The sequence below is a fragment of the Sarcophilus harrisii genome, chromosome 2, assembly GCF_902635505.1.
Source record: "Sarcophilus harrisii chromosome 2, mSarHar1.11, whole genome shotgun sequence".
Lineage (NCBI taxonomy): Eukaryota > Metazoa > Chordata > Mammalia > Dasyuromorphia > Dasyuridae > Sarcophilus > Sarcophilus harrisii.
The window spans coordinates 316,744,664-316,980,117 of NC_045427.1; the positions used below are offsets into that span (position 1 = coordinate 316,744,664).

The window sequence follows — 235,454 nt, forward strand, 5'->3', positions numbered from 1 at the left end:
CTTTATACAGTTAGCATATGGAATGTTCTATCCATTAACTCTGTACTTTCTCATATTATTTTCTTCATTTACACACAAAGAAACTGAAATTCAGAAAGGCCAAATGGCTTTCCCTAAATTATGCAGTTAGCATGTGCTGAAGTTGAGCATTTGAACTGTCTCCTAACTCCAAATTAGCCCTCTTTCTATCACACATTCTGACTCTTAATTCAATATAACACTCTAGATATGCTAGTAGTTCAAAAAGGAATCCACATGAAGGAAGACAATGTGTTTTTCAAGAGACTGATTATTAATATATCATCAGATTTCAGAATAACCCACAGTCTGATAATAGTGGCTTTCTTTTTAACCATGAAAACTTGAACATAAAAATTCAAACTGATAACAACAAGGTAGACAACACAGATAGTCTATGGCAGCTAAAAAGGAATAAATGGGGCTGTTATTCAGCTTTCAGCCCACATCAAGGCTATGTTCAATCAGGGTATTTCAATGTAGATCCTTCCACAAACTTCCAAGAGGTAATAAGGTTATCTCCCTGGAGGAAGTTATCTTTATAGGGGTGAAAAATTTTTGTTTATAGGGGATGAGATTCAGCAACCACAAGAAGTGATAGGAAATCAAGAGATGATAAAGAGAAGAAACTGAGTAAGATCAGATGTACATCGAAGGCAGAGAAGACTCTAGCCACAGGAGGGAGCAGCACAGGCAAGCAGAAGTGGCCTTTTTCTCCATTGGTTGAGGCTGATAAAATCTTCTTTCACCTCTTTCTCTGCTGAGATTGTTTTCCCCCTAATTTTCTACTTCTTATATAGATCATTTACTGTCCCCTGATGATTTTTATTATTGTTGCTAATCTTGATTCTTTTATGAAGTTTACTCTCCATTTGTATTGCTGTTGTTGCTGTTGTTGTGACTGTAAATATTACCTAAGTATTCTCAAGAGGAAAGGGAGAGACTCATGGAAGAGTGAGAGGTACTGCTTGAGCTGAAGATTAGAAAATTCCCTTAATAGCAGAGTGGAGTTTAGATTGAAGTGTAGAGATATTTAAAGCTGGGAGGCTAGAAAGCTATTGCAATTGTTCAGGTAAGAGGTAGCAAGAGCTTATATGAGAGTGGTGGCTGTGTAAAGAGAAAAAGATGCATATGGTAGTTTTAATATTGGGGAAATAATGAAAAGATATGACAGCTAATTATATACATGGGATGAACAAAAGAGGAGTTAAGAATGACAGCAAGGTAGTGGGCCTGGATAACTGTAAGTAGGTAGTGTCCTCAACTTTAATAAGGAAGTTCAGACAAGGGATACATTGGGATAGTGGAAATGATAATGAGTTCAGTTTGGAACATATTGAGTTTGAGAAGTCCATAGAATAATAATTGATGATGAATGAAAGAAGCTCAGAAAAGATTACAACTAAATAAACATATCTGGGCATTATCTAGTTACAGAAGATAATGCAATGTATGGAAGTTAAAATTATCAAGTTGAGGAAAAGGGGCAAAGTCTTGAGGCACACCTGTGCTAAGTGGGTGTAATGTGGATGAAGATCTGACAAAAGAGACTGAGTAGGAGTGTTTAAACAGATGGGAGAGCTAATTAAGAAGAATGCCATTAAAACCTGCAAAAGAATGTTTCCAAGAGGAAAAGGTAGTCAAAATACAGTAGAGATGACCAAAAGGATAAAGAATAAGAAGTCATTAGATTTAGTAATCAAGAGATCACAAGTAACTTCAGAGAACAATTTGAGTTAAAGATCAGGTTGGAAGGTTGCAAAGACTTTAGAAGAGAATAAGAGGAAATTGAGGCAACAATTGTCGATTTTAAAAAGGATTTTAAATGAGAAGGGCAAAAGTTGGTGGGAAAAGTAGGATCTAATGGAGAATTTTTTTTTTTAATTTAAGGAAGACATGTATTTGGGTCATTTAGGATGAGGCAAGAAAGAAAGAAGATTAAAAAGAGAATGGGAATGCTTGGTTTGGGGAGCTGGAGATGACAGGGGTAGATGAGATTAAGGATGCATGTAGAGAGGTTGGTTTTCGGCAAGGAGGACAACTTTATCATCAGGAATGGTATAGTGAAGTAAGAAATAATGGATACTGATATCAGAGAAATCTTTCTGGCTCATTAAGTGCATTCTTGGGACCTAAAAAAAAAAAAAAAATTGGCAGGGATGATTACTGAGACAATGTCTACACTATTTAAAAGATCATGAAAAGATGAGGGGATACAACTTCAATCATAACAATAACCAACCAAAATTCCAGAGAATTCATAATGATATGCTACCCATCAACTATTGAAAGAGAAGTGACAAAGATCAGATTTTAAAAAAATCATGGCCAATGTGAGATTTTGTTTGCTTGATATTATTTTAACAGTGGTTTCATTATTTTTTAAAGGGAGGAGATTGTCACTGATTTTTTTTTAAATAAAATGTACACCCTATAAACCTAGAGTTAATAGGGAGTTAATTACTGGAGTTTATTTCTTATATTTGCTTGACAGCTTTCCTACATATAAATCCAGATAATAACTATGTAAAAAAATCATTATTTTTCATTTCAAATTTGTATCTTTTTGATCAAATACTAAAAAAAAAAAATTCAAAACTCACCTTGATAATCTGGTATTATTTTTCATCCTTACACTTTAAATTTTATTTAACTAGAAAATAAACATTTACCATAAGTGCCCTTCAATAATGACAATAGGATCTTATATACATATCTAGGAAAAGCATCCATACATATTTATTTATAACTTGTAATTATGTTGCTTTTCACTTTACAGGAGTAATAAAAGTACACTGCTGAATTGCAACAGTTCATATTATGTGTTCACATATAATTAGAAGCAGCAAGAGTATCTTTGGATGTAAGAGAGTACATCCAGTGACCCAAGAGGGTACATCAAACAGTATTACTGTTTCTTAATAAATGGAACATACTAAAAGTTTCTATATTGATACGAGAACCACAGCATATTGTGAAATCTTTATGAAATTGCCTTAGTGCTTTTTTTTGTCTCACCCTTACAGATATCAACATTAGTCTCTTTGACCACTTTTAAAACCTACTTCCCACTCTCTTTTTATTCTTGAACACATTTTCCCATCGTCTTTATTTAGGAATATCTGCAAGACACATCTGCCCTAAAAATCCCCATAAGCGGCGACCAATTCTATTTATTTCTTTGCACTGAGGATCCCCTAAGAGCAGGGATAATGCACGAACTTCTTGTTTGTTTAATCAGTTCTTTTTGCAATCGCAGGTATAAAATGTTATTCTGACAAGAGGTTCATAAAGACTTCACCAGAGTGCCAAAAGGGTGCATGACAGAAAAACCTGCGGAATAAAAAAAGATTGAGTCTTGGGTCTGCTCTTTTTCAAAGTGCCTACGTAAGTAATTTTATCTCTCGGGACCTTAATTTCCTTTTATGTAAAATGCTGAGTTTGAGATAGCTGATTTCTAATTTCCCTTCCAAGGCTGCATCTTAAGACTGCTACGAACCCCTCACCCTCCCCAGCGCTCGAGAAGGGTCCCTCAGCCTTCCGCGCTGCCTTGTGATCTCATAGAATCATTTCCCCGTGTGTGTCCTTCTAGGCCACCGTAGATAAAAGATTTTTTTTTTCCTATCAGTGGGGCAGGAGTTGAAGACCCCGAGGGTGCCTGAGAAACTCCGGAAGACTTCGCCGCTCCTGTGGCCATAACTAGGACGCATCCTCGTCTCTGCCCTGAAACGTTCTTAACAGCAGAAAAGAAAAGCAGATCCGGAAGGAACAACAGAGCCGTAAGAAAACGCTTCTCCTCAGACCCACTCTTCCCCTTACGCCCCTCCACTTCCGGACTCGGAGCCGAGGCCTAGCTAGTGCCCCTACTTGATTGGCCAGCGCGCTTCCTTATGTGACGCCTCTGCTTTTGGGTTGGCTGCTAGTTCAATTTCCCCCTCCCCTGGGAGGAGCGAGGACCAGGGCTGGGAGAGAGGCTTGTCGGTTTCCTCGGCAACGGGCGAGGGCACATGTTGAGAGCTAGCTCTGTTCTCAGAGCAAGGTTCTTTTACAGAGAGTAGGAGAGTTTAGGAGTGGGAAAGGGGCAGAGTTTGGTTTGGAATTACTCCGAAAGCCCCTTTCCCACGTTTAAAAAAGGTGAGTGTGCCCCTCGGCCGTCTACTCCCACTGCTTCCCGCACGGTGGCGCCAAGAGACTTTTGCCACCGCCACCCCCCATCTTCCGGAGAAGGGTGTGAAGTGCTGCGTCCCTCTCTGCATCCCTCTCAGCATCTTGCAGGGGAGTTAATTATGCTCGCCTTTCTGGTCATCTTGAGTCATTGAGGCCAGTTCTTCGGGGAGGTAAAGGGAACACCAAGTCCTTTTTAGAAGTGGGAGGGAGACCGAGATCATCTTTAGAATGATTAGGGGAAGGGAGAAGAATAAATATTTTTTAAAACTTCGTGAAGTATTTCCTAATTATATATAATCGAATTTTTAACAATCGTTTTAAAAATTCTTGAGTTACAATTCCATTCTTATCTCTTGTTAATCTCCCCTCCTTGATATGATTTCGACTATATATATATATATATATATATTCTATATATGATTTATGCATATTCTATATATGATTTACATATATTCTATATATTATTTCGACTATATATATATATTTTCCTGCAAAGTATTTCCATGTTAATCATGTTGCAAAAGAAAACAAAAAATAAGAAAAAAAATTAAATGCATTACTCTGCATTCACAGTTTATTAGTTCTCTGGAGATAGCATTTTTCATCATGGCTTCTTTGGAGTTGTCTTGGATAATTATCTTAATCAGAGTAGTTACATCTTTCACAGTTGATCATCCCTACAATATTGCTGTTATTATGTACAATGTTCTGCTTCTGCTCACTTCCTTTGCATTAATTTAATATAAGTTTTCCCAGGTTTTTCTAATTTTCTCATTGTTTCTTATAGCACAGTAGTATTCCATCACGATCACATATAACAGTTCATTTCCCAATTGATAGGCATCCCCTTAGTTTCCAATTTCTTGGCACTACAAAAAGAATTGTTATAAATATTTTGAAACAGAAAGGAACTTTTTTCCCTTTTTTTAGAATTAGGATAGAGCCCTAATAGTGGTATTGTTGTATCAGAGTTTTATAGTCCTTTGGGCATAGTTCCAAACTGTTCTCCATTAGTTCACAACTCCATCAACAATGTGTAGTGTGCCATTTTTTTCTCATATTCTCTCCAGAATTTGTCGTTTTCCTTTTCTGTCATGTTAGCCTGATAAGTGTGAGGTAGTATCTCAGTTGTTTTAATTTGCATTTTTCTCATCAGTAATAATTTAGAACATTTTTTTCATATAAACATTGATAGTTTTTATTTCTTCTTCTGAAAACTGCCTTAACTATCCCTTGACCATTTACCAATTGATTTATAAATTAATCCAAATTCCCTGTATATTTGGAAAATGAGACCTTTGTTAGAGAAACTTGTCACAATTTTTTTCCTGTTTTCCCTCTTATTTTGGCTGCAGTTTTGTGTGTGCAAAATCTTTTTAATTTCATGTAATCAAAATTACCCATTTTATTTCCTGTAATATTTTCTATTTCATTTGGCCATAGGTTTTTCCTTATCCATGTATTTGATAGGTAGATCTTTCATGTTCCTCTAATTTACTTGTGATATCTTTATCTCTAAATTATTTATTCATTTTGACCTCATCTTGGTTATATGGTGTGAAGTAGTGATCCTTGCTTAATTTCTGCCAAACTGCTTTCTTGTTTTCCCAGTATTTTTTTTAGATACTGATTATCCCCAAAACTTGGATCTTTTGGTTTATCAAACATGAAATTACTATGACAATACTATGTATTGTCTTTCTAATCTATTCTACTGATCCTCCACTCTATTTCTCCCTTGTCTCTTTCTGAATTTGTGTATTGATCTTCCCTGTTACCACAATAGCTTTTGATGGTCTCATGGTTTTTTAAAATATTTTCTAATTTTTTTCTTTCACTCCAACCTTTTGTGGGCTTTGCTACTCCAGAATTTTTTTTTGAGTTATAATTTTAAAGGTTTTTTTGGAGAATAATGTTGGGAAAAGTTAACTGAGTCCTTTTCTAATATGTTTCTCTTTGCTCCCCAGAAGAAGCATTTATATACTGCCTATTATTTGGACCCAAGTCATCTTTAAAATGGAAAGAAATAAGCAATAACTTACATAGCATTTATTTTGGGCACTCAGGAATAAGCATTTATTATTTATAATTCACAACAATTCTGGGAAGTAGGTGCTACATTCCCAGGATTGGATTGAGATAAATAAGTGTATTAATTTTGCCATCCTTTGTAGAAGAAAGGCAGTAACATGTCAATTGGGCATGTATTATAAGTAATTTGAGCATTAGTGAAGATGGATTTGCAATGATCCATTATTCCCTTTCACTTTATGACAAAAGAGAGGATGAGATTGTATTCCAACAATTAAAGCCTCCATTTTGCAGAATAGACCTTGGTACAAAATATACCCATATATTGCAAAAGTCTTTTTGAACAGATTTTTGGGGGTGTTTGTTTAGATTGGAACATTGTTTATATGAAAAAATAAGATAATTCAGATAATTAATTTGGTGAGTTAAAGAGCATTTATTAATCACTATGTGCAAATCACTGTCATATTATGCTTATATAATATTCTTCTATGCCTCCCAAGAAGTATGGTAGCAATTAAAATTTTAAGCAAATATTTTTGATGATGCAAAAATAGTTATCTAGCTTATAAGAGGTATCTGCAAAAATTTTGCAAGTATTCTGATGGAAACAACAAAAAGAGTTTCTTGGTACTTGATTCAAGGGCCCATACTTTATGATGTTTCCATTGATTGTTTTTGTTTTTTTCTTTCTGTACAGCATGGTACTGGGTACAGAAAGGGTATTCATATAAACTTGTTGAATGACTATGTCTTCTCATTTTAAAAAGCTATGCTTTCTGTAATTTTCAAATTGCATATGTTTAGAAACAAAATACTAAAAGGTGAAAACTAAAAAAATTAAAGCAACAGTTAAACATTTTGGTGAAAGTTTTTTGTATCTAGCATACATTTCCATTTTTCTAAATACTTTGTTATGTCTATTATTTTTAATGGAAGATGATTGAAAGTGAAAATCTGAACCATGAAGAAATCATTAAAGAACTGGTAAGTCCAATCTAGATTTCATCATATAACATTCATGAAAGAGTATAAGGGTTGGAGGAAGAAGGTAAAAAGGAAAAGGGGCTGAATGATAGATATTAAAAGATATTAAAATATTTTGTTTTCTTGAGACAGAGAAATAGACCAGAGCTCTGGTCTATCAGCTGAAAAATAAAATGTATAAATAGTGTAATTTATTGCTTTGTCTGTTGAGAGAAAAAAGCTGTATAAAGGATAAACAGTTATAATTTCTAATGGCTGAATAATTGTCATATAATATAAATATATAACAACTGAATCTTTTCTTCTCTAATAGTGCACATGCAACGGTTTGTGTTTCGAGTTGATTGATCAAGAAGGACCAGAAACTTTCAAACTGGAGATGTTTTTTTCAGGGTATCCATGTATTGTAGGGTTAGCATCTTTTCCTAATTTAACAAGTCTCACAGTAGTTGCTCAAAATATTTCAAAAATCTCAGGACTGGAGTCATGTACGTTACTTAAAGAACTTTGGCTCGCTGAATGCCATATAACGGTAAGTCCAAATGTTTATATTGAATCTTTCATAAATTCTACAAAAGTAATATTAAATTATATATATATATATATATATATATATGTATGTATATTGAAAATATATATTGAATCTTTCATAAATTCTACAAAAGTAATATTAAAATGGTAATATTACAGTTTATGAGAATGTTTCCCCCTCTGCAGTGGAAAATACACCTAATTTATGAATTTGTGCTTTTTTGTGCCATCCCACCAGGATCTTTAGATGACAAGTTTATCTGAATCCATGTTCAGTATGTATAGGGACAGAAAAAAAAAGTACCTATTCCTTTCCTTAGAATTTAGAGATAGAAATAGAGATGGCAGGTAGAATGGATGGGATATAAAAACAGTGACCCCCATTTCTCCTGAAATACTAAAATCTTCTCCTTATTTTCTTTTCATATTAAAAATTGAAATTACCATTTTCCATCCAACTTTTACTAATTTCTCCTCTTTGTTTCTTTTGCTCAAACCAACTTTTGCTTGAATAGTTTGACTCCATTTAACTTTTTAATGTATTCTGTGTAGTAGAAATGGTATAGACTCCAAAATACAATTCCATTTGGACATTATTTGATTTCTTTACCCATTCTGAATGTTTTTCTTTCTTGTCTCTTGATCCATTCTTTGACTTTGTTTCAAGAATACTAAATAGTACTAGGCAATGAAATTTCTTACATCCATACCCTTTGGTTTTCTCACACAGAATCTACCTTGACCTTCATTACTTCTTGCCTGGGCAAATCTAGTCTTCTAATTGGTCTCTTTGCCTATTCTAATCCACTATCTGCACAGTTATCAAAATGATTTTTTAAAAGTACAGAGCTGGTTGATGCAGGTCATTCCTCCACTCAGTAGACTCCAGTCTTAACTCTAGTCTCAAATAGAATCTGTACAAAACATTAAAACCTTTCACAGGAGCACACTGAGATGGGACGTGAATGGTATGTTTGGAAAGGAGCGAGTAGACCAGAGGGAGAGTAATGTGCAATAAGCCTGGTTTTTAATGCCAAGTAGAAGAGCTTATATTTATTTAATCATAAATACTTATTTGAGCTTGTTGAGTAAAAGAGTAAATATAGTCCAACATGTGCTTTAGGAATCTCAATATTGCATCTTTGAGGGATGGCTATGGGTTGGAGAAAACTGGAGTATATCAGGAAGTTATTGCAACAAATCCAAGTGGAAAAGGATGAGATTCTGAACAAGGAATATGTGTACAGAAAAGGGGACAGATAGAACAGTCATGGAGGTAGAATTGGAAAAAAATACAAGTAATTGATAATGATGAAAGAAAGTAAAGCACAGAAAATGATTATGAAATTGAAAACCTTGGAACCGGAAAGATGGTGGTGGTCTTGGCACAACTGAGAAAGTTGGAGAAAGATGGAAGTTTTGGGGAATAACTTATATTTTGAACTTGTTGAATGTAAGAAGTTTATGGACTATGTGGTTGGTGATGTGAACCTAAAGTTCACAAAGACTGGATCTGAAAGTCCTCTGCTTAGGGACTCTGCTTAGAGATAATAGTTGAATTGTTGGCAGCTGATGAGGTCACCAAAAGAATACGGGGGAGAAAGAGAGAGATAAAGAAGAGTTTGAGACTTGGGAGAGCAGGACATGAAGGATGGCCTAGCAAACAAAATAAAAGAAGCAGGCGGCCAAGGGAAACACAAAAAGATCAGTTGCTGGTGTCAAATAACTCTAGAGAAGTCAAGGAGGATGAGAAATAAGAAGAGGCCACTATATTTAATAATAATGATTATAGCATTTATATTGTACCTAATAATGGGCCAGGCACTATGCTAAGTGCCGTTATCTCATTTGATCCTTACAATAATCCTGGGAGGTAGGTGCTGTGGTTATCCCCATTTTACAGATGAGGAAATAGGAAGCAATGAAGGTGAAGTAACTTGCCCAAAGTCATACTAGTAATAAAACGTCCAAGCAAAGATATAAACTTAAGATTTTCCTACTCCAGCTTCAATACTTTATCCACTGCACCATCTAGTGGCCCTTTTTTGATATTAAAGAGATTTAGTGATCTTGGAAGAAGTGATGTGATGAAATCAGAATCCTTAAAGCCTAGGGTTGAGGAGTGAGAAGAGAGAAAGTGGGAGTTAATCAAAGTAAATAAATTTTTCTAGGAGTCTGGTTATGATATATAAGAGAGATAGGAATAGTAACTTGGATGGAAAGCAAGGTCAAGTGAAAGAGTTTTAAATATTAGGAAGATAGAGGTTTTTTTTTTGTTGTTTTGTTTTGTTTTTTTCTTTTAGTATTAGTTTTTAGGTAACAAGAAAAGAGCCAGGAGATTAGAAGGAAAAAAATATGTCTAGGTGCTCTCCTAGAAAAGACTGAAGGGATCAAGAGCACAAGTAGAGTAATTAAATTGAAGGACCATCATGATGCTAAGGGAAAAAATGGGGTATGACAACCAAATTATTTTGAATTATAAAATAGTAGAAAAGTGGGAACTCATTTTGAATAACTTCTGTTTTCTTAGTTATATTTTATAGAAAAGAATAAAATATAATCATGCTTTATAGAACAATAATACTTTATATCAGAGATGAGAACCTTTCCTGGAGGAAGAAGTAGCATCAAGACTTGAGGAAAGAAGGGAAGCTTTAGAATAGCTTTCAAATACCAAAGAGGAAAAAGATTGCCTTGATATAATAAAGCCTGAGCTGAGTCCAGATTATGTGGCTGGATGAAAGAATAAATAGACACAAAGAAGCCTATTGCCAAACATCAGAATAGGGGTTTGGCAAGGCAGGAGTGACAATAGGATAAAAAGGGCAAAGGAATTGACTAGAGGAGAATGTATGGCTGAGCTGGTTAACAATGAATGTTTCTTGTCTCTCAGACTTTAATAGTGATATGTAATGAAAATGTTTTTCACATACCCAACTGTTTCATTTTTCATTCTCTAATTTTCGTTGATTTTCCTTCTATGAAACCTTTTTATTTAATGCAATCAAAATTGTCCATTTATCACCATTTCCTATTTTGGGGCAAGAATAATAGAATTATGAAAGGTTCCTCTTTTATTTCGTATCAGTTTTTAAATGATATAACCATTTTGAGCTTCTTGTGATATCTAGTATAAAATGTTGTCTACATCAGATTTTTTCCTAAATGCCTTTCAGTTTTCCCAGAAGTTCTTTTCAGATAGATAGTCCTTCCCTTAGTAATTGATATTCTTAAGTTTATAGTGCATTCAGAATTACTGTAAAATTACTCTTTTTTCAATTATTTCTATTTCTTTCTTATTAAATCTCTTTCACTGATCTACTTTTCTGTTTTCTAATCAATACCAAATAGTTTTGACTATTCCTGTTTGTAATGTTCTTTGAGATTTGGCAAAGCTTTGCCTCCTAATTCTTGTTTTGGTGTTTTGATTTGTTTTTTAATTTCCCTTGAGAAAGTCTATGCCTTTTGCTCCTACAGATGATTTTTGTCATTGCTCTGACTAGTTCTGTGAAGTGGTTGCTTTGGTTATTTGATTGGCATAACACCAAATGTGTAAATTAATGCTCGTGTTTATTTTTTAAAAAAAACTTTCAATAGCATTTTATTTTCCAAATACCTGTAAAGTTAGTTTTAAACATTTGTTTTTGTAAGACTTTATGAACCAATTTTTTTCCTTTCCTCTCTTACCTCTCCCTCTCCAAAATAGCAAATAATATGATATGTTAAATTTGTGCAATTCTTTCAAACATGTTTCCGCATTTATCATGTTGTACAAGAAAAAAACATGAGAAAGGAAAAACAAACAAAAGGTAAAAATATTACATTTCAATTCATATTCAGTCTCCATAATTCTCTCTCTGGATGTGGATGATATTTTCCATGCCAAGTCTATTAGAATTGCCTTTGAATTACCACATCGTTGAAAAGAGTCAAGTTTATCATAGTTGATCATTATATAATCTTGTCACTGTGCAGAATGTTCTCTTGGCTCTGCTCACTTCATACAGCATAAGGTCATCTAAGTCTTTTCAGGCTTTTCTGAAATCAGGCTGCTCATCATTTCTTATAGAACAATCATATTCTATTGCATTTATATACCGTAACTTATTTAGCCATTCTCCAATTGATGGGCATTCATTCACTCAGTTTCCTGTTTCTTGCCACTACAAAAAGGGCTGCCACAAACATTTTTTGCACATGTGGGTCCTTTTCCTTCTTTTATGATTTCTTTGGGATACAGACCCCAGTAGTGATACTGCTGGATCTAAGGATTTGCGAAGTTTGATACTTTGGGCATGGTTCCAAGTTGCTCTACAGAATTATCGGACAATTTTACAGCTCCACCAACAATACATTAGTATCTCAGTTTTCCACATTCCCATCAACATTTATCATTACTTTTTCTTGTCATCTTAAGCCAGTCTTGAGAAAAGTGAAGTGATACTTCTGAGTTGTCTTAATTTGCATATGTCTAATCAATGATTTAGAGCATTATTTTTCAACTACAGATGACTTTAATTTCTTCATCTGAAAAATTGTCTGTTCATATCCTTTGAACATTTATCAATTGGGGAATGGCTTGCATTCTTATAAATTTGAGTCAGTTTTCTATATATTTTAGAAATAAGGCCTTTATCAGAAATGTTAGTTGTAAAAAAAAAAAATTTCCCAACTTTCTGCTTTCCTTCTAACCTTGGCTGCATTGGTTTTATTTGTGCAAAACCTTTTAAAGTTAATGTTATCAAAATTATCCATTTTGCATTTTATAATGTTCTCTAGTTCTTCTTTGGCCAGAAGTTCCTCCCTTCTCCACAAATCTGAAAGGAAGAGCACACCTTTTTCTTCTTATTTGCTATAATATCACCCTCTAAATCTAAATCATGAACCCATTTCAAACTTATCTTGGTACAGGATGTTAGATATTAGTCGGTGCCTAGTTTCTTATCCCAGAAGCTGGGAGTGGGATTTATCAAACACTAAATGTCTATAATTATTAATTATTGTATCTTGTGTATCTAACTTATTCCTCTAATCTACTACTATTAATTTTTAGCCAGTACTAAGTAGTTTTGATGACCACCACTTTATATTTTAATATTTTATATTATATGTATTGTAATATTTAAGGCTCATTTTTATATTGATGTAATCATGTTTAGCAGAGTCTAGTTTTCCAATTATTTATATTTTCCTTCATTTCAGTAAAAATGTTTTGTGGATGTATTTATATAAATCTTGTATATTTCTTTTTAAGTTAATGACTAAATAATTTATAGTTTTTTAAATGAAGTTTATTTTATTATCATTTCATATTTGTGTGAATTCTGCGTAGGAATGATTTTTATGGATATTGTATATAGTCTGCTACTTTACTGATGTTGTTGTCTCAATTTCTTTGTTGATTCTGGGATTTTCTAAGCACACCATCTGCAAATAAGAATAATTGAATTTCTTCTGTGCTGTTAATTATATCTGAACTTTTCAGGGAATTAGGAGGGGGAAGGTGGTTTCTAAAAGCCTTTCCAGCAATGCTTATGAGTTATTTCACTGTCAATCTCTCCAATTTTTAGTAAGTAGTGACTCCACACTAGGAGCTCAACTTCTTCCATGAAGACTAGACTTAATCACTTTTTATCTTAAGAAAAATTTTAATTTGAAATTACTTTTATAACTAATAATCTATTTCTTGCTACAGAAAATTGAAGGCTTAGAAGAATGTAAAAATTTGGAAAAACTGTTCTTATATTATAATAAGATTACCGAAATAGAAAATTTGGAGTCACTAACAAAGCTGGAGGTCATTTGGTTGAACTACAATGGAATCAGAGCTATTGAGGTAAATTTGTTGTTAGGTGGTTTGGTTTGTTTTTTTTCTGTAAACTAGACCCAATTTTTACACAGCTTAAATTTAAGTAATATTATATGTATTCAAGAAATGCCCCACATTATAGTGTAGCCAAAATTATAAATAATTAACATAATTTAGCTCTCTAAGATTAATAATAATACTTCTAATTTAATAAGTAAACTTTTTTATTAAAGAAATAGAAAAACTCTGAGGGAAAAGTAGAATGTAATGAGATTTTGGTTCTTTCCTGCGTATCGACAAAAGCTCCTCACAGGAGCTGCCAAAAAATAATCTCCTTAAACTCAAAGAAGAAATGGGAAAGTTGATTATCTCCAGATTTATAAATGTAGATTTTTATGATTTTATCTAAATTAAAATTTTCTTACATTATAGGGTTTGCAAAATTTGAAGAATTTGAAAGACCTCAATCTTGCTGGAAATTTTATAAGTAGCATTGGTAGGTAATGTTTACCTTTGCATTTGAGATAACTATTTTAGTATGGGTGCTGCAGAAGTGAGCATAACAAAGTTATTTTTTAAAATTATTTATTTATTTATTGCTGAGGCAAATGGGGTTAAGGGACTTGCCCAGGGTCACACAGCTAGAAAGTGTTAAGTGTCTGAGGCCATATTTGAACTCAGGTCCTCCTGACTTCAGGGCTCGTGCTCTATTCACTGCACCACCTAGCTGCCCTTGATAATAAAGTTATTTTAAAGAGGCAACATGGCCTAATGGTTCCAAGAACATCTGGGGTCAAGTCTTATATTTAACCCATCCATTCTGTCTATGTGATGGTTAAGTCATTTAACCTCACAGTGCCTCAGACACTTAGACTCTTAGACTTAAAGGCACCTTTAGATTCTAAAGTTGCAGAAAAGGTACCAAATTGCATTAGTGAAATTAAACCAGTAAAATCATCAGTCCTTTTCCTATCACTATGCTATCATATCTGGTTTTTAGATTTTTATTTACTGTTTGGTAAGAGACATGGTACCTGTTTCTATGATGGTAGAAGATTTGCACAGTACTACTGCCAAACATGTTATATTTCTGTGTGTTACATAAAATTATGACAGTGGGTAAAATGACAATTTCTGTTTTATGATTTTTTTTAAATAAAGGACAATGCTTGGACTATAATGAAAAAATAGAGAGGCTAAACCTGTCTGGTAACCAAATATGTTCATTAAAGGTATGTTTAAATAAACATTTCCTTTTTGTTTGGGAAAAAAAAGCTAGAGAAGAAGTAATCCTGTGATGGAAATGGAATATTTTGTGTGTTTTTGAAAGGTGGATTAACTGTTTTCCCTAAAAGCTACTGCAGGCAATTTATTTTATAGGTCTTAAATTGTCTTCGATAATTAAGACTACTGCAAAGTCTTAATGTGTAATTACAGAAAATCTTTAATCTTTTAAACTTAAATTTTAAGAAGGAAAATTTTATTAATGATAGATTAATGTCATTTTGTTTTAATTTTTTCATTAGAAATACAGTAATTTCAGCAAATAAATATAAAATACTGACAAACTTAAATATGAAATACATCTTCAAATGAAACATTAACGTACAAATTATTCACAATTTGATTAAAATTATCTATACATTTTAACAGAAAAAAAATGAACACTACATTTGTTCTTTATCCCCTTTCAGAGATCCCTATCTTTTCTTCTTATTGTTGTTAAATAGTCAATGTGTTTATTGTTATTTTCCTTACATTGCTTTTTGTCACTTAAGAGAAAAGGAGCATATATTTGGGATTGGTTGGGACTTAAAGGTGCTCTGGTCAAAGCCTCTTATTTTGCAGTTAAGAAAATTGATATTCAGAAAAGATAAGGGACTTGTCCAAGATCATGTACTTTTTGTAGGTTTTTGTTTTCTTTTGTTTTTGCTATTTATAATAGCATAACAGTATTGCATTATATTTATAAACTTATTTATTCATTAGATATGGTTTGGGATATATAGGCAAAATAGCTACTAATACTTTTGCACATATAGTAACTTTCTTTTCTTTTTAACAATATTTTTAGAGTATAGTTATATATGTATGTATAAATATACACATATATAGGGAGATTAAAATATAGAGTATAGTTCCACAATTGTAAATTGTACAAATCTGTTATCATTCCATTTCTCCTCTGCCTTGCATCCCCAAACCCTGTTTACATCCTCACTGTAACCTCCAACACTGTAGTTCTTTCCCAGTCCATCACCTCTGCACTCACTGTACTCTTTTCCTCTCTGATTCTTGATGAATCAGTTCAATTCTACATGGTACTTTTCTCTCAAGTCCCTTGTTCCTTCATCCTGTGGTCAGCGGTGTTCTACCAGACCTTAACCTTGGATTACTCTCATTATTCACTGCTTTCGTTCCTATTTATGTGCTGTGAAAATAAGTTGGAAGAAATCATGAAATCATATTGACTGGATCTACCACATATTCTTAACTGGGTCTTACTGTTGTGGAGCAAGCCTTTTGCATCCCTATTCATCACAGTGCCTTTTCTAAGCCTTTTCATTGTTCCTCAAATATTCCATTGCTATGCTTCTCTCAGTGTCTCTGTAGAGAATCTTATCTAATAAGTTATTGAAAAAGTTGAGGTCACTCCCTGCACTCCATCTTCTCCCCTTGTCTTCATGTCATTCAAAGGCCTTCTGCCACTATATTCTCCTTCACATGAAGAGGTGGGCCTTCTCCTTACCACTGCTAACCCCTCTACACACACAGATTCTCCTTCACATGAAGAGGTGGGCCTTCTCCTTACCACTGCTAACCCCTCTACACACACCCTCTAACACCCCACTCCAAAAGCTGAGTCTTAAAGGGTAGTGTGGGAACTGAGAAGCAGAGCTCAGGAAGAAGAGCATTCTAGTCATAGAGGACAGCCAAAAGGTAGGGAAATGAGAACTTGAGGGTTTCGGGAACAACAAAAAGACCAGTGTGGATGGATTATAGAATATGTGGAGGGGAGTCAGATGTAGGAAAACCATGAAGATAGGAAAAGTATAAGTTATGAAGAGCTTTAAATTCTAGAGGATTTAAATTTAATCCTGGAAACCATAGGATGCTCTTGAGAGTTTATTGAATGAAGTTGGAAGGATGAAGGAAAAGTGGTGATAGGATCAGACTTGTGTCTTAGAAAAATCATGTTTCTCCTTAGAAAATTATATTCTATAAAAAATGCTCTAAATCATTATTGATTAGAGAAATCCAAATTAAAACAACTCTTGAGGTACTACCTCACACCTCTAAGATGACAGGAAAAGATAATGATAAATGTTAGAGGGAATGTGAGAAAACTGGGACATTAATGCATTGCTGATGGAGTTGTGAAATGATCCAATCATTCTGGAAATCAATTTGGAACTGGCCCAGAAGGGTTATAAAATGTGCATATCCTTTGACCCAGCAGTGATACTACTAAGCCTGTATCCCAAAGAGATCATAAAAGAGGGGAAAAAGGATCCACATATCCAAAAATATTTGTAGCAGTTCTTTTTGTTGTGGCAAAGAATTGAAAAATGAGTAGATACCCATCAGTTGGGGAATGGCTGAATAAATTATGGTATATGAAAGTAATGGAGTATTAATGTTTATAAAAAATGATGAACAGGCTGATTTTAGAAAGGCCTCGAAAAATTTACATGAACTGATGTTGAACAAAACAAGCAGAATCAGGAATACATTGTACATGACAACAATAAGATTGTGCGACTATCAATTATGAAATATTTGGTTCTTCTCAGTGATTCAGTGATCCAAAGCAATTCCAATAAACTTTTGATGGAAAATGCCATCTGCATCCGGAGAGAAAACTCTGGAGACTGAATATAAATCAGCATATCCTATGTTCACTTTTTTTTTCTTTTTCTTCTTTTTTTTTCTTCTGTGGTTTTTTCCTTTTGTTCTGATTTTTCTCTTCCAATATGATTCATAGGGAAATATGTAAAAAAATGAATGCACATGTATGACACTAAAATTAATTTTTAAGAGAAATTTTTATTTTACATAATTTATAATATTTATTTTATATTTATATAAAATTTTATATAAAAGAAATTTATTTTCTGTGATCATCACGAAAACATAATGTAGCTTCTCTCTTAAATGGTTGCCAAACTGCCTAACTTCAAGACAAAGGCCGTTCTGTGCTCTGTTTTACCATGATGAATCAAGGGTTTCTTCATCTGTAATGGGATGATGATATTCTACAGAACTATTGTGAAGATAGCACTTTTATCAGCTATGAGGTGCTGTTATCTATGATCTGTAAAGGATCAACAATGTCATTAACATGAACATTTCTTGGGGAGATTTCTCTAGGATAGACTCTCTAATTCCATTCTGTAGCTTCATTTAGAAGCAGCAATCTCCCATAGAACCAAGCAAGAAATATACTTGATAATCTCTCCAAACTAGTTAGCTCTGCTCAGATTGCCTTGCTTTACATTTTTCTAAACTGGTCTCTGGCTTCTCAGAAAATTCAGTTAATTAAATATGAATCAGGACTCTATTATGGAAAAGGTACTGTGCTATACACAAAACTAATGTAACACAGACTCTGCTCTCAAGCAACTTGCAATCTAATGGGGATAAATACTTGTACAGAAATAACAATGCTACAAAAGGGAGTTAGAGAAATTTTTAAAAAGAGGAATAGGCAGATGTGATGCTAAGTCTGTGAAATGTCCAGCCTGAGGATGCCAGTAGCAGACCTGTTGCACTGGCTCTCATAGAGATCATGAAAAACAAGTGAAAGAAAGAAAAACAAAGCATCAGTGCTAGCAAGTGAAGAATCATAATGAGAATCCTTCAATATAATTAATCAAACCATTAAATGCTTTCTAACTACAGTGTTGCTAAGGAAACACAAAAGGGAAACAAAAAGATAAATCAGTCAGTGTATGAAGGGATATTGGGTTTGAGGAAAGATTTTTGTATTCTCAGACAAATTGTCTCTTCTCCTAACCAGCCTGATATCCTATCACTCCTGCAATTCAGTTCCCATCTGCTTCAAGCATGTCTGTTCCTAAAATATCCTGGCTTCCACCGACCAATGGGCAAATTCTTCATAGTTGATCATCACATAATCTTCTTGTCACTATGTACAATGTTCTCTTGTTTTTTTCTCACTTTGCTTAGTTTAGCATCATTACATGTAAGTCTTCCCAGGCTTTTCTGAAATCAGGCTGCTCATTTCTTAAAGAACAATCATATTCCATTACATTCATATAGCATAACTTATTCAGCCATTACCTAGCTGATGAGCATGCACTTAAATTTCCACTACACTCGTCCACTACAATACACTCAAAAAAGGCTATTACAAACATTTTTACACAGGTGAGTCCTTTTCCTTCCTTTATGATTTCTCTGGGATATAGACCCAGTAATGATACTGTTGCATCAATGGCTATGCACAATTTGATAGTTTCAAGTTGCTCTCCAGAATTATTGAATTATTTCACAACTCCACCAATAATGCTTTAGTGTCCCAGTTTTCCCACATCCACTCCAACATTTATCATCTTTTTCTGTCATTTTAGTCAATCTGAGAGGTGTGTAGTGGTACCTCAGAGTTGTCTTATTTTTGCATGTCTAATCAATAATGATTTAAAGCATTTTTTCATATGACTGTAGATGGCTTTAATTTCATTATCTGAATTTGTCTTTTCATATCCTTTGACTTTATTAATTGGGCAATGGCTTGTGTTGAAGTACCCAGGCGAGAGAAAAAACAGGGCAGCCAAAATAACGAAGTTTTAAGAGCATTTATTGCTAGCTAGCGACTAAACCCCAACACCAACAGGGGAGGAGTCAGTAATGAGTGGCCTCAGGGCCATATTTATAGAAAGAAGAGAGAGACATCAAAATGTTTCTTGATACATTTGTCATAATAAAGGAATTTCTATTCTAAACAGGAGGCAAAAATTTATCACTCTAAGGGGGTCATTATCAGGCAGCATCAAGCAGCATTTCTTTAAGCTTATCAGGTTGGCAAGGTCTCAAGACTCTCAGGACAGTACATCTGGGTTGTTAAAAATACCATCTGCATTAGGGAGTGAAGAACTAGTAATAAACTTCTAACTACAAAGATTCAAGATTATGTTTCTCATGGTCCCATTTTGGGGTGCTTTTCCACTTCAATGTTCTTATAAATTTGAGTTCTCTGTATATTTTAGATATGAAGCCTTCTTCAGAAACACTGGTTCTGCTTCCCTTCTAATCTTGACTGTATTGGTTTTGTTTTGCAAGCCCTTTTTAATTTGATGTAATTAAAACTATCCATTTTACATTTGATAATATTCTCTGATTCTTCTTTGGCCACAAATTCCTTTCTTCTCCACAAATCTGAGAGGTACACTATATCTTGTTCCCCTGATTTGTTTATTGTATTACCTTTAACGTATAAATCATGAACCCATTTCAACATTATTTTGATATAGTTAGTCAGTGACTAGTTTCTACCATTCTCCCTAGTTTTTTCAGTTTTCCCAGCAATTTTTGTCAAATAGTGAGTTTTTTGACTCAGGGGTTTTTCAAACCCTAGATTACCATATTCATTGGCAATTGTGTCTTATGAACTTAACCTATATCATTGATCTAAAACTCTATTTCTTAGCCAGTACCAAATGGTTTTAATGACCGCCGCTTTATAATAGAGTTTTAGCTCTGATGTAGCTAGGCCACCTTCCTTTGCATTTCAAGAAAATCTCTTTATTTTCTTGACTTTTCGTTCTTCCAGATGAATTTTGTTAATTACTCTTTCCAGTTTTATAAAGTAATTCCCTGTCAATTTAATTAGTATAGTACTGAATAAGTAGATTAATTTAGGTAGAATTGTCATTTTTTAAAAATATTAGCTCATTCTCTCCATGAGCACTTGATATTCTTCTGGTTGTTTACATCTAACTTTATTTGTGTAAAAGTGTTTTGTTTTTCATGTTTTGAGCTGTTTTTGTCTTGGCAGATGGGCTCTAAAATATTTTATATTATCTACAGTTATTTTAAATGGGATTTCTCTTTTTATCTCTTGCTGCTGGACTTTGTTGGTAGCTTATAGAAATGTCAGTGCTTTATTTTATATCCTACAACTTTGCTAAAGTTTTAATTGTTTCCAGTAGGTTTTTAGTTGAATCTCTAAATATATCATTATATCATCTAGAAAGAGTAAGTTTTGTTTCCTTACGTTAAAGGTAATACAATAAACAAATCAGGGGAACAAGATATAGTGTACCTCTCAGATTTGTGGAGAAGAAAGGAATTTGTGGCCAAAGAAGAATCAGAGAATATTATCAAATGTAAAATGGATAGTTTTAATTACATTCCTCTGATTCCTTCAATTCCTTTTTCTTTTATTGCCAAAGCTAACATTTCTATTTTTATGTTTCTTTCTGACTGCTTGTCATATTTTCTCCTTGACCTGATAATTCTGGACTTTAGCTACAATATTCCTTGTAATTTTCATTTTGGGGACTCTTTCAGGAGGTGATCAGTGGATTTTTCAATGACTATTTTATCCTCTGATTTTAGAATATCAGAGCAGTTTTCCATGATGATTTCTTGAAAGATGTTATTAAGGCTTTTTTTTCAATTGTGGCTTTCAAGTAGTTCAATAATTCTTATATTGTATCTCTTGAATTTGTGACTTTTTTTTCCAATGAGGTGTTTTACATTTTTTCCTATTTTTTTCATTTTTTAAATTTTTATTTGACTGTTTCTTGATGTCTCCTTGACTCGTTCTCTTCCATTTGTCCAATTGTAATTTTTATTTAATTATTTTCTTCATTTAACTTTTTTATCTCTTTTTACATTTGGCCAATTGTACTTTTAAGAGAGTTGTTTTATTCAGTGGATTTTTTTTCCCCATTTCACCAAATTTATATTTAAGGAGTTGTTTTCTTCAGTCAATTTCTGTGCTTCCTCTTCCAAGCTGTTGGCTTTTTCCCCAAAATTTTCCTAAGTCTCTTGCACAGCTCTCTTTTCTTTTCCTCATTTTTCTTCCATCTCTCTTTTAAGATCCTTTTTGAATTGGAGACCATTTCATAGGCCTCTTTAAGACTTTAACCTGAAGGCATTTTGCCTCATTATCCTTGTTATGCTGGGCCTTCTCTTCTCCCTCTGTATAATCACTTGGTGATCTCATCAGCTTTCTGGATTCAAATATCACCCTTTAAATGATCATTTTTATATATACTTATCCAGCCCTAATGTTTCTCTTGATTTCTCATATCTCCAACTACCTATTGGACATCTCAGCTTCTTGTAGTCAAGATGTCCCAGAGACATCTTAAACATAGCAGTGTTCAAAATTGAACTCATTGTTCTAATTTTCTCTTCTTCTGAGCTTCCCATTGAGGTTAACTGATTTTCTCAGAATCACACAGCTGGTTTGTTCACTTCCAGCTTCATGAGATTAGGTGAAAGAAGAAACAAGAAAAGGTGCTACACTAAAGTAAATGAAAGTAATTTTGGAAGAGATTTTTAAATTATATGAATGGGATAAGGGCACTGGCCAATAGAGGAATCAAGATTGGCCTCTTGAAGGAGTGGAATTTTAGCTTATAAGCCTTGAAGGGAGCTGAGGCACCAACAGACAATGGTGGTGAAATTCTTTTTCAAAATGGGGCTAGCAGAGGCAGAAGTTGGAGTGTTTTATAGAACAATGATCATTTAGGCTTCCACTGCCGGAAGGCCAAATGGCTTATATTTCACCCAGACTCCAAGGTCTCCCATTACCCTTCAGAAGCTGGAAAGTCTCTCATCTTTCTCCCTGGTTAGGATCCTCACCAATTGACTTCCATTTTGGGGAGGACAGTCTAAGAATGCCAGTTCCACTTGATCTCTTAACAATCAGATTAATTTTTACAAAAAAAAAAAAATCAATGTTTTTATCTGTGTGTGTGTTTCTAAGATAAAACAAGAATAAACATTTAGACATTTTCTCCTAATACTTAATTTAGCTTCTTTGTAGCATGAATGCTACCAGAGTTCCAGATCTAAACTTCTCCCCCAAGCCTTGCTCTGAGGTAGTCAGACTTTTATTCCTAGCTGGTTACATCCATCCTGAAATCCTGGGATTTCCTATGATTCAAAGTTCCTATGATTCAAGCTCCTGGATCCAGAATTCCAATCCCCACTTCTAGAACTGAAAAGGACAAATAAAACAAGACCATATTTCCAAATCTATTTTTAAGGGCTACAGGGCCAGTAGCATCTTTCTTGCTTCTGCTGTGACCCTTGTGTCTCAGTAGAAAGAGAATTGTTCTTCAGGTTGATTTAAAGATATGTCCAATGGAAAGAGGTTGTTCCCACCCATATGGTTGACCATTGAAGAATGTCTTCTCCCAGAAACATGTCCTTATTGCCCCCTATATTGATGCTGCCAACTTACGTGTTGTAGACATATGTCAAATCCTATTTTATTCTTTCCCTTTCTTTGAAAAAACTCCTCTTCACCAAATAAGCAGAAGCATATTTTGAAGACATTGTTCTCAATTCAAAACAGATCTCTGGGGAGCCATGAATAGTAAGTATCCTTTCACCAAAACAGGCAATGTCACATGATTGGTCCCACAAAAAAAGGCAAATGTCACAGTCTTATCGAAATATAAAATTTTATACATTCAACAAAGAATATTTCATAATGTTTACTTAAAATTACTGCTTGATTAGCATTTAATAGGTATTAGCATGACCTTTCTAAACCCACAAGCAAATAATGAAGCAAAAAACAAAGAAAATTTACTTCATGTGTCTGACAGAAATATGGTCCATGCTGAGCTTTCCAAACAACATGAATCTGTCCTGTAGGGATTTAAGATCTGAGGTTAATTGGGCTTCACTCCCTCTGTCAAATGAGGAAACTCTGGGCAGAACTTCCTCTCTCCTACATGGAAACTTTTCCATGATTTCTTCAATGCAGAAAGCCATTCAAGCTAAGGCCTGGACAAAGTCTTGTGTCACTTTGTGCATAGAACACACCAAAACTGATTGAGGGTCCCTGTAATGTGAAAGACTGGAAAAATTTCTTATGGGTCTTTATTCCAAAGGGGACTCATAATTCCTTTCCCTCCCTCACTTCAATGATTGAGGATCCCTGTAATATGAAAGACTGGAAAAATTTCTTGTGGGTCTTTATTCCAAAGGGGACTCATAATTCCTTTCCCTCCCTCACTTCAAGGTATCCCTGCCACAGCAAGGATTATCCATATGGAATTACAAACTCATCCAAGAAGATAAGGAAGCTTTGCAAAAGAAGTTAAGAAAGTAATTTATTTGTGGATTAGGCAAATGCATTAGTTGCAGGACATATTGTTTTCACAATTAGGTGAGCAGTCTAGACCCATGAAGGTCTTTGCCACATAATATTAACCTAGAGACAATAGGAAGCTACTAGAACTTCTAGTAGGGAAGTAACACAATTAAGCTTTTTCAGCAAGAACATCAATTTGGTGGCTGGGTGGAGAATGAATTGGAAAGGAAAAAGATTAGAGGCAAGAAAACCAATGAGGATACTTATGGTAAACTACCACTTAGGAGAGAGGTTACTGCTGAGATAGTGTGACTTTCATATGAATGGGGAAAAAAAGATGGATGTGAGAGATGCTGATAAGATATAGGTGACAAATTTGGCAACTAATTCAAAGTGAGATTGCACAGCTTAGTGACTGAATAAATGGTTGTTTTTCTAATAGAATTAAGGATGGTGTAAAATAATGAATTTGATTTTATACATATTGAGTTTGAGAAGCCTATGGGATGTCCAGATGGAAGAGTCTAGTGAGCAGATGGAGATGATGGATTGGATCTTAAAAGAGATTTGAGGACTTGTAAAGGAAGTAGGGTGGGGAATTGACTCTTAGATCTCAATTCATGCAGGTTTCTCTGAACCTTACTTACTTCATGTATAAAATGAGGAGATTGGATTAAATCTTTCCTTTAGCTTGAAATCTATAAATCTTTTTAGATCTGTGACTTCTGAATTCTAGTGGTTCTCTAGGATGAAATATACATTTTTTGACATTTAAAGCCCTTCACAGCTTATCCCCAGTCCTCCTTCCTAAATTAATTACGTGTTACTCTCATCCTCATACTTTATACTCCAACTACTCTGGCTTTCTTGCTGTTCTTCAAACACAATATTCTTTTTTTTTTTTTTAATAATTTTAGCTTTTTATTTACAAGACATGCATGGGTAATTTTTCAGCATTGATCCTTACAAAATCTTCTGTTCCATCTTTTCCCCTCCTTCCTTCCACCCTATCCCCCAGATGGCAGGTAGACCAATACATGTTAAATATGTTAAAGTATATGTTAAATACAATATATGTATACATATTTATAAAGTTATCTTGCTGCACAAGAAAAATCAGATTTAGAAATAAGGTAAAAATAACCTGAGAAGGAAAACAAAAATGCAAGCAAGCAATAACAGAAGGAATGGAAATGCTTTGTTATGGTCCACACTCATTTCCCATAGTTCTTTCGCTAGGTGTAGCTGGTTCTCTTCATTACTGAACAATTGGAACTCATTTGGTTCATCTCATTGTTGAAGAGAGCCACATCCATCAGAACTGATCATCATATAGTATTGTTGTTGAAGTGTATAATGATCTCCTGGTTCTGCTCATTTCATTTAGCATCAATTCCTGTAAGTCTCTCCAGGACTTTCTGAAATCATCCTACTGGTCATTTCTTACAGAACAATAATATTCCATAACATTCATATACCACAATTTGTTCAGCCATCCTCTGATTGATGGGCATCCATTCAATTTCCAGTTTCTAGCCACTATAAAAAGGGCTGCCACAAACATTTTTGCACATACAGGTCCCTTTCCCTTCTTTAAGATCTCTTTGGGATATAAGCCCAGTAGTAACACTGCTGGATCAAAAGGTATGCACAGTTTGATAACTTTTTGAGCACAGTTCCAAATTGCTCTCCAGAATGGTTGGATCCACTCACAGTTCCACCAACAATGTATTAGTGTCCCAGTTTTCCCAATCCCCTCCAACATTCATCATCATCTTTTTCTGTCATCCTAGCCAATCTGGTGTGTAATGGTATCTCAGAGTTATCTTAATTTGCATTTCTCTAATCAGTAATGATTTGGAGCATTTTTCATATGACTAGAAATAGTTAAAATTTCTTCATCTGAAAATTGTCTGTTCATATCCTTTGACAGTTTATCAATTGGAGAATGCCTGGATTTCTTATAAATTAGAGTCAGTTCTCCATATATTTTGGAAATGAGGCCTTTATCAGAATCTTTGACTGTAAAAATGTTTTCTCAGTTTATTTCTTCCCTTCTAATCTCATCTGCATGGTTTGTACAAAAACTTTTTAACTTGATATAATCAAAATTTTCTCTTTTGTGATTAATAATGATCTCTAGTTCTTTGGTCACAAATTCCTTCCTCCTCCACAGGTCTGAGAGGTAAACTATATTATGTTCTTCTAATTTATTTATAATCTCATTCTTTATCTAAATCACAAACCCATTTTGAACTTATCTTGGTGTACATTGTTAAGTGTGGGTCATTGCCTAGTTTCTGCCATACTAATTTCCAGTTTTCCCAGCAGTTTTTATCAAACAGTGAATTCTTATCCCAAAAGCTGGAGTCTTTGTGTTTGTCAAATACTAGATTATTATGTTATTGACTGTTTTGTCCTGTGAACCTAACCTATTCCACTGATCAGCTAGGCTATTTCTTAGCCAATACCAAATGGTTTTGGTGACCACTGCTTTATAATATAATTTTAGATCTGATACAGCTAGAACATCTTCATTTGATTTTTTTTTTCATTAGATCCCTTGAAATTTTTGACTTTTTGTTCTTCCAGATGAATTTTGTTGTTACTTTTCCTAGGTTATTAAAATAGTTTTTGGGGAGTCTGATTGGTATAGCACTAAATAAATAGATTAGTTTAGGTAGTATTGTCATCTTTGTTATATTTGCTCTCAACCTATCCAAGAGCACTTAATAGTTTTCCAGTTGGTTAGATCTGATTTTATTTATGTGGAAAGTGTCAAACACAATATTCTAAACAATGGATTACAGAGCAGAGAGAGATAATTGAGCACTTCCTGGTCTCCAAAAAGAGCCTGATGATATTTAAAAAAAAAAAAAAAGACCTAAGCACCATATCCCCAGACATCATTTTAAAAATCCTTATTGATAAATATAAGATCATAGAATTAAAGGTGAAAGAGACCTGAAAAATTACATAGTTCAACCCTTTTCATGCCCCTGTGCACCACCATTTTACAGAAGAGTAAACTGAGGCACAAAAAAGCCCACTTGCTCAAGATCATACAGGAAATAAGTGATAAAGGCCAGATTCAAACCCAGGTGATCAGACTCCAAATTCAATGTTTTTCCTCATCCAACATGGCTTTTTGGTAGGAGGAGGTGGGAAGGAAGTGGTAGGAGATCATAAAATCATCAAGTTTGACCCTAAGTAGAAATAAGTAGTTCCATACTCTCCATAAAAATATATTTAATTTTAATATTGTAGAAAGTATTATTTTTTTATGTTCTTTAGCTGAACATAAATTGTTATTTGGTTTTTCAACATATATTTTAGCCACCATAGAATTTATTCACTATAAGAAATCCATCATAGTGGCTAAACTATATTTACATTTTAAGTGCATTTGTGATTCTGCTACATTACTCTAGAAGATGTAACCTCTTTACGTTTTCAAATATCTTCTGTAGAAAGAGGCAATGACTACTAATAAATGCTTTAATTATTATCATTGTTTTAGGAACTCACTCACTTAACCAAGTTATCCCGTTTAAAGGATTTGAGTCTGAATGACCCTCAATATAAGCCTAATCCAGTTTGTATGCTTTGTCATTATTCCACACACGTGCTATATCATTTGCCTCGTCTTCAAAGACTTGATACACTTGATGTGTCACCAAAGCAGATCAAAGAACTGGCTGAGGTAAGTATGTTTGGTTAAGTAATTTCCTTCTCGTAGTTGTCCCACAATATCCATTGAAGAATATAATGAATTATATGACTAATTTAGACCCAATTCTGAGAGATTGGAATTTATGCAATTTTGTAAAGACTTTTGCGAAAAGGTAAATTTTATTCTGCCAAAAAGGTGTGTTCGTTTTTTGGTTTTTTTTTTTTTTTTGCCAGAATATTTTGAATAATCCTTTTATTTCCCTATTTCATTTTGACACATTCAGACTAACCTGCTTCTGATGAAGCACATACTCTATTTAATATTATGTTATTCAGTTCTCAAAGAACTGAATTTACTTGTTTCTGTTTTCTACATAAGGCAATATAATGAAGTCTTACACTCATTAACAATCACTTTATCTGTTATTCCCAGCATGTTCCACCAGTTGGAACCCCAAATTATATGGCATGTATTTTGTCAGATTAGGTTGATTAAATGTGGTCAAGATAGGGACTAGACCTTTGACTTCATTGGTATAAGGAACCCCCTAATTCTAAAAGAACCACCAAAATCTATTAAAGAAAAATTCCGGGTCCTGACACATTTAGAGATAAATTCTGTCAGACTTTTAAAGGACAATTAGTACAACTTTCACAAATAATTCTCAAAAATGGAGAAAGAAAGAATTCTACTAGATTCCTTTTATAAAAGCAGTACCTTAATAACTACACCAGAGAAGTATAAAATACAGGAGCATTAGAGACCAATATTGATTCAAAAATTTCAAATAATGTCCTGCAAAGTGGACTATAGCAGTTCACTCAAGAAATAATTCACCATAACCAAGTTTTATTTAACATGATGAAATTGTGGTTCACCATTACGAAAATAGTCAGCATCATTAATCATGTTAAAAACAAAAATAATCCCAACCACATAATTATTTCTTTTTTTTACTTTTTATTATTATTGTTATTATAGCTTTTTATTGACAAAACATATGCATGGATAATTTTTCAACATTGACCCTTGCAAACACTTCTGTTCCAACTTTTCCCCTCCTTTCCTCCACCCCCTCCCCTAGATGGTAGATAGTCCCATACATGTTAAACATGTTAAAGTATATGTTAAATACAATATATGTATACATATTTATATAGTTATCTTGTTGCACAAGAAAAATCAGATTTAGAAAGAAGGCAAAAATAACCTGGGAAGAAAAATAAAAATGCAAGCAAACAATAATAGAGTACAAATGTTATGTTTTAGTACACACTCATTTCCCAGTAATCTTTTGCTGAGTGTAGCTGGTTCTGTTCATCACTGATCAATTGGAACTGATTTGGATCCTCTCATTGCCAAAGAGAGCCACTTCCATCAGAATTGGTCCTTATATATTATTGTTGTTGAAGTTTATAATGATCTCCTGGTTCTGCTCATTTCAGTTAGCATCAGTTCATGTAAGTCTCTCCAAGCCTCTCTGTATTCATCCTGCTGGTCATTTCTTACAGAAAATAATACTCCATAACATTCGTATACCATAATTTACTCAGCCATTCTCCAATTGATGGGCATTCATTCAATTTCCAGTTTCCAGCCACTATGAAAAAAGCTGTCACAAACATTTTTGCACATACAGGTCCTTTTCCCTTCTTTAAGATCTCTTTGGGATATAACCCCAGTAGTAACACTGCTGCATCAAAGGGTGTGCACACTTTGATAACTTTGTGAGTATAGTTCCAAATTGCTCTCCAGAATGGTTGGATCCATTCACAACTCCACCAACAATACATCAGTGTCCCAGTTTTCCCACATCCCCTCCAACATTAGTCATTATCTTTTCCTGTGATCTTAGCCAACCTGACAGGTGTATAATGGTATCTCAGAGTTGTCTTAACTTACATTTCTCTGATAAATAATAATTTGGAACACCTTTTCATATGACTAGAAATAGTTTCAATTTCTTCATCTGAAAATTGTCTGTTCATATCCTTTGACCATTTATCAATTGGAAGATGGCTTAATTTCTTATAAATTAGAGTCAATTCTCTGTATATTTTGGAAACGAGGCTTTTATCAGAACCTTTAACTGTAAAAATGTTTTCCCAGTTTATTGCTTCCCTTCTAATCTTTTCTGCATTACTTTTATTTGTATAAAAGCTTTTTAACTTGATATAATCAAAATTTTCTATTTTATGATCAACAATGATCTCTAGTTCTCCTTTGGTCACAAATTCCTTCCTCCTCCACAAGTCTGAGAGGTAAACTATCCTATGTTTTTCTGATTTATTTATAAGCTCATTCTTTATGCCTAAACCATGAACCCATTTTGATCTTATCTTGGTGTATCATGTTAAGTGTAGTTTCTGCCATACTAATTTCCAATTTTCCCAGCAGTTTTTTTCAATAGCGAATTCTTGTCCCAAAAGTTTGAATCTTTGAGTTTGTCAAACACTAGATTGCTATAGTTATTGACTATTTTGTCCTGTGAACCAAACTTATTCCACTGATCAACTAGTCTATTTCTTAGCCAATACCAAATGGTTTTGGTGACCGCTGCTTTATAATATAATTTTAGATCTGGTACAGCTAGGACACCTTCATTTGATTTTTTTTTCCATTAGTTCCCTTGAAATTCTTGACCTTTTGTTCTTCCAGATGAATTTTGTTGTTATTTTTTCTAGGTCATTAAAATAGTTTTTTGGAAGTCTGATTGATCTAGCTTTAAATAAATAGATTAGGTAGCATTGTCATCTTTATTATATTTGCTTGACCTATCAAGAACACTTAATATTTTTCCAATTGTTTAGATCTGAATTTATTTGTGTGAAAAGTGTTTTGTAGTTTTGCTCATGTAGTTCCTGACTTTCCTTTGGCAAATAGATTCCCAAATATTTTATACTATCAACAGTTATTATAAATGGAATTTCTCTTTGTATCTCTTGCTGTTGGATTTTGTTAGTGATGTATAAAAATGCTGAGGATTTATATGGATTTATTTTGTATCCTGCAATTTTGCTAAAGTTGTGGATTATTTCTAGCAGCTTTTTAGTAGAATCTCTGGGTTCTCTAAGTATACCATCATATCATGTGCAAAGAGTGACAATTTGGTTTCCTCATTATCTACTCTTAATTCCTTTAATCTCTTTTTCATCTTTTATTGCTGAAGCTAGCATTTCTAATACAATATTGATAGTAATGGTTATAGTGGGCAACCTTGTTTCACTCCTGATTTTATTGGGAATGGTTCCAGTTTATCACCATTGATGCTTACTGATGATTTTAAATAGATGCTACTGACTATTTTAAGGAGGAGTTCATTCATTCCTATACTCTCTAAGGTTTTTAATAGGAATGGGTGTTGGATTCTATCAAATGCTTTTTCTGCATCTATTGAGATGATCATATGGTTTTTGTTACTTTGGTTATTGATGTAGTCAATTATGTTAATAGTTTCCCTATTATTGAACCAGCCCTGCATTCCTGGTATAAATCCTACTTGGTCATGGTGTATTATCCTGGAGATGATTTTCTGTAATCTTTTTGCTAATATTTTGTTTAAGATTTTTGCATTAATGTTCATTAGGGAGATTGGTCTATAATTTTTTTTCTGTTTTCATCCTACTGGTTTAGGTATCAGTACCATGTCTGGGTCATAAAATGAATTTGACAGGACTCCTTCAATCCCTATTTTTCAGATAGTTAATATAGCATTAGAGTTAATTGTTCTTTAAATGTTTGGTGGAATTCATCTGGCTGGGGATTTTTTCTTAGGGAATTGATTAATAGCTTGTTCTATTTCTTTTTCAAAAATGGGACTATTTAAGCAATTTACTTTTTCCTCTGTTAATCTGGGCAACCTATATTTTTGAAGGTATTCATCCATTTCATTTAAGGTATCAAATTTATGTCATAAAGTTGAGCAAAGTATCACTTAATTATTGTTCTAATTTCCTTTTCATTAGTGGCAAGTTCTCTCTTTTCATTTTTAAGACTCACAATTTTTTATTTTCCTTTTTCTAATCAAATTTACCAAGGCTTTATCTATTTTATTGGTTTTTTCATAGAACAAACTCTCAGTTTTATTTATTAATTCAATAGTTTTTTTTACTTTCAGTTTTATTAATTTCTCCTTTTCTTTTTAGAATTCAAGTCTAGTGTTTGATTGGGGGTTTTTTAATTTGCACTTTTTCTAGCTTTTTTAGTTGAAAGCCTAATTCATTGATTTTCCCTTTATTTTATGCAAGTAGGTCTCTAGAGAGATAAAATTTCCCCTTATTACCACTTTGGCTGCATCCCATATATTTTGGTATGTCATCTCATTATTGTCATTCTCTTGGATGAAATTATTAATTGTATCTGTGGTTTGCTATTTCACCCAATCATTCTTTAGGATGAGATTATTTAGTTTCCAATTATTTTTTGGTCTATTTTCCCCTGGCTTTTTATTGAATGTAATTTTTATTGCATCATGATATGAAAAGGATGGATTTACTATTTCTGCCTTTCTGCATTTGAATTTGAGGTCTTTATGTCCTAATATAGGGTCAGTTTTTATATAGATTCCATGAGCTGCTGAAAAGAAAGTGTATTCCTTTCTGTCTCCATTTAGTTTTCTCCAAAGATCTATCATAATACCTAACTTTTCTGTGTTCTATTTACCTCTTTAAATTCTTTCTTATTTATTTTGTGGTTTGATCTAGTTCTGAGAGTGCAAGGTAAAGATCTCCCATTATTGTAGTTTTGCTCTCTATTTCTTCTTGCAACTTTCTCCTTTAGGAATTTAAATGCTACACCACTTGGTGCATATATGTTTATTATTGATATTGCTTCATTATCTATGCTATCCTTTAGCAAGATTCAATGCCCTTCCTTATCTCTTTTAATTAGATCAGTTTTTGTGTTTGCTTGATCTGAGATCAGGATGGCTGCCCCTGCCTTTTTTGACTTCACCTAAACCATAGTAGATTCTACTCCAGCCTTTTACCTTTACTCTTTATATCCCGCCCTGCTTCAAGTGTGTTTCCTGTAAACAGTATATTGTAGGATTCTGGCTTTTAATCTAGTCTGCTATCTGCATCTGCTTTATGTTTACCCCATTCACATTTATGGTTAAAATGACTAATTCTGTATTTCCTGCCATCTTGTTAACCCCAGATTATGCTTTTCTCTTTCCTTTTCCCCTTACCCTCCTCCCCAGTATTGAGCATCACTTGCCTCACACAGCCCTCCCTTTTTTAGGATCCCTCGCCCCCTTTAGAAGTCCCTCCCTTTTCTTAAGCCTTTCCCTTACTTTCTGTATTCCCTTCTATTTAGCCTACCCCTTCCCTTTTTGCTTTTCCCCTCCCACTTTTCAATGAGGTGGGAGAAGTTTCTCTGTAAACCAAATATATCTAATATTTTCTCTTTGAGCCAGTTCTGATGTGAGTAAGATTTACACTATGTTCATCCCCCTCCCTTCTTTCCCTCAGATATAATAGGTTTCCTTTGCCTCTTCGTGAGTCGTAGTTCCTCCACTTTTCCCTTTTTCTCGTACAATTTCCTTTATACCTCTAGATCCTTTTTTATATTATAACAGTAAAACCAAATTATACATGTACTCTTTATATATACTCATAACAGAAATACAGTTTTCAAGAGTTCTTTTTATCTTTTTATGCTTCTTTTGAGTCTTATATTTGGAGGTCAAACTTTTTGTTTAGTTCTGGTTTTTTCATCAGAAATAGATGGAATTTACCTATTTCATTGAATGTTCATCTTCTTTCCTGGAAGAAAATGCTCAGTTTGGCTGGGTAATTTATTCTTGACTGCATACCAAGTTTCTTAGCCTTTCAAAATATCAGATTCCAGGACCTTTGATCCTTTAATCTGGGCGCTGCTAAAGCCTGAGTAATCCTTATTGTGGCTCTTCTGTATTTGAATTGTTTTTTTCTAGCTGCTTGTAGTATTTTTTCCTTAGTCTGATAGTTCTGGAATTAGCCACAATATTTCTTGAAGTTTTGATTTTGGGATCTCTTTCAGTAAGTGATCAATTAATTCTTTCAATATCTATTTTACCTTCTGTTTCTATAATATCTGGGCATAGTGTCTAGGCTCTTTTTTTCATCATGATTTTCAGGGAGTCCAGTAATCCTTAAATTATCTCTCCTAGATCTATTTCCATGTCTGTTGTTTTTCCAAGTAGGTATTTGACATTTTTTCTATTTTTTAAAAAAATTTTTTGGTTTTGCTTGGTTATTCTTGGTATTTCCTTGAGTCTTTCATTTCCATTTGTTCAATTCTGATTTTTAATGAATTATTTTCTTCATTTACTTTTTTATTTCTTTTTTATAATTGTCCAATTGAGTTTTTAAATAAGTTGTTTTGTTCTATGGAATTTTTCCCCCCATCTCACCGATTTTATTTTTTAAGGAGTTATTTTCTTTTTCCCATTCACTAATTCTGTTTTTCAGGGCGTTGATTTCTTTATCCACTGTATCTTTTAATGAGTTACATCATCTCCCTTAACAACTATCATTGTTACCATTGCCATTTTCACAAAAATAATATGGGCTAAATTTTGTTGTTTATCATTTAGAATACTTTGGAATAATTGTGTAGAATGTGTTACAGAAATTGTCTCTGACCACAAGAGTTTCGTTTAATCACTATTTAAGTATATATTTTTAAAAATACAGTTATTTTAAATTTTATTTTCTTCTGTTCTCATTTTCAGACTACAGCAATGAAAAAAATAATGTATTATACTATGCGTATAAAAAGTGTTCATAGGAACCTTAATGAGGAACTTGAGAAGCTGAATGAAAGAAAATGCAAATTGCAGAAATTGCCAGAAGAACGTATAAAATTACTCAGCTTTATTATAAAAAATGTGAGTTTTTTAATATTTTAAAATTCTTGTTAGACTTATTTGGGAAAATACATTAACATTGCAAATTTTCCTCTTCTTGTTTATTGAATAACATACAAAATTTTACTTTGAGCTATTATAAAATAAGTTATTCATTTTATATTTAGAGTATCATCTAGGTTATCTATCATCTAGGCACCACTGTCAGACTAGTCATCTTAAAGCAGAAATATCAAATTCATGCTCTTGTGGCCTTCAAAACTCCTGAGAGCAATTGAACCATATTAAAATGTAACCGGAAAATGTTTATCAAAAATAAATAAAATCACAATAAAATATAAATAATTTCCAGACCTTGTGTTTTTGCCTCATCTGTCTTCCATTATAGGAATGAAATTGCAAGATAATTCTTCACTTCTGTTCTTTAGACTTTAGCTTGCTTCAAGGCTCAGATCAGATTTTAACTGTTATGGGAAGTTTTTCTTGATCTTCCTGGTTTTGGTATTCTTGTTCTCTTCAAATGAATGAGTTTTTCCTAATTTGTTTGCATTATGTATCCTTTAATATAGGGGAGGGGAACATCTGTCTGCAGGTCATATAAGGCTCTTTAGATCATTTAATCTGGCCCTGCCAAGCAACTGCAGGCTATGATGAGCTAAAAGCTAGGTACTAACCTGAGTTTATCAGTTTATACTTTTGTATGGCCCGCAGATGATATTAGAAGTCTCCAAATGGCCCTTGGCAGAAAAAAAGATTCCCCTGCGTTACTTTAGTAGAATGTAATTTCCTTGAGGGCATGGGTATTTTTTTGTTTTTATTATTTTAAACCCAGTGCATGCTTTGCTCAAAGTAGACATTTCAAAAATTTGAATCTATTTGAACTTCTTCAAAAAACAATGTTCTATTTCTAGATTTCAGACTTTGTTACATTCTATACCTAATAATTTACAAAAATATCAGGACAGAACAGATAAAAGAAAAAAGTCATAAACTAAATTGTCTGTATATGAATTATATGAATCTATTAAATACTAGTAAATTTGGTTGAGATAACTTTTCTCCTGCATTTTTATTGAAAACTAAGGAAGCTATAGGCATAATATATTTCCTGGTTTCAGAGCTAAAACATTTCATTCATTTTTAATGCTCTTAGATTATAAAATAAGGTAAGAATTTTTAAGTAACCATAACCTTTTTATTTTATTCTATAATGCTTTTTCTGTTAGAGTATATTGGTTTGTTGTATTTTAAGATCCCTAAGAAGTAGACTGATCACTAGAAGTTTAATAGCTTCCACTTTAAATATGAATTAGGAATCAGACTTTTATACTTGACCATAGGATCAGAGTTTCTGAAGTATTTTTATCTTATTTGTGATCTAATTAAACATTTGAAGTCAAAGCTTTAGATGTATAAAATAGTATGTGTTTATGTATATGTGGGTGTATATATATATATATGTGTATATATATATATATATATATCTCAACAGATGTTTCAGGTCATTTATTGGTGTTTACAAGCTTACTCATATACTTTAATATCAATATTAAGAGCAACACTGTAATAGTGGCTCACATTTATATAGTTTGTAAAGCTCTTTATATATATTATCACATTTGATCTTCACAACAACCTTTTGAAGTAGTTGCTATTGTTATTTCCATTTTACAGATGAGGGAACTGAGACTCTGAGAAATTAATTGATTTACCCAATATCATACAAAGGAGGAATCTAAGTAGTAGATAAAGCACTGGGCCTGGGTCAGGAGAACCCAAAATCAAATCTAACCTCAAACACCAAATAGTTTTGGGACTATGAGCAAGTCATTTGCTTTCTAAGCCTTATTTTCCTTAAGCATCTTCCTTTAAGTACCTTTCCCACATGATTTTTGTGAAAAACAAATGAGATACAGTATTTGTAAAAAAAAAAAAAAAAAAAAAAAAAATTGGCATAGTGACTGGTGTATAGCACCTACTGTAGTTACCTGCAGTAATGCATACTTTTTACCTACTATAATACCCACTATATTTATTAGATAAATGCTCATTGCCTCTCTTCCCTCCTTTCCTCATATAGGTAGTATCTGAGGCAGGTGGCAAAATTAGGTCATCTTGATTCAGCCAAAAGCTTTATATGCAGTGCAAAACTGACTTCTATACTGAATCAGTTCTCTATAAGTTGTTATGCACATCCACATATCTTCTGCTTTTCCTGAAGAAGCAGAAGCCACATCCTCTGAGGAAGAAGTAGCTATTTAGAGATTCACAGGTGCCAACGGGTATGGTATTATCCAGTAAGGTCAAAGAAAGAAGTCATGGGTAATAATAGTTGCAGACTATTGAGGCAACTATATGTTAACCTGAAAACAAGAGTCTATTATCATCTTGGGACATTTGTCCAGGAAGTGACAGAAAACTTCTCCTAATCGAGTCTGTAAATATGACAGTCCCCTTATGGTGATTCATATATGCACAAAACTTTTCTTATAAGTTTATAGAACTTTGAACAACAAATTGAAGATTAAAGGGACACACGGATGGTATTTTCATCACTGTCCAGTAAGACAAATGCAAGAGAATCAGAAAAGGTAGGCAGATTTGTGGAGTAAACAGAAGTAAATAAAATTATCTAAGTATAAGATTTCGATTTGTGAATTATGTTTAAAATATAGGAATGACTGATCTTGTCTAAGTATGTAACATATCTTACAAGGCCAGAAAAAATATTTACCTGAAGCCTTTAAAATTAATCAAAAGTATTTTTAAAGTGAAAAAGAAAGGGAAACAGAAACTTTCCATTTATAGCAACTAAACATGTCATATAGTGTGATTGCAGTATAAGAAGAAATCAGCCAAGTATGTTATGTGGGACAAACAATAATTTTGACAAAGTTTCTTTTTGTATTAGCATAGGTCATGCATTTCAGAGTTGTTGTTCTGTCTGACTTTAACCAGGCAAAGCTAGGCTGGTCAGGTTTCCCTACCATTAGGGAATGGTTCTCTATCAGTTAGTTAAATACTGGATTTCATATTATAAATATATTTCATTGCTCTCTTTTGTTGGATTTGTACTTCTGTGATTTTGAAGGATGTCATTGCAAAAAAGTGCCTTAAAGATTACACTTCAGTGACTGTTAAAGGTACTGCAATTGTGTTGATTTTCAGGTGTTTTTTATAATTATTAAGTCCATAGTAAAATACTTCATGCTAAAGTATAGGAGAAAGTGGGAGTAAAATTGAAAATCACCAGAAACTGCCAAACTGTTATTGTAAAACAAACTAATTAATCCTTAGAAACAGGAAAGCATTTTCAGAGGCACCTGGAAACTTGAGAGCTAATTATTGATCTCTCTATATAAGACATTGATTTCTTGCTGTTAAGAAAACAGCAAGAAAACAAGTAAAAAAGAAAACTGTTTATTACTACTATGAAGAAAGAATACTTTAATTAGCAAAAGACCATCCAAATATTAGAATGCTGAGTATTGGGAAAGGATAGTTTTCATGTAGAAACTAACTTTTGTTCAGGATTATAGGAATATTTTTAGAAGATGGGTGAATTTAGAAGATCTGTGGATCTTCATTAAGTTATGAAAATAACAAAGAAACAAAAAAAGTTTAGGGATTTTTTTTTACTTCCAGTGGACATGGTGAGCTTGTTCTCATTAAGAAAATGATGAACTCTGACAAATATATTGTTATGCTGAGAATCATAATTATTCTAGAATTCCAGAAATGAAGACAAGTAGTTCTAACATGATCTTGCAACATTCTATACATTATGAAAGGTTAAAAAGTTTAAGAGACAGACAAACATGTTTTAATGGGAACCAGCCCAGTTTAAATCCTATTAAAAATCTATGGACTAGGGGCAGTACCAGCCCTAGAGTTAGGAGGATCTGAGTTCAAATTCAGACTCAGACATTTGACACTTACTAGCTATGTGACCCTGAGCAAGTCACTTAACCCTGATTGCCTCCCAAAAAAAAAAAAAAAAAAAAAAAAAACCACAAACAAAAAAAATTTCTATGGGCTAACTATGGAAAAACTATTTTTCAAAAATCCAATGTGATAAAAGTATAGTTTTACAGAATTAGAATATGTGTCAAAATCATGTGAACTCAGTGTCAAATCATGTAAATGAAGAGACCACAGCAAAAAGGTGACTTTTACATATTAAGAATCATTTTAAAAGATATAGTAAATTGAAAGGAGTATTTTATAAGTCACTAAGTTTGTTTTATAAAATTACTTTTGTATAACAATGGTTTATTTGTGTACCACTTCAGAATTAGAAATTCTCAGGAGGAAAATATTTGAGAAAATCTGAATTCAAGACTTCAAATGTCAAAGTAGACATTCTTTGGATTTTAGGGTTATAGGAAAAATAAACTAGAAATCTTCAAGGGATCAAATTTTAACTCATAGGTATCATTAAAATAACTTAATAAAATAAGATCCATGACTTGAGTAAAGTTATAGAAAATTTTACTCATATTTAAATGAGTAGCTAGTGGTAGGCTGGATAGAGTACTGAGCCTGGAGTCAGGAAGTCCTACTTTCTAATCTTGCCTCTAAACTTCCTCACTGCATAAACCTGAGCAGGTCACGTATCCTGTTTGTCTCAGTTTCCTTATCTGTAAAATGAGCTAGTGAAGGAAATAGCAAACCAGTCCAGTATTTTTGCCAAGAAAATTCCAAATGGAGTCATGGAGCTGGGCATAACTAAAATCACAAAAATACCTTAATTACAAAACTGGGATATATAAGACCCCTTTGTCCAAGGAACTTAGATTCGTTATCTCCCAAGAGTCTTCTAGATAGCAGTGGTTCCAACCAAGTATCTGTAGCCCTTATTCTAGAAAGCAGCCCCTGAGAAATGGTCTCATAACTATTCTTGCAGGAGGAAAGAAAAAAGTCTTGCCACCAAAGGCTTTGTCAAATGGTTCTACATTAGAAACTGATGTGATATTAATGGAAATGACATTAAAGAAAGGATGTGACTATCTGCTTTTATCACCAAGGGCCATAGAACTTTTTAATCTAATTTGCAACTGAATGAACTCTTCCATAAGTTTTATTTTTCCATTAGAAGATGAGCTGCTCAAGAGCAGGGAATGTCATAATTTTCTATTTGCGTTGCCATGGTTCTATATCTAATAAGCGCTTAATTAAATATTTTATTAATTTAACTTTTTGTTAACTAAATGTTTAGAAGCTGTCTTGAAATAAGGACAGTAATAATAATAATAGCTACAACTTATACACACACACAAACACACATTTGTGTGCATACATTTAATATGTAGTATTTTGCTCTTTAAAAGCACTTTCACATTCCCTGTTTCAATCCCATGAGCCCTTTTAGGTGAGCAAAGCAAAACTTATTATCATTTTGCAGAAAAGGAAATTGAAGCCAAAAGAATTTAACCAGTTGGTAAATTATGTTACCCAAGAAATCTGGCTCCAGACCCAGTGCATTTTCTATCGCACATACCAACAACTTTGGAGTTAAAACTTCATAGTTGAAAATACTTTAATAATTTATCTAGTTATCTGTCTGTGTCTAAATACCTATCTCTATCTATCTGTTTACCGTCTATCTATAATTTATCTATCTGTCTAAAATTCTAGCACAAACTTGTTCCAAAGGCTTCTCCTTTTACTGTCTTCAAACACCTTAGATTCTCAATCTTATCAGCTTGATACATATTTGTCTTTCTTTTGCTTCTGTAACACTGATCTTTTCTGGATCTTCTCTTGTCCAACCACTCTTTCTTTGTGTCCTTTGCTGGTTCATCATCTACAATCCTACATGTGGGTATCTTGCATAGTTCTGTCCTGGGCCCTCTTTTCTCCCTATACTTTTCCCTTTGGTGATCTAATTCATTCTCATAAATTTCATTTACTCCATGACACAGTGGATGGAGTGCTAGACTAGGAGTCAGGAAGACCCAGGTTCAAATCCAGGCTCAGATACTTCCTAGCTCTGTGATCCCCAGCAAATTATTTCATTTTGGCCTTTCTATTTCCTCACCTGTAAAAATGAGGATCATAATAGCACCCATCTCTCAGGGTTTTGTGAGGATCAAATAAGGTATTTGTAAAATACTTTGTAAACCTTAAAGCACTAGACTGATGACTCCCCAAATTATACATCTAGGTCTCTTCTCACTCCTGAACTTGCAGTTCTATGTTTCCAACTGACTGTTCAGTGCCTATACCTGGATATCTCATTAATATCTAGAAATCACTTGTCCAAATACATTTCATTGTCATCCCTTTTAACTCAACTCTCCTCCAGACTTTCCTATTTCTGTTGATGGCACAACTATTCTTTTAATCACCAAGACCAGAACCTTGGAAATAACCTCTCCTTTTTCTCCTAAATACTCTTCATCAGTTGTCAGGTTTTATGTAGTCTCTGCCTTTTACATTCAATCTCTTCTTTCTACATACAATCATCATTCTTGTTCAATTTTCTCTTGGTCTACTGAATAATCCCCCAACTGCTCTCCCTCCTAGTCCATCCTCCATGCTAATGCCAAAGCAGTTTTCCCAAAGCACAAATCTAGCTTACTCTTCCAGCCAGAAATATTAATTCTGTCTCTAATACCCTTAAAAATTATACTTGAAGGGTACCCTTCCAGATTTATCTTATTTTATTCTCCTCTATGCATTCTATGTTTCAAACAACTGACTTTTTAGTACTTAATCTTTGATCTTTCTGCCTTTGTATAAATTGTCCCTTTAAACCTAAGCCCAGAGTATGTTCTCTCTTTACTGTTTCATCTCAGAATACTTCTTCCAAATTTCACCTTAGAGACTATATAACCTGTAGGATGTCTTTCTTGATTCCTCAGACATTTTTTTCCTTATTGAATTATCTTATAGTTAATCTGTTTTACATTGAATAGCACCTAGTTGAATTCATTTGACCTGAGGACAAAGAATATTTTTCACTTCTTTCTTTGTAACTCTGGCATTTATATTGCCTTGCCCATAGTAGATACTTAACATTAGAAAGACCAGATATTTCAATTAATACAAAATTTTTTACGTGGAAATAAAAATGTTCATTCTTCCTCAAGGAATGTTTTAGTTCCTGTCTTATTAAAAAAAATTCTTGGATTTAATTGAATGCTGATGTTATGAAAGTGTTCAATTCAGGTGATTAGGACTGTGAGTATTAACAAGAAATTCATCCATGATGTTAAAAAGGCTATATAGTTTTTTCTGCTTGAGAAAAAAATTTACAAACTAAGGTGACCGTGGCAGCAGAAGACCCCTGACAATGCATTACTTCCATACTCAGTATACTGAGTTTATTCCTTTGTGATACTGTTATTTTATGACATATCTTTTCTCTTGCCAAATAAATTGAGAGCTATGAAAATGTCTGCTACATCTTTTTTGTTCACATAGTAGATAGTAAAATGCTTTACACTGTTATAATTATAAAGCCAAAATCAAACTTTTTGACATCATTTCATGTCGAAGTTCATATTTAATTAGAATTCTTCATCAATGTCAAAACTTTCATGTCATCCTTGATTTAATCAGGGTCAGCAGTTTTTTTATGATGACATATCCTTTGAGAACATTCTCCATACCTTTGAAAATTAGGATTCTAGCTAAAGTGCTAGATTTCTGCTGTACAAAACCAAAATAGATAGTTGACCTATATATTTTAATTCAGTATTTCCAAATATTTAAGATTTATCAATGTGCATGATCCTTTTATTGAAACTGAGTTCAAGTCTTTCTTATCTTAGTGTATACAATCTTTATAAGTTGTTACAACCAACAGAAATTATCATCTGGTAGCTATTTTTCTGATGATGAACTGTAGCGTGGTGCTCATACAACAAACACAGAAGCTACTGATATTTCAGTGACATACATGAAAACTTCAAGATATTTACATACCCATGATGAGTCATGAGTAGGACTTTCGTGTATATTTTAATAAATTGAAAAATATTATTATGTTAAAATATAATATCTATCATACAAATATTCGCTTTATCATATTTTGCTTTTAACTTTGTTATCTGACATAGCATGTTGTTTTTCAACAGCTGGAACGAGAATTAGAGGAACTACAACTAAATGGGAAAATGCACAATGAAAAATCTCATCATAGTAAAAAGTCTCACTATGACAAATCCAAGAATGAAATTCCCATTGAAGAACCAAATTTTGAAAAATACTTTGAAAAGCGAAATGCCCTCCATGAAAGGATAGCATTCTGGAACAAAAAATTAGATGAGTATGTTTGTTGAATTATAGAGATGCTACATTCCAAAATATTATATAAGGCTACAATTGTCAGATATTATAATATGTAGTTTAAAAATTAAAATAAAGTCTATGTATTTAGGGATAGAAAATATTTCCTGCATAGTATTATTAAACAAATTATGAGACATATTCTTAATCTACTAGTTCATTAATATGTGTGGTTATTATTGCCTTGAGAATAGTGGAGTCTACACTTTTTCTTTTCCCATTGCCATTTGGGGATGCTAGAACAGATCCCCAGGAAAGAGGGGGGAAAGGGTACCCTGCCAAGCTTTAGGTTTGAATGTAAATGAGGTGATAAGAAAAATTTAGAGATGTCATTGACCCCAAAACTACCTTTAATTTTTGAATTCACATTATGAATTCACATTTAGTTCACCTGCAGTTAAATCATGTAATTTAGAATCATTTTGTTACTCTTATTAAAGATATTCAAATTTATTTGTTTCAGTAGAACTTACTAGAGAAATATACATATGTATAGATTTACCTAAACCTATATATACATATATGTTTATACATATACACATCTATGTATTTCTGGATGAACAACATATTGCATATACCAATTTTTTGGGTCTAATTTAGCTGTTTAGATATAAACTTTGATCAAAAGTATGCAGCAGAAATAAAAGACATAGAAAATGTGATTATGAATATGACTTTATTCTTAATTATTTCTTAAGTAGGACATCATGTGAAAATGTTAGCTATTTCTTTACAATCTACAAAGAATTTCTGATGCTGTTGTGTTATAAAATTAGTAAAGCTCACAGTGGTCATTTTAATTACTAAGGATAGAATATGTTTTTAAAAATTACTATATCAGGGCAGTGAGGTGGTGCAGTAAATAGAGCACCAACCTTAAAATCAGGATAACCTAAGTTCAAATCTGACCTCAGACACTTAATACATCCAAGCTGTGTGACCCTGGGCAAGTCACTTAACCCCAATTGCTTCAGTCAAAAAAAAATTGGTATCTCCCAAATTTTTGAACCAAACTTTGTTTTTATTTGTGGCTTCTTTATCCAACAAAAAGAATCACAAAATGGTATGTGTGTCACAAAATGCACATGTAAAATTTTTTTAGTTTATACAAATATTATGGCAAAGTAGTTCATTCATTACAGTACCTTTATGTATTTTTTTCTTCAACAGAATTGAAATACTTTATCAGAATGAAGTCAAACGAAAGAAGAAAAAATATGGTTTACTGGTGCCATTTTTGTTCATTGAATTGGAAACAGTAGGGAATATCCAGTTTGAAGAAGGCACACCATCACATGTCTGGTAAATGTTTGAGATTCACTATCAGATTTGTAAATAATTTTTCTTATTTCTCAAATATTCAGACATAAAGGCCATAATTTGAATTGAAAAGATCTGATGTTTTTAAGTTTTAGTGCCAAGGCAATGGTGGATCATAGCTCAAAAACTAAATTGCACCCCCCCCCAAAAAAAAAAGCTGGGAGTAAAGAGTAGAAAGTTGGTATGAGAATAGGCTAACCCACAGAAATACTTGGGAGTCCACAATCAAAACAGAACTAGGTGATAATCAGGATGCATATAATAGATATTGTAGGTGACAGAAAAGTATGCATTGAAATTAGGCGAAGTCAAGCACCAGGAGGAAGAGTAACTGTAGTGAAGGGCAAAATAGTACAAATGTTGAGATAATCAGTGTATAGTGAATAGTGCTCAAGATATGTATATGTTCTCATAAAAATATATGCACAAATATGTTAGAATCTGCTAGATATTTATGATATAAATAAAATCCATGCTAATTCCTACATAAGTGATGAAAGGCCCTAGAAAAATGCCCTAAATAGTCTGAATAATTTTATTTAAATTTTCATCTATATTCAGTATGTGTACATAAACAGAATTAGTATCAACTGTTTCTTTTACATGGTGCAAAATTAGCTCTTTAAAAAAACTGAAAGAAAATTATATAAAAGTAAAATGATTATGATATATTTAGACAGTTGTGGCAGCCCAACTATAAAATAGCTTTAATTGATGTTTTAAAGTATTAATATATATATATATATATATATATATATATATGTTTTTTTAATTATATGAACAACTGTGGCAATTTACTAGGGAGAAACTCAAATGTATATTAACAGAATTTCAAGTACTATTTTCAGCTTCACTGTAGTATGTAATATGTAGTATGATCACTTCTGCAGTTTCTTTCACTTATGTTAAGAGGTCATTTAAAAAATAATTTAGATTACTATGTGTGCATGGATTTTAGTTGTAGTGTCATTTAAATATTAATTTATTTTTTAAGTTAAGGATATAGATTTGAACTTAGAGTAGCTGAATCTAGCTGGAATCCCAAATAAAAAAAAAAAAGTTCTTTCTGCCAAAGTCACTTTTGTGTAATTCCTTTAAGAAAAAAAGGAATGTGGTTTCTTTATCATACCTTGTTCAGTTTTCCTTAATTTCTTTTCTCTTATAAAGTAGTATTACTTTTAAAAATTCATTTTTTCCAGTTTGAAAAAAAAAGTGTTCATTTTTGAAGAGGCAGATTTTTTTTTTTTTACTTCATAAGTAATCTGCTGGTGCAGCTTTACTTCTACAGATCTTTTCCATAATCTTTACCAGTGAAATTGGTTTTCATGATGTCAGTCATCAAAATTTTGTTTGTTATGTGTGGAATTGATACCACAAAATATAATAGAGTTTCAGCCCCCAAGAAACTTATAACCTATTTATAGTAAATACAGATAGATGAAAAATGTAACATACAATTCACAATAGATGGAAAAAATTTAATATTTAATGTAATATGCATAAAAATAATTTAGGCCAATTATAAAACAAATATACATATAACTGCAAAATAAATTGCAATGTTTTATGACAGAGTCTGGCATATGTATTTACTTTATACACACTCATCAAATAGCTAGCTATATGTGGTTAGCCTCAATTTATACATTCAAACTTCAATTATTTCATTATTATGCCTTGTAAATTGGACCTTTGATTTCATTTGCATATTTATTAATACTCAGTGAGAAAAAGTCCAGTGTATGTTAATAGTGGCATGCTTTTAAAAGTATTCATAGGTCATATGGACTGAGTATGCATTTAACTTTTCTTGACAGGACTATATGAAGAAAAAATATCTACATAAATTGTGCTTTGATCAAGGTAGAATATCAGAATTCTTAACTAGTTATTTTTATTTTAAACTGAGTCCCCAAATTTTCCTATTACAATGTTTTAATAGATATGTGAATCTGGTTCTTTACTGGGGAAAATTGCAATTCAAACAAGCCTTCTCATCCCATTTTATTTTTGTCTTATCTTTCCAAAAGAGCTTCATTAAGAATCTTTCCAACATAGAGATAAATTTCTTTTAGGTCTTAAACATGTATTAGCTATTAGTATAAAACTCAAGCTCTATCTATGATGTTGTACTATGTTGCCTGCCTATTTCCTTTCTCTGTTCATATATTTTTTTCTTGATGATACATGCCATGGTTATCCATACTACTTCTGGGAAATCATAGTGTACTATATAGCTTATTTAGACTATTATGTGTCTCTTCCTTGTTCTTTGGATCACCTGCAGTTTTTATTCTTTTGCAGTCATAATGTTCCATGATTTATATATAATCATGGAACAGTCACCAAAAAAATTCCAAAAATTTTTTGTCAGGGTGTTGCCTGGGATGATCAAGTTTATTATGCAACTTCTCAAATTTAATTTAGCCTACTTTATTCCTTTTTCAGTTATGGACCTAGTTTATTTTCTTTCTGCATCATCTATCAAAAATATATGTACTGTTGGAGTAGTTCAGTAGGCTACTCACTCAAAGTTATGTTAGAATCTAAATGATATACATTCTTTCTTCTCCTGGTCTTTTTTGTGTTTGTGGATTCCTGTGTTGAAATCTTTTGACCATGGTTATTATTGACAAGGCAATCAGCAGAATATCATGTATCAACAGAAACATCTGAAGAACCTTATAGGTAATCCCTTATTCATTTGGACACTGAAATATGGTGACTTTGACATTCACATATGCCTTTAATGAAAATGTCTTCTGTTTTTTATTAGAATATCATATTTTATGTTATCAACAATTAAAGAATTATTAAACAAAAATTATCTCTGTGATTGTGTACTCAACAAATTTTAACCTGCCTGTGGGACATATCTTATTGAAAGCATCTCTACCCTTTAAGGCAATTTCTATCAAAATATGATTTTTTTTGTTATCAGTGAACAAGACATAGAATGATTCTATATAGTCATTACCTTTCAGTCACTGTGGTTTGATGTAGAAAATCATTTATAGAAGTCGACTTTTTTAATTTTCATTTTCCTTAAGATCATTTCAACACATAAATAAACTACTCAACATTTTTATGAAGATGAGAAAATAGACATATGGGAATTATATGTCTTGGTCAGAATTTGGGGGAGATTTTCATTCTTCTGTAATTTTTCCTCCTTTAAGATATTTTGAAAACCAATTATCATCCAGCTTTTAAATTGTTACTTCCTATACATATTTTTTCTGTGTGTATTTTTTTGGTTATAGCCATTTTTCCATTTCCATTTCTATAATAGACTACTATAGAAATGCTGGTGAATCTATTCTATTTCATGTCTTATTTCTTTGCCTTCCAATTTTCATTCATAACTGCTTTTGGAATTTGCTTAGTTGGGTCATCTGAAGGTAAGTGTCCTATAGTATCATTTTTCCTAATTTCTTTTCAGTTTTGTGAGATTATATGCTCATAATTCAATTTAACAGACTTGTATTAAACCACTATGCATTAGACTCTATGCTAGTACTTAGGATGCAAAAATTACAAAACCCTTTTAAGGAGTTTACTTTTTTCTGTAGGTAGATAGATAAATAAATAGAGGATATGGTACCATCCCACCCCCTTAAAAAATTCACAATGATTATAATACAGGGAGCCAATTATTAGAGGTATCAGGAAAAGACTCTCAAAGGAGATGACTATTTCACTGAAATTTTAATGGACTTAGGTAGACAAAGAAGCAGAAAATGTACTAGTTTGCAAAATGAGTTTGTACTCTTTTTTTTTTTTTGCTAAGGCAATTGTGGTCAAGTGACTTACCTAGGGTCAAGCAGCTAGGAGGTGTTAAGTGTCTGAGGCCAGATTTGAACTTGAGTTCTCCTGACTTTGCAGTACCTAGCAGTGATTGGAAAGATCGCAGTGCCCTCAACAAAAACAAGTCAGTTTGAAAGAGCAGTAGCGTTGGGGGAAAAGATAATGCATTCTGTTTTGTTTTAAACGTCAATGTGTGCACCTGTATGTGCATACACACACACACACACACACACACACACTTGTGATCCGTGGAAGATAGAGACATAATGAAACTCATGGAAAATAATGTTACCAAGGGGAAAAGAGAGCCAAGGACAGAGGCGGGAGAGAAAAAATATGTCTGATTTGAATGATGACCCAGCAAATAAGACTAAGGAGTTGTCAGATAGATAAGAGAACCAATCAGCAGAATAGAAAACCAGGAAAGAAGAGGATGATCAACACACTAAAATGCAACAGAGAAATCAAGGATGAAAACTTTCTCAGATCTAACAACTTCAAAATATTTAGATGTTAAAGCTGTTATGATAGCTTTTTCTCATTTTATCCTTTTCTCTAAAAATTTCATTTTTGTTCCAACTGGTTAGTGATCTAAAATTCTGGAATGACTCTAGCTTGGACAATTAATTGCTTCCTGTATGTTAATATAGGATCAGTCTCATCTTTTTTACTAAGCTATTTGGTGTGCTGCACATCTAATGTCTTCTAATGTCTTTTTTAGATAGAGTTGTGGTGGGGGGGCGGCTTCTAAATGAATTCAGACCTTTGAACTCTTTCTTGGGCCATATTTTCCATTTTTGTTCTGTTTTTTGGTAATTTTCCCATATCGAACTTTGCACTGAAGTTATTAGATATCAAGATATTAAATTTGAGAGATCTTTTCAACTTCTTCATAGGATTTTTCTACATTTTCTGTGGCAATTTTTTTTTACATAAATGGTAGTTTTTTTTCACAGTAGTCATTTTGCTCACCATAATCATGAAAACTACTACAAGATGAAATGACACTGATCCCACATAATATTTCTTGTTTTCTTTAGGTATAATATGACACCAACTGTACCAATTCCTTCTGTTCTTTTCCCTTCTTCCCCGCCCCCCAGTTTTTATAGTATTTTATTTTTTCCAAATACACATAAAGATAGTTTGCAACATTCATTTTTGCAAAACTTTGTCATGTTGTGTAAGAAAAATCAGATTAAAGAGGAAAAAACAAGTAAATAATAACAAAAGGGGAAAATACTGTGCTTCAATCCACGTTCAAGTCTGCATAATTCTCTTTCAATGCAGATAACATTTTCCATTCCAAATCTATTGGAATTGCTTTGAATCACCACATTGTTGAAAAGAGCCAAGTCCATCACATTTCATCATCACATTATTTTGGTGTTAGTTACTATGTACAATGTTCTCTTGATTCTATTCACTTCACTCAGCATCAGTTCTTGTAAATCTTCCCATATTTTTTTGAAATCAGCTTACTCATCATTGCTTATAGAATAATAACATTCCCATTACATTCATATACCATTGCTTATTTAGCCATTCTCCAGTTGATGGGCATCCACTCAGTTTCCAGTGGGCTGCTACAAACATTTTTGCACATAAGGGTCCTTTTCTCGTGTTTATGATCTCTTTCGAATACAGACTCAATAGAGACACTGCTGGATTAAAGGATATGTACAGTTTGATAGTCTTTGGGGCATAGCTCCAAATTGCTTTCCAGGTTGAATGGATCAGTTCACAACTCCACCAATAATACATTAGTGTCCCAGTTTTCCCACATCTCCTCCAGCATTTGTCATCTTTTCCTGTCTTCTTAGTCAATCTGAGAGTTGTGAGGTGGTCTTAATTTGCATTTTCTAATCAATAGTGATTTAGAGCATTTTTTTATGTGACAAGAAATGGCTTTAATTATTCATCTGAAAATTGTCCATTAGCTCTTTAAAGAGAATCTAAGAGCTTACCTTCCATTTAACTACAATTCTTTTATGCCTTCTGGTTTTATTTGATTTAAAAATATTAGTGTTAATATGTTGTCATTCTTTTGCTGGCTGTTGGGCAAAAACCTCACATTTAGAGTACCAACAGTGAAATTAATGTTTGTAGTTGTTTTAAAAACTGTCATCCTTGGCATTTTCTTCTACCTCCCTGACATCAGCAATATGGAAGAAGAAAGAGAACACATAAGTCTCAGTGCCATTTTTTAAATATTTGTCTTATTTGGGGAGTTTCTATAGTCTAAAAAAGTTTAGGTAATGATTTACCTTAGTTTAATTAGTTTACTTAATGATAATTAAATGTATGGGAGCTGAGGAGATCACCAAGTAGTATAGAGAAAAGAGAGAAGACTCAGGAGAGAACCCTGTGGAATATGTATGATTTGAAGGCATGATCTGGATCAAAAGCCAACAAAGGACACTGATCAGTGGTCAGACAGATAGGAGAACCAAGAGACAGTAGTGTCCTGAAAACCTAAACACAAAAGAGGGTCAGGGAGGGAAGAGAAAACAATAAAGCCAAAGACTGGAGAGGTCAAGAAGAGTTAGGACAGAGAAAAAGCCACTGGAATTTTTAGCATCTAAGAGATGACTAGTAACTTAGGAAAGATCAATTTCAGTGGAATGACATCCAGAATTTTCAGAACTCTTCTTTTCTGAAACTTTGCTACATTTTTTGCTTATGTTCAGTTTTGTGGGCCCTTCCTCATTCTTCATGTTTCCTCCAAGATTGCTGACATTACTTGGTCAATCACTTATACAAGTTCTTTTAGTGTCCTAGAGATAATTTAGGCTCTTAATTCATTTATAGCAGCTAAGTGTTTTATTATCTTTTCATCTATTTAATACTTTCAATTTGTATGTAATCATGTTTACTCTATCCTTTCCAGTTTAAAAATAATCACTTGGACAGATTAAAATTGAAACAAATATTTGACAAGTAGGTCAACTTTTGTTATCCATCCAATGTTGTAGGCTCATCCCCCATCTTGTTCTTCCTAGTCAGGATGTACATTAAAAGTCTTTTGTTCTGCTTTTAGCACTTTTCACAAGTTTGATTCAGCATATTTTGACTTTAGTTTTTAATTCAGCACTAAGCACATTGGGTGACTTATAGTAGGCATTAAAAAATACTAGTTGACTTGACTGACTAATAGGGTTAGATGAACAGGTATTCATTCAGTGCAATGCATTAATCTAGGCACTATTGATTAAAAGGTGAGACATCACAATCTGCTCTCAGAGAATTTACAGCCCTCACTTTTAAACAAAATTCTCTATATAGCTTCATTATTTTTAACCCTAATAGGCAAAGTTTCTTTTAAAAATTGCAAGTGACATTATACCACAATGAGTGACACACAACTAGGGTAGTGTCAGGGAGAATTTATTGTTGTGTGAATTGTTCTAGACCAGTGCTCCTCAAAGGACAGGAGCCAGTTGTAGGGTCTCACTGGTTTATTGTTAGATGATACAGTAGCTAGAGTACTAGATCTGGGATCAGAAAGACTTGACTTCAAATCCCATCTCAAACCCTTACTGGCCTTATAATCCTGAGCAAGTCACTTCTCTTCTGTTTAACTCAGCTTCTTCAACTCTAAAAGGGGGGTAATAAAAGCACTTTCCTCCCAGGGTGGTTGTGAAGATCAAATGAGATAATATTTGCAAGGTGCCTAGCACAATTTGTAGCACATAATAAGCATCGTATAAATGCTAGCCATTATTAGTATGTATGCTATCAAATAAATGTTGGTGATCCTAAGCAGCTGGGGATGGTCTGTGTTCTGTGCTCTTTCTTGTCTTGCAGATTCTTTTCTGAGATGGAGTAAAACCATTATTTAAGAGTGGTTGGTAGCTATGCCCAGAAAAAGAACTCTGGGAGATGACTAAAAACCATTACATTGAATTCCCAATCCCTATATTTATGCACACCTGCATTTTTGATTTCCTTCACAAGCTAATTGTACAATATTTCAGAGTCTGATTCTTTTTGTACAGCAAAATAACGTTTTGGTCATGTATACCTATTGTGTATCTAATTTATATTTTAATATATTTAACATCTACTGGTCATCCTGCCATCTAGGGGAGGGGGTGGGGGGGTAAGAGGTGAAAAATTGGAACAAGAGGTTTGGCAATTGTTAATGCTGTAAAGTTACCCATGCATATATCCTGTAAATAAGAGTCTATTAAATAAATAAAAAAAATGAATTAAAAAAAAAAAAGAGTGGTTGGTAGAGAGTGGGGTCAGAATAGCAGAATAAGAGGATTGATCAGTTCACCATGAGGATGCCTAATTTTAAATAAAATACTGTGTTGTTTTGTAGAACATTTCTTCATTGGGGAAAAATAAGTATTTCATGTAATTTTGCCAATTAATATATTGGTAGAGGAAAAAATGTGCTATTTTTAATTATGCATATCTTGTATTTCCATATAGGTTCAATTGCTGCTATGAGTTAATTTTGTCACGGTTTTGTACCTGGGATTTCAGAGCATATGGTATTACAGGAGTAAAAATAAATCGCATTTTTAAAATGAACAATCGTATTCTGAGACTGAAATTTGAAGAGAAATTGCAAAAGTTTTTGGACAGCGAAGATACAAATGATTCAGAGTAAGAAATTTAATTTTTCAAAGAATTTTTTTTACCATAATTTGATTTTGTTTTGAAGAAGCTACCTTCTTTGTTTAACAGATGGTAGATGATCATATACCATTTATTAGTCAATACTTTATTTTTGTTCTCTTTGAGGTATTATGATATCAGTTCTAAATTGTCTCTTTTTTTTTCAAATCTTAAGGATCTACCGAAAAATGATGGAATACCTTTTTTATATTTTTGATCCAGAAGTTCCCCTAAAGAAAAGACACCTGCTGCAAATACTTGAGAAAGGATTCAAAGAAACTGAAACAAACAGGGTAACTTGAAAATGTTAGCAGAATAGTTCTTTTGGTTTATTATATGACTCTTTTTGATTACAAATCTAGCATAACTTCCTTAATTTTTCTTCCTTCTCTCTACTTATGTTATTAATTGCTGCTCTATGAAATGGTAATTGTTCATAAAAATTGTACTTCTTTAGATGATCATAATAAGAAAGCATCAACCAAGAAATTTATATTACTTCCCTTCCCTTTTAATTTTTGCTTAAAATCCCTTAAAATAAGGGTTATTTTTAATACTTGATTGTTAAATGTCTAAAGACCACCATACTAATTTCTCATTGTGGCATGGAAGTAATCTGGGTTCTTGAAAGTTATGGTGATGGAGGATAAGTTTTAATAATAGTTTATATCCAGGTTAAACAAAAAAAAAAGAAACTTGGGAGTACAACCATGACAACAGTATTTTGCCTATCCAAATACTAGCCTTCCTGAACACAGAGGGCATAGTAGAGTGTAGAAATATCACTAGATATAAAGACAGAGGAACTAGGTTCAGATTCTAGCCCTTCCATTTACTATACCAGTGACTATAGGCAATTCACAAAACACTTGTAGACCTCGGTATCCTCATTCTGAAATTGGAGGTTGTTCTCTAGATTATCTCTAAGGATCCTTCCCCCTCAAAATCTTTGATTCTTAGAGAGGCTAGTCACCAGTAAGATGAATATGTTGTCTTGGTTCTCTTCTTCTTCTTCTTCCTCCTCTAAAGTGGTATCACTTTACTTGGTGATCTCACCAAGTTTAATTATCTCTGTACTCCCATGGATTTGATTATCTCTGTGCTCCTGATTGTCAAGTTTACTTATCCATCTCTAACGTTTCTGTTGACTTTAGTCTTGGTTTCCAACTGCCTATCTGATATCTCAAACTGAATGGATAGATATCTTAAATTCAACATGTCCAAAATTAAACTCATCTTTCCCCTAACCTCACTACTCCTCCTATCCTCCCTGTTACTTTATAGGGAAACACTATCCTCCATTTTCCCAAGCTTCTAACCTATGTGTCATCTTCAAATTACTTATCTCTCACTCTCTATCTACAACATGTTGCCAAAGCCAATAGTTTTCACTTTTGCAACATTCCTCAAATATACCCTATTCTTTCCTCTGATACTGCCATCAGTCTGGAGCAGGCCATCATTTCTTTTTCCTGTATTATTGCAATAATCTGCTGATGGGTCCACCTGCCCAAAGTCTTATCCTTTCTGCTACTAAAGTGATTTTCCTGAAGCACAGGTCTGACCTTGTCACTCTCCATTCCCCATACTCAATTAACTATTTTGGTGTCTTACCACCTCCAAGATCCAATCCAAAATCAGCTGTTTGGCCATTAAAAGCTTTTAATCACCACCTCTACCAACACACACACACACACACACACACACAGACATGCATACACACACACACATACACACACACACACACACACACACACACACACACACACCCTAGCCTTCTTACACTTTACACTCTACTACATACCATGTTATCCATGACACTGGCTCTTGGCTATTCCATGAACAAAGAACAATAACTCATGGTGTTAGGCATTTTCTCTGACTGTCCCCCATACCCGGAATGCTCTGTTTTCTATTTTCTACCTGTTGCCTTCCTTGACTTGCTTTAAATCAAAAGTAAAATCTCAGCTGCCTTTCATAATCTCTCAGTTTGAATATCTGTTCATTATTTCCTAGTTATTCTCTCTGTAGGTTATTTGTAGATATGTGTTTGCTTGTTGTCTCCCCTATTAGATTGTGTGCTCATTGAGGATTGGATCTGTTTTTTGTCTTTGTATCCCCAGTGCTACAGTAAGCGCTTAGTAAATGATTATACAAAGTAACAGTAGCAGAATAATAGAAAAGAGTTTAGAAGATGTTAAAAATTACAGCTTAAGATCAACTATAAAAATTAATTTAGGTATGAGTTGATTTGTTTGATGTATAATATAGTAGGATTTTGGATCAGAGGACCTAAGTTTACATCTTACTTCTGATAGTGAAGAGCTATATGATCTTGGATCAAGTGACTTAACCTCTACAGAATTGTTTCTTATCTGTAAAATTAGGGGGTTGGATTAATCGACTTCTGATGCGCCTTACAACTCTAGATCTATATATGATCTTATGACAAATGAAGTGTATTAGTCATCTCAGTTGTGCTAGAAGTGAAAATAAAAGATTTTTTAAAAAGAGAGCTGCTAGCTGAAAGGATCATTTGCTGATTCTCCTTGAAAAGATAAATAAAGGAGTTAGCAGATGTGATTTTATCATGAACCTGAAGTAACAAACATGATTTTTGTTGTATAGTTGTTGATTTCCTATTTCAATGTTCATGTTAAATATGGCGTATTATCCTGGGAATAATTTTCTGTAATGTCTTTGCTAATATTTAGTTAAGATTTATTCATCAATATTCATTAAGGAGATTGGGCTATACTTTTCTTTCTCTGTTTTTATACTACCTGGTTTAGGTATCAGTACCATGTCTGTGTCATAAAAGGAACTTGAGGTTCTAAAAATAGCACTATGAGAATAATTGTTGAAGAGGATGAAGAGATAGAGAAATTCCCTTTAAGATTTTCCAGATTAAAATTGTTAGTCTTAAAAACGAAAAGGGAGAATTTTCCACCAATGAAGAAGAAATGAGAGCAATAATTAGGAATTACTTTGCCCAACTTTATGTCAATAAATTTGATAACCTAAGTAAAATGGAGGAATACCTACAAAAATATCGATTGCCCAGATTAAAAGAGGAGAAAGTAAATTGCTTAAATAGTCCTATTTCAGAAAAAGAAATAGAACAAGCTATTAATTAACTCCCTAAGAAAAAATCCTCAGGACCAGATGGGTTTACATGTGAATTCTACCAAACATTTAAAGAACAATTAATCCAAATACTATATAAACTATTTGAAAAATAGGGAATGAAGGACTCCTACCAAATTCCTTTTATGACACATAGTACTGATACCTAAACCAAGTAGGACAAAAGCAGAGAAAGAAAAGCATAATCTCCATAATGAATATTGATGCATAAACCTTAAATAAAATATTAGCAAAGATATTACAGAAAATCATCCCCAGGATAATACACCATGATCAAGTAGGATTTATACCAGGAATGCAGGGCTGGTTCAATATTAGAAAAACCATTAGCATAATTGACTATATCAATAACCAAATTAACAAAAACCATATGATTATATCAATAAATGCAGGAAAAAAAATTGATAGAATCCAACACCCATTCCTATTAAAAACCCTAGAGACCATAGGAATAAATGGACTTTTTCTTAAAATAGTAACATCTATTTAAAACCATCAGTAAGCATCATATGTATAGGGTATAAATGGAACCATGCCCAGTAAGATCAGGGGTGAAACAAGGTTGCCTACTATCACCATTACTATTCAATATTGTGTTAGAAATGCTAGCTTTGGCAATAAGAGATGAAAAGGAGATTAAAGGAATTAGAGTAGGTAATAAGGAAACCAAATTGTCACTCTTTGCAGATGATATGATGGTATACTTAGAGAACCCCAGAGAATCAACTAAAAAGTTATTAGAAAATAATCCACAACTTTAGGAAAGTTGCAGGATACAAAATAAATCCACATAAATCATCAGCATTTTTATACATCACTAACAAAATCCAACAGCAAGAGATACAAAGAGAAATTCCATTTAAAGGAACCATGGATAGTATAAAATATTTGGGAATCTATCTGCCAAGGGAAAGTCAGGAACTATATGAGCAAAACTACAAAACACTTTTCACACAAATAATGTCAGATCTAAACAATTGGAAAAATGTCAAATGCTCTTGGATAGGTCTAGCAAGTATAATAAAAATGACAATACTACCTAAACTAATCTATTTATTTAGTGCTATACCGATCAAATTCCCAAAAAACTATTTTACTGACCTAAAAAAATAACAAAATTCATCTGGAAGACTTAAAAGGTCAAGAATTTCAAGGAAATTAATGAAAAAAAATCAAATGAAGGTGTCCTAGCTGTACCAGATCTAAAACTATATTATAAAGCAGCAGTCACTAAAACCATTTGGTATTGGCTAAGAAATAGATTAGTTAGTTGATAAATGGAATAGGTTAAGTTCACAGGACAAAATAGTCAATAACTATAGCAATCTAGTATTTGACAAACCCAAAGATCCCAGCTTTTGGGATAAGAATTCACTATTTGACAAAAACTGCTGGGAAAATTGGAAACTAGAATGGCAGAAATTAGGCATTGACCCACACTTAACACCATATACCAAGATAAGGTCAAAATGGATTCATGATCTAGGCATAAAAATGTTATTATAAAAAATTAGAAGAATATAGAATAGTTTTAGTTCTCAGATCTGTGGAGGAGGAAGCAATTTGTGACCAAAGAAGAGTTAGAGATCATTATTGATCACAAAATAGATTCTTTTGTTTATATTAAATTAAAAAGGTTTTTTACAAACAAAACTAATGCAGACAAAATTAGAAGGGAAGCAGTAAACTAGGGAAACATTTTTTACATTCAAAGGCTCTGATAAAGGCCTCATTTCCAAAATATATAGAGAATTGACTTTTAATTTATAAGAAATCAAGCCATTCTCCAATTGATAAATGGTCAAAGGATATGAACAGACAATTTTCAGATCAAGAAATTGAAACTATTTCTAGTCATATGAAAAGGTGCTCCAAATCATTATTGATCAGAGAAATGCAAATTAAGACAACACACCTTTCAGATTGGCTAAGATGACAGGAAAAGATAATGATGAATGTTGGTGGGATGTGAGAAAACTGGGGCACTGATATATTGTTGGTAGAATCCAACCATTCTGGAAAGCAATTTGGAACTATGCTCAAAAAGTTATCAAATTGTACATACCCTTTGATCCAGCAGTGTTACTACTGGGCTTATATCCCAAAGAGATCTTAAAGAAGGGAAAGTTACCTGTATCTGCCAAAATGTTTGTGGCAGCTCTTTTCATAGTGGCTAGAAACTGGAAATTGAATGGATGCCCATCAATTAGAGAATGGCTGAATAAATTATGGTATATGAATGCTATGAAATATTATTGTTCTGTAAGAAATGACCAGCAGGATGATTTCAGAAAGACCTGGAGAGACTTACATGAACTGATGCTAAGTGAAATGAGCAGAGCCAGGAGATCATTAAACACTTCAAAAACAATACTATATGATGATCAGTTCTGATGGACGTGGCTCTCTTCAACAATGATTTGATTCAGACCAGTTCTAGTTGTTCAGTAATGAAGACAGCCAACTCCATCCAGGGAGAGGACTGTGGAAACTGAGTGGTTTCCACATAGCATTTTCACTTTTTCTGGTGGTGTTTGCTTGCATTTTTGTTTTCCTTTTCAGGATTCTTTTTTCTTTCTAGAACCAGTCTTTCTTGTTCAGCAAGATAAATGTATGGATATGTATACATATATTAGATATAACATATATTTTAACATATTTAACATGTATTGGACTATCTGCCATCTAGGGGAGGGAGTGGGGGGAAGGAAGGGAAAATTTGGAACAAAGTTTTGCAAGAGTCAATGTTAAAAATTACCCATGCATATTTTTGTAAATAAAAAGCTATAATAAAAAAATAAATTTAAAATATATTATGTAATATTATAGAATAGATAGGGTAAGGCAGAGTAGGGTAACATTGAGCAGAGTACGAAGGAAGGGAAAATTTGGAACAAAGTTTTACAAGAGTCAATATTAAAAATTACCCATGCATATTTTTGTAAATAAAAAGCTATAATAAAAAATAAATTTAAAATATATTATGTAATATTATAGAATAGATAGGGTAAGGCAGAGTAGGGTAACATTGAGCAGAGTACAGTAGAGTATTGGAGTGTATTATAATATAATTTATCATAATATAACCTAACATAACAATACCTTGGAATGACATGATATTAATACATAATTAGATATGACATTATAAAACATGAAGTGGTGATATTATATGATATGATTGATGCGATATGATATGCTATTGTGTGTGTAATATGACATGGTGATACAGTTAAATATACTTTCTTTAACAAATTGGACCCAACCTCAGTAGATCACGTTTTTAGGCTTTTTTCCTTCCTTTTTATTTTCAATGACTTTACATGTAACCTTTCTTAAGTATATTTTACAAATGTAACATGTGTAAATTTACAAAAATTGTAAATTACTGAAAATTGTTACCATGGAACTATATAATCATAAAACAAGAAAAAAAGATTTTCCAAATTAAATCAATATATATTTTAAGATTTGTTGATTCTAATACAAAGATGGTCATAGGAAAAGACAAATAACATTATATTGGAAAACATAGTCCAGGATTTTAAAATAGGAGAAACCAAAAACTTCTAGATAATAACAAAGCCTTACACCCATATATTATGAATGTTTTCTTCAAGAAGAGAATTATAAGGCACTAGACATGACAACCACCAAATAACATCACAAAAAAATTGATTCTGTTTAAACTGACAGAAAACTAGTGTTTACCAATATAGGAATCTTTCCCAAAGCAGCCAACAGCACTGATTTATTAGAATAGAAGTAAAAAGTAATACCAAATTAGATAAAGCATAAAAGTAATCAGAAATGGAAATAATATCATCCAGTTCTATTGGATATTATAAGTATGGTATTGATGCTCCCAAAGGGAAAATAGAAGAGTAAACATCAGTAAAGGAGACATGGAAGAGAGAAATTACTAGAGTGTATTACTAGAGTGAAGATGGTAACTAATTAGGGTTTGTGTCTTTTGAGCCTTCTTCTCTAAGAAAGAAGTCATTGCTTTTTGTATAAAAAAAAGGAACATGACATATGAATATTAAAACACTTTTTTCACCATAATATAATTTATCATAATATAATCTAACATGACAATACCTTTTTTGTTTGAGAAAGTAGAGTCCTGAGATTTGCCTATGAAGAAGGATTTATTAAAATCTAAGAACTAAAATGATTTTCTAACCATAAATTTGATGGTTGCTGAATAAAGAGATTCATTAGAATGAAGTAATGAAAACAACAGACTTCAAAGAATAGGCCTGAGGTTTTCCTGGCTTCTGTGACTTTCTGGTGCTGGGGGAACTACTAAAGGGAAGAACTTAGCTATCAGCTGAGATGACTGAGAAGAATAGAAAGAGCTTTATAAACACTGGCTGAGAGCAATGTAGCTTGAAAACTGTAGCAAAATAGAAGGCATTGGTGGAGGACATTTCTAGTTAGGGGATTTCCTAAAGGGTAAAAATGTCAGATAGGATTCTCCCAAACTATTTTTATATTAAATAGCAAGTTATAAGAAAGTATTTTATAAATGTAATATTTTATCATAAACTTTTGACATAAAGAGAATTGGGATATTTTGGTGAAGATTCTAACTTATTTGGCTCATTTTTCCCAGCCAGATGATTTGAGATCCTCAGTATCTTAGAGTCTTGTTTCTGCTTCTGTCCCCTGCCCTCAACCCCCAGAAAAAACAAGAACAAAAATGTAGTTAACGATCATAAAACCATTTATTTTCAAGTTAACATAAACTAATAGTCCTCATATCCAGGTCTATAGAAAGTAATGCTAACCACAGAGTACAACTGTCTTCCAAAAGCTCTGTGGGATAGCGTAAGACTTTACAATGTTATCCTGGGTTGGGCTGACTCAAGGAATAATCATGGATGCTTCCTACATGACCTTCTCAGACTTTTCAGCATTATTAATTCCTGTAACTCTCACTTCTAGCCATTTCCCCTATTGTTTGCCACAATTCTATAGTTTTCTGTAAATACTAGCCAGGTGGTAATCATTATCTGTATTCCATACATTTATTTGTATTGCATACATTCATATACCATAACTTATTCAGCCATTCCCCAACTGATGAGCACCCACTACAAAAAGGGCTACTACAAATATTTTTGCACATGAGGGTTCTTTCCCATTTTTTATTATTTCTTTGGGTTACAGGCCCAGTACAAACACTGCTGGATCAAAGGGTATGCACAGTTTGATATTCCTCTGGGCATAGTTCCAAATTGCTTTCCAGAATTATTGGATCATTTCACAACTCCACCAACAATGTTTTAGTGTCCCAGTTTTCTCACATCCCCTCTTACATTTATCATTATCTTTTCCTGTCATTTTAGCCAATCTGAGAGATATGAGGTGGTACCTCAAAGCTGTCTTAATTTGTATGTCTCTGATCAATAGTGATTTAGAGCATTTTTTCATATAACTAGAAATGGCTTTAATTTCTTCATCTGAAAATACTCTGTTCATAGCCTTTGACCATTTATCACTTGGGGAATGGCTTGTACTCTTATAAATTTGAGTCCGTTCTTTATTTTACAAATGAAGCCTTAATCAGATACACTTGATGTAAAAATTTTTTCCCAGTTTTCTGCTTTCTGCTTTTCTAATCTTGGCTGAGATCCCCCACTAGTATAGCTTTGCTGTCTATTTCTTCTTGAAACTCATTAACTTCCAGAAATTTGGATGCTACCCTTTAGCAAGATTTAGTTTCCTTATCTTTTTAAAATAAATTTATTTTTGCTTCTGCTTGATCTAAGATCAGGATCCCTAGCCCTCCTTTTTTTACATCAGCTGAAGCATAATAGATTCTGCTCTAGCCTTTTACCTTTTCTCTGTATGTAGGTAGCTCTACTTCAAATGTACTTGTTGTAAACAACGTCTTGTAGAATTCTGGCTTTTCATCCACTTTGCTATCTGCTTCTATTTTATGGGTGAGTTCATCCCATTCACATAAACAGTTAAAATTAACTAACTCTCTATTTCCTGCCATCCTACTTTTCTCAAGTTATACTTTTCTCTCTCTTTTAACTCTTCCTCCTCACCAGTATTTTGTTACTGATCTCCTCCTCCCTTAGTCGTTTTTCCTCCTTTTTTCAGTCCCTCCTCTTATCTCTTTCCCTTTTCACTTCTGAGAGTGAAATAAATTTCTATACCAAACTTAGTATATATGATATTCTTTTTTTGAGCCAAATCTGATGAGGTTAAGGTTCAAACAGTGTTCATTCTTATATCCCTCGACTTTAATAAATCTTTTGTGCTTCTTCATGTTGTTGGGGTCCCCAGCTAGTGCAAACCTGCTGACACCAGCTGATGTCTAAGCACTTAACCACAATTATTGTTGCCTCTACGACCTTCGGAGATGGACGTTTCTGTCTCCAGATATGACAGAGCAGTTCTGACACCCTTTATGTAGTTAAAGAAACTTTATTGCTTGGTTATATCATCTTGTGTCTCCTCCTGCTTCCTTGCTTCCCTGGTTCCCTGCTTCCTCTCTCTCTTTCTGCTCTCCTGTTCTTATACCCCTCTCATCTCCCTTACCAATGTGCCTCAACAACAAGTATGTGTTTAGCTTGTGTATCCAGGAGCCCAACTCCTGAGACCGTGGGGGAGATCTCGATTTGGTGCATGCTCAATGCCTGTCATGGCATGTTTACGGGGTGTGTACCCCGGACCTTTAGCCAATGAGGTAGAACTCACACCTGAAGGCTCAACATCCATTCCCAAGAGTGAGCTGACTGAAATCCAACCAGCCAAAGACCACAAGAGTCAATTTTACACAAGACTTGTCTTTGCACAGACTTGTTGCCTATGCAAATGGGGCATTGTGTGCAAGATACACAATGAAGGGTCTCAAGATTAATGCAGACTCTTGTTATTTTGTTCCCTAGCATTTTTGTTGCTGGGTACTCATGCTAGGTACTAGGCATCACGTGACATAATTTATCCCATTTTACCTCTCCTTTCCTTTTTTCCCAGTACAATCCTTTTCCACTCCTAATTTCTTTTTTATATCATCACATTAAAGTCAACGAATACCTAAATTCTCTAAGGATACAACCTCTTCTAACTGCCCTAACAAAGGTACAGTTCTCAAGTGTCTCAATTACCATCTTCCCATATAGGGATGCAAATATTTTAAATTTTAAAAATCATAATTTTTTTTCTTCCTTTTTTACTTTCTTATGTGTCTCCTGAGTCTTGCTTTTGAAGATCAAATTTTCTGTTCAGTTCTAGTCTTTTTTATAAAAATTGATTGAAAATCCCCTATTTCATTGAATGTTCATCTTTTCCCCTGAAAGATAAGGCTTAGTTTGCTGGGTAATTGATTCTTGGTTGTAGTCCAACCTCCTTTGCCTTCCAGAATATCATATTTCAGACTCTTCAGTCCTTTAAAGTGGAAGCTTCTAAGTCTTGGGTAATGCTGATTGTGGCTCCTCAATATTTGAATTGTTTCTTTCTGGCTTCTTGCAATTATTTTCTCCTTTGTTTGATAATTTTTGAATTTAGCTACAATATTTCTTGGAGTTTCATTTTGGTGTCTTTCAGATAATCAATGGATTATTTCAATGACTATTTTGCCCTCTGATTCTAGGATATCAGAGCAATTTTCCTTGATTTTTCTAAAGAGGTTTTGCAGGCTCTTTTTTTCATATTGTAGTTCAATAACTCTTAGGTTGTGTTTCCTGCATCTATTTTCCTGGTCAGTTGTTTTTCCAATGAAGTATTCTATTTTTTTGTTTTGCTTGTCTGATTCTTGACGTCTCATTGAATAACTCACATTTGTCCAATTCTGATTTTTATTTAATTATTTTCTTCAGTTAGCTTTTTTAAGTCCTTTTGCATTTGGCCAATTGTACTTTAAAGGAGTTGTTTTCTGCAGTGGATTTTGTTTTCCATTTCAGCAATTATATTTTAAGGAGTTGTTCTTTTTTCCATTTCACTAATTCTATTTTGAAGGAGTTGTTTTCTTTTTCCATTTTGCCAAATCTATTTTTAAGAAGTTATTTTCTTCAATCAGTTTCTGTTTCCTTTTCCAAACTCTTCTGCAAAGCTCTCATTTCTTTTTCCCATTTTCTCTTCTCTTTTTGAATTCTTCCAAGAGAGCCTTTTGAGCTTGAGAGCAGTTCCATAGCTTCCTTTGAGGCTTCACTTGGTGGCGTTTTGTCTTTGGTGTCTCCTTCTGGATTTATGTTCTTTTCTTCCCTGTCTCCTCAGTTGCTCTCTATGGTCAGAGCTCTTTTTGCTTTTTTGCTCATTTTTAAAGGTTGATGTCTACCTCTTAGCACAGGAGAAAATTGTCCAGAGCTTCCACGTCAGGGTGACAGGAGCTTCTCACTGACTCTGCTGAGGCCAATAGTGCTGCAGGCTTCCCCACTGCACTGTCTGGGCTTGGCCACATTCTATCTGTTATGCTGGCATTTACAGGCTCACTATTTGCCTTCTGTAGTTGCATTGGAAGTCTTGCATCTATCTAGTCTGTTAAACACTGGCCTTCTGAATCAGGACACTGAAGCAGGACACTGCTGTATTTTGTCTAAGAGCCTCCAGCTAAATTCCCTGTGCTGGGCCTCTGTACCTTGAGCCTCCCAGTGCTGCGCTGGCCATGTTTCACTTTGCCCAATTGAGACAGACTTTCTTTGAAGTCTTTTCAAGATATCTTGTTCTGAACTGGGAAATGAATGTAAACTGTTAACATTTTTGTTTTTCTTCCTGAGTTATTTTTACCTTCTGAATCCAATTCTTCCTGTGTAGCAAGAGAACTGTTTGGTTCTGCACACATATTTTGTATCTAGGGTATACTGTGACATATTTAACATGTATAGGACTGCTTGCCATCTGGGGGAGGGGGTGAAGGGAGGGAGGGGAAAAGTCGGAATAGAAGTGAGTGAAAGGGATAAAAAAATAATAATAAATTTGTAGGAATAGGAAAAAAAAGATATCTTGTTCTGGAAATTAAATATTTGTGGGTTCTGTCACTCCAGAATCCATTCAGAGGCTTGATCTCATATTCTTTTTGAGAGAAGCCTGAAAGAACTCAGGCAAAATTCTGTCTACATGCCTACTCTGCATTATCTTGTGTCCCCCAAAGGATTTCAGTAATCACCTAGTACAACTCCTCATTTAATAGATGAGAAAACTGAGGCTCAAATAGATTAAGTGATTTTTTTTTCAAAAATCACAAAGATAAGTTTTAAACCCAATTCTTCTTATTCCACAGACATTCCACTTTTAGTATCTCCTGTACACATCAGAACTTTTGCTGAGGCAAGACACCCAACATTCTCTTTAATGTCTCATCTTCATCTTGAACTACTGGAAAGGATTATTCAGATTTCCCATGTGCCATTCCCTAGAATACTTAGAAAAGGAGCCAACTTCAATCCAAGACATGTATGTGTCAGAGAGAGAAAATTCTGACCACACAAACATGAATAAAATGATAAAATGATCAGTATAGATTTTCTCCATTCTATATAAGCAGAAAATCGTCAAAAATATATTATTACACTATTTAAAAATGTTCACTTAGAAACAACTCAGGAAGTCTCTCAAAAGTGTTATGAAGACATTTTTCTCCTCTTCAGGGATAAGTTCTCAACAAATTTATTAAGATGGTCTAAGCACTACTGAAGAACAATTTGGAACTATGCCCAAAGAGCTATAAAACTATGCATATCCTTTGACCCAACAATACCACTACTAGATCTATATCTCCAATATATCAAAGGGGAAAGGATCTGCTTATATAAAAATTTTGTGGTGACAGAGAATTGGATATTGAGGGGATACCCATCAGTTGAGAAATGACTGAACAAGTTGTGGTATATGATTGTGGGGGAGTACTGTTGTGTTATAAGAAATGATAAACAGGATGGTTTCAGAAAAATCTGGGTCTTATATTAACTGATACAAAATGAAATAAGCAGTCCCAGGAGAACATTCTATACAGTAACAGCAATATTGTAATTGTTATCAACTGTGAAAGTTTTATCTACTCTGATTAAGACAATGATCCAAGACAGTTCCAAAGAACCCATGATAAAAAATGCTTTCCATCTCCAGAGAGAGACCCTAATTACCTCTAAGTATGGGGTGAAGTATGCTTTTTTCACTTTCTTTAAAAGAAATTATGAAAAGATCATAAACTCCTCAAAGGTATCCTTTCATCTTTGTGTCTCTAGTACCAAGTAAGTTGTCCTGCTTTATATGATATTTAGTAACTATTCAGTTAAATTTTATGGAATGTATATTTTACAAAATGTTTTTCAAATTGTAAAAATTTAGTATGTTGTATATTTACTATTTACTTTTTATAAGACATTGTGCTAAGTGCTGGATATATAAAGTTGAAAAAAACTCACCATTTCCTAAAGAATATTACGGTCTAATAGAATAAGATGGTGGTACTATAGTAAATGTTAAGGGCTTGAGAAATAATATATAAGTTATGACGTATACATCAGTTAGTTATATAAATAAGAAATTTTATTGGCATATCAATCCAATAATGCTCATGGTCTGTTTTGTTTAAAAAATATCATGTTCAGGCTTGTTGGAATGATTTTTGAAAAATTATATTGCTATTGTACCTGTTACATAGTTATATCAGTTTTTATTTTGACTATTTTTCCAGGAATCCATTTGCTTCAGATAATTTTAACAAACACTTTTATATTCAATTAGAACATTTCATATAATTTCCATTGTATCTTACATATTTGCAGAATAAAATTGCTTTTGTATATTTCTATCCCATTATGCTACAAAAGTGCTTCTTTAATAGATACCATTCACATGAAGTAAAAAGCATTATTATCTAGAACAGTGGTTCTCAAAGTATGGTCTAGAGAATCCTGGGGAATCTCTAAAATCCTTTTAGAGGATCTACAAATTCAAAAATAATTTTTATTTCCAATATGGTAAATGTCTATAAATATCACCCAGATAAACAAAAACGCTTCGGAGAGATCCTCAATAATTTTTTATTAAAAAGGATAAAAAGGATAAAGATACTGAAAACAAAAGTTTGAGAACCACTGATCTAAAAGATAACTGAAATTGAAGAAATGTCAGTAAAATGAAGATACTCAATCCATGTTTTAATCTTTTCAGTCTCACAAAAAAGAAGCCATAAGCCTTGCTAACAGTCTCAGTCTATGTGAGTGTCCCAGAATTGAATTTATACAGAAACAAATCAAAGAAGAAAAGAAAAATTCAGTTGATCCAGAAATGTACAGGCACGGTAATGTAAATGAACAGAATTTTAGAACCTTATGGTGCTAAAATTTTATTTGTTATATTTATTTAAAATTAAAAAAAAAACTCTTAAAAAGCCATTATCTTTTGTTCTTATTTATACCTTTTCAACTATGAGGTTTCTTTTCTATTTTAATATACGATTTAAATGGATTGAACTTCATTTCAATATTTCATCAAATTTAAATAAAATCGATATATTACTTTAACTCATTTTTAAAATAAGACATAAATGGGCAAGAGAAGAACAAAATGAACATATGCCAAATGTTTTGGGAGAAAGGAGCACCTTACACCATGTTATGGTAGCCTAACAAAGTACACAATAAAAAAATCATACTTAGGTGACCAGATGAGCTTTAAATTTTGATGACATTTAGAATCATCTATGACACCAGACAAATAACATACAGGTCACCTGACAGGTGTTCTAGAAAATAGCCCACAACGATCCTGTTTCTTTCTTCATAGTCCTAGATATACACATGGACAAACTTCAAGTGATAACATTTGCTTGAGGAATTGGCATACTCTGACATTTCTAAGTTTTTATTGTCATAGCCCATGAAACAATTCTCCAGTCCTTCACCTGTTTTCTATAGCTTGGGATCTGAGAAAAGCAATCTGCCAACCATTCTTTAAAAGTCTAAGGGGGAACTTTAAGGCCACTATTGTCAGGCATTCTTAATCTAAGACTTAGTCTAGGGACTGATTAAGAGAAGTGATGAATTATAATAAGATAAATTCTAATTATATTATTCCACCTTTTATTACCTCACATTCTCTGAGGTTTTACCTATTCATTCTGGCCCCTTTTATCTAAATGTTGTAAGATTAGGAAAAATAGTCTTTATACTTCATTTATTTATTCTTTTTGTTCTGTTCAGGTGTTCTGAACTAAGTTAGACCACTTGTATTTTATATTCTTTCCAGTCACTGCACAGCCAAAAAATCAAATGTTACATACTTTATTTTAAACTCAGAGAATTATATTTTCTTGAGATAACATTATGAACTGCTATTTATTTTTTCCCATATAACCTCACTTTTATCTCAGTAAAAGAGAACCAATGGTCTTTAATCCAGATACATATAGTACATATTATATTATTATTATTTTATATCCCATAAACTCCCAACTTTGTCCCAGGGAATAAAATACATAGTGATGATTTGCCTGGATCCATAATTTGTGTAATGACTCAAAAGTAATTCCCATTTGGAAGAGAAATTAACCCAATAAACAAAAAGTTTTACAAATTTTTATTACATTTTAAAGATAAAGTATTTGTAAATCTTTTTGTTCTCATTGACTATTTAAACAAATCTTTTGAATTATCCAGTCATGGGAAATTTTGCAAAAATGCTATTTCATAGGCATGAGCAACAAAACTCTATTGTGAAATTATTATTATATACTGAGTAAAAGTATTCATGTTTTTCCACATTTAGGCATACTCTTAATGACAAAAGTTTTTCTTGGACATAGCATTCAAGCTCGTGAACAAGATCCCATCTGTAAAGTCAACTATCCAATGTATAATTCAGTATACATGCCTCGGAAATGTTTACTAAGTATGTCTGCCATCATGAGTATCATGATTTCATCTTTCTTAGTGCTATATATTTGTGTTTAGTTTAATGTTTTTAATTCTTTAATTCCAACTTTTCACAGAACTTATTTTTCCATAAAAATAGCTCTATGACTATGTGAACTTCAACCCTTTTCCCCTCCTCTTTCCCTATCTCTTTTCTCCCCAATTATTACATGTATGCAATAAAGCATGTACAAGCATGGAATTGTGAGGAGAAAGTAATGATATCATCAAGGAAGGCCAAAACCACTGTTTGAAGTAATAAAGAGTTTGATATAGTGTTGTACAAAGTACTATATACATGAAGCAAAAAGATGTGAAGAATTGGAAAGAAAAGTAAAAAGATGTAGAGTATAAGTAAGAAAAAAGTAAACCCATTTAAAAAAATATGTGAATAAAATAACATTAACCATGGTGGTGATAAAAATGACTAGGGATATAGAGGATTAGAAAAGAGTATAAAATTAAGTGTTTTTTGTGGAGGTTGGGAGAACGGTAAAGAGACTATGTATTTATCATTTTTTTGCTATTATTGGAAAAATTTAAATGGAAAAATATATTCTATTTTGAAATTGTGATCTTTTTTTACCTTAGGCTCCTTTATATCACACAAAAATTGTAATTGCAACCTTCGGCAGAACAAGTGGTTTGTGTTTGATCATGATTTTGTCTTGCCAGAGTATATCATTGAATTTGAGTATATAACATTGGTATGTGTGTTTTTGTTTGTTTTCAAATGCAATAGAACTCTTTTGGGGATATAGAACTAAACTAGCAAAATTTTTGGACCGTTGGTATGACATGCATAGTTGTTTTTCAAGGATGTGATTTTATCTCTGTATTATATCTGACCCAGTATAATAATTAGCTATGATAATAGCATTCCCTTGCCATTTTTATGAGTAAACAATGGGAAGAAAATATGGAAATTAGTAACTAAAACTCAGCATCACTTGTTGATTTTTAAATTCATTTTGATTCTTTATGATTTGTTGATTTGTATTGATGACTTCCATGATTCTCATAATTAGAAATATTGTTACTCAGAAGTAAAAATTACCTTCTTTTATATCACTATTGTTAATGGTAACTGAAATTTGTATAGCATTTTGAGATTTACAAAATGGGGTTTTTTTTTGGTTTTTTTTTGCTTAGATAATTGGGGTTAAGTGAGTGCTCAAGGTCACACAGCTAGGAAGTGTTAAGTGTCTGAGGTCAGATTTGAACTCAGGTCCTCCTGACTTCAGGGCTGGTGCTCTATCCACTGCGCCACTTAGCTGCCCCTAAAAAATATTTTTGATCTATTATTTAAGCCTCCTAATAACTCTTCAGATATACTACAGGTGTCATACTAATTTTAGAGATGAAGAAACTGAGGCTCATTATTTTAAATGACTTACTATGCCATTAATAAAAACTTAATTTTATTTTTCAATTTTTCTCATCTGTTGAAAAAATAGTACTTTCCCACATATAAATATTTTTGATAAATATTCTTTGCTTAGGTCAAGACTCATTCTTTATTTTCTACACTCAACAATATTATGGCAGAAGGAGCAAAAAAAAATGTGGATGGATCAATATTGTCTCATGACTTGAAAATTGATGAAGAAGTTATAGATATGGAGCCCAGATTAAAGTCTAGAACAAAACTTAATAATTTGGATGAAAAAGCAATATTTTCATTTGCCAAGACTAATATTTGCAGCCAAATACTCGTAAGTTATTTAAAATTTTAAGTGAAATCTGGAACTAAGAATTTGGAATCAGCTTCTGACAGTTGAATCTTCTATTCATCTCCTTATTCTTTCTTGTTATATTTTTGGTTACATTTATCTAGCTCTGAGAAGGGAAAATTGAGATTCCTCCTAGTAAAGTTTTTCTGTCTATTTCCTCCTGTAATTCTTTTAACGCTTTCCTTTAAAAATTTAGATGTAAACTGTTTGATGTATATGTGTTTAGTATTGCTATTACTTCACTGTCTATGGCACCTTTTTATTTTTTCAAAATGTAGCTTCTCTGGTTATCTCTTTTGATTTATTTTTGGTTTTGCTTTATCTAAGATCATTATTGCTACCTCTGCCTTTTCAACTTCAGATAAAGCATAAAAATTCTGCTCCCACCATTTATTTTACCTTTGTGTGTATCTCTTTGTTTCAAATATGTTTCTTGTAAACAATATATTATTAGATTCTGGTTTTTAATCAGTTTTGCTATCCACTTCTATTTTATAGATGGGTTCACCCCATTTATATTCACAGTTATATAATAACTGTTATTTTCCATCATTCTATTCCTTCCCCCCCCCCCCCCCCCCCCCCATATAGCCTCTCTTCTTACTCTGTTTTTTCTCAAAAATCTGTTTTGTTCCTTTGGGCCCTATAATGAAACTTGGGTAAATGACAACACTTTTCTGCCCTATACTTAAGAAAAGGACCCCCACTCTACCTTGACCCACCACCACAAGCACTCCTTTTCTGGGACCAAGTCTCCTGCTCCCCTGAAGTGACAAGCACCAATTTGTTGGTATTCTTTTCACCCTGGGACTGCAACTGGGAATTGTGTATGGACAGTGCAGCAAGGATTTACACTCAGTGCCAGAAAGCAGTCTCCCCTACAGTTTGTGTACTGAGAATTCCTGAAGTTGCTACCTAATAGATTCAGTAGCCTGACTTAAAAATCCTTTATATCATTGTTTTCTTCAATGATAATTACTAATAATGAATTATATGTAATCAGTGTTGATCCTTAATAATAATACTTTAAGAGATGAAATTGGAAAGTGCTACTGCACCTACTAAAAAAAGCTATGTTGGAGGTGATACAATTTTGTTAGCACCTAATGTTGATTTTTCATGATATCTCAAAAAACAGAGATTCAGAATAAAAAGGACCACAACTGTCAGGATTACATCTTTTAAAAATATGAATAAGAATTCATTAACAAGTAAAAGAATAACTTAAATAAATTAATTTAATTCCTAGGTTTACAAAATCATACTTTGTTACATACTTATACATTACTATATATGTATTTATAATGGCCTATAATTCATTTAGATGGAACTTGCCTTTACCAAATCAGAGATTACAGGCACAATATGCTGTGATTGATGGTTTCTGTGAATTACTTAACTTCCAGAATGGATTTCTTGATTCCATTCATATGAATGCTGAATGTAAATCACAAACTTCTTATCTTGTATACCTTCTTATCCATACCTGAGTCTTATCAACATTTCCCCATCAACCTGCAGAATTCTAAGCCAACCTAGCAGGGGTCTCCCTTTAGATCTCTTCTCACTTTGAAGATACCCTTAAACATACAAACTGCTCATTGGTTATCCCTTGATCTCATTTTTAATCTACCTAACATTTAATTAAGTCATATGTTTCTCAGACTATATCTTTTTCTCATTGCTTTCTGTGCTTAGCCCTTCATTAGTGATACATCAAAAACTATTACCATACAAGAGGATTCTGGGAAGAGGGTGGAATAGGTCAGTGAATTTCAAGCTCTCCAGATTTTCCCCACAAACAGAACAAATTTGTGCTTTGGGGCAAATATAGATATTTTCTTTTTGAAAAATCAAAAAGACTTGGGACAGAATAGACGATCCTCCTGGCATAACTCTAGAAGATCTAAAGAAAGATTCCAGGTCAGAATTAACCAGCATGAAGTGCAGGTATCTCCAGGCTAGCTCCACAGAGACCCTTGTAGCTAGCTGGGCTAGAACCTCAGCAAGAAGCACAGAAACTTTCACTTCCCAGACTGCATACCTGCGGAATGGGGTGGGATGCTGTTGAAGACTGGGGGGACCTCTCCTGATTAGGAATGCCAGGTCCGGCTATGCTGCAGAAACATGGCCTTGGGCAAGAAAAAACACACATGAAGGTAGAAGCAATAGGGCTAGCACTTACAGGAGGGTGAAGCTTTTGGTTTGGGGTTCCAGGTGAGAGGGGAGAGCTGAAGTGAAACTAGAGATGCCATCCCCCCACTCTATGATTAGAGGTGCTTACCACTAATACTTATCAATTTTATAAAAAAAGTAAACCAAAAAAGAACTCATAGAAACTTAATATGGGAGTAGGGAAGACTGTGGTTCATCTTCAAAAGAGCATACTAAAGTTAAAAAAAAAAAAAAAAACAACTTCTAGTCCAAAGACGAACATTAAATGGCTCCCTGCCCAGAGAGAATTTAGAAGAACTCAAAAAAATTTTAAAAATCTAATGAGACACAGGAAAAACTAAAAATAAATAAAAAGCACTGGAGAAAATCAATATTATGAAAAAAAATTATTAGCTGGAAAAGGAGATCCAGAGTCTTAAGGACAAAAATAACTCTTTAAAATTAGAATTGAGCAAGGGAAAATCAGTGAATTTGTAAGAGACCACAAAATAATAAAAAGAATATAAAGAATGAAAAAATAGAAAAGAATGTGAAACATCTTATAAGAAAAACAACATATCTGGAAAATACATTAAGAAGAGAAAATATGAGAATAATTGGACTACCTGAAAGCTGTGACCAAAAAAAAAAAAAGAATATTAATACAATAATGCAAGAAATAATCCAAGAAAACTGTTCTGAAATGATAGAACATGAATGGAAAGTAGAAATAGAAAAAAAACCCACCAATTACCACTTCAAAGAGAGCCTCTGGAAAACATATAGAAATATTTAATTGCCAAATTTCAAAACCCCCAGATCAAAGTTTGTTTGCAAGAAACAAACTAAAAAAATTCAAATATACTGGAGCCAAAATTAGAATTGTACAGGACTTAGCAGCAGCCACAATTAAAGATTGCAGGTCCTGGAATCATATCTACTTAAAATCAAAAGAACTAGACCTAATTATGAACCTTCCATTGATGAGATTTTTATGACTGCATCTGAACTAGAACTCAACTGTAAGATTAAACAGCACATTTCCTTGCCAGAACTTTTACTTCATTAGCATAGCCTTTGACAACTCAACTCTTTCATGAAATAATTGCTTCATTTATTTATACTCTGTCTCTACCTAGGATGTATTGCTATCAACAAGTCTTTAGTACTCTCCTCTGTCTAGTCCAAGCCTTAACAAAATTACAGCCAAAAGCCACTTAGTGAGCGTATCAGAGGTTTTCAGGGGGACATGAAACCAGTATTATCTAATAAATGGACCTTGAATTTCCCAAGATTCATGCTTTTGGGGCAGCTAGGTGGCTCAGTGGATAGAGCACCAGCCCTGAAGTCAGGAGGACTTGAGTTCAAATTTGCCCTCAGACACTTACCACTTCCTAGTTATGTGACCCTGGGCAAGTCACATAGCCCCAATTGTTCTTTCTTTGGAGGTGGATAGCATTTTTCTTTATAAGTCCTTCAGAATTGTCTTCAATCACTGTATTGATCAAAATAGCTTAGTTATTCAATGTTTATCATCATTGCAATAATGCTTTTACTGTGTACGATGTTTTCCTGGTTCTTCTTACTTCACTTTTGCATCAGTTTATTTAAATCTTCCCAGGTTTCTTTTAAAACTATCCTGCTTATCATTTTCTTCTATTACAATAGTATTCTATCACAATCATCTATCACAGCTTAACCATTCCATAATTGGTGGACATCCCCTCAATTTCCAGTTTTTTGTTACCACAAAGACAGATGCCATAAATTTTTGAATACTTTTACAATACTTAATTTTTACAATTTTTCTATTATAAAAATGTCTTTAGTTTTTAAAAAAAAATTAAAGTAGTGGTGTGACACATGCAAAGTCTCCAAAGACAGTGTTTCTGTATAATTAATAATTTATTAATTAGGCTAGCTAATCTATAAATTGTGGATCATTGGTCTCTCTCAGTAACCAAAGACAATATCATGGAGATCACTGAATGCTTAAATACCTTTGAAAAAAGAAGTGTCCTAACAGGTGAAAACAAACCCTGATTGGTGAATATTTAATGAGGGGGTTAGATATATTAATGAAGAGGTGGCTAAAAATCTTTAGCTCCTGCTGCTGAGAATGTGACTTGATAAGGAACTAAACTGACTCCAGCAATTTGGACAAAGAAATCCATCTCTTCCCAGACCACTCTGATTGGTTTTCTTCTTCATAAGCTAGGTTAACTTTACCAGTGCTTCTTAAACTTTTTCCTTTTTAGCCTAAGAAATTCTTATAAGACCCTGGGTATATAGATATATAAAATAGGTATCCCAATCAAACAAAATAAATTATTTAAATAGGAATACAAATCAAATATTTGCTGATAATAAAACATAAAAGAGGTATGCAAATAAAACATTTACTGATAATAAATCAAAATTTCTCAAACCCCACATTCAGTTACATAACCCTGTATGGGATTGCAGCCAACAAGAAGAAAGAAAAAATTTTTAAAGAAAACAAGAAACTTTGTCCTAGATCACAATAGGGAGGCTATAAGGGTAGACATAATTTCCTAATGGCAAGAATTCACCTAAATTAGATTCTATTTGTAAGGTCTTCTAATTGGATAAGGTCTTGCCCAAGATTGCAGAGCATATACCCAAAGGATCTGGGCAATCCTGTCTAACAGCAGTGTCCCTCAGAAACTAAGTGAATGACCTGCTAGTTCTGGTTCCTCGATGAGGAAATAGAAGGGAAAAAACCTCTTAATTTAATAATTGGTTATTAAAATGATAGAAAAATTACCAATAGAATAAAATTTCTTATAATATTTAATTTCCTTTTTGCTGTTGTTCTAGAGTCTGAATCTACATGGAAACAGCTTGAATAAATTGAGGGATCTTTCCAAGTTAACAGGAATTCAAAAACTCATCATCAGCTTTAATGAATTTACATGCTTAGATGATGTATACTATTTGGTAAGAAATCATTCTTCTCTTATTATTTTCTTTAAACAAAATTAATCCAAGCCTTTGTAAAAGCTAAATTATGTTTGTAAATGAGATTCTGACAACCAGTTGACTGAATAATAAAGTACTGAACTTGGATCCAGGAATACTTGAGATCAGATTCCACCTCAAACATTTAGTGTGTAATCTCAGGCAAGTCTTCTTAACCTTTATATGATCTTCTTCAAAATGAGGGACTTGGATTCCATGACTTCCAAAATCCTTTCAGTTTCTTCATTCTCTTCTTCCCTATTTGTCATGCCCCATCCATTATCTTCTTCATGACTGTTAATGTTGTTTTCATCTCTTTTCCCTTTCCTCTTTTTTGTATTACCTTTTCTATCTAGACTTCACATGGTAATGCTTACATTCCTTAATATTGTTTTCTTTTTCCTTCATATTAACATAGATACCATCTGCAAGTGACTGTAAGGAGATTTAAGCAAGTAAATGGAGATTGTTCATTTGCATTTCTTGGTGTATTGTTCTATTTTAGCCATACTTGTCATTTCTCACTTTTTTATTCTTTATCATAGAATTGGTTTGAAATTGAGGGAAGATACTAGCCGCTGAGCAGATCATGAAGCATTTCATATAGCACATGGTGCTTGAGCAGAACTATAAAAGAAAGTAGGAATTCAATCAACAAATATTTATTAGCACTTAACTCTGTTCTAGGCATGGTGATAGGCACGAGGGACTGAAGTACAAAGAAGAGGTAGAAATGAGTGAGGAGGATGTGCATTCAAGCATGGAGGACATTTTGGGTCAATGCACAGGGACAGATGATTAAATGTTTTGTATAAGGAGCATCAAGAAGTCCAGTTTGGCTAAACTATAGATTATATGAGTGGGGAGTAAGGTTGAGTTAGTTTAGAGCAGTAATTTGGAGCTAGACTGCTGAGGCCTTTAAATGCTCAGTGAAGGAGGTTGGACCTCATCTTAGACATACTAAAAAGACACTGAAGTTTATTGAAAAATGGGGATTGGGGGCTTGGCGTGTTGCTTAAGAATTTCATTTTGATGACTCTGTGTAGGATGAATTTGAGGGGAGAGAGGCTGAAGGAAAAGAGCCCAATTAGAAGACTGTTGTGTAATTCGAGCAAGAAACAATGAAGGGCTGAACCAAACTAGTTGTGGGAGCTGTCACATAGTCAATAAACTAACATTATGCACCTACCATGTTCCTAGTGCTGTGCTATGTGCTGGAGATACCAGTACAAAAAGGGGAAAGATCCCTCTTTTCAAGGATCTTAACATTAAAACAAGAGAAACAACATACATATGTAAGGATATACAGATTAAATATAAAATAAATATGTTGTAGCTGGGAAGCAGAGCATTAGCAGTGATTTGATACTTGATGCGATACTTGAACTGCATCTTAAAGGAAGAAAGCATCTGTGAGGCAGCAGTGAAAAGTTCAGTACAGTTCCTGGGCGGGGAGGGGGTGGCACAGCCAGCTGCAGAGCTGGGAGTTGGCATGCCAGGTATGAGGAGTGGAGAGAAGGTTGTAGATATCCAGTGCAGGACGCAGGATAGCATCTTCTACAGCTGGAAAGGTAGATGGGCCAAATTGGAAAGGTCTTTAAAAGCTAATCTGAGTTTATAGTGTATCCTACAGGAAATCTGGTACCACTGGAATTGATTGAATAGGGGAGTGATACGGTCAGATCTACACTTTAAAAAATCACTTTGAACTGGGAGGGAAGTGACTTGAAGCAGGGGAAACAGAAAGCAATTGTAATCATTTAGATGAGAGGAAATAAAGATCTGAAGTAAGATCATGATTGTGCCAGTAGATAGGGAGAGGTATTAAGGAGAGAAAATTCTATGTTGATGTGCAGTCATGGAAGATGCTGAGATTATGAGGACAGTGGAAGGACAGTGATCCTTTGGCAGAAAAAGGACTGTTCACAAGAGATGATCTAAGAATAAAGACATGTTCTGTTTTGGATCTTTTGAGGTTGAGATGTTTTCAGATCATTTAGTTTCAAAAGTGTTATAAGACTGATGCTCAGAAAAGAGTTGGGGATTACCTCTTTGAGTCATCTGCATAGAAATAATAATGAAATCCTGATAGAAGGGAAAATTCAGTGAAGAGGATGAAGGACAGAACCGTGGGCAGGCTTAACAAGACTTGGCAACTGATTGTGGAGGGAGAAGAGTAAAAGGGCAAGGACGACACCAAGGTTACACACCAGATGACTAGAAGAACAGTGATGCCCTTTCAAGAACGAGGAGAGTTCAGAGGAAGAGAGTATGTTAAGTATCAAAAGTAGCAGCAGAATTATCTATTTTGGCCAAGATGACATAGTTCATAGGAACTTGGCTAATGCCTTATAGAGAAATTGTTTGTGGTTAAAGATGTACTATCATGAATAGCACTCTCTTCTCTTTTCTCTTTCTCAAAAGGGTAATTCATTCCCATCATAGGCGAACAGCAAAGAAACCCAGAGGGATGTGGAATGTCCAACATCCAGCTGGTAGCCTGACAGTTCTTGTGTTTGTGGGTTCATTAGAATGTCACCCAGTATCTGGGCTGGTAAAACCTGCCACCAACTGAGGCCTTAATCACCCTTCAGTCTTTCTTTTCACCCCAAGGATCGTGATCAATGATTTCCTTGCACCATGTTGCCAAACTTCCCTGAGCCTATGATTAGGGCTGCATTGTGATGATCAGCATTCATGAAAATGGGGAGCTTTCTCCCTTACTCCTTTGTTTGAGTCTCCCACCATTCATCCTTGCTGCCTCAACTACTGGACCTACCCACCTCTTTTCTAGGATATCTCATTAAACTAGATCCTTTCAGACAGCTAAGCCATTTTATCTCTACCTACAAACCCCCCAAAATATCCTATTTGACAAGTAGGTAGAATGTCCTAAGTAGATTTTAAAGCTATACCTTAGATGTTATGTCTTCCTCTAACACAGGGGTTTTCAAACTTTTTTGTGTCATGGACAATTAGCAAAAAATACATATATATATATATATATATATATATATATATATATATATATATATAATTACAGAAGAAAAAATAGTATTGAAATAGTCACAAAAATATTTTTAAAAATAAGTTCATAGACCCCAAATTCGGTATCCCAGTATCAGCAGTACAATTGAACAGCTTTATTACCCACTGATGAAATTTATTTCAACAATTTCATGCGCATATTCACTAAGTATATATATTTTTGGAACTATGGATTCCATCCTCATAAATCCCATGCTTATCCCTACTCTTACATACTACTATACTCAGAGTTATCTAGAAGAACTGAAAGCAATATGGGGCATTCAGTCCTACTGTAGACACTGTGAAATATGTGTGTGACAGATTTCCATGGAATGCCCAAAAAGCTTTTTCATGAAGAGATGGGCTGGCATGAGATTGAATGAGGCTTTCACAAGATTCCTTTCTGGACAGGGCTTGCTTTAGGAAGCCATCCATGGGTCCATACCTAATTAACCTTTTCATTAGCTTTACACATCACTGAAGGCCTACAAAGTATACCAATTCTTATATCAAAGATCCTAGAAAACTATTTTCACCAGGCTCTTGACCCAGGCAGTGATGATAGATGATCAAGAGAAATTGGAGACTGCAACAACCCTGGATTCTTGCTAAAGATCCAGGACTCTTCACTCTCTGGTTGATTGAGAGGAATACATCCAAAAGATCAAACTTGGCAGATGACCTGAAATCACTGCATGCCCAATTAAACTTGAGTCTTCCATGTACTAAAGGTGACTTTGTAAATTCTCAGCAGTGATTCCCAGAAAAGCTCCAAGGAAGAGAGAGAAAATGCATGCTCTATGTTCCTAGCCACATGGCAAAAAAAAGAGCCAAGTGCCTTCCTCCAAAACTACTTTCACTTTCATTTCTTTGTATATATTTGTATTTATTCACTTTATTTTTATGCAATCTATTTGTATGTATGTATATATACGTATATTCTTTCCTCAGTACCTAGAACTATTCTTTTTTTAAAAGCTTTTTATTATCTAAACATTACATAGTTTTCAACATTCACTCTTGCAAAACCTTGTGTTCCAAATTTTCCCCCTCCCTTCCCCCATTCCCTCCCCTAGATGGCAAGTAATCCAATATATGTTAAACATGTGCAATTCTTCTATACATATTTCTAGAATTATCATGCCTAGCACTATTCTTGAGACATCTACTATAGTAGATGCTTAATAAATACTTTTTTGATTGATTAGAACCTAAAATCCTAAAATGAGCAAAATATACCAAACTTACTATATAATATTAACACCTTTTATGTGCCAAGCACTATGCTACATGCTGGGAATACAAAGAAAGGCAAAACACAAACTCTGCTATCAAGAAACTCACATTCAAATAGAAATAACAAACAATTATATATAGGGAATATATATAATAATATATTAATGTTATATTAATATATATAATAAATATATAAGGGAATTATATACAGGAAAAACTATCAACCCTCAGAAGGAAGAAACTGGCTCCTTATAGAAATTGGGATTTTAGCTGTGATTACAAGGAAGCTAGAGAAATCGGGAAGTAAAGATGAGGAATTCCTGCCTGAAGGAGAGCCAAGGAAGAGGCTTGGAGTCCAGAGGTGGAATTTTTTGTGAAAGAATCAGGTCATTGTCATTAAATTGCTGGGTATGTGGGGCTTTGGGCCCCACCCTGGAGGTGAAAGGGAACTACTGGAGCTTATTGAGAAGGGAATGTCTGACTTGAGACTTGTGCTTTAGGAAAACCATGTTAGTGGCAGAATGGAAGATGGATTGGAATAGGAAGATGTAAAGGGCTGAAACTCTTAAAAGGTGTGCCTGAACTGAGCACTTAAGGTTACTTAGTTATCGGACAATAACTTTATTAACATATGCTTGGGAAAATGGCCCTTCCCACTATTCTGTGATGGCTCGATGTTTTGGTGTATACAGAAAATCCTAAAAGAGATTACAGGGTGGAGTGAGACAAGCCAGACTCACTTTGCAGGAGGAAGAGGAGAAGGGAGGTTGGTGAGGAGCCGGTGGCAGTTTTGTCCATCCCCTTCACTTCTCCCCCTAAAGACCAAGCGCTTTTGCTTATCCTGACTCTGGCTAATTCTGAGGCCTCCAGGGAGCTAGCCAAGAACTTACAGGAAGAGACAGGGAGCAGACTGACCCAGCAACAGGCATGAAGTGATGAGGGCCCGCACAAGAGCAGTGCCACTGTCAGAGCAGAGAGTTTGCAAAGATGAAATTGAGAGGTTTCAGCAAAAGTTTGGAGATGGGAGGTGAGAGATAATGAGGAGTTATGGAGGATTCCAAGATGGCAGAAAATCATATCTGTCTTGCCTGAGGGTACTTCAGTATTTCTATTTTTAAAAGAAGTGTTTTTCTAGTAGTTCTGTCAGCTGAACAGAAACATCAATAAATGAAATGTATCTAGAGTCTCTTCCTAGTTGGGTCTGAATCCATATATCCATAAGATCAAAGGATTTCAATCTGGAAAGAAACTTAGGAGTCATCTATTTTTGCCTCCCTTTTAACAGATGAGGAAGCTCTACCCAGTGATTTGCCAAAGGCCACAGTAGTAGTTTTTTAGAAGTTAATTAAAGGATAAAGTGTAACTTATCTGCTTCTGTTTCTACCTCTATAAAATATTAGACTTGTTTTTACAAGGCCATATGAATATAAACATAAAATAAAACAGAAAATGAATCAGATTTGAAGAAATGTGCCTTGTCTTTAAAAAGTGAATTAAAATGTGTCTCTATCTCACAAGAGTAGAATAAGGGTTAGTAATAAAATGTTTATAATGAAATGCTGAAAGTTCTTTGGAATTCATTTATAGGTGCCATTATAAGGATGAGAATTCCAACATTATAAGGCTCTTTGAGTATGGGGAAAAAAAGAACTATATTAATGTAAATACTTATATTTTAGCAGTAATAACAATATCATTATTGCACTTTTTTCCAGTATAATCTTGAGTATTTGGATGCAAGCCATAATCATGTGATAACTCTTGAAGGATTTAGAGGTCTAGTGAAATTGAAGTACTTAGACTTAAGCTGGAATCAGCTGAAAAAAACTGGAGATGAAATTAATATTTTGTGCAAACATACTTCAAATCTTCTTAATCTTGATATTCGACATAATCCATGGCAGAAGGTATGCATCAGATATAGTTATTTTAAAATAGTCTATTCACTTATGTTAAGCAAAGTAATTATTATTTGTGTTTCAGTGCAATCTTACCATTTAGTGATATTTGTAAGATATTGACAAGCTATTTTTCTTTTCATGATATTTGATACCAATTAAGTGTTTGACAAAATGAATTCACTTTAATAGTAAAATTAATCAAATGTTTATGCTAGGATGGACTTTAGATTTTTTTCTGACAAAGTACTATAGTCTCAAATCAGTTGATAATATTTTTGTTGAAATTTTATAATCTTTTAATTTCTATACATTCACAATTCCAAATGCCTTCTGCAACCTTCTGACAAGAGTGCTAATCTAATGTTTACCTAAAGACTTCTAGTAATAGGGAACATAATACATCCTGAAGAAGTAAATCTACTTTTGGACAACTTTAATTTTTAGGAAATTCTTCCTTCTATCAAGCCAAAAATCTGCTTCTCTACAGTGTCTACCTGCTGATCTAATTTTGCTTTCTGAATTCTAAATCCTCTTCCATATAATAATACTATTGACAATATTATTGAAGACAATAACTATTTTCCCTTAATTTTTTTTTTCTTTCCCATGCTAATCATCCCAATTCCTTCAACAATCTGTATATATCATGATCTCTGATTTCTCTCACAACCCTATCTGGGCTCCCTTTTCTAGCAAGGAAGGAAAGAAGCATGGGGCTAAGATCTAGTTTCTCAGAATCCTTCCTAGACTACAGTTTTTAGGACTGAATATAGAATATCCAGAAGTAGTTTGACTAGAGTAATTTTCCTCATTCTCATCATTATTCCTTCTGAATGAAGCTTAATACTAATAGCTCTTTTATATGGTACATGTTTATATTGGTTTGCAAATGTTGACATATATAGTTTTTTTTTTTGACATCATATCATACTGTGGATTTATAGTATTACATACTAAAACCCTCATCATTTTCACTCATATTGTTGCTGCCTTTGTAAATCTGATTTTAAAAAATCTAAATAGAGAACTTTATTCTTACCCCTTTAAAATTCCATCTCTGATTTGACAAATGAGTTAGCTAAACAGATTTTTTCAGATGCTGAATCTCATATCCCAAGGTCTGATAGAGTTGAAGCACTCCTATGACATTTTCCTCAAGGATAATATCAGTCTATTCATACCTAATTTAACTAATTTCAAATCCACTTATTTGTACTTTTTATCTAGCCTACATTTCTCTCTTACATAGAAAATTGCATGACTTATTTGGGCAAACATTGGGTTAAAATAAAGACGTATTGTAACTGTCATATTTCCCTGATCTATGAAGTCTTAACCCTATGACTAAACTTAATAATGTTTATCTGAATAACTTATTTCTAATGAAGCCATACTAACAATTAGCAATCATCACTTAACTTACCTTTCAAATTGCTCATAATTATCTCTTTTATAATTTCAGAATCAAAGTCAAGCATATAGTCCTGAGTTACAAAAGTCTGCTTTTTTTCCAATTGTGAAAATCAGTATATTTGCCCTTCTCTGGTTATACAATTTTTGTCATGATTTTTCAAATATAACTGAGAGATGCTCAGCAGTCTCATCTGCTGTTTCTTTAAATATCCTTGGAAGTAGTTTTGCTTACTTGAGCTCATTAATGGAAGCTACGTGTTTATTACCATGTTCTTACTAACTTTGAGTATCAACTACCTACTAATCATTTTTGTTCTATTTTCATAAGAATTCAGCCTGTTATCATTATTGCATATACATTATCTATTATCATTATTCCATATTCTCCCATTTATTCCTTCTTTGATCTTCCTTTTAACCTCAATATAATTAATAAAGTCCTTTTGGTTATTTTTAGCATTCATTATATGAGAGCCTTAACTCATGCTGCACCTTAGCACCCCCTGCCACTATTGTTATAGAACTGTGTTGACTTCTTTTCTTCCATTTTCTGTACTTTTTATTCTATGTAAATTAGTAAATTTCCTCTATATCTACCATATGTTTCTTTAGACAGCTCTTCTCTTTTTCTTTCATTGGAATTATTTCTCAGTGTTTAGAATTTCATTCTTGAAAACTTTCTATCTCTCATAAGATGACTTGCCCTTGTATAATTTTGGTTCCTGGGATACTGTCATTTTTCTAAACTCTTTGAATTCACTATCCCCAAAACAAAGATATGTGAATCTTACATATGGTAGATAAAGTAGCAATTTCCTTAAAACATTTCCATTATTTCTACTTCAACAACTTCATCTTTGCTAGTTAGAATAAGCTTCTACATATCAGTTCATTTTATTGCTTCCTTTAACTTTTGAAGAATGAAGCTATTATTAAGGCAAGTTAGGAATTTATCTGCTTTTGTACAAGAGTTCCAGAAGATAACTGAGTAATTTATCTCTTCCATAATTACTATGTTATGCCTCTGTGTGTTTGTGATCCCTCTCATGATGTGTCATTTATTTCTTCTTTGAATGAATTAATAAATGAAAAATTATTAAATGATTACTATATGCAGAGCACTGGGGAAACAAATGAAAAAGTGATACAGTCTCTGCTCTTAAGAAGCTCACATTCTAATGCGGGAGACAACACATAAATTCATCACAACTGCCATCAGTTAGATGTAAAAGCCCTTTGGTCTTTAGGGTGCATGTGCAAAGCAAATGGTAATGTATTTTTTTTCCAATGTCATTTCTACTGATAAAATCTTTCCGTTTCTAATGTTGTCAATGTGTCAAGGAATTAGATGACAAAAACTTTCTTTACTGGGTCTTCAGTAGCTAATGTGACTACCATACCCACAAAAAGAGTTGTCAGGCTGTATCTCCAAAGGACAGCTTTCTGAGTTGATAGCTTTTAGAATTAAACCAGAAGCAGGATTGCTGATCAGAAGGGGGAATGGGTTGCTGCCATTCCCAGGGCTTTTGAACTTACATGTCCATCTGTGGCAGGTAGTTAGTGCTTGATATTGGTGGTAGTGAGGAAAATCGGCCTTTTTCCCACAGTGATTGCTCCCTCTGATGATGGCTAAAGAGCCCAGATTATGAACACAGCCAAAATTGAGAGGTACTATATATATATATATATATATATATATATATATATATATATATATATATATATATATAAAACATGCTCCCAAGCCATTATCCTCACCCCTCTCTGAGGTAAACCTGAGCCTCACTCCATCCTCCTGCCAACTATACCCATCCTAGCGTTCTGCTAGATGCCAGGCACTTTGCCTATTGTTTGGTGACCTTTTTAAAAAATTACTTCATGCCATTAGTGTTTTAGCAGTACAGATATTTAAGATACAAATGCTGCCCACTTTAATTTCCATGCACATTATTTTTTCCAATTAATTATCAATGCCAGTAATGTGGTGGTCTTATATGATCAAAATAATTCATTGGTGTGCTTTTTTAGTAATAAGATAATACATTTTTATTTTTGCCATCCTTCTTTAGCAGTGTGGTTCAGTGCATGAATCTTAATTTAGAGTAATACTTCTATACAACAATACATTGTGCTGTAATAAATGTGAGAAATTATAGTATAAATATCATTTATTGTCTTTTTTATTAATCTGTCCCACTATCCTGGAAAGATCTCCTTAAACTGCTATGCTCCCAAGATCTATCAAACTTTGTCACTTCTCCAGCCCTCACATATAACTATAAGATGAACCTTCCTATTTGTGTTGTTTCTAATAATAGAACATGAACTTCTTGAGAGAATGAACCATCTCACTTGTATTTGCATCCTGAGTACTTAGCAATTATTAAGCACTTAATAAATGTTTTTCATTTGTCAGTGACAATTTTGAGGTTGAATTTATCTACTTACTTTAAGATTTCTCACTTTGCATAATTTGTGTATTTGTGTATAAACAGCTGAAACAATGTGCTTTGTTGCTGTTGCTCTTTTTTTTTTTTTTTTTTTTTTGATAGGGTCTTGCTGTGAATTAATGACTCAGTCTTTACTCATCTTCCTATTGTACTTGTTTCATTTGACTTGGCAGATACAGATATATATGTAGGTGTTGGTATAAACGGAGATATAGATATAAGATAGATGGAGATGTTGAAATATATATAAATGTAAGTATAGATATAGGTATGAGTGTAGATGTACATAGATATAGTTAGACATATATATATGTGTATATATATATATATATAATGTGTGTAGATGTAGAAATCCATCATTCACTGGATTAGAGAGAAAGCAAGGCAGTTCCAGAAAAACTCTGACTTCTGTTTCACTAACTGAACTAACATCTTTGATTGTATTGATTACAAGTCCTCAAAGAAATGGAAGTAACAGGCAGCTAGGTGGTGCAGTAGATAGAGCACCAGCCCTGAAGTCAGGAAAACCCGAGTTCAAATCTGGTCTCAGACTTAACACTTCCTGGCTGTGTGACTCTGGGCAAGTCACTTAATCCCAATTGCTTCAGCAAAAGAAGAAGGAGGAGGATGAAGAGGAGGTGGAAGAGGAGGAGGAGGAGGAGGAGGAAGAGGAAGAGGAGGAACCAGAATACAGACCAAGAAAAAAAACAGAAGCAAACATGGAATAATTTACCAAGTCTGTATATTTAACTTATATGCAGAATTCATCAGGCAAAATGCCAAACCAGATGAATCAAAAGCTATTACTGAGGTTACTGAAAGAAAAATCAACAATTTCAGATATGTAGATGATAGCATTTTGATGGAAGAAAGTGAAGAGGAATTAAGAAATCTCTTGATGAGAGTGAAAGAGGAGAGTAAAAAAACTGACTTGAAACTTAATATCACAAAAACTAAACTCTTGGCATCTGACCCCATTATTTCCTGAAAGATAAAGGGAGAAGAAATGGAAGTACGATCAAATTTCATATTCTTGAACTCAGTGATTATTATAGAACATGACTGAAGCCCTAAAATTAAAAGACCATTGCTCCATGGAAGACTGTGGGAAACCCAGATGCCATGTTAACAAGCAGAGATAACACCTTGCTGACAAAAATCCATATAGTAAAAGCTATGTTTTTTCCAGTAACGATGTATGACTGTGAGGGTTGGGCCATAATGAAAAATGAGAGCTGCAAAATTGATGCTTTTTGAATTGTGGTACCAGCAAAGGCTTTTGAGAGTTTGTTGATAGCAAGGGAATCAAATCAGTCAGTACTTAAAGAAATTAATTCAGGCTATTTATTGGAAAGTAAAATACTAAAGTGGAAGCTTAAATGCATTAGCCACATTATAAGAAAACAAAATTCATTGGAAAAAACCCTAATGTTGGGAAAGATTGAAGACAAAAAGAAAAGGGGATGGTAGAGAATAAGATAGTTAAGTGTCTTGGAAGCCACAAACATGGACTATAGTACCTCCCTCACAAGGTTGTTTTGAGACTCAAAGCATGGACAGACTTTGGGAGATAATTTAGGATAGAACAGCCTGGTATCCATGGGGTCACAAAGAATTGGATATGGCTGAACAATTGAAAAGTAAATACAGATGAAGATATAGATATCAATATTGAACACTTTCTCCCTCTCTCTTTATTTTTAATTTAGAGTTCTTGAGTTTCCATATAGTCTATGACACAGCTGTATTGGGGAGAACTTTAGAGAGGATGTACGTTCTTTGAGAGGGAGAGCATTTCATGATTTCATTCTGTCCCTGGGATCAAATCCAGACATAGTTCTAGATACTTATACTTCCTCTCATGGAATAAAAAGGATTTTTCTTTAGAAGTGTAATATCAACATTGGAAGCAAAATGCTCAGTTCTACAGTTCTGTTGTTTAATGGTTATGTGGTTAATTGCTGAGCCTGTTCTTTCTAGTGCTACCAAAGCAGTTTGTATCCTCTCTTACCCTTCTCATAATCATGATACAACTGCCTTCGGTCTGATTCCTGCCAGAGTCCTGAGAGCAATTTACCTCTTGGTATTTTTTCTTTCGACTACCTATTTATCAGATTACATTATCTACTTCCATCATCTTGGATTCAGCATTTTGGTCTTCCCTTATTACTAGATGTAATAAAAGAATATTTTTCTAATGTAAAAGGTAACTTTGTGGATGATACAGTCAGACCATTTCTCTACTCTCAAATGCATTGACAAGAGTGAATCCCAGGAGTTCAGATAACTATAAGGAATCACCAAAGAAACTTCCTGTAGAATTTGTGCCACAAATTTTTAATACTCTATGATGCATTCTTCTTCATTATAATAGCGTTTTGAACTCCTGGAGAGAAGAGACTGTTTTTTGCTTTTCTTTGTATCCCTAGTATTTAACAGCAATTAAACAGTGTCTGGAAATTAGCAGGTACCTAATTAGCAGATGCCTAAAATAATCTGAACTCAGTCATTACAAAGTTGAATGTTGAAAGTCCAAAATAAAAATTTGAACTTTAACATATATTTTTCTGGCTTATTTATACTTTTTTTCTACATTTATTGATGGCAGCTAGATGGTATATAGCTAGAGCATTGGATCTCAATTCAGGAAAACCTGTGTTCAAATTCTGCTTCTATTGACCTTGAGGAAGTTACTTAACTAAGGCTAAGAAAGCCTCAGCTACTTCATCTTTGTAAAACAAAAAGGGGGGGGGGGGAACAATAATATCTCCTTCACAAGGTTGTTTTGAGACTCAAACAAGATAACACATATAAAACATTTGCAAACCTCACAGCAATAGAGCAACAAATGCTAATATTATTTAAGATGTAAGCAGTTTTAAGATGGTACTTAATATTAAATGTATTAATCATATGGAAAAGAATGAACCACTCTTCTGTGTAATATCATCTATAATATTTTTAAAAATTAAGTTATTTTTCTATTTTTCCTAAGCCAGCCACATTGAGACCAAGTGTTATCGGCAGATTAAAGACTCTTACCCATTTAAATGGACTCATGATTACTGAAGAAGAAAAAATTGCAGCTACAAATTTTATTGCTGGAACAAAGATTACTCAGGTTCGATGCATCAGTTTAATATTTCTTGAATATTCACAAGATACTATTGTTATTCTCAACAAACACACAATATATTTTCACCATTTAAATTGTTAGGTTTTGAAATTTTTCTTTTATTTCCCTCCCCCCCTCATTAGATCACATCAGCTAATCATTTTCATTATCTAAATAATAGTTATGTTGGGGCTATATGGAGATACTGAGGCCTAAGTCAAAAGTGTCTCAGATCCCATTTTAATGTGTTTTTATGCTGGCATAACTAATTCTGAACCCCTGTTAGATACCAAATTCATGCCCATGATCCTGCTGATGTGAATGACAAGTATAGCTAACTAATTTCCAGGATATTATGTTACTTGAATGTTTTATTTTTTTTCTTATTAACACTGCTTCCTTTGACTCAGTTAGTTTTAGAAATGAATTTACTGAGTTGTTCAAAGTCCACTACTTTTCTGAAGATCCCTCCATATATCTGATCTGTTTATGTACTCAGTCACTGAATTCCTTTTTAAAGCTTCTGAACAAGTAAACTATTTCCTTGTTAAGATTAGCTTAAAGATGTGTATTTTAAGACTTTTAGGTTCTTGGGATACTATTTCGTGAATTGCTTCTCCATCATTGCATTAAATTATACTTCATGGCCAGGAAGAATCAAAACAAATAGTTTACTTGCAGAAGTATCTTAGTTTTCTAAGGTTCAAGAATAACTTTCTTTTTCTTTTTCATATGTTACACTTTTGTCAAAGTGTTTCTGGATTGGCAATGGTATATAGATAGAGCCATATATAATTTTAAACTTGTTCAAAATTCATAAAAGAAATAATTTTACTACATAGAAAAAATAACTTGGAGAAACAAAGCTAGAATCTAAAATCATGTTTAAATAATAGAGAAAGGCATAAAAATATCGGATATAGACTGCTATAAAAACAAAAAAAATTTATATTTTAATCTTATTTTGTTTTGTTGAGAAGCTATTGTGGCATAATGAATAGAACAGTCTGGAGTCAAGAAAAAACAGTCTCAGATCAAGATCTAGCTATGTTGACTCAGTTTTCCTCATCTATAAAATGGGAATGATAATTGCATCTAACTGCTAGAGTTAATATGATGATAAAATGAGACCATATTTGAAAATCTTAACAGCCTGTATAAATGCTAGTTGTTAATATGTATATGAAACAAAACCATGGGTAAAAAAAAACCTTCCTAAATTTATTCATCAAGTATTTGGTTTTTTGTTTTTGTTGGTGATGATTTTTTTGTTTTGTTTTGTTTTGTTTGTCTGTTTTTAGGTAGCCCTCTTACACCATTCCAGAACTAATGAAGCTCGGCCACGAATACTTAGCATTTGGCCTTCTGCCAAAATTCTAACACAGATGACTAAGGCAGAACCATTTTCACATTTTGGTGGAAATTGGTATTCTAAGGTAAAGCTTGTCTAAGGTAAAGCTTGATGCTATTATGGTAATTTGCTTCTCATCAGGTTGTTATATTTGATTTTTGTCAATATGTGTGATAAAAGGTAGGGCATGGATGTCAGTTCAATGTTCTAGACCAGGAAACATAATTCAAGGCAAAGGAAGCCTAAACAGAGGATAAATAAAATATTCTGTTAGAAACCAGTGGTCAAAACAGAGCAGGGAATCTAGGATTAGAGTATAGTCTCAAACAAGGATGTGTATTGTACTGAAGGTCAGAACCAGTTATCTAAACAAGGGTATTAATAGGCAGATAAGACAGAATGTCAGCAGCAGATAGTATGTGAAATATTCATTAGAACCTAAGACAAGAAAGAGGGTTAGGTAATGGGATCAGATTTCAGACAAGGAATTTGAGTAAGAGCCAGAGGTCATCAACAGTATGAAAGTTACCAGGATATTTCTATATATTTCCCTGCCAATGACAGCAACCATTTGGAATGTTGAGCAGACCAAAACCACTGGGTAGAAGCAGATAAAGCCATCTAGTTATAATAGAAAGTAAGGGGTGAACATCAGGGGAATTTCTGATTTTACTTATAATTTTTTTTAGTTGCAGTATTTATATCAATCTATATTGCTATGTAGTCAGTCAGAACATTTTGTCATTTGGGGCTCATCATGAAACTTTTATTACTGTGACAATTTTGACTGAGAGGAGAAGAATGAAATTAAATATTATCCAAAGGATGCATAAACAAAATACATCAAGCTTTTTTTCTACACATCACATTGTCTACACAGCAGTGTGAGAAAGTTGAAATAATCTTCATATTCCTTCCTGGAGTTTTCTCTTTATTCAGGTTTAAGATTGTTGCCAATTAGAAACTTAAAAGACCAGCAAGCATATTAAATAAACAAGCTTCCCATTTTATGTCCTAGATCTTTCCTTGCTTACTCTTAAAGGGGACTGTGCAACTAGAGAGCTACCAAACTCTACATGTTTCAAAAGTCAAATATTAAAAAGTAGAATCTGGTTTGCTGGTAATCATAAGACAACCCTTGCATGTTAAATTTTAATCTTAACAAAATCTGTAAAATATTATTTAAAATGAAAAATTAACATTTATAAGCTTTTATGATCATTTCCCCTTTCTCCATTTTGTAACCTATTGGCAAACAAAATGTTAGAGAGCTAAAAAAATTTTAGAAAATGTGTATAAAGAAGGAAATGAGTCAATTAACCAACCCAGCATTTATTAAACACTTACTGTGTACCACTAGGATACAAAAATAAATTCAAAGAGCTTACTTTTTACTAGGGAAGACAACATATACATATACACATCTATATAATATACATATCACATATGTATATATATAAAACGTATAATATAAACATCTAACCCTCTCTTGACTTTGCTAAGGAGATGAGTACACTAAAGATGCCTGCAGATTCAAGAAGGAATCGCTTCAGTATTTCTCTCCTTAATTATCTGGAGGATATACCTTAACCTAGGGACTAATGGAAGGAGGCTCATAGATTGATTGACCTTCCCAGCCTGAGGGGGGTGAGCAATTATAATTATTTTTAAAATGAGAGAACATTTTGGCATCAGAGCAGTGTGTGGAAGTAAGAACAAGAGAGATCCTCCCGTATAAGCCATGTTGCTATGGAGGGAAGTGGTCTTAAGATACAGTATTGGAATCATATGGGCACTTAAATGGGGCATGAGGTACATAAGGGTGGGTGAAAAATTGCCCAAAAAACTTCACTACTAGCTCCCCTAGCAGATTCATAAGGCCATGACATGATTCTTCCATTTCCTCTATTTTTTTTCTTTTCTTCCCTCTTCCCAAGTAGGTATGTAACTATTTCCCAATACTTAACTATTTCTTAAGAGTTTGCTAATTTTTGTCTTGACTTTATTTTTTAAAATATGATAAGCATAGATAATTGTTGCATTACTGATCTATGTAATATATGCTCAAATACAGCAGAGAAGGGTGATTGGGGAGTGTTCAGAATTTACAGCTTAATATTTTGCCAGTTAACATCTTGAAAGATGAAGAAACAATTATTGATTTGTTTTTTAAATAATTATAGGTAGCAGAATATTTTAACTATAAATCCATTTTTCTTGTTTTTTTATGACTTAGCTAAGTTGAAGTTGGGGAGCTTGGAGTAAAGGGCATTCATCTTTTTTTCCCCTCACAATCCAGTTTTAAAATGAAATGCCTTCTCCAGGGATGGGATCTAAGGAGAGGATGAGAGGAAAAGTCAAGACCAAGGAAGGGAGCTCTACTCTGCTGTAGTACATCATTATACTTTCACACACCACTGCTATAAATTCAAAATGAAAGAAATAGGGGAGGGGAGGAGGGCACTAGCAATTGAGAGGAATCAAGAAAAGCTTTTTTTAGAAGGTAGTGGCTGTGTTAAATTTTGAAATAAATAAGAGATTATAGAAATTAAAATTGATGACTGTAGTGAATGCAAAAGCACAGACTTAAGAAACGAACCTTGAACAAAATTTGAGTAATATCAAGAAAGTCAATATGTCCAGAGAGAAGAGTAATCTAATGAGGCAAATAAAGATACACTCAAGTAACATTCTCAGTCTTTACCCTTGATTTCTGTCCAACTTATAGCTAGATGGTGACAAAGCCATGCCCAGTACATGGGTCTCCTTATATCTAGCTTGACCTGTGTTCACTTTTCCCAGTCTATTCATATCACTTGGGCATTTTCAAATCTTGATCCTTGCATCTGAGTGATTCTCTACAACTCACTTCCTCCTGAATCCTGGATAGGTGAGCTTTTATCTTATCTTGTCCAGAATCAGAACACATTGCCAAGTCCAAATTGTGCTGCTACATGCGTAAGCCCTACATAATTTTTAGTTTCCCTTTATGTGTTGACTGTTTCAATTGAATAAGGAAATCAGTTGAGGGCAGGAACTATCTCCTTTGCTTTTATTTATATCTTTAGCAATTCATCCATTCATTCATTTCTAGCCTAATGCACAGATCAGGACAGGACCTTTGACACTAATTATATAACAATAGGAAAGTTACTTGACAATAGGCCCAAAAATTATGTATAGTGATTAATAAACCTTAAAAGCACTTTTGTTGGACATTTTGACAAAACTGCTACTAAATAAATACTCCTTCAGGATTAGCTGTTCTCTACCCTATCTTATTTTTTTAAAAGAATTATGTTTTAAGAGTTTTACTTTTCAGTTTGTAGTAAAATTCCTTTAACATCTATATGTACATATGAAACATGAATCTAATTATCACTAGTCTGCCTTAAAATTTTGTTTAAAATATTTTTATTTTTTCAAGAATTTACTAAATTCATTTTAAGTAAATTTTTCTACAGATAACTGCCTTAAACTTGGATGGACAAAATCTCTTTGAAATCACTAATTTGGAAAAATTAGTGAATTTGCGATGGGCATCATTTAGCAATAATAATCTCACAAAAATTGAAGGTTTGGACTCTTGTGTTAATTTGGAAGAGCTCACTTTAGATGGAAACTGCATCTCAAAGCTAGAAGGTAATGGGTTTCAGAAATGAGAAATTATAGCAGAATAAATGCTTAATACATCAAGAGTAAAAAATAATACTTAGAAAGTTTTTTTTTTAAAACTTAGATTTGTGGAACAGAAGTGAGTGCAAGGGATAATGCTGTAAAAAATTACCCTGGCATGGGTTCTGTCAATAAAAAGTTATTTAAAAAAATTTTTTTAAATTAAATTAAATTAAAAAAAAAAGAAGCTGACATTCTATGGAAGCTGAGCTTTAAATATGAAAATAAAAAAGGGAGAAAAAATAAATAAATAAATAAAACTTAGATTTGAATCCGAGCTCTGTTATTCACTTTCTTTTGTGACCCTATTGGGTGCGAAAGTGGCTTTCCACTCTGAGCTTCAATCTCCTCATCTGTAAAATGAACTAGGTAAGGTCTAGGGTAACCTTTCCAGATTTCAAATCATGACCCTATAATTGTGTCTCCCTCAGGAATCTATCGAGGTCAGAGGAACTTTAAAGATCTAGTCCAAAATTTTGTTTTTACAGCTGAGGAAACTTAAGGTACAGAGTAGTAAAGTGCTTTGTCCAAAAAAAAGCCAGCATTTGAAATCAGATGCTCTGGCTCTGAATCTAGTGTTTCCACTGCAGCAAACAAACAAACTAAGGTGGCCTCTTCTATGTCCTTCAGCCTCTTCCTGCACTTTTCTGTATTAAATCTGTTGTCATTCCAAAATTGAAAACAAGCAACCAAAGAAGGCAGAACTTGTCATGAAGAACCAACCAGGAAATGCTCACAGTGCCCTCTACATAAGAGGGTAATCTACCTTTGAGAGCTATGACTCTTCTGATAAAGTTCATACCCTTTAATCTCATCCAGGTGATCAGATATTCTCCTGGCCTCCCCCATTACATTTACATAAAAAGAGAAATGAGTATTAGAATTTTATATTACAATAACCAAGCTAATTTGATCAAATAATACTTTGTGGCTTGAAATATTTTGAGAGAACTTAATGTTAATCTAAGCGACTTTGGTAGTGTGTAACACCCACATCCCTTCCACACCCTTCTTACATTTCTAGGATAAAAAAAAAAAAAAGGAACAAGTGAATTTTGAAGCACAATTTTAAAATTTAAGCTTATTTCCATAATATGCCATGTACACATATTTTGATATGTACATAGTTTCATATTAATATTTTACAGGATAAAATAGTCTTTGTATTGATGTTTTCACTGAATCCTATGTAGTTTATGCAGAACACTAAGGTTTTATGGAAAATAGTTTAGGCCTTGTATTCAGATATAAACATCAATTGTGATTGTTGTTAATATTAATTATAGTCTTATAACTTAAAACGGGTTAGTCTTCTACTCCTAAATAGTATAGTGTTTATCATGTATCTTTCTAAACATAAAGAGAATAGAGAACTCTATTACCTCCTCTTCTTAGTTATCTTCTTGTCCTTAATCCTAGGTGAGGGTAAATAGATAAGCCTGCTGCCAGACAGTCTATATTTTTGCTACACAGCTAACCTGAATTTGGGCATAGATATTCCATCTTTTTTTTGTAGAAGCATATATGAACATAATATCCAATATTTCCTATTGGAAGTTCTATTCTAGACTACTGTGTTCTTTGGGTTTTTTTATTTTATTCAATTCAGAACCATATTGCTTTTCTCTGCAATCTTTTTTTTAAAGACATACAAAACAGCAAAGGTATTCTTTATCTTTCTTATAAGTCTTCCAAATAGATTACTCGTTGTAAACATGGTGGCATTAATTCAAATAATACTAAATAATACTAATGAAGTATTAGTAATGGCTCTTCATCCTTTGGCGTTCTCTAGTCTTTTGAATTATTTGGAAATTTTCAGAAGGTAAGTTTAGGTCTTTAGTAATAATATGAACTCTATGCATTCATAATAAAAATTAGTCACTATTTCAATATGAATCAACATTTTCTTAGGTAGATTTCCTTTTCCAATCACTTAAGGAAGAATAGTTCAACGGAAAAAAATCAAAATATAATAGGTCTAAAAGCTTATGTATCCGCAATCTTTGCTTCTTCCATAGAAGAAAGTGAGATGATAAATTAATGCTGCAGGGTTTTTCAAATTCTCTAAAACTGCCAAAGAATGCCAGTGATGCAGCCAGAAATTTACTTTTGAAGCCTATTTTTTTTTCTTTTGTACTAAACTTTTTCTTATATTTGATTATTTTCCCAGGCATTTCAAAACTGATCAGACTAACCCATTTGAGCATAAATAATAATCTCCTTACTGGGTTGGAAAAGCACATCTTTGAAAACATGCTTCATCTTCATTACCTTTCTCTTGAAAATAATAAGATCACTTCATTAGTTGGTTTACAAAAAGCTTACACCATAATTGAATTATACATAAACAATAATTTTATTGCTACCAACCAGGAGATCTACAATTTAAAGGTAAATTTTAATGTTTTAGAAGTTTTCAATAATGATTTCATAATGCATATTTATCTTTTATGTATATATATGTGTAGGCATAATATTATTATAAGAATACACACAAATGTGTGTGTGTATATATATAATGCCTCAGGTAGAAATCAGAATAGAACTTTTGTTCAGGACTAGGATCTATGTAATATGGTGAGAATCCCTGTTGGTATAAAAGAAAAAAGGTGGGCCATAAACCCCTGTCTTACAAATGTAAATAGTTTAGAAAGAACTTTGGAATGGTATTTCAGTCTGTTCAGTGGTATTGAAAAAGAAGTAATAGAGTCCCTTAGATATTCATGAAAACCTTAGCCAGTCTTTTTTTAAAATTATGTATTGTTTGAAGATAACCTAACTAAATTTAAAAAGGTTCATCACAAAAGATTTGTTACCATATGTTAAAGTTACTGAGGTGTTAAAGAATTGTAGTCTGCATGGATGGAAAGAGTACCTATATCAAATATTCATGAATTGCTGAATCACAGAACTACACTTTTAAAGAATCTCTTGAGTTAGAAGTGACGTTAGAGGTCACCTAGCCCAACCTAAACCAAAAAGGAATCTCCTCTATGCCTTCCCCAACAAATGGTCATCCAGTCTCTTGTTGAAGATTTATAATAATAAGTAACTTGCTATCTCCTGAGACACCACTTCTAATTTTATATAACTCCAATTGTCAAGCAGTTTTTCCTTAGGTAGCATCCAGAGTCATTGTATGGCTCCTAAAAATAATGCCCAACTCATAGGTTAGGTTTCCAAGTAAACAGCTATCTCAGATTCAAGGTACTTTGGTTCTGCATCCCCTAAAACTATAACTCATGAGACCCCACAAATATATTTGCCAGTAATAATTGGTCAGGTGATAACAGTTATTTCAAAGCAAAGGAATTTAATGAAATGGCATTGTAAGAAAATTAGCAATAAAATATTTCTCTCATAAACCTGGGCATTCTCCCAGAGATGTGCACAGCATCAGCTGGAATAGCAGGCACGCATATAGGGAAAAAAAAGTAGTGGTAAACAAAGTATATAGGTAGCAAGGCAAGGCATGCCTCTGATGCTGCAGAGCCACAAATGTTTTCTAGTGATATCATCATGCTGGTGCTATTACTACCTACCAAGACTTGGTCTCTGCCTGTCAAACCTACTCTATACTGGTCCTGGGGAGGTGGGAGAGTAGAGCCAGAATGGCAGAGAGAAGCCAGAAAGTTACCAAGGCTTCCCCGGTTTGCCTCGGAATCATTAAAGCAAGGCCCTAAATGGATTCTGGAGTTACTGAACTCATGCAGAGGTGCAGTGAAACAATTTTCCAGCTTAAGATAACTTAGAAGGACTTCAGGAAAGGTCTGTCTCACTTGAGTAAGGAGGACAGTGTCTGGGCAAGCCAGCAAGAGGCTCTTAGTCACAGCACAGATCAACAAATGAGAGCCCACGGTCCAGCTTAGCAGGCCAGGTATTGAGGCCTCCAGCCCCAGGGCAAGACTAGGCCAAGTGACCTCTGGGCAGTGAGCAACTTGGACTGAAAAGCCAGTGACCAGGCCCCTGGTCCTCAGCATAAGAAACTTAGGATAATGCCCCCGTGTCCTAGGAACAGAGTTCAGTTTTAAAAGTCCAGAAATGGGATAAAGAAGAGTAAGAAGAAACAGAATCTGACTGCTGATCATGGACAGCTACTATGACAACAGGGGAGATTCATCCTTTGTTACATCTTTTCAGAGGCTGCATTGAGTGCACAATCATTTGCAAGCAAAAAATCATTCACTAACACTCCTTCCATTTTAGCTTTGGCTTGTAGTTTTTTCATGTTGAAGGACTTACTATCAGTGTGGTAGCTACTTTGATGCCATGTTTGTCTTCACTGAAGGTGTTCAACAGTTTGATTGAAAATGTCATGCTAACAAGCATGAGAACAAGTACAATCTTGTTTCACTCATTGGTGACTGGGAAAGCTCGAGAGCCATGTGCACTGTTCAGGATTGGGAAAGCATACCATCATGAAATTAATTACTCTACTTATGAATTTCTCTGGGCAACCAAATTTTGACATAATTTTCCATAAACCCTCACAACTGACAATATCAAAGGCCTTGGTCAGATCTACAAATGTTGTATACAGACTTTTGTTCTGCTTCTTGAATTTCAGCAAACATCATATCAAGTCTTCCTCAGCCCCTCTGAAGCCACACTAGTTCTTGGGTAGTTGACCTTCCAAGTGTAGGATCAGCCTATTGAGGAGAACTCTGGTGAGAATCTTGCCAGAAATGACTAAAAAAGAGAGCTCCCTGTGATTATCACAGGATAGTCTATTTCCTTTGGTTTTGTAGAGATGAATAATTGAGGCATCCTTGAAGGAAGGAGTAAGCATTGTTTGAACCTTACTCTCTCATTGGATTTCACTCAAAGAGGAAGTAACAAATACACTCAGTTGCATAAAAAAATTTATTTTACCCTAGAGGGAAATAAGAGGAGAAAGGGAGGGAAAGAAAGGAAAGTGAGGGGCTGATAGAAATGAGGGCAGAGTGTAGGAGGTGGTGGTCAGAAATAAAACACTAGTGAGGAAGGACAGAGTGAAAGGAGAGAGAAAAGTATAAATGGGGAAAACTAGAATAAAGGGAAATACTCAACAATCATGAATGGGATGAGTTCTCCCATAAAATGGAAGAGAATAACAGTAGATTAAATGCCAGGATAGAAAAGAATTTATTTTTTCTCTGTGGTATATGGTACCTACACAAAAATTGACCATCTATTAGGGAATTAAAACCCTCACAATCATACAGAAAAGCAGAAATATTAAATGCATTTTTTCAGATCATGTTGCAGTAAAAATTATGTATAAAAGAGACCTTGGAAAGATAGACTAAAAATTAATTGGAAACTAATCTATTCGGAAAGAATGAATAGGTTAAACAATAAATCATAGAAATAATTAATAATGAATCAACAAACCAAAATGTATGGGATATAGCCAAAGTAGTTCTTAAAGTATATTTTATATTTCCAAATGCTTTCATGAATGAAATAGAGAAAGAAAAGATCAATGAATAGGGCATACAAAAAAAAAAAAGCTAGAGAAAAAAATAGTGCATTAAATACCAAAATTAAAAATTCTGAAAATCAAAGGAAAAAATATTTATATATAGCCCAAAAGGGCCTATAAAACTCTGCGAGCAGTACCACTATTAGGTCTGTATCCAAAAAAAAATCATAAAAAGGGAAAAGGATATAGTATCAGCTGAATGTGGGTCTTTTAGCTCCCATGGGATTCTGGGCAAGTATTCTGCTTAAGTATATTCTCTTCTGCCTTCCACATTCTAGCCATAGGTACTGCCATATTTGTTTGGTTCAGCGTTTTTTAAACTAGATCTTTTAAAACACAAACACATAAAAAAGCTAAAAAGTTCCCTATCTGAACTCAGAAACTTTCCTATCCACCTAACAGTAGATTTTTGGCCCTTGGTACCAAGTTTTTTAGAATAAAGACAAAGGTTGTCCCACCTAAGGTCTTTAGGTTTGATCACTTTGCTACTTTCCTGATACAGGGCTTGTTTCTTGTGAACTGAGACCTGCCTCTAGTTTATAGTAAACATCCAATATAATCTCCAAATTTTCATCTCTGAAGATTAGCTACAAACTTATTCATGATAATTTGCTTACGAATTCCAATCAGTTCTAGAAGTTTGGGGTTTCTAACTTTTTGAGAATTAGTGATTCCTAGTTATCCATATAAATGAGTAGGCTGAGTGTAAGATAATTGTTTACTCCCCTCTCAGCCAGAATTCTTGGCCCTTTCATTTGTGAATTTATATCCACTACTCTTACTCTTCGATGAAGTTGAAACTTTCCTCTCTGTAAATTCCAGTCATTGCTCCTAGTTCTGCTTTTTGTACTCAATCAAAAAAAAAAAAAAAGTGTAATCCCTCTTTCATATCACAGACCTTCAAATATTTGAAAACAATGATCATATTTTCCCTAAATCTTCCTCTTCTGCAATTAAACTTCACCATTAGTTTCTTCAACTAATCTTTATGGTAATTATTGCTATCCCCTTCCCATTTTGGTGTTTCCAGTTGTGAAGTATTAAATGCAGGGAAGAAACCCTAATAACCTAAGAAAGTTATTGAAGCAAATATATATGATAATCCCTCATGGTTACTGAATTGGTTACAGAATTAATTAGCAATTCAAAATCAGTTTTAATGACCTTTTTCAGGGAAATAAATAAAAATTACATAGCCATTTTATGTCAATTCAAAATGTGCTTTTTTTTTTTTCTTTTTTCTTTTTTCTTTTTTTTGCAAGGGTTTATACAATCTGGTCATTTTAGATTTGTGTGGAAATCTTATAGTATGGAATCAAGAAAACTACCGGTTGTTTGTGCTCTTCCACCTCCCAGATCTCAAAGCATTGGATGGAATCTCAGTAGTGAGTTGTTTTTACTACAACATTTGATCCAAATCATGTATTTTCAAATTTATTAGCTATAATAATCATCTTGAACCTGACTACCTTTGTACTCTTAACAACCATCCTTTTGAAGTTTAGAAAAATGTAAGCCTATAAAACAAATTTTAGAAGTGCTTTAAAATTGTGAATATTTATGTGTGAATATATAGCATTATAGATGATAAAATATATACATATTTTAGGAAGACAGCAATTATTAAGCATTTACTATATGTCAGACTATAATATGTAATATATCTATGTAGCATGTAAATATGTATGTTATGCATGTATGTGTGTGTTGATTTAACAAGTACACTCGCCAACTGTCCCAGGACCAGGTTTCTATATTTGTCTCTTGAGGTTCCAGCAGATAACCCTGAGGAGTTGGTGAATCCTTTTTCTATTCTGCTATCTGCTTAAATCCTCACTAGATATTAAATGCCATATTAGATGCCAATGCCTAGCACCCAATTTCATTTAAACACCTGTCATCAATTAGTTTTTATAAAGGATAATCTTTACTTTAGTAGTGGTTATCAGACCTGGAATCATAAAGATTCATCCTCCTGACTTCAAACCCAGCCTCAGTCAGACACTCACTAACTGGGTGACCCTGGGCAAGCCACTTCACTCTGTTTGATTCAGTGTCCTGATCTTAAAATGAACTGAAGAAGGAAATGGCAAACAACTCCAGTATCTTTGCCAGAAACCTCCTAGATGGCATCACAAAGAATCAGATATGACTGAACAACAAAAGTTTTCAGACCCTCACTATCTATGTGACCCTGGGCGAATCACTTAATTCTGTTTGCCCTAGTTCCTCATCTACAAAATGGGCCGGAGAAGGAAATGGCAAAGCACTCTAGTACCCTTGCCAAGATAACCCAGATGAGGTCATGAAAGATGAAAATTTGCATCTCAGGGTGAACATAGACTGGTGAAAAATCAAGAAGACTTGAGGCAGGAAAGAGGTCCTTCTGGGACAGCCCAAGAAGACTGGAAGAAACACTTCAGGCTGGGATTAACCCATGTGAAGTACAAACACCTCTGGGTTGGATCCACAGAAACACCAAGTGGGGACTCCTCTGGTTACCTGGGTTTGAGTGGAGCCTCAGCAGGAACCAAAGAAACTTTCACTTCCTGACAGTAAAGGTCTGAGTCTGGAAAGACTGAGGGAATCTCTGCTGATTAGTAATGCTAGGCCCAGCTGTAATACAAGGACAAGGCTTTGGGCTAGAAAGAACCAGCACACTGGGAGTGCAAAAGCAATGGGGCAGGGATATTGCTATCTGAGGGCACTTATGGGAGGAGGGAGTTCTTTTTTTTGGGTTCTAGTTCAGAGGAGAGAGTTGAAGTGAAACTAGAAGCACCATTCCCCCCACCCCACAATTAGAAGTGCTTACAATATTACTTTTTGTTTAAAAAAAAAAACAAATGAACTTGCAAAGAAGAAAAGAACTCAACCATAAAAAAAAAAAAAAACCTACTATGGAAATTGGGAAAAATTGGGTTTCATTTTCAGAGGACGACACTAAAAAAAAAAAAAAAAAAAAAAAAAAAAAAAAGCATCTTCTCAAAGAGTAATATTAAATGGCTGTCTGTCTAGAAAGAATTCAAAAAAGAATTTAAATATCAAATGATAAACATTGAAGACAAAATAAAAAATTTAAAAATCTAAGAAAAAAAGATAATGAAAAGAAAATAATCAACTAGAAAAGGAGATACTTCTAGAGTCTTAAAGATGAAAATAATTACTTGAAAATTAGAATTAGCCAAGGGGAAGCCAGTGAAGCTATAAGAGACAATAAATAACAAAATAGAATATATAAGAATGAAAAAATAGAACAAAATTTGAAACATAAGAAAAATAACAGATCTAGAGAATAGATCAATAAGAGAAAATATAAGAATAATTGGTCTACTTGAAAGCTGTCACCAAAAAAAGAACCTTGACACAGCATTACAAGAAATAATGCAAGAAAATTGGCCCGAAATGATAGAACATGAGGGGAAAGTAGCAATAGAAAAAAAAAACCCACTGATCATCACCTCAGAGAGATCCTTTGTGGAAAACACATAGGAATATTATGGCCACATTTCAAAACCCCCAGATTAAAAAGAAAATTCTGCAAGAAACAAGAAAAAAAATTCAAATATGCTGGAGCTACAATTAGAATTATATAGGACAATAAAAGATCACAAGTCCTGGAATCATATATACTGGCAATCAAAAGAACTAGACCTGGAGCCAAAAATGTGCATATACAGCAAAATTATAATATTGACTGAAAAAAATGGACGTTCAGCAGACTTGCAGATTTTCAAGACTTTATTTCAACCAAACCTGAACTCACTAGAAAATTTTAACATATAAGTGCAAATATCAATTTCAAGAAACTTAACATGGACAAATTGTTTTTTACATGGAAATGTATACCATATGTCTAAGATTGATATCAGCAATTGGATAGCACAAAAGAAAGATCGGAACATTGTTGAGTAGACTCTTAAAAAAAGCAAACCCCCTAGAAAAAGGTAAAAATAGTAATTATGTTATATGAATGAGGTACAGAAGAATAGACACAGAGGCATTAGAGGGGGGAGAAGGTTCATAGTCCTGAAAAACCTACTCACATCAGGAATGGGTTAAACAGGCAGCACTACATATGCGCACGCTCCAAAATCTATAAAGAAATAAAGGGAGAGGGATGGAAAGAGAGAAAAGCAAAGGATAGGAGAAGAAGACAAGGGAGGGATCAATGGGTGGAGGAAGATTAAATAATAGCAAGGTAACTTAAGGAGCAGAATTAAAGCAGAAGACTTAGGTTTAGGAAAGAATGAGATATACACAAACACTATAAGGATCAGCAGTAGAATTTATTAAGGAAAAAAAATGTACATCTAGTAATTTTAGACAAAGTCAAACTTAAAGATTCAATCAAGAGAAATCTACATGTCAGCCATACTAATATTGTATTAGATGCATGTTTACATACAGGTAAGAGTGTGTGTGTGTGTGTGTGTGTGTGTGTGTGTCTAAGATGCTCAGCCCTGGCTCAGTAGAGGAAAATATCAGTGGGGCAGCTTCCAGCCCCAGCTCAGAAAGTAAACCCTGGGAAACCAGGCTGTATCCTGAACAAAGTAGATAAAGCTAAAGGAGCCTTTGGGCTCAAAACCAAGCCTCAAAGCTGCACAAGAAGCTTGGGACAGTGCCCTTTATATCCCAGGAGCAGAGCTCGACTATAAAAGCAAAGAAGGAGAAGGAGAAGGAGGAGGAGAAAGAGAATGAGGAAGAAACAGGAAAAAAAAAAAACCCTTGAACATAGAAAACCACTATGGTGGCAGGGCAAACCAAAACACAAACTTAGACAAGGACAGAATGTTCACAGAATAAATCTCAAAGAGTGAGATAAATTTGTCTCAAACCCAAAGAGGCTTTTTGGAAATGTTCATAAAAGACTTCAAAAGGCAAATAAGAAAGTAGAAGAAAAAAATGAGAAAGGAAATGAGAAAGGTAAGTATGAGAGAGTCAACAGTTTAGAAAAAGAAAGAAAACAATTTGTCTGATGAAAACAACTTAAAAAGTACAATAAATCAAATGGAAAAAGAGATATAAAAGTGAAGAAAATCATACGTTAAAAACTAGAACAGGGCAAATGGAAGCTAATTACTTTGTGAGACAGTAAGAATCAAACTAAAAAGAGGGAAAAAATGGAAGAAAATATAAAATACCTCAATAGCAAAATAGCTGGTCTGAAAAATAGATCCAAAAGAGACAGTTTAAAAAGTATTGGCCTAACTGAAGGCCATGACCAAAGAAAGAGCCTGGCTAGAAATGTACAAGAGGTCATTAAGGAAAATTGTCCCAATATTCTAGAAACAGAGATGGAATTGAAAGATCATAGAAAAAAAATGCAACAATCACCTTTGGAAAAAGATCCCACAAGGAAAATCCCAAGGAACATTGTTGTGAAAACTGCAAAACTATAATCTCAAGGAAAAAGTGCTGCAAGCTGACAGAAAAAATAATTCAGATATAAAGGACCAACAGTCAGGATTACCCAGGATCTGACAGCTTCTACAATAAAGGAATAGAAGGCCTGAAATACCATATTCCAGAAGACAAAGGACCTGGGGTTACAACCAAGAATTAACTACCCAGCAAGATTTAGCATTATCTTGGGGAGGAGATGGAGCTTCAGTGAAGTAAGAAACTTTCAGTCATTTCTACTGAAAAAACCAGAATGAAACAGAAAATATAATCTACAAACACAAGATTCAAGAGAACCATATAAAGGTAAACAGGGGAAAATACATGTGTTAAAGATTAAAGTACTTACATCCCTAGATAGAAAAATAATATCTGTAACTCTTGCAAACTGTATCTGACATTGGAGCAGATAAGGTGGGGCATCACATGGACTAAGAATGTGGTTGTAAATGGCCTCTGATATGATATCAAAGAAAAAGACATTAAGGGGTAGAAAAAGGTCTATACTGGAAAAAAAGAAAAGGGGGAATTATAATGGGACAATTAGTTCATATGAAAAGGTGCAAGAGATTTATTACAATTGAGGGAGGGAAAGGAAAGAGCATTGTCTGAAGCTTGATCTCATCGGTTTTGGTTCTAAGAGAGAATAACTTAATTATTCAGTTGGATACAGAAATTTATCTAACCCTATAAAGAAGTAGGAGAGGAGAAAGAGGAAAAGAAAAGGGAGGGATAGGATAGAAAAGAGGACAAAAACACTAGGGAAAAGGGTAAAAGGAGGAGGGAAGGGCTGATAGAAAATAAGGTAGTACGTGGAGTGGATTAAATAAAACACTAGTAAGAGAAAGGAGGAAAAAGTGATGAGATAAGATACTGGGTGGGGTGGGTAAAAAAAAAACATAGGACTAAGGACAGAGTGGAAAGAGAAAATAAAAATATATTCAGGGAAGAAAATAGGATGCAGGAAAATACAGAGCTAGTAATCAAAACTGTTAATGTGAATGGAATGAACTCTCCCATAAAACAGAAGCAGAGTGAATTGAAAAACAGAATCCTATAATATGTTGTTTACAAGAAACACACTTGACACAGAGACACATTCACAATAAATGTAAAAGGCTGGAACAGAATTTATTACACTTCAGCTGAAATAAAAAAAAAAAAGCAGGAGTAGCAATTCTGATCTCAGATAAAGCAAAAGTAAAAAATAAAGTACATATTGATAAAGGGTACTATGAATGATGATGTAGTAATGATACTAAATATGTATACACCAAGTGGTAGAGCAGGCAAATTCCTAGAGAAGATTTTAAGCCAGTTAGAGGAAGAAATAGGCAGCAAAACTATTCTAGTAAGAGACCTCAACTCTCCCTTCTTAAAATCAGATGAATCTAATCACAAAATGAACAAGAAAGAAACAAGGGAGGTTAATAGGATCCTAGAAAACCTAGATATGATAGACCTCTGAAGAAAATTTAATAGGGGTAGAAAGGAATATACCTTTTTCTCATCAGTACATGGCACCTATGCAAAATTTGACCATGTATTAGGGCATAAAAACCTCACAATTAAAGGCAAATATGCAGAAATAGTAAATGCTTCCTTTTCAGACATAATGCAATACAAATTATATTCATAAAGGGCCAGGGAAAGATAGACTAAAAACCAATTGGAAATTAAATAATTTAATTCTAAGGAATAAGTGGATCAAAAAATAAATCACTGAAACAATCCATAATTTCATTCAAGAAAATGACAATAATGAGACAACACACCAAAACCTATGGAATGCAGCCAAACCAGTTCTTAGGGGAAATTTCATCTCTCTAAATAGCTATATAAATATAATAAAGAGGAGATCAATGAATTAGGCAAGCAACTAAAAAAGTTTGAAAAAGAGCAAGTTTAAAACCTCCAATTAAATACCAAATTAGAAATTTTGAAACTTGAGAGATTAATAAAATAGAAACTAAGAAAACTATTGAACTAATAAACAAAACTAAGAATTGGTTTTATGAAAAAACTAATAAAATGGATAAACCTTTGGCTAATTTGATCAGAAAAAGAAAAAAAAAAAATCAGCGTCAAAAATGAAAAAAGGGAACTTACCATCAGTGAAAAAGAAATTAAAGAAATAATTAGGAGCTATGTTGCCCAACTCTGTGGCAGCAAGTCTGATAATCTAACCAAAATGGATAAATATTTACAAAAATATAAACTCCCCAGGTTAACAGAAGAAGAAATTAAAAATTTAAATATTTTAGAAAAAAGAAATTGAATAAGTCATCAATAAACTCACTAAGAAAAAATTCCCAGAGCCAAATGGATTCACAAGTGAATTCTGTCAAATATTTAAAGAACAATTCCAATACTGTGTAAATTATTTGGAAAAATAGGTAAGGAAGGAATACTACCAAATTCCTACTATGACACAAATATGGCACTGATACCTAAATCTGGAAGGACCAAAATGAGGAAGAAAATTACAATCCAATCTTCCTAAAGAATATTGATGCAAAATTTTAAAATAAAATATTAGTAAAGAGATAACAGCAACTTATCAGCAGGATAATACATACACTATGACCAAATGGGATTTATACCAGGAATGCAGGACTGGTTCAATAACAGGAAAACTATTACCATTATCAACCATATCATTAACAAAAACAGCAAAAATCATTTGATAATCTCAATAGATACAGAAAACACTTTTTACAAAATACAGCACCTATTTCCATTAAAAACACTACAGAGTATAGGGGTAAAGGGAGCTTTCCTTAAAACAATAATCAATGTGTATATAAAATCAACAGCAAGAATTATTTGTAATAGAAAGAATCTGGACTCATTCCCAGTAAGATTGGGGTGAAACAAGGATGCCCATTATCACCGTTATTCAACATTGTACTAGAAATGTTGGCTTTAGCAATAAGAAAAGAAAAGGAAATTAAAGCAATTAGAATAGGCAATGAGGAAATAAAATTATAATTCTTTGCATATGATATGATGATATACTTGGAGAATCCTAGAAAATTATCCAAAAATTTACTGGAAACAATTCATAGCTTTAGTAAAATTTCAGGATATAAAATAAGCCCACATAAATTATCAGTATTTCTATATATTTCTGACAAAACCCATCCACAAAAGATAGAAAAAGATTACTGTAGACAAAATACTTGGGGGCCTACCTGCCAAGACAAACCCAAGAACTATATGAACACAATCACAAAATATTTCTCACACAAAATCAGATCTAAACAATGATTAGGCCAAGCTAATATAATAAAAATGACAATTCTGCATAAATTATTCTACTTGTTCAGTGCTATACCAATCAAACTGACAAAACATTATTTTACAGAACTAGAAAAAATAACAAAATTCATCTGGAAAAACAAAAAGGAAATTAATTTAAAAAACACAAAGGATAGTGGCTTAGCAGTATCAAACCTCAAACTATATTATAAAGCAGCAGTCATCAAAACCATTTGGTACTGGCTAAGAAATAAGAGTGGAGGGTCAGTGGAATATTAGATACAGCAACACAATAAGCAAGGCCTATAGCAATCTAATATTTGATAGACCCCCAAGCTCCAATTTTTGGAATAAGAAGTCACTATTTGACAAAAATTGTTGGGAAAACTGGAAAATAATATGTCAGAAACTTGGCACAGACATACATTTCACACCCCATACAAAAATATGGTCAAAATGGATACATGATTTGGGCATAAAGGATGATACCATAAACAAATTATTAGAACAAGGGATAATTTACCTATTAGATATTTGGAGAAGGGAAGAATTTATGACCAAAGAAGAACTAGAGAACATTATGAAAGACAAAATGGACAACTTTGATTACATTAAATTAAAAAGTTTGTGCACAAAAAAAAAAAAACAAAAAAAAAACAATAGAAACAAGATTAATCCTTGGGATACAGATCCAGTAATGGCACTACTGGGTCAAAGGGAACACACAGTTTTATAGCCTTTTATGCAGAGTTCCAGATTGCTCTTAATATGATCAAAAGGAGTAAGTAAAGGTGCAGAGATAAACGTAAAAGTAGCACTATAATCAACATCACCAAGATTTTCATAAATTTATTGTAGAGTTGTATGACCATATTGCGTATAATTATTATAATCTCTAAGAAATCCCACAATCAATTCTGTTTATTATGGAACCTATTTTAGAATGTAAAACCAAAATGCTGGAGGGGTGGAGGGGATGGAGTCAAGACAGCAAAGAGACAAAATATCTGTGACTTCCTCCGACCTTCTCTCAAACCAACAGCAAATTAAGCCTCTAAGTTGTGGAGTTAAAGAACCCACAAATATTTGGAGTACAACAAATTTCTAGAAGAAGATAGCTTGGAAGAGCTTCAAAACAGGTCTGTTTCAAATGGGCAGGGAGACAGTCTGCCAGGCCCAAATTGCAATACAGGGAGACTAGAACAAGAAGCTGGGGCCAGGAGTCAGAGAATTGCAGCTTCCAGGTTCCTGGGAATCTTCTGTGAGACTCTTAGGCCTTTTTGTCCTGGTTTCAAGCAGGTGGTTTGACAGATTTGCTACAAAAGGCAAATTGTAAACCACTGAGCCCCAGAAGAACACTGGAGATAGATGCTATTACCCAGCACTGGAAATCAATCAGCAAAACTTCCAGGACAAATTAAAGCAGCTGTTTGCTCCTCTGCATTGAACTGACCTCAAGCCTTAAAAAAAAAAATGAATTAAAAAAAAAAGAACTCTCACCATAGACAGCTTTTATGAGGAGAGAAAAAAACAGACCTCAAATCCTGAGGTTCCTAAACTCCAGATGAAGGCCCATAAGGAGGCATGAGCTGGTCCCCATTTCACAAGGCTTTCATGGAAGATTGCATAAAGAATTTTAAAAGAGAGTTAAAAGAAAAATAGGGAAATGAAATAAGATCATTGCAAAGAGAAATGGAAAAAGCATATAATGCCCTAAAAAATACCAATTTGTGAAATGGAAAAAAATTAAATGGAAGTGAATGACTCAATAATTGACTTCAAGAATCAGTAAAACAAAAGCAAAAAAAGAAAGAAAGAAAAAATAGAAGAAAATATGAAATATCTCATAGGAAAAACAACCAACTTGGAAAATAGATCTAGGAAAGACAACTTAAGGATTATTGGACTTCCTGAAAGCCATGATGAAAAAAAGAACCTAGACATTAATCTTACAGAAAATCATAAAAGAAAACTGCCCTGATATTTTAGAATCAGAAGGTAAAATAGCCATCAAAAGAATTAATTCATTGATCACTCTTAAAGAGATCGCAAAATTAAATCCCCAAGGAATATCATGGCTAAATTTCAGAACTATCACACCAAGGAAAAGAAATCAGCCAGAAAGAAACAATTTAAATACCAAGGAGCCACAATTAGGATTACCCAGGACCTAGCAGCTTCCACCTTAAAGGATGGAAGGGCCTGGAATCTGATATTCGGAAAGGCCAAAGAACTTGGATTACAGCCAAGAATAAGCTATCCAATTAAAATGAGCATGATCTTTCAGGAAAGAAGATGAACATTCAATGATATAGGTGAATTTCACATATTTCTAATGAGCAGAACTGAACAAAAAAAATTGATCTCCAAACATAGACCTCAAGAGAAGCATAAAAAGGTAAAAAGGAAAGAACTCTTTGAGAACTGTATTTCTGTTATGGGTATACTTAGAGAATGTGAGAATAATTTGATTTTATTTTGATAATATGAAAAAGAAACTAGTGGTGGAAATGGGATTGTACTGGAAACACAGGGAAAAAGACAAATTAAGAAAACCTATTATAATTGAGGGAAAGAAAGGAGGGGGAGGTGACCATTGTGTGAATCTTACTCTCATCAGATTTGGCTCTAAGAATATCAGACATATTTGGTTTCACAGAGAAACTTGTCTCACGTTATAGGGAAATGGGAGGGAAAGGGGGTAAAGAAAGGGAAAGACTAATAGAAGGGAATTCAGAAGAATTAGGGGAAAGGTGTAAAAAGGGAGGAGGGGCGCTAAAAGGGGGAGGACTGTTTGACAGAGATGGTCAGCAAAAGCAAAATACTGAGGAGAAGGGAAGGGGAAAAGGAAAAAGAAAAGCATAACTTAGGGTAAATAAGATGGCAGGAAATACAGAATTAGTTATTTTAACTGTGAATGGGAATGGGATAAACTCTCCCATAAAAAAATAGCAGACTGGATTAAAAGCTAGAATCCTACAATATGCAAGAAACACATTTAAAGCATAGTGATACATATAAGGGGAAGGTAAAGAACTGAAGCAGAATCTTTTATGCTTCAGGTGGAGAAAAAAAGCAGATTTAGCAATCCTGATCTCAGATCAAGTAAAAGCAAAGATAGATCTAATTAAAAGATATGAGGAAGGAAACTATATTTGACTAAAAGATACCATAGATAATGAAGCAATATCAATATTAAACATATATGCACCAAGTGGTATAGCATCCAAATTCCTAGAGAAGAAGTTCAGAGATGCAAGAAGAAATAGACAGCAAAACTATACTAATGGGGGATCTCAACTTTGCTCTTTCAGAACTAGATAAATTGAACCACAAAATAAATAAGAAAGAAATTAAAGAGGCAAACAAAATGTTAGAAAAGTTAGGTATGATATGGTTATAAGGGAATATTTTATATCTCTAGATGCTCACTTGCATAAAATAGAGAAAGAGAAGATCAATGAATTGGACTTACAACTAAAAAAGCTAGAAAAAGAACAAATTAAAAACCCTCAATTAAATGCCAAATTTGAAATTCTGAAAATAAAAGGGGAGATTAATAAAAATGAAAATAAAACTATTGGATCAATAAATAGTTGGTTTTATTTAAAAAAATAAAATAGATAAACCTTTAGTTAATTTGAATAGAAAAAGGAAAGAAAATCAAATTGTTAGTCTCAAAAATGAAAAGGGAGAACTTTTCACCAATGAAGAGAAAACTAGAGGAATAATTAGTAGTTATTTTGCCCAACTATAAACCAGTAAATTTGATAATCTAAAAGAAATGGAGGAATATCTACAAAATAGATTGCCCAGGTTAACAGAAGAGGAGATAAATTATTTAAGTAGCCCCATTTTAGAAAAAGAAATAGAACAAGCTGTTAATCAATTCCCTAAGAAAAAATCTTCAGGGCCAGATGGATTTACATGTGAATTCTACCAAACATTCAAAGAACAATTAATTCTAATACTATAAAAACTACTTGAAAAGATAGGGAAAGAAGGAGTCCTACCACATTCCTTTTATGACACAGATATGGTACTGATGGCTAAACCAGATAGGGTGAAAACAGAGAAAGAAAATTATAGACCAATTTCCCTAATGAACATTAATGCAAAAATCTTAAATAAAATATTCATAACAAGATTACAGAAAGTCATCCCCAGGATAATACACTATGACCAAATAGGTTTTATACAAGGAATGCAGGGCTGGTTCAATATTAGGAAAACTATTAGCATAGTTTTATAGTTTTGACTATATCAATAGTCAAGCCAACAAAAATCATATTATCTCAATAGATGCAGAAAAAGCATTTGATAAAATCCAACACCCATTCCTATTAAAAACATGGAGTATAAGAATAAATGGACTTTTCCATAAAATGTTCAGTAGCATCTATTTAAAACCATCAGCAAGCATCATATGTAATGAGGACAAATTAGAACCATTCCCAATAAGATCAAAAGTGAAACAAGATTGCCTGTTATCACCATTACTGTTCAATATTGTGTTAGAAATGTTAGCTTTGGAAATAAGAGAAGAAAAGGAGGTTAAAGGAATTAGAGTAGATCATGAGGAAACCAAATTATCACTCTTTGCAGATGATATGATGGTATACATAGAGAATCCTAGAGAAACTAAAAAGCTACTAGAAACAATTCACAACTTTAGCAAAGTGGTAGGATACAAAATAAATACACATAAATTATCAGCATTTTTATATATTACCAACCAAGTCCAGCAGCAAGAGATACAAAACGAAATTTCATTCAAAGTAACTGTTGAATAGTATAAAATATTTGGCTATCTATCTGCCAAGGGAAAGTCAGGAACTATATGAATACAACTATAAATCACTTTTCACACAAATAAAGTCAGACCTAATCAGTTGGGAAAATGTCAAGTGCTCATGGATAGGCCAAGAGATGGCAATATTAAAATGGCAATATTACCTAAATTAATCTACTTATTTAGTGCTATATCAATCAAACTCCCAAGAAATTATTTTACAGATCTAGGAAAAAATAGTAACATCGTTCATCTGGAATAACAAAAGGTCAAGAATTTCAAGGGAAATAATGAAAAAAATTGCTAATAAAGGTGCCCTGGCTGTGCCAGACCTAAAACTATATTACAAAGCAGCAGTCATCAAAACCATTTGATACTGGCTAAGAAATAGAGTAGTTGATCAGTGGAATAGATTAGGATCACAGAACAAAATAGGCAATAACTATAGCAATCTAGTGTTTGACAAACCCAAAGATCCCGGCTTTTGGGATAAGACCTCACTATTTGACAAAAACTGTTGGGAAAATTGTAAAATTAAATGTAAGAAATTAGGGTGTGACCTATACCTAACACCACATACCAAGATAAGATCTAAATGGGTTCATGATTTAGACATAAAGAGTGATATTATAAACAAATTAGAGGAACATAGGATAGTTTACCTCTCAGATTTGTGGAGGAGGAAGGAATTTTTGTCCAAAGTAGAACTTGAACTCATAACTGAACACTAGATACACAATTTTGATTATATTAAGTTAAAAAGGTTTTGTACAAACCTAGTGCAGACAAGATCAGAAGGGAAGCAATAAATTGGGAAATCATTTTTAGATTTAAGGATTCTGATAAAGGCCTCATTTTTAAAATAGAGAATTGATTCAAATTTATATGAATCCAAGCCATTCTCCAGTTGATAAATGGTCAAAGGATATGAACAGACTAAATTTTCAGATGAAGAAATTAAAACTATTTCTAAAACCTTCTCATATGAGAAGGTGCCTTAAATCACTATTGATCAGAAAATGCAAATTAAGACAACTCTGAGATATCACTGTACACCTCTCAGATTGGCTAAGATGACAGGATAAGACAAGGACTAATGTTGGAGGGAATGTGGAAAAACTGGGACACTAATACATTGTTGGTGGAACTGTGAACAAATCCAGCCATCCTGGAGAGCAATTTGGAATTATGTTAAAAAAAATTTATGAAACTGTGCATACCCTTTGACCCAGCAGTGTTTCTATTGCGTCTGTATTCCAAAGAGATTTTAAAGAAAGGAAAAGGACCCACATGCGCAAAAATGTTTGTGGCAGCCCTTTTTGTAGTGGCAAGAAACCGGAAGCTGCGTGGATGCCCATCAGTTGGGAAATGGCTAATAAGTTACAGTATATGAATGTTATAGAACATCATTGTTCTGTAAGAAATGGTCAGCTGGATGATTTCAGAGAGGCCTGAAAAGACTTACATGAATTGGTGCTAAGTGAAATGAACAGAACCAGGAGATCATTGTACATGGCAACAACAAGACTATTCAATGATCAGTTCTGATGGACATGGCTCTCTTCAACAATGAGCTGATTGATGCCAATTCTAATGATGAAGAGATCATTTACACCCAGAGAAAAAACGTGGGAAATGAATGTGGATCACAATATAACATTCTCACTCTTTTTGTTGTTGTTTGCTTACATTTTGTTTTCTTACTCATTTACTTTCTTTTTTTGATCCGATTTCTCTTGTGTAGCAAGAGAATTATATAAATATGTTTTTACATATTGGATTTAACATATATTTTAACATGTTTAACATATATTGACTTGTGTGCCATCCAGGATAGGAGGTGAGGGGAAGGAGGAGAAAATCAGAAACACAAGGCTATGCAAGGATTAGTTCAAGTTTTCGATGCTTCCCTGGAGTCTTAATATTCATCATTTCTTATGGCACAGAAATACTCTATTGTATTCATGTACCATATTGTAGTTAGTAATTCCTCAGGTGATGGGGTATTAGCATTGGCCTTTCAGAAGTCCTTTTCAGATATTAAATGGGATTTATATGGGAGATCTGTTTTTTTTTCTATGACTTCTCATATCACCATCTTCTCAAAAAGTATCCTAAAGTGTCAACTTTCTTATTAAAATTTGTTGTTTTTAGAAATGTTAAAATTTCAGGCCTTATTAATTTATATTTTTGATTATAACATAACAAATCTAATAAATATAGCATATTACACTTCCTTTCTTTCTCACTTTCTGGTTTAGAATAACCTCAACACAATTAAGCAAGCAAATTAATGCAGTAGTTGTGTCTGGCAATGTATGTTGTATTTATAGCATATGTGATGTTTAAAGATACCTCAGAGGCCATCTATTCCAACCTTCTTATTCTCTAAATGAATAAATTGAAGCACAGGAAGGTTAAATGTCATGTCTGATATCAAACAAGTTCTGTCAGAGAGTGGGATTTGAACCTCAGTTCTTTTGCTTCAAAGACAATGAGTGACCTTTCTTTTATGTCATACTCTCACCTCTCTTTTCCCTTTCACTTCCATACCTCTTGATAAGAAGCAGTTTATGTTTACCTACCTCACCTTATTTATCACATATTAAACTTTTAAAACCTTGCAACCAATCTTCCCTACTATTTGACTGACACACTTCTCTGAAAGGTCACTAGGGACCTCATAACTATCATAGTTACTGTAGATAGGCAAATATCTCAAGAGAGTTGCTTGTAGCACTGTGCTGTTTTGTTATTTTCCAGTTACACCGGCTCTTGATCACCGATTTGAGGTTTTCTAGGCAAAGATACTGGAGTGACTTGCCATTTGCTTCTTCAGTTCATTTTAACGATGAAGAAACTGAAGCAAAAAGGGTTAAGTGACTTGTTAGCAAGTTTTCAGATTTTAATTAATGTCTTCCTTATCCCAGACTCAGTTCTCTATCTGATGTTCCACTTAGCTGCTCCTTTAAGTTCCCCAAACTCACAATTCCTCAGCTCCTTTATGTCCCATAATATAAGCTATTCTACTTTACCCACACATAGGAATAGATTGGTTACCCACTTATATCTTATCATTATCCATGTGTTCCCTTGAAAACTGAATTATAGACTCTTGATATTATTCTGTCTGACCATAATCTCCAATCTTCTATCTCTTTCCTAGGTGTCATCCTATTAAACCTATTCTTAGCCCTCATCAAGTCCTCCTTACTTCAATACTTTCTCAGGCTTTTTTCTGACTTCATTTTCTCCTTTTCTAATATAGATCCCATAATTAGCCAATTCCATTCTCCATTGCTTTGTTATTCTCCACATCTACTCTTCTACTTATTAAGTGAAACTGGGGGCAGAACAATGGACTGAATAGAAAGCTAGCCTCAGGACCAGGAAAACCTGGATTTTAGTCTCCTTGTGACAAATGTTATCCTCCACATATCACTTACACAGAGAAATTGCTGACCTATCTTAATAGAGGAAGTTTTTTCATCAAATTATACATTCTGTCATACATATTTCCACTGGATTATAACTTCCTAGAGAACAGGGACTGAAATTTCCTCATTTGTATCTTCTTCAATACCATGAATGAGTACATGGGGGGAAATGATGTTTACTTGTTCAAATTAGAATTATCCTTTTCACTTTTGTTCTCAGTCTTAGTTTTATTTCATTCTACTTCCTACAGATCTTTCCTTTACCAGTAATTCCTATTCTTACTTGTTAGTACCACATTGAATTAAACAGGAAAACTGAAAAATGGACTTGAATTATATTTTTAGGTTAGTGTATGTGTGTATTTGTACATATATTCATACACACACACATATAAAATATACACACACATGCCTATTCCAGGGCAGAGCTTTCCCCTGTAACTAGCTTATTTCTCTGATGGACAGGATAGTTGTTAGTGGACTCAAAGAGTATTGTTAAAGGTCCAATGTCATTATGGCAGGAAGTGAGGTACCCAGGAATCTGTGCTTATCCATGTACTATATAGCATTTTTATCAGTAACATGTCTAAAGACATAAATGTTATTCTCATAAAACTTACAGATGGCATAAAGTTAGTAGGGATAGTTAACACATTGGATGACAGGATCCAAATGTATCTGGATATGCTAAATCATTGGACAATCTAATAAGGTGAAAATCAATACTGATAAATATAAAGTTTTTTACTTCGGTAAAAAATTTGATTTCCCAAGTATGAGTTGAGTTTCCAAAGGCATCATGTAGCAAATCATCCCTTGTGGAGATGCAGCCTCTGACTCTCAACAGTTAGTTACTGAAGTCCCAGAAAAAGGATGTTTTCTGCCAAAGTTCTTGATATCAATAATGGTTCAACTTTATAAATGGATGTGGTTTCATCAATGGAAATAACATGGGACATATATTACTAAATATTTTGTTGCTCTGCCCTAAGGACCATGATACTTCCATAATTCTTTCAGCTAAAAACTCTTTTTTTAGAATAATATTTTTTTAATTTTCATTTTGTTTCTTTTATTGAAGTTTTTTATTTTCAAAATATATGCAAGGATAATTTTTTCAACATTGACTCTTGAAAAACTTTGTGTTCCAATTTTCACCCCCTTCCCTCCATTCCCTCCCCTAGATGGCATATAATCCAATATATATTTAACATGGTAAAAATAAATGTTAAATCCAATATAGGCATGCATATTTATACAATTATCTTGCTGCACAAGAAAAATTAGATCAAAAAGTGTTGGAATCTTTATAAATTGTTAAGTCATTAGAATTGATAGAGACAATAATTATCTAATTTAGCATGGTTCAGTATGATTAATCTGATCCTATGAGGAGATGTTATGGGCCAGAACTTAAAACAAGGTACTAAGTACAACTGATAGACAATAATGCTTGTGTTCACACCTTTAGAGAGCTCTTATAAGCAAGAAGTATTTAAGTACTCATTGGAGTTCACACATTTGGGAGATTTCAGAGTTTAGTATGAGATATGTGAATTCACACCTCCCTTGAAGCTCTTAAGACCAGAGAGCACTCTGGGAGAAACCCATAATCCCATTCTCTCAGAGGAGGAGTTAACCTTTGGGAGATTATATATATAGAGGAAGCTCTTAGAGCTTCAAGGAAGTTACTTCGGAACATTGTGGGCACTCTGGGAGGAAGCCCACAAGCCCTCTCTCCGAGGCAAGAGAGATTCATTGCATCTTCCACCTTGGTGCTGGCTGGAAACTGAAGAAAGCAGAGGCAGAAGCCAAGGACAAAGTTGCAAGAGCTCTTAGAACCAAGCAGAAAGATAGGCCTCTAAGAAAAACTAACTGGGCTATATTGGAGACAATAAAAGATCTGAACTTTTAGCACATGGCTATATTTGGAGTGATTAACTGAAACTAAGGCTGCCTCCAGAAAACCTCCCTAAGAAACCTGCTTTCTCCCAGAGAGAACCTTCACATTATATTTTAAAGAAAAAGAACACCAACAAAAAAAATTTAAAAAAAAAAAGAAAATTCAAGAAAACCACAATAAAAAGAGTGAAAATGCTATGGTAATCCACCATCCCACAGTCTTCTTTCGAAGTGTAGATAGCTCTCTTCATCACAAAATCATTGGAACTGGCTTGAACCACCTCATTGTTGGAAAGAGCCATGTCCTTCAGAATTGATCATCGTATAATCTTGTTGTTTCAGCTAAAAGTTCTTGTATGTTTTGTCTTTCCCTATTACTGAGAAAAAGCATTGTCCTGACTTTCTGTTTGTACTCCCAAGTGCACAATGCTCTGCACACAATAAGTGCTAATAAATGTTTTTTTTTCTTCCTTCATTTATTCATTTAGGAGTCATAGATGGACATAATTCTTCTGAAAAAGAAGTTTATATGAATGACGAGTATGATGCAGAAGCCAAAAAGTCTAATGTAATTTCAGGCTGAATTAAGAAAAACATAGTTTTTAGGTACAGGGAAGCATTAATCCTATCATACTCTGCTCTGTCAGGCATCATCTGGAATATTGTGTCCTGTTAAGGAACATTTAAGGAGGACATTGACAAGCTTGAGAGGCACATTGGGGACATTGTAGAAAGGCTCTGACTCTATATCACAGGAACAAAGGGGGATGTTTAAAAGAAAAAATTTAACTATATGATGACAATTCTGATGGACTTGGCCATCCTCAGCAATAAGATCAACCAAATCATTTCCAATGGAGCAGTAATGAACTGAACCAGCTACGCCCAGAGAAAGAACTCTGGGAGATGACTAAAAACCATTACATTGAATTCCCAATCCCTATATGTTTGCCCACCTACGTTTTGGATTTCCTTCACAGGCTAATTGTACAATATTTCAGAATCCAATTCTTTTTGTACAGCGAAATAATGGTTTGGTCATGTATACTTATTGTGTATCTAATTTATATTTTAATATATTTAACATCTACTGGTCATCCTGCCATCTGGGGGAGTGGGTGGGGGAAGGAGGGGAGAAATTGGAACAAGAGGTTTGGCAATTGTCATTGCTGTAAAGTTACCCATACATATAACCTGTAAATAAAAGGCTATTAAATAAAAAAAAAAAGAAAAGAAAAAATTTAGGTATTATATTAATGATCTTTAAATATTTCATGGTCTGTCATGGGAAGATAGAATTAAACTACTCCCTACGTTCAGATGAAATAAGATTAATATGTAGTATATTTCCTCCCACCACCACCATCTCTTCTCCATGGTTATATATTTATTCTTCTTGTGAATCCAATTATCTTATATAGTAAGTTCTACCTCCTTTATCCCTTATATGTTCATTTTTCCTTCCCATTTTTTCTCTTAATATTATAAAAAATATAATAAAATTGCACCTAAGCCATCTTCCTTATTTACTCTTTCTATGACATTGAAGACATTAGGATTTTGAGGGAACACTTTTCATATTAACAGATATTTCATCATATAGTCCTTTCATATTAATCAAATGTATTTTCCTTTCTATGTTTCTCTTGACTCTTGTGTTTACATTTCAAACTATATACTCAGGTCTGATCTCTTTATCAGGAATCCTTGGAAGTTCTCTATTTCACAAATTGCCCCCCCCCAAAGCTAATTGATTATCATAATCTCTGGAGGGCAATGTACAATTTGTGAAATAGAGGAAGGTTGTAAGTCTTTATCTTTTGCCGCCTTAAATATCATATTTCAGTCTCTTTTTTCTTTGTAATAGCTGCCAGGTCTATATGATCCCAACTTCGGCTCCTTTGTATTTGATTATTTCTATCTCCTTGCTGTATTTTTCCCCTGACATGATGGTCTGGATTTTGTTTGTTGCATTCCTTGGATTTCTCATTTTGAAATTTCTTCAAGAGGAATTCGATGAATGTTTTTCTATTTTTACTTTGCCCTCTGGTCCTAATATATATGAGCATTTTTTTATTTGTTTATCTGCTTTTTTAAATATTTTAGTCATCATCCTGAAAATAAATATTTCATTAATCATTGTAGAACAGGAAAGGATTATACATGAAATTGTTCTTTTCCATTACATATACCTTGTTTTTCTCTTTAAATATATAATAAATTCAACATGTTACTTTTAAAACGGTTTATAATTTAAAACTGTTTATAATTCCCTCTGGCCATCCTTCAAATTCAAATGCAAAAAGAATTTTTGTCTCCTCTCAAATTGAAGGAAAAATATAAGCAAAACCTTGACAACAAAGATATGCAAATTAACATATTAGGCATGTCCAAAAATGTATGTCTAATTTTGCACTGTAAGTCTATCACTTCTCTCTCAGAAGGTGGTAACAGGCTATTTCAGTCCTCCAAAGTTGTTATTGGGCATTTCATTCATAGTTATTTTTCTTTAATTTCTATTTTGATATTTATAGTTTGGGTTTTTTATTTTTAATTTGTTGATTTTCTCATTTTTAATATTGTCTTGTCTGTGACATCAATCACTACTACCCTTACTTTTTTTAGTTGAATAGATGCATAGTATATTTTGCAACAACTTTATTTAAACTTTGTGTGAATCTTTGTTTCAAATGTATTTACAGAAAACAGTATATTATTGGATATTGCTTTCCATTCCATTCTTCTTCCTTTTCTGTTTTAAGAGTAAATTCACATTCATAATTATAATAATGAATTATGTATTCTCTTTATCCTTTTCTCTTATGCTTCTTTCTTTGCCCACCATTTCTCTCTTTACAAAGATGAGAAGAGTATGCCCACCACTAATGACATATAGTTGATACATTCTACTTACAATCTCTTGTCAAAACTCCTTCTCCTTGCCCAAACCCCATTCATAAATTTTAATCATTGCTTTTTCCTTTCTTTAGCTTTTCTACCTTTTACTTCACAGTCCTCCTGGACTGTGGTCAGTTGGAAAAAACACAGAGGTGGATTTCAAGGACACTTTTAGTATTTACCCTGAGGGTCCACAATCCTGAGGACTGGCATTAGCCAAAAGAAGAATTTGAGACATATATTTAAAGGTGTGGGTAAGACAATTTGCACTGAAGTGAATATGGAAAATGGCTGGATGTTACAATCCTACTTCTTGGTAAGAAGTACAGAATAAGGAAGAAATAGACATAGTCAATGGCCTTAGATATCTTGCAAAACTAGTTCTATAACTTTTGCAAATTTGGCCAACAATGATTTCTTTTTCCTCAGCACATAATAGGCATTTCTTTCTAATAAAAGAAAATGTTTTTGTAAACTGAAAAGAGTATAAGAGCAGCAAAAAGTATAAAATAATATGATAAATGGAAAACCAAGGCAGACTTGAGGTATAAGTAAAGAACATTTGTTCTATTACAAGTCTATGGAACTGATAAAAGTTTTGGGCAAGAGAGACATAGAAGGCAGAATTTATGCTATATCCCTGAAAAGTGTTAGAACATTGCAAATATGGTGATCTATGCATGAAAACAATGGTAGATAGATTATTAAATCCATCTCTGTGCAAGCTATACCTAATATCAAGCAGAATGTGGAAAGGCCATTGGTCATGAAGAAAGCAAACATTAATATGCCATTGTCTTGCTTAGATAGCATTTCACAGATGAGCAATGAAGAGAACAAGATAGTGTAAACACCAGGAGATTTAGCACATGACCAGTCTTTTTGTACTCAGCAGTATTTCTGAAACTTATGACTAAGGCTTACCTATCCTTTTGTTTCCTACTTTTGTTTTATAATTTTTAATTTTTTTCAGTAACAAGTTTTTTTATAATTAATCTGTCTCTGCTGAGCAAATTTTCTAAACAAAAATCAAATCCCTCAATACATACCTATGTAATCCAAAATATATGTCTATTTATTCAATTAAGTTCTTTATCTGGGGGAATGAGGTGTCAAGATGGTGGAGAAAAGAAAATTCTTTATCTGAGCTTTCTGGCATCAGATAAACACCAGATCAAGCCTCTGAACTGGTTTAGGAGTGAGCGAACCCACAAATATTTGGAGTGCAACAAATTTTTAGCAGAAGATATTTTGGAAGAACTTCAGAAAAGTTCTGTTTTAGTTGGGCACAGAAGGAAGATGGCCAAGCTCAGGCACAGCACAGAGATCCAGGATGATGTGGCATCCATATGCCAGGAATCTATCAGGAAGCTCTTAGCTAAAATATAGCAATGCTGGGTACTCTGTCCTAGTTCAAAAACCAGTGGATCAGCAGATTATCCAAGAGACATCCAACACAAATACAAAAGTCAAACAGTGAGTCTCTGAACCCCAGAATAATGTGGCACACCAACCAAACACCATGAAGGAAACTGCAGGAAGGAGCAGTACCAGTCCAGGGCAGCGTAAAGCCCCTGTCACCTGTAGAGAAAGCTTGAAACAATCTCCCTTTTCCCATGAGAGCAGACCTTAATCTTTAAAAAATGATCAAAAAAGCAAAAAGAAATCTGACCACAGATAGCTTTTATGGAGGCAGAGAACAGACCTAACACCCTGGACACTAAAGGCAAATCATCTCCAGATGAAGCCCCAGAAGTTGATATGAGTTGGTCTCCATCACATAAGGCTCTCTTGGAAGAATTCATAAAGTATCTTAAAGGAGAGCTGAAAAATGGGGAAAGGAAATGAGAACTTTGCAAGAAGTAAATGCAGAAATTTTCTGAAGAAATCTCAAAAATAGCAAAAGCAAGAATTGATCTAATTAAAAGAGACAAAGAAGGAAACTATATCTTGCCAAAGGGTACTATAGAAAATGAAGCAATATCAATATTAAACATATATGCACCAAGTGTATAGCATCTAACTTCCTAAAGGAGAAATTAGGAGAATTGCGAGAAGAAATAGACAACAAAACTATAATAGCGGGAGATCTCAATCTTGCACTCTAAGATTTAGATAAATCAAATCACAAAACAAATAAGAAAGAAATGAAAGAGGTAAATAGAATATTAGAAAAATTAGGTATGATACATCTCTGGAGAAAACTGAATGGTGACAGAAAGGAGTATACTTTCTTCTCAGTAGTTCATGGAACCTACACAAAAATTGACCATATATTAGGACATAAAGACTTCAAAATTAAATGCAGGAAGGCAGAAATAGTAAATGCTTTCTTTTCAGGTCACAATGCAATAAAAACTACATTAAACAAAAAGTTAGGTGTAAATAGACCAAAAAGTAATTGGAAACTAAATAACCTCATATTAAATAATGATTGGGTGAAACAGCAAATTATAGACACAATAATTTCACTAAAGATAATGATAATGATGAGACAACATACCAAAATTTGTGGGATGCAGCCAAAGTGGTAATAAGGGGAAATTTTATATCCTTAGAGGCTTACTTGAATAAAATAGAAAAAGAGAGGATCAATTAATTGGGCTTGCAACTTAAAAAGCTAGAAAAAGACCAAATTAAAAACTCCCAATCAAATACTAAACTTGAAATTCTAAAATTAAAAGGAGAAATTAATAATATTGGAAGTAAAAAAAAACCTATTGAACTAATAAATAAAACTAAGAGTTGCTTTTATGAAAAAACCAATAAAACTAATAAACCTTTGATAAATCTGATTAGAAAAAGGAGAGAGGAAAATCAAATTAGTAGTCTTAAAAATGAAAAGGGAGAACTTTCCACCAATGAAGAGGAAATTAAAGAAATAATAAGGGGTTACTTTGCCCAACTTTATGCCAATAAATTTGATAACCTAAGCGAAATGGATGACTACCTACAAAAATTTAGGCTTCCCAGATTGACAGAGGAGGAAGTAAATTGCTTAAATAATCCCATTTCAGAAAAAGAAATAGAACAAGCTATTAATCAATAGCTTTAAAAAATCCTAAAAAAAAAAAAAAAACCCAGGACCAGATGGATTTAGATATGAATTCCATCAAACATTCAAAAAACAATTAGCCCCAATGCTTTATAAACTAGTTGAAAAAATAGGGAATGAAGGAGTCCTACGAAATTCCTTTTATGACCCAGACATGGTACTGATATCTAAACCAGGTAGGTTGAAAACAGAGAAAGAAAATTATAGACCAATCTCCCTAATGAATATTGATGCTAAAATCTTAAATAAGATATTAGCAAAAAGACTACAGAAAATCATACCCAGGATAATACACCACAATCAAGTAGAATTTATACCAGGAATGCAGGGCTGGTTCAATATTAGGAAAACTATCAGTATAATTGGCCATATTAATAACCAAATTAACAAAAACCATATGATCATCTCAATAGATGCAGAAAAAGCATTTGATAAAATCCAACATGCATTCCTATTAAAAACACTTGAGAGAATAGGAATAAATGGACTTTTCCTTAAAATAATCAGTAGCACCTATTTAAAACCATCAGTAAGCATCATATGTAATGGGGACAAATTGAAACCATTCCCAATAAGATCAGGAGTGAAACAAGGTTGCCCATTATCACCATTACTATTTAATATTGTATTAGAAATGCTAGCTTTGGCAATAAGAGTTGAGAAAGAGATTAAAGGAATAAGAATAGGCAAAGAGGAAACCAAATTATCACTCTTTGCTGATGATATGATGGTATACTTAGAGAACTGCAGAGATTCTACTAAAAAGTTATTAGAAACAATCCACACCTTTAGCAAAGTTGCAGGATACAAAATAAACCCACATAAGTCATCAGCATTCTTATATATCACTAATAAAACCCAACAGAGTTACAAAGATAAATTCCATTTAAAGTAACTACTGATTGTATAAAATATTTAGGAATCTATCTGCCAAGGGAAAATCAGAAACTTTCTTAGCAAAACTACAAAACACTTTCCACACAAATTAAGTCTGATTTAACCAACTGGAAAAATATTAAATGCTTTTGAGTTGGGCGAGCAAATATAATAAAGATGACAATACTACCTAAACTAATCTATTTATTTAACATTATACCAATCAGACTCCCAAAAAACTATTTTGATGATCTAGAAAAAATAACAAAGTTCATATAGAAAAAAAAGGTCAAGAATTTCAAAGGAATTAATGAAAAAAAAATCAAATGAAGGTGGCCTAGCTGTACCAGATCTAAAATTATATTATAAAGCAGTGGTTACTAAAACCATCTGATCAATGGAATAGGTTAGGTTCAAAGGACAAAACAGCCAATAACTTTAATAATCTAGTGTTTGACAAACCCAAAGACCCCAGTTTTTGGGATAAGTATACATTATTTGACAAAAATTGCTGGGAAAATTGGAAATTAATATGGCAGAAACTAGGCATTGACCCACACTTAACACTATACACCAAGATAAGGTCAAAAATGGGTTCATGACCTAGGCATAAAGAATGAGATTATAAATAAATTGGAAGAGCATAGGATAGTTTATCTCTCAGACCTGTGGAAGAGGAAGGAATTTATGACCAAAGAAGAACTGGAGATCACTATTGACTACAAAATAGAAAATTTTGATTATGTCAAATTGAAAAGTTTTTGTACAAACAAAACTAATGCAAACAAGATTAGAAGGGAAACAATAAACTGGGAAAACATTTTTACAGTCAACGGCTCTGATAAAGGCTTCATTTCCAAAATATATAAAGAATTGACTCTAACTTATAAGAAATCAATCCATTCTCCAATTGATAAATGGTCAAAGGATATGAACAGACAATTCTCAGACAAAGAAATTGAAATTATTTCTAGCCATAATGAAAATATACTCCAAATAATTATTAATCAGAGAAAAGCAAATTAAGATAACTCTGAGATAGATACCACTACACACCTGTCAGATTGTCTAGAATGATAGGGAAAGATAATGCGGAATGTTGGAGGGGATGTGGCAAAACAGGGACACTGATACATTGTTGGTGGAATTGTGAATACATCCAGCCATTCTGGAGAGCAATTTGGAACTATGCTCAAAAAGTTATCAAACTGTGCATACCCTTTGATCCAGCAGTGTTTCTACTGGGCTTATACCCCAAAGAGATACTAAAGAAAGGAAAGGGACCTGTATGTGCAAGAATGTTTGTGGCAGCCCTCTTTGTAGTGGCTGGAAGCTGGAAAATGAATGGATGCCCCTCAATTGGAGAATGGTTGAGTAAATTGTGGTATATGAATGTTATGGAATTTTATTGTTCTGTAAGAAATGACCAGCAGGATGATTTCAGAAAGGTCTGGAGAGACTTACATGAACTGATGAAATGAGCAGAGCCAGGAGATCATTATATACTTCAACAATGATACTGTATGAGGATGCATTCTGATGGAAGTGGATTTCTTTGACTTCTAACTCAGTTTCAATTGATCAAGGATGGACAGAAGCAAGTACACCCAAAGAAAGAACACTGGGAAATGAATGTAAACTGCTTGCATTTTTGTTTTTCTTCCTGGGTTATTTATACCTTCTGAATCCAATTCTCCCTGAGCAACAAGAGAACTGTTCAGTTCTGCACACATATATTGATTCTAGGATATACTGTAACCCATTTAACATGTATAGGACTGCTTGCCATCAGGGGGAGGGGAAAAATCAGAACAAAAGTGAGTGCAAGGGATAATGTTGTAAAAAAAATTACCCTGGCATGGGTTCTGTCAATTAAAAGTTATTTTTTTAAAAAAGCAATCTCAAAAATAGATGTAGTGAAATGGAAAAATCATATAACTATTTACAAAATAGATTTGATGAAATGGAAAAAGAATACAACACTTTGCAAAATAGATTTGAAAAAGAAAACAATTTGTTGAAAAACAGAATTGGTAGAATGGAAAATACTTCATTTAAAAGTTCAATTAGCTAAATTCAAAAGAAGATAATTCACTAAAAATTAGAATTGAACAAATGTAAATTAATGACTCAATGAGAAATCACGAGTCAAAATAAAAACATGAAAAAAATACAAGAAAAAGTAAAATACTTCATTGGAAAAACAACTGAACTGGAAAATAGATCCAGGAGAAGCAATATAAATATTGGACTATCTGAAAACCATGATGAAAAAAAGAGCCTACACATCATCTTTTAGGAAATTATCAAGGAAAACTACCCTGATGTCCTAGAACCAGAAGACAAAATAACCATTGAAAGAATTCACCAATCACCTCCTGAAAGAGATCACAAAATGAAAACTCCAAAGAATATTGTAGTTAAATTTCAGAATTATCAGATCAAAGAGAAAGCATTACAAGCAGCCAGAAAGAAAGAATTCCATTATCTAGGAGCCAAAATCAGGATTATATAGGACCTAGCAACTTACACTTTAAAGAATCGAAGGCGTGGAATCTGATATTCTGAAAGGCAAAGGAACTTGGGTTGCAACTAAGAGTCAACTATCCAGCAAAATTAAGCATTATCTTTCAAAGAAAAAGATAGCCATTCAATAAAATAGGTGGGTTTCATTTATTTTTGATGAAAAGAATTGAGTTGAACAGAAATTTTGATCTTCAAATACAGAATTCAAGAAAAGCATAAAAAAGATAAAAAAGAAAGAAAAAAAACTTTCTTTTAAAAGTTAAAAAGTTTACGTCCCTATATGGGAAGGTATGTTTAATCCTTGAGAACTGTATCTCTCTTATGGGTAGATGCAGGTATAATTTGATTTTATTGTGATAATATATTAAAAAAAATTAGAGGTAGAAAGGGGATTGTACTGGAAGAAGAGGAAAATGTAGTTAAAAATGGTGGAAATTACATCTCATGAAGAGGCAAAAAGACCTATTACAATTGAGGGAAAGAAAGGAGGGAGATAAGCATTGGGTAAATCTTGCTCTCATCAGATTTGACTCAAAGAGAGAATATCAGACATATTTAGCTTCACAGAGAAATTTGTCTCACCCAATAGGGAAGTAGGAAGGAAAAGGGGAAAGAAAAAGGAGAGGCTAATAGAAGGGAGAACAGAATTAGAAGGGTAAAGATATAAGAAAGGGGGAGGGGCTATAAAGTGGAAGGGTTGTTTGAGGGAGGATGCAAAATATTGGAGAGGAGGGAAAGGGGGAAAGGAAAGAGAAAAGTGTAACTTGGGGAAAGCAAGATAATAGGAAATACAGAGTTAGTAAAATTCCCCTGTGAAGGGGAATGGAATAAACTCTCCTATTAAACAGAAGCAGATAGAAGTCTAGATTAGAAGCCAGAATACTACAATATGTTGTTTAAAAGAACCATATTTAAAACAGTGATACATAAAAAGTAATGGTAAAAGGTTGGAATGGAATCTCTTATGCTTCAGCTAAAGTAAAAAAAAAAAAAAAAAAAATGGGTAGCAATCCTGATCTCAATTCAGATCAAGCAAAAGCAAAAATAGATCTAATTAAAAGAGATAAGAAAACTACATCTTGTTAAAGGGTACCATAGTAATATCAATACTAAACATATATGCACTAAATATAGCATCCAAATTCCTAGGAAGTTGAAAGTTGTGAGAAAAAATAGATAGCAAAATTATACTAGTTGGGAATCTCAACCTTGCTCTCTCAGAACTAGGTAAATCAAACCACAAAATGAATAAGAAAGAAGTTAGGAAGGTAAGTAGAACTTTAGAAAAGTTAGGTATGATAGATTTTGGGGAAAAATTGAATGGAAACAGGAAAAGGGAGAACTTTCCACCAATGAAGAGGAAATTAGAGCAATAATTAGGAGCTATTTTGTCCAGCTATATGTTAATCTGATAATCTAAATAAAGATGGATGAATACTTACAAACATATGATTGCCCATATTAACAGAAGGGAAATAACTTAGTCACATTTTAGAAAAAAGAAATTGAACAAGCTATTAATCAACTCCCTAAGAAAAAAATCTCCAAGTCCAAATAGATTTACATGTAGATTCTATCAAACATTTAAAAAACAATTAATTCCAATATTATGCAAACTATTGGGGAAAATAGGGAAAGGAGACCTATCAAATTCCTTTTATGAAACAGATATGCTGCTGATATGTACACCAGGTAGGGTCAAAACAGAAAAATAAAATTATAGACCAATTTCTCTAATGAATATTAATGCAAAAATCTTAAATAAAATATTAGCAAAGACATTACAGCAATTTATTACCAGGATAATACATCCTGACCAAGTAAGATTTATACCAGGAATGTAGAACTGGTTCAGTGTTAGGAAACTATTAGCATAATTAACTATAACAATAACCAAACTAAGAAAAATCCTATGATTATCTCAATAGGTGCAGAAAAAGCATTTGATAAAATCCAACACCTATTCCTATTAAAAACACTAGGCAGTATAAGAATAAATGGGCTTTTCCGTAAAATGATTAGTAGCATCTATTTAAAACCATCAGCAAGCATTATGTGTAATGGGGACAAATTAGAACCATTCCCAATAAGAAGATCAGGAGTGAAACAAGGTTGCCCACTATTATCATTACTGTTCAATATTGTGTTAGAAATGTTAGCTTTGGCAATAACAGAAGAAAAAGAGATTAAAGGAATTAGAGTAGATCATGAGGAAACCAAATTATCACTCTTTGTAGATGAGATGATGGTATACTTAGAGAATCAAACTAAAAAACAACTAGAAACAATTCACAGCTTTAGTAAAGTTGCAGGATACAAAATAAATCCACATAAATCATCAGTGTTTTATATATTACCAACCAAATCCAGCACAAGAGATACAAAGAGAAATTTCATTTAAAATAACTGTAGATAATATAAAATATTTGGGAATTTACTTGCCAAGGCAAAGTCAGGAACTATATGAACACAATTACAAAACACTTTCCACACAAATAAAAGTCAGATCTGATCAACTAGAAAAATATCAAGTGCTTATGGGTAGGCCAAGCTAATATAAAAATTACAATATTATCTAAATTAATCTACTTTTTCAGTCCCGTGCCAATCAAACTCCCAAGAAAGTTCAATTGGAAAAACTAAAGGTCAAGAATTTCAAAGGAATTAATGAAAAAAATGCAAATAAAAGTGACCTAGCTGTACCAGACCTAAAACTACATAAAGCAACAGTCATCAAAACCATTTGGTACTGGCTAAGAAATAGACTAGTTGATCAGTGGAAGAGATTAGGTTCACAAGACACAATAATCAATGACTAAAGTAATCGAGTATTTGACAAACTCAAAGATCCCAGCTTTTGGGATAAGAACTCATTATTTGCCAAAAATTTCTAGGAAAATTGGAAAATAATATGGCAGAAACTAGACATTGATACACCCCTAACACTTTATATCAAGATAAGGTCAAAATGGGTTCATGATTTAGACATAAAGAGTGATATTATAAGCAAATTAGGAGAACAAAAAATAGTTTACCTCTCAGATCTATGGAGAAGAAAGATATTTGTGACCAAAGAAAAACTGGAGTACATTATTAAATGCAAAATAAATAATTTTGATTATATTAAGTTAAAAAGATTTTGTACAAACAAAACCAATGCAGACAAGATTAGAAGGGAAGCAATAACCTGAGGGAGAAAAATTACATTCAAAGGTTCTGATAAAGGCCTCATTTCTAAAATATATAGAGAATTGACTCAAATTTATAAGAATTCAAGCCATTCTTCAGTTGAGAAATGGCCAAAGGATATGAATGGACAATTTTCAGGTGAAGGAATTGCAACCATTTCTAGTGATCCAAAAAGGTGCTCTAAATCACTATTGATCAGAGAAATGTAAATTAAGACAAGTCTTGAGGTACCACCACACATGTCTCAAATTAGCTAAAATGACAAGATAATTATGAAAGTTGGAGGGCATGTGGCAAAACTGGGATAATAACATGTTGGTGGGGTTGTGAACTGATCCAATCATTCTGGAGAGCAATTTGGAACTATGCCCAAAGGGCTATACTTTGCTATATACCCTTTGATCCAACAGTGTTTCTACTAGGCTTATATCCCAAGAGATCATAAAGGAGGAAAAGGGATCCACATGTGCAAAAATGTTTGTGGCAGCCCTTTTTGGAGTGGCAAGAAATTGGAAACTGTGTGGATGCCCATCAGTTGGAGAATGGCTGAATAAGTAATGTTATATGAATGTTATGGAATAGTATTATTCTATAAGAAATGATCAGAAGGATGATTTCAGAGTGACCTGGAGAGGCTTACATGAAGTGATGCTAAGTGATGTGGGTAGAACCAGAAGATCATTGTACATGACAACAAGTTTATACAATGATTAATACTATTAGACATGACTCTTTTCAACAATGAGTGATTCAGGCCAGTTCCAATGATCTTGTGATGAAGAGAGCCACTGTACTCAGAGGCAGAACTATGGGGACTGAGTATGGATCACAATATAGTATTTTCACCCTTTTTATTTTTGTTTGCTTGATTTTTGTTTTTATTCTCATATTTTTTTCCTTTTTGATCTAATTTTTCTTGTACAGCATAATAATTGTGGAAATATGTGTAGAAGAATTGCACATGTTTAACAGAGATTGGATTATTTGCTGTCATTGAAATGGGATGAGGGGAAGGGAGGGAGAAAACTTGGGACATAAAATTTTGCAAGAGTGTATGTTGAAAATTGTGCATATGTTTTGAAAATAAAAACCTTTAATGATAGTAAAAATAATAATTTTCAAAAGTTCTTTATTATTTATTTATTTATTTTGCTGAGACAATTAGGGTTAAGTGACTTGCCCAGGGTCATTTACCTCTTTTTTGGAAGGTCAGTGGTATATTTCATCTCCTTGCATTTGGATTCATGATCTATCATTGCATAGAGCAAAGTTCTGAAGTCTTAAATTGTTATTTTCAGTTTTTTTTCCCTATAGTGGTATTGCATAAACTATTCTACTTTGGCTGACTTTATTCTATATCAGTTCATGAAGGTTTTCCTAGTTTCTTCTGAAATTGTCCATTTCATAATTTCTTATAGCATAATAATATTCCATTACAGTCTTATACCACAACTGGCTCAGCCATTCCCCAGTAGGATAATCTCCTTAATTTACACTTTTTGGCTACCACAAAAAAAGAATTGCTATAAATATGTATGTGCATATAGAATCTTTTCCTCTCTCTTTGACTTCTTTGGGGGATGCTTCTAGCAGTTCTCTAAGCTGAATCAAAGGGGATGTAGTGTTTGTTCACTTTCAGACCATATTTCTAAACTGCTTTCCATAATAAATAGATTAATTTCACTGCTCCACCATCAAGGCATCAGTGTACTTTTTGTCCCACAGCCTCCAATTTTTGTCATTTTCACTTATGTTGTTTTGTCAGCCTGATAGGTAAAGTGAAACCTCAAAGCTGCTTCAATTTGTGTTTCAATAGTTATTTAGTTATTTTGAGAATTGTTTCATGATTGTTGAGAGAGCACAAATTTCTTCCTTTGGAAATTGCCTTTTTAAATTCATTGTAATTTATTGGTGAATAGCTGTTAGACTTACTGATTTATGTTAATTCCTTATTTATATTGGAAATGAGACCTTTATCTTTTGTAAAGTTCTTCCCAGTTACCTGTTTCCTTTTTAACTTTTTCTACATTAAATTTGTGTGTATGTGCAAAACTTTTTTTTTAATTTTATGGAATCAAAACTGCCCATTTTATTTTGTCTGAGAGTCTTTGCTTATCCTTTTTTGGTCATGAACTTTTCCTTTCTCCATAGATCTGAGTGGTAATTTCTTGCTTTCTCCTCTAATTTATAATGTGACCTTCATATCGTATTTGTCCTATGGTGTGAAGTGTTGATTTAAACCCTAATTTCTGCCAGATTTTCCTGATCATTTTTTCCAATTTTCTTGGTCATTTTTCTTAAATATGACCTTCCCACAGCAACTGGGTCTTTGAGTTGATCCAATCTTATGATATTTTGTTTGTTTGCTTCAATGTGGAATGTACCTAATTTATTTCACTGGTTGATATCTCTGATTTTTTTATGTGTGCAGCAGGACAAATACAGAAATATGTTTAGAAGAATTGCAAAGGCAAATATTGAAAATTATTCTCATGGATTTGGAAAAATAAAATGCAATTTAAAAAAAGAATGTCTAGAGAAAAAAACAAGTAGTCCTTCTACTCACATCAATGCCCACCCTTCTACTTATGCTCTTGATCTCATTCCCTCCTCTATTTCTGATATTCCCACCATGCTCTTCCTCTGATTTTCAAACCCTTCCTATCTAGTGATTAAAAGTTCCCTGATACATACATATATCCTCAGTTTCTGCCATTCTTGAAAATCCTTCACTTGACTCAACTATTCCTTCAAATTGTTGTTCTGTATCTTTCCTTCCTTTTACAGCCAAATTCCTAGAAAAAGCAATCTACTTTCCTTGCCTCCACTTTCTCTTCTTTCACTAATTTCTCAGCTTTTTGCATTCTGGCTTTTGACTTTTTTTCATTTTTTCTTTTTTTTTTTTTTTAAGCTGAAACTACACTCACCAAAGTTAATGGTCAAAGACCATTGTCTTTCTCAATACTTCCTTCATTTATATGCTTCATTTGACATTGATGTACATCCTCTCCTCCTAGATACTTTTTTTTTAAAGTTGCACTCTTTTTATTGCATTCTTCAAGTTATCATTCTACTTGTTTGGCTACTTCTTCTTCTTAGTCTTCTATTTTGTGTAAGCATTCATGTTGCATCTTCTGACTATGGATATACCCCTAAGACTCTGTCCTGGTCTACTTATATCTATATATAAGTGATTATCTTTAGGTGATTTAAGCAGCTCCAGTGGATCCCATTGGCATCTCTAGGCAGATGATTCCCAAATCTATATATCCAGTCCTACTCTCTTTCTATTTTAGGTTCCAGTCCCACATCACCAATCACCTTGTTGGACACTTTAAATTGGATATGTTATAAGCAGCTCAAACTTAGCATGTCTAAAATATAATTCATTATATATCCCTTCATATGTATATTCTCTTCAGAACTTTTCTATTTTACTCACATTATCACCCACCACCCTTCTAGTCATCCCAGCTCAACATCACAGAGATATTATGGACTCCTCAATTTTATTCACACCTCATATCTAATCTGTTCCCAAGTTATATTGATTCTGCCTGCTTATAGTCAACATTCATTCTTCCTCCTCTGAATGCACATAGCTGTCCCTTCAGGGAGTTCAGACTCTCATTTCTCATCTGAATTGTTGCATTAAGCTCCTGATTCATTGCCCTGCCTCACCAATCCATTCTTCACATATGCTAAAAAGTTATTGCTAAAGTACAGATTTAACCAAAAAAAAATTGCTCAAAAAATTCTAGCATCACTTGCTCAAATCAAATACTAACTCCTGTCTGAAATTTAGGGACTTTCAGTCTAGCTCCAGGTTACCTTTCTAGAAGTCAGCATCATTCCTTTCATGTGCTCTACAGTATATAATTAGTGGTTACCTTTTTGCCTTCAAACCTGCCAAAGTATCCTAAAGACCAACAGAATTTAGAGACTATACCCTTGGGGACTTAAACCATTTTATTTTGGAACTCCCTATTTTGGGTCCCAAGCTTTCCTCCATGATAAGTACATGAGTATAAATTGACATGGCTAGATATCAAAATATCTACCAACCCTGGTCATACTTGACATTCCATGTTTTATCCCAATTAATTTCTGACCATCAACCTTGTTCCCTCTTCTCTACTCCCACCTCAGCTTTTCATCTCTACTTTTGAGAATCATAATCAATTCAAGCATGAATTGCTACTGGAAAGAGCTTGTTAATCCACTACTCTCTGGGCTGCTCACCATAGCTGTGATTTCCCAAGTCAAAACACCCTCCCTGGCCACCATCCCTCACATTTAGAATGAGAGGGAAGGGATAGTCTCACTTTTGTACTTGTCTCCCCAGTGCTTAGCATAATAATTGGCACATAATTTTTGTTGTTTTAATTTTGTTTTTTTGTGGGGGTTTTTGAGGCAATCAGGGCTAAATGATTTGCCAAGGGTCACAAAGCTAGTAAGGGTCAAGAGTCTGAAGCCAGTTTTGAACTCAGGTTCTCTGACTCCAGAGTCAATACTCTGTCCATTGATAATGTTAATGTGTTAATAAATATTCTTTAGTTATTCATTTCCACCAAAATGGTCTACTTGCTGATGTTCCACATGTCTGATTTTCCACTTTCTAATTCCATGCTTATTTATTATGTCTAGAATGCATGTCCTCTTCATCTCCACTTCCTAGAAATGATAGTTTCCTTCAAAGCTTAGCTGAAACACCATCTCCTATTAAAAAGATCTTTACTGATACTTATCCTCACTCAATTATCTTGTATTTACTTTGTGCTTTTGCATTTACTTATATGTATATATCCAATTTCCCCCTGAAGGAATTTAAATCTTATTTTTTTCTTTGTATTTTCCCTTATCTCTCATAATGAGTGGAATTAGTAACTGCTCCTTAATTGATTGGTTGATAGTTGATGCTAAATATTTGATTAACTAATTGATAAAGTTTAGTTTAACATAAAAGTAATTTGAGAGGATATCTGCATTGATGAGATTACAAATCCATTTGATTATTTTAAATTGAGTAATTAATGATTTAAAAAGACACTTGAATTTTTTCAGTGATGATGATAAGTGCACATCTGGTGATAATTCTGTTTGAATTCATTTGAACTTACCATCTTGAAGAGGATATCACTGTCTAAATATATCCATTTAGGAATCTTCAGAGATAGAGAATGCAAAAGATTTATTTGGTGGCAGACTTACTTCTGACATGATTGCAGAAAGGCAAGGACATTCGAGCTTCACCCAAATGCAGGAATTAAACTGGGCCACATCTAGTATCAGGTTTGGCCATTTTAAAATATTCTTCTTTTGTATAGCATACATCCTAAATTATGAAGTTTTATGGTGAAATATGCATTAATTATATATATGTTAATTGAATTTTTCACTCATATACGTATTCAGATGTTCAAGAGAAAAGTAATTCACTTTCCCTAATACTGTTTCAAAATCTAAATGTCTGTGATATGGGAGAAACCTGAGATTATTAGCACCAGTGCTAACTTTCTTCTTCCAAAAGTATTACCTTTCATTGACAATTGCCATTCTTCAGAATGCCATTCAAATTTTAAAGTTTATCCTACATCCAAAGAATGGGAAGAAAAGAAATTGAACTCTTTGGAGGTTAGGGGTAAGCAGGGAAGACATTCTTTTCAGAAATCCCTTTATTGGCTTAAATGGACTTTTAAGAGAGAAATTAAAGTAGAGCAGTGTACTAATAATCAGGTATTTGGGGATTATTATAAACTGAAGTTCCCTCACCAAGTGCAATGCAAAACTTTATACATGTCATGAGATGGTAAACATGCTTAGTTCCATTTTCACAGGACTGATTTTCCCCTCAGCTTCCCCATCTCCAACTCCAAACTCTTCACTATATCACAATAGTAGTTTGTTTTATATCCAGCCTTTATAGGTGGATACATTCTTGTAAATAACAACCCAAATGTTTAGCTTTTATTTCTGAACTTTTATGAGAATTACTTTAAATGTGTTTTATGAGGATCATATGTTTTTCTCATAATAGAAATGGCCACCTCAAGGTGATTACTTTATATCAGAAGTTGAACAAGATCTTCTGAGCCTCATAGACACCAAACTCTCGAGGGCAATTCCTCCAAATTTGTAATGTGTTATTTAACTTTAATACTAAAAGGTCTTTTTTCATATTATTATACTTTTAAAATAGAAAATGGCATTCCATTATTTTATATGTACAAGTTATTTTTAGATGTTAATTTGTGTTTTAAGATTAAATATGAAATAATACTCTTTTTTATTTTAAGAAGATCACAAGTTTGTTTAAAAAAAGAGAGAGACTGGAAAATACACAAAAGCCCTATGGAACTCCTAATTGAATGAGGCAATGTAGTATGGATACCATGAATGCTGGATTTGGAGTCATGTTTCTGTAGTTGAAATGCCAGTTCTGTCACTTAACCTTCATGAAATATGAAATTCTGTAAAATGAAAGAATTGCAGTAAATTACTCCTAAAGCCCTTTAGTTTGCCCTAGCTCTAAATCTCTGATCCAATGATTAACTATAAAATGAAACAAAAGAATCCTAAGAAAATTTTAAAATATGGACAAAATAGTTTCTCCAGATAACCAGTCTTGCCTACACAATATTAATAACAAAACCTGATCCCCCATTATAGGCCACTGTGAAACAAATGTGACTGATATTCCACCTGTCCCTATGCCCATAGTTCCAGGGTTAAGATTAAAATAGTTCTGGAATCTCTGAAGTCACTTGCTATCTATACCATATTCTGCATTAGTCTATCACCTGTGAAGAGAGAGTGAGTCCCAGTACAGTAGGCATGGAAATAGCTTGATGTCTATCCTATGTAAGAGAGCTTTCACAAGCAAAAGTCAAGCTAGGTACAACTCCCATTAGTCGAATGGAGACTCACACTGATGTGTGCCTTGAATTATCTAGTACAACTTTGTATGTAGATCTCTCATATACATTCATGTCAAAAATGTAATAGCTACAAGATTAATTAGACTTGTAAATTCTATATTTGTGCTAGAGAAATTATTTTACATGCAGGTTTTGATGAGACTTTTGTAGGCTTAAATAAAGAATGAATTTTTCTATATTTTTTTACCTTGTTTTACATTAACTTTTACTCTTTTTCAAAATACAGAACTGTGGATCTAGTTCCAATTGATCAATTTAAAAATGTAAGCAATGTGAATTTGCAGAACAACAATTTAACTTCATTCAGTGGCTTAATCTATCTGCCTAATGTGAAGGTGAGTTTATAAAAAGACATTAATTCTTGTTGCAACTTTTGCAGTGTGTTACTTTGGTGAAAAGTAAGTTTTTATATGAAAGACACTTTTCTTTTTTGATATTAAATTATTCTTATAATGATAAATAAATATAGCTTTCTATAACCATTTCAATCAATTATTATCTAAAATCAATTCTCAATCTTTGTGAGTACATGATCTATTTCAAAGTTTTAAACTTTCAGCGGCGGAATAATTGTTCAATAATTTCAGTTGTGTCCTACATTTGATGATCTTATTTTGGTTTTCTGGGCAAAGATACTGAAATGTCTTGCTATTTCCTTCTCCAGCTCATTTTACAGATGAGAAAACTGAGGCAAGCAGGCCGTAAGTGATTTTCCCAGGGTCACACAACTACAAAGTGTCCAAGGCCAGATTTGAATTCAGGAAGATGAGTCCCCTTGACTCCAAACACAGTGTTCTATATCTACTGCTCCACCTAGCAGACTACTAGCCACTAGTTGAATAATGGACAATATTAAGTTGCTTTCACATCATCTTTTGACTTCTTCTATGTGTTCCAAACAGCCCAGCAAGTGTCCCCACTATTTGTTAGGCAAGTCCCTTAACCTCATTGAGCCTCAGTTTATAAAGTGAGGGGTATGATGTCCACTTCACAGTTGTTTCAAGGACCAAAAGAGGGGATACATGTAAAACTTTCTGATAGATATAAAGCATTATGTAAATGGAAATTTTCATTAATATGAAAAGCATGATTTGGTTGAAAGTACATTCAACCTTGGGGTCAAAACACTACTTAATGCAAGTCCCAATCTTTTCACTTACTAGTTATTTAACATGATCAGGATAAACTCTTGTTAGTCTTAGTTTTACCTAAAAAGAGGAATACTTACATTATCAGTATCACAAAAATTTTATGAGCAAAGCACTTTGTAAAGCTCATATAAAGAGCTATTGCTGCTGCTGTTATCATTTTCATTTATTTCATTTCATTAGAGAAAATCAAGATTCCCAGAAAAGAAAACTGTTTCCTTTCTTATTTTGGCCTAGCTATGACCAAAGGTATTTTAAACCTGGAAAAACTGTACTAAAAAATTAGAAGATTAGTCTTCTCTGCATTAAGCATAGGTAGGATTCCATCTATTCCTAACATAAAAAATTGGGGGGACAGGATAACAAAGTTGGATTGTCTTCCAGCATCTTACAAGCTGTTTACTTCATTATTTTGTTTGAAATATGAATTTTTAAAACATCAGATACACTTAACAGTCTAACATAAGTACAAAGATATACTTAAAATATAATATGGAGGATTTGGGAATTATCTGAAATTTTAGATTCTAGAAAAGGGGCTAAACCTGTCCTTGACAAGGTTGCTTAGAGCTCTCTGAGATTTAACATATCAGGCAAATGTTGATTAGATTAACTAAAGTTCTCCAAGAGAAACAAAAAAAAATTATATAATTGTAGCATAAATGAATTTTTAGTGTAGGTGTAGCAGTAGTAGAATTTTAGTAAAAGGAATCAGACAATATTAAAAACAATAGAAAAGAAAAAGAAAACCCTTTTAATTTGACTAAATAAATGGGCAATATAATTACCATTATAGATATGGCCAGATTATCATGGTTTTGTTATTAGCTAGCCACAAAATCTAATAAACCTACATTTTTACATTTTGTTTATATAATTTATAAACAAAATCCTTTCTTTTGAGCATTGAAGGTTCTTATAATGAGCTTAAACTACTTTTGATTCACAAAGTTGATAATAAACGTACATGTTTATATTTTATTTATATAATTTATAAACAAAATCTTTTGATCATTGAAAATTCTTATAATAAGTTTAAACTACTTTTGATTCACAAACTTAACTATCTGAACATTCCAAATGTCATTTTTTTCAGTTTATGATATTGATTTAAGATTAATAGAATTCCTATAGAAATGAAAGATTAAAATATTTAATATTTCTTATAGCTATGTCAAAATTATATGGAGTGACTCTTATGTTTAGAATTCATGATGTGTCTATGCATAAAAATTGGCATTAACTCAAAACACTAATATTTTAAAATGTTATCATATTTCAAAATGATAACCCTTGTCACTTTTCACATTTGTTTGTAAGCATATGGTTATATTTGTAATATTTTACTTATATGCTATACTTTCTTTAGGTATTATGTCTCAACTATAATCACATAGAATCAATAATACCAAGAATAAAGCCTCAGACTCACTTAAGCAACAGACAACTTCTACATCAGAAGGTAACTTCAAGTGGCTATGGACAACAAGCAATACCAAAAGGAAGCAGGTGCTGTATGAGCCTGTTTTTTTTTCTTTTAAATATTAATTTTTATTAGGTAAAGAAATGACTAGAAAAAATACATAGCAATAACACATAATACTGTCATTGAAAATTCATAAGTTTTTAAAGTAATGACATTGCCTCAAATCAACATCAATCAAAATGTTCAGAGTGTTCTCTGTGTAGAGAGGATTCAAAGTATAACAAAATATCCATTGGTTGGTTCAGATTCCTATTAATCTAGAATTTCATTTTTCTATACCATTTCACTTGTTCATAATTTTCCATTCTTAAGCAAAATTCATATAAAAAATAAGCCCATTAATAATGAGTTCTAAGTTTCAGTGTTATAAAATCTCAAAGTTAGACGGGATCTCAGCATTCACTGCAGGCCATACTTCAAGCAGTAATCAATTTCCTATATAACATCCTGAACAGGTGATTATGTGACCACCAATTGAAGATTTCCAGTGATTCAGAACTCAACTCCTAAGGCAACTCCTAACACTTTTACAAAGTTCTATTTGTTAAGAAGTTTTTCCTTCTGAAAAATTATCTAGAATATGATTCCTTCTGATCTTTAACCATTGTTTTCTGACTTCTACCCTCTTGGATTTGATGCCAAGCAAAGCAGTTCTAATCCCTTGCCCATTATTTATTCAAAGCCAAGAATCACATGCTTTTTTATCCCTCTGGATTAAATAGAAGTAAAGTAACCCCATTACTTAAACCAGTGCCTTTATATATCACAATTTTAAACTTTTTGATCATCTTTATTAGTCTCCTCTATAAATATTACAGAATGTTTAGTTCCAGAAATGAATAAAGTATTCCAGATGTAATCCAACTAGGGAAGAGTACAGTAAATCAATTGACTTTTTTATTCTGGATAGACTCTTTTAGTGTAACCCAAGAACTCATTAATTTTTTTGACTGACTCATTAAACTTGTATTGTGTTTAGTCTACAAAATCCCTCATGAATCTTGGCTAAATACACACTTCCTCTTCTTAGTGTTTCTAATCTAAACATGAGGCTTTATCATATCTATTTGTCATTTAAATTTCAACTCATTAGATTTAAACCATTATTGCTGTTCTTTGAGATTTTAACTGTCACCTAACATGTATTTATTTTGCAAATCATTAATAACATCTTCCTATTTAGTAGAGGAATACTCCATCTATTCTTTCTTCTTACTAATGTTTGCATAATACCACTCAATAATTTCCTGACTTTTACCTGTTTTGGACTAAAGTTCCCCAGTTTATTGATGATTCATGCAAAGGAACTTTTGCTATAGCCCTAGGTAGAACTTTTTTTCAAATAGAAGAATTGTTCTCCAATGTTCTTGCCAGACTCATGAAAGCTCTTGCTCATTTCCCCCGCTTGTTCTTATTGTTAGAAATCCACCCAAATGTGGACCTCTCTGCTTCAAACCTCTCTTCCACCAGCTTCTAGTACACACACACACACACACACACATACACACACACACACACACACACATACACACACACACACACACACACACCCTCGTTATGGCTTAGGAGCTTAAGACTCAGTAAAAAATGAGGTGCAAAACTTTAATCCAAAGTTGTTAGCAATATCATTGTGTCTACGTTTTTGATTGACTGAACTTTTCTGAATAAATCTGATAATTTACCCACAATTTGTCATACTGTTTCCATGAGAAAATAGTGTAATTCCAAATACTTGATTCAATCTTTTGGTGTAATGGGCCAGAACTCTGCACTTGAAACAAGGATTCTTACAAGGTGTTAATTCAGTGGAATTGATAATACAATGGTTATCTAATTTGGCATGGTGATTAATAGTTCTCTAGTTCAGTATGATTGATTTAATCTTACAACAAATAATGGTTCCCTAGTGATATAATGATTGGTTTATACTCAGTATACTGTAAATAAGCTAATTATAATAGAGCATATAAACTGGGACAAACTCAGCCAGGGTCAGCCTCGGAGAAGACAGAGAACTGGAGGCAGGAGCTCAAGTTCTTGAAGCCAAGGAGAGACATTCATTCCATCTTCCACCTTTTTGATGGCTGGAGGCTGGAGCACAAATCCTTGGACTCAGAGAAGCTTCAAGACAGAGACCATCGTGGTGGTTCTCCTGCCTCCCCCACAGAAACCAAGACTCATTCAGGATGACCTCCAGAAAGCTGGCCCAGGCCCCAGGCAAGGACACTAGACTGTGAAGGAGATAATAAAGAATTTGGACTTTATCCCTGGCTATTCTTGTGGTGATTACTCTGCTGAAATGAAGGCTGGTCTAGAGACCTCCTGAAAACTAACCAGAACACTACATTTCGGCGTCCAAATGTGGGGGCTAAGGACCTACATCTGTGACCTGGAAATAGGGCGAGTACAAAAATAGACAAGAAGGAAACTTTATTAAGAGCTAAACTAGTGTTTCAGCTGAAATGGGACAAATGTTTAGGAAGGAGCTTTCTCCACCTCAAGGAAAATGTATAGAGTCCATAGTTAAACTAATAAAAAACCAAGGTTTGATTGTAACTTGAAGCAGATCATTGAACTCTTCAAAACATTAAAATATACATCTCCTCGGTTCCCTAAGGAAGAAGAATTAGAGCCAGACAAGTGGAAACTAGTAGGAGAGCAATTAATTGAATATTACAATGATAATGGTCCTGATTCAATTTCTAAAGCAACATTCTATACGTATAACTTAATATAATTGGCTTTAGGTAATTACATAAGTTATAGAATAAGGCCAAAGAAGAAAGTGCAGGAGGGAGAGGGTAGTAATATAGCAGTTGAAAAGCATGAAGAATTAGACAAGAAAGGAGTTAAGTACAATGCTGATGAAATTAAGGAATATGGTACTTCACAGCAGAAGCCATTAGGGCATTCCCCATACCCTGACCTACCCTCCTCAATTAACCCTTCATGGGTGGAGGGAGAAGCAGAAAGGGGAGGGGCAGTGACACAATCAGCAGTTTATGACAAGATTACAAAAGGCACTAGTTAAAGCTAAAAAAGAAAGATAGGATATATCTGATTTAATAGAAGCATATTCTGTTATTGAAGAGTTTGGCTCTTCGGGTTAACAAAGGAGAAGATACACTCCTTTTAATCTGGAAAAAAATCAAGGATTTGAAAAAGGGTTGCATTCTTCATGGAACTACATCGTCTTATGTTAAGATGATATTAGAGAATTTGGCTTATGAAATTTTAACCCCTAGTGATTGGAAATCTATAGCAAGGACATGTTTAGAACTTGGACAAAACTTGTTGTGGCTTTCGGAGTATAGCAAATTATGTAGGATACAAGCCCAACAAAATAGGCAAACTGGAGTTAATATACAAGTCACCTTTGATCAACTAGCAGGTAAAGGTCAGTATGCAGCTGCTTTAACACAGATTAATTACCCTTTGATAGCATATGAGCAAATTGCTGTTGCTGCTATCAAAGCATGGGGCACCCTGCCAGGAAAACAAGATAGAGAGGAAGCCTTCACAAAAATAGAGCAAATGAACCCTTTGCTGATTTTGTGGGACGTCTACAAACAGCTGTCATGCAAAGTATTGGTGAAAATTCAGCTACAGGAATTGTGATAAGACAACTTGCTAAAGAAAATGCTAATGAGGTCTGTAGAAGAATAATACTGTCACTACACAAAGATGCTCCTTTAGAGATCATAAGACGCTGTGCCATAGTGGGCACAAATGTCTTTTATATCCAGGCTATGATGCAGAATATGAGAAGAAAAAGTCCCTCATGGCAAGGGACTTCCAAAGAGACTTGGCAATGCTTTCAAGGTGATAAAGTAGGGCATCTGAAAGCTCAATGTAAGCAAAAAGATAGAGTGAGAGGACAGGGTGAGAGAACAAAACCCAAAACCCTATGTCCAAAATACAACAAGGGCTTCCACTGGCCTCAGAATGTGGAATGACTCAGGGAAATGAGAGGTAGAGCCCAGCTTCAGGACCCCAGACCAAAAAACAAGTGGGACAGATGGTAGCCGAGTTCACACCCAGAGAGTCAGCAGTCAATCAGCAGAGAAGCAATCAGATGGGAGAAAGGGATTACAATTGAGGAGAATATAGGTTTTATACCCACCTGAAGGGCAGTGTCCAGTACAAGGAGCTCCAACTTAATTGCCAGGTGATGAGGAGAGATCCAGAAAGTAGTGAATGAAAGGGACTAGATAGGTTAACTGCTTGGGGGAGAGGGTTTGCTTGTATCTCTACAGATGGAGAAGGAATCAGATGGGTGCCAATGAGCATCTTGAGAGACACAGAAAAAGAAAAAAATCTCAAAACAAAGAAGAAGACCAAAGAAACATCTGACACTGAAAGAGGATGGCTGATAATGAGACTGTGGCAGAACTTCAAAACCCACAGGAATCATTGGATTCCCTGAGATGAAAAATTTTTGATAAAACTGTTGCAGAACTTCAAAATCTGCAAGAATTATTGGATTCCCTGACACATGAAGTAATGGGCAACAGATTGGTTTTGGACTATTTCTAGGACTTATGGACATGTATGTGTTGATTCATGTTTGTTACATCATTACTAGCTTATACTATATTGCTATGTGCTTATGTAATACCTCCCATGTTGATGGATTTATGTATATCTGTTTCAAGTGAGACCCTTCAGAAATCCACTAATCTGGTTTGATTCCCCATTTCCCATTGGTGTTTTCATCTCCCTAGGATGTCAGAGAGGGTGTGATCGCCTCCTTTTTGGTGTTTTCACCCCCCTTTTTGAGAAGTCAGAGAGGGCATGATCACCTCATTTTGGGGGTTCTCACCTCCTTGAGAAGTCAGAGAGGGTGTGACCACCTATGTTCTAAAACAAAAGAAAGCGAGAGATGTGATGGGCCAGAACACTGTACTTGAAACAAGGATCCTTCAAGGTGTTAATTCAGTGGAATTGATAAAACAACGATTATCTAGTTTAGCATGGTGATTAATTAGTTCTCTAGTTCAGTATGATTGATTTAATCTTACAATAAATAATGGTTCCCTAGTGATGTAATGATTGGTTTATACTCAGTATACTGTAAATGATCTAATTATAATAGAGCATATAAACTGGGACAAATTCGGCCAGGGTCAGACTCAGAGAAGATTGAGGACTGGAGGATGGAGCACAAGCCCTCAGACTCAGAGAGACTTCAATACAGAGACTATCGTGGCAGTCCTCCTGCCTCCCCCACAGAAACCAAGACTCATTCAGGATGACCTCCAGAAAGCTGGCTCAGGGCCCAGGCAAGGAAACTAGACTGTGAAGGAGATAATAAAGAATTTGGACTTTATCCCTGGCTATTCTTGTGGTGATTACTCTGCTGAAATGAAGGCTGGTCCAAAGACCTTCAGAAAACTAACCAGAACACTACATTTTGGTATATAATCTATTTGTAAGTTAGCAACTTGTACTTTTTTTTTAGTTATTGTTGACCTTAATCAATCATTTACTTGAAAATTTCATTCATTTTCTTTTCATTTACTTGAAAGTACAGTTTTAAAACTATTATATTTCTTAGTATCCTTGTTTATATTGAATTTTAGATAGCAATTATGCCAATAATTTAAGAATCATAATCTTTTAACTCATATATATTAAGTATTTATTAATAGAGAAGCATTCTGCTGGTGTGACATATATAAAATTTACTTTCCTCATAATTTTGGCAATATAGTATAAATGTTCATAAAATTTAAAGAATAAATTAATATATTACAAAATATATTGACTTTAGACATACAGGGTTTACTAATTTCAATTGTCCTTTGGGGTTCACTAAGTTTTATAAGATTTGTTTTGATTCTTTAATGTATTAATCTGTCAGGATAGGAGGAACATAAATTTGAGAAAGAAACTTCACATTTCCATGTAATTGGCCCAGGATTTCTGAGGAAGAATTGCTTGTTATATTTGAATTCTGTAAAACAGTATGGATTTGCTTGAATACTATCATATATTTTCACATGTTCCACAGTAAGATTCAGAGTAAATTTTTACTGCCATATAGAAAATTCAAAAAACTGCAAGTAGAAGTCCCCCTCACCATCCTCCCCAAAGATTGAATCTACCTATTGTACCCAGACTGGAAATCCAAAGGTTGCTCAATGGGTCAATCTCAATATTGATTGACATGAGACCTTTTACATATTCTTTCCAACATGGGGCAGTTCATCCATTCCTCATGCAACCTTCTGGCTTCTGGTTCCTGAGGATTTGCCCTATTGATGCTTAATTTATATAGACATGCAATTTGTATAGCACACTGCAGCTTAGACTTCTCAAACTTAAGGCCCCAATTTCAGTCTCCTCTTTTAGCTGGGATTTCAGGCATTTGTCACCATTCCCACTTACAAGTACATTTTTTTTTACTCTGGTACCCATTAATAAATTTATTTTTATCCTAAAAATTATATAAATGTCCGATATATACATATATATATACACTTATACATGCATTTAAATTATAATATATCCTATATAATGATCTTTTAGAATTCAAAATGTTTACGGGATAAGTTTGTGTTTCTGTACGTTATATTAGAGTTCTAATTTGAGTGTTGGTTGTCGAAAGTTATGCTTGACACATAAGTTAAAAATTGTATATTATACTATATATATGTATAGACATGATTTTTAAGATAAGGATAAATTGTTCATGATGCTAAAGTAAAAATTCTATTTTTAGTCATTAAAAATTAATAAGTGCCAATATAATGATTGTTATAATAATCTTTTTGTATATTATAATTTTTTATTTAAAAAATTATACATATAGGTATGGTTAAATGTATATATATGTAGAATGAAATGGAAAATAATTTATTAAATTATTTCTATATGTCAAACTCTACCTATAGTTAGTTCTCAGAATACAAATAGGAAAGCTATATAGCTCCTACTCTCAAAGATTTCACATACTGAATGGGGGAGAAAACACATAAAAAGGAGTTCATCTGCAAGGAAATATTAAAAAAAAAAAAACAGTGGTCCATGTAATGTGATTGATGTAGGCACCAAATGTTGGGGTTCAGTCATGAAGAATTCACAATAGCCATTTGATAAAAGGTAAGCTTACTTAGGAGAAAAATTTACAGACAAAATGAAGAGGTACATTAGATAGCAGGAATGGTAAATAAGTTGGGAGAGCATATAGTTAGCAAGAAAAAGGATTTTAACAATTAACAGTGGAAAAGAAAAGTTCCCTAATGGAACCTACAATGAAACAGGAGAAAGAGAACACCCTATGATGCTGGAGTATGCCCTTAGCTGGCAGGCTAAATCCATAGAAGAGTTTAGCATCCTAAAAGAGTTAGCTAAAAGGAGGAGAAAGAGACCATGAGTCATGGGGAAGGGGGAAGGTGAGAGGATACTACCTGGCATGGGGAAAGGGTGAGGGAAAGTCATCATGAGGCAGAGTCCATGACAGGCTATAACTCCAAAAGGGATTCAGCAAAAATGGATTGTGACATAAACAGATTTATAGGGGAAATTTAATCTCAGGGCTTTGACCTAACTTGAATTTCTAACTGGACACAGCAAGATGGAGCTGCCTATGACCCCAGAGGGAACAGGACTATAAGGTTGAGCTGATTCCCATCAGTGCCCTTCCATGCTCTCCTCAAGGAATAATGTTATCAGTACTTCAGGTTCTCTCTACCAACCCTACCTAGTGACCTAGAACCTCATCATTTCCCTACTCTAATTTGGTAAGAAATCTTTTAAAGATAGAAGATTAAAATTAAAATTCAGATTTAAGATTTTAAGAATTTTTTAAAAAGTGGATTGGAGATCTCTAAACAGAAGGGTGTCTAGCAGACCAACTCTGAAATTTTAGAGACCTTACTCAGAGACACTCATTAAGTAGTATCCACAAGCTGGGAGGGAAATACAGTGGCCAGTGGGGTGGGAGTATTACAGAGATGAACTGAGGCCAAAGTTTGGTGACACCCCAGGGGTACAAAGTTAGTGATCAGGGCACACTAGTAGGGACTAGCACATGGTCAGTTTGTTCATTACTGGGGGTCCACTCAGACACTGGGCAGTATTTTGATGAACTCCATTCCCTGTAAGTTTCCCCCTCCCCCAATAAATGAGGCCTTAAGTCCTTTAGGGTATAGGGTGATGATTTCATCTTCTGAAACTACTTCCTGCTGGGAATGGGTATAGAGCTGGGTCATCCTACAGGATTTCAATTTGGAGGGAAGATGAGCTTGAGGATGGGCCAGAAACTGATTGAAGCATCCATTGAGCTCTGAAGCTCACTGATCCTGAAGCTGGTGGATACAACTGTTTAATGCTGATTATTTGAAGGCAAATTGACCAAAGCCTAGAAGCAAACAACCAAAGGTTAGGGATAGAAATTGACTGATTGAGGGAGATCTCCAGCTGGAGATGTTCCTCTTGTTAGGGCCTTTAGAAATGTTTAGAGAAGGCTCATCTTTGCAGCCTATAATTTGGCCAAAAAGCTGTTTCCCACCTGAGAGAGAGAGAGCACTTAAGAGACAGAGCCCCCCTTCTTGGGAGGGGTAGTTAAAGGGAATATGATCAGTGTTCTCTGCCTTCCCTGAAGATTGTGCCAGGAAGAGCAGACTTCTGTAAGAGCTAGTTAGGCAGCATCCTTTTTAATAGAAACCATGTTATCTGGGAGGAGAAACCTTCCACTCAGTTAATAAAGAAAATTCAGAAGTAATAATTAAAAGGAGAGGGGGTGGGGTGGAATCTCCAGAGAGAATTCAGTTCCCAGAGATCTCCACTAAAAGTCCATTGAACAAAAGCCTACTTAAGAACAAAAGACCCGATTAAGGCTGGGGTGATGTTTAGAAATGGAGCGCCAAGCATAGAGTAGCCAAGATCTCCTCAAATAAGACTGTGTTGGGGAGCTGAGCTTATGTTTAACCCAAAAGCAATTTTCAGAAAAGGGGATCCCACTAGACTAACAGAGATATCCACAAAACCATTCCTTAATAAGTCTTAGTTCATTCAATAGCTGTGGGACTTCATTTAACACTGAACTGTTAAGAAGCAGGACATTGAAACAAAAGAATTAGCCCAAACCCCTACATGAGGCATATGTATGTATAAGGTCCAACAGTCTTTTCATAGACTAGTAATCTCCTCTAAATAGTTTTTAGAAGAGGATGGATTTAATGGCCCTTTCAGGAGTCACTTGGGCACAAAATATCAGTTCTTGGGCATCTCTGATAACCCTGCCTAATAGTTTCTCTTAGTTTGTGACCAGTGAAAATAGATTTCACAAAAGACTGAAGGATATTCTTTGTAGCTTGGCATAGAGAAATTTCTACTGACTTGTCTGTGGGATTAGAAAGGTGTTTTGAATCAGCCACAGGGAAGAAGAGTATATCCCTTTGCCCACAAACTGTTGTAGGATGAACTTTAAAAGGCCAATATAGATTGGTCAGCAGCCTTTTTATGGCTGCATTGGTTTGGTTTGTGCCATAGGACAAAAAAATGTTATTCCCTATTAACTTAAATAAATTTGACTTTTTGCATGGATGCAACCATCGTTTTGCAGTTAACCAAAAATAAAAATATTTAACTTCTCTTAGAAGTTCCTTGAATTATTAAACAGAACTCCTGATATAGCATCTTAGTAGATATTCAGCACACATGATTTTATTCTAAGATAAACAACCAGACTGAAATGAGAGCTATATTTTTAAATAATGAAAGAAATTTTAAAATGAAGAAATTTTACTTAACCAGCAGATAACCAGAGAGAGAGCTAAGCACTAAGAGTAGGATTTTTTCCACTTCCCTCAACCAGTGTAGTGAGGGAAAGGACCACCCTCAGTGAGAAGGGAAATGGATTGTGCTCTCATGTTCCAAGACCAACTGATCTAAAATAAAATCATGAAATAATGCAAATAACTAGCGAGCAGTTTTTAATCCAATTTCAAATTAACTTCCAAAAATCCTAATCAAGAATTTTCAGAAGTAATAGCCACTTGTAACTTTAAGGAGGTTTAAATAATGAAAGAAATTTTAAAGTAAAGAGATTTTAAAACTATTTAACCTGTATTTTATTCCTTCTAAAGGAATTTTATCTCTTGTACAAAGCTCTTTGCCTAGGACTGATGACCTTACAAGAATGATTCTGTTTTGTTTTGTTTTTTCCTTTCACTTTCCCCAACCAGTAAAGAAGGAAGAAAGGGCTAACTAATCAAAAAATAAAATCAATCTAGATAGTTTCCTATATACAGTAGTTACACCAATTTTAGGTGAAATTTATAAATTTCAGATAACTCAAGAGAATAATTTATCCTAGTACTATATTTTCAGAAAGAATCCATTAACTTATCAGTATTTACTGAAAAGATTCAGGTAACAGGTTTCAGGAGGGCTTAATTTTCTGTTAAGAGGAGAAACAATTCTAAAATTCAAAACATAGGCAATAGCCAAATAATTTTTGGATAAAACTTCACAAGACTTATATGTCCATCAGGGCTGACAATTTTTAAACATAGTTCATTTTACTAATTGCACAATTTAAGATAACTTGATTTAGAAAACAACATAACACCTTATATATAATTTATCTAATTTATGTGACCTCTTTGAGTAACTTACCAGAGGTATTTGTTTTAATGCCCAGTTTTTGCCAAAAATCAAATCAAATATAGATGTAAATTTCCAATAGTAATACTTCAGTATTAAAGACTAAGGCACACATATTTCTAAAATTTTTGCCCAGAATAAACAAGTTCACAATTTTAGCATAAACCAGTTAATAGTGATTGTCTCATCAGATTTCCAATTTAAACACACACAAATTTAAAACTGCCATTTTTTTCCAAAGTATAGCCCTTCACATTAAAATTTATCAACATCAAATTTGTTCTCTTGGAGCCCCCAAACTTTTTAGTGGCAGTATATTGTTTGAGACCCAAGTCTCTGTCTAGGATGGGGAAGACTGCTGGTATATCCTATCTAAGGAGAACTGAAAAGACCACAACCTTCTACACACTCAGAGTCTTATGAGGAAGATTTTAGACTCTGAGGATCAGGGACACAAGGGGTTCCAATCTAGAGAGAAACTGAAGCCTAATCAAGGTGATGTGAGCCATAAACAGATTTATAGGGGAAATATAACCTCAGGGATTTGACTTAACTTGGATTTCTTAAAGACATAGTAAGGCGGGGCTACCCATGACCTCCACAGAAGGTGGGACTATGAGGTTAAACTATGATATCCCCATCAATGTCTTTCCTTACTCCCCTAAAGCAGTAATTTTATCACTACTTCAGTCTCTCTCTTCCAACCTCACCTGGTGACCCAGGATCTTATCACTTGAGGTATAGCAGCAGAGATTAGTCAAAGCCCAAGACCTGTAGGATGATGGGAAGGAGAGATCCCAGATGGGATATGAATGAACAAGTTTTAGGTGAAGTCATTGGAGAAGGTGTCCTTCCATGATTCTGGTACCAGGTGGTGGTGGTATCTGGGCAGGTAAGGTTTGTATAGTGGAGAGGGGAATATTGGAGAATATCTATTAGAAGTGATCCTATGGTAGTCCTCATTCTTTGAATCTAGATAAGCTGATACATATAGTCTTCCTTGGTTTGCACCTTTAATTTCTTTGGTTTGGGGAATTACCCAATGAGGAAACTTCCTCTAACAAAGAATAAGAGCAATTGTTTTGCAAATTAAGAATTTAAGTACTGAGAGTTAAAAACCAATTAACATTTACAAAATTTAGTAAGCATCTAGGGTGGGGTCCCAACACAAATTTTCCTGACTGGATACTAGCATGCTATTATCTGTATCTTGAATTTTCAGAAAATTCAATGATTAAAATCAGTTTACATTAAACATTTGTAAGAAGTTGGTCTGTTTATGAAACATATGTCTGATATTATGGCCCAGGGCTCATCTTGTATATTCTTTTCAGGGATTCAAGTGTTTCTGAGAATTTACCTCCAATAATGCAGAGTTTAGAAGTTCTCCATTTGGGCTACAATGGAATTTGCAATTTAATCCAGTTGCAGCTTAACAGATTAAGAAACTTAAAATTCCTCTTTCTCCAGGGTAAGTAACAACACTGATAATGTGAAATATTTTATTAGCAAATTAATATGATTTGGAATTCTTAATTGATATTCCTAAAATGAAAAATGAAATGTCTTAATCCTGGTTCCTCATGATTTTGATCACTTTTTCTAATTCCCTATAATTAATTTTGAAAAATTTTTGTTCCTATAGTTTGAAGAATATACGTAGTTAGTATGATAGCAACTATTAAAAACCAGGTTCTTGAATTTTTATGGATCAGTGTTATGTCTGAGTTTGTGGACAACTGTTTTATCTATGATGATGACAGTTCCTGTAACAGTTTTTTTAGATGAATTCTCAAGAATATTTTGAGGTCTCTTTTTATAGACAAGGATTTGTCATCTGTCGGTCCATGAAAGCAAGCTTCTGGTAGTCATGACTTCCTGAATATGCAATAGATGCTAAATTTTTACAAACGTCAGTAATGTGATATAGAGTTTCTACTATTTCCTTTCATATTGATATTTGTTACTTAAGTTCAATCTCCTGAAAGATAATTATTGTGTAATTTCAGTAGCTATAATACATCACAAACCTTTCTCTTTTCACCATAAAATGATTTATGTTATTTGAAGGGCACTTGCTTATCATTCTATTGTTGACTGAGTTTATGCATATGTTGCTCATGAAGGATTATTTAATTCCATTCTTGTATATTAATGGTTTCATAGACTCCATTTAGAGATAAACCATTTTTTGTTACATTTGACAAATCCCATAGTGAATATCTAGTACCATCAGTGATGGTTCAATGATGTTTGATTGTTCAATTCTGGTAATATTTTTGTAAGTTCTTTATGTGTTTAATATGTGCCCTAAAAAATCTGTCAATAGTCTTTCTCCCTTTTGGTAATAATTAATAATTAGCATTAATTTTCTAGCACTACCTTGGGATGATAGCTCTTACATTTTATTAAGTACAAGTTTTTGTTAGGATACTTTCCGAATCTGTTACATTCAATTTTAGAGTTCTTAAAATGTACAATAAGACTAATGTTGTAAAGATATCAATTGTTTTGATATGTGCTCTTCCCATGTAGCTTTGATTTCAAGATGACTTTTAACATATGTCTCAATATATTCAACCAGAGGTATCATAGCTCTAAGTTTTGTGTTTGACATTGAGACTAAGGTATTAATAAATGTTATCATGGTCTGGTGATTCAATTTGACATCAAGTTTCAAACTCGGAGCCTTTAAGTCTATTTCCTTCTCTCTCTGTTTCCTGGCATATATTGAGTTTTATACACTTATCCAGTCTAAATGACATTTTTATTTAACAGAAAAAGATTACAAAAGACAAAAGAAGCTATTTAGTGAGTCATGTTGTATTGTTTGGGGGGTTTATATGCCATCCATGCCATGAAGTAACTAATAAGATGTTCTGGCTTTAAAGCAGCTCCAGAAGATGAGACCTCCATCCCTTTGTCCCAAATGTATTTGGGGATCACTGCTTGAGGGGGGAAAATGATGTAATATGAAACCCTAAAATTTTTGTTTTGGAATTTGCCTCAGGAAACTCCTACTCCCAGTCTGTCTGATTCTGAATAGACTAGTTCTCAGTTCATTGCTGACTGATGATCTCGTCAATGATAATCAAATTTTGGAGACCACCTTCAATTCATCTGGAGATTACTCCCTCCCCCTACCCTTGGGTGATAAAATTAGCCTATCTATGATAGAAGCTGGATAAAATGAATCTCCTTGTTTCTGTTTCTTTACTGAATTCCCTTACAATTCAATCTGCTTTGTAATAGCATACCATTACTTTCAATAAAACTTTGCCCCTTGACTAAAAGATGGGTTCAAGCCTGCAAATTCTTTTTTTTTTTTTAGAGATGTGTTACTTTTCTTCTTATTCTTCTTCTTATTATTATTATTATAGCTTTTTATTGACAAAACATGTGCATGGGTAATTTTTCAACACTGACCCTTGCAAACACTTCTGTTCCAACTTTTCCCCTCCTTCCCTCTACTCCCTTCTCTAGATGGCAGACAGTCCCATACATGTTAAATATGTTAAAGTATATGTTAAATAATTGTATTGATATGTATACATATTTAAAGAATTATCTTGTTGAATAAGAAAAATCAGATTTAGAAAGAAGGTAAAAATAACCTGGGAAGAAAAACAAAAATGCAAGCAAACAACAACAGAAAGAGTACAAATGCTATGTTGTGGTCCACACTGATCCCAGTGATCTTTCACTGGGTGTAGCTGGTTCTGTTCATCACTGATCAATTGGAATTGATTTGGGTCCTCTCATTGCCGAAGACAGCCACTTCCATCAGAATTGATCCTCATATAGTATTGTTGTTGAAGTATGATTTCCTGGTTCTGCTCATTTCACTTAGCATCAGTTCATATAAGTCTCTCCAAGCCTCTCTGTATTCATCCTGCTGGTCATTTCTTATAGAACAACAATATTCCATAACATTCATATACCACACTTTACTCAGCCATTCTCCAATTGATGGGCATCCATTCAATTTCCAGTTTCTAGCCACTACGAAAAGGGCTGCCACAAACATTTTGTGCAAATTCTTTTGAGACACTTCATAACACCAGTCTGGGGAACTTTTGAGGTTCCCCCTTCCCAATCTCAACAGCTTGATTTCTCTTTTTAACTTTTGGAAACCATATTTAGTTCTCTTTTAAAAAGGTGATAATAAATCTAAGACTAGACAGAAACATAATAAGTTTAATATATCTTCCTAAGAGAGGCCATATTTTATAGCAGTTGTTTCTAAGACTGTGTTGATGGCATATTTTAAATAGGCAACAGTTTTCTATATTGGCATTGAATATTGTATAGCATTTTTTTCTGTTTTACATATCTGTAGTATGTGAATAAACCTATTATGGAACTGAATCAGAGGCTCTGGAATAATCAGTAAATGTAAATGGTGTAAATTTTAAAGCACTTTTAGGTAGTTTGCTTAATAGTTACCAAATAAGAATTATTTATGTTTACACCCTTGGTATTTCTTGGAACATTCTTTGCTCTTCAGCTAATATTTTTTTTCTTGTAAATTTTACATATAGCTTTTAGTGATTCAAACTGTAAACAGCTTGTTTAAAGTACACAAACACCTAATTGACCTATATTTTGAAGATTCTCAGGTTTTCTCATCTGCAATGGCTTTTGTTAAAAAAAAAAAAAAAAGATGATATCAGGCCTTCTTTCATCTGAGGGAAAATGATAAAGTACTCTGTTAATAATTCATAGACCATCTGACACATATGTACCAATAATTATGGATTTTATCTGGTCATATCATTTTCTGTCTATTCTGAAAAGCTAATGTTTCAGACTCCTCAATTAAAGCATTAACTTTCCTATTATTTATTAGCAAAAACTTTGTTTCTCACTTAATTCAACTTGTATTTTCATTGTGTTGGACTTCTTAGGTTTCATAAAATTTCTGTATCTTCATTCTTCAGGGGATAGCTTTGATTTCTTTGCTTCTCAAATTTCTATAGTAAAGTTTTAGATTGGTGCTGAATTATGTTGTTCTTCCCCCAATTTTAATTGCATGAGTCATTGCCCTAATCTTTTGACTTTTGATTTGAATTATTGATTAAAAGAATCAAGAATTTCTAATTTCTTTTTGAATTCCACTTCATATGTTTTATTTTTATTGCTGTTGCCTTTAATTGGGCAATATGGTCAGATTTTTCCACTGCACATGCCAATTCAACATTGCTGTAATCTTTTAGTGCCTTTTTATATCTCTTCAATAGCTCTCTCAAGGATTCTTCATTGGTGATGCCTATTTTTAGAGGGTATTCTTTGATTGCTCTCCCCTTCTTTGTATGGCTCATCTCATGTTGAGAACAGTTAAATATGTTGTTATGTATAAGTCTTGAAATGTTCTTACATTTTCTGACAAAAACTGTCATGAATGTGTTTATTTGGTAACATTGGTAATCCCATTGGTAACAAATACCAACTTTTATACATACTTCTCTGTTTTTATAAAATCAGTCTACCAGTTAGCCAACAAGCTCAATTTTTTTCAGAGTTTCAGTTTAAGTATTCCCATCTCAAAATCATTTGATATATCCTTGTTGGGTTTGTTGTCTCTTTCATTATTAGATACAATTTCTCAAGTTTTCAGGAACTTTGGGCACTTTAAGTTGTCTCTCTTCCTATTTCTCCTCAATTTTATCAGTTATTTTCTTTAATTTAGGGAATTATTTTTTTATTCTGATTTGTCAGCAATGCAGCCTTATGTGACATGCAGCAGAGGGTGGTTGTTCAGTTATTTAGTAGCATCCGACTCTTCATGACCTCATGGACCATAGCACATGAATACTACTAATGAATTTTCTTGGCAAAAATACTGGGATGATTTGCCATTTTTGTCTCTGATGGATTAAGGCCCACAAATTAAGTGACTTGCCCACAGTAAATGTCTGAGGTCATATTTGAACTTGGGTCTTCCTCATTTGCCCCTCTCTCCAATGGATAGTGATTTCAAGCATTTTTTATATGACTATAGATAGCTTTGATTATTCCTTCTGTAAATTTTATATTCTTTGACATTTATCACTTAGGGAATAACTCCTATTTTTTTTATAAATTTGACTCTATTCTATACTTATTATATACTTGAGAAATGAGGTTGACCATCAGGGAGAATTGTTATAAAAACTTTTGATGTTATTTCATCATCTATAGTACCTTAGCAAAATGTAGTTTCCCTAAAAAAAATTGAAGGAATTAGAGTAGGTAATGAAGAAACAAAATTACCATTCTTTGCAGATGATATGATAGTACATTTAGAGAATCAAACTAAAAACTACTAGACCCAATTAACAACTTTAGCAAAATTGCAAAATATAAATTAGAAGCACATAAATCATTGGTATTTCTATATGTTACCAAAAAAATCTGGCAGCAAAATATAAAAAGAAAAATTCCATTGAAAATAGATGTAGATAATATAAAATATTTTGGAGTCTACCTCCCAAGACAAAGTCAGGAACTATATGAACACAATTGCAAAACACTTTTTACCCAAATAAAGTTATTGGAAAATTGGAAGAATATCAAGTACTCATGGGTAGGCCAAGCAAATATAATAAAAATGACAATTCTACCTAAATTAATCTACTTATTCAAGTACCATGCCAATCAAATTGCCAAGAAATTACTTTATAGAGCTAGAAAAAATAATAACAAAATTCATCTAAAAGAACAAAAGGTCAAGAATTTCAAGAGAATTAATGGGGGAAAAATGTAATTGAAGATGGCCTAGCTGCATCAGAGCTAAAACTATATTACAAAGCAGCAATCATCAAAACTATTTCATCCTGGCTAAGAAATAGAATAGTGGATCAGAGGAATAAGCTAAGTCCATAAGACACAATAGTCAATGACTACAGTAATCTAGTGTTTGATAAACCCAAAGACTTCAGCTTCTGGGATATGAACTCACTATTTGACAACAATTTCTGGGAAAACTGGAAAATAGTAGGGCGGAAACTAATATAGCCAATACCTAACAGTCTATACCAAGAAAAGGTCAAAATGGGTTTATGATTTAAACATAAAAGGTAATACTAAAAGAAAATTAGGAAAACAAGGAATAGTCTATTTCTCAGCTCTATAGAGAAGGGAGGAATTTATGGCCAAAGAATAACGAGAGGATATTATGAAATGCAAAATGAATAATTTTAATAACATTAAGTTAAAAATGGTTTGCACAAACAAAACCAATGCAGCCAAAATTAGAAGGGAAGCAGAAAACTGTGAAAAAAAATTTTACAGCCATTGTTTCTGATAAAGTTCTCATTTCTAAAATAGAGAACTGATTCAAATTTATAAGAATACAAACCATTGATAAATGGTCAAGATAATTTTTAGATGAAGAAATTAAAGCCATATAAAAAATGTTCTAAATCACTATTGAATAGAGACATACAAATTAAGACAGCACTTCACACCTCTCAGATAGACTAAGGTGACAGGAAAACATAATGATAAATGTTGGAGGGGATGTGGGAAAAATGGAACACTAATACATTGTTGGTGGAGTTGTAATCTAATTCAATCATTCTGGAGAGCAATTTGGAGCTGTGCCTAAAAGGCTATCAACCTGGACATACTCTATCATCCACCAGTTTCTCTACTGATTCTGTATCCCAAAGATAACATAAAAAAATAAAAATGACCCATAAGTGAAAAATGTATCAGCCCTTTTTGTAGTGGCAAGAAACTGGAAATTTGAAATAAGTTATGGTACATAAATATAATGGAATACATATGTATGTATGTATGTATGTGTATGTGTGTGTGTGTGTAAGAAATATATTTTTAAAATCAGCAGGATGATTTCAGAAAAGTCTGGAGAAACTTACATGAACTGATACTAAGCGAAGTGAAGAGAACCAAGAAAACATTGTACACAGCAACAGTAAGATTATGCAATGATCAATTGTGAAGGACTCGACTCTTTTCAGCAATGAGGTGATTGAGGGCAATTTCAATAGACTTGAGATAAAAAGAGCCATCCACATCCAGAGAGAGAACTATGGAGACTGAATATGGATCAAAGCAAAGGATTTTCACCTTTGTTGTTGTTCTTTGTTTGCTTGGATTTTTTTCCCTTCTTGTTTTTTTTTTTCTCTTTTGATCAGGTATATATATGTGTGTGTGTGTCTGTGTGTGTGTGTGTGTGTGTGTGTGTGTGTGTATTTATATATATATATATATATGCACAGCATGACAAATATGGAAATATGTTTAGATGAATTGCAAATGTTTAACTTATATCAGATTGCTGTCTTGGAGGAGAAAAAATTATACAAGTTTTTGCAAAGGTGAATATTGAAAACTATCTTTGCATGTATTTAGGAACATAAAATATTATTAAAATAAAAAATTAAATCATATAGTATTGCTTTAAAAATGTAGTTTTCCTGCTTATCCCTTGTAATTATCTCTATTTTTAAAAATTTTGTTTTGTCTGAGATCATGATTGCTAACTCTTCTTTTTTTTTTTTTATAAGTTTAGCTGAAGCATATTAGATTTTCTATTCCAGCCCTTTATTTTAACTCTGTATGTGTTTTTCTGTTTCAAGTGTATCTCTAGTAAATGACATATTGTTGGATTCTGTTCTCTCTTTCCATTTTATGGATGAGCTCATCCCATTCTCATTTACAATTATGATAACTGTGTTTTTTCCTCCATCACATTTTCTTCTGTTTCTTCTTTTCTCTCTGTTTGCATCCTTTAATCTGTCTTCCCTTTCATTATTACCTCCTCTCTTTTTCTTATTCATTTTCTATTGGATAAGTAACATTCTTGTATGCAACTGAGCGCATGTATATTCTTTCCTCTTTAAACTAATTCTGATGAGAATGAAGTTCAAGCATTCCCTGTCATCCTTCCCCCATTTTCTCCTCCACTATAAAAACTTTTCTTTGCATGCTTTTTATGAGAAAATTTTTCCTGTTCTTCCTTTTTCTTCTTTTCTTTGCCTAGGGAACAAGTACGTTTTTGGCAAATGATAGACGACAGGATACCATATATTTGACTGAAAGATATAGAAAATATAAGATCCCATTGTTCTTTGATTATAAAAAAGCATTCACTTCAGTAGAATAAAATGCTGCCCTACAAATTCTTTTGAAACAAAGTACCTCCCATCCAAATACAAAGATCAAGATCCTTAGAAGATATAAAAAACAGAAGTAACTTCTTCACTGCCCCTTCTGTTAATAACATCAAGCTCTAATTCACTGAGGAAATTCCTATGAAAAATTTCTAATCACTCAAAGTAGTTTGTCCTTTTCATCCACACAGGAAAGATTAAATGACAAGGAATGTCTATATCTAAATTTCAATGTGTATTTTAATGAAGTTCCAACAGAATGGATATTTAGACAGACAATACAAATGGACAACAGGCTGGACCAAGTTGAAAAGTACTAGAGAAAGCTGAATTGCTTTCAGGAAATATAAAGAATTTTTTCTGACCCTCACTTCCCATAATAACAAATGTCTATCTTTTTAAAATTATTTTTTATCAAACTAATTACTTTCATCAACTCCCAAGTGTAAAAAAAATTTTTTTTTACAAAAACCACATTTATTTTTCCTCCAAAAAACTGGGTGGCTGTATTGCAGGAATAAAACAGGATTACATACACAGGATCAGATGATAAAAATCACCACATGGTTATTTATACAAATACACAGCAGAATGCAGGTAATTGGTAGGACCATCACAAGTCAATAGAAAATCAATTTACCTAGATTTTTGCAATTTGGAAGTTTAGCCATCATTTTTTAAGTTGTTGAATTCTATATCATTTCCCTCCTTACCACCACTTCTTCCTTCTTGAGAAGGCAAGCAATTTAATATCTGTTATACATATGGAGTCATGCAAAACATATTTCCATATTAGCCATGTTGCAAAAGAAAATGCAAACAAAATAAAACAATGCTTTAGTCTTCATTCCATATTCACTAGTTTTCTCTCTGGAAGGAGATAATATTTGTTATAATAAATCTTTATAATTGTCTTTGATCTTTGTCTTGATCCAAGTAGTTGAATCTTTCAGTTGATCATTCTTATATTATTAGTATTACTGTACACAATCTTCTTCTTGATCTGCTTACTTCATTTTGCATGAGTTTTTATATAAGTCCTCCCAGTTTTTCTGAAACCATCCTGCTCATCATTTGTTATAACACAAATGTATTCCATCATAATCATATATAAATAATCATATATCCTATTCCTAGGCTATAACAAAAAAAGAACACAAGTTCTTCAGCTGTTCCTTAATAGATGAACATCTTATTCAGACTTAATTTGAAAAATATCATTTAGTCCTTCATGTAAATTCCCCACTTCACTCCTCCCAATATATGTTTTCTCTCTAGCCAGAGCTTCTTACCTTTTTTGTTGTTGTTATTTGTGTCATGGACCAATTTATGAAACCTTTGAACCCCTTCTGGAAATAATTTTCTTAAGTGCATAAGATATGTAGATTTACAAAAGAAATCAATTATGTGTGTGTGTGTGTTATTTATTTACAGTTATCAAGATGTATATAAAAAACAAATTACTGGACCATAAATTAAGAACCCTTCATCATGAATATAATAAGTCCAGATGACAAAAAGTGCCATGAAATAATGGTCCTTATTATTTTTTTAAACAATGAGATGAAATCTTCTGGGGAATTTTTTTCAATTGTCATCTCCAGGGCAGATACTGTTTTAAATTTTGTCTTTATCTTCAATATTTTGAATAAAGTAGGCACTTAATACTTTTTAAATTGTATTGTATTGTAGTTATAGTGAGAATGTTTATTTTGTTATGGTTTATTGCATAAAATGTCATTGAATAGACTATATCATTCATTGTTAGTAAATTATCTTCCATTCTGTCACTTTGTAAATGATATGCACTCTGTATGACTGTTGGCAAATAAAATTTAAAACTAACAATTTTTATTATGACAATGATTGCTAGCAAATATTCTAGATCATTTTATTTCTCTTTTTGTGGACATACTTATTTTATGATGTATGTTTGCTTTCTCCATTAGCTTTGGCTCTAATTTTAATTTTTCAAAAATATACCTGTGCAGGAAAATATCTAAACAAAGTTGAGACTAATTTGAGAAATTCCACAAATACTTTATTCCCATTTGATCTTATTGCAGGCAATGAAATCAGTCAAGTTGAAGGACTTGACAATTTGTCATCCCTTCAAGAATTGGTATTGGACCATAACCGTATCAGAACAATTACTGACAGTGCTTTTGTTAAGCCTAGTTCTCTTGTGGCACTTCATTTGGAAGAAAACAGACTACGAGAACTGACTCATTTAAAACCTTTGATAAAACTAGAAAAACTATTCCTAGGATATAACAAAATTCAGGTAACCAAATATTTTCTTTTACATCTTAACCTCATGACATAAGCTTCTCATCCTAGAAGAACTCTCCTGTGCCAGAAACTCCTACAGGTACTTTATGATGAGAATTTTGCCCATATCTCATTTTTTTTAATGTATAAGATGTATGTACTTTATTCCATATATGATGCTTAAGTACTATGATGAATCTGTGATATCATCTATTTGGGTCTACTCTATTCAGGAACACAGACTGAAATCCATCCATACCTTCCTTTGGTGTCTTCCTTTAAACCTTCCCTCTGGAGGCCCACACAACCCAACATTGCACAGATACCTGTGAAGCATGTAGACTCAACTGATTTTTTTTTTTTTTTTTGGTTTCTGGCCATCTATTTCTGGCAATGAAATCAATCAAGTTGAACGATACGATTAAAAAATGTAGGGGAAGATAAACTTTTCTTCATTCCAAAAATTATCCCAGGGCTGCACAGATACCTCCTTTCTCTTTCATTTAAGGCTTCTCTCCATGCACTGACTAACCTACACAGAAATGCTTGACTTGGCAAACTACTGGAACATCTATAGTCTAGAGAGTTTTATTCTTAGATAATGTATAAACCCAGTTCAATAACAAAAAGAAGCATGCAGGAAATAGTTTTCTTCTCCGAAACTGACCAGTGAACAAGAAGTAAAATAACACATTTGTGTTGTGAAAAGAATTCTTAACTGGGAGCCAGGAAACCTAGGGTTTAGTCCTAGATCTGCTACCAATCAGCTGTGTAACCTTATACAAGTCACAAAACCTTTCTGTGCCCCAATTTCCTTATCATCGTTTGTCCTTCATTCTGGAAGAGGACCATGATGTCAGGAAGGTGAGACCATGATTTGCAGTGAATTGGATTGAAGTTAAGGAGGGCTGGGCAAGGTCACCTGCCTCACTTTCCCCTCCAGAGCCATCTGGGTCCAATGACCAGATATAGATCAGGATGACAAAGATGGCCCTGTGTGCAGTGGGAGACCTTGGCCTTTTTTGAGGCCACACTCATTCACTCTCAGTCAATCAGGATCTGAGCAGTGACCAATTGGGGCTTGACTTAGGGTCTATTATTGGCCAGTCTATGAGAGTCAGAGTGGTTTGGGTTTAAGGAAAACCCACAAGATATCTCAAGAGGATTCAATGAGAAAACTAAAAATAGGTGATTTCAAAATTGTCTTTTAGTTATATCCTTCACTGCTAAAATCAAGTTACATAGTTCTATGACTAAAAATTCTAGTTTCTATTCACATATTCTTTCACATGCTGTGTCTATTTTAAGTTTTCTAAACAAAAGCAATAATTAGTTACTTTTCATTGTCTTATATTTGAAAATGTTAGAAGTAGAACAATAGTTGCTGTCATTTGTTGGCTTGTTTGTTTGTTTTTTAATAGGATATGGCAGAATTGGAAAAGCTTGAGATTGTTCCTTCCATCAAAGAGCTTACAGTGTATGGCAATCCAGTGAGTATGTTCTCTTTCTTTTTTGACATTGCTAATTAGATTCAGCTCAAAGCATATTTAAAAACTACAGTTAATTTCAGGAACAACAGCAAGAGTCTCTTTGACTTTTCCAAAATATGCCAGAAAGAATATTAATAGAACTTTTCATTCATTAAGTGCAAATACCCCTTGATTTAAATTCATAAGAAGATATAACCTAATAGAAAAATTATTGGTGGGAAAAGAGATGAATGGCAGGAGAAATTATACCTGAACCAAATGTAAAATGAATTTTTCTGGGATGAGAGGGACAAGACACTCTCTCCACTAAAGGGTTCCTTATGGTTACCCCCACATGCAAGCAAAGTTCAGTCCTTGGAGAGTTTTCAAGACTGGAAATGTCTATGTCAAGGACTGCTATTTAGTCACCTATGCACATGAAAAGAAACAAAACTACTAGAAGCTACTAGAAGTATTAACTTTATACGCAGCAGCACATGTGCTCTTTTGCCATGTTCCAGCAGCCACTAAGTTTGTTGGGGAAGAGAAGAAATCACATCTTCCCCCCAAGAAGTTCAAGGTAGAACTGTCAGAATCCTAGGCCAAACACACAAGTGATCGGAGAAAACAATACTAGATGGCTCCTCCGAACTTAATGACCAGTTCTCTGAGAGAGAATCCCCTCCTCTGCTGCCACCACAGAGAGCAAGGGATTGTTATGCCATCCTAATCCCCTTCCCCATTAAACATGTGTTCCAGAAATAGCTAGGGAGAGCTCAGCTCAGGGCTAATCCACATGCTTCATCAGATGTGTTCTGTCCTGTTACATAAGCAAATGAGAAAGATAGACTCTAGAGCTTAGGAAGAATATCAACAGGTTGATAATTTTTTTTTTTTTTGCCAATAGTCAAAACTACTGTTAAGAATGATCTAGATTTTCATTTCAGTTCATTAGGCAATTTATTCCCTTTCTAAGTTGTTAAAGGGTGACTAGATATCTTAGTGGGTGGAATACTGGACTTGATGTCCTAAAGAGCTGAGTTTGAATCCTGCTCCAGACACTTTACTGAGTCAGTGTCCTCCTTTGTAAATGGTGCACTCTATCCCACCACCTAGCTGCTGTTATTATTGAGAAATATCATGGAATAATCAATATCGGAATTGAAGAGTTTATCTGAATTAAAGTCCTACCTCAGTCATTTGCTAACTTTGTTATACTCTGCACAGCTTATTTAATCTTTTTGTGCCTCAGATTTCTCATTTACAAAAGGAGGAGGTTGAACTTGATGGAGCGTACACACACATACATACACACACACACACACACACACACGGTCCCTTCCAGCTTTAAGTCTATGATATAAAACATATAAAACACAGATCTACTTTGTGCTTCTCCATCTACTTTGACAGATTATTTGGAGCTAGAGTCTTCTGCCTGTTATCTTTCCTCCCAGAAAATGATCCAATTGAAAAATAAATCTGATCAGTTCATATGGAGAATATATTTTTTGCTGAAATGATTTTAGAACATAAAATACTTATATCTAAATGTTTTAAGATATTATTCTTACCATTAATATTTTATAACCACACTAGAACAATTCTGTATCAGTCAATGTTTTTTAAGGAGATAAAATTTTCTCAGCAACATGATTTCACTTAAGAATTTTGTCCTTGCCTCTAGTAGATTTCTACTGAGGTCTCATTACTATATATATTACTACCATGGACAGATTGATATTCATAGTGCTATTTGAAGTTTTGCTGTAAGATTACCCTCTATATTTATCTATTTATCATATATACACACATATGTACCTGTATATTAGATTTAAATTTCTAATCTCCACAGCACCTGTAATTGTCAATGATTTAGAAGAAGCTATATATTTCGCTATTTATTAGGCTTGGATAGGTGAGACCTTCTCTACTGATTTTTTCCTTCTAAACACTATATTTGTAATTCTAATAATTGCCACCAAACAAATCATCATTTGTAAGTATTGTGACTTTATATTTTTCAGTAGTGATGTTCTTTCTAAATATAGAAAAGTGAGAGGAAACAAGAATTTAGATCTTTCATTGGAAAAAGGCTCATTAAAAATAACAGCATAAATATTGATTATTCAGCAATTACTAACATTTGTATAATGCATATAGAGTAATTTATTACGTTTAAATCAGTATAATAAACTTTCAATTGTTATTCATCAGTTTTAATCTTTTACCTTTCAAGGCTAATCAGAACTTACATGATTCTTTTTTAAATTTTTATTTTAGTTTTCAATTGAAAAGCATTTGTTTTTTTTCCTCTTCATTTTTCCCCTAATGAAAAATTAAAGCAAAATCCTTGTAACAAATATGTATAGTCAGACACTTTGTCATTCTTCAAAAATCTATGTCTCGTTTTGCATCTTGAATCCATCACTTCTAGATGACTGTCTTCTGAGATCATGGTCTTTTCGTTATACTTTATCCTACAATGCTTCAGGATTTCAGGTAGCATTGTGCTAAAAGGCTTATACAGGCAATCTGTTGGTTGCATGTCTTTATCAAGAATAAATTTGATTTACCTTCTTCCATCTTTTAATTCACTCTGGAGTAGCTCTGGGAATTTGCTTCACTCTGAAGCTTCTACCTTGCTTTTTCTTCCTAAAGATAGGAAACAGAGTCCAAAAAAGAAAGGGAAAGACTAATAGAAGGGAAAACAGAAGAATTAAGGGAAAGGCATAAAAAGGGGGGAGGACTGTTTGAGCAAAATACTGAGGAGGGGGACGGGGGATAGGAAAGAGAAAAGCATAATCTAGGGTAAATAAGATGGCAGAAAATAAAGAATTAATTATTTTAACTGTGAATGTGAATGGGATGAACTTCCTCATAAAACGGAAACAGATAGCAGGCTAAATTAAAAGCCAGAATCTTACAATATGTTGTTTACAAGAAACACATTTAAAGCATACTGATACATTCAGAGTGAAGGTAAAGGACTGGAGTAGAATATATTATGCTTCAGGGGAGGAAAAAAGCAGGGGTAGCAATCCTGATCTCAGACCAAGTGAAAGCAAAGATAAATCTAATTTAAAAAGATGAGGAAGGAAACTATATCTTACTAAAGGGTATCAGATAATGAAGCATTATCAATAGTATAGCATCCAAATTCCTAGAGAAGAAGTTAAGAGAGATGCAAAAATAAATAGACAGCAAAACTATACTAGTGGGTAATCTCATCCTTGCTGTCTCAGAACTAGATAAATCGAACTACAAAATAAATAAGAAAGGGGTTAAGGAGGTAAACAAAATGTTAGAAAAGTTAGGTATGAGAGATCTTTGGAGAAAATTAAATGAAGACAGAAACAAGTTTACTTTTTTTCTCAGCGGTTCATGGAAGTTATACAAAAATTGAGCATGTGTTAGAGCATAAAAACCCCATAACTGTGTCTCGGGAAAAAGTTATTGTTAAGTGTCCTGTTTAAAATGACCAAATACACAAATGGCTGCCACATTACTGGTATCTAAGCTGCTAATGTTATGGGAGATATCCACTTGTATGTGAGGATGGGGGAAGGTGAGAACCAGACTTTAATGAGAGCCTATGGATTTTAGAACATGAGAAAAGTTAGAATAACTCAGGGGAAGTGACCATGTGAGTCAAAGCTTTCTTGCCTATATTAAAATATATATTTTTAAAAGCTGTTCAAAAATATCTTTCTTGACAATGACAAATTTTTTCACCTTCATCTTTAACACTATCTGTAATTCTACCCATTATAATGATTTTTGTTTTTAAAAATGCTTCTAGTTTTCTCTTTGTGAAATGTGAATAATTCAAGTATTTCAGGGTAGTTATGTGGCAAAGTAGATGGCAAAGTAGATAAAACACCAGCCCTGAAGTCAGGAGGACCCTATTCAAATCCAGCCTCAGACATTGACCGCTGTATAACCTTAAGCTAATCACTTAACCATATTTGTCTCCAAAAATAAAAAAGTAAAAGTTCAAGTGTATGAGAAGGCTTTCATTTGAATTAATACATCCACATTGCTTCTCCCAATCAATTAAAATTCTTTTCAGTGAATGAAAAGGACATTTCCTTGGCATGGAGATATAGGTAACAGGAAATCCCTTTTAGGAATAAAGAGTAGTAGATCTGAGTAGACTGTACATTGGGAGTATTTAAGATATCATGAGAGCACCAACCTTGAGAGAAAAGTGTAAAAAGGACTGCAGTTGAGTGCCAAACACAAATTTCCTGTCTTTGCAAACCACAAATATGAGAAATAGTAAAAGATCTCATCTTGCTTTTCTCTTCTTACTTCCTTTACCACATGGCTCGCTTTTCTCAAGACCCAGAACTCAGGCTTGTATCATTAATAGGAAAGCATAGAATATATGGATAAAATTGGCATTTGTGGGCTACCTCGGGTGTCTAGTGACCATTGTGAAAATATTTTGTTATGAACAAGCTATTTTCAAATAGCTTCAAACACAATATGCTTACAATTTAACCACCAGATAGTGCAATTTTCCAAGTTAAAACAAGTCAGTAACTAAGTACTTTGTGCCAAGAATTGTGCTGAGGTCTGAAAATGCAAAAAATGCCATCCTTAAAGAAGATTTTATTCTGAACTGGGAGGGAACATGCATACAACAACAGGGAAACAAGATGTAAACAGGGAAAACTAGAAGGAAGCACAGAAAGAAAACTCTAGTGTGGTAGCAGTAATACAAGGCTGGGAAGTTGACATGGTGTGGTCAGCATTTGATGAAAAGGCAAAGAGCTTGAGGGAAGAGGATAGTAACAAGTTAAACTGGCACATCAGGGAGTCAAGATAGGGCATTGAGAAGAATACAACTAGAACAAGACCAATGCTAACATCTGAGGGATAAAGGGACTAGAAGTCACAATGAGGACTAAGAATGGAGTTACAGATTGTAAAGCAGGGGAAAAGATGGAATGATAAATTTCAGAGTTCATAAACATGAAAATACTTGTTAATAATGGCAAGATGACCATTTCTGTGTGTAGTTGAGATGGAATGGAGCAATAAGTGAGGAGAAATGAGAATGAGAAGAAGGTCTTATGGGACAGCCATGGTTAAAAGGGTTGACATGGATGGAAATTCAGCGAAGGAGACTGAGGGAGAATGGTAAGTTTGGGAGTAGTGTCCCAAAAATATATGTATATAGAGCAATATACCAGGGAGAAGAAGGTGATCAACAGGGTCAAGGGCTACAGAGAGATCAAGAAAGGTGAGTCTTAAAGACTATTTGATTTGACAATTAAGAGATCATTGGTAACTTTGGAGAAAGCAGTTTTGGTGGAAAGAGGGGTGAGATCCCAGACTGTAGAGACTTAAAGAGTGTAAAAGAAGAAGAAGTGGAAGTAATTAAGATAGCTTTCTTATAGAGATAAGCCACAAAAAGTCAGGAAAAATGAGACAACCATTAAGAGTGATGGAAAGATTAAATGAGGGGTTTTGAGGATAGGAGAGATGTGAGCATGTTTATAAGCAGTAGAGAAGCAGCCATTAGACAGGAAGAAATTGAAAATGAGAAAATGTGGTTGACAGAGAGGACAGTTTGATGGAGGAGACACATGGAATGAGATCACTTGTGTGGGATTTGCCTTAACAAAAAGGAAGGCTGCTACTTTCACATGAAACAGATGAAGAAAGAGACAGTGGCAGAAGGTATCCGGATATATTGAAGTGAGAAGGAGATCAGAAGTGAGAGAACTCCAAAAAGTTATCAAACTGTGCATACCCTTTGATCCAGCAGTGTTACTACTGGGCTTATGTCCCAAAGAGATCTTAAAGGAGGGAAAGGGACCTGTATATACAAGAATGTTTGTGGCAGCCCTATTTGTAGTGGCCAGAAATTGGAAACTGAGTGGATGCCCATCAATTGGAGAATGGCTGAATAAATAATGGTATACAAATGTTATGGAATATTACTGTTCTGTAAGAAATAACCAGCAGAATGATTTCAGAAAGGCCTGGAGAGACTTACATGAACTGATGCTGAGTGAAATGAGCAGGACCAGGAGATCATAATATACTTCAACAACAATACTATATAATGATGGACGTGGCCCTCTTCAAAAATGAGATGAACCAAATCAGTTAAAATAGAATAGTAATGAACTGAACCAGATACATCCAGTGAAAGAATTCTGGGAAATGAGTGTGAACCATTACATAGAGTTCCCAATCCCTCTATTTTTGTCTGCCTATATTTTTTTTATTTCCTTCACAGGTTAATTGTAATTATTTCAAAGTCCAATTCTTCTTGTACAGCAAAATGTATACATATATTGTATTTAACATATACTTTAACATATTTAACATGTACTGGTCTACCTGTCATCTGGGGGAAGGGGGTGAGGGGAAGGAGGGAAAAAATTGGAACAAAAGGTTTTGCAATTGTCAATGCTGAAAACTTACCCATGCATATATCTTGTAAATAAAAAGCTATAATTTAAAAAAAAGAAGAAGTGAGAGCTCTCAGTGAATGGCTTTTTTTTTTTTCAGTAAAATATGAGGCAAGATTCTCAACTGAGAGGGTGAGGAAATGGAATACTTGAGGACGGATAAAAAACTTTAGAAGAAAGGCTGCATTGAATGGGACAGTGAGATAATTAAGAAGGCATAGAAGCATTGCCTAACAGTAGTGGGAACCCAGTTGAGATTGTGCAACAGTAGTGGACCTAGAATAATTGTGTGGTTTTTCTCCACCTTTGTCCATTAGCACTTTTATAGGAGCAGAGTCATCCATGATAGGAGTGATCCAAGACGGAGTCTTGGCAGGGCACAATCAGTAATATGAAAAAGGTGAAGGGACTGAAGAGAAAAGCATAGAACTGAATTGATTCATCAAGAGGTCAAGATGAAGAAAGAAAAGTATAGCTAGCATAAGGGTAATGACCTGATAGATAACTGAGGGAGTGAAGAAATTGGAGGTCATGGTAAGGGTAAAGACCAGGTATTTGAAGATATTAGTATTAAAAGGCAAAGAGAGAAGTGGAAAGTCAGTAGGTTATAATCAAATAAGGAAATTTCAGAGCTCAGGGAAGGTGATGCATTTGTAAACAATGACAAAACAAAAAGTATGACCATCTTTTGTGAGATTGAAATGGGGCAGAATGGGCAAGGGAAATCAGTGGGTTGAGAAACTTAAGGTGTTTGGGGGAGTACTTGATATGGAAGCAACCTACTAGTGGCTGCTGGGTGTTAAGTCTGAGTCTTCATGCTGAGAAATGCAAACAGCACTATCAATGTCTTTTCCATCCTATTCCTCTGGATGAAATGCTATAACAGATATTGAATCTTGCGAGATATCATGGAAGCAAACTTTCTGACAAACAGAGAAGTAGGATTGTAGTCAGAACAAGTATTTTTCATAAGTCCCTCATCAGTCTCCTGGATCAGCCCTTTGATGTGGTTGCCTATTTTAATTAGCACAACTGAAAATGTCTTACCAGGTCTCTTCTCCCTTTCCTTCCCCTCGGGTTACCAAAGGAACTCTCCTGGGAGGATCCTACTCATGAACAGCTCTCAAGTGCTGCTGATTCTTTATTTCTTGTGTTTCTTGTGCCCCACATTGTGCAGCATTTGTTATGGGAGCAACATGTTAATGGCTGCTGGGTCTTATGGGAGCCATCTACTAGTGGCTGCTGGGGATCTAATCCTGACAAGGGGACTAGATCCCTTCATGTGAGAGGATGATAATGATATAAGAAGACTGAGAGGCAGTTGCATTCTCTGACCTCTCTCTCCTCTTCCCTCTTGCCTCCAATTTATTTCATTCCCAATTCACAGGCAACATCTGTGTCAGTCAAGGCTGCTTTGCAACTCCTTCAAGTATGTTATGTTTCATAACTGGGGGGGGGGGAGGGGATTGGAGAATCCACCTGCCCCTTCACACTTAGGCGTTGTCCTTAACAAGTACTGACATGTAAGTTGAAGTTCCCTAATGTGAGGGCAGGAGTTGAGGAGGAAAAGATTATGAATCAGGTATTGAATCCATTGAGGAAAGAAAGAGAATCTATAGATAATAGATAAAGGATTTTGATAGGGTGGTAGGTGTAAACTGAACAGACCTCAAAGGAGGAGAAGAGGTTACTGGATGATCCTGGAAGACAGAAACCTGGAGATAGTGAAGGCAAGCAAGGAATATTCCAACTTCCCTACTCAACCAGTTAAATAGAAAGCACAACCAGTGCTAGAAAGAACAGTGAGGGAAGCTGTCATCAGAGGAAGCCAAATCTCAGTGAGAGCTGTAAGACTGAAAGTGAGAAAGGAAAAGGTTGAACAGGAAAGCAAATTTGTTCCTCATGGAACAGATATTCCAGAGTGCATAGGGGATCAAAGAATACCACATTCACCCTTGGCCATTTGTGCATAGCTTTACTGGGATATGTGTTTAATTAAAGCAATATGCTCTGGTTATTGGAGAGTTAGCAGTTCTGCTGTCCCTTAGCTCTTTGAAAAGATTTGATAGTCTCACTGTCCAGTTTTTGACAAATACCTGTGATTGCTGCTGAGCTTAGCTTATCCTATTTCAGAGCTGGCTGAATAGAATGTACAGCCAATTCTATCCAGGAAAAGACCATCATTATTACCTTGTCCTTTAGCCTTTGAGCACAGCACATCCTCCTCCTTGAAAATTCTTTCATTTTCCCCTCATTTCTTATCAACCCCATGAGGTGCTCCCTAAGCAAAATGAAAAGAGTTCAAGCAAGGTAAGAGAGAAGAGTAGGTTACAGCAAATTGATATAATGTTACTAAAATTAGATGTTTTCAAGAGAGCCCAGAACTCTAAATTTTAACCTTTTTAACTTTTTCAGAAATTAATTTTTTCATACCATAAATAAATTTTGGGAATTGATCTAAAAATTAACTTATTCAATAAATCTTTAATAAGCTTCTATCATTAACTGGTGGAAAAAACATTAATTAGTTTTCATTTGTGATGCCTATGATAAGCTTGCTTATGACTAAATTTTTTTTATTAAAGCTTTTTATTTACAAAACACACATGCATGGGTAATTTTTCGTCATTGACCCTTGCAAAACTTTCTGTTCCAAATTTTCCCTTCCTTCACTCCACTCCCTCCCCTAGATGGCAGGTAGCCCAATACATATTAAATATGTTAAAATATATGTTAAATCCTATATATATATATATATATATATATATATATATATATATACATAGTCATACATTTATATGATTAATTTTAAAGTGAAAGTGATTTAAATGGTATTTTGTCATTTTATCTTTCCTCAGATTTCTCATAAAATTGCACATCGCCATATGTTGATATATCGATTACCTAACCTACAGATGTTGGATGGAATAACCATAAATTATGATGACAGAGCAAGAGCTGAATTTCACTTCGCAGAACCCCAATCAAAGAAAAATTCAGTAATGATTGTTATTTTTAATTTTTAAAATATAAATCATTAAAATGAAAGTTTGAAAAATGCTAATCAAATAGATACTATAATACTAACACTACCTTTCTTTATAAACGTTCTACTTATATTTAAAAAGAGCTTTTAGCATTTGTTTAGTTATTGACTATCAAAGATCATTTCTGGTGACAGGTGGTTTAATTTTAGCTAAGTCATTTACTTTTGTGTGCTACCTATGAAAAGTGATCATAAGAAGAAATAAATGATTCTTCTTTTCCCACTCTGTGGCAGGAGAAAAAGTTCTATGACAATTTGGTGTGTCTCTTTAGCTGATAAAGGGGATGTAGAATAGGCAAGAAAAGAGCCATAGAGCAAGCACACCTTAGGAATTGTTTCCCCACTCAACCCCTACTAACAACTGGAATGTAGATAATGTGTGTGTTGGGGAAGGGGTAGTTAAGATTTCTTTCATATCAAAGATGATGCACTTTTATCACCATTCAAGATACAAAGAGGAGAATTACTTACAGAGGTATGAACTATTAATGAATTTATGTCTTAATTCTACCTTTAAGAGGATATCTAAGTATAATAACTATGATTTTTATGAAAATTAAAATATTCCACTTAGTTATACTTAGTATGGTTTACATATACTTTATATAGTAGTCATTCAAACAACCTTGTTCTTCAGGGGCCACTAAAGTTCAAGACTCTGCAGGGAACAAGATAATTCTGGAGCTAATGAGTTGACAGTAATGTTTCTGCAGAATTTTGCTTAGTAGGCTAGAATTTAAAACTTTACCTTTGATAGTTTATGTTATTATCTTAAAGAAGTTAAATTTTAATCATTTATTTTATCTGTAGCCTCTTCTTCGTATTTCTAAATACTTTAAACTGAAAATGATTAGGTCTTTTTGCCAAGGATTTGGACTTGATCTCACATATTTATTGATAGGCAGATACTGGTTAATTTTTTAAGAAATATAATCTATAAGTATGATACATATTTAATAGACATCATGAAGTAGTTGTTGGAGAACTGGTCTTAGATGATAGAGAACAGATCTTATAGTCAAGAATAGCTGGGTTCAAGTCCTACTCCTAACTCATTCTAGCAGTGTGATCCCAGCCACTTAAAATCTCTCCATAACACAGGAGAAATTTAATTCTACAAGTTGCAGAGCAGTTGCTAATAGGCAATGATAGAGGCAGTTTACTTACCAGATGTGACTGCGTGAATGATTTAATAATTCTAGACCTATCCTAAAAAGATGCATTGTTTAATTTTAAAATCAAAAGCGAATTAGTTTTCAAATATATCCAAAAGTCCATGTATATGCAAAATATACATATATACTAAATTTGTAAATCACCACCACAATCTACTTATACTGAAGATCATTTATAAATAATTATTTATATAATAAATATAATAAATTATCATTTAGAAATATACTAATTCATATGTACTTACATATATAAATGAAGGGCTATCTCATGCTAAAATAAATTTAGCGATATAGCAATCTTTCTTGATATCCATACACACACAAATAAGACATAGTCAGTGCTCTTAACATAACTTACAATCATGAAAAAGCTTTAGCTCCTTTATAAAGCAACATATAAACAAATTAACAGTGCAAAATCACTTCATAAGTATTGAGGAGAGGATTGAACAGAGAGTCAATCAGTAAACATTTAAGTACATACTAAGTGTTAAACACTTTTATAAGGACTAGGGATATAAACACAAAAATAACAAGACAATTCCTGCCCTCAAGAAATTACAATGTAATGAGGAAAGATACACAAGAGAAATCTGAAAATCAAAGGAAGGTAAGAAAGTACCTGGCATTTTCACAGTGGAAAAATTAGAAAATCCCGAGGTAGTGCAGCCAAGTGAGAAATAAGATGTTCTGAACTGAGCTCCCTCCTGAAATGAAAATATTGAGACACCCTTTGTGGATGAAGCTTATGTGAAGGGGGCAGGAGAAGAAAACAAACAAATCACATATAAGAAACAACAAGTAGACTTGCTTGACTCAAATAAGGACTGTGTTTAAGAATGGTAAAAATAAATAAAAGTGTTTGTGGAAAAGGAACAGTAAAGGCATCCTAGAATAAGACTTGCTGGAAAATTTCATTTTCCTCTCTTTTTTTAAAAAATAATTCCTCTTTATTATCCATGCAGTGATGAATCATTCAGAGAAAGTTCTACTAAGAATATCATTTTGGCTTATGAATTCCAATCCTCTTTATCATGACCCCATAGCATGAAATTTCTATAAGTCTATAATCAGTACTATGTGGGAAAACTACTTCAATTTTTCAAGTTTTTATGTTCCAGCAATAGACTAAGAAATGATAAACAACAAGAATCAATAAGAAATTCCTAAACACCCTACCACACTACATCTGGGAAAGCTGAGAAATGCAGTTAATCTGGGGCAGGAAAGTGCCTGGCCCTGGATTTGGTGTGAAAAGGCCTTCTTTCAAATCTCAGCTCTACCATATACTAACTAAGTAATGTTAGGCAAGCCATTTACCTTTTTTCTGCCTCCATTTCCTTATTTTTATATGAGAGATAATGAGATCATACCTAGATTCCTTGGTTCTCATGGTATTTTGTTGTAAACCTTAGGGTTTGTATAAAAATGAGCAGCACACCATAGATAAACTTGCCCGTCCAGACAAGGGAGTCTATAGAAAGGGAAATAAACCTATGGAGTAAGTTCTGAAAGTGCAAAGTCAGAGTTAGAATCAGAAATATCACCTGGACAACTAAAAAGCAGTAAAAAAAAATTACAGCCAGGAACATTGTCCAAAGCCAAGATCATCAGTTAGGCCACAGAAAGGTAGAACCAGGCAGTCATGGTAACTTGCCAATTATATAAAAATTCTCTGGAAAATTGTCCACAAGGATAACTTTTTTTTGCCATTACACATGTCATTAAAACTCAAATTTTCCTTTTATTTTGTCCCTTCTAAATACTTGCTTTGTTTTGCATCTGCAATACGTTTGTTGTTCTTTTGTAACAATCAAGTCCAACTCTTTGTCAGTTTAATGAGCCAAAAGAGGCAAGATAAAGTTTTATCTTTAATAGAAACCTGGGTTCTACTAAAGTTCAAAAAAAGGAGGCACTTATTAAGTATCTACTGCTTAGATACTGTGCTAGATACTGGAGATTAAAAAGACAAAAATGAAATAATCAGTCCTTGCCCTGAAGGAGCTTACATTCTAATGGGAGAGATAAATTTATGTAAAATATCTACCAGCTAAATGGAATAGCACAAGCATCTTGAGGAGAGGGGGAGGATGAAGGTTCAGGAAAGGCTTCATACCTGGACCAGAGTTTGGAAGAAAACAGAACTCCAAGAAGTAAAAGTGAAGTAATAGTGAATAGAGGACAAAGGCAGGAAGAGGAGGAGTAGTATTTGAGGAACAGAAAGAATGCCAAATTGACTGCACTTAAAAATACAGAAAGAGAAAGAAAAGTAATTAAAAGCTTAACAGAAAAGACTAATCCTTAGGGTAACATGGATTCAATAGAATTGATTGAGTTTGGGAAGTGATATGGTCAAATGTACCAATTCACTTTTGCAACTGTTGGGGAAGGGAAGGGACTGGAGAGGCAAGACAATACAGGGAGAACGAGTTGGGGAAGTGATGGAAGGGAATGTATATGAAAGATATTGTGAAGGTAAAAACAAGATTTGGTCACTAGATACGTGGGGATAATAGAGAATAAGGAGTCAAATGAAATACGAAAATTGTGAACTTAGGTGACTGGAAGGATGAATTTTCTCCCAAAGTAGTAAGGAACTTTGGAAAAGTAAAGTAGTGAAAATTTTCCAGGGGGAGGAGGAGAGAATGGCAGATTATGAGTTAAGTTTTAGATGTGTTAAATTTGAGGTACTTGTAGGACTTCTACTTTGAAATAGTCAATAAATTAAAATTCAGAACAAAGATGAAGGCTGGATATGTAGATTTGGGAATTTTCTGTATAGAGATAATTAAACCTATAGCACTAGAAACCAACAAAATAGATACAAAAGGCCCAGAACAAAATCTTATACTATATTCAGGTATACCAAAAAAGATGTTGAGCTATTTTCAAGAAAACAAGAAATTCTAAGAGACAGAAGTGAAGTGGGACTTAAGTCCAGGTGTGGGGAACAGCCAATATGAAGGCCAAGAGATGAGATATGATGTATCATATTTGAGGAAGAGAAAGATTGCCATTTTGACTAAACTATAGCAAGGAAGGGGGATTATGAATCAGAGAAATAGTTTGGAGTCAATTTGTAAAGGACTTTAAAATATAAGCAGGGAAGATAATGGTTGTTTTTATCTTATTCCTTATAATAGAATTGAACTTTTATCTATTTTGACATCTATATGACAAACAGAAAAATTTTTTTAAGTTTGTCACCTGCAATTTACTGTAGTTTTTAAGACCATATGAAGCCATGAGAAAGGAAGAAATTAAAACTTTCTAAAATGAACATATTTTTATGTTTTTTATGTTTCAGAAGAAAATTTCACAGCCTACATATTATTTCACTTTTCTATTTCACTATGGCGATGGAGATCTAGGGATGATCAGTCTCAGAAAATGCATATTTTTATAGGACTGGTTAGAAAGTATAGTCTGTATTAATGCTTGTTGAGATATGAAAGAAGTTGGAAATTGTCACCTAAGCTCAGCCTGCCCAAATACAAATACCTCTCTAAAGGTTTGGGGTCAGAAATACCTATTATATAGGTTTATAGGCAGAACTAAATCTGTTAACCAAAGCATGGGAGATGAGGCATTTTTAATTGTTTCATTTTATTATGTAGTTTGTTCCTGTTGCCAGTTCTCCAGTGGACTGTGGACAATATGGCCAAGCGAAAGCTCCTCCCATAAAGATAACAAATGTAATTCTGCATGAAGGAATTAACCATTACTTCGGATCTGACTTCACATTTACTCCTGTAAATGAAGTTATTTTACCCAGTGAATGTAATAAGGGTGAGTGTAATGAAACACTTCATTTTTTAAAAATCTCACTTCCACTTCTTAAAGGTTCTTAGTACTTACCACTACTGAACGTATTATATTTGATCAAGTTTTGTATGGGCAATTTGAATTGGAAGATTCTGAAATTTGTTGTATTTGTGCAAGATACCATGAAAGATGGAAACGAGAGATAATTTTGTTCAAGAACCCTTTTATTACTGATAATCAGACATGAAAAAAAAAAAAAAACAAGGAGATCTATGCTTCTGAGAGAATTCACCACTGTTATAGGGGAAATACAGTTTAGAATCCAAGTTGAAGAAGGATCCCCTATAGATAATAAGGTCTTTCAGAGGTTCCAGTTTACTGATGACATTGTGCTGATTATATCAAGCCTTGGATTATTACAGAGCATCCTAGATGAGATTCACAGCCACTCAAAAGAGTTTGGCCACACTACACAAGAAAAATCAAGTGGATCAAGAATGTCTGTTGTCTAAACTATGATATGCATTTGAATGAATATATACCTTGGACAGATACTGCACATGGATGAATTGGTCCTAGAATTAAACAGGGGGAAGAGAATAGGCTGTATCATCTCTGGAAACCATAACCCCTTTACTGACCCTTAAACTTCATCCAGAAATAAAGGTTCTACTGATAGTATTGTATGGATGAGTCACAGAATACAGTAGCCTCCAAAGAATTAAAAATATGAATCACTCAGAAGGTCATGGAAAGACTCATGGAAAGGTTATGAATAGTCTACAGAACTTAATAATTAAGAAATTATAATGAAGAGCCAGAATAAGAATTATCATCAAAGAAACACATGATTGGGAAGAAAATACTGACTGGTCATATAACAAGAGTGAAAGATGACAAGTGGACAGCCCATGCACCCCACTGGTATTTTCATGACATCAGGAGAATGAATGGAAGACCCCCAGTACATTTATTGAGTCAATCCCCTGTGGCAAACTTATGGGAGGAAATAGATGAATTACATGGGATGGAGAAGTATGGATGAGTTCTGCTCTGCATTCCTGGGAAAAAACATTCATATCTCTGAGGTGATAGATGAACATTAAAATCCTGACTATGATTCTTCCCACCAGTGTGAGCTTGGGCAAGAACCTCCCTTCACCTGAGTTTCAGTTTCCTCATCTTTAAAATGAGAGAATTAAATTCAATAATTTCTGAGATTTCTTCCAGCTTTACCTCTCTAAAACTATAATTCTGTGATCCATTTGAAAACTTGTGCTTGGAATTCTAATCAAATATTTGAATGTGAGAACAGCACATTTGTTCACAATTTGAGTTTACATGATGTGAGATTTCTTATTTCGTGTCTTTTTATTAAACAGTTTTGGAGAGGACTAATGCCTTCTATGGTATAAGCTGAAGACTCCTTTGCTGGGAAGAAAAGATTTAAAAGGATGAGAACTGAGTGTTTCCTATTAGAGGCCAGAAGTTTGTGACTTTGTGAAAGGCAAAGTTAATGAACAGAGATGTCCTGGCTAGTGGGTCAAAGGCAATAGTTAGTATCTAAACCAAATCTACTGAAAGTAAGTTTAAGCTCAGCTTCACAAGTACAAGATGGGGTCTTTATGGCCAGATGGAAATTTGTCTGGGAAAAAAAACTTGCATTTTGATTGGACTACAACCTCAATTTGAATCAAAAGCATGTGACATGACGATGAAAAATTATTAGAATAATCTGAGGATACATTGAGAGAAGCATAGTATCCAGGTGACAGTCCTATTGAATCCTACTCTGTAAAGATTAGATTTCAAATATTGGGTTCAGTTCTGGTCACTGCATTTTTAGAAGACTATAGATATACTAGAGAGTACCCAAAAGAAAACCACCATTACAGCAAAGGGTTTTGAGATGGTGCTAGATGAGGATCATTTGAAGGAAATGGAGGTGTTTGGACTGGAAAAGAAAAGCAATCGGTCAAGCCCTGAAAACTGTCTGCATATGTTTTAAATCCTGTCTCAAGGAAAAAGGTTTAGACTTGTTCCACTTGACTTCAGAGAGCAGAACAAGACAAATGGGCAGACAGATTTCAGGTCAAGAAAAGAAAAAATTCCTTTAAAAAATGGAATAGACTGCCTGAGGAGGTTCTGCCCCCTCCCTCTCCAGAGATCTTCATGCAGAGGCTGAATAGACCTTTGCTGTGTGAATTGTTGAGGAGATTCTTGGTCAGGTACACATTGGAGGAAGTGGCCTCTGAAGACCCTTCCAACCCTAGGATTATATTACTTTCTTATTTTATTTTGAAATCAGAAATACAAGTTGGTACCAGAACCAAACAGTGAACAAAGATACCCAGTTTAGGTATCCAGCTGAAGAGCTAAATATCAAATAGGCATAAAGGGTCTGAACTCCTCCCAAGAGTATCCTAAGTGTATCCCCAGGGATGCACTCTCCCCTATACCACCTTAGTCACTGGGGAGAGTGAGTTCCAACAGTGTTATTTCAACCTAGCCTTCATCCCCATCAATTCAGTTCCAAATTCAGCATGACCATGATTCAGGTGATACTGATGGACGGGGCTTGGCAAGTCACTTGGGATTTCACTTTTCACCATCTAGCTTCCAGCACATCTCAGCTTGGACTCCAGCTGCTGGACTTTCTTAACCTTAGAATGTTATAGCCAACTTTTATCCCTTTCACCTAAAATGGGAGAGGATAAATACAGAAATACAACAACAACAACAAAAAATATAAAAAACAAAACACAAAAGCAACAAACCTCAGAAGACTATATTCACAAACCAGCCTTTGGAAGAATCTGAGATCTTCCTTTTCTGTTATATCCTTTGTCTACTTGTAACACAACCAGGCAAGAAAAAAGTCCACTAAGGGCAAGTATGTGGCTGACTATCACTTTTTGAATTCACCTTGGCCCTGGCTCCACATGTGAGAAAATGAAAAGAAGATAAGAAAAGATAACAGACATGGGTGGTTTAGTGCTACTCGACAGAAAAAGACTCAGGATTCACCACATAGTTAGTGAACCATAGCTAGTTACAGAATATCAGTGCATAAGCATAAGGACCAGTATCAACATTTTGTGCTAAAATAAAGTAAATTGGGGGAGAATGAACAATTGGAGTAGTCAGGAAAAGCCCTATTTGGAAATAGCACTTGATCTTTGAAGGAAACTAGGAGTTCTAAAAGTTAGAAGTGAAGAGGAAACATATTTCAGGCATGAAGCTTATTCAGAGGCCATAGAGGTAGAAGATCATTTTGTGTAAAAAACGGAAAACTAGTTTGACTGAAAGGGAAAGTGAGGGAAAGGTATAGGGAATAGTAACATGTATACTAAATTGAGATTAAGTTGTGAAGACTATAAATGCCAAATATAGTTTATATTTGATCCTAGAAGTAATAAGTCACTAAAATTTACTGAGCAGGACAATGATATGCTCATTAGAAATATCACTCTGGAAGTTATGTAGAATTTGTTTTGGATGAGAGAGATAGTTAAGGCAGGGAGACCAATCAGTGGGCTTTTATTTATAATAATTCAGCAACAGATAAGAATTTGAACTAAGGTGAAGGAATTAATGAAAAAGCATTTACTATACACTATGTGCCAAGCACTATGCTCAGCACTGGATGGGGAGATAGTCCCTGCTCTCAAGAAACTCACATTTTAATTGTGGGATACAGCATATATAGGTGGACTCAGCTGCAAGAGGGATGAAAAGTCCCAAGGAGCCTTAAGATGTAGCAGACAAAGTGATTAACAATGCCTAGAGGTTTGCAGGGTATCACCCTAGGACAGGTGATAAGGTCTAGTGATTCATCAGGTTTAGTTACAGGGCAGATGGTAAGACTCAGTGGCCCTCCAAATTACTGAAAAGAATGTAATTGCTGCCTCTTATCATTCAAATGACAGGAATACATTTCCAGTAGCTAGGAAATGAAAGGAGCTCAGCCCCAGACTATTGGGAAGTTGGGAGAGGGCGCAAGACTCAGACTAGAAAACGGACTGGATGCGTTTCTTCCCCACCCCCACCCCCACCCCTGGGGAGCGATGATAATGCGATTTAGCATCCAACTAGAAGAAGGAGGAAAGTTAGAGAGAAGGACTCATTAGGGACCCAGTGCGCCCCTGGTGTCTGTTGGGATGTACCCGGCCCAAGAAGGGGAAGGGAAATGCTTCCCATAGCACTCTGCTGGACCTCTAGCAGCCCCACGGTTCTGGAGATTGAGCGGGCTCCGGCAGAGGAGAGGTCCGGAGGAGGAAAGAGAAAGGGTTCCCCATGGGGCTTGCTCCCGTGGCCCTTACAGCGGCCCAAAGGGAGTGGCACCATATGGTGACGGCCATGTAAGGGGAACATGCCGTGGAGAAATAATCCAAATAATTGGCAATTGTTTAGATATATGGGAGGAAGGAAAATGAGAAGGTAAAGGCAGATTAGCGACACCGATGGTGTTGTGGTACCCTTGACAGAATCAGCTACGTTCAGAAGAAGGACTGGTTTTAGTTGAAAGGTAATTTTATTTTTAAATTTGAGTATCCGTTGGTCATCCGGTTCAAAACATCTACTAGGCAATTGGCAATGCAGCACAGGAATTCAGAGAGAGAGGAGCTCACTCTCTAAATCTATTGTCTGCATAAAGGTAATCCCATGGAAAGTAATGAGATCGCGACGAGAGTAAAGAGAAAGAAAAGGTTGAGAGGGCCTAGGACAGAGCTGTCAGACCCGTCCACGGGTCCATGTACGCATTGTGGAAGGTGGTCTAAGAAAGGAACCGAGAAGCGGGCTGGCAGTGAGGGGAAGAGGCGAGACTGCCTCGGCAAAGAGAGGGACCGAGAAAGACTGCGGGCTTGGGAAGGAGGAGGGCCGAGGAAGGGAAGATTAAGTGGAGACGGCAAGAACAAACAGCTTTTCCTAGGTGTTTGTGAAAGAAAGGAGAGAAATAGGACAATAGCTTGAAGGGATGGGGGGAGGGATCAAGTGAGGGTTTTTTTTTAAGGATGGGAAAACCTCAGCAGGTTTGTAGACCTCAGGGAAAGAGCCAATAGATAAGGGAGAGTTTGAAGATTGGAGGAGGGAGGATGGTTGCCAGGGCATCTGCTGAAGGACTTGGGAGGGAATGAGATCGAGAATATAAGTAAAGGAAAAAATAACCCCATATTTCAGCTTCCCTTAAATTAGCTGCAGCTGGATAGCATTGTCCTCTAAGGCAATAAGACATTCTTAAAACCAATCACAAAAATAACCTGCCCCTGAAGGTGGTCATTTGAGGTAGAAAATAATTTTGTCAGTATTAATAGCGTCTTTTTCAAATTTTGAATTTGGCGGGCATCAGAAGCTGCAATCATTTGCATATACAAAGAAGAATAGAAAAAAAGAATTGTATATGAAACAATAAATCTCAATTATATACAACCTGAGATTTTTTAAGTATATAATAGATTTTATAATAGATACTGTAATTTCAATACCAACCTACTTGTAACATTTCTTTTTAAATTTACCTCTGCTTTCTCCTGTGTTTTTATAAATGTTTCATTAATGCTCTTCTTTAGCAGGACACCACTATTACCGCTCTCTTTCACAACTCTCCATATCCCTAGAGAAAAAAAAAAAAAAAAAAACCTTCTCTTATAAATAACTAAGAATAGTCATGAAACAAATTACATGTCTGTCTCATTTCCAACCTATATAATACATTATCTTTTTTATCAAGAGGAGGGATGTCTTCTGGAATTGTGGTTATTCACTGAATTAATTAGAATCCTTAAGTTTTTTCCTTTATAGTATTATAGTTATGTTTAAATTATTCTCTTGGTTCTGCTTTATTTATTTTATATCAGTTCACACAAATCATCTTAGAGTGCAAAAATATTCCAAGTGGAAATAGCATTTTAAAATATGCATTGAGAATATGTAATCTAAGGTTAATTTTTAGAAAAATGCTAAACAAATAGTATATGATGCTTCTCATGTAAAAGCAATAAAGTTGTATTTATCATTTCAGCAAGATAAATTTTGTATTTCAGAAAAAAAAGCGAAGAATGCAGGAACTATGACAAATAATCCTCGTAGCATCCATGCAGAAATAATTTTTCAGCAGCTCAGAGGAGTAAATATTTCTCCAACTTTTATGTCACAACAAAACGTCATTTCTCGTTCCGTACAGATGTACCAAGGCAACCGAGATGATGAAAGGTAAAGAAGTTAAATTAAAACAGTTTGAAATAAGTAATTTTTAAGGTTCCCATTTAGCTATAAATTCTGTGGTTGCATTTCCTAAAGTAATATGATTTCCCCTAATTCTTCTGTCATTACCCTTTTCTGGTAACACTCTCACTTTCCACTGATTTTTTTTATCTAAAAATACAGAACTACTAAATATGGAATTCCTCAGATTACATAATTTTCAAATAAAATTATGTAATACTTCATAGACTAATTAATTCATATAACTCACAAAGAATTTAAAATTTATCAAGGTAGAATACAATAGAGTTCTTAGTTGAGAGAACCATTGGAAAAAAATAATTTTTCTAACTATTATTCTAACATATTCATTGAATATAAAAATGAGTCACTCTCTTACCTTTACAAAAAACCGTCTGTAAATTCAAGTCTGAGATTATGTGGACCAAATATTTGTCAAATCTCTGTAAATCTCTACCAGTCCCAGTTGATAACACTTTTATTCCACTCGGTCCTATAAATCTGACTTTCTGTGTCAAGCAATTTTTATAATTGTACAAAGATATAGAAATAAGAGATTAATTATATAATGAGATGATAGGTTGATAGGTAGGTAAGTAGATAGAAGGATAGATAGATAGATGGATGGATGGATGGATAGTGGTAATTTTAAAAATATAGACAGATGACCTTATGTGTGTCATAACACATGTCAGAACTACCAATAAAACCCTACCTAAACATGGAAAGAAAATTGCATTCTTATTCTGCAAGTTAAATTGTTCTTAAATAAATCAAAAATAGCATGACTAAAGCATTTTATTTCTTACAGGATGCCTGGCAACAACTTTTCCAGACAAAATCAAATGTAATTTGCAGAAGAAAAATGAATGTGAAAGAAGAAATTTATTTATGTTCAGTGACAGTGTAAATAAAAGGTAGCAGATAGTGGTGGGTGATGGAAAATGTGAATAAGTTAATCATGGCACTGGTGTTGATGGACAAACTTCAGTATTAACATATGGATGGATAGCTTCATCTTCTCCAGCTCCATATAACATAATCTAAATCTCACCCTTAGTGAGATTTTATTTTCTAAGATCTCATACTTTCAATACAGTTGTCAGGAATTGTTCTTTGTATATTTGAACTTTAAAGAAAAGCATAAATTGTTTTACATCTCACATCATTTTTAAAAGGAAGACTTGAAAAGAAATCAGAGAGTCAAGTAGCTCCATGCTACTTAAGGCATAGAAATAATATTCTGGCCAGATACATCTTAATGAAAGATAAGTATAGGAAATAACTGATTTTGAATAGTAGTGTATGTATACACATACGTACAGACGTGTGTAGATTGTAGGTTATGTATGTGTACATATATGTGCACATATGTATGTATACAGACACACACTCATTTGAGGCTTTATAAAGTCTTGAACAGTCCTTGTCAAACATAGCTACCACTTAGAGCAAGGTGATCTTACAGTTGTTTTCAGATGCAGAATTGTGTACATCAATAAGAACCTAATTTTTGCTAATGATTCAGTCATTGGTTATGCTCTTAAAAATAAAAAGAGTTTGATGGTGGTCCCATATGGTCAATTAGCACACAATAAATAATTTCAAGTTACAAAAGGACATGCTTAATCTGAGTGTTCACCTTTTTAAAATGTTATTTTTAATGATTATATTCTGCTTGCAGTTGTGTTTAAATTATATTATGTAGCATACTATTAGTATAGTAAATTAAAGTTATCATCTACATTTTTTAACCTCTGAAAAAATTTTAATGCAATTCTTAAAATGGGTTACATTTTCTACTTTTTATTTTAAAATACAAAAGCTTAATAAGTCTATAACCCATGTAAAATTCTGTTGGTTTAGCACTAGATGTGCTTTTTTATAATCTGTATTTACACAGGAAAAACTGTTTTTGCTAAATATTTGTCACTCATTATTTTGCTGTTTTTGAAATAAATGGTAATGAAGTTATTCTAAAAGTTACAAAATTCAAATTATATATGAACAATATAATTTCCTTCCAAGCACTGAATATTAGTAATATAATTCATCTAATTCTCAAAGCATCAAGAATAATGAAGAGGTCATTTATTCAATGTTTAATGTGCATTTATTCTGTATGCTTTAAAATCTCAAGGTTATTTACATGGGAATAATTTATGTTGTTTTGTTTTTTTGTAAAAACAAAACCAAAACCTATGCAATTCTAATAACATCCAGAAGATGTCGATGTTGCTCTTTGAATTGTCCAAATACAAAGCCAAGCCTTGTACTCAAGGCTGACTTTAAAATTGAAACAACAGAAATTTGCACTCTTATTGCTAGATGATCATGTTCTCTTTTTACACACATGGGTGGCAAATAATTTGAATTACTATTCTCCATTGAATTAAACTCTTATTATTTTAGGCTTTGTTGAATATTTTAATTGTATATTTATAGTTACTATGGAAAAGAATGAGATATTTTAAAATACATAATAGCTTTGTTGTAGCATATTGATAGGAGCACTGGATTTAAATGTTGAATATCTGAGTTCAGATACCAGCTTTGCCATGTTCTAGGCTTTGGGAAAAATCATTCTTGGCCTCAACTTCCATATCCGTGAGATAAAATGGGGTCACTAAATGAAGTCTAAATTATTTAAAGAAAAGGTCTAACAGTTGCTGTTTTCTACATTGTCGGGTATAAAATAAGACTGTTTTGTATTAAATTTAAAATAATGCCACAGGTGAATCAGTGAATTATTAGTTCAAAGGAGTTATAATTAGGAATTTGAAAATGTATATGTTTTTAAATTTTGTGTGAATTTCCAACATCTACCTAATTTGTAGCTTTTTAAATGTAGAACTAGCAGCAAAAGGACTTGGAAAGTGCAAGAATGAAACAGAATTTTTTGATATAGTTATATCCAAAGGACTGGAGAAGATTTGAGATTATAAGAATTATTAATACAGTCTAATTGGGAGCACAGTAATTCCAGACCCCCAAAGGAATGGAATAGAATATGAAATGTGAAGGTTGAAGATGATTTTTTATTGTAAAGGACGTTGGAGAAAATGACCTTTTAAATGATCTGTTTCCTACCTACAAATATTTACTTTAAACATGGTTGTAATTATAAAAATATTTTGTAAAAACTAAAGTGCCTTATAATAAATGTATATCATTACCATCATTATTATTATGTTAAAGTAATCTTGTAAGAAAGATAGGTTTTTGCTAATATCTTTATGTTTCTCAAGTATGGTTACAGATAAAAAATAACAGATTTACGTTTAAAGAAATTGTTTTCAATTAGAAGACTTAGGTGTGTGAATGTGCCCAAGCATATTTGTATAAACTTATTCACATAAAACTTGATTTAGAAGATTTATTCATTTCCCTCTTTTTTTTAAACAAAGATAGAGGATTGTGAGAGTAGACAATGTCAGACTTATTTGATGTTAGCTAGTTTTGCCAAACTGTTATTTTTCCTTTTTTTTTTATTCTTTGTTATAACAAAGGAATGACTTCCTGTGGGGGAGGAGCCCCTTGCTAAGTATAGGTGATAGAAAAATGAAAACTATCAATAAAATTTTATTTAAAAAATAAAGTAAGTGGATAGCCTGAAATCCTTGAAAAAAAATGTTAATTAAGATCTCATCAGGAGTGAGAAAAAAGACTGAATTTTAGGCCTAGAAATTAACAGAATGAGCCTTGGGTTTTGAGGTTTTAGGCCCTGACGATAATCAGAATAGAGTATTAAATGTGTTTAGCGCCAGATGTTAAATAAACAAAAGAAAAAGAACTGTTTATATGGGAGAAGGGGATCTTTAATATGTGCTAATTAATATATCTTAGTCAAAAAGATATTTCATTTGTTTATTTTCATTTATCGTGATTTCTTGATATTTTTCCTAATAAAGATTTGTTTTAAAAAAAAAAAAAAAAAAGAATACTTGTGTGTTAATGGTACTGTGTCATTTCCATTATCATTTTCATTTCATTAATTTCACTTCCTTTAAAAAGTGTCACATATTTTATCAAATATTTAATTTTTTTAAAAAATAGATCTAATCCTTAGCTCTCTTAGATTTTGTGAAATGCTATTTTCATAAAGGAAACATAACAGGATAGAAACTGACAGCTTTTTCTTATATATCTGCTATAAAACAAAGCTTCTGAAGGTACTTAATTACTTTCTTGTTGGTTATATTGCTCCTTTCTTTCAACAATGAGACTGTTTATAGAGGAATATATGTACATAGAGTGCAGTTTTTACCCAGTAGTAATCTTTCAGGCAATACAGCAGTATAGAGGAGATAATTGCCAATATCATACTACTTCAAGTTCCTGTTTTAGAAAAAGTACAATTTAATTCAAAGAATCATGTGTTTGATAATAATTTTCGTTTATTTATATTTTGCCAAATTACATTTGGCAAAATAACTCAGACGACATTTTTAAGAATCAGCCTCTACATTTTCAGAACTTAAAAATTTCTATTTCCCCAAAATGAGCTTTAAAAAAATTTTTTTGATCAATTTTTTTCTTCAAGTTATACTTAGATCAAATGATTTTAAAATTCTTTTGCTCTCCAAACCACAAAACAAAATGCTAGCTCCAAAAGTAGAAATCTTAAATTTATAAAATTAAAAATCATAAATCTTTTCACAAGGATATACTAGACATCTAAGTATACACATACATATAAATTACATCTTTTTCATATATTCTTTTCAGGTTGAAAAAATACCAGAAATGATTTAATTAATTTATCTCTAGTCAATTGTAAAGGAAGAAATTCCCTTTACTATTAAGACCTGAAGTAGATTCTCTTTATTACTATAGTAAAGGGAATATTAATTTTTAGTGTGTTAGATTCTGAAATGTTTGGTTTAAAAAAATGTGTATTTGGTCTTATTTACCTTTCTTAAATTTTGACCAGAAAACCAGAAAACACCTGGTGACAAATAATTTTATAAAATTAATTTGCTATTTAATTATATTAGTATATGATTTATCAGTGAAAATTGCTGTGAAACCTTCTTCCTAAAAAGATCAGTTCCATATTTTAGCTAAAGTGTTCATTTTAATAGTTTTCACATCAAACCCTTTATAAATATTTAAAACAGACTTGTTCTAAGAAAAGATATATAACTAAAGAAAATGAAATTCTTTAAAACTTTGAAATAATAATTTGATTGACTCTCAAGCAAAAATAAATGAAGACAGTATAAAGCAAAAGCAGTTACTCTCAACTATGGGACTAGCATTGTCATTCTATTCTAAATTGTTTACTAAAAAGCATATTAGCTTGATATTTTTCCAAGAATTTCTGAAAATTATCTATATATTTTCACTGATCTTTTTTATTCTTTACTTTCTAAACTGAGGGGGGAGGAGAGCAAGAGTTTGGGGGGTTTTGTTCCTAAAAATATTTTGCAAGTATTTTAACAGTTTTAAAAAAAAAAGTAACCCATAAACATATATCAATAGCATTTTAAAGTTTCCAATTATTTCTAATTCCTTCCTATCAATTTAGCTGAAAACAGGTATTTGCAAACACTGGTAGCCTAATTCCTTATTGCCTTTCAATTTTATGAAGTGCTTCAAAAGAGTTCAATCAGCCTTAATGGTGCATTTTTAGTTAGGGAAACAGAATGGAGAGAAGTCAATTTGAGCTCCCCGATGAACAAGTCTCTGCAGAAAGAATTGGCATAAATGGGTTTAGAAAACAGAGAGCACAAGTAAAATGCAGTGAGCAGAGCACTCAAGGAAGCCAGATACAATGGAAAGAGTAAAATACTGCAGAGCTTTTTAAGCTCTATACAATTGGAACAATGGACTGGATCCAGCCATCTATGTTATAAACTGTTAGGAGACAGGTGAAAAGCAAGCTGGAATTCTATAACGGGTGTTGAAAAACAGTAGAATGAAGAGCTTTAAAGCTAAAGAGAATGAATGCAATGATTCAGTGGGATGGAAATGAAGTCAGAATTGGCATATTTCTCTGGCTAATTTAGTCTGTGAAGAACTGTTCTGTTTTGGCATATTAAAGCATTATTACAAAATAAACTTTATACTACAGTTTGCTGTTAGCTATCTCCAACTGTGGTTTTAAAATAGACCTGTAAAATTTAAATGAATGTAATATTTTTTCTTCTTTTAGTAAATTTCATGTTATTTTTATCATATAAATATGCATTTAATCTGTCTATAAATATGAATGTCTTTCAAAATGCCAATTCCCTTGTCAAATATGAACATCAAATTAATGGCAAAAGTATAAATATACAAACTTAAAGGCAACATAACATATATACTCAGAGTTCTCAGATTTACCACTAATTTAAACAAATGATTATACAGCATAGTAAATAAGTGCACAGGCAATAATTATTTGTCATATAATACAATTCATATTTTACACTTATTCATGATGCTTATTTTTGTTATCTCTCTTATATTTGAGTAAATTTTGTCATTGGCTTAATGAGGTTTCATTGTGAAAATATATTTAAGTAGCAGAAATACAATAGGAATATCATCAAAAGCAATATGTAAAGAAAAGCATTCTACTTTAAATCAACATCTGATTGTCATATTCAAAGACATTTTTTTGGTTTATATCCTAGAAATCATTTTAAAATGATTTTTTATAATAATTTAGCTACTAAGAGATTGTTTTACCCCTGAAGATTTAAAACTTGGATATAATATCTATAATAAAAAATCATGACATTATAAAATACTTCACTACATCATTGCTATTTTGTCTCTCTACTTACCAGCTATAGAATCAACTATAGAAAAAAATTGAAACTACAAGATCATATTAATTAAATCTTAATATCCATTTATGTATTTGTATTATCTCATTCTTCCTAAATTTTTGATGTGACAAGGATCCTCAAAGTGTCACCCAATATAATTAAAAATGCCTATTACATATGATATTGTACTAAGTAGTACAAAGGATAGAAAGAACTTAGAGTCTGGTAGAAGGAATAAGAAAAACAATTGCTAGGCCAAATATTGTAAGAGATTAAAAAGTGCTAGAGAGCTTCAAAGAAGAAAGGGTCACAATCAGGTTGGCAGGATCAGAGAAGGTTTCATTCAAGAAGTGTTATTTAAGCTAGGTCCTGAAGGATACATAAGATTATTAATAGGAATAGGAAGCTCATTCTAAATAAAAGAGACACCATGAGGAAAAAATGCAGAAATAGGAAAATGTGGATCTTTTCAGGATAAGCAATCCTGTTTGTCTATAAGGTACATGTAAAGAAGTATAAATGGTAAATAGCCTGGAAAGATTGGTTGGGACCATATTGCAAAGAGCTTTGATGGTTTTCATTATTTTGTAGGCAGAACACTTTGGAAACTTTTATAAAGCATGGAATTATGCTTTATAAAGATTAATCCTATGTGCACATAGGATAGATTGGATCAATAGGAGACCAGAAATAAAAAAATCTATTTGAAAGCTTTTGTAATAATCCAAGTAAAAGATAATGAAGGTCTGAAGCAAGATGTTTACAGTAACAACATAGTTACAAATGAGACAGTGCAGAAACAGAATAGAACTTAGCAACTATTTGGATCTAAGTATGAGAAGAGAGAGATAAGCAAGAGAAGGGGGATTCAAAAGTGACAAAATTTCAAGATATAAAATAACTATGATTCTATATAATAAAGTTAGATAAGTCAAGAATAGCTGGAAGTTGAGATAAACTGGAGGTAGAAAGATGAAATCATTTGAGCGCACACTGAATTTTAGTTACTAGCAAAACTTTTGGCCACTGGGTAAGTGGAAGTATGGAGCTGAGTCTAACAAAAGAGGTTATATCTGGAAATATAGGTCAAGGGAATGAGAAAGGGGTCAGCCGTGTGAGAAAATTGCAGGCCAAGCATATTTTTAGTATGAGGAACAATCAGTACAGAGGGAGAAAATAAAAGCAAAAGACAAAAGGAAGGAATGACGGAGAGAGGTCAATAAAAAGTAATGGGGTCAAGAAGTTGAGGAAGAACACAAGTCCTCAATACAGGAAGTAAATAGGTAGGTTGAAACAACTTTTAAAAATGTGACTTTAGTTTCTCAATGTAAGGTAAAAAAGGGTAATGTCATTTACTGAGGGATAGGTGAAGGGAAGCAACAGAAAGCTTGATTTGTAAATGAAAAAAGTTTAGGCTACTGCAAGAGCAGTCAAGAATAAACGTGAACAAAAGCTGAAAGTAGAAGTCAGCTGAAGTTGAATATCATGCGTTAGTTTATAAAATAAGATTAGACTAGATCAAGTCATGGAACCCATTGGCAATCAAAATATTTTGAAAGTCATAAAATATTTAGGATTACAAAATCAATTATATTAAAATACAGTTATCAAAACACTAAAAAAAATTCTAACAGTCCCCAAATTAAAAATCCTCTGATACCTTTTCCAGCTCAAAATCCTCTGATCTGATGTTAATTATATATCTCCTACATTTGTGTCTTCAAATTTAACAATCATAACATATTAAACTTCATACAGGTAACTAATAAAAATGTGGGAGGAAAACAGGTCAAGCATTTCAAGTTGAAATATAAACTTAATGACTCTTTATGTCTGGTTATTCAAGTTTTTAATTGACCCAACTCTACTAAAGTCTAGCCCACACATCCCCATCTTTTCCACAAAACTAGCTTGAGAAACATTGACAAATGTGTGGCTTAACATCGAGGTAAACCATCCTTTCTGTTAGCAATTGATAAAAATATTTTCAAATTTATTCTTCATTGTGAGAATTGAAGAGTTGGACACTTCCTGGGAAGTAATTAAACTAATTTTTCAACATTCTCCTGATCAAAAAATGATTGACCTAGTGTAATATCAACTCTTTGTGATCATTGCTTCCTTTTCTAAGATATTCATTAACCAATCCATTCATCTAAAAATTTTGTCAGGAATTGAAATTAAACTCTCTGATTTTTTTTGCAGATCCTACTCTCTTCTTTTGAAAATTTTATCAAAATGTTCACTCTTCTTCAATCCTAGGACACCTCCTTCTACTCTGAAAACCGAGCCCTCCTTTAACAGTTAAAAGCTGAGTAATAGGTTAGGAAAATGAACAAACAACAAAAAATGTTTCTGACCATAGAAAGTTACTGTGGTGACAAATTTCAAAACACACACTCAGAAGAAGATAACAAAGTCAAAGCTCATACATCCAAAACCTCCAAGAAAAATAAGAACTGGCTATGGAAGAGCTTAAAAGGGATTTTGAAAATCAAGAGAAAAAAAGTAAGGAAAGAATTGAGAAGTGCAAAAGGAAATACAAAAAGCTAATGAGAATGTCTTAAAAAGCAAAATTGGCCAAATGGGAAAGGAGGCATAAAAGCTCACTGAGGAAAATGATTCCTTAAAATTAGAATTGTGCAAATGGAAGCTAATGAATTTATAAGAAATCAAAGATACAATAAAACTTGGGAAAAATAGAAAAAATGTGAACTATCTCATTGGAAAAACAACTGACCTGGAATATAAATCCAGGAGAGATAATTTTAAAATTACTGGTCTATCTATAAGTCATGATCAAAAAAGCCTAGACATCATCTTTCAAGAAATTATCAAGGAAAATTATCCTGATACTCTAGAAACATAGGGCAAAATAGAAATTGAAGGAATCCACCAATCATCACCTGAAAGAGATCCCAAAATGAAAATCCCAGAAATATTATAGACAAATTCCAGAACTCCCAAGTCAAAGACAAAATATTTCAAGCACCCAGAAATAAACAACTCAAGTATGGTGGAGCCACAGTCAGGATAACACAAGATTTAGCAGCTTCTACATTAAAGACCTGGAGGTCTTAGAATATGATATTCCAGAAAGCAATAGAGCTATAATTGAAACCAAGAATCACCTACCCAACAAAACTGAGTATACTCCTTCAGAAGAAAAAATGTTCATTCAATGAAACAGAGGATTTTCAAGTGTTGGTGATGAAAAGACCAGAGCTAAATGGAAAATTCAATTTTCAAATATAGGACTCTGGAGAAGCATAAGGAGGTAATCAGAAAAGTGATATCATAAGGGACTTTTAATAAGGTTTATCTGTTTACATTCCTACAAGGGAGGATGTTACTTGTAATTCTTTAGAACTTTCTCATTATTGTGGCAGTTAGAAAGAGTATATATAGGTAGAGGACACAGATGTGAGTTGAATGTGAAGGGAGAATATCTTTTAAAAAATGATGAAACTAAAGGATGAGAGAGGAATGTACTGGGAGAAAGGAGGAAGAAATGGAATGGTAAAATTATGTTTCATTAAAAAGAGGCAAAAAAGCTTTTACAGTGAAAGGGAAGAGGGAGAAGAGAGGGAAAGCAAGTAAACTACTGTCTACTTGCAAGTAAACTTCCTCAAAGAGGAAATAGCATACATAGTCAACATGGGTATAGAAATATATCATCTTACTCTGCAAGAAAATAAGAGGGGAATAAGATACAGGAAACGAGGGAGGATCAAAGAGAGAGCATATTGGATGAAGGAGTGGTCAGTAACAAAACACTTTTGAGGAGGGGCAGGTTGAAAAGAGAGAGAATAAATGGGGGGAAATGGTTAGCAGTATAATTGTAAAAATTTTAAATCGAGTTTCTCTGATAAGGCTTCATTTTTCAAAGAGAGGGAACTGAGTCAAATTTATTAAAAAATCAGAGCCATGTCCCAATTAACAAATGATCAAAAGATATGATCTGTGCCAAAAGGACTATAAATTCATACATAACCTTTGACTTAACAATACCATTACTAGGCTTGAGTACCAAAAGAGATTTTTTTTAAATAAAGGAAATATACCTATATGTATAAATAAAAATATTTATAGTAGCTTCCTTCTCATGGCAAAAAAATCAGAAATTGAGGGGATGCCCATCAATTGGGAAATGGCTGGATAAACTGTGCTGTTTGTGATGGAATATTATTGTTCTGTGAAAAATGATGAGCAGAATCCTCTCAGGAAAAAAAAACCTCAAGCAAAGAGAAATGTACAGTATGCAAAGTAATAGCAATATTCTGGATTAGCTAGCTATAAATGACAGCTATTTTCAACAGTACAATGATCCATGACTATTCTGAAGGGTTTATGATGAAAAATCCTATCCACACCCAGAGAAGGAACTGATTATGTCTGAATACAGGTTGAAGCATTTTTTTTTCTCTCTCTCTCTCTTTCTTTCTTTTCTCTCTCTTTAAACTTTATTTTTCCTAAGGGATTTTTTTTTTCATTTGGGTGGGAGATCTATGTTTTCTTTCACAATATGACTTTTATGGAAATGTTTTGCATAACTTCACATGTGGTTTCTTAATTGGGAGTCTAAATAAAGGAGAGAACCTGGAATTCAAAAGTTTAAAAAAATTTGTTGTTTTCTTATTTTTTTGTTTTTTTTTCCTTTTCTTCTAATTTTTCCTGTACACCATGACAAACTAGAAGAATTGGATTGCTTGCTGTCTAAGGGAGGGAGGGAAGAGGGAGGGAGAAAAATTTGGAACACAAGGTTTTACAAAGGTGAATGTTGAAAATTATCTTTGCATGTATTTCGCAAAATAAAAAGTTATTAAAACATGAATTCAGCAATCCTTACTCTAAAGAACTTATATTCTATTGGTGAGATACAATGTTCATGTGTCATTATATACTGAGTAAATACAAAATAAAAATGAGATAAAAAATGAGATAGTTAAACATAAGTAAGTAGATAGGGCACCAGCAGTTAGAAGATTAAGAAAGGCCTTGTGAAAAGGTGAATGTTGAAAATTATCTTTGCATGTATTTGGCAAAATAAAAAGTTATTAAAAGTAAAATAAAATAAAACATGAATTCAGCAATCCTTACTCTAAAGAACTTATATTCTATTGGTGAGATACAATGTTCATGTGTCATTAGTGTTTGAGCTGCACTTTGAAGGAAATGAGATGAGAAAGGAATATATTCCAAACTAAATGCAAAGATATGGCAATGAGAAATGGAATATTATGTTTTAGGAAAAGGAAGAAGATCCCTTTGCTGAACATTAGAGGGTTTTTTTTGCTTTGTTTCTTAAACTCTCAGATCATGGTTCATAAACAATTTTTCCTAACTCAAACTAAATGGAACCAGTACTCTTCAGATATATTCACTGTAATATTTTTTAAAAGGCAGGGAAAGAAGGAAAGCAAGAAGGAAGGCAGAAGGGGAAGAAGGAAGGAAGGAAGGAAGGAAGGAAGGAAGGAAGGAAGGAAGGAAGGAAGGAAGGAAGGAGGAAGGAGGGAGGGAGGGAGGGAGGGAGGAAGGAGAGGGGAGGGAGGGAGAAAGGAAGGAAGGGAGGGAGGGAGGGAGGAAGGGAGGGAGGAAGGGAGGGACGGAGGGAGGGAGGGAGGGAGGGACGGAGGGAGGAAGGGAGGGAGGGAAGGAGGAGAGAGGGAAGGAAGAAACCTGACTTTAAGTTAGCCGAACAAATCTGAGAGTTGTTGAAACAAAACCATTAATTTCCTTGTGGTCAAGCTGGTTGTGAGTCTTTTTGATTTTAGCTAATTGGTCCTTGGACAAGCTCTGCAGGACTACTTGAAGTTTTTGAAGCTTAGTAGGATCTACCAGAGACTGTCGTATCCTGACATAGCTTTCACATCACCATAGTGAATTGGAGGATTTGTGTTTGATAGGGAGCTGTCTATTTATATTATATATGTTATATATTATTAATTATTTATATTATGTTATATATATTATTATATTATATATTATATTATAGCTATCTCTATATAAAGACATACCATTATTTTTTCACATTTTGAATGTAGAATTTACATATATTATTTTCAATACAATCTTTTTCAACATGTATATAGATTGAGATGTATAAACTGAGATACTTTTATTAATATCAGTTGTAGAAGCAGTGAAATGGTCTGCATGTAGACATTCTTGTATTTAGAAAGAAAAATTCTAAAAGATACCTATGGAGCAGCTGACCCAGCAAACTACATTGTGTCATAGGGGAACATAGATGACATTTGTAGTTACTCAGGTTGTTAATCCAAGCCTATCCTCACTTGGCACCTCAACTTCAGGACAAAATTCTAACCAAGTAGTTAGCTGGCAGCAGTCATTTAACATATTGCCAAACTTGAAAGCAGCCAAGGTAGGCACATCCCTTTAATGTGTTGGCTGAAAGCATTATTTCCCAACTGAGAAAGTCCAAACAGCTGTTCAGACTAAAATAGAAAAAGAAAGGTGGAGGGAGAGAGAATAGCTTCAGTAGCCAAAAAACTTTTGGTTTGTTAGTAGTGGAAAGGACAGGGAGTTGAATAAAATGGTGCAATGGCAAGGAGATAATGTGATTCCTTTTGTTTTAGAAGTTTTAAAATAAATGTAAAAAATGAAAGCAGTTCTCCTTCTGCTTTCTTTAGTCCTTCTGTTAAAAATAAAATAAATTCTATACCCTATAACCGAACAGATCAAAAGGTACAAGACTATAACCTCTTCTAATTCAGGATCAAGTAAAGGGTGAACAATTCTATTCCGAAAATAGATTGCATTTAACAGCTGAAATATATTTACTGTTCCCAACAACAGTGTTGTGAAGGAATTGGCATAGAATCTCATACAAGGAATGAAATGAGGCACCCTTTCTAAATTCATATTATTACTAAAGTTTCTATAATTCAATGTCCTCTCAGCACTTTTCCTCCACCTTCCACATGCCTAAATAAGAGTTGGTTAATTTCTTATCAACAAACTTTTGCAAATTGAAACAAAAAATTGGGGCATTTGAAGAATAGCTCTACTATTCTACTATCAAATGATAGGATGAATTACAGTATTTTGTGTCCCAATTGCTAACATTTGTATTTTAACTACCTATAGGAGCCAAAATCTAGAGCAGAACGTTAAAGAATCAACCCTGTAGATTTTTAAATGTTAAATAAAGGGGATATAAGCAACAGTATAAATTAACATACTGGTTTTTTAGAGTGTTACTTTTTAAGAATAGGAAACTATAAGGACTGATGATTTGTTTTCTCTCTTTTGATGTTTCTTTTTCTTCATGTCATCCCCTAGAGTGTGGCCATGGATCAGCACTCTATCCCTGACCTTCTTTACACTCATTCTACTTCAATTATCAATCCTATGCATATAATTCCCAAATCTATATATTTATATCTAATATATCCAGCCCTGTTCTCACTCCTTGTCTTTTTCAATTGCCAACCAAACATCTATATAACGTACCAGCACTTCAAACTTGATATATCCAAAATTTAACTCATCATTTCCAAAAAAAAAAAAAAAAGGCCTTTCCTTCCTAATTTCTCTATTTATGTTAATGAACTCACCATTCTCTCACCTACTCTCATAAACTTAAAGTTACTTTTGGCCCTTCTTTCTCCCTCATGTTCCTTATAAATATTATTTGGTAAATTCTGGCATTTCTATCTCTTCTTTGAATTTGTTTTCTCATCATCCTGTGTCAAGGCCTTACCTCCTTGCACTTGTGTCACATTCCTAGTATCAACCACCATGTACACATTCTCTAGAGATGAAATAGGAAGCTCAGATTTGATCATTCACTGCCCTTTGGAATTTCCTTTACACTTACTTGCTTTTGTCATATGTCATATCTATTTGTGTATATTCTGGATTGTAAACTCCACAAAAGTAAGAATTTTGTAATTTTTTTTCAGCTTTTTATATTTAATGCCTACCATGGTACTTTGAAAATTTGAAGAGAAAAAGTATGGTTTAGTGGATAAAGTGTTGGGTCTGGTGTCAGGAAGATCTGCGATCAAATGTGTATTTGGACTCTTGTTTAACAATGTAACCTTAAGCAACTTAACATAACTTTTCTGAAAATTAATTTCCTATTTATAAAATGAGAATAATAGTGATAGCACCTATCTCATGTATAATACTTTAGGAATATTAAAGGCTTATTAGGTATTGTTACTTTGTATTTGTTCAAAGGAATCATTTAATCCCAGGTCATTTGTACAGTCTTCTGGGCTTTTAATAGACTAACTTTTCCCACAGCTTCCCAACTGTAAGAAAAGTTAGGCTATTAAAAACTCAGAAGACCTGTAATAGACTAATTAGAAAATAGGATTACTTGTGTTTCTTGTATTTTTAATAGGATCCAATACAATTTCTACTTCAGAAACTCCATAAAAGTTTAATGATCAATAATAATACCAAATGATATAATGTGTTTAATAATAATAATACCTCAAATTTGTATGCCCCTTTAAGACTTTAGTAAATTTGTAAAAAAAATAAGGCTAAGAATAATTACAATATGAGCCTTTAGGTAGCTGATATACAAAGTCAGAAAAATAGTAGAGACGAGACTAACGCCCAAGACAAAAACTATCTCCATACTTTTTTTCATAATACTACAAGGGAAATGTAGAGTTAAAAAAAACTGGGGAACCAAAGATTCTACTAAAATGCTATTAGAAGGACTTCCAGCCAAGATGGCAGAGAGGAGGCACACAGTTGTGTAAGCTCCACGTTTTCTCTCAGAATTTGTGAAGATCGTGTATTTTTAAATCAGCAGGAGTCAGGAATTCAGGTTAGGGGAAAATCGTCAGTCTTTATTCTCAGTGAAGAAGGATCGGAGGTGGAAGAGAATCGGTGATAGCAATGTGTGCAGCTGAGTCAAGAAGCTAGCTCGACCAGCAACCACACAACCAGCAGCTCGGAGTCTCGAACCCAGGCCCAATCTCTCCCAGCTTCTCTTCCTGTCTCTCTCTCTGCCTCCACCCACCAAAATCATCATTTCCTATACAACACATCAGGACTTGCACGGAGAGTGGGCAAGGACCATTCTTTATCCAATCATGTATATTAATAGAGTATAGCCCAATTACTATTTAGCCTCACATACTTGGGACCTCAGTGCATCAACTCAAACCTCAGCCCATTACAAGAATTCATTTCATGACAAGCATTGGAATTAATGCTTGACTGAAAAAAACTCCCACAAATAGTTACCAAGAGAAGACACCCTTGACATTGGCCAGGAAAAGTCTGTTTTTGCTTGAGGGCGGGGACAGTTTTAGATCAGGCACAGGCTGAGGGCAGCAGCAGCGGAAGCTCTGCAGACAGTTCACAGCCAAGCAGACCAGAGCGGGGTGGGGTGTGATCTCAGCCATCTCTGTGGGGAGAGCTTTGCTACAGGATTGGATACTTTGCCCTGGCAGCAAGTCAGTAGCCCAGCAGAGAAGCTAAAAACACCAGGGGTGAAGAATACAACCCCAAACAACTGGGGTCTCTTGAGACCTGGCCACACACCCCCTCCCTGACAGTGTCTCAGCACACTCTCAGAGTCTCAGAGCGCAGACACAGCACAGCCATCGCTGTCCTGTTAGGGCCTTGCTGCTGCTCCCTGCAGTCTGTAGAGACTGCTCGGTAATATCATCTAGCCCTCCCACCCACCCACCCCCCAAAAAAGCAGATTGCATTTGTTTTTTTTTGTTTTGTTTTGTTTTGTTTGCTAGTTTGTCTTTGATTCTTCTCTGACAAAATGAGCAAAAAATCTAAATGGACCTTAACCATTGATAGCTTCTATATGGATAGAGAGCAGACTTTAAACCCTGAGGAGACTAAAAACAGACTATCTCCAGGTGAATCCCTGGAGGGGAGGATATTATCTGGTCCTCAGCACAGGTGAGTCTCATAGAAGAAATTAAAAAGATTCTTACAAGAGAGCTAGAAGAAAAATGGGAAAAGGAAAGGAAGGCTTGGCAAGAGAGTCTGGAAAAGTCATCCCACTCATTTAAAGACAGAGTGGATAAAGAAATCAAATCCTTGAAAAACTGAATTAGTGAACTGGAAACAGAAAATAGCTCTCTAAAAAATAAAATTGGTGAAATGGAAAAAAACACCATAGAACAAAACTCATTTAAAAACTCAATAGGACAATTAGAAAAAGATATAAAAAAATGAATGAAGAAAATACTTCATTGAAAATCAGAATCGAACAAAAGGAATTGAATGACTTGAAGACACACCAAGAATCAATCAAGTAAAACAAACAAACAAAAAAAATGAAACAATGGAAAAAAATGTCAAATACCTTCTTGGGATAACAATAAACCCGGAAAATAGATCTAGGAGAGACAATCTGAGAATTATTGGATTCCCTGAAAAATATGATGAAAAAAAGAACCTGGACACTATTTTCCAGGAAATTATCAAAGAGAACTGCCCAGAAGTCATAGAAACAGAGGGTAAAATAGACATTGAAAGAATTCATCATTCCCCTACTGAAAGGGACCCTAAAATCAAAACACCAAGAAATATAGTGGCCAAAGTCCAGAACTATCAGACGAAGGAAAAAATACTGCAAGTGGCTAGAAAATATCAATTCAAATATAGAGGAGCCACAATAAGGATTACTCAAGACCTAGCAGCGTCCACATTAAAGGATCAAAGGGTCTGGAATATGATATTCCAAAAGGCTAAGGAACTTGGTATGCAACCAAAAATAATTTACCCAGCCAAAATGAGCATCTTTTTTCCAGGGAAGAAGATGGACATTCAATGAAATAAGCGAACTTCACCTATTTTTGATGAAAAAACCAGAACTTAACAAAAAGTTTGATCTATAAATACAGAACTCAAGAGAAACCTAAAAAGGTAAAAAGAATTCTTGGGAACTATATTTCTGCTATAAAGATATATAAAGAATACATGTATACCTTGTTCTAGAAACTTGAGGTGGAAAGGAAATTGTACCTGGAAAAGGGTAAAGTGGGGGTACTATATCTCACGAAGAGGCAAAGGGAACCTATTATATCTGAGAGAAAGAATGGAGGGGGAATGAACATAGTGTGTATCTTACTGCCATCAGAATTGGCTTATTTGATTTATGGTGAAACTTCTCCCACCTCATTGAAAAGTGGGAGGGGAAAAGTGAAAAGGGAAGGAATAAGCTAAGCGGAAGGGAATACAGGAATTGTGAGGAAAATGAGTAATATAGGAGGAGGAACTCTAAGGTGGAGAGAGGGATACTAAAAGGAGGGCTGTGAGAAGCAAGTGGTGTTCATAAGTTTAATACTGGGGAGGGGGGTAAAGGGGAAGAAAGGGAGAAAAACATAAACAGGGGTTAACAAGATGGAAAGTAATACAGAATTGGTAATTTTAACCATAAATGTGAATGGGGTAAACTTCCCCATAAAGAGGAAGCAGTTAGCAGAATGGATTAAAAACCAGAATCCTACAATATGTTATTTACAGGAAACATACCTGAAACAGGGAGATACATACAGAGTAAAGGTAAAAGGTTGGAGCAGAATCTACTATGCTTCAGGTAAAGTCAAAAAAGCTGGGGTAGCCATCCTGATCTCAGATCAAGAAAAAGCAACAATTGATCTAATTAAAAGAGACAAGAAGAGCACTATATATTGCTAAAGAGTAGCATCTAAATTCTTAAAAAAGAAATTAAGAGAGCTGCAAGAAAAAATAGAGAGCAAAACTATAATAGTGGGAGATCTCAATCTTGCACTCTCAGAATTAGATAAATCAAATCACAAAATAAATAAGAAAGAAGTCAAAGAGGTAAATAGAATACTGGAAAAGTTAGATATGATAGATCTTTGGAGAAAGCTAAATGGAGACAGAAAGGAGTACACTTTCTTCTCAGCAGTTCATGGAACCTATACAAAAACTGACCTTATATTAGGACATAAAAACCTCAAATTCAAATGCAGTAAGGCAGAAATAGTAAATGCATCCTTTTCAGACCACGACGCAATGAAAATTACATTCAATAAAAAGCCAGGGGGAAAATAGACCAAAAATAATTGGACATTAAATAATCTCATATTAAAGAATGATTGGGTGAAACAGCAAATCATAAACATAATAACTTCACCCAAGAAAATGACAATAATGAGATGTCATACCAAATATGCAGCCAAAATGGTAATAAGGGGAAATTTTATATCTCTAGAGGCCTACTTGCATAAAATAGAGAAAGAGAAGCTCAATGAATTGGGCTTGCAACTAAAAATGCTAGAGAAGGAACAAATTAAAAACCTCTAGTCAGACACTAAACTTGAAATTCTAAAAATAAAAGGAGAGATTAATAAAATTGAAAGTAAAAAAAAAACTATTGAATTCATTAATAAAACTGAGTTAGTTCTATGAAAAAACCAACAAAATAGATAAACTCTTAGTAAATCTGATTTAAAAAAGGAAAGAGGAAAATCAAATTGTTAATCTTAAAAATGAAAAAATGAATGAGAATTTGCCACTAATGAAGAGGAAATTAGAGTAATAATTAGGAGTTACTTTATGCAATAAATTCGATAACTTAAATGAAATGGAAGAATACCTTCAAAAATATAGCTTGCCCAGATTAACAGAGGAAGAAGTAAATTGGTTAAACAGTCCCATCTTAGAAAAAGAAATAAAACAATCTATTAATCAACTCCCTAAGAAAAAATCCCCAGGATCAGATGGATTTACATATGAATTCTACCAAACATTTAAAGAACAATTAACTCTTTGCTATATAAACTATTTGAAAAAATAGGGATTGAAGGAGTCCTACCAAACTCCTTTTATGACACAGACATGGTCCCGATACCTCTGTTGAAAACAGAGAAAGAAAATTATAGATTAATCTCCCTAATGAATATTGATGCTAAAATCTTAAATAAAATATTAGCAAAAAGATTATAGAAAATTATCCCCAGGATAATACACTATGGATAGGATTTTACCAGGCATGCAGGGCTGTTTCAATATTAGGAAAACTATTAACATAATTGATTATATCAATATCCAAATAAACAAAAACCATATGATCATCTCAATAGATGTAAAAAAGGCATTTGATAAAATCCAACATTCATTCCTAATAAAAAACACTTGAGAGTATAGGAATAAATGGAGTTTTCCTTAAAATAGTCAGGAGCATATATTTTAAAATGTCAGTAAGCATCATATGTAATGGGGAAAAACTGGAACCTTTCCCAGTAAGATCAGGAGTGAAACAAGGTTGCCCACTATCACCATTATTATTCAATATTGTATTAGAAGTGCTAGCATTGGCAATAAGAGTCGAGAAAGAGATTAAGGGAATTAGAGTAGGTAATGAGGAAACCAAACTATCACTCTTTGCAGATGACAGGATGGTATACTTAGAGAACCCCAAAGAGTTTCCTAAAAATCTATTAGAAATAATTCATAACTTTAGCAAAGTTGCAAGATACAAAATAAATCCACATAAATCCTCAGCATTTTTATACATCACCAACAAAATCCAACAGCAAGAGATACAAAGAGAAATTCCATTCAAAGTAAGTGTCGATAGCATAAAAAATCTATCTACCAAAGGAAAGTCAGGAATTATATGAGCAAAATTACAAAACACTTTCCACACAAATAAAATCAGATTTAAATAACTGGAAAAATATTAAGTGCTCTTGGATAGTCCAAGCAAATATAATAAAGACGACAATACTCCCTAATCTATTTATTTAGTGCTATACCAATCAGACTCCCAAGAAAATATTTTAATGACCTAGAAAAAATAACAACAAAATTCATATGGAAGAACTGAAGTTTGAGAATCTCAAGGGAATTAATGAAAAAAAAATTCAAATGAAGGCGGCTTAGTTGTACCTGATCTAAAACTATATTATAAAACAGCGGCAACCAAAACCATTTGGTATTGGCTAAGAAATAGACTAGTTGATCAGTGGAATAGATTAGGTTCACAAGACAAAATAGTCAACTATAGGAATCTAGTGTTTGACAAACCCAAAGATCCTAACTTTTGGGATAAGAATTCATTATTTGACAAAAACTGCTGGGAAAACTGGAAGTTAGTATGGCAGAAATTAGGCATGCACCGACACTTAACACCGTACACTAACATAAAGTCAAAATGGGTTCATGATTTAGGCATAAAGAATGAGATTATAAATAAATTAGAAGAATATAGGATAGTTTACTTTTCAGACCTGTAGAGGAGGAAGTAATTTGTGACCAAAGAAGAACTAGAAATCATTATTGATCACAAAATAGAAAATTTTGATTTTATCAAGTTAAAAAGTTTTTTATACAAACAAAACTAATAGAGACAAGATTAGAAGGGAAGCAATAAACTGGGAAAACATTTTTACAGTCAAAGGTTCTGATAAAAACTCATTTCCAAAATATATAGAGAATTGACTCTAATAAGAAATCAAGCCATTCTCCAATTATAAATGGTCAAAGGATATGAACAGACAATTTTCAGATGAAGAAATTGAAACTATTTCTAGTCATATGAAAATATGCTCCAAATTATGATTGATCAGAGAAATGCAAATTAAGGCAACTCTGAAATACCACTACCCACCTCTCAGATTGGCTAGGATGATAGGAAAAGATAATGATGAATGTTGGAGGGAATGTAGGAAAACTGGGACACTGATATATTGTTGGTGGAACTGTGAATACATCCAGCCATTCTGGAGAGAAATTTAGAACTATGCTCAAAAAGTTATCAAACTGTGCATACACTTTGGTCCAGCAGTGTTACTACTGGGCTTATATCCCAGAAAGGTATATAGGGAAGGGAAAGGAACCCATATGGGCAAAAATGTTTGTGGCAGCCCTTTCTGTAGCATTTAGAAACTGGAAATTGAATGGATGTCCATCAATTGGAGAATGGCTGAATAAGTTGTAGTATATTAATGTTATGGAATATTATTGTTCTGTAAGAAATGGCTAGCAGGATGATTTCAGAAAGGCCTGGAGAGACTTACATGAACTGATGCTGAATGAAATGAGCAGGACCAGGAGATCACTATATACTTCAACACAATACTATATGATGATCAATTCTTATTTACGTGGCTGTCTTCAACAATGAAATGAACCAAATCACTTCCAATTGCTCAATAATGAAGAGAAACAGCTACATGCAGTGAAAGAACACTGGGAAATGAGTGTGGACCACAACATAGCATCTCCAGTCCTTGTGTTTTTGTCTGCTTGCATTTTTGTTTTCCTTCTCAGTTATTTTTACCTTATTTCTAAATCTGATTTTTTGTGTGCAGAAAGATAACTGTATAAATATGTATACATATATTGGATTTAACATATACTTTAATATATTTGACATGTATGGGACTACCTGCCATCTAGCGGAGAGGATGGAGGGAAGGAAGGGAAAAGTTGGAACAGAAGATTTTGGAAGGGTCAATGCATATATGTCTTGTAAATAAAAATCTATAATAAAAAAATAAATGAGTAAAAATAAAAAATAATAAAAAAAACTGGGGAACCTTGAACCCAAGAGCTGTTTGTCTATTATTTGGCAGATGATCATGTCCTCTAAAGACTGAACATTTGAAAAAAATGCACTGGGTGATAATCATATGTTAGATTAAGGTTTCTCACAGAAAAGACTCACAATGAATTAGAAAATGTGGTCAGAGGAATGGAGAAGCAATAATTTTCTGCATTGTCACCTGTTGCCTGAGAGGTTAAAAAAAAGAGAGAGAAAAAATGAAATCAAAACAAAAATCTTTAGAGACCAGATGAGGAAACAGAACTAGAAAGGCTTCTAAAGATCCTAAGTTAAGGGTCCTTACTCTTTTTAAAAGAGCACAATACCATACCAGCTGAGGTCTACAGATGAGTTTGAAGAAATAGGTATAAAAATTAGAGCTTCCATTGAAGAATAAACTCAACTGAGCAGAAAAGCCCATAAAAGAAGCAGAACAGCCCAGCTGAGCCACTCTATCAGAATGACCCATTCAACAGAAATGTAGTGCACTATGAGGCACTAGCCTGGCCCAGCAGCAATGTGACCCAACCCACAAAAAAAGTAACCCAAACTAACACCAGCTTGGTCTGTTTAGCCTAGATGCTCAGTGGCAAAGCAAGAACAGTGTAAGAGATAAAAAGTACAACTCCAAAATTGTGAGTTGCTTTGACCACGTCAGTCAATCAGTATTATTAAGCTCCAATGTCAGACACCAGAGATACAAAATAAATGACAGTTCCTCCTTTCAAGAAACTCATAGTTTGATGGGGAAAACAACATACAAAGAATGATAGGCAAACAAGCAATATAGAATAAAGTGTAGATAGACAATAGAGGAAAGGCACCAGAATTAAGGAGAATTAGGAAAAGTTCCCTATAGAAGGTGGAATTTTAGCTGAGTTTGAAGAAAGCCAGAAAGGAGGGAAAAAATTAGTGTTCTTGACCATAAAACAACTCATGAAAATGCCAGGGAAATGGAGTATTTGAGAGGAATTTGAGAAGCCAGTGTCATCAGATTGCAAAATACAAAGAAATGGAGGGGAGCAGGGAGGATGTAAGGTATAAGAAAACTGGAAATGTGTGGGATGGGGGCTTTAAATGCAAAATAGAGAATTTTACACCTAACAAAAGAATTCTGGGAAATGAGTATGAACCACTACATAGAATTCCCAATCCCTCTATTTTTGTCCGCCTGCATGTTTTATTTCCTTCACAGGTTAATTGTACATTATTTTAAAGTCTGATTCTTCTTGTGCAGCAAAATAACTGTATGGACATATATACATATATTTTATTTAATATATACTTTAACATAAATTTAATATAACAATAAATTTAATCTACTTGCCATCTGGGGGAGCGGGGAGGGAGAAGGAGGGGAAAAATTGGAACAAAAGGTTTTGCAATTGTCAATGCTGAAAAATTACCCATGTATATATTTTATAAATAAAAAGCTATAATTAAACAAAACCCAGAGAATTTTATATTTGATTTTGGAAGTGGTAGGGAGTGACAAGGTCATGGTTGTACTTTAGGACAACTGGATAAAGAATGGACTCTGGCTAAATGGAAAAACCAAACAGCAGGCTATTGTAATAGTTAAAGCAGGAGTTGATAAGTACCTACAAGAGGGTAGAGGCAGGGTAAGAGAAAAGAAGGGAGTATATGAAAGTATACTTTCCTATGAAAGTAAAAATCAACAAACCTTGGCAAGAAATCAAATATAGGGTTTAAGAAAGATGAGGTATCAAGGATGATGCTAGGTTGTCAGTACAGAAAACTGGAAGATGATGGATGATATCCTCACAGTAATAGGGAAATGAAGAAGTGGAGAGGATTTGGACAGAAAACTAGTAAGTTCATTTTGGGACAAGTTGACTTTAAGATGTCTGTAAGACATTTTGTTTGAGCTGTCTCATGAGCAGTTAGAAATGAGAGACTGGAGGACAGCAGAGAGGTTGGGACCAGATAAGTAGATTTGAGAATCATCAGCATAGAGATGATGATTGAATCCATGGAAGCCAATGAGATCACTAAGTATAGGGGGATTCTCTGGAGAAAGTCGTATCATAAAAACCTAGACAGAAAAGAATATCAAGGGGAAAAGGTGGGTTAATAATCTCAGAGGTTACAGAAAGGTTAAATAAAATGAGGATTGAGAATTAAGATATGGGAATTAAGAAAGAAATAACTTTGAAGAGGAAGTTCCTGTTGAATGATAAGTTTAGAAGTCAGACTATAAAAGAATGAAGAGAGGAATTGGAGGCATGTCTTGTAAATAGCCTTACTGAAGAGTTTAGATAAAAACTGGAAAAGAAACATAGATAGATGATATAGTAGAAAGAGCACTAACCTTGGAATCAGGAGGACTGAGTTCAAATCCAGCCTCAGACACTTTATACTTCCATTGTGTGACCCTGGGCAAGATGTAGTATGATAGTTAATAGGAATGGATGAGAGTTTTTTGAGTATGTGGGAAACATGGGTATGTTTGTAGACAGTAGGGAAGACTGAAAATAAGTGAGAGAATGCAGATGATAGAGAAAAAAAAAGACAAGATGAAATGGGATCATTTGTGCACATAGAGGGGTTTGCCTTGGCAAAAAAAAAAAAAAAAATCATGTAAGTCAGGGTGAAGGAGAAAATAGGGCAAAAAGCATTTGAATGATGTGAGATAAGGAAGAGAGATATGAGAACTTAAATAAAATAAGGAGCCGATTTCTCAGCTTGGAAGATGGGGGGGAAGGAAAAGCAATGAATTGCTAGGAAGAATGAAAAGATTTAGAAAAGTTATTGTAGTGAATTGATTAGGAAGGTATAAAAAGATTGCCTTGTAGCAGTGAGAGATCAATCTAGCTTGTATAACTTAAATTTGTAATGGATCCAGTCATCATAGTTTGGCAGTTTTCTCCAGCTTCATTCAGAAACATATATGTAGGAGCAAAGACATCAGAAGTGGGAGATGGAAACTAGTATTTGAATGATGACAGCTTGGGGTTCAGAATCACTCAGATCCCAAAAGTTTTGAGGGAAGGGGATTTTGTTAAACACTGAGAAATTAATTCAGGTGCTTTTTCATTGCTCTTGGGGATTTTGATGAGCGAAACAACTGGTTCTGAAGTGGATAAGCAGAGAGCAATGTCTAAGAATAGTGAGTCATGTTAGAAGGTTGTCTAAAATAGTTTAATGTCACTATCAAGAGAGTGGAAAGTGAAGAATTAATCCTAGGATTTATTGTTTACCGGTGACATCATTGAGATCCAAATGATAGGACAAAAATATGCCCAACAAATATAGAAAGGACAACTGATGGAGCAGGGAGGAGTGACCATGAAGAACAGAATTAGAATTCAAAATGTTATCAAATCAGAGAAATGATGTCAGTTATTACAATGATGTTAAACAGGAAAATCAGTTTAAAATATCTGGAAAAAGAAAATAAGCTGTATAAAGAGAAAATGAGAAATAGCTTAGCTTAGGGATCTAACATTTAAGAACTAGGAGGTAACAAACTTTGATTATAATACCATTTCCAGTTTAGGTTTCATAATTTAAAACAAATTCAGAAAAATTAAACAATGTTCAAAAAGTAGTGAAAAAATGGGATCTAGGATCACTTCACCTAAAGGAGATAATGGGTTTCTAGGAACACAGTGTTAGATCTGGAAAGTCATATAGGTTGTTCAATTTAACTCCCTCATTTTACAGATCAGGAAATTGAGGCCCCAAAAGGTTACTCAAGATGACAAGATCCTCTCAAGTACAATAACTGGAAGAACTAGGATTTAACCAAAATCTCCAAATCCAATTCCCTGTCCCCTACATTACACTACCTCTGTGGCAGGGCCCAAATGAACCTACAATGATCAAGGCCTGCCTGGCAGGACAAGCTAATTAAAACTTAGCTAATTGAGGCCTATAGAAACAGAATAGACCGTTAGCCCATCTCAAATTTTATAATTGGCATAAAAAATTTCCTGATGATGAGAGGTATTATTAAATAAAATGATAGATTCTATAAATCTAAAAATATTTTAAAATAGACTAAAATTTGACCTCTCAGATACAAAATGTAATCTTAACTTCAAGGAATGCAAATTACATAATAATGGACTGGGAGTTAGGCAAACTGAATTCTTTCTATTCTTTTCTTTATCAACAATTAACTATGACACTTTGATTATGTTATATAACCCTCTAAAATGAAAGAGTTGGACTAGATAATCTCCATTACACGTTAGAATTTTAAAATTCTTTGATTAGCTCATGCTTTCCAGTGCTAAGATTCTATTTTCGCTAGAATCTGTAAGACAAAAAAGTCAAAAAGAAAGGATAAAATAGAAATAAATTTACATAGACAAAAATAAGGAATTTGGTACAATTTATTTTTTAATGGTACTTTTCCTTTGTTTTAGATAATTTGGTTTATTTAACTTATTTTTATTTGCTTCATTTCCTAAACTCTCTCTCAGATCATGACATAACTATTTTTTCCTAACTCAAACTAAGGAACTAGTGCTCTTCAGATATATTTATTGTAATTTATATATATATATATATATATATATATATATATATATTAAAAGGAAGAGAACAAAAGAAGTAGAGAAGGAATGAAAAAAACTACTACAAACATTTTTGCACACATGGGTCCCTTTTTCCTCTTTTATGATCTCTTTGAGGTATAAACCCAGTAGAGACAACTAATGGATCAAAGGGCATGAACAGTACTGTAAAACTACTGTAAAACTTTGGCCTGTTCCAAATTGCTCTCCAGAATGGTTGGATCATTTCACAGTTCTATCAACAATGCATTAGTGTCCCAGTTTTCCACATTCCCTCTAACATTTATCATTATCTTTTTCTGCCATCTCAGTCAAAGAGGTGTGAAATAATATCTGAAAGTAGTATTAATTTGTATTTCTCTAATCAATAGTGATTTCATACATTTTATGTGACTAAAATGGCTTTAATTTCTTCATCTGAAATTATATGTTCAGATCCTTTGAATATTTATGAATTGGGAAATGGCTTGAATTCTTATAAATTTGAGTTAATTTTCTATATATTTTACAAGTGAAGCCTTTATCAGAAATACTGACTGTAATTTTTTCCCCCAGCTTTCTGATTCCCTTCTAATTTTGACTGAACTGATTTTGTTTTGTGAAAACTTTTGTAAAAATACTTTTATATTTTATAGGTTCTATCTAACCTTGATATTGGTATATTCTCCACTATACTCATCTAATCCATTTTCATCTATGTCCTCCCTTAGAGGTTTTATATTTATCCAATGTCCTGGAGGATTTCATCTAGATTTTTTAATATTTCATGGATGCCAGTTTAACACTCAGACAGCATGTTCATCAATTATCTCTTCCTCTTATTATGTCAGCTTCCCTGCTTAGTCATGCTTTTTGCAGAAAATCCCATTTAAGCTATGTGGATAGCAGAGAAAGATAAAGCAACCCCATTTTGTCCATTTTATAGTGCCTCTATGTTGCCTATTTATATTATAACTTACTTCCAACTTCATCCTCTGTTTTTGACCTTCCTTATTACTGAAACAGTAAGAATAGTTCTATTAGGATGAAGTTACAAGGAATAGTTAATCTGAAAAATTTCCTGTTATTAGCCCTGTCCAGCTAAAGGCTTGTCCAATCAAAAGATACCACATCCCTATTCCTACTTGAAAGCACCAATGAACCCATATCCAATTTACCTCCTAAAGTGAAACCTACATAAGCTTCATACTTTTGTTCTTTTGTAGAGTCTTTGCTTATGTGACTAGGGCTTCCTTGCAAATAAACTCACTAACTAAAGACTAAAATTTTAATATGGGTTTGGTTTAGCTTCTGGTTCTGGCTTGTTCCAGCATTGACAATTATACCCTCAGTAAATGGTAGGATACCCAGAGAGACAAACTTGTGGAATTTCAGAAATCACAACCCAGGAATGCCATGGGCTCTTCCACTAGGGATAACTCTTACAGTTCAGAGTTGAGAATCTGATGAATATTTGTACTCCAACGAATAAGGACTAGTCACCCTGATCCACAAATTGCAATTCCTCCCTAATCAAATCAATCTAGTAGTTTGGTCTGTTCTGCTTTGGTTTAGTTTAGTTTTGAGTTAGAAACTATTTTCTCTGGATTAATTGGAAAGACTTTGTCAGCAATCACTTCTGTGTATCTTTCTTACTTTTGTTTTGTGTCTCTGCAAATTTACTTTTTTCCTGTTGTGTAATCAGTCAAGGAAAAAGTGAAAAGTTTTCTACAGAACTTTCAAAGACGTCAAAATGAAAAATCCATCTCTCTCTCTCTCTCTCTCTCTCTCTCTCTCTCTCTCCTCTCCTCTCCTCTCCTCTCCTCCCCCCTCCTTCTCTTTCACCAATTTGGGGAGACAGACAAGAAATAACACAGATAAAAGAGAAAGGAATTTTTTCCCCATATGCAAAACTTTTTAAACTTTCTAATTATAGACTAAATTTGTGACTATAATGTAATATCTCTACTGGGAATTTACAAATTTTTAATGTTTTTGTAAATGCTAAAATGTTTTAATGAGTTTTGTGTTACAATTCTGTAGAAATTGTTTTAAGGGAAAATAAGAATAAAACTTTGTGAAAGTTAAATGCAAACAGTATTTAAACTTTTTATCACTCTTCCCTGAATAGAGCCATATTTATCATTTCAATGAAAGTGAGGAAAGTTATTTCACTGACTAAAAGCCAAAAAGAAAAAAAAGCCTTGTTAAAATCTTTTTATCTGTAAATTTATCTGTAACCTTCGGTACTATCTGTTTGGATGAGGTCATAACATCTTATCAGCCCTATGAAAGAAGGTCTTGATACTCCTAAAGCTACAGCTATATTGGATTTATTTTCCCTATTGTAATTTTGCTTTCTTTATTAATTTTCACTTAGTTATAGACCTATTACCTATTGCATAGGCTATGCTAGGATCATTTTTGTTTGGACTGATAACTAATTTGGGAATTGTAAAAAAAAATCTGAGACTAATTTTTTTTTAGATTTTTGTATTAAAGCTTTTTATTTTCAAAACATATACAGAGATAATTTTTTACCATTAACCCTTGCAAAACCTTGTGTTCAATTTTTCCCTCCTTTCCGCCTACTCCCTCCCCTAGATTGCAAGTAATACAATATATGTTAAACATGGTAAAAAAAATATGTTAAATTTAATATATGTGTACATATTAATACAATTATCTTGCTACACAAGAAAAATCAAATCAAAAGGAAAAAATGAGGAAAAAAATGCAAACAAGAAAAAGAGTGAAAATGCTATATTGTGATCCACACTCTGTTCCCACAGTCCTCTCTCAGGGTGTAGACGGCGCTCTTCATCACAAGATTATTGGAATTGGCCTAAATCATCTCATTGCTGAAAAGAGCCCTGTCCATCATAATTGATCATTGTATAATCTTCTTGTTGTCATGTACAATGATCTCCTGGTTCTGCTCACTTCACTAAGCATCAGTTCATATAAGTCTCCCTAGGCCTCTCTATAATCATCCTGTTGGTCATTTCTTACAGAACAATAATATTCCACAACATTCATATACCACAATTTATTCAGCCATTCTCCAAATGATGGGCATCCATTCAGTTTCCAGTTTCTAAACACTACAAAAAGGACTGTCACAAACATTTTTGCATATGTGGGTCACTTTCCCTCCTTTATGATCTCTTTGGGATATAAAGCCAGTAGAAACACTGCTGGATTAAAGGGTATGCACAGTTTGATAACCCTTAAGGTATTGTTCCAAATTGCTCTCCAGAATGACTGGATCAGTTCACAATTTCACCAACAATGTATCAGTGTCCCAGTTTTCCCACATTCCCTCCAACATTATCTTCTCCTGTCATCTTAGCCAATCTGAGAGGTGTGTAGTAGTATTTCAGATTTGCCTTAATTTGCATTTCTCTGATCAATAATGATTTGAAGCACCTTTTCATTTGACTAGAAATGGTTTCAATTTCTTCATCTGAAAATTTTCTGTTCATATCTTTTAATCATTTATCAATTGGAAAATGGCTTGAACTCTTATAAATTTTAATCAGTTCTCTATATATTTTAGAAATGAGGCCTTTATCACAATCCTTAAATGTAAAAATGTTTTCCCAATTTATTGCTCCTCTCCTGATCTTGTCTGCATTAGTTTTGTTTGTACAGAAACATTTTAAAGATATAATCAAAATATCTATTTGGTGTTCAGTAATGAGCTCCAGTTCTTCTTTAGTCAAAAATGGTTCTGATGACCACTGCTTTATAATATAGTTTAGATCTGGTACAACTAGGTCACCTTCATTGGCATTTTGTTTCATTAATTCCCTTGAAATTCTTGATCTTTTGTTCTTCCAGATGAAATTTGTTATTATTTTTTCTAGTTCTGCAGAATAACTTCTTGGGAGTTTGATTGGTATGGCACTGAATAAGTAGATTAATTTAGGTAGTATTGTCATTTTGATTATATTCTCTTAGCCTACCCATTAGCACTTGATATTTTTCCAGTTGATTAGATCTGACTTTATTTGTGTAGAAAGTGTTTTGTAGTTGTGTTCATATAGTTCCTCTCTTTGCCTTGGCAGATAGACTCCCAAATATTTTATATTATCTACAGTTATTTTAAATGGAATTTCTCTTTGTATCTCTTGTTGCTGGACTTTGTTGGTAATATATAAAAATGCTGATGATTTATGTGGATTTATTTTGTATCCTGCAACTTTGCCAAAGTTGTGAATTATTTCTTGTAATTTTTTAGTTGATACTCTAAGGCAGGGTTCCTCAAACAATGGCCCACGGGCCAGATGCAGCAGCTGAGGACGTTTATCCCCCTCACCCAGGGCTATGAAGTTTCTTTATTTAAAGGCCCACAAAAAAAGTTTTTGTTTTTACTATAGTCCAGCCCTCCAACAGTCTGAGAGACAGTGAACTGGCCCTCTATTTAAAAAGTTTGAGGACCCCTGATAAGGTCTGAGACTATTATCTTAAAGGGAGGAATCATGGGTATCAGAGAAAGCTAATCATCTCCATTTTGTTTGTAGTTCTTCTATCTTATTTCTAAAATTATTTGTATTGTATCTCACCCCCAGTTCCATCTCTTGTTTTTGACCATGCTTAATGCTAAAACAGTAAGGACAGTCTTATGTATTAGAATGGGGTTGCAAGAGATAACTAACCTGAAAAAGAACTTTTCCTATTATTAGCCCCAATAATAAGCCCTGTCCAATCAAAGAATACCACATCCCTTATTCCTCCTCTGCAAGTCCCCAGCAACAAGCTGTCCAATCCTAATGTACCTCATACCCCATTTACCTCCTGCCTAAATTGAAATCTATATAAATTTTGTACTTCTGTTCCTTCAGCAGTCTCTTCTTGTGGCAGTGTGACTCAATATGAATTTTTTAGTTGAGTTTAGGTTTGTTTTGGATTTTTTCCAGGAACTGCCATTTTGCCCACAGCCACTTATCCACATATTCCAATTAATAATCTAGCTAGTGTTTCAGCTGAAATGGGACAAATGTTTAGAAAGGAGCCTTCTCCACCTCAAGAAAAATGTGTAGAGTACAAAGTTAAACTAATAAAAAAAATCATGAAGAAAAAAGTGCAGGAGAGGGAGGATACTGACAAACTAGATGAAAATCATGAAGAATTACACAAGAATGGAGTTAAGTACAATTCTGGTGAAATTAAGGAGTATGGTGCTTTACAGCAAGAGCCATTAGGGCATTCTCCAACCCCTGACCTATCCCCCCTCAATTAATGGATGGAAGGAAAAGGAGGAGGGGGAGGGGCAGTGACACAATCACCCCTACCTATGAAGCAGCCTATGACAAGATTACAAAAGGTACTAGTTAAAGCTAAAAAAGAAGGACAGAATATATCTGATTTGATAAATGCATACCTTATTATTGAAGAGTTTGACTCTTCAGGTCAACAAAGGAGAAGATACACTCCTTTCGATCTGGAAAAATCAAGGATTTGAAAAAGGGTTGCACTCTTTATGGGATTACATCTTCTTATGTTAAAATGATATTAGAAAATTTGGCTTATGAAATTTTAACCCTAGTGATTGGAAATCTATAGCAAGGACATGTTTAGAACCTGGACAAAACTTCTTGTGGCTTTTGGAGTATAGTGAACTATGAAGAATACAAGCCCAATGAAATAGGCAAACTATAATTAATATACCAGTCATCTGTGATCAACTAACAAATAAAGATCAGTAGGCAGACGCTTTAGCATAAATCAATTACCCTTTGATAGCATATGAGCAAATTGCTGCTACTGCTATCAAAGCATGGGGCTCCCTCCCAGGAAAACAAGATTGAGGGGAAGCCTTCACAAAAATAGAGCAAGGTCCAAATGAATCTTTTGCTGAATTTGTGGGACATCTGCAAACAGCTGTCATACAAACAATTGGAGAAAATGCAGCTACAAGAATTATGATAAGACAACTTGCTAAAGATAATACTAATGATGGTTATAGAAGAATTATATGGGGACTACACAAGGATGCTCCTTTAGAGGAGATCATAAGATGCTGTGCCACAGTGGGCATAAATGCCTTTTATATCCAGGCTATGATGCAGAGAACATGGAAAGACAGGGTCCCTCTTGGCAAGGGACTTCCAGAGAGACTCATCAATGCTTTCAGTATGGTAAAGTAGGGCATCTGAAAGCTCAATGTAGAATTAGAGATTGAGTGAGAAGTCAGGGTATTGGCCCAGGGAAATGAGAGGTGGGGCCCAGCTCCAACATCTCAAACAAAAAAATAGGTGGGGCATGGTGGCAGTTCACACCCAGGGAGTCTTTAGAAGTTCAATACTCTGATATGATCAATCAGCTAAAAACCAATCTGATGGAAGAAAGGGATTATATGATCAATCAGCAGAGAAGCAATCAGATGGGAGAAAGGAATTACAATTGGGGAGAATACAGGCTTTTTAAAAACCCAACATAAGGGCAGTGTCCAGTGCAAGCAGCTCCAACATAATTGTCAGGTGATGAGGAGAGATCCAGAAAGTAATGAATGAAAGGGACTAGATAGGTTAATTGCTTGGGGGAAAAGGTTTGCTTGATCTCTACAGCTGGAGAAGGAATCAGATGGGTGCCAATGAGCTTGAAAGAGTCAGAAAAAGAGAAAAACCTCAAAATAAAGGAGAAGACCTAAGAAACATCTCACACTGAAAGAGCATGGCTGATATTGAGACTGTTGCAGGACTTTAAACCCGCAGAAATCATTGAATTCCCTGAGATGAAAAATTGTTGATAAGACTGTTGCAGAACTTTAAAACCAGCAGGAATCATTGGATTCCCTGAGACATGATAAGACTGATACAGGACTTCAAAACTTGCAAGAATCATTGGATTCCCTGACACATGAAATAATAGACAATAGATTGTTTTGGACTATTTCTAGGACTTCTGGATATGTATAATTCCTCATGCTGATTCATGTTGTTTGTTATGTAATACCACCCATGATGATGGATTTATGTATACCTGTTTCAAGTGAGACCCTTCAGAAACCACTAATCTGGTTTGATTCCCCATTTCTTTTGATGTTTTCATCTCCCTTCCTGAGATGTCAGGCAGGACACGATCACATTCTTTTTTAGTGTTTTCACCCCTTTTTCTGAAAAGTTAGGGAAGGTGTGATCACCTCCATTTTGGGATTCTCATCTCCCTGAAAAGTCAGGGAGGGCATGACCACCTATGTTCTAAAACAAAAGAAAGTGGAAAATGTTACAGGCCAGAACTCTGTACTTGAAACAAGGATTCTTACAAGGTGCTAACTCAGTGGAATTGATAAGACAATGGTTATCTAGTTTAGCATAGTGATTTAATAGTTCTCTAATTCAGTACAGGTACTTAATACTTAATATATTTTCACAAGATTCATACCTACAATAATGTAATTATAATAGGGCATATAAGCTGGGACAAACTCAGCCAGGCTCAGACTCAGAGAAGACAGAGGACTAACTAGGTGGGAGCTCAAGCTCTCAGAGCTAAGGGGAGACATTCATTCCATCTTCATTAGCCTCTTGGTGACTAGCCCGTCCTTCTGCTTCTCCCACTGAGACCAAGGCCTGTCTGTAGGGCAAGGGGAAGCCAGTGAAGTTATAAAAGACCAAGAAATAATAAAATAAAATATAAAGAATGAAAAAAAGAGAGAGAATCTGAAACATTTCAAAAGGAAAACAACTGATCTGGAAAATATATCAAGAAGAAAAAAACAAAAGAATAATCAGACTGCCTGAAAGCTATGATCAAAAAAATTTTTGAAACAATAATGGAAGAAATAATTAAAATAGTTCTGAACTATTAGCACAAGATGAGAAAGTAGAAATAGAAAAAGAATTCCATTAATAACACCTGAAAGAGATCTATGAGGAAAATCTACAGGAACATCATAGCCAAATTCTGAAATCCCTAGGTTGAGGAGAAAATATTACGATAAACAAGAAAAAAAAGATTGAAATATGCTGGTGCCATAATTAGAATCATATAAAACCTACCAGTGGCTACATTAAAAGATTGCAGATCTTGGAACACATTGAAAAACAATGGCCAATAATCTCATACTCAAAGTTAAGCATAATCCTGAATGAAAAAAAAAAAGGATATTCAAAGAATTGCAAGGATTTTTGTTGTAAAAAGGCCTGAACCTAATAGAAAACTTAATAGAAAATTTGAAATATAAGCTCCAAGAGAAATAGAAAGTAAACATCAAAGACTAATTACAAGAAACTCAATAAGGGAAGATGGCGGAGAAGACACACGCAACTTTCTAAGCTCTTCTCTTACCCTCTTTATCAATATTATATCGAGCCTCAAAAATAGTCTTGACTGCTACAATTTGTAAAGATAAGAAGTAGAACAACTCCACCGCCGAAGAAAATCTGCAGTCTCGCAAAAAGGTTGGTTCCGGGGCCAGGGGAGATCGCAGGAGACTGGGAGAGAAATTAGGTTCCGAGGAGAGTCTCAAACCGAGGGTGAAGGCACAGATCTCAGCACAAGCGCGCAGCCCCAACCCGCAGTTCGGGCTTTTCCTTGGGGCAGTTGTGATCCTGCACAGCAGGAGGACGCAGCCGGGGTTAGCCTCCAATCTGCACAGTGGGGAGCTCGGCTTGGGGCCATAGAACTTTTCCAGGGCCAATTTGCATCAGGCAGAGACGCTGGGCAGAGTTTGTGGCGGTCTGCGGTCTGCGGTCTGCGGTCAGCTGCTAATACTCACAGTCCCACAAGAGGCTCCGGCCTGGGGCAGTGACACTTTCACCCCTTAGTCTCTAGCTGAGGGCAATCACTAACCCACTCAGCTTTACTAAGCAGTTTGATAGCTCTGCCAGTGCTGAATCCACTTCCTGTTGGGGAAGGGAAGACTCTCACTCAGAGCACTCCCATACCTCGGAGCCGGAAATCGGTTTACATCTTTCCCTGCTCTGCAGAGGAAGCTGGTAACCCCCTAGCCTAGGAGACCTACCCTAAAGGCTTTAAAACATGAATAAAAACATGAAAAGAACAATCGACAGCTTCTATGCAGAAAAGAGCAGGTCAGCAAACCTGAAGAGACCTCAAACAGCAAAAATGCATCAGACTGTCCTCCTTACATAATGCTCCTCATAGAAGAGACCATTAAAAGTCTCAAAAGAGAGTTAGAAGATAAATGGGGAAAGGAAAGAGAAGCCTTACAAGAGAGCAACAACTTCCTGAAATACTTAATTGGAAAAATAAAGAATTCACTAGAAAGTAGGATTTGTGAATGGGAAAAGACAAAGAACTCGAAGAAAGTAGGATCCGTGAATTGAAAAGAAAAGAACACGCAAGAAAGTAGGATCTGTGAATTGAAAAAGAAAATATTCACTAAAAAAAAATTAGTGAAATGGAAAAAATTCCACAGACCAAAACAATACATTCAAAACTCAATTGACATATACAGAAAGAAGTAAAAAAGCTAATGAAGAAAATAATTCTTAAAAATTAGAACTGAACAATTGAAACTAATGATTCATTGAGACAGCAAGAATCAGTCAAGCAAAACAAAAAATGACAAACTGAAAAACACGAATTATCTACTTGCAAAAACGACAGACTTGGAAAAATAGATCTCAGGAGAGATAATCTGAGGATTATTGGACTTTCCAAAACTATGATGAAAAAAGAGCCTAGATACTATTTTACAAGAAATCATCAAAGAGAACTGCCCAGATGTAATAGAATCAGAAGGTAAAATAGGCATTGAAAGAATTCATCAAACACCTTCTGAAAGAAACCCTAAAATAAAACCCTAAGGAATATTGTGGCAAAATTTCAGAACTATCAGATTAAGGAAAAATTTTACAAGCAGCCAAAACCATTTAAATACCGAGGTGCCACAATAAGGATCACTCCAAGATCTGGCTGCCTCTACATTAAAGGAAAGAAGGGCCTGAATATGATATTCGAAGGCACAAGAACTTGAGATGCAGCCAAGAATAAACTACCCAGCTAGGTGAGCATTTTCTTCCAGGGAAGAAGATGGAATTTAATGAAACAAATGGAATTCATTTGTTTCTGAAGAAAACCAGAACTAAACAAAAAATTTGATCTCCAAGAATAGAACTCAAGAGATGCAGAAAAGGTAAAAATAACTCTTGAGAATTATATTTCTGTTGTGGATATACAAAAAGAATACATGTATAATTTGATTGTACTGATATAACATAAAAAAGGGAAGTAGATATGGAAAAGGGATGATGGTAGAATAAGGTAGGAAGAAGGGATAAAAAGAGGGAAACCACATCCCACAAAGAGGCTAAGGAAACTTATCATATCTGAGGGAATTTAGAGAGGGGAGGAACATTGTGTGAATCTTACTCTCATCAGAGTTGGCTCAAAGAAAAAATAATTGACATTTGTTTTAGAGAAAATTCTCTCTCACCTCATTAAAAAAGGGGGAGAGGAAAAGGGAAAAGAAAAAGAGTAATAAGGAAGGAAGGGAAAACACTTAAAGGGGGAGGGAGGGATTATAAAGAGGATAAGTATCGTGGATACAAGAGGGGTATAAGTTTAAAAGGGGAAAGAGGGTTGGGGAGGCAAGAATAAGTAAAGCACAATCTGGGGTTATTAGGGATGGCAGGAAATACAGATTTAGTAATTCTAACCGTAAATGTGAATGGGATGAACTCCCATAAAGAGGAGGCAGATAGCAGACTGGATCAAAAGTCAGAACCCTACAATATGTTGTTTACAAGAAACACATTTAAAGCAGGGGATACATATAGAGTAAAAGTAAAAGGCTGGAGCAAAAGCTATTATGCTTCAAGTGAAAGTCAAAAGTAGGGTAGCATCCTTATCTCAGATCAAGCAAAAGTAAAATTGATCTAATTAAAAGAGATAAGGAAGGTAACTACATCCTGCTAAAGGGTACATAACAACGAAGCAATATCAATATTAAACATATATGCACCAAGTGGTATGGCACTCAACTTCCTAAAGGAGAAGTTAAGAGAGTTGCAAGAAGAAATAGACAACAAAACTGTAATAGTAGGAGATCTCAACCTTGCACCTCAGAATTAGACAAATCAAACCACAAAACAAATAAGAAAGAAATTAAAGAAGTAAATAGAATATTAGAAAATTAGGTATGTTGGATCTTTGGAGAAAATTGAATGGAGATAGAAGGAATATACTTTCTTCTCAGCAGTTCATGGAACCTATTCAAAAATTGACCATATATTAGGACATAAAGACCTCAAATTAAATGCAAGAAAGCAGAAATAGTAAATGCTTTCTTTTCAGATCATGATGCAATAAAACTACATTCAACAAAAAGTTAGGGGAAATAGACCAAAAAGTAATTGGAAACTAAACAATCTCATCTTAAAGAATGATTGGGTGAAGCAGCAAATTATAGATACAATTAATAATTTCACTCAAGATAATGACAATGATGAGACATCATACCAAAATTTGTGGGATGCAGCCAAAGCGGTAATAAGAGGGAATTTTATATCCTTAGAGGCTTACTTGAATAAAACAGAGAAAGAAAAGATTAATGAATTGGGCTTGCAACTAAAAAACTAAAAAGACCAAATAAAAACCCCTAATCAAATACTAAATTGGAAATTCTAAAATTAAAAGGAGAAATTAAAAATATTGAAAGTAAAAAAACTATTGAACTAATTAATAAAACTAAGAGTTGGTTCTATGAAAAAGCCAATAAAATAGACAAGCCTTTGGTAAATCTGATTAGAAAAAGGAGGGAGGAAAATGAAATTAGTAGTCTTAAAAATGAAAAGGGAGAACTTTCCACCAATGAAGAGGAAATTAGAGAAATAATAAGGAGTTATTTTGCTCAACTTTATGCCAATAAATTTGATAACCTAAGTGAAATGGATGACTACCTACAAAAATACAGACTTCCCAGATTAACAGAGGAGGAAGTAAATTGCTTGAATAGTCCCATTTCAGAAAAAGAAATAGAACAGGCAATTAAACAACTCCCTAAGAAAAAATCCCCAGCACCAGATGGATTTACATGTGAATTTTACCAAACATTTAAAGAACAATTGGCCCCAATGCTATATAAATTATTTGATAAAATAGGGAATGAAGGAGTCCTACCAAACTCCTTCTATGACACAGACATGGTACTGATACCTAAACCAGGTAGGCTGAAAACAGAGAAAGAAAATTATAGACCAATCTCCCTAATGAATATTGATGCTAAAATCTTAAATAAGATATTAGCAAAAAGACTACAGAAAATCATCTCCAAGATAATACACTATGATCAAGTAGGATTTATACCAGGAATGCAGGGCTGGTTCAATATTAGGAAAACTATCAATATAATTGGCCATGTTAATAACCAAATTAACAAAAACCATATGATCATTTCAATAGATGCAGAAAAACATTTGATAAAATCCAACATCCATTCCTATTAAAAACACTTGAGAGTATAGGAATAAATGGACTTTTCCTTAAAATAATCAGCAGCATCTATTTAAAACCATCAGTAAGCATCATATGTAATGGAGACAAACTGCAACCATTCCTAATAAGATCTGGAGGAAACAAGGTTGCCATTATCACCATTACTATTTAATATTGTATTAGAAACGCTAGCTATAGCAATAAGAGCTGAGAAAGAGATTAAAGGAATAAGAATAGGCAATGAGGAAGCCAAATTATCACTCTTTGCCGATGACATGATGGTATACCTAAAGAACCCCAGAGATTCTGCTAAAAGTTATTAGAAATAATCCACAACTTTAGCAAAGTTGCTGGTTATAAAATAAACCCACATAAGTCATCAGCATTCTTATATATCACTAACAAAATCCAACAGTCAGAGTTACAAAGAGAAATTCCATTTAAAGTAACTACTGATAATATAAAATATTTAGGAATCTATCTGCCAAGGGAAAATCAGAAACTTTATGAGCAAAATTACAGACCACTTTTACACAAATTAAGTCTGATCTAACCAATTGGAAAATATTAAATGCTCTTGGATAGGGCGAGCAAATATAATAAAGATGACAATATTACCTAAACTAATCTATTTATTTAGTGCTATACCAATCAGACTCCCAAAAACTATTTTAATGACCTAGAAAAATAACAACAAAGTTCATATGGAAAACAAAAGGTCAAGAATTTCAAGGGAATTAATGAAAAAAATCAAATGATGGTGGCTTAGCTGTACCAGATCTAAAATTATATTATAGAGCAGCAGTTACCAAAACTATTTGGTATTGGCTAAGGAATAGATTAGTTGATCAGTGGAATAGATTAGGTTCAAGGGATAAAACAGTCAACAAATATAGCAACCTAGTCTTTGACAAACCCAAAGATCCCAGCTTTTGGGATAAGAACTTACTGTTTGATAAAAATTGCTGGGAAAATTGGAAACTAATATGGCAGAAACTAGGCATTGATCCATACTTAACGCACGACACCAAGATAAGGTCAAAATGGATTCATGACCTAGGCATAAAGAATGAAATTATTAATAAATTAGAGGAACATAGGATAGTTTACCTCTCAGACCTGTGGAAGGGGAAGGTCTTTATGACCAAAGCAGAACTAGAGATCATTACTGATCACAAAATAGAAAATTTCGATTATTCCAAACTGAAAAGTTTTTGCACAAACAAAACTAATGCAGACAAGATTAGAAGGGAAGCAATAAACTGGGAAAATATTTTTACAGTCAAAGGTTCTGATAAAGGCCTCATTTCCAAAATATATAGAGAATTAATTCTAATTTATAAAAAATCAAGCCATTCTCCAATTGAAAAATGGTCAAAGGATATGAACAGACAATTCTCAGATGAAGAAATTGGAACTATTTCTAGTCATATGAAAAGATGCTCCAAGTCATTATTAATCAGAGAAATGCAAATTAAGACAACTCTAAGATACCACTACACACCTGTCAGATTGGCTAAGATGACAGGAAAAAATAATGATGATTGTTGGAGGGGATGCGGGAAAACTGGGACATTGATGCATTGTTGGTGGAGTTGTGAACGAATCCAACCATTTTGGAGAGTAGTTTGGAACTATGCTCAAAAAGTTATCAAACTGTGCATACCCTTTGATCCAGCAGTGTTACTACTGGGATTATATCCCAAAGAGATTATAAAGAAGGGAAAGGGACCTGTATGTGCACGAATGTTTGTGGCAGCCCTTTTTGTAGTGGCTAGAAACTGGAAACTGAATGGATGTCCATCAGTTGGAGAATGGCTGAATAAATTGTGGTATATGAAAATTATGGAATATTACTGTTCTGTAAGAAATGACCAACAGGATGATTTCAGAAAGGCCTGGAGAGACTTACACGAACTGATGCTGAGTGAAATGAGCAGGACCAGGAGATCATTATATACTTCAACAACAATACTAGATGATGACCAGTTCTGATGGATCAGGCCATCCTCAGCAACGAGATCAACCAAATCATTTCTAATGGAGCAGTAATGAACTGAACTAGCTATGCCCAGAAAAAGAACTCTGGGAGATGACTAAAAACCATTACATTGAATTCCCAATCCCTATATTTATGCACACCTGCATTTTTGATTTCCTTCACAAGCTAATTGTACAATAATTCAGAGTCTGATTCTTTTTGTACAGCAAAATAATGTTTTGGTCATGTATACTTATTGTGTATCTAAGTTATATTTTAATATATTTAACATCTACTGGTCATCCTGCCATCTGGGGGGGGTTGGGGGGGATAAGAGGTGAAAAATTGGAACAAGAGGTTTGGCAATTGTTAATCCTGTAAAGTTACCCATGTATATATCCTGTAAATAAAAGGCTATTAAATAAAAAAATAATAAAAATAATAAAAAAAAAAGAAACTCAATAAGGACAAATGACCCAAAAAGGAAACTGGACATTGTCAGATATACTATGGGAGGTCAAGAAAATTAAATACTGTTGGAAAGTTGCACTAAATTTTAAATATCTTTTCACCCAGTAGTACTACCAGTAAGTATATACTCCCAAAGAAATAATGAAAGGGAAAAATCAGAAATCTGGGAAGATTAATAAGAAGCAATGGAAAGTAAAGTGAATAAAATCAGAAAATAGATACATATTCTTTTACAATACTATAAAGAAAACAAAACTGAGAGGCAATAATTCCCATCAATGCAATGGCTGATCATAACAATGAGATGTAATAGATAGAAGGTTGAACTTATTTTAGATAAACTTGGTTCAAATTCTGCTTTAGATACTTTCTAGCTATGTCAAGTCAACAAGTATTTATTAAGCACCTATTAGTGCCTGGCACTATGTTAAGCACTAGATGTACAAAGAAAGGCAAAAATCCTCAAAGATTTTTCTCAAGGAGCTGGACAAATCATTTCATTTCAATAGGTCTTAGTTTTCATATCTCTAAAATAGGAAGATTGTCAAGTGAGTGAAACAGGAAATTGAGGACTTCTCAGAAAAATAACCTTAGGTAATTCAAGACTCAGCACCAAGGATCTATTTAATCATTAGGCTCTGGGAGAAAAGCAAAGATTTGCTCTTCCAGCAGAAAATATTTAAGAGATAACCCCTTGATCTTTACTCAACTGCTTAGAGGAAAAAAACAAAACAAAACATGACCAATTGTTTAATGGCAGAGATACGGAGAAGTCTCCATTCTAGCTATCTCTATCTGTTAATTGATTACTTACTTGAAGTAAAATAGGCCAACCTTTAACCCCTCTGGATTACCTAATTATTAACATTAAATAGACCCTTTTTTCTTAAAAGCATTTTGCTTAACCAAGACCCTGTATTCCAAAGACAAATAAAGAATAAATGTTGAGTTTGCCAATGATTTTAAAAGGATTAAGAGGAGATGGATGAGTGAATAGTTTCTGTAAAACCTTGACTATATAACTATGTTCCTTACTACTGTAAAATTGGTTTTCCCTGCTCCAGACTTTCTGGTGAAGGGACTGCCCGGCTTCTCCGGAAAATCGAAATAAAGAAACTTTCTGTTTTGTACCATATCTTTAAGCAGTCAATTTTAGTTAGGATCTTTGCATCCCACACACACGAGGAATGGATAATTAAGTGGATGTCCATCATGGGAATGGCTGAATAAGTTATAGTACATGAATATAATGAAATGTTATTGTTCTGTTAAAAATGATGAACAGGCTGATTTCAGAAGAAAAAAAAAACCCAGAAAAACTTACATGAACTGATGAGTGAAGTGAGCAGAACCAAAAGAACATTGTACACAGTAACAACAAAATTATGTGATGATAGACTAAGTTCTTCTCATCAATGCAGTGATCCCAGACAATTCCAATAGTTAGGATAGAAAATGCCATCTGCATCCAGAGAGAACTATGAAGACTGAATGTGGATCACAGCTTACTATTTTCACCTTTTTGTTTCTTTGTTTTTTGTTTCTCATGGTTTTTCTCTTTTGTATTGATTTTTCATAGCATGATTTCCACAATATGAAAACATGTTTAAAATGATTTTACATGTATAATTTATATCAGATTACTTGTTCTATTGGCGAGGAAGGAGTTAAAGGAGAAAAATTGGAACTAAAAATCTTACAAAAATGACTGTTGAAAACTATCTTCACATGGATAATAAAATTGGAAAAACAAAATATTGAGAAAAAAATAATAAAATGGGAGTGTTGAATCCAGTGATCTCTGGGTCCTTTTCCATATTAGATCTATGATCTTATAGTTCCAGATGAGTGATGCTGAATTATATTTCCCATCACTTGGGAGAGATGGGCTATAAGTGAAGACTGAGACATAAAGACATACAAAAGATGTGTGCATTTATTTTCCTGACTATACTTATTACAAGATAAGCTTATTATTTGGGAGGTAGGTGATTCATAAGAGAGGAGTATAAATGGATTATAAGTGAAGCAAAGTGAAACAAAACAAAATCATTGAAATATTTAAAAATACATAAAAGTAAGCAGGAAAAATTCAAAAGGTTACATGCATAAAGGGCAATGTTTATATTACTACATAAAATTTAATAATACTTAAAAAGTTGTAGTTAACAGATTTCATATGTAATCCTTTTTTTTCCTCTTTGTATTTTACAATGTTCATCTTTGTTCATGTTTGAGAATTTCATAATGTTGTAAATAAATCAATGAAAAAATAATTATGATAAAGATAAATAATAAGTAGAAACGTTAATCCAGGCTTTGAATTCCCCTTCAATGCAAAAAGAAACAACCAAAGCTGTAAAATTGGCAACTAAAAACTGCTGCCTTAAACCATCTTGATATTCAGTATGAGTCAATCTTTTTCTCTTTTTAAGCCACTTCACAGATTGTAATCACATTATAATGGGAATGGTAGACAAAACTATCAAATTCTTTTCAAAGCAATCTTCTTGGTTCATCAGCATAGACAATCATTCCTTTCACTTCTGCAGTAATAGGGAAATTTTAAGCAATATCTTTTGATTGGAGTTGGTCTTGAAAATGACTTAGCTGGGGGGCCTTACTTTAAATGTAACAAGACTGAAATGTAAAATGCCATTTACCCTGCAGTCTGAAGAAAGAAAGAATGAAGCAAGCACTTGTCACAGTTTTCTTAATGGTCTCTGATTGCTGTTTGTGTAGCCTGGGCACTTCTCCTTCTTCAAAATCATCTTTGAGGGTTCCAGTACTTTTTCTTGCTCTGTTTTTAATCAAAAGGGGCTAAAAGGGAAATCATTTGACCCTTACAACAGCAGGGGTCTTCACATTTCAAGGTCTGAAAATGTTGTTTATTTAACTGACCTTAAAGAGAAACCCCCTCAGAGTATAAAACAGTGACTAAGGTGACTACTATTGTTAATATTGTGTGCTAATTCCTTGCTAGGAATGATTATCATTAGAAAAGTGTTCACTTTCTGAGAACTACTCTGGGAGTTACAATTAATTAATCATCTTTATTTTTAAGTTTGCTCTTTAAGGAGGTAAATATAATTTTTGTGTTAAAAATAATGGTGTCTTAGAATAGAGGAAATAAAATGCTATACTCCACCAGCTGTACACCTCCTTTTGTGACTTTAGCAAAGCTTTTATCCTTTATGAGTCTGGATCTTCTCATCTATAAAAGACTAAAAAATAATACCTACTTTATAGTATTGTGAGCAAAGTACTTTGTAAATCTTAAAGTACCATATAAATATGAATGTTAGTATAATTAAACCTAAAATACATCTGTGGCTATATACATATATGTGAAATAATGGATGATTAAGTGCACTTGGAGTGAGAAGATCAAGGTTGGGACTACCAGTTTTGTAGCTTACTATCTGTATAAAATCTGTAAAGCTCTTAAACATCTCTCTAAGACGTTTTTTCTCCATAAAATGTGACTAGAGGCTTGTGAAACAACAAAATGAAATAATCTCTCTGAAGGATTTATATGAATGTTAGCAATTATTAGCATTTTTAGTTATAATACTTTTAAAAATAGCTTTAATCTATTCCATAGGATGTCCTTTATTTAAACCCTTAGTATACTTAGCAAGACACAAAATCTAAACATCAAAGTGATCCTTTAGTCTAATTCACTAATTTTATAGGTAAGGAAGTTATTTCTCTCAAAAGCTCTCTATGGTTTATAAAGGTCACATGGTAAGTAAACAAGAGTTCTAGAATTTTAACTAGGTTTTTTGACTTACATGCCATTGTACTTTGTGCTATATGTCAACAAGTAAGTTAATAGCACTGTTTTCTTGAGCTTTCCTTATTAAATTTATTCCTTGCAAATAAATTAGGATTATTGGGTTTTCTCCTAAAGAGTACAGGAGATTGAAATGACTACCTACTGGGGAGGCATGAGAAAAAAGCAGGTACAACAAAAGAAATAATGTAGAGAGAACCAAGTATCTCAGAATGGAAGTGATATTTTAAAGAAGGACTTCTTTGGTCTCTGAAACAACTGTAATGTTTCTGCTGGGGGATGGGAAAGGGAGCTTTAGAATGTTGTGTGGAATTGCCTAGAATCAAATGAAGGAAGAAATCTGCGGTTTGGGGGCCAATGGTCTATGTTGTTCTTTGAAAACATTTATTTTCTTGATGCAAGACCTGTTTTTTTTTTTGTTTGTTTTTTTGTTTTTTTGTATTTGAGACAAGGAAAGGAAGAAAGATTACAAGTCAGTATTTTTTTTTATGTGCTGTATTTTTTTAAATTGTGATACATACATTAATTGAACTTTTGTGATAGGGGAAAAGGACATGGAAAAAAAATGACAATAAGCAAAGTTCTGGTAATCTTTGTTTCCATAAAACATTTGAAAAATATGTAGTCCTTGAATTTCCTTAGCAAAGTCTAGTACATTTAGACACTTAGATGTTGTATAAAAAAATATGGTGAGTCAAATTATATCTATCTCTAAACCAATATGGATCATTCTTAATACAAATACTTTCATTTGGCTTTTGAAGAAATGAGCCTCAATATTCAAACAGTTTTGAAGTGAGTTGTGGTCCCTTTAAGAAACTGCATTTCCAGTTGATCTGTGGTTCCTTTCAGATTCCCAGCCCCTCCTGGCTGAGGCATATCCTCCCCAGACAAGTTGTCTTTCCAGGATACCAGAGCCTTTGATGCAATTACAAATCCTGGAGATCCGGGCTTGTCCCAGCCCCCACTGGTTCTGATCTGCTCCGGTTGTCCCAGCCCCCACCAAGACACCCAATATAATAAGCTTCCATCAACTAAAGTCTTTGCAGATTGACCTTGAAGCTCCCTTTTCTGCCAGGACCTTCTGTCTACTGAGAACTGCATTCTCAGTGGAAAACTCCATTTTCCATAGCCATAGATCTGTCTGCTGGAATAGTATTCTTTTCCAGTGTTATCCTCTCTTTATCCCCACCTATTTCCCTAACCAGACTTTATGCGTCTCCATCAGGATTTCTAACCTTACTTCCAGTTCCCATAATAAACCTTTTTAATCAGTCTAGGTTTTCAAGTCTGTAAATTCCTTTACAAAGAACCTCTGTGCTGCCAGAAGGGAGTCCCCAAAACTCTCTACCCTTGTGCCGAATCCCAAGGGGGTGCAGGGGAGCCAAACCTCTCCATTTGGTTCCCTGAACCCCAAACCTGCCACTAGACCTTATCATTTAACTCCCTGACCACCAGAAACCCTAATCTCATTTTGGTTCCCTAAATCTAAACCTTATCAGTTTCATTAAATGCATGATAAAAGAAAATTATGCAACCCATCCCTTTGGAACAAAGCTTCCTTATGAATCATGTTTTCTTGACTAACATGAAAGTGATGAATAATAGCAAGAGGAAAATTTCATAGACAAAAACAAAAATGTTGTGTCAAAAACAGAAATGAAAGGTATTCTCCAAATATTCTCAAAATATGATGTAACATGAATGTCCATGCAAATATTGTCCTTTCCTATGTGCTATGTACATTTTTGCTATTTTTCCAAGTTAATAAGAAAAAATGAAATTATTGTAAAAATCAAAATTTATAAATCTAAGTTAAAATGTGTACGTACGAAAGACATTCTGCTAAAGGAAAACTATATCTTACTAATTATGATAAAGGCACAGTATAATTTTAGTCACTAATGGTGTAATAAAACATGATTCTTGCTTGATTTTATAAATCTTACAAAAGTAAATTCAGCATAGTGTACATCATAATTTTATATATGATAACAGTACATGTAAAATAATACAATAAAAAAGCTTTCATATAAACTTCATTCCCTAAATCTCTGCAGAATTTACGTCACCAACAATTTAGCAAAGGTTTTACTCTATTCTATTAAAAAATTACTTCCAGGTTTAAAGAAGAGTCCTATTGATATCAGAATGTAGAATTCAATTATTCAGCATTTGAGTATTTTTTTTCTCTAAACTGTTCAAGCACATTAATCTGGAATACTACTATTTTTAATTCTGAGCTGCATTATTAATTCTTAGATGGCTGTAACCATTCTCCTACTCATTTGACTCTGTTAAACACTGTTTTTATTAAGACATTAATTTTTCAATGATTTTTCTCATTAAGAATCAATTATTTTCCTCAAACTATTTTCTATAAAACATACTAGAACTATAAAAACTATATTATATCTATACCCTTTCCTGAGTTAGAGCTGAAAGACTCTAGAAATTGCATGATTCCTTCCTCTAACTGTATAGAGAAGGAAACTGAAATCTAGACAATGACTCTCCCAAAATCACACATTCAATTGAATTCAACAAGCCTTTTTGTGCCAGGTATTATAGTAGTCAGGACAGCAAGGTAGCGCTTGGTGAAATGAGCACTCAATGAAGAAGACTCATGTTCATCAGTTCCAATCAGGCCTCAGACACTTACTGTGGGACCTTAAGTAAATAAAAACTTTTTTGCCTCAATTTCTTCATCTTAAAATGAGGAAATGGGAAACGACTTCCGGTATCTTTGCCAAGAAAACCCCAAATGGAGTCCTGAACAGCTATACATGACTGAACAATAACTATGCTAGTCACTGCAGGCAGGAATTTGAATCGAACCTTCCAATCTCAAAAGAAGTATTGGATACCATGCTGCACTGGTTCCTGGAGATATTTTACACATAATGCTTTAAAAGAAAACTCTAGACATGAGACTAAAGCTTGTCTCAGGAAAAAAAAAAAAAAAAAACTGAAGAATGTGAGGAAAAGGGAATCTATCTCTACTTGCTTCGGAGGCCATGCTCTCCAGGGCCAAAAGCAATTGTGCAGTACACCAGGACCCAGGAAGGACTTTAAGTATCAAACAATTAGTTCAATAATAATTAGTTAGTCCTTAGTCAATTTGGTTATTCAACAATAAGTAACCTTTTTTTCTACTCTGTGGCCCCTCTTTACTAGATCCCAGTTGGATTCGTCTTGGGAGACTTGGTCATCCAAGTAGAGGTGGGCTCCCTTTCTTCACATTATTAAATTCTTGCCCTGGGACAATTACCTGTAGTTTAGACTATAATGTTTACAGGTCTTCCTCAAAATCTGGGGGTAGAAAAGTACTCGAAATAAACATGAATCAGGTATGGGACATACATTAACTTCCCCCACACAAAAGAAATACCATACAAGCAACCCATTAACAATAGGAAATCTTCAGCTGACCAGCAGGGTTTAAGCTTCTATTGGGAGTCACATTGTTCCCCATTTTAGGAAGGGAAGAAGCTAAGAGAAGAATTGGATTTGGGGAAGAGGGTAAGATATAGCAAGCAGGATCCCTTGAAAAGGAAAGAAGAAAAGCAATGTGGCTTCAAGTGACTGCAATTCCTTATTCAAATTTTAGTTTACAAGGGAGACCACGATGGTGAGACAAATTGGAAGTAATTGACTGGGGATTTTTTGTTTTATTTTTTGAATTTTTAAAGATTTTTTTTTAATCAACTTGGTAGAGCCACAAGAGAAAAATAGATATGAGATGATTCTTCTCTTGGCTCCTACCCCTTTCTTTAGCGAGGAAATGTCTCCTTTTATTTTTATTAAAGTAGAGCATCTGAATAATTCAGTTTTATTTCTCATCCACACAAGTGGAAGAGTAGATACTTGTTCATCTAAGATAAAGAAAAAACACAGAAGCAGAAAAGGCAGGCAGGCAGCAATCTAGGTGAAAGGTATGCTGAGTCATCATGTCCTTGTCCCCCCAGAAATTCCCAAAGGATATACTGGATCACACTCCTTGAGCTAATTCTGCTAAGACAATTCAACGTATACTACACTTATCTCATTCGATCTTTGCAATCACTAAATAAAATAGAGTGTCATAGATTTTATTATTCCAACTTGACAATGAAGCAACTAAAGTTGAGAGAATCAGTGATTGGTCATGAAGTGATTGGCCAATACACATATAATCAATGTCAAAGGCAGGTTTGAATTTGGATCTCTCCTGACTATAAGTCCAATAATCTTTCCACTATATCATAGTGGATATATCATATTTAGGTGGTTTTCTTATACTACTTCAGCATATTAATTAATATTATTGTGTATATATATTATTATAAATATAATGATATATTTATTTATGTTAATATTATGTTAATAACATTATGATTAAATAATGTGACCTTTTTATTGATTTTCAAATCTCATTTTGAGTCAAATGAATTGAGTATTATTTAACATCATTGTGTTACTTCTGAACAAGTATTATCTGTGACTGATGCTTCCTTTTTGCAAGTCCTAACTGGAAAGGAGTACCACAAGATAACCTGTAAGTCAAGTCAATGTAGACTTTAATAGAATAAATCACTGGAAAGGATCTTTAAATGAGCTGCAACTTCTCTATTCCTCTATCTTTAAGCAAGACTATTTTGCTACTTACTATTTTATTCAAGTAAAATAACTTCTCCACCAAATCACCAAGGCTTCTCTGAGACAGAAACACACATATGGAAACATTTTACGTATATCAAATGAAAACCGTAAAATATTACAAATAAATTTCCAGGAAAACCTCTTAGTTAGATTCTATATTATAGCCATTTTGGTGCCTAACCAAACTATTTCACAGACTGTAATGTTAAATTAAATTCAAGCAACTGAAAAAAATATGTAATTCCTGAAACTTGCTGTTTTGGGATATATATTAAACCTCCAGCACCTATCCAGCACACTGACATTAATGTAGAAGAAAAAGTACATGGGCTTCCAGCAATGTGATGGGGCATGAATGTATTCCCCAAGAAACATTTTAAAAGAACAAGTGCTTTCCCTAAATAAAGGCAAATCTATTCACATAGCAGAAAAATAAGAAAGTAATGCTAAAAAATAATTTTTAAAAAGATAAATCAAATTTGAAAGACATTAAATTTCAGTTTTAGATTTAGACAACACCATTATTAGAAACAAAAGAAAGCATAGCTATTAATAGAACTGACAGAAAAAAAAGGTTCATTTCATTCAACAAAGATTGAAGAGAATTGTGCCAGGAACCATGAGGCTAGGAGTAGGGAAATTAAAAAAAAAAAAAAAAAAGATGAAAATTGTCTGCTTTCAAAAAAGAATAAAAGCGTTTTAAAAAAAGATAACAACATAAACGTGATGCAGTGTGTATATGATGTGACAAGTGTTCTCTGGTAATACCAATAAGGAAGAAAACATTTTTCTCACTGAAACTTAAGCTTATCTCTACTGCCTAGCCTTTCACCTAAAAGGGACTAAGAAAGGCTTCATGGAGAAAGTGTCATTCAAGCTGCTTCTTGAGGGTTGGATGGGAGTTCAATAGGCAGAGATTAAATAATAATAATAATAATAATAATAAATCGTGTGCTCCCGAAGGAAGTGAAAGGGAGAAGAATCAACGAGACCTTGGATCTGTTCTGAATAGAAAAAATACACAGCATTTTGGTATCTTTATACCAAAATTTAGCCTTTACAAAATCGCCACAGAATCTTAGTCTGAAAGAGATCAATCCTAAATAATTTAGCACCATGCCTGGCACATAGTAAGCGCTATATAAATTTTATTAGTATATGCTGTTGTTGTCGTTAGTCCAACTTTATTATTTTACGGATGAAACCGAGACAAGTTAGAAGATTTGCTCACTCTGGCCCACTGAGCAAGGAACGGAGCCAGAATCTGATTAGAGGGACAGCAATGTTTTTGACTAAAGGAGCACTAAAGGAGGATGTTAATGTTGCAAATTAAGCGGTATTTTTTCCTAAAGGAGAACAACAGGAGGGACCA

At 33.8% G+C, this 235,454-nt stretch overlaps 1 protein-coding gene across 4 annotated transcripts; it reads left to right on the forward strand.

Moving 5' to 3' along the window:
* Nucleotides 1-3,615: 3,615 nt before the first annotated feature.
* LRRC9 (leucine rich repeat containing 9) lies at nt 3,616-187,865 on the forward strand. 4 transcript variants are annotated; one of them, XM_031952674.1, is made up of 33 exons: nt 3,616-3,797; nt 7,156-7,203; nt 7,517-7,735; nt 13,430-13,570; nt 13,976-14,039; nt 14,705-14,775; nt 27,367-27,549; nt 34,235-34,390; nt 42,454-42,644; nt 43,835-43,966; nt 52,232-52,408; nt 52,596-52,713; nt 66,698-66,827; nt 68,294-68,416; nt 69,031-69,146; nt 69,942-70,154; nt 75,168-75,287; nt 81,290-81,481; nt 88,334-88,459; nt 89,755-89,889; nt 93,269-93,446; nt 95,653-95,873; nt 100,209-100,331; nt 135,444-135,574; nt 137,447-137,555; nt 139,738-139,877; nt 151,803-151,939; nt 161,654-161,871; nt 163,280-163,348; nt 172,617-172,757; nt 177,597-177,768; nt 183,789-183,957; nt 184,781-187,865. In XM_031952674.1, exons 2-33 carry the CDS (start codon nt 7,156-7,158, stop codon nt 184,818-184,820), a joined length of 4,503 nt encoding a protein of 1,500 aa, XP_031808534.1. In that variant the 5' UTR covers nt 3,616-3,797; the 3' UTR covers nt 184,821-187,865. The 4 variants fall into 4 exon arrangements, with proteins under 4 accessions (XP_031808534.1, XP_031808536.1, XP_031808535.1 ...); XM_031952675.1 differs by lacking the exon at nt 3,616-3,797 and adding an exon at nt 3,821-4,152; XM_031952676.1 differs by lacking the exon at nt 68,294-68,416 and having other exon boundaries at nt 3,617-3,797.
* The last annotated feature ends 47,589 nt before the right edge of the window (nt 187,866-235,454 follow it).

Excerpts from the sequence above, each read along its gene's own strand:
- LRRC9 (XM_031952674.1), top strand. The coding sequence starts at position 7,156 with ATGATTGAAAGTGAAAATCTGAACCATGAAGAAATCATTAAAGAACTG. Across the intron at positions 52,714-66,697 it reads AAGAAACTGAAACAAACAGG|TCTCACAAAAAAGAAGCCAT; the intron begins GTAACTTGAAAA and ends TAATCTTTTCAG. Across the intron at positions 88,460-89,754 it reads CTGGAACAAAGATTACTCAG|GTAGCCCTCTTACACCATTC; the intron begins GTTCGATGCATC and ends GTCTGTTTTTAG.